Genomic DNA, 219,524 nt, shown 5'->3' with positions numbered 1-219,524 from the left:
CCCAACAATCATAGCCTGTGTTTTAACGACGTTCAAGGATAGCTTATAACCTTGAAGCCATTTCTCGATATCGATAAGTTCAGCGTTTAACACCATGTGCAATTCATCCAAAGTTTTTGAGAAATATGAAATCATGGTATCATCAGCATACATGTTTGTCAGAGCCTTCTTTAATGCAAAGGGAGGATCATTTATATAGATCAGAAAAAGAAGTGGCCCCAAGCAAGACCCTTGTGGCACTCCGATATCAATAACTTTAATGTCAGAAGAGACGCCATTTTTTTGCAAAACTGCTTCCTTCTATTCAAATAAGATCGAAACCAATCATGTTCCAAGCCGCTAATACCATAGAATGTCATCTTATCAAGAAGAATACCATGATCAACGGTATCAAGAGCTTTTTTAAGGTCAATGAAAACCATAGCTGTAAATTTCCTTTTGTCGATGTTGACGTACCAGTCATTCCTGCATTTCAGAAGGCATGTGATAACAGAGTGTAAAGAGTGAAAACCGGACTGTTGTAAGCATATGAGTTTGTTTTCTTCCAAATATCGATATAATTGGTCGTACACAAGCTTTTCAAAAAATCTAGAAACAGCTGGTAGAACAAATATTGGCCTGTAATTTGATCTTTCATCAGATGGGCCCTAGCATTAAATATGGGAGCTACCCTAGCATCTTTCCAGCTGCCAGGGAAAACACCCGAAGATAAGGAAAGGTCCAAAATATCACAGAGTGAATCAGAAACAACAGGAAAGGCTACTTTTAAAAAAAGCTGACAATGTTATCCACACCAGACCCATGTGATGTCTTGATCTTATTTGAGGCCTTTTTCGATTGTCCTCTTGTCGATGGCAACGAATTTGAATGGTTCTCTTCCATTCGAGGGATTTGTTATATCATATTGATGAGACAGAATGAGATAAGGCTGGGCGGGTAACTTGCCACTGAGATTTTTCCCCCACACTGCAGAAATAATCGTTCATCGAGTTAGCGATATCATGATGTGAATTCATCTCCTGCTCGTTCATTTTTAGGGAATCGATTTTGGTAATTTTAGATCTTTTATTCAATAGGAGGTTTATTGTTTTCCATGACTGCTTTAAGCATTAAGCATAAGTTTGGGTTGTCGCTGTATCAAGCCCCGAATAATTCGAATACAAAATACTAAATAATGATCGCTAAATGAAATTTTTAGGACGCCTCAATCGACAATATTTGCAGGAGTGTTAGTTGCAACATGATCTTTCAATGAAGACGTGTCCAACGTCTCTCTGGTTGGTTCTTTAATCACTTGGTTGATTCATTAATCAATTTTAAATATTTTTGCCTGAATCTTACAAGTCGTAGGGAAATAATAGTGTTAATTCATTCATCTATTTTTGCAAACTACACAAACCATTGGCTTTTTTTCAATTCTGACAAGCTATACAGATCCAATCACGCCTATTTTACCACACTACATTTATCACGCCACATTTGTCACGCCATGTTTAAAACACCCATTTTCTTTTACCGCACCATTTTTAACAAGCCCCTTAAGCACCCCTGTCCATCAAAACAATTGCTATATTTTTCAACATGTCATCCCTTCTCATCGTCACCTGGAAATAGGTGTTATTAAAAATTGATGCCACACCACTGCCTACTTTTCTGAAAAGAGACCTTCTTACGTTCTGAAGAGTACGAAAAAATTAACCAAAAAGCTGCGAGACGCATTAGAAAAAGAACGTAGCTCTTAAGTCCTCTCTTAATTTTCCTCAAACATAAGAAATCCAGGCCTTAATTTTCGTGCAAATGAACTTTTTTCTTAACCACTAAGCGACTGGATGCCAAAATTGCAGCTTACTCGGAGCCTTCTTTGACGACAGCAGTGTACCACCAAACAGGTGCATTCTAATCGGCCTGAAGGTTTTTCAGGTCATCAAAATACCTTTGAAAATACCTTGATTGAGCCACTGTCACGCGAGACCCCAGGTAATGCCTCTTAGGAAGAGAGATTCATAAAATATTCAATGTTTTTGTCAAATTTCCTGATAGCTTAACCAAAGAGATAATCTTCTCTAAACAAAACACAATTTTCATAACCAACAGTGATATGTCTCTTTGCAAAGCCTGAGCAAAAAACCAAAATAAATGTTGAATTTCATTAAGATAAACGCAGAAAACTGTTCATCTCATCAACCTTATCATACGTGTAATGCAAGCAACTAGCTTAGTTTAAAGCCTTCGCTGGGTTTTTCAGTCAATTTCTGATGTTTTTAAATCTGTGGTAATCAAAATTAACGACGAAGAATTACCAGCTTGACAATGAATGAACTCTTCACGAATGTGAACCCTTGCCAACAACTAATTTCAGAACTGGTAAAATTCGAGTGAATAAGGAAATCACAAAAAATCATAACAAAGAATCCCTTGATAGGAAACAAACCTGCTTCTCCGCAGCTGCCTCCCTGAGGCAAACCCGGGACATACCATGATGACTAACACAGCTCATTTTGGACACTCGGCCACTAAACCGGACAGTCCTCTCCGTTTTCGGTGTGTCAACTGATGCAGTGCCTTGTTTCATGCTATTGCTTTGACACGAGGCCATACTACTCGTTCTGTCTCGTTTCGTATCATCACACGCATGATCATTGCTGAATATTGACGAATCGCTATTCGATCTACTTTGATCATTGGCTGTCTGTGACATACCACGATTGTGTCCGCTGTTTGGTACATAACTATAAGCGTCCGATTTTTCTGTTGATGCCTTGCTAATGTTGGAAGTCTCCTTCTTTTCCTTTGCTTCTGCTAAATAGTTATTCACCATCGCTTTTTTTCTTAGATCTGCATCGCCATCTTCACTAAGCTTGCTTCCCTCTCTCCCGTACTTATATTTGTCTTTCTTCAGCATATCTTTGCTACTGTCACGAAGGACTTCAGTTTGAAGAATCTCCTTCAGGCGATGAAGTTTACTTTCCGCTGTAGCTGTAAGCAAAATAAAATGAAAATCGTCAATCAAAATAATGTTTAGATTTAACATTCGTATGCTCAACACAAAAAATACTAGGCAGATATCAAAGTCCTCTTAAATATAGAAAACAGGAGCAGAAGAGAGATTGCCAGAAAAACATTCTGGTTACTTCTGTGGACTACATTGATCATCAAGATTGAAGAGAGGGGGCTGGAGGGTTATGAAAACGAAAATTAAACGACAAAATAGACGAAGATAATTTTTTCCCATTCAGTGCCGATCTTACTGACCAGGTGAATATTTTGCCTTCCAACTCGTGCAAAACTGGGAGGTGTCAAACCCCCTATAGACTGATATACTTCTCGATATCTAATATAAATTTCTATATTACATCTAGCAAGGTATAGCGACATGACAGTGAAATGCGTGCATGACAAGTCTGTGTACCGTATGATTAATTGTTGGATACTGTCATTTTGGGAAAGTTACAAGTATTTGTGGATTGGATTCAAATTCAGAGAACAACGAACAACGAACAATAAATATTTGTGGCACAAATGTAAGGGAAATGCTTCTTTTCCCCAGTGGCACATTGTTTTCCAGGCCTGGGCCCTAGAAAGCACAAAACAATATATTCTTAATCCAACAAGATTATACCCTCTACATTGTGTATTGGCGTCTGCCAAAACCCTCGGATAAACTTTCCTAACTTGCTAACCAATACCCTCTTACCGACAGCTAATATATCCCGAGAAATGCCAAGAAACCCCCTTTTTTATTGCTATACAATGAGGATTAGTTTAGCCCTAGCAACAGAAACAAAACACAATAGGCAGGGATGATGTTGGATTTATCTTCGTATGAATTCAACCTGCTATGCTCGACGTTGTATTGCAAAGCAGGGTTTAGTGTAAGCAAGAATGATTTGTTTATACGCAAGAGTTTTTCAATTTTATTAATTTGGATTATGATCATCGGTGATACGAGCTGCTTGTTTTCAATTAATAAAAAAGCGCTCGTTTCTGATGCCGCCGATACCAGCAATGGTGTTTTCTAATCAGTGGGACAATCACATTGCAAATTTTAGCTAATTCTATAAACTGAGACACAATATCATACCGACAAGCGCATCTGTGCGGCGAAAATCGACTACACTTTTGATTACACTCTTTCAGATTACACTTTTTTCACGATTTTTGGCTTTAGATTACACTCTTGCAGATATTGATAGTTCTGCTCAGTTGTGCGTAGCAATTTGGTGTATTTTGGGAAATTTGAGCAGTTCTCAAAAGTTGATGCTTTGACAAAATCTTGATGCTTTGACAAAAGCAGTTTGAAAGCTTTGAAACGGCAATGCCTTTTAATGCATCAAAGTATAATTGCGATTTCTTATTTTTCTGTTAAAAGAATTTAGAAGAAGAAATTTAGGCCATTGAAGAAGAAAATGACATCATCAGAAACACCGATACAAACAATAAGTATTTTATTATGGAATAGCAGTGGTAGTGCTTTTCCAGTAGGCAGCCTTCAATCTTAAAGATCATGGTGTACGCATTAAGTAAAGTCTTAGTCCTGATAAGTCTGGGTGTGACTAAACAATCCAATTCTTGAACAGCAGCGCTTGTTGCAGTGTTCACAAATATATGCATCATCGTTTACATCCAAGTTTGTTAATGACTGCTTTCTTCATTTTCTACTCTCCTCCTTTCTTTGTATCAGGGCTTGTTCATATCTCCTTGCTCCCATGGTCACATTTTCTCTCCAGGAAGAACGTTGCGTTGCACACACCTCCCAGTTATCTACATTCATATCAAATGATTTCATGTCACTTTCGCAATTATCATGATATCTCAACAACGGGCGTCCTTGTTTCCTAGAGCCATCACGAGCTTCATTGAATAGAAATGTCTTGAGAATACGGCTATCGTTCATCCTTTTGACATGCCCCAACCATCTCAACCGTTTCTGCATTATCATAGTCCCCAAGTGTGTTAGCCCCGTTCGCTTTAGTACCTGTGTCAGGTATCTTATTTTTAGTTTTGGTTATGAACAGATGCTTTCAAAAACATGCATAATAATTTCCTTGGATATTTATTAATACGCGGTAACCATCCAAAACAGTAAATGTTTTATCAACTGGATCTGTAAATATTTAAGTTGCATATATTCTTGTTGCTTATTCTAAAATATTTCAGTTGTTAGCATTTGGTTATATTGAGCAAAATCAGAACATTTACCTTGATATCTTGTTGAAAGAACAAAGATCATAAGTGACTAAGCAAGGTACAGGTAGAAAACACCAAATGAGTTTCGAAATGGTTGTCAGTTACTTATTTGAAGAGAGGGCAGTGGTGAGATCAGGGAAGAGAAAGGAATAAACTGCGTTGGATGGAATAAAGAAAGCAGATCCTTTTTCTTTGGTTGAGGATTTCAGAGTCTGTATTATGATTTTTATGCTACAAATTGTAGAAATATAGAGCTTGACGCACTTCTTCCGTTCTACTGCATGAACAAGCCCTGCTTCAGTTAAAAATGTTAACAAGAAGAAGTATAAAAAGCAATCAGCATGCTTTGAACTTCAAAGTAGAAGAGGGGCAGGCTGGTGCATAGAGTACAAAAAGTCTAGGTATCGATTTATAGTAAAATATCTTATTGAAAAGTGCCTGGGCAACGATCCTCTTTCCCTACTTTGGCAAAGCCTCTGAAGAGTACTTTATCCTGTGATTAACAAAAAGCTTTCTATTTTGAAAAATATTTGCTGCAAGTAGGCAAGGCGTGTCAGGGCCTGATAGGCTGAATCTATACTTTCGGATGCCAAAATCAAGAAACTTGCTATAGTTAGCAAGCACAACGAGAATATGTTATGCAACATTCATTAGATAGTATACAGATGCGAATAAGGTCAAGGTGATTGCAGGTTTCGGTCCAGTCGCTAAGAGAATGATATAAGGTTCACCGCAAAGCAAGTTTTCGTAGAAACCCACTCGAATCCATGACACCCGCTGTTTCGAACTCACGGCCTATGGCTTTGCACCAGTGCATTAAAGACCGGTTTTCACTTGAAGTTGCCCTGTTGCGGTCGCGCATCCCTAGCGAAAACCCGCGCAATTAATGACACCATTATGACAAAAGTTCCCTGAAGAGAGATCATCAATAGCAGTCAATCAATTAACCTAAAGCGAAAATATCTTGACACGGTCATCGATAAAAAACAGCGACAAACTGAGTTGAAAGCTCAAAGTTTCTCTTGAATTTGCCAGATATTTGAGGGATTAAATCTCTTTAGATCTTCCTGCTAAGATACATTTGCAAGAAACCATTGCAACAAATGACACAATGCAAACCAATCGAATTGATATACTTTCTATAGAAAAAGCAGATTCGTTAGACAATGAAACTATTACAAACCTTCTGAAATCGGATCCAGCGTATGGATGACAAGCTGAAGGGTGCAGTTTTGATAATGATGCTCATTGCCATTCTACAAAAAAGCGATAAAGAAACTCACAAACAACATACAAATAACTGAATGAAAAAAAGGTTGAACAAAAACGTGTAGAGACATTCGAATCACAATAAGGCAGTGTTTACCTACATTCTAAAAATTGGGAAATTCATAGTTGTAAATCGAGGAATAATGTAAAGAACATCTACAATTTTCCTTTATATCCCATATCATTTCGCTTCAATTTATTCATATAAATTATTGCTGGTTATAAAAATATAGTATTTATATCAATTTGTTTCACTAATTTACATTTCGTAGTGTAAATTCATTTTAATGGCCAGTTTTCAAACAAGATGCATTTTTTAAATTTAACACCCTGTCAAATATTTTCTAGCGCATTTGATTGGCTCTTTCTCTTGACCAATCAGCGACCACAAACTCCTTATTGGGTGACAAATTAAAGCAAGACAACCAACTGTTTCTGGTTTGTATTCATATGAATCTTTTTTTAAATGAAAGATGACCTTGCTGTTGTATTTGGTGAACAAAGCACACAATAACTTATCTTGTAGAGGCCCTTCCTGTTGAATTGAGTTTCTTCGAAACAATCTGTATGCATCACTAAATTTTCTTCCGTTGCGTAACTGAGTCATTTCTTAAAGAAGCCCAAAAATAATATTTTGCAACAGGAAATCAATAGATCCACATCAACTACAAGCCGCAGGTTCACATTAACTGGCTGAACTCTAACCTACGTTTACAAATAAATCTTGCTTGCATGCTTACTTAGAATGCACTCAATAAAGGTCTCTTATTTCAATTCAATCATATATTGAATTTATAAATGACTCGGCATTGAATTCCGCTGTTCAAGGTGCAACAATTCAGGGAATCAATAATAACAAACGTAGAGTTTGGACACGATGCAAAAACGTTACTTAGCAACCACAGCCATTCGAGTGCTTGGCAACAAAAGACACGGCTATGTTTTCATGGCCTAAATGTACTCTAAAGAAACTGTGCTATGTTCAAATAGGATCATTGTTGTATTCGATTAATGTTTACTTTTGGTGAAATGGCTTTCATTTGTCACGTTAGTTTGGCAAACGAGCTTAGGTAAACATTTGCGCGTTCTTATTTCCAACATTTAATCAAACTCAAGACAGGAGATTTCTGTTCTTTACAATAGACAGGTCCGTATAAACAATGGGAGCAATCGAATAACAGAAGGCAAAGGTGTTATGCCTAGCATTAATTTGTCTTATGAATTTAAACGCTGCAAGTCTTTTGTGTTTACGAAATTGTAATTATAAAGGCACCAGATATTGTCAAGAAAAAGTTCACGTGAAAGTCAAAATCTTCATTTGGTTTGTCTTTACAAAATCACCAGTGAATCCTTGAATGACTTTAAAAGCTCCTGAACTGTAAACTTCCTTTGGTTTCCAAGGGAACAAAACTTAACATGAGCAGAAAAGCCTGTTTCAATCCCACAGTTCTGGTCATCAAATCTATTAGCAGTCCATGCAATGGAAGTATGGCTTTATTATGATATCATTTTCACAAATACAAAAGGCTTCGCTTGTCATGAAAGTACAATGCTAAGTAAGACAGCATGAACGATATTTTTCAAATTTTCTAGGAGTCAGTTATTGGGAGGTGTCCGAAATTAAGAAGTGTCTAATATTAAGTGGTGGCGGTATTAAGAGGTGTCTAATATTAAGAGGTGTCCGATATTAATAGGAGTCCGATATTAAGAGGTGTCCGATATTAATAGGAGTCCGATATTAAGAGGTGTCCGATATTAATAGGAGTCCGATATTAATAGGAGTCCGATATTAAGGGGTGTCCGATATTAATAGGAGTCCGATATTAAGAGGTGTCTGATATTAAGAGGGGTCCGATATTAAGAGGTGTCTGATATTAAGAGGGGTCCGATATTAAGAGGTGTCCGATATTAAGAGGTGTCCGTTTATGAAGTTTTTTAACACTTTCTCAAAAGTGTCACGATTTCCAGATGAATTCACAATATAGATTTAGACTCAGCTTTTATGCAGATTTCCCCTTATCTTAGTAGCGGGATTTGGTCGACTTGGTTGAAGAAGAGTTACAGCTAACTCGACAAAAATGTATGTCTATTCCATATTCTACACTTTTGAGGGCTATTGAAAGAAGAACTCTTTTGTGCTGATCGCCTGAGAACTGAGACAGGTCGGCTAATGCAATGGAAGTCTATGCATACCAAAGTTTGGTATGCAATGCATCAAGTCTGGTAAAATGTCTTTAAAGGAGAGGAATGTCAGCTTTCGTTCAAAAGGGTTGCAGCGGCAACGTAGAAGCAGTTAATTTTATCAGTTTGAAACCGATTTCTGTCGAAATTCCTATCAGCTCAAATCCGCATTCACGTAAAATGCCATAAAAAATCCAGCTGCGATAAAACTACGTCATCTTTTTATCGAAAAATGGTGAAAACTAATGCTTAAAATGCATTTTTCGATACCAGTGCATTAAAAATAAACAAGAACCTCAAGAGACGACTTTTTTGTTTCAGATCCCAAGTAATCAAAATCTGCGGTAATTTTAAATAGTGACCACAGATTTTAGCGACAATGTACATGCAATTCAACAAGGCAAGGTTAAGTGCCCATGAAAGGATAGGCAGATTTTCAACTGTTCGGGTTTTTCTCTTGATTCGATTCTTTTCCTTTTATGCATCATTAACTGTTTTCATTTCAACATCATTTGTATTTCTTTGTAAGATTAGCAAGAATAGGCAAATACATCGACTTAACGACAATCACTGGCTTGTGGCGGTGCCAGCTGCCATAGTAAGACGGTGGAAAGGTAGATCGATGCAAGTCCCATCAAATCTTAAAGAATATTCCCATTTCTCAGAAACGTCACATGTTTGCATAATTTTAGCGCTACACCCTTCTACCTATGACTTCCTTTTTCCTGCACAATACATCTATCCATATTTTTGGAAAGCATCTGTGCCTGTGTGGGGTGTGGAGAGAGGTTTATTCATTGCTAAATACTTGATAATTGTAATTGTTTATGCTATAATCCGACTAACATCGAAAATTATGGTTATTGTATTGCCATAACTAAAGAAGGCGCAAGCATGGACAATACAAAATTTGTGGGAATGGGAGCCACTTATATTACGAAATCGATTTGGTCTGTTGATGACCTGTTTTGAGAATGGTTTTAAAGTGCTTTTGTTGTGCTGTATTTAAAGAAATACTGTTGCCTTTCCTTGATCCGAAATGCTGCCACCTTCTACATTAAGCTAAGAAACCAAAATCCACCCATAAAAACCTTAATTACGCATCAGCTGGCCTCTGCTTTAATTATTCGTGCTGCGTCAATCATTAAATGAACAGATGTATTGCCACAGAAAAGAGAGGTATGGTTAAAGTGCAAGCGAGATACTGCTTTAAACATCGATTCGAGGTTGCTTGGGTTCGCTTTTAGCAATGCATTGGCTTACATACGACTCTGTGTAGTCTGCAAAGCCCACCCATTGGGAAGCTTTCACATCACGGAGTTTTGGAAACTATTGGTATTCTATACTGGTTGTCTGAATTGAAGACAGAACGAATATTCCAAAACATTGGATTTACATCCTATTCTTTCAAACAGATCGTCATTGATGCCCTGGTCAACGTGAGGCCATTCTATTAACTTTGTCGAAAATGTATTTGACCTGCAAAATGTTGCAACTGAAAGAACTTTTGAATCGTACCCGAAAATCAAGCTAAGAAAATGAAAAAAACATTTTACTGAGAAGCAAAACAAGTGGCCTATTCTATTGAAGACAAGATGGTTTTTAAGATTGCAGCAACAGTCAGATGCTCGATGACCTGGCTGCCGTCTACGAATTTCATAACTGAATAGAAAAGACACAAAACAGCAATGCTGCATTAGCTTTTATTAAAAGGCTATATAGCGCACTGTGATATCATGCAAGAGACAATTTCGTTAACTTTGATAGGTATACACGCACACAGGTAGAAGGTTGGCTCAATGTCTGACCTCCAACTATCTTCAAAGTCAAATCATTGAACACGTTTATGGTGTATTGCCCACGCAAACACATCTTTTTGCACTTTTTCTAGTGTTCGTACAATGTTTTATTGCCAAATACCGAATGCTTTAAACGAATTGTGATGGCTAAAATCGGATTTTCACAAAAACTCTTTGCATAAAAATATTTTTCTTCTAAAGAATGATCTCATTATGACCCGAATAACTATCTGAAAACTGGCAAAACAATTTTTTAAACCATGTGACGTCTACATTTTGCATAGACATTGGCAACCTTACGCCAAATACACTGAAAGTTGGTTGACGATGTGTTATTCTTCATGTTTCTATGAAAGAGCCCCTCTGTAACAAGAATACCGAAGAGGTGTTTTAACAGAATTGCATTGGTAAAATGTACGCCTATGGAAAGGCAAGATACTAAAGAAAAAAATATAAAATGAAAGGATGAACAAGTTTTAAGGCAAGTGGTGCGAACGAATTGTTCAGGATTTGTAATATGATATTGTTATCGCTGTACATTTTTTATCCGGTTACATTATCATCGCAGGATAATCAAATGCATAGTGACTGGTTTTGTAAACAAAAAATGAATGACTACATCATTGGGTCTCTCGGAAATCTTATGATGAGCCAGCGGTGCTGTCTTAAAAAGCTAGGATGAGGGGCTGTGCTTAAGGCAACTTTTAAAAGCCAAACTCTAGACCACGCACATTTAACTCGCTTTTAAGTAATAGATTCTCTGTAATTTCTATGGAATCATTCAAAATATTCACTGACCTCCAAAGTATGATAAGAATGAGTTATTCATCGAAAATCGGTAACACAGTGAAGGATAAATTGACATTGTCAGGAACGGAAATTCGCCCAGAAATGTTATAGGGAGGCAGACAGATATTATCACATCATAGATTTATGTGAACCTGAAAACTGCACAAAAAAGTTATTGCTGCATAAGACTATACTTTGAGTGACTGATCGCTGCATTTGTATTGACATGGAATTAATTTTGAAGCTACTTTGTCTTTGATTTAAAATATTTTGTAAGATTTTTGCTGGTTCTGTTCAGAGAAGTTAATTGGGACTGCGAATGACCTGCCAGAAGGACAATATACCACATGCAGTCCAATTAAATATCTCAACAATAGTGACATTGTTGGTAGAAAAAAAGTGACCAGGAAATCACCATTGCACCTTCATTTTCCACTAATGAATAAGTTAAATTTTCCACCAATAAGTGTGAAAGAAAAACGTATCTCAAAAATGCACATTTTTGGAAACATGCTAAAACAAAGTAAGATTCTAAACTAACCCCCACTGTTTGAATGGATGTTTGCAAGCTCCAAGTTGTAATGAACTATGAAGGCAGTGACAGTATAAGACCCCTATTAGACAGATTTGAGCGAGCCACGGTGTATATCACAAGGACCCTTTTTAGGGCAAATCCTGTTTCTCTCCGAAAGGACTCTTTCTCTTTCTCACTGCAAAACCACATATCTATCACAACTAGGAGAGGTCCTATTGCCAAGATATATTAGTCAGGAGTGATCGCTTTTTGTGTGATCTCTAAGGGCAAGACTTGAACTAAAGTAACACGCGACCTCAAGAAAGGTGCCTCTTTTGGTTCTCCGTTTGGGCTAAGAGGCTCTGGGATTCCTTCTCTAAAAAACGGCATCATACGACGCAATATAGATTGCTTGACATTTTTAATTCACCTAGCCCATCAATTAAGCAAAGAGTTATAGAGCATAGATATTTGCAGATATTTGCAGAGTTTTTGGTACCAAGTGAAGGACTCTCAGAGCCCCTGGCTACTTTGGTAGGCCTTGGAGCAAGACTAAAGCTAGAGATGGCAAAATGGCCTAATCCTCATCGCAGTGAACCATGGAGAAAACTGGTGCTTTTGACTTGGTGTCTAGACTTTTTTGCTACAGACTCATGTCATGGAGCAATCAGTTTTCGTACGATTTTGATTGAACCACAGCTCTGCAAGTACAAAGAAAGCTTAGAAAAGCTGTTATTCTGTTATAAATCGATGTAGTTTCAGACAAAACGCCCCCATCTTTTACCACTGAATAGGTTTTCCTGACGTCATCTAATTCCCTACTAATCGAATCCATTCTATAAGCTATTAATGTGCAGAAATCCCAAGTTTCATGTTCTGTGACCTATGGTCGGATCGTCAATCCAGCGCGGTAGTAGGAAAGCCTCTCTAGTGTTTTGGAAGTCAAGGAAATAAAAATTTTCTTTCATTCATATATAATTACGGTCTTTTTTTATTTTCTTATGAAAATGGATATAATTTCTATCAGAGTGAAGAGCTGAATCCCGGAATTTCGACGTTTCACATCTGAAATCGTAGAGGAAGGTCGTTCATAGTGAAGCCTGCGTATAACAATTACTCCAGGTTTAGGCCAAAAATTAGACCCATCTTCTCGTTCAGGCTGTTTTCTCAAAATTGTCTTGGGTGTAAGATAGATTGAAATTCTTCTGGTCTCTGGTGATTGGTATTCGAGAACAACATACAAACTATTGGCTTCTTGGAATCGATATACGGTATCGACTTGGTATCGGCAAGATCACTAGGAGCCTGGAATCTAGGGACCTTTTGGAAGCAGAGATGAAAGAATGCTGCCAACCTAAGTTTTGAGCATTAACTATTATGGTAATTTTTGTTTAGGATGTTAATTTTTGCATTATTTTCTTGCATTGGAAGCTGATTAATCGAAAACTGAATTTGTGAATGTTCAACACCAATTCGCACGCAATAATGTGAATGCAAAAAACGTAAAGCATGGGATCTACCTGACTCATTCAGGGTTGCACCCGCCAGGGGTATACTGAAGCACGCAATAGTGACGCATCGAAACAGACCGACTTATAATGGGAAGGAAGAAATTGCTTAGGAGAATGGAGAAATTGCTTACTGAGGTAAAACAGAGGTCAGTTTTCTCTCTGTTTTCTCATACCAACATTTCGAAGTGCAGTCATTATAAACGGATTGTGAATACCAACAATCTAGGTGATTAATATGACACGTTTTCGAAAGAAGTTCAACAATAGGATTAAGGTTTATTAGCAATACTTACTTGAGGAGCGACTTTTCCTTCTGTCCCTTTGAAGACGGCAATAGCACGTTTAACCTTCGATTCAACTCTTGCATTGAAGTACATGAAAATCACATAAAGTATATAAACGCATAAGAGAGTTAAGGATTCCCACCATGAGATTATTGAATCTTCAAAGAAGTATATCAGTAGCCCAAGGGCGCACGAATAGAACATACTATCTCGCGTCAATGGCCACCAAGTGAGGTGCAGGACTGTTCTGCTGAAGACAACGCACATCCCAATTACAAACAAAACGTTAAAAACTGCACTCCCAACTATGGTTCCAAACCCTATGTTGGTCTTTGCGACGAATAATCCTAGAATCGAGGTGAACAGTTCTGGGGCACTTCCCCCCGCTGCCATAAACGTGGCCCCAGCAACATCATCTGAAATTGATAGTATATCTGATATGACATGCAAAGCTGGGACGAAAAACTCGTCGCATACAATCGCAAGGCCAAGAAACATGTAACAGATCCCTATGATATGCAAGACAACAGCCCCTTTCTTGAGTTCCGTGTCGCTAAATATATCTTCAGGATATTCTCCATGGTCATTCGAGTTATTAGTCACAAGCAGCTTTCGCTGTAACGACCGAGAGCTTTCCTGCCATGAGATTTCGGGATCTACCGGTTTGTATATAACCAAGGCTGCAACCGAGAATGATAGAGTGGATGCAAATACTGCAAATGCTACAAAAACCTTGAGACATGATCTTCTAGCTTTCATGACGAGATATTCAGCCTGTAATCACCATTAAATTTCTCGTTTACATAAGTTGAACATTATTAATCTGAACAGATGTCCTACTACGATCCTGAAATAACATGATTTTCTTCGCCTTGATCTGTCATATAAGTCAAAGTCTTCTGCAAACAAGCCAGTATTTGTCTTTAAAAATAATTCACCTCCATATTGTTTCAAATGAATTTCAGTAGCAGGTGCCAACCCCCGTATCAGCAGCATAGAAACCCAACAGCAACAAAAGCAAGTAGATGGCCTTGCTCAATTCCGATTCTTCTGTGCTAAGCGAAACGGTTCCAACGCTTTATAACAGTTCATGATAGGGTCTGTGCCATGGCAATTAGCAGCTCGCATACCGCAAGATGATTCTTCCAAAACATAAATAATTAACTGCTAAACTCGACTTCAATTTTGCGAAATAAAGCGGCGAGAATTTTTCCCTGGCAACTACCACTGACCACAGGGCATTCAGAGTCTACTGTTTCTAAACTCTACTCGCCGCTCTTGCGCATTCACAACAAAGGATCAATTTTAACAATAGGCAATAAGCCGTACAACAATATTGCTACATCGGTCTCACAGAAAACTCCAAAGGCTACCAAATTCACTCGCGTGTTTTCAAATTCCCATTTTATCAACAAATTTGACTCAGATTTTAACTTAGCGGTGCAAAAAGATTATATTCAAAATAAAAAAATTCTAGAGTCCGTCAGAAGCAATGAAATCTAAAATGGAAACAAATTCTTCATGAATTTATGCTTCAACTTGGCAGTCTTCAGGAATGATTCATAACCTGGCGCAAAGATGTAGCTTCTTTTCCAAGAACTGAACTGTCTACAAAAGTTTAACCCCTCAATTAGCTTGAAAAAATTGATCCGAAATTTTGAGATGAAAATTATGTTTTTGTGACTTCATTGGTTAACTTTGTATTTGTGGAGCGTATGCTGACAATTACTCAAAGCCACAAGTCCTAAATTGCCAAATTTCTACACAAAGCGTTATGGATAATAGCAAATTTCTAAAAAACAGAGACTATTATGTATTTGGCCTAGCTTTTAAAAAACACAAGAGAACTGGTAGTTCGTAGCCCATGGTAACAATTCCTTATTCTCCAGGGCTGGATAAAAAAAATTGATTGCCTCATAATTTATTCATACAAATTGTAATCTTAATTACCTATAAATGAGAGAATCAACGAGAAAAAAGCGTTTGATCGTATTTCTCTTTGACTTAATTAGAATTCCTCCTTTTGATTCTTGGACAATTTAAACAAAAGTTTTGCAGCCAGCGCTATTATAGTGACAAATACAGCGGCAAAGATTGAATGAGATATCTGAGAATTACACTCTCTTGGATGAAAACTTGTTGATCCCCCGGCATATTCTTCAACAACTTTTTTGAGTTGAAGTCTAAAAGGAGGAGACTCAGCGAACTCAGATTTGAGTTATTTTGCCTTCTCGTGAAACCGAAATTGCTACTGTTCCCGAAATTGCTAATTTTTATCTTCAAATTTTTCAAAATATGGATTGCATATCAAAAGCAGCCTGTGCCGAAAATTTGATGTCTTTGAGACTTTCAGACAGTAAATCAACTTATTCTCATATCAAAATTTAGCTTTTCCTTTCCATTTCACTGGAATTTGTTGCTGTTGTGAAATGTTTTCACAACAGCAGAAATTTAAATTCAAAATGTAGTGGCTCACGACCGAACAATCCAAACGACATGAAGTTTTAAGAAAAAATTCATTTTAAGATGGCGATTTAAGATCTAAAGACCATTGTTGAGAAAGGTCTGCAGATAGCGAAATGGAAAATCGATTACATCAACCCAGAACGGAGAAAAGCAGAACACATTACGTTCTAACAATATCTAAAGGCTTACTGACTATTCAAACTCACTCTAGACAGCAGTAAATCAAAAAGGGGTCAATCCCACAAACCCATTCCCGTCAGTTTTTTCAATTTTTAAATTAAAAGATCAAAATGTCATGTTTTGTCATTAGTTTTCAGTTATGTTAACCGTAGAAATCTTTCCTTACTTTTAGAGACCCCTCTCAGCTTAGGGTGTGGTGGTGCAGGGTGAGCTGCCCCCTGTCTTTTCTCAGCCAGTCTTCAACTAAATAGGGTTTATAAGTCGGGAGGTACGCCCATAGCTTCAATATTCATTTAAAATATTTTAGTCTCAAAAGCTGGCAGTTGTAACTCCACTTTATGAGGTTAGCAGTAGATTTCCAAGTGCCAATAGAGCATATTTGTGTTTATAGCATTGTTGTGCTTATTCGGCGTGTCTTTCTTTATGTCATTCAATATACTTACCATTAATCAATATTATTTTTATATTTATAAAGTCTTTTCTAGTAAAATTCATTAGGTAGAATTCAATTAAGGAAGGGTTTGTCGACACTAAACTCGTGATGAATATCGATAAACTTCTTCTAGTATGTTCTGTGTACATCAATGAGGAAACTCTAAGAATTAGAGGGATAATCTAGATCTACTTTTCCTGTTGATAGAAAGTAAATACAAATTTTCCGCTTTCTGTTCCATTTAAAAATCGTCATTCAAAGACCATTTATTGTCGTTTAAAATTGCAACAAGAAAATCCAGAGAAGACTTTGGATGAAGATGGCGACTGCATGGAACAGGCAAACTCCATAAATGCACTACAACATAGCATCTATACAGGTTGGAGGTCTGGGGCACAGGCTACCATTTTTATTGAGCCTTCTCGTAAAACCGAAATCGCTATGATTTCTGTTCCGGTCAAATTTTATCTCAAAAGTTCTCAAAAATGGATCAAAGAATTGGAATCTTTAGATTAAAATCAGCCAAAATCATAGTTACGAAATCTTTCATTTTGAGGCTGCAATTTTTCACTTTCACCTCCCCCCTTCCCATTTTGAAATTCGCTTCGAAATCTCTATTCAAGAGTTTCATGCCTGCTTGCAACACGACAATTCCCAATCATAATGCTTTTAGTGATAATTCCCAATGGATATATCAAGATTTATTTAAACTATGCCCTCTGCAAACTATTCTGAGATCTTTGTTTTTTATTGGAAAGCGAAAATCCAAGAACCAATTTGTTGTCTTTGGTGATAGATTGTTAAGTCAATCACTCGAATTATCATTAAAAATGAGATGATCGAACTATATTGACATATGCTTTATAGGTATAAAGAAAATTTGATTGAAATTTCCCGGAAAGACTTACCAAAGTAAATACTTTGCTTGCAAGCTTCTTTTTACAAAAGGTCAGAAACATCCTTCCTTTCTGATTGCAAGCACCTAAGGTTAAGCGTTTCATTCCATTATGTCGCTATATGACATGCTATAGAATCTATTATAAGGAGCCTAATTCATAAGCTCGTGGGCCTCAGGCTCTGATACTAGCATCTCCTTTATACATCTAAATTTATAATTGATATGATAATTTATGCTAATTTATGTAAACACTACATTCTGTGGCATGCATTGACCTCTCAAACGAGAAGATTGGGGCTATAAAGTCAGGATTTGCAAACGATTAACGAGATTACCGAGGTCTAAGATTACCGAGATGTAAGTTATGCTCATCTGCAGTTTTGCTTCCTACACTTATGAATTAACTTCTTATGTCTTGGCTGCGCATAAATCAGTTGGCTCTCGGGCTGGCTCAACTATCGGATTAAAGTCTCCCTAAATACTTAGCTTTAAGTTATCAGCCTTTGGTGAAAGGTAGCTTGTCAATAGCAGTAATTTGAAGATAAAATTTAGCTTTAGATGAAATGATATACAAACAGGTAATGTAAAAGACCTACCAAGTGTTGCCATTAAACTATCTAGTAGATTCATAGAATGGCACTTCTCAAGTTTTCAGGGGTTTTGAAGGCCGTGTCAGAAGAGAATCTCCTGTCCTCTTAGACTTAAGTTGTAGCTTCCTTGCCACAATCAATCAGTAACATAAACAATTGTCTTTTCAAAGCAGTGTCTATTTTTCAACCCAGGAACCTTTTCATAGTCCTTGAAAGCTAGGGATCTGGAACCCAGCCCGTATTAGTCCATACGTACCCAGGGTACCAGAGCCTCATAAATCCGGGGATAAAGTATTGTGGACAACTGCAGTGGCAAAGAATGAGTGGATGCGGATGAAGGGAAGGAAAGTGGCCTCTTTTGCCAATCCTTGCTCAAAATTTTTTCTGTGAATAGTTTCTAACTATACATATATCTGAGACTAAATTATGGAGACTCTGGTACCCAGGGTAGGCCGTACGTGGTCTAAATCGTAACGAATTAGCTTTTCAATGTTGTGAAATAGCTTAAAATCTTCTAAATGTATTTTTGAATTCGCGATCAGCTTTCATGTTAACAATGCCAACATGTCAGCATTGTTCCTGGCTTATTAATTATATAATCCAGATACTGGAGTATTGTTTCTCTATAATAACACATCATGTGAGGTAGAGCCTCCCGAGGTCAGATAATACAGGATTTCCATCGGCAGATTTAGAAATTTCTTTTTTGGTGAGAATTTCATTTAGATGTAGTGACTACAATGTTTTTCAAGTCTAACAAATGATGAAAACTATATTCAGGTAGCCCCAGGAGGACTCCATAAACTTTTAGCTAAACTCGTTTTTGGGAAAACCAGTCAAGTCTGCGCGCAGGCTATTTTCAGAAAGAGTGATAAAGCCACAATTGAAGGGGTCATTTCGACTCACCCTCCTTGTCTCATATGGCAGTAACACTTACAACTTGAAAAGAAAGTACGCAACTTTATTCAGACTTCTGGTCTTTTCAGATGAATATCTATTATATTTGTTTTTATTCAATGATTAAAGTCAAAGCCGTAGCTACTTTTTGATTTATGGTATAAGGGGGTTAGGGTGAGAGGGGGGGGGGTGATAGCCTCTCCTATAATTATAAAAATGTATTGTTTCTAATGAACAATTCCCGTTGTTAATGTTGTTTTAAAAAAATGATCTCTTCTTACAATTAAGTATATCGATAGAATTACCTTACAGAAAATTTGGATTATACGATGGAAGAGTGGCAACACTTTAATCTTCTTTAATTTTTTTAACGTTGGACAAAACATATAGCTTAATTATACGGAAATTTATTCTGATAATTGATAAAAGCTATCCCATCAGGTAATTGTTTCTACAAAAGTCAGATTCAGTGAATTTATGATATTCTTTCTATGAAAAGACTTTCTAGCTAAACAATAGCCTATAGCTAATCTGGATTTCTCAAGATACTCAAAAGAAACTATCATTATTTAAAAAATGCAGTCGTGATAAAATCTCGTTTTGGTTAAAGTCCACACAATCCAAAATCACACAATCCAAAGCACATTTTATTGCTGCCTAACATAAGTTGCACATGATAAACAAAACGGAGTACTAAGTCCTAATTGCCTAAAGATTTACATATAGCCTACTTCTTGAGGGACAAAATATGCTATAGTAAGTTTATATTGTATAGTAAGCAAAGGGTTGCAGCCCCTCCAAACCAGGCAGCGCTTATCGCATTTTAGGCTCCATTTGAAATTCTGTATATATGAAGCAATAATAGTCGGGCAAGATCCATTAACCACCCCCCCCCCCCCCCCACCCCCCTAAACGCTTTCATTTGCTACGCCCACGCCTATAATGATTCAGATCTGCTGTCAACTCCTTTTTGCAAAGATGCTCGAGAGAACATTTATTATGTTGAACGTTGAATAGCTCCGTCGTGTTAGATAAGTGGCTGGTCTAAGGTATTTTTGTCAACGTTCAGCTTATGTTACTTCAATCCATGAAATGTCCCCTTGTAACAAAGGTAATTACAGGTTTTACATTTGGCTCAGACGCCATTTAACAAATTCTTGCTCGGTCGATTCTTTTTCAACACTCTCAAAGGCTCTCACACAATACAGCTATATGATTTCTTCGTTTGGTTTCACGACAAGACTCAGCACCGGGGCTTCTGCTATTCATTGTTAGTTTTTGTAGTGCATTTATACAATAATAGATGAAGATTAAGAACAACTATTTCGTTAAGAGAAATAAATGCTTGTCTTGCCAAAAAGTGGAAGGTACTTGCAATTAAGAGAATTTAGGGGTATATATGAAAACAAGTGGAGTTGCAATGTTCTTTGTGGAAATTTTTATTCCAAATAAAATTAACTTGTATGTGTTGATATTTTGTCGTGAGAAACTTCTTTATGATAATTAAGCCAATTCATGTTAAATTAACATAAGAAGTGTATAAATTACTCTGCAATAAACAACTGCTAAAATATTGCAGATGCCCTTACATCGATACTATGCAAGCATCTACGCGTACAGAATTATTTGAGTTCCCTGAACCTCATCTCCAGCCTTTAAAGGTCATGACGTCCCACGTTGTCGGCTCTTTCAAGAGGGCTTATAAAATGCTCACCTGCCATATGACCGTAAAGCTTCAAATGTTGATATAAATCTAAATGCTTGCCCGGAACCTCTTTGAAAAAATCTAAGCAAATAACTCGTGTTGTGGAACCTGTGTTAATTAACATAAGTGGAAGCACCCGAATAAGATTTAAAGATAATTTTTTCATGATACTGAATCCAGTGTCACACGAAAAGACAGTGTTTCCAATTTTCATCCACAGTTAAACAGGAGAATAACTCAGTGCTTGTTCACTAGAGAAATCGACAGCTGGGCTTTACCTAGATGCGTAGAACCATCATGAATTTTAATAGAACGTTTAATGCAAAGGATCCGTGAGTAAAGAGATCTGCCTTGTTAACCCAGGAGAAGCATGAACTTACGTTGTGAGAGAACTGTATGAAATCATAATATAATCCCCATCCAAAATACTTTGGAAAGCTAGCAAAAACTGAATCGGAAGCCCCAACTTTAAAAACATAAAATTACACTAAGCGCTCTGAAATCGTATCGATATCGTATCGATTTCATGGCCAATGATTGACTTATAACATGATTTGGCGGGAGGTTGATGGAGATGTAAACTTTGCTTCTTCAATGTGGAAAATGTATTTCTTTAAAATTTCTATGTATTTCTTTTTTAGCTTCATTTATTTTTTCCTAATTCTGAAATATGATATCTAACAAACCATGTTAGCTGTAAAACATTTGAAATCGATAATCAGAAAATGCTTAAACTCAACTAAGACTGAAAGTCATTGAAAGCACAAGCTTTTCTATAGGATGTGGAGGCATCTCAACTAATCAGGAGTTGATAGTTAAGATACATTAAACAAGACATTGCCTATGAATTTGACGTACATCCACAATTATAGATCAGAGACAGGTGGATGAACAGAAGTACCTAAACTCTTAAATCACTGTTGGTACTTAAAATTTTTTTAGATTTTATGCCATGGATAGATACTGATCCTTTGTGTTCCTTTTCACCGGTGTCCCAAACTTGTCAGCAAAAATGCTAAACCTTCTGAAATCGTAATGTAATTTTTCTTCTCTGATAGGAAATGATCATTCTTGAAAGCATGGCTAATTGTTTCTTAAAACATTTATGGAGGTAGAGCTGCTTTATATTAACTATACGGACAAAATATGAGGTGGTGAGGCCCTGAACGATTTTTTAGATTCAATCCAATAAGATTGAATTAATTAATGTAATAAGCAATGTAACATTCTCAAAAGCGCCATCTTTGACGATTTTCTCTAGACAGGATTAATATAAGAATTAAGTTTTGTTTGAAAGAGTATATCGAAGGGTACTCAATGATATCGTTGTCAAGCCTGCTCCCTTTTTGGACTGTCTTTAAAAGAGTGAATTTGGTCACTCACTGTTTGCATCGTAGAAGGTACTGCAAGACCATTTTAGCATGGTGTTAGTGTAATGGAGAATGATAAAGAATGGATTTGAAAATAAAAACATTTTAAAACACACTATAAACACCCTAATCAAAATGGCATCCAAAAAATTTGAAGTTTTGCAAACTTATAACTTTACGCCAAAACATTCCCCTCAAAAATAAACAAAACCATGTCAAACCAGAAATCAAATTCTTCGAAATTTATTCGATTCTAATGATTTCAAAACTTTTTATAGAAAATGATAGCAAAATCATGGGCTCCGAAGCAAGTTGGAAAGTGAGGGGGGGGGGGCAAGGGAGATTTTAACAATCAAAACAAAATAATTTTTAAAAAAAACACTATTTTGCAAAAAGGTGGAGGGGCCAGAAAATGATAGCAAAGTTTTGCTAGCATAACGAATGCCCCATAAAATCATAGGCATAACATATCATGAAGTTTTTTTGCCTTTTTCAAAATTTGGTTTTTTAAAGTGCCTGTGACATGATTTTCGTACTTTTGGGTTTATATATCTATTCTAATGTAAAAAGGCCTGTTATTTTCATTTCTGAGGTTTGTTTTTACATTTTGTGAGAAATGAAGGAGTTATTGGCGATCTTTTACGCCAAAGTTTGCCATCTTGGCTTTCAGAATGAGTAGACGGTGACGTCACGGGAGGGACCCGATCGCCTCCTCCTTCGAGTTTTTGTATCGTAGCCAATGAGGGAAATCTAACAGGTCCCAAAACGCTTTTATTTCAAAAAAAGTTCAGATCTACTATAAGAGCAGTGCAACGCTTCAGTTAAGAGAATAAAAAAAATCATGTCACAGGCACAGTCAATTATGTTATCAACTCGAGCCCCTAACTTTGAATTTCTAGGCGCCGCCCCTGTTCAGTGTACAAAATGTAGGAGTAATAATCGATAATTCTATTTCTACCCTGATTCTTCTACATCATCTCTTTCCAAATTCAAAATATAAGTTTTGTAAATTGAAGGATGGCTAAGGCAGGATGTAGTTGGAATTAGAGCCAATTAACAAATCCTAAAGCATTTTATGGGGTCATGATTTCTAAACGTTCACGCCTTTTCACTGACTACTGCGCAGTCGGCTTGAGTTGTCTCTCTTACGGATTAATTCAAGCCTCGTAATCAAAGTTGTCGGCTGGCTAAAGAAGCAAGAAATTCGAATCGAACGTAGCTGAAAATAACCGCAATTTTTGGATATTTATGAAAAAACAAACACAAAATGACAGAGATGAATGCACCAAAGCTTGGATTACCTCCACACTTGGCGGCCTCTGAGGTAGGAATTTCTAAAACTTTACATCTCTTGTTTTTACCAATCGAGGTTTAACCTGTTTGGTAAAGGCTGGTCTAAACCCAGCATGATTTTATTATTCAACTACTCTGGCGTGAACTTCCTATAAACCTTAGCCAATGTATTGTTTTCTTTGCAGGTTTCTGAAGAGCAGAAGTTCAAAAACAAATACCCTGGAAAGAAACCTGCAAGTACAGATTTTCTCAGAAAAAGGATACAAAAAGGGGTAAACCTTTTATCAAATATTTCAGAATTTTGTCAAGATAGGCTAGTTCAATTTGTGATATGAGAAAAATATACTTTTATTTCACAAGTTAGAAAGATTTGTATCACAAGTCAGTTAATGGAGTTTTTCATTTGTCATCAAATTACAAAGTAGGGTGGTTTTAAACTTATTAGTAAACAGTTGAAATCTGTTTAATTGATATGACAATAATTTTTGTCTTTATGAATAAATCATATCAATATTCTTCAAAGTTACCTAAGACTCAAATGCAATTGAAGATGATTGCCTCTGGCTCAGGAATACTTGACCCCTCCAGACTGGAAACTTTGCTTCTTGCGCGGACAAGTTTACTTTGAAAATTTGAGACTGCGTGCCTGAAATCATACACTTTTAGTTATTTTTATTGTTAATAATGTTAAATGCTATTGTCTAAGGATCTAGGGGATTTTGTGCTGCCAATATGCAAAAGCGCGCAGATGTGTGTGCGGGCAATATATTGCGGGCGCGCAACAAAGTTTCCAGTCTGGTGACCCCGTACCAACACTTGATTAAATAGATCATGGTTTTTTTCACCTGCTGAAATAACCTTCTGTTTTTGATTAGGAAAGTTAGAGCTCTCTGACATTTGCCCAGCGATTTATTTTTACATTTAGTTGTGACTATTTATTGTTTTGCAGAACATCTAATGTTTTGACAATTTATGACAGCTTTAAGCTGAAGAAACTAAGAATGTAACTGTAACAAGTATTTGCCATATGTTTTCAGTAGTTTTATTCAGTTCCTATCTAATCATTGTTTTGAAAGGACTTTGAGCAGTGGGAGAACTGTTACCAAAAAAATTTTTTAATGTGGCAATCCTGTACCAATTTTGAATTCAAACTCTGAAGTATCATTAACAGTTAGCTATTGTAGCATGGAGAAAATAAAAAGTACATAAAATTGATTATAATGAAATTGACAAAAGCAGCAATGGTATGATCAGTCTTTGTAATATGAGGCGTGCGATTGCATGTGCATGCCCAAATTTTCTGAGTTATGTGAAACATGGCACATGCAAAACAAAAAATTTGCAAGGAAAAGCCTTAACGTTTGAAAATACATTTTGAAGATTTCTAAGGCAGCAGAAAGGCAAAGTCACAAAATTTAAAGGCAGTTCTATCTGTTTCCAATGTGTCCATGTATTCCCATAGGAGATTTATCCAAACAGCAAGGCACCCGTTCCTCGATTTGAGATCAAGGGTTTTTCTCTAAATCGAAGGAAAAGTGGAGGGTTGCCACACAATCAAGGGATTTTCACTGATAGAGGTACTGTTATAGGCTTTGGAAAAAACCCAGTCTACAGAAATTCCTCATGTCAAGAGGTGCTTTATGAATAACCACTATGATATCCGCTATGATATCCGCTATGATAATTTTGGCAATCATACTTAAGGCTGTATTTACACGATGCCGGATAACTTTTGATTCGAATAAAAAGTTCTACAGATGGATCACATTTACACACTGCCATACAACTTTCAATACAGATGATAAACTTCCTCATTACACGTGTACGGATGCATCAGATTTTTCTCAACGAATGGCATAGTCAAACACAATGATTAATGGAGCTCTCCCTGCAAATTCACAAGTTTTCATTCCATTTTTCTGGCCCTACAGTATCATTGATAAAATTATCCCACCAAGTGCTTGTTCTGCCAGATTTTTGCCGAAATTTATGCACACTTTTCTTCCCAGATGCTTTTTTAAGAATCCTCCTGATGTGCTGGATCCTTGAAGTGCTCCAATCAACAACAGATTATAATATGATATCATATTAAGTGAGCTCTGTTATGAAAACCAAAGCTTGGCCCTAATATTTTAGCCTCATTCAGATCAGAAGTTATCCGGCATTGTGTAAATGAAGCCTAAGTCAGTGATGTCACATAGCAATATTTCGATGGCCCATAGGCTTTATAAAAATTGAAATTATTCAGTCCAGATATTTTCAAATGATTGCAAAACAATTCTATGATTATATCCTGGCAATTTGAAAACAAATCAAATTTAGCATCTTAAAAGAAGAACAGGAATAGTTTCTCCATCAATTTCCATGGTTACTGTTCAGTTTATAGCACACAAGCGCCAATAAAAATCAAGATGTGCAAAACACTGCATGTGACCTGTTTTCATATTACAAACACTGTAGGATTCATGAAAATATAGTTTCAAGATAATTTTCATGTTATTTTACCAATCATTCATTGTGAAGAATGGATGCATAAAAGATTTAAAATTGTAAATTCATATCTCATTTTTAACTCAAAAAGATTACTGTACCAGTTTGTTTTATAATACTGGATGTCCTATATCCAAATATGTATATGCATTTGGTAGAACAGGACAATTTTATGCTGCCACTTTCAGTTGCACTCTAATGATAGAAACAATTTTTCATTTTAGTTTTTCCATTTGGCTGTTTTTAATGTCGTATATTTTTACCTACAATTCAATCAATTTGCCCCCACCTAATTTCAACATAACTCTGACAGTGGTAAAAGGGTTCTCTTTTTCCTCTGTCCAGTTACTATTGGCAGTATTACTTGTCCATTATGACATTAGTGTAACCAGGGGATGCATGGATGCAGACTGTACCATGGTATTTTTTGACAAGCTGTAATGACAATGCTTTGCCCTAATCCAAAGGCAGAGTGGGCTACATCATAGGCAAACTCTTCGACTCCCTCTTCTTTATAAAGAAATGTTGGTTATGCCACTGATTTATGGTTACCCAATTTCATTTTCTCAGTTGGATATATTGACTGGATGTTAACATAAATGCCATTCCTGAGTTTCTCCTCAGACTCTTTAATTACTTCCCAGAGAGAAAGGAGGGATTCAGAGATATGTTGCCACTTGATATAACCAAAGTTTTACTTTTAACAAAGAGAATCTTCAATATTTTTTTTATTTTTAGGTTAAATATTTTGATTCTGGGGACTACAATATGGCAAAAAGCACAAACCGAACAGGCCCAAATCCTCTTCTTGGAAAGGCTATCCCAACACCAGAAGCAGTTACCCAAAGAAAGCACTCAACAGCATGTAAAAGTAAACTTGCAGATGGAGAGGAACAGCTTTCTCCACCATGCTGTGGAGATGAGAAGGTCTTTTTTGAGAATGTAGAGCAAAAAGATGCTCAAACTGAGAATGAGGAAAAGAATTGAAGCCAATTGTTAACTATTCAACCAGAAACTTCCCTACACTACCGAAACTAGCTTTTATGCTATACAACAAGCACAGGACAGAACATGAACTGTGCAGAACCATGTTTATAATGCTCTAACCTCCAATTAGAAGGGTTTTATTGAAGAGATTAAATGCACTGGGCTAATTTCAAAGACAATTTTTTGTAAATTATATACAATGACATGCTGTTTGTCCCTGAAACATTGTTCCTGTCCAAAAATCCCATTAAAGTTAAAATGCTAAGTTTACTAGCTAGAAATCTTTCAAACAGATTTCTTTATTTATATAATTTTTTCTATTGAAGCACCAACTCTTACTTTTGATTCTGGTTCTCCAAAAATTTGCAAACAGTGCACAAACTATTTCAAGAGCTAGGTGTTATAACTGGCTGTGGTAATATTTCAATGCAGTGCCCTTGAATTCTTCATTGCAGCTTGCAAATCATGGAATAGCAAATTTTGTTCCATTAAGAGTAATTTTGACTTGTTGGTTGATCCCCAAAGTCTATTTGGTAAGAATGATGGTGATTTTTTCTAAAAAATAACTCAAATTTTTGTGTTATTAATGAATTAGACTTTTCTTGTTATTTTATCTGTGTTATAAGGATTCTCTCAAGAAATATTATTTCCCCAATTTGACTGCACTAATAACCAGAAAATGGGCAACATGCAAATACATTGAATTGCTTTCTTTAGAAACATGTCAGCTCATTTTAATTGCGTATATGGCATTTTGTATATATACAGTCCCATTTCGTTTTGTTGTAATTATTCTGGTTTGTTTAGTTTGTTCATCCATCAAAATCCTCTGCGTTATGATCTTGTTGTTACTTTGACAAACTTTTGTCGTCTTATTTGACTTAGCCCTATGGTACTCAAAAGCCAGTTACATTCTTGAAGTTTATGATGATATCAATGCCAATAAATAGATACCTGCCGTATAGAATTGAGCATTCCCTCTGCACCGGCATTGTAGTTTGATGCGTTCTTTTTGACATGGGAATTTAATGAAATTTAACCTAAATGGGTGGGTAACTGTAGGCTCTTCTAGTTGTGCCTTAGGGCATCTTTAATTACCAATTTTACGTTCCTCTCCATTATGCAAGGGTGCATTTTCATTTTAGCCTAATTTTGCGTTCAGATAACAGTTCTATTGCAAACATAAATTATCAATATATATATATATATATAGATATAGAGCATAAAATAGAGCGTCATCTTTTAGGGGAAATTTTCCATTAAAACCAGGGAAGATTCTAAAGTTGTGGATTACTAATGGATTCACGCCAGGCTCATCACTACAACCCCACCTGCTCCAAATTCATGTGTTTAGCAATTCCAAATGGCCAGTCATAAATCTTTGATATCGCAGTCAGTTTTGAATTTTCCAAAGTAAGTCTGGAAGTCCTTTAAACCAAGGAAATATAGAAACTAGCCTTTTCTGAATTTTAATTCGAGTGGAGATATCTAAATGGTCTATAGATCGGTGGCTGAGGTTACATTTAGAAGATACTTGACGCAAATGACTTCAGGGGCGTCAGAAACGAGGTCACAAGAAAGCACCTGTCGAATTTAGAATATTTGCAGCATATTCCTTGTTAATGAGAAGAAAGTGTCCATTCCCACCCATGTTCCTCCAACTTTGAAATGCTTTTACGCCCCTGTGTGATTCACAATGCCTTGTTATAACCATATTTAAAATTGCATCTTGAAAAAAGTCGATTTTACCTGAAGGTGTTTAATTACGAACTGGGATAATGATCTTTGCGGATTTGATTCAAAGGCGTGACTTTGAAGGTGATGTTTAATGAAATACATTGTTTATTTCACTTCCTCGCAGTTTGACCTATTCATCAAGTCTTGAAATCAGATAAAGTTTTTCACTGAAGATGTTATTTCCTCGAGTCATCGATGTAAAAATATATCGACCTGTCAAATCACCTGAAATGCTTTGACGATTCAAAGCTGTTTGAATGTTTTTTAGTTGTGCAGTGAAATTGTTTAATTCATTGCAATCAATCTAAGTCTTAAAGGTTCTCTATCGCTACGGTCTAGTCCGAGAGCCCTTTTACAACAACTTTACAAAATAGAGTACAGCGTAACGGGCAGTAAGATCAAGGACCAGACCAAATAGTTCGACTTACGTTAAGTGAGACTCGAACGTATGGTATGAAGAATTAAACCACCACAGAATAATTACGGAAATTTGACATCGAAAACCCGTTTCAAGCACCGAATAATATGTAGTTTAGACCCCGTTTACACTGTGCCGGATAAATTTTATCCGCATCAAAATTAGTTCAGATAGGCGTCGCGTTTACACTAGACCCACGCTATCCGCACGAATTTAAGAGCGGCTATCCGAACAAAATTAGTTCACCTAGGAAAGTGGATTAAATTAGTTCGGATAGCTATGTGGTACAGTGTAAACGCTTTTATCCGGATAAATTTTATCCACATCGTATCTTGCTCGAAAGCGATTGGCTATTTCATCCAATTTAGTTTTCACTGTCTCCCGATCAAGACCTTTCGCCATCTTGGCTGCCTTGTTGTCGATAAATACTCGTGTTAAAAGTGCAATATCTTGTCAGTCCACGTAAAATTGGCATCCTTGTCAGCTTTCCCTACTTTCATTGCTAGTTCAGTGTCATTTTATTTCAAGAACAAACTATTAAAACAAACTAGGCCTAATTTGTATTGACAATATCTTAGGATTTGGTCTAAAAGAGAAGCAGATGTTTCTGAAGAGAAAATGAAGTCTTTTTACGTTGGCGGGAATTTTGTTATTATTTTGTTGCCCAGAGAAGACTTCATTTTAGGCGTTCTGTGCATAATTTAGGTCATGTGACTGCAGTTATCCGGCACAGTGTAAACGGTAGGGCAAAGTGGACAAATTTGTGCGGCACAGTGTAAACGCAAATCAATCCGAACAAACTTTATGCGGATAAATTTTATCCGGCACAGTGTAAACAGGGTCTTAGTTTAATGTTATTGACTGAAGTATGGTAAAAAAGATGCATCATCACGTGAACATCGATAATCGTATCATTAATGCCTTAACAACATCGAAAATTGTCACAGACGTGTTTCTCAAGAGGGCCATCAAGATGGAAATGTGTAACAATTTGTTTGTTTTGTTGCAAAAGTCTGTCTTATGCAGGGTTGCCAGGTGGTCTGGGTACTAAGTAGCCAAACTGTTTATGAAAATAGACCAAATCACGTCACAATAGGCAAATTTACCAATAACACAATGACGTCGCAATGCAACGTTTTAAGTTTTGTATCACCAAAAGATTTTTTGCAAATTCTATTTCAATACATTATCAAAGGAAATACTCGAAAAGTTAGTCACCCAAGTGTGAACAAAATAAGCTATAGCAATGACTTCACTGGTCACATTTGGACTAAATCAATGCCACCTCAAGTTTCTGTCTGGTTAATTGACATATTATGGACATTTTATGGTTTTATGGGCTTTCAATCTCTTTTTCGAACATTCATTTAGGAGGCCAAAAAATAGCCAAATCGAGGCCGGAGGCCAAAGGTAAAATTACGTAGCCAAATATTCTTGAAAAAGGCAAGATTTCTCAAATTTGGCCTCCCAGTAGGCCAGTTGGTCTAATATGATGCTATTTTCATAAAGGTCTCCGATGAGCATTTATTGCGTTTATGACAAATTAATCTTCCAGTGCTCCGCAGACACTGTAAGGTATCAAACAGATATCGCCCTTTCAGCAGTGATGTAGTGGAGAGGTAACGCGGCATAACGCTGTTACGCTTCCTAAAATGTTCGAGCTTTAGCGTTATACTACCCACCCAAACAAAAAGTATTGTTATCCTTCTCCAATATCAGTATCATACTAGATATAAGTACAAATAGCCAAGTTTTTGATTAGAGAATATAACAAATTTTGATTTTGCGTTATACTTTTTAAAAATATACGACTACACCATTGCTTCTCAGGGACATTATCAGCAAATATTATGCGGAAATCTATTATCCACATAATGTTTGCTGACAATGTCCTGCTCAATACTTCAGAATTTTACACAGACATGAACGTAATCAATTAAAAAAATTGTTAAGAAATTATTTCAGCTGTTAGGAAAAGCATACATACATCTGTGTTAATACTAATGTTACAAGACTGGACAGATTGAAGCCAAAACTGCACCTGAAATATGAGAATATAAAGTGGAAACAACTGGTGTGGTTATAGACAAACATCGCAAATGACTTCCCCAAACAGTGCCTTTAGTTCTATTGTTTTTAGAAATCATCTAAGATTAATAGATTCTGATTTAGCCAAAAATTGTACTGTCAATGAATTCAAGTCAATAGAAGAAAACTACTATTGCAATTACTTTTTTGTCGCCGTTCTTGTCATTAATCTAAGATTAAGTAGTAGCCTTTAGAGCTAAGGCCCTATAAAAATCTGGTTGTCTAAAGAGTCCTTAAAAAAATTTAAGGCAAAAATCTCTAACGCGCTTGATGCTTGATTCCAAAGTGCTTGATTCTCTAACAGCAACAAATAGGTTTGTTAAGTCTCTGTCAGGGTTTTTGTTAGAGTATCCATTTGGTCATTTTAAAATAATCCAGCTCGTGGACGAGCATATTACTGATTAAGTTATCTCTTTTATACAACAGCTGATGTAACGCAGGTTGCTGCACCGCTGAACTGAAACTTGCAGTCACAAAGCAATAGATTAAAAGGTATTACTAATTATTTATGCAGAATATTTTATGCAACATCTTCTCTTTTATTACTAGCATTGATAATTATTATGCTATCTGATTAAGTTCAATTATTCGATTACCATGTTTGGATTATTTTGACTACCGTATTTTAATATTCACAAACATTCTGGCAAAGAAGAAAGAATCTTTAGAGACAGCACCGTTAAATTTGGGACTAGAAATGTTATTTTGTATTTTTATGACAGTTATGGTGCCATTTCTTGCTTTATGTTAAATAACAACTATCAATTTTAACGATGAACAAACTTGAAGCAAGGTTCATACATAGTGATACAATTAAAGATAAAAAAGTTTGTTACATTTTAACAATCTTGCCAGAAAATGCGAATATTTGGCTTGCCGAATGAGTATGTTGCCTAAATGCATCCTATACAAAATGGGTTCTAATGGCAAAAATTCATAATAAATTATGATATTTGATGGAAAGTGGCATATTTTACTCTATTTTATTATGTCCACTCTTTTACAGCTATTGAGGCACTCGAGTGAACCTGTTTATCGTGGGAATTTTGGTATTTTCATTTAATGAGAAGACGAAATGTTGTTTTACGCAATTTTCAGCATTATTTGTTCCCATTACAAAAGCGCAATCGGTTGGAAAAGAAGAACTTTACGATTTGTGACACATTTTATTGATTGAATTTTGCTGCAATATATCACGAAGCGGTCGCTGCGATTAGGCCTATTGCGGCTCCAAAAATTCCCGACTGAGATATTTAGCAGGCACCCAAGCATAGCGTAATTACCCAAGAGTTCATGGTAACAAGATATCGCAAATTGGTGAAAGATGAACTTTATTATTGCAAATGTCTCACAGGTACTTCAATCATCTTGCCTCAATTTTTGTGCTTTTGCGACATGTCGATATTGTTTAGAGATATGGCAAAAATCAATTATATTTTTTTTTACTTTTTGCACCATCAAACCTTGATAAATTTTCCAACATATTCCACTTGAAAAGTCATCTTATAACTTTTATAAAACTTGCTATGGCCACTTGAATTTGGTTCGCTAAAATTTTTTCAACTTGTTTTTCGATCCGTTTCGATCCGTCGCGGATCAGTCTTGTGACCATTTTTGCATCCAAAGTGCTTGCGCAATACAAAATCCGATCCGCGGATCATTTTCCGGAGTGGGTTTTCGACTTTAGATATGGCAATATGGATAAAAGCTCTGGAAAACAGCTCTAGCATGGCTGGTTTCTATATAGTTGTATCTGCTGTTACTATCGGATGATAGAATTTCTTACGATAGATACAATTCTATGGAATCCTCTCATTATCTGCTGTAAGGAGAATGTTCAATCTCCTTACAGCAGATAAAACCAGAAATGGGCGTGATAGGACTGTGTTTTTAATAGAAACCAGGCTTTACTAAGAGTGATAGGATTCGACTCTTTCTACTTTAGGTAGAAATATAGTGAATCAAATAGAAATGAAACGAAGGTATGAATTATCTTCTGAGCTTTTTAAGATTTTGACTAAACTCTAATAAATTTAAACAATGAAGAGTGGGAGGTTTTGTTGATTTGAATTGGAAATTTGTTCGGTGAAGAATGGAGTAAGGCACCTGCCAACCTTCATCCAGTGGAAATACGAGACAGGTACAGGGAACCCATAAAAAGTGGTAGACACAGCGTGTAAAATAACCACTGATCAATGAGGATAACCGAGAAGAGCCATTATTTGCTGTTGCTGTTATTGCTATTATCATTTTTTATGTCTCGTAATGTGTGCCTCTAGGGGGTAAAGTCGATTTTTTATCATGGAGATAGGATAAGAAAATCCAATCTTTATCTGTTTATCTTATATTCTGTCAGCAGCACTGCATTTCCTTTATCGCCAGACTTGTGAAATATTGACGTTGGCATCTTCAGCAACTGTGCCACCATTGGAGGTATCTAAATGAGCATGCGAGGTTTCAGTTAGCAAAAATATGTAAGGTTCCCCCATTTTTATGGGTACCCCCGTACAGAAATAAGATAGCATTCATCTTTCTTTGACAAACATTTGCAACTAGACCAGTCCTAAATATCTTCATTTTGAATCCCATATAGGTTTGTAATCAAATATGTTTGCAATGCTGCCCTCATATTCATACACTTTAAAAGGCACCAGTTGTCACTCCACTGAAAACAAGTCGCATGGCAGGTCCAGTATCAAATACTTGATCCCCTTAAAAAGACCAAAGGTGAAGGCAATGTGGGGCAAAGGGGTTATAGCCTTCCTGTCGGCAGTCAGCTAGTCTAAGATCCCCCACAACCGTCAGAATTTCAAGGACATTGAACATGATTTTTCTTCACCAATGCCTCAGTTCACCAAAGACAAAGGCAAACAGCCTTGTGGTACAGCTCTTGGTGAATTCCTTAAAGAGGTTGTCGAGTATCCAATACGTATTTCTCCACCAAACATTTATCTTACTTTGCAGAGGAGATCGGCGAAAACATTCACCGTCTAGCAATTTTTGGCGGATACATGCCCCCCAAAACCTTCTAGACAATGTTCAGTTTCATTTCATATTCTTGTCCAGTTCAAGACAAATTTTGCTATTCACGGACAAGAAAAAGGCTTTCTGTCCTTAATTTTCTTCAAAATAACGCCCTGCCATCTGCAAGTGGCCAAAATTTATTTGGTTAAGTCACATTTTGATATCTACAAATGCGAAAAATCTCCGCTTAGGGCTCTACCCAGTGTCCCCCTAAGACCAGGTCAGCTGCTTTGAAAATATCCCATTGTAGAACTGGACAACAAATTTCTTGTTTTCAACTTGAAAAGAGAAATCATAGACTAATTGACAAACTGAAGGACCTGTTTATTTTCTTTCCAGGTACCTGAACCTATTGATCAATACACACTAGTTTGATAGAACAAAATGATTTTTGGATTAGTATAGTTGTTACAATCAATATCTACATAGGCTCTGAATTTTGCAATTAACGTTCTTCCTGCAGTTTTAAGAGATAAGAATGAGTTCATTGAAGTTATTGACTCTACGGAAATGTTACAATGCTCAAACGCCATTAAATCAACTTTTGTGCATAGTTTCAGTTGATTTGATCGAGGCTAATTTAAAACATTGGTTCGCCTGAAGTTTTTTGAAAAAATTTTAGAGCCCTGAAAAACTTTTTTCTAATGAAGCTACACCTTGCAAAACATTTTTGTTTGTAGCAATGCGATATGTTTTTGCAACCTTTTTGCAAACCTTTAAATTAAGTACACAATCGTTTCAAGAAGACAAGAAAGAAAGCAATGACAGTAGCATCACGTGAAGTTGTCCTTATGAACACAGCTCCTATCCACATAATAAAACGATATTTTTTAGCAGATTTACAATAAATAGCTTATAACTAACAGTTGAAACTAAACTGTATAAATATTTGCGCAGTATTGATACTGTTGGGTAGATTGAATCAAATTGGTAGTGTAAGTTACGTTTTGGTTTGCTGACATGGAAATTAGAAGGTCTGAAGCAGGGAAAGAGAAAAGCAGGGTAAAGGGAAGAGTAGGGGACCAATGCAAGTCTGTTATGTAAGGAAAATCGGTAGGATACAGGGTTGGGGCACACGGAGGATGTGCCGAATGGGTGCAGGAAGAGTGTAATGAATGGGCACTCGAAGAGTGTAAATAATGGTAAGGCAAATAGGGTAAAAAAAGAAGGGGAAATATTTACTCTTCACTAATTTCAAAGCGACTTTTGTAGTTTGCTGAATTCGAATGAAAAACAAGGAAATTTCACTATACTGTCTCGAAAGGTGGTCGTTTCAAGATTTCCATTTTGTTTACTATTCGTTAGTTAAGTATTTATTACTCACAGAATCAATGGTACTGCTTCAATTTAAACATGATAAAATAACTAAATAACGTAAAACACATCTAATGGCAATCCAGGCTCTAATTTAAAACATTAAGACAAAAACAATTTCATAACATTCTGTAAGTTTAACTTATATTTTTCCCACAGAATACAATTATATTGCCTATTTAGGTTTACCGCCCAAGTCAGATATCTATAAATTACTTTCTAACAACTAAATCAATTTTTAACAACAGACTGCGAACGGAAGATAACTTAAAGGAAAAAATTTAGCAATACTTAACGCAATAAAAGTAATATCTGATATACAAGGATAGCTTGAGAGGCATAATATAAAGATAAATAGTTACAAGTATTTCCAGTGTATTCTGTATTTTTCAATGACGTCACTTGATGTCTTACGCGACTAATTTCAGCTCAAACTGCCAGCTCAGCTGCCTTAAGAGACCGTACCTTTATTTTCGACATAAAAATTGCACTCTATACGAGGAACGTTATGTTTTCGGGGGAAACCTCACTAATCTCTAAATGTTTTTTATCCTTTGTTATCGCAACAATGTCAGTTGGAATATTATCCTGTTTGTTAACAATTCACCTCACTTTGCCGCTATTGACAAAATGGTAGACATTCAGCTACCAAAGTATCAGATGCGCGGTCGGTTATAAAAAGTTTGGAACAACTTTGAATTTTGCATCAAACGAAAAGAGCACTCAAGCTTGGTCATGTACTTATCAAACAAAACCTACGTACCTCAAACAAAATTTAAAAAAATTATTGAGAAGATTTGAGTCAGCAGACATGAATGTTTAGAGTGGGAAAATATTATCAACAGATAATACAATGAAATTTCATAAAACAGCTCCCGGACATGTTCCTTAAACAGACGAGGACTTTGGTATTGTAAGTGTCCGTTATATGGAGTTTACACAATAGGTTGGCTCAATCGAATTACCATGAAAAACGCTACAGACGCAATGGCTAGTTTACCTAGAAGTTTCAGACAAATAAAATGTCTTAGACCACTGATTAAGCGCCATTTCGTACCCATCCCAGCTTCCTAACTATTTAGTTACATATATATATATAGACTTGACCAACCGAAAGATCAAGTAAATTTAATTGAAGTAATACAAATTCTCCAAACAAATACTCTCGCAATCAATTAGGTCTATACACAGCCGACTTACCTGACATATATTTTCTATATTAATCATTAGAAAATCAAACAAGCTATTGATTAAAAAATAAGACTCCAAAATAAAATAAGACTCAAATTAGCGATTACATTATTGCAAAAGGATCTAGCCATACGATTAATAATTATATGTCCCCTAAATAATTTCTTTTCCAATCTCCTAAATTTCTGTGATCAAATAGGTTGTAGCTTTCACAACCTAACCTACTTTTAAAAATACAAAACCAAAAAGATTATTTTGGCTTCAATGAGTTCAAGGCTGCATGAATTCTGAAATTCAAACGGTTTTCGAAATCGTAGTCTTTGTATTGTTCCTGCAAAAGTAAGAGCTCGTATTAGCATGTTGGGATAACAAACGGGAATTTGAATAACCATGACGCCCTTAAAACGTCAGCATTGCAATGGAAGACGGAAAAATTCTTCACTACACTTTCGATCCTGTTTTACTAGGTTACGTAACTATGGGTAATGAATAAGCGGTGGCTACGCTGCTACGCTTCTCAGCCATCTTCAGTAAGTGAACTAGCTGATAGACAAGCCTAGGTTAAATAGCCAATAGACAAGCCTAGGTTAATGCTGGCATTTATATGTTTTCTAATAGTAGACATATCAACAGTGGTCTTGGTGGGGCTGGGGGAAGGGTTGGGGTGCGATATCTTGAAAATATTTTCGGTACATGTAAATATTGGAATATCAGTTGAATAAGGCTTGCAACAAGACCAATTGCGGAAATAATCTGGCAGTTTCATACTTAAAATGCAATCATTCTGGGGAACTTGATGAGTTTTAGAGGAAAATGTGTTCTGCCACCATAGTGATGATAAGAATAATCAGAGCTTTTGTCTTACTTGCAATGTAAGCTTGCGCAACAAAAGCAAAAACAGCAATGTGATGAAATTTTTTGTCAAACTCCCCCTGAACATATCAACAGCTAGGTAAATCTAGGTTTTATAACAACAATACTCAACCGTGAACGATTCTGATGTAGTGTTGTTTACAGGTGCCATCTTTCATGGCGGGAAAAACACAAGGTACTCGGTCCCACCCATGGATGGAACCAACAATAAAGCAAATCCAATACCGAATGCAAAAGTAAAGACCCGCATCTTTTATAGTTTGTTAATAATACTGCAGATCAGGTTGTTATTTGTTTATATATTTCATGTGACCGCAAAGCTTCTGAAAAAACTTCCCGTGAAAAAAGGTCGGAATTATTGATATCTAAACTCTCCAAAGTGCAATGAAAATTGTGTTGTTGAAGACAAGCAGGAGATACATAAATACAAAGCAGAATTAACGATGTTATCAACAACTTCTGCGAGTGAATTTTTGTGAAAGTCTAAGGTTTTAATATTAACAACAAAGCATTTATGTGAAGGAAATATCATCTTCTGTACGACACGGGGAAAATAACACCTTGTTATAAATCAATAAACTTCTAGAGTGGTTTACAGGCATTGGGTTATTAACCAAAAAGTAAAGAACATAATAAAGGTAAAGACAATACCTTGACTTTGATAAGCAGTGATTTTCCTTTTTCAGCTTCCTATTAATATAAACAAATGCATTAACGTAAACTATTTACCATGTAGACAAATTTGAACGACCCACAGTAAAGAAATCGAATAGGCTGTTTCTCTGTAGGCAAGCAGTGGCCATAGTTATCGCTTAGCTGTTACAAGCGCTTTGGCAAATATATTGTCAGAGAAATGGGGACTGAGAGTTGAGGCATCTATGATGATCTGTGGGTATTACCAATGGAGAATTTATCGTTGCTGTAAATATACCAGTTTCGCTAGCTTTTATGCAAAATTTCAATAACCCACAAACTCTAAACAGTATAGAAAGCAAAAGGCAAAATATCAAAGTCGTGACAATAAGGAGCTCATTGCGATTATGCATAATAAACTCAAGTTTATTGCAAACTTCTTACATTTTCTGTCCGTGGACATCAGGTTCATTTGTGTATTGATTTGCAATGCATTTCGATACGGATAGACCATCTCGGTGTTCGCAACGCCATGATGGGATTCTTTTGTTCTATAGCAAGTTCCAATTTCTCAGGTGGGGTAAATCAGTGAAAATTCATGGTGGATAGAGGCCGCTCTTTTATTTTTTTGGCCGTGAAACTTCTTTAGAATACAGAAAAATACTTTCTGAATGAAAATCTGAATTGCGTTGATTATCAATCGAGCTTTTTTATGCTAAAGAGGAATTTACAAATTTCGATGATATAGGCTGCCATTTTATTAATTACGGTTTATTACGGTTTTGTCTCACTTGTGTAATGGCGTCGCAAACTCCACGATGGTATATTGCAAACTTGGTTGAATTTGTCAATCTGAAATTCATAATAGACCTTATTGATATAAAAATTTACCTGTGGATTTTCTAGCTGCAAAACTGCAAGCTCATACAATGAGAACGGTACAACATGGGGGTCCATGGGTTTGCCTTCATTCTTTGCAGATGCAACATGCAAGTACTGGAAAGAAAAGGGTAGTTGAAAGTAAAAACATGAAGGCTGGATAAAAACATTATATGGAATTATGTTAGTCAGGCTAGGCCTTAGTTAACCAGGATAAGTGTTGAATTGTCATCACAGTATCTTCAAACATTTTAAACACAATTACACATAATCAAACAATACTCTCTGAATGCAAGTTTATATTCCTATAAAGAAAGCATCTTCTAGTTCCTTGTTAGATAGTAGAGACAGCTTTTTAGGCTAGCTCCAAATATGAAGCCCTGAGGTCCTGGCCTCCCAAGTAGCCTTTTTTCCTTATGTAAATGCTACCTTTAGGGTACCTGGCGAGGCTTCATAACTGAGCACCTCATCAAGCATCTGCTGCCAAGGCGTTTTTGCCTACAGGCATGCATTTAAAATATCACAGCACCATTCTCACAGCTGATCCTTTCCCAAACCCCAGCAGGCCAACACAAACAACAACTCTTACCTGCATTGCTGTTGCTCTGTCATTCAGGGTGGCGTAAACAACACCCATGATGAGGATCTTTAACGGCTGCATCGAGGGTGATCTACAGTTTTCCAAGGCTAAAATAAAAAATGTTGCCTGAATGAAATGACTTCTCTTCCGTTGGTCAGTTTGATTAAACAATGACTTTGGGGCGCACTTTACCGAGGGTCCCGTAAAAATAACAGGACTGGAACATTTAAGACAACAAGGGGGGCAACAAGGGGGAATGGCTCTTGGAATTAAACAAAAACTCTACCTCTTAATTATTGTTTATAATCCAGTAATTTTATAAGCAAACCTAGCCATCAGCAAATAGAATTACTATATCGAGAATACGTGTTACTGGCTGGATCTCAACATGCCTGGCTTTCTTTCCTGGACACATAATGCTTATTCAATAAATATGGTACCCAATGCTCATTGTATCTACATATTAAACACAGTTTATCAGTGCATAACTAAAAATGATTTAGACGTTGTGACGTCAAACTGAGGTTAAACTGGAGTTTTGTCTGCAAGCCAGCGCTATCTTGTGCCCCAATAAAACATTGCTCGATGGTCATCTAATTTCGCCCATTGCCTTTTCAACAGTTTATATAATATCAAAACCAAAAACAAACTTACCAATTAGCATTCTGCGTAAGGAACTTTCTCCACATTGCGATAAAGCGTTCCATAAGTATAACAGCTCTAGGCATAAGATTGTGTATTCCTCCTTTGTAGGCTCAACTTTCTTAAAGAGATTGGCCTAAAAGAAGTTGATCAAAAATAGAAAACCAGTGCATTCGAATATGGAAAGGACGAGGGTTCCAAAAGTTAGAAATTGGTTCATAATTTTTAAAAGTAAGTAAACTACAGTTCATTTGCACTTATCTCTATCATTTCTTCCGTCTTATTTTAAAGCAAAGTGAAATTTTTCAGCCCAGACAAGAAATTTCAATCTCTTCTTTCATTACAAATTTTACGAATGAATAATGATTAACTTAACAGCTTTAAAACAGCTGAAATATTTGAAATAAATCTAAAATTATTCAAAATGAAAATTACTGTTTACCGGTTTGTCATTGAAGGTTCAACGCCGTTTAGGCCGAGTTGTACAGGCAATTTGGTGTATAAAAGAGGACGGTTCTTAGCTGCTACTCCGAGTTTCACGCTTAATGCAAGCATCGGGCAACTGCTCAGATATCACCAACGGGCAACTGCTTAAAATTATTCATGTACAACAAAAGTCTCTTACAAACATTGTACCAAGCCAAAATATTAAATCGAATATAAACGAACCTTTCTTGCTAAGAAATTTTCAAGCTGGGTTTTTCTGATTATCAACTTTGGAACCGATCGCAAATAATCGTATGCACTTGTTGTACGTCCCAAAGCGCCTTCCGTAACTACAAGAAAAAGAAAACAATATTACACACGCTGACTTTTAATTCAAATGGATCATGGAGATTTGATGTTTCAGTGCAGGTTTACAGCTGAAGACCACAGGTACGGCCAGGTCGTTGAAAAACAAAGTAAATTCAAATGTTATCAAATCTAGCTTTCCTTGTTTAAGATGTTGCTGTTCTTAATGATAGCAGATAGTTTTATGTCCGAGCAAGTCAACATGTCAAAATATTAATTATTATTATTATCATGCTTAAAACCTTGGCTTATTGAACAGGGGGAGGGAAAAGATTTTCGCGTCGTGACTTAAAACAGCTTTTCACTTTACTTTTTCGCTTGCATTTAAACTTTTTTAGTTACATTTCATAATCTAAATTCTTCAGTTTTCTACTGCAATCCATTTGAATAGATCGGAAAGTAATATGCATATATATTTTCAATGGCTAAACATCTCACCATAAACTGAACTGAGTATTGGTAAAAAGCAACGAGTAATGATGAAAGGATAGGGTGTATCCAAACAGGCTGAGTTATGCTTTGTTATGACCGCAATACTTTGGGTAGCCATCAGACTTATTACAATAAGTTACCTCGTACAGATTTTGAGAGCCTGTCCTGTCAACTAAAAAATGACTCCTTGAGAAGGAAACCTATTCCTATGTCTTTAAAATGTTACAGTTTCTCAACACCCGCAGTTTGGGGCGCGGAATTCGCGAATGCTAGAGAGCAACTTCGAGATCCTTCAGACGTAAAGAAGAGATCATCTTGCATGTGCTCAGTCCAGTGAATCTAGTCAGAGGCCACGTTTTAGTTAAGTATGCATTAAAAGTACAGATAGACTGGATAATGACGGCGTTAAACCTGTGTCATTATAAAGTGTCCTAAAAACCATTCTGAAACTCACGCATCTTCAGTCATTGCTTTAGTTAGAGCTTTGCATGTCTATACTGAAAGAAACTGTTATTACAACACCAGCTCAATAAATACAGAAATTTAAAGAGTCTTTACGTAAAACAAGAATTTTCAGAAAGTGAGAAAAACAACGTACCCGCCAGTAAGTATGTATAGTAGGCTTCAGACCATTTGGAATCCCCTCTGAGCCTTCAAAAACAACGCAAACATATGATAAACAACATATAACATATAACAAGAAATTCACATTAAATGCTATAAAATGTCGACTTGAAGATAAACAGAAACTGCCACATGAGTTGCCATTTCTTTTCCATAACTAAGTAAAACTATACAATACTGCAAAAAAACTTCTTCCTTCTAACTAAGAGGTACCTTACGGGAGCTGACAAGGTTTCAATGAGTACAACAACAAAGATATATGCATGCATTGCAAACAGCAGTGAGAAGACTGACAATGTTGACGTTAAATGGAGAAATGCACCTTTCTTTAAACATTTTATGTCACATGTCTCCACAAATGTCATTACCACTTCAAGTTTACAACTTTTCATGCTGTACAAATGACATGAAATGAAAAGAGGATAGGGTACGAGGAAGAGAGGTAGGATAGAGTTTCATGCTGTCAATACAATACTGTGTAACAACGTGTATTAGGCGAGTTTTATACCTCGAAAAGCACGGGATCGCCTTCTCCCACTCTAATTTCATCATATAACACCAGCCTGCAAGGAAACAGGGATATTACGTCAGCAAAGGTTGATAACAAAGCTAGATCTCAAAAACGTGAGATCACAAAGAAACGAGAAAGTTTCAGTAACAAAACCATCATTATGCTTTGCATGTTCACGCAACCTTTCAAATGGAGCAAAACTTTGCATCAAATCTTCACTTCTAATTGTTTAATTAAATTGTAGCTTGTTAAAAGATTGTAGTTGCTTACTGAAGTGTTTTCAACAAGAAATGAAGATAAAATATAAGCACTGCAAATCACGATATTTTTTCAAGATTCTGGCAACCGTAATTCAATTACGAAAAAAAACTGCCAGTGTTTTCGGACTAAAATTAAGCTTTAGGTTTCTAATCGCTAAAATACGTCCCACTAACAACGATAAAGCTGTCAAGACTGTGCAACAAAGAAGGCGGCTAGAATGTATAATCTCGCCATCCATTTAAGCAAGTTTTGCATGCTAAAGGACTGATAAAGAAACCACAGTAGATGAGGACGGAGAACATGGCCTAAAAACATTTACCCTTGTCATAATAGCACAGCAAAGCAACCTCTCTTTGATCTGTGGTCGTCAGCATGGCCCTTTCTAGAACCTCTAGGGCGTCGTCAAGCTCTCCCTGGGCAAATAATAAACATTAAAATCGATCTTCAGCGCTAAAAACATGGCCTAATGCTCAAATATCAAATATTAAAAACAAACTGTTGGCAAGAGAATTATTTACAAAATCTGCAATAGAGAAGTACTTTCTACATACAATCCTTTAGCTCACCCCGAGTTTGTGACAAAACTTTGAAAACGACCGATCGAAAGCGTTTTCGTGTCCTGATTTTAAAGGACAGGAAAGTTAGGAGCGGTGAAGATGCTAAGATGCTTTAGCAGATGAACGGAATACAACAGTAAGTAAGGAAGTAAAAAACATAAATATACAATTTCAGTGAAATTTGAAACATAAACTGAATAGGCAAAACCATGTTGTGACATTACTAATGTCAAACTACAGCTGATTATGAAAGCTTTGTCAAAACACATTTCAAAAGCTGATACTAATTTAGATTTTTTTGTAAGAATTCCAAGCTAATGTACACGAAAAAATTGATGGGCTCTTTCCGTTTCTGTGTAGAACTTAGCATGATTAGTAAAATCAGTGCAGGCTTGAATGCAAATGAAAAATGGGAACCGTTCTGTAGACAAAGAGTCAGAACTCTGGATCTGATGCCAGCTTCTTCAATTGAAGACAGAATTATGATATTTCCTAGGTAACAGTGTGTTTAAACTGATGACAGCACATATAATTAAGGAAATTTACCTTCAATCGATGAATCAATGCTTTGAAATATAGAAATATTCCTGAGTTTGGGTATGCAACCTCTGTTTCTTGTAGAATGTTTGAAGCTTCTAATAAACCTACATCAAAGAAAAACAAAAGGTTTAAGAAACTGTTCATGTTAATTTTTGCTTCAAACAAAAGGGCTGACTTTTAATAAACTAGCAGGAAGTGATACTTCTCCGTTTGATGGCTAATCCGATTTTTGACAGGGCTGTAAGTGTGTGAATATGAAGATTTAATGGATGAATTCAGATATCGGAATTTTAGATGAATTTATATTTCTGACTGTTTTGAGTCAATCAGGCTTACATGTTTCCTAACATCTTCCTACCCCAAAGAAGGAGCAAAATGTCATTGCGTCCGTTCTTGGTACTAGCTACAAATCCCTTGCTAAAAAGCTCATTTGAATACAATGGCTGTACAAAAGCTCTTAACACTCATTCACTCTCAATGTATAGAACTAGCCAAAACCTGCAATGCGCCAGTTGTAGTGATCACATCGGAGATCAATCAACGGTGAGGACATAACAGCTTGTTCAAAATTGCTATGACACCAATAAGGCACAACAAAACTGACAAAATACCAAAAGTCTTTTAGCTTATCAGCTTGTGAAACCTCTTATCACAGACACTTTGCTCACCAATTCTGCTTTTAACCGACTTTTGCTTATATGGTTAACTAAACACCAGTATGGAGATATATGACCCCGATGTGGATGGAGGGAGGGGTGGGGAGGATAGCAATCTAGTATGTTGGTCCATAGCAAAAACTAATTGCTACTGGAAGAAGATCATCAAATACTTAATGGCTTTTTAACTATCTGTTGCTTTGCATTATTTTGTGCTGAAAATTTTACGTTTTAAATCTCTTATGATTTGAGCGTCTTACAGCTGCCAAGAAAGTCAAATAGCTATGAAACTTTGTTGTTAAAGATTAAAATGGCGGCCGAGAAAGCATTATTAATCAACCAAGAGAGTTCAGTACACAGGCAGTCTACCGCGTAACCTAATACAAAGTACGAAAGACAAAACAAAAGACATTGAAACATTGACAAATCTCCTAATTTAAGTTACCTGCTTCGAGATTGTTTCCATCCAGAGCACAAAACGGCCTAACCACAGTGTGATACCACAGTAAAGTTAACCTGGAGATAGAAATTTTGACGTCATACTCGATGGACGAATGTCATTGATAATCTCAACATCGTAGGTAACTGGAGTCTAAAGCTGTTATAACATGACTGTTTAAGCTTCAAGAGCATTAACATCCCAGTTTTTTTACACTGGACATTTCTTAAGTGAGGCGTTTCTCACAAAAGTCCCTGTGGGTTCATTCAAAGCAAAGCAAGACATTTCATTTCTAAAATCATAAGCAGAAATTCAATTATTCGTCAACAAATTTCTTTGCACCAGAAAGAAGTCCCAGTTGAAATAGTTTTCAACATTGTTTATGGATTTGAATTAACGAAATCGGATCTTTGAGCGAGCACGAGAAAAAACGTTATGAACAACAGCAAAACTTTGCTTAGGCCTTATACATTAGATAACAGAGATTCTCGTACGAGGCTACTATACATTAGATAACAAAGATTTCCATACCTGGCTATTGGCGCCTTCATATCCTCTGATTTGCTACAAATTTCTAAGGCTTCTAAGCCTACATAGCGATCTGCAGTAAAGCCTAAAAGCTCACAGACTTTAAGAAGACCAGCTGGCACTATTGAAATGGCAACCTGGATCAGCCCATAACCAAAGGACAAAGACGACCTCAAGGTGGCTTTTGACTCTGAAGACAATGGCTCGGGGGACGCTTTTCGGTCACCAAGTTTCTAGAAAAAAAATTCGAATTCATTATTGGGCAAATTTTTGTCAATTGATCCGATGATTTGACATTGGAGAAAATGAATTTATAGAATAATTTGAAAATAAGTGAGAAAAACATAAACATAACAGGAATGTTACTGAATATTTTACGCGGAGAAGAAAAACAAAGTAACTCTCGCTTATTTTAACAAAAATTCGTTATTACTTGCTTCATATAATAATTATTTTTGATGAATGAAAGGAAAAACCTATTTGTTATTTTTACAAACCAAAAATTCCAATTCTGTTAAATTCTATTTAGTCGGTTAAATTCTTAGATTTCACTAAGAGGTGTGTCTCTCGAGTCTTTTTATGAGATCTGAAATGGTGCCTGAAACTGGCCTGTTTTTAAAAAAGAATCAGCCAAAAGAATTCATCTACAAAGCACCACAGCAAGGCATAGATAGATTACTAATGTCACAACACAAGACAGACACAAATGAGCAAAAGCTTGTATTAATAAATTAACTCAAAAAATATAACATAATGTTACCTTTTTTGGCGTCCCCTTGTTAGACCCTTTAGTTCCATTCGTAAAAGCTTCCCCATTGGATAAGCTCAGCTCATTGTTACACTTTTCGTACATTTTCCAAGCTCTACGCATATGGAAGCCCGCCTTTACAAAGTCGACAACACCTGGTTAAAAGGAAAGATATACAAAATACTAAGAATGAAGAAATATTGATCTATCATCAAATAAAACCCATCAATTTCGGTATCTATCACAAATACCGAGATTAGTGAAAACTGAACTGACATGGTTGAATTAAACAATATCAATAATGCATAGATTAAATCAGCTTAGGTTGGAATAATTAGTTTATGAGTCAAAACAGCCTCAACACCCAGCTACTTTTACTGCCATGATTTTGGCATACTTGTCGTTGTGCTCCCAGTATCAAGCCGTACTCGACTGCTGCTGAAATTTCACATCCACCCAATCAAAAATATCCCTTTCACAAAAAGGGTAGGAGACACGCCAGCAGTTTCATTGATTACATAAGTCCCAAAATCTCGTTGACGAATACATACAGCTTTTATAGAAGAAAACTTTTATGTCAATTGAAAGAATTGAGATAAAATGTAAAATTGAAACGATTGGTCAATTTTCGATGACAACCTTAACCGATGGAAAAACACAGTATACGTCATATAATCATATTGAAAGGGGCCTCCTAAAATGTAATTGTGATAACGAAATCAAATAATAGGTAGCCTTTCTTTCATGCTAACGGCATCGATAGACTTTCAGCCTAAAAGCCAAGTCCTTAAAACAGTAATTGAAGACAGAAAAGAAACAAAGGCCAGTGACCGAAAAATGACTAATAGCAAAATACAGTCAAACCAATAAAGACAAAATAACTGTCTGATTTGTCTGATTTGTACATCCCTACTGTATATAATCTATTCATCTTGTTTTCATAACTACTGGTGAAGTATCGTGTATAAAATTGGGCCAAATAATAAAATGTATATATAGCTAAAAAGCGTTGGTGTGTATAGAACCGGGCTGTTCTAAGCTGCAGCTCTGAGTTTCATATCTTCATGCGATCATCTGATAAAACAGCTTTACGGCATTGAGCACTAAATGACAGACCGCTAAAGTTGTAATTTTCATATATAACAGACTCTGTTACAGGCAATCTGCTGACAGTCAAACCTCTTGCTAGCCAGCTCTCACTTTAAATCAAAGGTGGAAACTTATTCAATATAAGAAGCTGACTGCTATAACATTTGTAATTTGTAAACTGTAACAACTCTCAAGCAAATATCGCGGTTTGTATAACCGGGGATGACCATACGAGTTTTGCGTTTGGACGATGACATACTTTGCAGTAGGGTGATGTCTCATAAGGAAACTGATTAACATAGGGAACTAGTTTTTGACAGTGAATTGGACAGGAGTGGTACCTACTAACGAAAACCACTCTTAAAAATACGATGTAAACATGTTTTTATAAGATCCTCATAATATAATCCCAAACCCTGACCCACCCCTCACCCACCCAACCATATAAATTATCCATTCCTCCCCTTAAAACCTCACATATGAAGTGTCAATTTTTTATTCTTATCAGTCGACAAAGCCAAAAACCCATAAAAATTTTCGTTTTATGTTGCCACATTCACGTCACTCTATTCCGCCCAGTTCATGTGAAATCTGCGAATCATGATGCATCACTTTTGGGCCAATTTTCCAACTCAAAGCCAGAATTATATTAGCTGAGCGAGTTTAGATTATAACGTAGTTATTAGGATTAGCAAATTGCAGATCCTTTTGCAAGAATCAAAGAAGGTCATACATAAGTCTATTCTCCAAATGTGATTTTACTTGAATCTGATTACAGAAATGATGGCTAGATACGGATATTCAGCTACGTGTCATATATTATTAGCAGGTCACTCTAAATGAACAGGAAACCAAACGTAATATTACGCGAGTTGAAGACTTCAGGGCAAACCCCAGAAATCAAGCAAATGCAGGCAGAGGTAACAAAGCTTATAGACGCCAGAGATGCATTACAGAAAAGCATCATAGAAATGAATTCAAAAGCAACACAAGTCATAACTTGTAATTTCAACAAGGCCAAGCGAGAGCAGTAGCATGATGTCAATAAAAAGTCATGCGATGATAATGGCCTTGCTAGTAGAACAGAACAGTTCTGAGTTGAAACTCCGTGTTTCAGCTTGAAATTGCCTGATCATCGCATCAAGCTTGAAACTCTTGCACAATATGTTTCAATTTAGGACCCCCCTGCTCTACACACGAATAGGAATCACCCTACCCATCCCGATAAACTTGGTTGAAGAATCTGAATTTTCCTAAAGAGCCACAACGGGCAATACTAGTGGTCGCAGCATCGTAAAAACCAGCAACATCTAAGGGAGGTTTGGATTGATTCTCGTTGAAAAATTCATTGAGGAATTCCAAGCACTATGGACAACGATTGTACACATGAGGCTATAAATCGCATATTTCAAAACGACTTACTTTGTTTCAAAAACATTAAAAATGCCATGAACAGCTCGCAGTCTGCCCAAATTATCATGCGTTGTATTCTTTCCTCGGTCTTCCATTTATCTGATGGTCGCTTGTTTATAACACCTTCATACAAGCTATCTACATCGCACATTTTTTGAGTTTTCTTCATACTGCTCATTGCCAACTCCATTTTCTCGTCTTCAAAGGTCATTGCTGCGGTCTGAAGGAAAACAAAATGGATATTTAGAAATTAAAATATGACCATCAAAAGATTTAAATTCACAGGGTTCCTTTTCATCCATAACTCTGCTTAACAGTCCGAGGCATCAAATGCTTGGAGTAGGCGTGCGATATGATTAAAAACACAAAATTATAACGTCTTTTTACACCTTCGACTAATGCCTACTCTTCTTATAAGTTACGCTAGTTTTCTAAAACACCCTATTTCAATATGATTACATGTGTCCAGGGGCGTAGCTGATGGGGGCTGTAGGGGGTGTGACACCCCCTTGGTTTGTAAAATCGTCTATCTTTAGGTTAAATAGCACCTTAATTTATCTTTACCTATGTCTTCGTCGGTAAATTTTACTACTCATGAACCTCCACCCCCCTTGTCTGGAAGGTGAAGCTACGCTACTTTATGTGTCCATTTTGATATGCCATTTACCCAACGAATGCTGAATTGGCTAAATCAGCCAGAAAGAGGAATAAGAATATCTTTAATATCTGTTCACTACAAAGGAATCGTTGTTCTATTGCAAACAAAAATCGTCCATACAAACTACACAACACAGACGCTATCTGTTTACAAACACAGGTCGTGTTTTAAAATCGTTTCGTTTCATCGTATTGTTAATGATTAGACCAAGAGTGGATGCTTGCGAAGGGCAATTCCAGCTAATTTGAATTTTGTAGTATTTTAACAAAGCATAATGTTCCTGATGATTTAAACTCCAACAAACATGAAAGTTTTTAGATTGTCAGCTATATGATAATACTTCAATTTCTAACAGAAAACATCGGATCATTTCTCTTGAAAATGCGAAAGAAGTTGAGGAGAAGTTTAGAACTTTTTACCATGGGTAAGCGGTCGCTGATTAGTCAAAAACGGCCAAGTAACCAATTAAAGACGCCAAATATGCACAACAATTCAATTAAATAATATGTTCGAAAAAGAAGGGGCTGCACGGGTTACGTTAGATTTTGTTAATATATGATAATTTATTTTCGCTTTCACAAAGCTTTCTTTGTTGAAGGTTTTCTTTTCTGAAGGTTCTCTTCCAAAGGTCACAAGGCATTATTTAAACAAGCTGCTTTTCCCAGCGGTAGCAATCCTCTTTATAACTGATCGGTCGATGACGTAATAAAACCTCTACTTACAATGAAATCAACGAGACTCGCACCACCAGCAAGTAAGGGGCTAGATGACCTGTGAAAACAGAGCAATTTACGTCAATTAAACAGTATTCACCTAAATTTACAATTTAATTTCGAACAAACTGGTATCTTCTATGAAAAATCAAGTGTTAAGGGTTAAACTAAAAAATCAATAAAGGGAAGCTCAAAATTTCGCATGGTTTATCATAAAGTCGGCATAATCACTATGGCGAAAACAATAAAAATGAGAAGACAGGCGTCACGGATAAACACTTTATACCACATTAGCAATATCTTAGATACGAAAAAATGCATTTGACAGACAATGATTTTAATTATTAATTTATAGCGGTATGTTAATGTTAACATTCTAAATTTAAATTTGCGTTTAATCAAGTATGATTACCGGATATTTTTCGCAGCATCACACACACCGTGATTTACCGAGGCGGGTCACGATAACCCAAAAATATACTTTTGATAAATGAAGGTACCTCAACTTTTACTCTAATTTATGTAATCAAATTATAACTACTGAATTAATGAAGATCACTGGTACTCGGGCTGTAGTAGCCTTAGAGATAGGTAATAGCGTACTCGATTAATTATAGATGTTACAAAGCAGACCTGCAGTGGCCTAAGTGGAAGGTTTAAGGGCACACGTTCTGGGGTGGTGCTCGTAAAAATACCAATCCAAAAGGGATTTGCCGAAATAACAATGGGCCTTGAAAAGTAATCTTTTATCAACAATTTTTCCTCTTAGTAGTTGCAGGCAGCAGCAAAACTAGACTTTCGGGCAAGCTTATAGACGCTGTTCCCGAATAACGGGACATACTTTTGCAAGACTGCCAAACGAGCATTCTCGCAAGAACAGTTATCCCCCTGATACTATTGCATTTCACAAACTATCATCCATTGAAAAATTGTTATTGTTATATACATTTATAATATAAAATAATGATTGATTAACGCCATAAGATCTGAGAAACAGTCTATTGTACACAGACCTTCATTAACTTCGTGCGAGGGCCGAGGAGGGATCCTTGAGGAATCTACATGCTCGTTTTTTAGATTTCTGACTGTTTAGTGAGCTTTTTAGTTATGTTTTCTGTAAATTTAGCTTGTATCTGTAACCAGTTACCCAAGTTCAATTCCCTGGTTCCAGTTTTCTATCAATATATCAAGCTTGGAAGTACCAAACGCCTTCACGTTCAGCAATACTTCTAGGTTTAGTTCATGATCACTGAAGAATGATGACTAAGGAGTTAATTAAAATCAGGCATCGGTGAAAATACAAAGGGAGTCTACCTTGAATGAGGCACAAGGGGGAGGGCAACTTTCTCATAGACAATGGCTAAACATTTTTTTCTATTACACAACTCCAAATTCGCCTTGCTACCTTTTGCACACTGCCCTGCTCTGTCGAAATGGGTGGCTATGGTCATGATTTCACTTCAGCGCCGTCTTTTCTATTTTCCAAGAAAAACGAACCTTTCTGAAACACGCGCCATATGGCCTAAAACCCGAGGCTTCTATCACTGATGGAAAGAAGAAGACCATCGAATTTTTAGGACTGTAAACAAACAGTTAATATTCTACCCGGCGCAATTAAAGTAGGGATATACAATTTGAAGAACATGCTCTCTAGCTTGAAAAATATTAAACTACACTTTAATATTAACCACGTTTGAAAATTAAGAAAATTGGATAGATTTGCTCAACAATCTTCCTTAAAGAGATAGAGCAAGAATTAATTTTGATTTCAATAGCGACGAGACAAGCAGCTGTTGCGTTAATATCATGAAATCTGTCTTTCTGATGCGTAAACAAGATGGCCTACACCTGTCAGAAACTGGCCTAAGCATGTTAGAAAATGCTTCATTTAACCAGATTTCACTGAAATATTCATTATTCATGAATACCACCGAAAGAACACTCTTGACTGTTGCATAATAAAATTTCTTTTATATGAATATTATGGCGACTTTATCGATCCAATATGCTGCCAAATTTAAAACAAATATTTCATAATTGAATATAAATCACACATTAAACGAATCGCTAAAATTCACCATCTAATGAGTGGGGAGTGATCACACGTAATCTAATGCGATACTAAGTTCTAGCATTGAAGTTGCGGGCGCCAAAACACTATGCCTATGAATTTATATAAACACTATGACAAAACACTATGAATTTAGTACCCGCCACAATTGACCTTCATGAAAACGTGTGTACGCAAAAATTTGCAACTGGTATGAAACTTTCTTATAACTTAGTGCAACATAAAATATTGCTTTCATACGAGGCTTAGAGCCATCAAATGCTATTTAAAGTAAAACTGCCCGATTTTAAAAACTTCAGTTCAATGACTATTTCTTTCCTCTTGCGCTTCATATAGATTTCGAAAGCCATTTACAAAGAACACTTCCTTGTTTTCAAACAGATACATCGACTTTCTAAATAGCAAATAAAGTAGATAAAGAGCATACTAAGGGGTTTCTTGTCATAGCTTTAGATGAAACAAAAAAATATATAAAAATATATAGTGGGAATGTAATGTTGAAAATAAGTTTCGAAAGGGATAGGAAGTTTGAGTATGCTTAAATTGTCAAAAAACTTGATACAGTAATTAGAAAGATTAAATAACAAAAAGTATTTTTGTATCTTTGGCACTTTCACAAGCCATTCAAGATTTCTCTGAATTTTTGATTTTTTATAAAGTATGTCAAAGTTTACAGGAAATCATAGAGACATAAACTTTCTTCAATCTTGATGTAAAAAGAATTCTTTGTTGCAGGTACTGTTACTATTCAAACAATTTGAACAAACAAATATAATAAGAGCAGAATGTTTACCATGGGAACAAGGTTGCTGCAAACCATCATCAGACAAGTGAATTTAACAAAAGCTAGCAATTCAACTCTGAATATTTCTATTCAAAATTAATGGAAATATTTATCCTTCAGTAAACTTCATCTACATGTATTTTTTTATCAGATTCATAAATTCAGATTTTTGTACAATAAAATAGAATTTGTCACGAGTTAAAGAAATTGCAAAGCAAAAAAACATGCCAGCAATCTTTGCTGTATACGGGTTTAGGTTGTAGTGCAGTTGTTGATTAAATGGCAATTCCAAAATCTAGCACTATTTTACACATATCTAAACATTCTTGGGTATAATTAGTTCAAAGAAGCAACATTCTCCATTTTTCAAGATTTCATGCAGGACGGTATACATTTTACAACTAGGTGTTGATTTTACCTTTCAAACAACCCTGAATTACTAATGTGAGCCTTTCTTGTTAAACCCTCTATCTATGGCAATTACCATAAATATATATATAAATAAATGAGGATCACTTTACAAGCTGGGTATACTTGATGTGGATGGAATATTGCTATTGTAAAACCTATGCAAATCCTAAAAAATCTAGCTGTCTAGGGCCTTCCAGACATCACATTTACTGTTACAAAAATGGAATGAAACAAAATTGTTTATTCATATACAAAGCTTGAAATAATGTTTTTGTTTTCATACTTCTATGCTTACTTATTCCAAAGAATGTAAATTTGCTTCCAATAACTGACAGACAGTTGTTGATAGACAGACATTGAGACTTTAAGGTTAATAACAGTCTCCTGATTCACCATTTTATCTATGACCATGACAACAAACCAAAACTCAGATTTTGGGATAGTTGGAGGGTCATGGTAGCCAACCTTCTGATAAAAGATGGTACCTGATGATGATGATGATTCACCAGGTTGAAAACAGGTATGATTTTGGCTATGCCTAATAGTTAGCAACAGCATACTATCAGCTGTGACCTGAGCTGCAAGTAACATCCTGACCTAAGCATTTGAGCTGCTAGAAGTGATCGATTTGCTTGCATATACATGACTAAATGATATATTTATGACATGGTTGGCATGGTGGCTCTAGTTAGAGTGAAATAGCTCCTGTCTATGATATATTAATGCTAATATCTGCGAGCATTTGCAAGTTTCTCTGTCTGGATGATTTAAACCAGGGGATAGCTCTTTAGATGATCATTTGCACTCAACTATACATTTACAAGCCTTACATTATTCAAATCAGTTACAAGCCTTACAATTTAGTTTAGTAGCAGATAGTTTTCAAAAACACTTTTAATCAAGAATTAACTGTGAAAATCAGTGACAAATTTTCATGAAATGTTCAAACAGGAAAATATATTGAAATGTTTTGTTCAGCTGCATTATGACCAGTTGTGGAATCTCAGTTTCCAAACAGAACAACAAACATTTCTGAATTTACAAAAAGAAGCCTGAAGTATCTTATATAACTTTTCAACTTATTTCACACTCTACTTGGCCATAGCTCTCCCCCATTAAGATCTACAACATTGGAAATTTTAGACTATTTGTGGCATTACAAATTAAATGGTGTAAAAATAACCTTGCTGATGTTGTTCAAGTAACTAAAATGTTTAAATGAGTTGCTTTTGAAAGAAAACATTGAGAATAATGAAATAATACAATGATTGCATTTGATGAATTGCAATCTAGGGGTTTATACAAAAAGGGTCAAAATATCACCTGAATTTTCTGAAAAGCTCCTCAGCATTTTTGACACCCCCGTTTAGTAGTACATTGACTCCTTCTTTTGCCAACCAGGCTGGATCCATTCCAGGGGGCAAAGGGATGCTGTCTCGGTCACTGTCATAGTTCCTCACCGCCATTGCTTGGTGGTTAATCTTCCTTTCAACAGAAACTTTTAATTCAAACAGGAAAACTCCAACATCAATACACAGTCAGCCTCAAGTCAGCCTCAAGTCATTTGGGAAGAAATCGTCCGGGTTGCTTGGTAAAGGTGATGTGGGCTTTATACTTCGGTACTTCGGTAAAAAATTCAAGCATGATATATTTATAAAGCCCTTTGTTGATGGTAAGGGTGTATTGGTAGCAGATAAAAATAGCAGATGATTCTGTCTGATTGTTCAATTTGAAAATGTTACTTTTAATTAGCTACGATTTACAACGGGTAAACTAGGGGGGAAATAACAAGAAAGTAATGGGCCTATAACAATTTCATATGGCCATTTCACACCGTGCTCCATGCAACTTCTCACATGCAAGCTAATTATCTCTCAATTATTGTAAATGAAACAAGAAGTGCTTAAAAGTTTGTTGTTTGGTTAAATGTTTTATAATAGCTTCTTACCTGTCGCAGCAAAATCAAATCATGGTGTCATCGTCACAACACAGATGATATCACACGTCATATGCTGCGAGTGCTGTCCTCCTGTTGTGCTCTGCTACGCAGGTTCACGATGCCCCCGCAACACTCGCTAACCAGGTCACTGACGTCATCCTTGAAAATCTTGCTTTTTAATAAAGCAAGATTTTACTCTTTCAAGCACTGTTTGGTGGCATTTTGATTGTTTAATGTTATGCTTACAGCAAGTTTTTGTAGATTACTTAGACGAAAAAGAACAGGAATTAGCTGGACCAGGCACTTGGTTCTCATAGATGTCCCACTAGGAGTGAAATTGATGAAACATATCTTTTCTTATATATATTTTCTTAACCTTAAATTTCACCTCTATATTTCTAGGTTTGATTAAATTGGAAAAAAATAAGACACCTTTTCATTTGTTTGTTCATTAGGAAATTTTGCCAAAAATCGCGAGACAGTGTCAGGAGTGCATGGAGATCTTAAAATTTGTGGCTCACATATCAGAATCTTTGATAGGAAGAATAATAGAAAAATTCGCCTTTCACACCCCAGTACTTCTCCCCGGCATTCTCCCCAGTACTCTTGGCATCGTCAGCAAAATGATGACATGAAGAAATGGTGAAAATGAAAAAGACTATGGCAGTAAAACTGCTCGACGGACTCAAACAATCGCGGTTAAGTAGATAAATGTATGAAAATATGGAAGAATTAATAAAGTAATATGAAATATTGCTGACTTTGCGCGCAAGTATACAAGGCCCCCCTCAGAGGTACAGCGGAACACACTCTGGCCCAGATCCCGTAGTTTTTCTCGCTTGATCGTTTGTACTGATCAAAGATGGCGTCCCAAGTAGCAAAAAATGCTGGGCTTGCGACCCGGTTTCTGAACGCTTTCCGAGCCTGGTACGTTAATGCTTCTGGTTACAGACAGCTTGGTAAGTTGCTTAAATTTCTTACCTTCGTGCAGAATTAACTCCATGTCATTTTTGAATGATCACTCTTTACATCAGGCCAAGCCAACATGATTTCTTTGGTGTACCATATAGTCCTTTAATGTTACGTTGTCCTGACTGAATATACCCACCGGACAACTTGGCATTAACAATGCTTTTATTGTTGCAGAAAAAATAGAAGTTTACGGTTAAGCTGCGACAAAAAGCGCGAAGTCATCTACCTACATAACATACACTACACAATCTAAAGTTAAAAATACTTTTATTTAGCTTTCTCAACTACTGGATTCATAAACGAATTATTGGATTGGAAAATGGCTCACCTGAAATGACTGGTACATATATGCCAGTTTGTGTAGAATTTTTTCCATCACTTTTCTTCATAGGGTTTTTTAAAGAACAAGCATATTTTTGGTTGTAAACACAAACACAGCAACTTGAAGCACCTTTTTCGCAAGAATAAAGATCTATGTATAAATCCAACAGTCATATAGGCCTATCTATTTTGCAACAGAAAGAAATGAAATGAAGCTGGCTGACTTGGCCTTGTTTAATAGATTTTTCAAATTAATTATTAAAATAAAACCTGAAATAATTTTATTTAAATCAAATATCTTTAGCCAAAAATACTCTAGAAATGCTTGAGTTTTTGGTTGACATCATGGATTTTGCATCTAGCTAAAACTTATCAAAACAACATGAATTTTCTGCACTAATTTCAGCATTTTCTGCACCAAATCTATGATTCATTTTTGGCAAATATGAAGATAAAATTGACAAAGCTAAACTCAAAACCAAGAATTGTGACTTTAAACCAGTTTGTCTTCTTTTATTTCAAGAAGGGGAAACCCATTGTTTAGTAGATTTGGGTGTGTTTGAGGCACAGGTCCAGAAAATTATGTCCCCAGGGCTTGAACAGAAGATTTGTCTTCCATGCTGCAAAGTTATAATGTCAAAAGTTTCTGGAAGTGATATTTCAAGTTGCTTAGAGATATTTGAAGGTGACAAAAGCCATCATAACAAGTTTTAAGAATATCCCCCCATTAAAAGTAGGCTAGTTGCGTCTAAATTCCAGCTCAAGCAAGCCACCTTGACCAACTGATTATGGTTTCCAAAGACTTTCTCAAACTGTACTAAGACTTGGATTGGAAAACTGAAGTTCAACAATTCAAAGATCTTGTTTATCATGGAACCAGTAACAATTCCCAAAAAGTGGAATTTAGGGACAAATAAAGAGCCAAAGTCACCAAGTGTACCTATAAATGGTAATCACAATGTGACTTTGGATACAAATACAATAAAAGCTGTAAATGACAGTGACACATCAAAGATGTCATAATGAATTGACCATGGTCACTACAAACCTTTGCAAACCTTGAAATTTGCCAGGCCAGTTTTCTGCTGTTTCCTTGCATAGTGATTTTTGCATATCCATCTGTTTGTGACTAATGTTCAGCTCTTATTAAGTTTAAAATAGCTCTATATCATGCATGTATTTTGTATTCAACAGGTCTGAAGGCTGATGATCTTCTTGATGAAGACATAACAGAAGTTTCTGAGGCTGTTTCACGGTTAGATGACAATGAAAAGTATGAAAGAATTTTTAGAATGAAAAGGGCAATGGATCTTTCATTGAAACACAATATCCTTCCCAAAGATCAATGGACAAAACCAGAAGAGGTATTGCACCCTATTATTCTAACAAGGCACTTTCTTTCATACAAACAGTCTATATGTAGTGTAAGCTTCAGGTTGATTGCTAATGAGACTAGTTGAGCTAGTTTCCCTTAGTGAACTAGGTCTAATAATGACATCTTTTTCACAAAGCCTGATTAAGGATCAGGAGTGGTTATTTTGAACAAAAAAGACTACAACTAAAAAATGGAAAATATTCTCCTTGACAAGGAAAAGCTCTAAAAACTGGGTAACTTCAAAACACAGGATTTAACGGCCAAGCTAGAGCAGAAACTCCAAAAACACCTTTTGGAGCTGGTTAACTCAAAAGTTTTGACCAACAAAGTTTATGATAGGATAAGACCCACATGTTCACAACATCCACAAATACATAAGTAGAATGTTCCACTTAGACCTATCTTGTCTATGGTTGGTTCAGCACAACATGAATTGGCTGAGTGGCTTTCTGAAGTTTTAAACTCTGTTCTTAAAAAATATTCAAAATATTGTATCAAGGATTCTTTTATGTTCGCTGAGTTCATGCAAAACTTGAACATCAAAATCAAAACATCTTTTTTTTGACATTAGCAGTCTTTTCACAAATGCTCTATTGAGTGAGACCATCAAAATATGTGACGATGCTTTGTACCGGAGTGAGCTTAATAGCCCTTCATTCTCAGAGAAAATATTCATTGAGATGGAGACTGTGACACGTTCAGTTAAATTCAGCTTTAACAGTGAAATGTATCAATAAAAAGATGGTGTCACTATGGGTAGTCCTCTGGGACCTGCTGTGGCCAACATCTTTGTTGGATTTCATTTTGTTCAAATGCGACCAAAAGCTAGGTGTCTATTTTCAATATGTGGATGCCACATATACCATTTTCAAAACAGAGGCTGAGTGTGATATTTTTCTGAAATGCCTTAATGGCCTTCACCCAGCCCTACAGTTTGCATTTGGAAAGAAAGAAAATAACTTACCTTACCATTTTTAAATGTTTTGGTTGAAAAGTCTGGCACTGGATTTCTTACCAGTGTAAACTGTAAACCCACATTTTCAGGGCTATGGAGTTCGTTTTGCCCAAAGCAATGAAAAATCAGCCTCATCCAAACGCTTACTCATATGGCACTGGGCACTGATGATTTGTTTAAAGCCTAAACTCGACTCAGAACTGGAACAGCAACAACAAAAATTCCTGGAGAACTGCTATCCAGAGGATGTCATTTCAGTTAACATTAAGGCGAAAATAGCAAATTTCCTTGGCTGACGTAGAATTTAGTCGGCAATAGTGCCCGGTTGATCTAAAACTACCCTGGATCAGTAACAGTTCCTTGCGATTTGAAAGTCAGATAAAACAGGCCATTACTAATTGTTTCTTTACAGTAGAAAAAAGGCTTTCCATCCATTCAAAAGGATTGCGTTCCTACCATCCAAAAGAGTTCCGTTATCTATGAATTTATGTGCCAGTGTGATTCTGGCTACATAGGACGCACTATCCAAAGATTGGAGGAAAGAATAAAGCAGCATGTTCCGCCTAGTATTAGAAACAAAACTTTTCCCCAAAGAGAACAGCCACCTCGGTCTTGCAGATCTAAAAGTACAACTAAAACCTGCGATTCTGCTATCAGGCAGCATTTACTGGAAAACCCAGATTGTGCAACATGCTATAATGGCGACATATTTCCGATTATTGGTAAAGCCCGATTGTCGTTCCATCTAGCAGTTTTGGAATCTATCTACATAAGCACGAAAAACCGCTATTGTGTAGACAAAAGGAGTTCGTTTTCACCTTAGGACACCATTGGCAACATTCTCAATAGGCAAGCGGCACTGATTGGTCAACCTCAACAGTCTTGTGATCGCGTTTCTGATTGGCCTATTTCGATCCACAACTGGGTATATATATTTCTTAGCGTAGAGTTTTCGATCTATGTTCTGACGTTTTAAACTCTGAAGAATGTCAGACGAAAAGCTTAAGTATACCTAAATGTTTGCTGTTTTCAAAGACATTCGCATTTATTTTGTTTTATAGGATGTCCACTATTTAATACCATTGGTGGAGATGGTAAAGATGGAAATGGCTGAAAAGAAAAAGTTGGACCAGATGTAGATTAGGCCATGCAGCCATAGAATTTAAAAACAATTTTAGACGGTGTTTAAATGTATGAATTATCCTTGTATGTTTTTCCTATTGCCCTTTGTGTGCTTCTAGATATCTCAGTTGTCCACTGTTCAATTCAGAGTTAATTTTTTTGCGATGTTTCGTAATGAGAGATCATGGAAAGGAGAAAGGTATCTTATTCTAAATTTGTCTTTCTAGGAAATCCATCTTGTGAAAATTTGCCTCTGTTTGAATAACTCGGCAGATAATTAGAACTTCCAAGTATGTAATGCTCGTCTCAAGATGCTTAATGGTTTGCAATTTGCTTGAAATTTCCTTGGGAAAATTAAATACAATTCCCTGTTTGTTTCTCACATTGAGGATTAAACCAACAAGCAACCATTCATGTCACATCAGTAATATATACAGGGGCCGTGCACCAGTCTAAAATTCGAATTGCTGAAATGGGTGTGATCAAAAATTTTGAGGCCACGCCCTCCAGAACGCCGGAAAACGCTTCTTTTAGAAAATGCTTTTTCATTTCTACTCAATTTTTATAAACAGTCTGGTTAAGAGAAGTTATCAATAGCTATTAAAATAGATAGAATTAGCTCGAGGGTAGTAAAAACCAAGCTAACCAAGCTAGAAAATACATCATATCATTATACAAGATGAAACACCTTGAGAAGAACAAAAATGGTTCCCAGTCAATGAGAACTGCTACTACATAAGAGTAAATTATGCAAAGATGCGTTAGAGTAAACCTTCCACAAAATGTGTAGCCTATTACTGCAAAAAAGTGGGGGGGGGGGGCTATAGCCCCTGCTAACCCAATGGCTGTGGGGTGCCTGATCTTCAAACAGATTTTAGAAGCTATAATGCAACTGGGGTGCAAAAATTTGAGCATAAAAGTCACATGATGTCAAAATCTTCAGAGAAAGATTGACCTGTTATGTTTTGGTGTTACTAGGAAGAAAGCTGCCAGTCGTAATAAATTTAAAAAAGCATCTGTCTTTCTGAGCATTACTTGAAAGATTAGTCATTTCCCATTTGTTCTTTGAAAGATTGCCTGAGCTTTTGTTATTTTCCATTTTTTCAACATTGCATTTTGAACAGGCAATGAATTCAAATGCAGCTGATAACGCTCAGGAATTGAATTGTGAATTGTGCTCTATCGGGAAAACAATTAAATCTCCGTTTATTGCCAAAGGCACTTGACTGAACATAAAACCTCTAAAGAAAAACGTAGAGGATATGTTGGAAATTTTATGAACAGTTGAGTAGTCATTTTAAGAACAAACTGTTACCATTACGTTGATTGAAGCAATCTTACGATGGTTGAACGAACCTGGAGTTATTTGCAACTCAAGCTACCAAAATAAACTAAATATTGATGCCACGCCTTTTTGCTGGAGCTGGTGCCTTTTTGCTGGAGCACACCCATTACTCCTCCAATTTGCAGGAGCTGGTGCCGCCGTTGAAGTGATGATGGTTTATTTAGTTTGGAAACTCGTAGGTAAGGTCGATCTGCCGTTGTGAAAAAGTTTTGTCGATGCTCTTTTCAAAATCGTCAAAATTTTGAAGAAAGCCATTCTGGAGTGTACTTGGTAGGGAAAATCTATGACATAGTTCAATAGAATTGCACTATGAAAAGTAGAGCTTTTGGGGGTACAGAATTTTGTTTGCTGGCTTGAGTCATTTGGTTATGACTTGAAAGTTTGTGGATTAAGAACATTTTTTGACTAAACATGGCCTTTTATAAAAAAGAAGCGGCATCGTGGAAAGAAAGACGCATACTAGTGTTTGACGAGTGACAGTACATACATTTTGAGTGGAACTGGAAAAAGCTATTAGCGTCAATGGACCAGATTACTGCCAAGAAAGTACTGGAAATAAAAATCTCATTCAGTAACCACTGCAAAAGCTACAGAAGTGAGTGGCTATTTGTCAAAGCCCTTGGCCGTCATCAAAGATAAGATAAGACCTTATTTACAGCAACACTTGCCAAAACCGTATGTGCCAGATGGTAGTGGGTTAAATCCGTACAGAATTGGTTGTCAGTGGCAAATAAGAGTGATGATGTTCTGCTCTGACGGATTTTCTCGTTTGAAGCAATTTCAGAAAACACACACAAATATGATGCTTGCTGTCATTTCACGACACGAAATCGATTTCTCGTGCTCCGTTCCTGATTTCTTAGGTATAACCATCGCCATTTAATCCTATTAGAATAATCAAATCTGCGTTATTACTTTGGGCAGAATATAATGAGATATTCGATTTTTTTATTCTCAGCCTGCGACTCAGTGTTACCAAAGATGGTACAATCGGTACATATTTGAGCAAGCTGTACAAAACTTCGAAGTCCGCCATTGTGTTCTATTTGCATTAGAATTCGATATAGATGTAGAACTATGGACGGTTTCTTTGCTAGATAAAAAGATCTGGAGAGACTGCAGCTTGGTAGATCAGTAGCAAAGCTCCTACTGACGATTATTCCGATAGGGGCGTTTCTGGGAGTGGAATCTAATTCTTTAAGGCGCTTATAAACATAAAAACCTTGCGATCCATTCGGTGGGAGAGGCAAATATCCCGAACGATTTGTCATTTCATCTGATTTAATATCCTTACGGCAATTGGCCCTCCGGTACCCTCACTGAAAAGGCCTTTGTCTAAAAGTCTTTGTTTTATCTAGTACGCTGTTACATTATCTATCTGAAAACCCATATCGCTCACCTTAGGGCGTGATTTCTAACTGGTGATGTTTTCCTTGAAATTTTAATGCGTTCTACTTGCCCTGAAATCTCAGTTCTCCTTGTATCGATGGTGACCTTCTCCAAGCTTTGAGAAGTTAATTCGATATTTTCAAGTAATCTGTGGTAGAGAACTTTGCCATTCTTACATAAGCCAATTAAATTTGTCATAAAACATCTTCCCAGTACTTTAAAAGAAATGAATTTCGCAACGTTAACAAAGCGGCAGTTGATGAATTGTTGTCTAGTCAAATGTTACTCCAGGGTTGATTGTCGAACTTTGGTGTTTGAATTGATTTAATTTTCTCTATTTTTTCTACAGAAAGATTCAATGAGTGTATTTTGCCAGAAAAATAAGCATCGTGTTAAGGTGAGAGTCTGACTGAAGATAGTTCAGCGGTTAGTAAATAAATTATATTAACAGATTCACATAGATACGTATTAGGTATAACAAAGTAGACATTCATTTCATCTCAATCTGGCATTCAGTGCCAAGTAGTATGTAACAATTGTTTCCAATTCCCCGTGCAGTAAATCGTGATACTAAAAATACTGAAAATTAATTTCCAACTGATAATGATATGCCTTTGCAAAACAATGTTGAAAAATAGGGATATTAAACTATTTACTTTAACATTGACTTGTATTTGGAAACCCGTTCATTCAGAAGGCACGTTCAACTTGAAAACTACAAAAGACAGGTCGAGGAGCGAATCACTCCATGGAAGACTCGTTCGCCTTTGATCGATACCCTAGTAATTCTGATTGAAATTTCGTACGCTAATTAAAAGAGTGGAATGTCCCTCGGGACAGGTAGGAATGGCATTCCGTTGCAATGAAATACCAAAGATAATGGAAATATATGCGTATTATTAATATTTTGAATATTCTCATGGAAGTTAAAATAAATATAACAAAAACAAAAACGTTACAACGGGAAGCACGCAAGTAAATAGGAACACTGCGGCCATTAGATTTAACAGTGAAAGCAAATGTACAAAGAAACAAAAAAGATTCGCTAGAAGAGATTTTGCGACTTGCTGCAGGAACCATTCATAAGTAAAAATCTATTGTATGGGAAGCTAGAATGATTTTCCTGTTTATGTCAAATTCTTCTGCATTTATGTGCTGTCATTTATGTAGTTAATTGTTATTTTTATTGCACATGCGTTCATTGATGGCCAATGGTTAGTGATAATTAACGTTGATAGCCACTGGTGATAGCCTACCTTTCTTAATAGTGCCGCTGCGAAGGAGATCTGACTGGTCATTTGCGCACTAGTTGAACATGCTATAGTCTTTAATCTTGTAGACGTTTTTGTTTGCGTGAAACAAAGAAACCCTGTCGGTATCAAGATTGACATTTCTGCTCTCTTTCAGGCTGATAATGATTCCGTTAGGATAAGAGTTTGATGTCTTAATTTGGTTTATTTCTGCCATAGCAGTTCAACAACGAGGATTTGACATTGCAGCTCCTGAAAGGAAGATTTTCCTGTACTTTGCATGTAGCTCTGTGGTAAGCGTGCTAATATCCTATCTATTCTGAACGTGCACCTCTTGCTTATTCATCGATCATTGAGCTATCGTTAATATAGGGATAAGAAAATTTCAAAGCGGAGATAAGCCTTTGCACTCGTTTTATGTGGAAGGCTTCTCAGCTTTAAGAGATGCAGTAGCACGAGCGAAATCTATAAAATAAACTGCCTGTTGTTATCTCTGAATCACAGGCGTAGCGGATGCAAAACGTTTAGGGGAGCTTAGGGCTTTGCCCGAATATCACTGCTACATCGAGCAGGAATTGCCTGCATTGAGCCTAAAATGCAATATAATTTGCTTGATACGGGGCTGCAGCTCTCCCAGCTCCTATATCTCCCACTCCAATGCTTTAAATTCTGCCGTTTAGTTCTATAAAAGTATATTGCACTGTCTGTCAGCCAACGATGATTTTGCTTTTTCTAAATACGTCTTTGACATTTTGCAATGTGATGATAGGAACCTGGAATATTTCAAGGATTTATACCAGGAATGATCCTGCAAAGTTCCCTGGATCCTAAATCATTAGCCAAGTTTGCCTACCCAGGGGAAACGGGGTCGAAGGGGAGAAGGGTTTAAGGAAGAATCTGCTTAAAATATTCTCACCAATAAATTACACCCAGTATATGGGGCTTCTTCAATGCTAAATACAAATACTATGAAGATAATTTATAGTAATTATCTTCACCCTTATCACTGGTCTCTTGCGTTGTTACCTTCATAGAACAGTTTCCGTTGTCTATCAGGATTATAGCTAGAAAGATGATGTCAAAGTACTTTGAAACAAACAAAACCTCTATCAAACGGGTCAAATTTAGCGCTCCAACCATCTGTACACATGCTCTATAGAGCCTTGAGGATTCGTCTGGGATCTTCTCAAATCATTAGGCCCATAATAAGTGAATCTAAGGCATTCTTTTTTTATTCCCTTATTTTTATAATTCAATCCTTATGACATTTAGAAGCTATTATTGTTTATTTTGAACTCATTTTGTTCACGTTGATAAAAAGACGAGACTGTCTCTACAAATTTTATCTTTAACATGTTTCAATCGATTAACGATCTTTATGGGGTGAGGGTGGGGGCAGTCCTTACCGTTGTAATTCAGTTAGGCTGGACCTGAGTTGACAGTAAGGCTTTCAGGTAAAAAAAGTGATATAACATGATCTTAAATGTGCGAATAAGAATTTTTCCAGTTATTATAATCTAAAAATCAACTAAACTCAGCTTCTGTAGATAACTGGCCAAGGCATGACGACAAGACCTTATCATCCAAGAATTTAAATCCCAGCAAATAGCTGTGCTAGTTACTATGTCAAAGATTGGTCGGGGAACGCGGATTACTTGAAAAACTGGCTCTAATTCATGTTATTAGAGAATGACCCAGCACTTTCTTCTCAGTCCGCAATATTGGTCCTGTGGCTCGTCACATTTGAATCCTGTTTCTCATTATTGTTATTCGCCAAAATCTTTCGAAGAAAATTGGGATCACAAACTCGTATCTAGACAAATAGTAAAGTTTTCATATGGATTATCTTTATCGTGCATATTATAAAAACCTAATGGCATTGAGCTTGGCTCGTTTCAGACAATCTTAAGACTGAAGTAGCATCCATTCAAACGCATTAGCGAAAGGCTTTGAAACGCGTCATATATCTCCAAAAATTTCTTTATCTCTCGTTGAGATGCCGATACTGCGATAAGACTGGTGATTTCATATGACTTTCGTGCTCCAGTTACAGCTGATTTGGTTGGTTTCTCCAATATTTTTGTACCAGAATCAATGCCTGTTTCTACATAACCTTACTTGAAGGCTCTTTTGAGAAAATGAGTCAATAGAAATATGGATGTTCTCTAAAATTGGCGTTGTGTTATACCCTTATTTCGCACTTATTTCTCTATGAATCAACATAATTTGCATAATTTGCATAATTTGCATCCTTAATTATTAAAAGAATAGTTGACATATAAAAACAATTTATTTTCTTTTAGCTTATTAATCTACTTACGTATATAGAAATTTATTCATCTAGTTACTTATTTAGTTAATTATTTGTATCTATTTGTACATTTATTTGTTTATTTATTTAGTTTTTCTATTTAATTTCTATTACGTAGTTCTGATGAGATTCAAGCAAGTCTATATTCCATATTTTTTTCAGTGGTATATGAATACTTAACTGTGTTTTGGTTTTTTAATGATAAAGAAACTTCAGCGATCGCATATGATGATTATCACACTAGAAATAATTTTATTTTCATTTCTGACCAAACAAAGGAATTATCAGAAGACGCCCCCCTCCCCTCCTCCAAACATGCAGTAGTATACTGTATCACGATTTCGAGTTGCAGTTAATGAATTCAGCCTCCTTTGGTAGATCAGTTATAACTTTGTTTTATTTTAGTTTGATTAGGAAATTGAAAGCTAATCTTGTTTGTGGTACAAATTTTATGAAATCAAGGACACCTTGCATGTACGAGAAAACAGATTGGCGCTACTTTTTGCTTTTCGTGTTAGGATTTTGGACATAGTTCAGAAGTAAAGACGCCAAATTTTATCGAAAACGTTTTGAACAAACAAGATCATTAGCCAGTGTAATCCTTATTAATCCTTTTATTAGTTGCTTTTGTCTGATGCAAAAGCATCGAAAGAATCTTGGTTTACTTTAAGATTTCTCAGTTGCTTTTCCAACGTATCAGCTGAAAAAAATCGCATTCCTATCTCAGGCGATTTGGTGCCCCCACCTGTTCCCCTGTCTTGGTCCGTTTTCAAAATACTGCTAAAAGAGTGCCTTCTTTGTGCTGATATTACCTGAAGTTCAAAGAAATATCTTTGATCAATGTCAGGGCTAAATACTTGTTAATATCAAATTAAAGCGTACAAAAGTGCCTTAATGCTGTCGTCAATAGCAAAGCTTTGTGCCTATCTTTCTGCTTACATTCACGTGAGATTTTTCTCTGAATTGCTACCATCTGATAAGGCATTGTGATCACAGTCTCATCGTAGCTGTTGAGACAAACGAATGGCGCGTAGCTTGCAGACAAAATTCAACATATGCCCATTCAAAGCAGCAGCCCTGTTCCAGCAGTGGCCCTGTGCTAGCAGTGACCTTGTATAGGCAGTGGCCCTGCTCGAGCAGTGGCCCAGTTCCATGAGTAACCCTGCTGCACCTGTTCCACAAGTAGCCCGGCTCCAGAAGTTGCCCTTCAACCAAAGTGAGCCAGAAGAATGTCTCATTGTTAAAGTTCCTAGAATAACTTTCTGTATTCGTTGTTTTTAAGGTAAAAAAATGTTCTGCTTTTAAGGTGGAAGTGAAGCAATGGAGTTAAGATATTAAATAATTTATGAACAGCACTGTGTATTACGAATGAAAGATAGCAGTGAAAGTTTTCGAAAGAAAAGTAAAAGCAAGCAACTTAGGAAGTTACCTTTTTCATATTTCGTCCGCACGTTCGATATTAAACAGCAGAGGCTCTTGTATCGAGTCTTGAGGGATGAACAAATTAGCTGCCAGTGTGGATGGCATTTGATACCCACTGAGAAAAAAATGAAGACAGTCCGTGCTTTTTAGTGTACATTGATCTATATCGATGTTATTGTTACATATATATATTCAAAGATATATTATTTTTAACACTAGAGGGCCGTTTATCTTTATCTAGTTCTGTTTGTGTGCTTGTCAGAAGCTGCTAGATAACTGGTAACGTTGCAGAAGCGAACATTTTAAAATGTCTGAACACTTCTTACCTATGCAAATCAAATCAGTTTTAAAGATTACTTCATCTAACTGTGAACAAGAAAGTAGATATTTGTAATTGGGGCTTATTATCTTCATAAAAGATATATTTTGCTACCATTTCCCGTCATTATCAGAATTTCCTAGATAAATGGAAGCACAAATGGCAGATAAATATAACGTTATATTGGCATCTCATTACCTGCACGGTTAATAGCCCGAGTATGTGGCCTGCTGTCAGAACCACTTTGTGTTCTATAAAGAAATCATTTAAGAGCTTTCATAAATCCTGTCTTATTTTCTTTGCAAAATTTTCCAAATGCTCTCTCAGTATTTTTGAGATTATACACCAAAAGCACCGTGAAGTCCTCTCAAAGGGTCAATTTTAGATTGTATGAGATGTGATTTATTTTTAACAAGATGAAATGATAGATCTTTTATTTGATCTTGATTTTTCTTCAATCTTGAAATTTTCTTTTTCCTGTGTTTATCCCTTTTTCAGAGTCATTTTTGTCTTGAATATGATTGGTCTGTCTAGATGGTTGTTAGATACTTTTTTCTTAATATCTAAGATGCATAAACATTCACTTCCTTCTTTGGTGTAGAGTGACTTCAAAGAATTGTACTGTCAAGAGCCCGTCACGCCTGACTACTGATTCGTGCAGGTAGAACGCAATTTCATGCCATATCAGACGTAATACGTCTAGGAATTACGTTATATGCAAGCCGACTTGCTCAATATCTCTATTCCAAATGCTTTTCCAGTCTTTCTCATTTATCTCCCGGTCTTTGTTGATATTTGGCTGAACGTAATCAGTTTAGTTTTATTTCAGCTGGAATTAATTTATTAGGGCTTGCCAGGAAATAGGTAAATTAGAGTGCTCATGACCCATCGCGTTCCCCATTCATTCGTTCACTCCTTCTAAGCAAATCTGTCTTTTCGTGGTACAAAATTTAAAAATTGTTTTTAAAAAAGCAAATATTTTGAGTCATACTAAAGCTTTTGCGTCACTCTTCAGAGTACAAAACGTCAGAACAAAGTTCAAAGCCATTTTTGGATCTGTCTTTCTCAACATCAAAGTGAACATCATTATATTCGCGTTGTAGATGGTTTTCACCATTATTATTATTTAGAATATTCCACTATATTTGAAGTATATCTCTTTCAGGTTGGAAAAAACTTTCTTTCCTTTCTAATTTTCAACCAGAGCTCTTTCATGCCCATGTTTTGATTCTCTAATTGTCTCCATATCGACCCTCGCTTCATTTCTGTTTCCTTTGCAAAATCGCAGTGTTGCACAAAATTCATTATCGAGAATCTGCGCATTGAGGGCTAAATGCTCAATGTTATTTCACAGAAGGAGTCTATAATAACATCTGGATTCTGATGTTCGATTTTAAGGCGCCACTTTGGGTCTACGAATATGAGTGGGCACAGTAAATCTTCTATAGCGGATACCTGTTGGCAAAGGCCTACTTTGACCTTGACAATCTTGTCTGCGTTCACAGTTCTCTGACGAAGGCACCAAAGCCTCAAAGAGTCAGAGAAAATAAGAACTGGGAAGGCAAATTACATCCCATTCTCCTTCGCTATTTCCCTCCTTGAACGATCATCGGAAGGCTGACACACTGTCTACACCCCTGTCAGACACACCCCTATCAGACACACCCCTGTCAGAAACACCCCTACATCCCTGTTAAACTAATATTAAATGATTGTCCCTTCTTGGGAGATGTATATTGCTAAAGAATTGTTTGTGTAAGGCCTTGCCCCAAGAAAATGAAGTTTCAGTTGTTTGAGAATGTCTGTTTAGAAAAAACCGCCCAAATTAAAAAGTAGCAGGCAACCTCCTTTTGGGCGGTTCAGTAGCGAAAGAGAGTAGTCTACAAAACATTTGTAGGAACTTTTCTTGACCGTGTCTGTTTCCAACAGTTGATGTATCTTGTACATTTAACCCGTGTTTCTAAAGACATTGCTTCTATTCTACATTAAAACGTGCCTTAACAGGAATTGCCAACACTGAGTGGTAAACTGAATTCTAAAAAATCCAAAAAACGCAAGGATTTTAAGTCTTAGAGCGTGTAAAACAAAAGGGGGATAGTAGCTGGCATTCTTTCGTAAAAGAGTTAAAATGGCAATGCCATTACCCAGTACATCACGCTTCAAAGCACATTATTCTGAAAAGTAAGATCTTCGTCTTTATTTACCCCTTACTTTAAAACAGTGAAAAAGGTATGTTGAAAGAACAAAGATTTCATTTTTCATCAAAAGACGTTGAAGAATCTTTCAAATATAATGCTCCTTATACTTCATAAACTAAAGAAAAGCGAAACTGTTTCCCGTTGGAAGCCCAATTTGCTCAGACTAATTCAACTCATAAAAATAATTAGATTTTAATTTTTAACATAAAAAGATTGTTCTGTTAAATCGGTAAGCTCTTGAAGTTGGCTCCAGTCTCAGATATCAATACAATGGATGCTTCAAATAAATGCTTGGTTTGAGTCGTGTCTCCGTGTTATCAGTTAATTTCATTAGATCCGAAAGATATTTCGATAGTATATCGATAATAATTCCGTGGTATGAAGAAATCTTGTAAAATGAAGAATGAAGAAGGAATTTATGTTGCGCAATGGAGCCACCCCACAATGCCGCGCTGTTTGATGCTTGGTAAGCGTTGGAAATAGTTACAATGTAAACTGCAGTTTTAATTCATTTGTTTTTAATATTGTCTGCAGGCTGTGTGGAAGTATTGGGCGAGGTTTTGATGTCATTCCAGCATACGGTTCAGATCGTAGATGACTAGCAGCTGCCCCCATTGCTACATGGTGCAAGCGTTCTTGTCTCCTTTGGAAGTAGTGTAAACAGGGGGTCTGCCACAAGCGTATCCATAGTGATATCGTTGGCTAGACTAATTTTACAAAAAAATTTTCGCATGATAGTTTATTATCGACAAAAATGGATTTTCAGGATAAGAATCCTACTTTAAAAGGCTAAGAATCCTACTTTTTAGCAATCAAATATTGTCAAAGCACCGTTAGTGTCAAATATGATACTCTTGGCTAGACTTTGGCTGAAGCAAAACTGCAAGAAAATATACTCTTGGCTAGACTAGAAGTCTGAAAACCTCGCTCGCAGCACAACCCTAGGTACCTTAACTATGGAAGAGCCTCCACCCTTTCGTGATAATATAGAATGCTAAAATTGTATGCCCTGGTTCCATGTTAGGGTTTTACGCCTGCAAAACAGGTCCTAATTTCATGTCTTTTTTGGATAGAATATAAAGTATAGAGTGGTTGTAGTTTCTCAGGGCAACAATATCGTAGAGCTAAAATGATGTCAGTTATTACGACCAGAAACTGAAAGCTTTAGATGCAGATTTGGAATCATCCGTAAATCGGATTGTATACACTTACTACATGCTTATAAAACGTGGATGGAATTACGCATAAATTATGACTTTGTTAATTGGATTCTCAACTGAGGACACCTCTGAGAGCAAATTGGCTCTTGTGAATCAAGGCTGAGGTTATAGTTAATTTTTAATCAGCAATATTGGTCGATAATTAAATTGTTAAACATTCCAGCACTAAAAGCCACACCCACCAGATTACATAGTCACTTAACGCAGGAAAAGGAGGTGTTGGTTATAAAGAACTCAACGCTAAGAGCATTATTTTTGAAGCAATGACGAGCAATTCCTAGTTGTGTAACGAACTTAAAGCTTATTTCAGAACGTGGCAGCTAATTTCATTTATCCTTTTTATATATTGCACTTTGTCTAGAGTACAATGCTGGAAACAAGCTTGTAGCTGAATAGAGGGAAACATTAAGCAAACTGTCAAATTTACGAATGATAACAAAGTTTCTAACCTACGTTGACAGGGGCATTATTGCTAATATTTTGACCAGAATTTTCACAATTCCATGGCTGTTTAAGTGAGTTATAAATGCGCTTTACTAGTAAACAGTTGTAGATTTAACTGTTTAGCGAACAACGAGATGGTTTCAAATCAAAAGAAGGTGTACGGCAGGGGTGTGTTTTCTCCCCCTTTTTGTTTAATACCTTTGATTTGGTCTTACAAGAACGGCTTCCGACAACTTGGAAAGAGGTGAAACTCTCACGCCCAACAAAAATGTGAAGACCAATTATTAGACAGCCTAATGTGAACAGTTCCCCGATGTTCATCACAATTTTCACCTCGGGTATAAAGCCAGCCTGATGATATGTTGAAGCCAAAAAATTCATGGTATCTAAAATGTCATTATTACACTGACGATTTTTATTCCACTTTGAATGTCGTGAAGCTCAAACAGCATTACCAGTTAATCATATAAAACATATCAGACAATCATTTTGTCTGTTTTAGGCGGCGTCGGTCAACTCGTTTAAAATATATATCATAAATCCAAACGTATAAGTCGGCTCGACGTTTAACACACGATCTACAAACGAAACGACTTGATAAAACGCTTCCACATGAAGGCTAAGTTCTTGTGAAACCTAAAATCGATGTGATACAAAATTGACCCTCGAATCGAAGTTCCTTAGATGATATTATCAACGTTTGTCTTGATATTCGCGAAAATTGATATTCTAGCTATTTTAAGCAGCAGATGTTTTAAGAAATTGATTGGGATCATTTTTGCCACTGCTTCCATTGTCTATGCACTTGATATTATGAACATTGCTTTCGTTATGCTTTGCCTCATTTTTTGGTGTCAAGATGAATGCCATTCTATTGAATGATCGTCAAGCCTTGACCTTTACGTAAAAATAAAAAAATGTCATAAGAGAGTAAAGGTTTATTTTATCCATTTAATAGTTATTTTTTTCCACATCTTTTAAATTCCGATCGTTAAAGCTAAGGCTATAAATTATTATCAGGTGTCTATTCTAAAACCTTCCAGATGTTACTATTCGTCTTACTTGGTTAGTGGCATCTCAACAGCATCGTATTTTTTCAACCAGCAGACTATCATCACAAATTCTTACTTTAACTTTGGTGCAAGATTTTACAGTTGATTATTCCATTACCGAAATACATACTTTACATACGGAAACCTTAGACTGTTTCCTTGGAATTTTTTCTCTGAATGTAACCTCTTTAGATGTAACAAATTCTTATCATGAAACATATGATCAAATGATCAAATGAAGGCATCATCATTTAGTATCGTATGATCAAATGAAAGCATCATCATTTTTGGGACTACCAAATCTGTCATTTTTCAATTTTCATTTAGTTTTATGTGAAAGTTGATTCTGGACAAAAATCCTTGAGCCAATAGGATTCACAAACTGAAAATGAAGAGTAGGATTTTCAATGAAATTTAGCAGGCACAAGAACACTATTTTAGGGACTTTTGATCAAATCACAGACTAAGCTTACGAAAGCACAGAGAATGAATCAATTATTCTGATGTTTTTTTCTTTTAAAGTGTCAATATTTCATGGTTTGGTTTTAAAGTACTCATGATTATGTGGTAGTTCATGTATTACGAAGTGATCTCAAGACTATCATAACAGTGTTCATTCTCAATTTCTCTTAGATATCGCTAAAGCTATAGGTTTCAGTGAATTGTACACGCCATAAGCTTAAATGAATTGGTTTTGTTATCTTTTAACTTCATTTCTCAGTCATTGATTGTATCTGCCTGTGGCGTTATTCAGTATGGGATTTACTACAGTTTCATTTAAGGTAGCTCTGGGTGGTCAGGATTTCATTTTCTACCAACTTGTGATAAAAAGGTTCCCTTCTGTGGCAAAATAGAAGCTTTCCCTTATCAAAATTACCTTCTGCTTAATTAATGAAAGCAACTTGAGCATATAATGGCAATTAATCTAATTTATATTGTATTGTGGTATTCCCTTTTTTCTCTTTCCAAATTTCATTGCAAAACATGCTTACGTTTTTCTGATTGGCCTATTTCGATCCATAACTGGATATATATAATTTTCGTCTTGTGCTTTCGTACCCATTTTCTGATGTTTCAAACTCTGATAATTGTCAGACAAAAAAGCTTTTAATATGTTGTAAAATGTTAAAAGATATTTTCAAATTTTGTAACGCCAACAAATTGTTTGCATGGTTAAATACATTAAACTTGTTTTTTACATTTGTTCTCTGATGTTTTCCCTATCATGCGTCTAAGATTAACATCAAGCAACTCTAAAATACGACATATTTCACAAGCTGACAGATTTTGGATGCAAGCACACGTTCTTCAAGACAAACGGCTCTTTATTTTCCTATCCGCTTTCCATCGATAATATGTCATCATTTCTTACAGTGAAATTGAAAAAGATGTTTTGTAATATGTTTTTGGGATTGTGGCACGTTAACTTGCAGTATGGGGGCAGCTAGGGCAATCGCCCAGGGCCAAGCAGTGGATCGTGAGCCCATTCAGCCAGCTTGCACATCATTTTAGAAACCTTTTTCAAATTCTCAAAAATTACAAACGTATATAAATATTTGTTCATATGTAACAAACAAATCATAGAGTTGAGTTATGCAAAATACATATAGGAGCCCTGTTGATACGTTGGCTTGGCTTCTTACCCTTTTGAAATAATTGTCAGATGAAGGGGTCATATTCGTTTCTGTTGATGCCAGTGAGGTCAATGGAGGCTGCATTTAACTGAATACAGGAAACTCCAGTGGTATGGTATGGAAAGAAAATGTTTAAGTTTTAATTAGCTTGTGACAAAATGAATGAGCAAATCCTTTTTGCTACCATCAACAAAGCTAAACATTTTTCGTTTGCAGCAAAGAGACATCAAACGGTGTTTAGAACAAGGGGGTTTAAGATAAGCAAGACCATTGATGGCACTTCAGTACGGTGCGCACGCAACAACAAAGTCTTGTTTAGCAACATCTAATTGTGGTCAAACTTGAAATCATGTTTGTGAATAGCGCATTTCAGTGAGGTGGTCCGAGAGAATTAATAAAACGCTAATGAGTGTTTGCGTTTGAAATAAAAATTTCAATCGGTTTCTCTCTGTCGCTAGATATTTTTATGTTAAAATCCTCACTTGAAGTTATGTTTTGTTTTTCATTTCTACATCTAAATGTTATTTTCTTAAATATTGGAAACAGGAAAATTATATTTTTTATCATCCTCACAAAATGTGCCATCATTATCAGTTAGGGGCGATAAATGTGACCAGTTGGGGCGAAGAATGCATAAACTGGTCAACCACGCAGCATTGTAGCCCCTGAGCGCAGCATTGTAGCAACCATGCAGCATTGTAGCGACACGTTTGCGCGGTAGATGCTTAGTTGGCACAACCCCTAGTTTTGGATACATGTCAAAATTGAAAGTTAAGCAAGTTGGGCAAAAATTCCAAACTCGGGAAAGATCTGCTATAAATTCACCACATTAGGTACCAGAGCCTCAGAGCCTCATGAACCCGGGAATAAAGTATTGTAGACAACTGCAGTGGCAAAGAATGGACCATTTTCCATGTTTCCAGTTCCTATGTTCCAAGTTTCTATGTTTCTATATTTCTGAGACTAAATTATGGAGACTCTTGTACCCGGGGTACAACATTACCAAGCATTCCCAGTTTATCATCATGCAAAATAACATAGGATGTTTATTATTGAAGAATCACCCTTTGGTGCAACGTCATTGGTCCGCCCCAATCACAGATATGCGAAGAGTATAACTTGTTATAGAGTATGAGAGATATAGAGCCATTATGTGAAAAAAGACAATAAGTAGCTTGAGTCGAGTCCAGCATGTTTTGTTGTTCACATTTGTGTTGCTGTTCAATATTCTGTAAGTCACGTTTTATGTAAGTTGAGATGGGCATGCATAAACCTAGAAAAATTTCTGAAAGTTATGTGCAAAGTTAATCTTCAGTAATCAGAGTTCAATCAATTCTCAATCCAAATTTGACGCCAGCGTGACTGGGCTCTTAACAGGATATTGTAACAAACCCTTATATCTGTTGATAACGTGATAATTCAGCGGCGGAAATTCAGGCTTTCGCTTGGGGGAGGGGTGGGGGGGGGGTGGGGTTCAGGCCCATGATTTTCCGTCAAGTTAACATCTTCGATGGGCTTTTGGCCGCTTTCAGCAGGTTAAACCTTTTTCAATTACCCGATGAAAGCCTGAAATTTCCGATGAGAAAACTGATTGGGGGAGGGGGGGGGGGGTAATGTATCCTGCTTTCATTTGACCCTCCGATTTTGGATAGCTTATTTTTACCCCTGATTGAGCCATCCTTCTCTATATGAATCAAGAAATGCTAACTGCTGCAAATTTTGACTTGCAAGCAGCTTGCATCTACAGACAATGTGTCCATATATTGCACCCATAATCGTTACAGACAATGTGTCCATATATGGCAATTGCACCCATGATCGTTAAGACATCGGACAAAGTCTGCGCTTCTGCAATTTGATTGGTTTAGACCAAGCTACATGTACTTTAATTGATTCAAGCACCACAGAGCGTTGAGAAAGGTGGAGAGTCTAAAAATGGTGGGGGAGGGGCTAAAACCGAATAAAAATGGCTTGACTGATGATTCATTGGTATCTTTTTAATATTTTACCAAAAAGTTGGGGGGGGCTAAAGCCTCCCAGCCCCCCTTCTCCGCAGTTCCTGGATTGGTTAAGAACGAGCTACACATCCTTTAAGCTGCTTGTAAGAAACATTGCTTTTGCTTAAACAGCCATTTTCACCTAGTTTCAATCTTTTAATCAAAATGTCTAGTAAATGTAATTTTTAGGAGTTTTGTGAGAATACCTCCTCTCACTCCAGCCTTTGTGTTTTATTATCTGAGCCACCTCCTCCTTCCCTTGAATATTTCTACTTAATCAGTCCTGTTTTTCTCTCTGTTTCATCATACTTCCAGCTCGGGGCTATTTGGCTCGGTGCTTTAATTTTCAGATTGCTTCAAGGTTTATCCAAAAAATAATTATCTGCTTAGTTTGCCACCAAATTTGTCAAGATCCCGACAACCCAATTCCGACAACGTGTTTTGAAAGATATCAGCTATTTCATTATAAACGTGAAAAGTTTTTATCCAGAAATGATTAATTTTCCTCTAAGATCAAAGTCTTTGGAGATTTGTAATTTGGTTTACGACATAAACCTTTCATAATGACTGATTTCATAATGAATAAGAAATGAGTGATTTTCTTTTTGAAGGTCGGTGTAGATTCTTTTTTAAATGATAAATGTTTCGAATTTCACCATTTTCCAATGGCTAAGGGGTGCTAATTCAACCCTTCTCTCTCGTTACGGCGTTTGCGGAGTGTTAAGCTTGGTTTTCTTGCATTGCAGATCAACGAAGGTCACAGTTAGATCACGTTAGAAAGGGATCGGTCAGGCGGTCACTGTATTGCATCTTCAAAGGTACAAGCAAAAAGGTACGTTCCAGGACAAATTACTAATAAAATGTAACTTTTCTAAAATCTCACAGGAGAAACATCTGGGGTTCATTTTGTGGCTGTTTTTCACTGGTAAGATCCTCTGACATGTCTTTTCTATCGTCTTCTAATTATCATTATGAACATTATGAACCAAAATCTTTTCGAAATACGTGGGCTAAGACAAGCAAGGGCGGATCCAGAGCAAATTTGAAGGAAGGGTAGTTGGTAGAGGGGGCGCTGTAAAATTTTCAGAAATTCACGACGAGTGTACGCTGTATACAACAATTTCAGTCCCTAACTGCTGACAGAAGGCTCTCCATTCACTTTGTAAGGGACTTTTCACAATAATTGTTGTATAATTTGAGGTAATCTTTGAATTAAATAAATCTATAAGTCTTTTTCACCTGATTCTCATTCTTAAAAAAGGGCGCACAGTTTCCAAAAAGGGGAGCCAGACTTGCTTCAACTCGGTGAGGAAGAGGCAACCGCACCTAGTTGCCCACCCGCTTAAATCCGCCAATCAAGAAAAGTACCGTAAATCCTCGAATAAGCCCCTCAGGGGCCTATTTATTTTTGATATTTTTGGATGGGGGCTTATGCGAGGGGGGCTTATCCGAGGGGGGCTTATAGAATCATTGTTGACATTAAGAAGACATTATTAAAAGACCTCGTTTATTTTAGTAGAAATTTCTTTATGAGCATTTAATGAATTACTACCAAAAGTATGAATTTGTTGTGGTAATTAAATAAAACGCAATAGGCGGCCTCAGATGGCAAAAGTCATCAAATTGAGGGGTCCAATTTGAGAATTTACGGTAGCAGTAGGGGCTTATTCAAGGGGGGGGGGGGCTTTATGAAAGGGGGGCCAATTCGAGGATTTACGGTACGTTAAATCAGGTATAATTTTTGCTTAATGGGTATAATTATTGTTACGATTTATATAAGGTGTGTATAAATACCATTTGTGAGTGCAAAGCTAGGAACAATTCTGATGCAACATTATTGTGATGTCATCATTGAGAAGATGGTATCCCAGTTTCCAAGTGTTACCATTTCAACATCGAACTACCTATTTCTGCGTTTTAAAGTGCCATTTCTGCATGACTTTTCCAATCTTACCTCTCTATGTGAAACTTTTGTCTACTTGCTGGTTTTGTGTATGTGGGTAAGCGCTTGAAAAGCTTGCTGATCAAAATAAAGAAGGGTGAGAATTGACAGCTGTAAGAAGTTTTCGCCCTGAGAAACTTGAAAGGCCTCAAAAACCCATCCTATTTCAAAGAAAATTTTATTATTTTTTATGCCAGGGCCGCCGAGAGAGAGCAAGGAGACAAATTGCCCCTGGTCCTCGAGGTGTAGGGGTAAAGTAATGAATTTCGTTTTAAAATAGAATTAATAAAAACTAACAAAATAATGCTAAGTTTATCTAAAAGGCATGGTTGCAAATTTTTTCTGATCTCTTTGCTCGCAGGGGCCTCATCTTCCAGTTTTGCCTCAGGGCCACCAGATTCTCTCGACTAGATTGCGTACGGTACAATATAATATATAGTATAACAAATTATTCATTAATCTTCTATTTGTTCCTGGTACAATTTACTTAATTTCGGGGTTACTAGTTTGAATCGAAGTGGTATTCTATACCAAAAAGAGCAGTAATACAGTACTTTATTTGTTCCGGCACCGAATGAAAGTTATTTGGCAAAAACTCTTGACCCTCACAACTGAAATGTGGTTAAAACTAAGAGGAAGGGATGGAGTTTAAAAACTTTGCAAAACAAACACAGCAGCTTTGAATCATAAATAGCCCTCAGATCCTTTGCCTGGAGTATCACTTATTCAAGTTACTTTCAACTGCATGGTAATGTAGCATTTCTACGAACTAATGGCTTTCCTTCTTAGCTTTTTGAAATGATGAATCACGTCTAATCGCCGGAAACTATCTTCAATCCAATCTTCCCCTCAAGACTTGTATCGCCAGCCTGAGGCTGACTTCTCATATTATCTTGCCTCGTTTCAGCCTAAAGCTATTCGAATTTCATTTGTATCAGTGTTTTTCAAAAAGTTATCTTGTCAAAATCTAGGTTGTCAATGTAAGACAGACGATTCACAAAGGTTTATAGAATCTATTTAAATTTCAATTAGTTTCGATTTTTGGGCTTTTTTATCTTCATGGCTACAACGCTCTGTGGTGCTTGAACCTTTGTAACGCTTGGCGCCATTTTTGATCTGATTATTATGCCAAAAAGTGACGTCAGCTTGGTGCTTGCCAATCATTGCAAAACTCATTGACAAGGATAGCAAAATAGAATCGTTCCTTGATGTAATCCTTGTGGCACTCCAAATTTAAATCGTGTCTTTTGTTGAAATGTTCACATGTTAAATGTTGTAATCTTGACGTAAACAGTTTCAGTACCATAGGATACGTAAAGTCTTTTTAAGGATCTTATATTAATATGGTCAATCATACGTCTAGCAAGTACAGTAGACGTAAGATATTTGCTTCCCACCTATTTCTATCTAAGAAGATCCTATGTCTCCAATTTGGTTAATGAAAACACTAGACAAGCTAATAATGCATTTAGAAATCTTCCATAATATCTTATATTTAACTTCAAATTTGGTTCAACGAATGTGGAAAAGCCTTTTGGCCTAAGTAGTAACTTTGATGTCCACCTTCAGCACAAATACAAAGACTTCTTTTAAGTTTCTTTAGAAGCAGTCTTAACTTCTTATGCTCTTGTAAGTGAAATTAACGGTTTTATTTGCTCATGCTGAAAGGAGTTGTCTGTCTGCATGGATTTAACACTAGATTCCCTGTTATCTTTATTCAATCAGTACATTCGCCAATCATCCTTGTTGTTTCTTTTACTCCTCGGCAAGTCTAAATTGTGATGATTGCTCCTTTCCGAGTGCACGTTAGCTCCTTCGTTTTTTTCCACAGCAAGTTCTTCGCGACTTCTCTTTCTAAGCAACAAAAATACAGGGCCAGACCACCCTGAGATTTGTAACCAAGCTTTCTTAAACACTTGCGGTTCATTATGTCGGATTAATTCTTACCAATTTTCCGAGAAATTCATTAATTATTTTGTTTTCTCACAAAGACATCTATATGTTTTTCATGGAACTGTTGTATTAATGTCTTCAAACAGTCGGTAATATCTACCCTCTTTGAGCAGCCAAAAAATGATCATCTTGTCTCCTAACGAGGAACATTGCTTGATAAATGCAGCTTATATGGAAGGATGTAATTTATGTTTTGTTGCTGTACGAATACTATCGGTAAACGCAAACAGACCAATGCATTTTGAGATAAACTGCGATGGTTGTTGGTTGTGGTGTTTCTGGATTATTTGGTGAGTGTATTGAATTCTCTGTCTGTATGGAATGTTGATTAAAACTAGCCTGATAACCAGCCCATAGATTAATACGGGCTTTTATTAAAAAACTTCAAGTCAGTTTCTTGTAAGCAAGGCAACTTATGATTTTTATATTTGTTTGTAAATTTGAACTTTGACGATTTTATTTGAATTAAAAGCATGTTGAATAAGATCTCTTTGATTTTATCTTTCTTTTTGTAATTTTATTTCCTGGAAATCCATTCACTCAAACAGTGCCACAGTTCGTAGTTTTTCATTAGTTTGGCTTTAAAATTGCTAGTTTGCTGGTTAAATTGTCTGACGTAAGCAGAATGAGGAACAGAGTCATCTTTATCTTTGTCTTAACGGTGAATACCTTCTCTCCACGCCCTAGTTTGGTACGACTTTTGCAAAAGTATTGTGCACATGCCAAAAGTCGAGGGGAAAATCATTCAATGAAAATCGTACATCTTTGGTGGAAATTATCGTACATCTTTGGTGGAAAATATCGTACATCCTGTTGTTGTATCAGAAAATCCCTGGAAATCCTTTTGCTTTCGTTGAAATTGTACGCTTTCTGCAAAAGTGAATTGCTCCTCGCTAAAAATGATCAGTTTTCTCATATAAAAATTGCAATATGCTGTTCTATGTTCAATACCAAGATTTGTTTAGTAGATTAGTTGCCCTTGGGGCTTAGATACCTTGTACATGTAAATGATTGCCAGCACCAGAATGGCTTTTGAGGTGGCCTAAGTTTTAAAATTTGTTTCACCCTTCCATATCCGTCTCATTAGTCTACCAGGTCGTTTATTTTGCCACACATGGTTCAATTTGCTTTTCTGCGAGAGGCGCTTAAATGTCGATAATAGAAGTCGAAGTGATTTGTGCCTTAAAACAAAGTTTTCTTAGGAATCAATTCAAAGATGTTCCCACAGCTTATAAATATAGAAAACCAATTAACTTGTTGGCTTCTGAACGTTCTAATGATATCAATACGTTTTCTAACAATATTTAATTGAAATCGACTTAGCAATTTGTCAAAAGTAGAAAAAGATGACTAAGGTCACAGAGATATTTCGAAATTGGACTTCAGGGTGGTGCTTAAAAGCATTATGAATCTTTTGAGAAAAAATATGTGTAAGCCTACCAAATCAATATGTTCAGGTAACTATTAAATAAATTGGAGAAAGTGCTTTGTTAATACTTTGAATTGCAAAATTTCCAGACAAGAAAGAGACCACCTTAAGAAGACGTCTTAAGGAGGATTACACTTATTTGTGGGTTTAAAGATTGAAGCATGTTAGTGGAAGGCCACCTTAAAACACTATCAAGAAAATAGAATGTAAATGGGTCTTTGTATTTGGATTCCTTTCCCATGAAACTAGTGTAAATGAGGAACTTTTAATATGTACTAATAACCTATGTGAATTCTATGACTCTGCAGATGATATTAGGTTTGTCATGGAGCCAAGAAATGAAGAAACAAACTGGATGGATGCACAATAGAACCTTGCATGCATCTATGCGTCTGCCATAACCCATTCTAGCCATCTTCTTGTACTTATCTTAAAGACTCTTCTTATCAATTCCATAATAGTTAACTCTCCATAACAAACGTGACGTCGTGTCGATGACATCTTCTTTATGAGAACCAGATTGTTTTGTCGTGGCTCAATGTTCTTATTTTTCGGACAATATGAGTCTCTGGTGTTGTCCTCTGGTGGTGTACCACTTAGCAACTGTTGTCCATGATATTCTAAGTTATACGTTTGATTAGCTGATAAAATCTGCTCTGTTTTGTTAACATGAGACTGAATTTTCAAAACGCATCATTTTTCTTCTAATAACTTTTTTATCTCGAGGCTGAGCGTGTTCTTACTTTTTTGGCAAACCGGGCCAGGATGTGTTTATGAAGTATGTTCTTATAAAAGAAGTTTAGAGACAAGAGGGATGGGATAATGTTTAAAATGCTGAATAACCAAAGGGGGTGTCATTTCCACTTTTATAAAAAATCTGCCAGAAAGATCTAGGAAGAATTCACGTTAATGTTTAAACGCAAGCAAAAAGTATTGCACCCATGCCAAAACGCTTTTAAGGGTGGATATTTATAGCGTTTAATTTTGTGAGACATTCATTGGAATTTGGCATCCAATCCAATCGCTAAACTTTGATGCATTGGAATACATTCCACTAAAATCGTCAACCATTATTCAAATACATAAATAGTAACTACTTTAATTACAAACAAAATAATTATCGAATTAATAACTTTTTAATGAACTTTTTAACGAATAACGAATTAATGAACTTTTTAGAGACTTTCGTCGATATAGATTGGTCATACCTATTCCTTTTTTATCACAAGGCCCTATCAGTATTTCTCATGTTAATTTAAATGTCAATAGGAGAAACAGATTTTCTATGTAATATTGCTACTTGTTTTTCAGTTATGCCCAAAAATAGAGAATATGTTATAATCAGCGAATTAATAACTATTAACACCCAGTGAAAGAATGCGACCCAAGTGGCCTCAGCACAAGGCCTTAAAACACGTTTATCAAATTTTCAGATCATCTGTAATTGTCACGTTTTTGAAGCAGCGTTCTCAACCCATTAGAAGCCTTAAACCAAAGACAGCAGTGATGAAAGGTTGATTCCCAAAAAATCAGGCCTTCATAACTTTTTCTTCAAAACTGCAAATGAGGCAAGAAATGGGATATTTTAATGAGTTTTATCATGTCATGAAGTGGTTGTGTATACTTGAAAATAATACGGTTAAAAGGAGATAGATTTTTTGGGTGATTCAGTAAAATGTGATACATGCAGCTTTCAGTAAAGGTCGTGGGAAGATGTTTTCAAAGACTTGCTTAATTCTCAACCCTGTTAATAACAAGATATCTCCCCTTTGTTGTTTCTCTTTATTTTGAATTGTTTTATAGCCTATTTTTGAAATTATTTCTTGTGAATCTCCATTTTGAATTCACCAAGTTCAACGAACCCATGTTAATTCAAGTTTCTTCACACCTTCTCTGTTTGCCATTTTTACATTTTCTGCGAAAAATGCCCTGTCTCACTTTCCTTTACTGCAATACCCTCCAAAGTCTGTCTGTTTGGTTCTTTAAAAGTTTTCTTACCTTTTTGAAAACAAATCAAATATATAAGAGCAAGTTGTTATGTATTATGTTAAATAAGTTTTTGAAAGTTGTCCAGATTGTCAGAGGTGCTGACAAAAAAGTTAGGACACTCGTCTTGTTTTGATCTTGTTTTTCAATTCTACGTTTTGCCAAATAAATACTTTTCTGGACAGATTTTAAAGCTGAGTAAATAGTGCGTAATGGACTGCTTTTGCTCCATTCGATATCGCTGGAGTAACTATAAGCATAGTAAAACATTTACGTATAAATCCTTTTGGAATAAAGAAAAGAAAGTAGCATTTTGACATTAGGCAAATAATCAGTTTCTTTAAGCCGTTGAAGGTGAAATTTGCCCGCCCTCTTATGTCGATAAAGACATTATCTCTATGCCTCTATGATAAAGATAATAGCAAAATTATTCTAAATATCCCAAAAGAATTTTTATATGCAGTCTCTCTGAGATAGGCAAGGCCGATTCTATCTTCAATTACCATACCACCTCCAGCAAGCGTAGCCTAGCTCTGTGAAACGGAGAAAACTGTGCTATTTAAGAGAAAAGAACTTGTAGGAAGTTGGGAAAGAAAGAAAGACAATTTAGTCCCAGACATTTACTTAGTGTTAGAAGTAGGTAGAATGAAGCTCCAAGCAGAATGGTTTACAATTTTTACAGGATGTTTTAAATTATGGTTTTTATACACCTTATGAATTTTGAATTCTGCTTAAATTTTGCTGGTGCTTCTTTTAGTCTTTTCTAATAGGCTTAAAAAAGGTAATTGACTTATAATTAACATTTCATATTAATATAGGAGTATGAAGAAGGAATGAATTAAAGGCAAAAAATAAAAGAAAGATTCTAGATAGAAGTCATACTATCTTATTAATATCTTTTAGAAATTAATTTTTGCTTGGTTCCTTGCCTGTAAATTGGGGACTAGCAACATTCGCTCGTGACCAAAGTGCCTCTTGCTATGGTTGTCAGTTTATTCAGAGCTTACGCTTCCACTTGATCTATCCTCATGATTTAGGATAGGATGACTGCAAAGTTGTTAAGCAAATTTTCCCATCATCATTGTATCAACTAGCTTTTAGTTGTATCAACTAGCTTCTAGTTTCAACTTCAACACATATCTGGAAGTTAATCTGTGAATTACTATCTGTGATTACGACAAAGAAACAAAAGAAATTTTTAAGGATCCTGGCAGACCATCCAGACAACCCACCAGCTCAAATAAGTGAAACGATTTGAAACCACAATCGCATTTCTCTTTCTTGTAGTTTGCTCTGCTCTACTTTCAGCCATTCGCTGAAGTGTACGGCTGCAGATTGGATGGGACTGCTGTGCATCGGTGAATATCAGACAGACTCGATCATATTTGCTGTGAGTAATGCAACATATTTTATCAGATTTTATCTTTAATTCCAAGAGTGTGCAAGATTGCAGTAAAAGGGATGGAGCATTCATTCTAAGGTTTTTTTTCGTCCGATAAATACCCAGATTTTTAAACGTCTGATAATTGTCAAAAAGGACTATGAAGTTGTATAGCGAACTATGGTAATCATTTGACGAAAATTTTGACAGAGCCCTAATGAAGTTGTCTTCCGTTTTTGTAAAAGGATGACTATCCAAAGTTTCACAACCCGATTTCTACACTGCACAACATATGGATTGCATAATCCAAGTTTTGTACTCAGAGAGTCGGTCTGGCATCATTGTTGAAAAGTAGCTAGCAAGCAAAAGGGCCAATGTCTGGTGTTGCCAATGGCTAATTGGAATAATTGAGAGGTTTGAGCAAATAGTCTTAGAGTACCTAAAAGGCTTCTAAAGAACATTCTTTATATGTCCAAAAGGTCACCAAACAACAAAGGCCTCATCTTGGTTCTTTGCGCTACTGGGTGTAGCAAAAAAATTGTTTTTTACATACTGAAGGAAACATATCGATATGTTGAAGTAAAGCAGTGCTATTACTTTTATTGCAGATAAAGGTTTTTGTCCATCTTAAACTTGATTTTAATCTGTTCGAGTTATGACTTTCATGCCTTAATTTACGATTATTTATTTTGTTCAAAATTTGCAGAAATGTTGTGTATAATGTTTCACGAAATTACAAAGCAGAGGTCCTGGGTAGCGATCGATAATTTTCCTTTCAGGTTAGGCCACGCCTTTCACGTAAAGCGTCGCCTAAGATATGAATATCAGATTTTTCATTTAAAAGGAAAGTTAAAAAAGCGTAACGAAATTTGTGATAACATTTTGCAACAGTTGGCTTAGTGCAATCCTACAACGTTATGACACGGAACTGCGGTAAGGGCAAGGGAGGGGGTCTTGGCCTAACAGTTATAAGCAAGGTAGATCTTTAATCGAAGAAGAATCATAAATCTATTGTCCTTTACTTTGAAGTAAAAGACGTTGCCTCTATAATGTAGCGTTATTTCTCGCTTATTTGTTATTTTTAGGAGTTAAGGGTGCGCCAGATTAGGGTACGGTTGCTCCCTAATTTTTCAGTATTTGACTAAATTTGAAGTATAAATGTTTAAGTTTTATGTCCATCAAAGGTATGAATATGTCTGCAACCAGGAACTTTACAAATAGATTTATGCAAACCCATCATGTTCTATTTTTCTTTATTTTGTCTCATTAAGCTACTATGTTCAGACATAATCTTCAGGTTGTTTACATGTTGGTAAACAAACAATTATGGTAAAATTATCTTCCGTGAGAATATTTTGCCACGGGTATCATTGCTTCGCTTCCCCTGTTCCCATAAGATCTAATCTTATAAGGCTGGGCCTTGGTTTTTGTGGAAATTGTGTGATGTTTGGTAAATATAGATAAAAATCAGAATATTTTGACAATTCTGATTAGAGAAATGGCTTTCAAAGAATTTATTACACAACGGTATAAAACAAACAGAAACAATGGCATTTTGAAGCAGGTTGACGAGATGGGCGAGTCAATCTCCAGCTTTGGGTCTGAGGCACCTAGTCCGCGTCACAGAACCTCCTCATAAAAGACTTTCGTTAGCGATGCATGCTGCTAGTATTCCATAAAGGCTGCAAAGTTGTCAGTAACCCAAGGTAATCATCTACGTTTCTTGATCTAATTGTAATAGATCATGCTAATTTTCAAACCATTGAGAAAGGATACTTTTTTAACATTTTCAGTTTTAATTTAATTTTTTTAATTTTTATCTGAACGCAGGTCAATTTAAAGATTTCATCTTTGTGGTTTCAAGTTTGTTGAAAAATTTCCATTAGAAAGTGAAGTGAACACTCTTCGTGATTATTTTTTGTAAGAGCTTGAAGTGGAGTTTGAATGATCGTTTTTGTAAGAACTTGAGTGTTACAGTACTTGATCGGGAGATGAAACCTTCAGTCCTTTGTTTCAAAACAATACTGTCTTAGACCAATCAGTGTTGCAGGGTCATAGCACATGCGCATTAATAACAGTATTCACAGCTGTTCTATCTGGGACCACACAACTCCCCACCAGGGCTTCAAGTTATGCGCATGTGCAATGACCCTGAAACGGGGGCTAGTGCATGTGAGAAAGACGGGCATGATTCATCTCCTTAACAAACACAGCAATGTATCCAAACCGTTTCAAGCAAAGAAAACATAAAAACCGCCCTGTTCAACAACTATTGCGATTTTGAACCATTAGGCCTACTTTCTAAGTTCGAAAGATTCTACCCACGCACACAGATTTTATCCTTTACATATGTTCTATTTCTTTAATTTATGCTATGCCTTTTGTTCTCAAGTCAATTTATAGCGTGGCGTCCTTTTTTCTGAACGAAGCGGATTCTTTTTCAAGATATCAATGATCATGAGCAGAATCTGACTGATACAAGTATTTTCAAGCATGCTTTGCCAAATCAGGGACAGGAAAGATAATAAAATTTCTGTAAAAGTGATACTATCAATGAAGTAAAAGTGTGAGATATAAGCTTTTACTTTATTTTAATTAGCTGTATGTAAAGCATAATTGGAATCACTTGTAAACTTATTTTTTCTCAAAGATTCTACACGCTGCCTCTTTACACGTTGCCTCATTACACGCTGCCTCTTTACACGCTGCCTCTTTACACGCTGCCTCTTTACACGCTGCCTCTTTACACGCTGCCTCTTTACACGCTGCCTCTTTACACGCTGCCTCTTTACACGCTGCCTCTTTACACGCTGCCTCTTTACACGCTGCCTCTTTACACGCTGCCTCTTTACACGATGCCTTTTTACAAGCGGCCTCTCTAAACGTTGCCTCTACACGTTGCCTCTCCACAGGCTTACTATCTTCATGTTGCCCCTTAACACGCTGTCTCTCCACACCACACACTTTCCTTTTACACTCTGCCACCCAAGTTTACGCATTCAAACAGTGTTAAAAATTCACGTAGGATCAACTAAACATGGGCTCCGACAAAGGTTGAAAAGTGGGGGGGGGGGGGGTCCAAGAAAAAATTTAACACCCATAACAAAAGATTTTGAAGGAAAGCTTAACACCCAAAACTCTATTGTTTTGCAAAAAAGTGGGATGGGGAGCAAGGTCCCCGGCCCCCCTTCGTCGGAGGCCCTGCTAAAAGGTTTGAAATATCGAAAAATACTATGATTTCAGCTACTGCTTTAACTTTTGAATTCAAATACATTCTTTGCTTTTGTTTATGGCAATCCATCTTATCGGAAAAATCACCAGAATGATCAATGTTAAGCAGACATAATGCCATTTCACAGACCTCTAATCGTTACTGATTGAGACAAAAATCGAAACGTATACTTGAAAGTGTTTCTATGCATCGAAGGGAACAACTCTCCACAGGAATCTCTCTAGCACCCTTCCTCATCCTTAATCATCTTGCTGCTTCTTCAAAGATCACAAATTCTCCTTTCTATTGGTTTGTGTTCGATAGAAAGCATTCTAGTCCTTCTTTGAGGCCATATATAATAGAAATTTCAGCCCGGGCTGAGTTCAACACGGGCTTGCTAAACCCGTCGCTTGATTCGCTCGGGGTCTACATGAAAAATCTCAACACGGTTGTGATCAGGTCCCGCTATATGTTTTTTTTTACCAATCAAAACCTAAAGAGAAAAACAACTTACTTTATTTGCACCATGCAATGGGGAAGGACATATAGTCATCTGGTCCCGACTGCAGATGGTGCTTACAATTCAACAGAATTACAATAGTCAGTAATAAGTTTGTCTCACATTAGATGTCGGAATCGATCTCACATTAGATGCCGCTATATGTATAAATTGCCTAATTTCTCGTTGATAATTTAAGAAATACAGAAACCAGATGTCGATCAATTAATTGCTTCAATTTCAACACGTCCCGTGCTAGAAGATTTTATCATTTGAATGCCAGTCTCAGTCCGTATGGCAATCCTGGGATGGGGTGAAATGCCGTGCTGAGTTCAGCACGTGTTGAGATTTTGCATTAGTGCCTGGGCTGGAATCTTTTCATGTAAACAGCCTTCAGTTTTTCTCTTTAAAAGGCAATGGACCCACGAATCATTGATCTGCTATCAATAAAAATCATTACTGCATTTATTGAATGCCATTTAACGAGATTTTCTTTGGCTGACAAAGTTTATACGGATGATAAACACTTTAAGCCGGCCACGATTGCGCCTTAAAGTAATGCATATTATTCAATATTAGCAGAAGTTGTTCTTTGTATCAAAGACATGGTATTGCGATGCCTGTACTTGTGGCAATAAAGCCGGATGCATTATTTACGCTCACCTCTAAGCGCCATGTGAAAAATCGATTTAGACGTACATACTATTATATTATCAATGCAATAATTGAATTTGGGTGAATGAGGTGCAGGCAAGGATTCTGTTTTATGAATTTGAACATATGTTTTTGGGTAGTGAAATAACCAAGGTCGAGATGTGTATCAAATATCGAACGTAAGAGCACGAGTAGCAGAAACAACTGAGCTGTTACAACATCCTGATTTACTTGAAATTCATGCGCAAGTAAGTAAGTGCTTAAAGGTTGGTTGTGTGTCTGATCGTTTTCATTATAGAACAAGGTTGTACAACATGTTTTCCAATTTGTATGTTCTCGAATGTTGAGTTGCGCCTAGGCCAATACGACTCTTGATTTGTCCGACGAAGTGTGAAATATATTGTTGCTTTTTTAAAATTATTGTCATAAAAATAATTCATAGCATAAGTTCTCTTGATTTTGATTCCAAATGTATTTAAGGTCTAGCGTAAATTTTTGGCCACAGGGTATAAGTATCTTAAAAATGTTCGTGACTGATACGCATGGGTGATTGTCCTGTGATTATCAAAATTTTTGTTTTGAATTTTATGACTTGATTAAACCTATTCATCAATTTTTATCTATTCATTCATTCATTCATTCATTCATTCATTCATTCATTCATTCATTCATTCATTCATTTATTCATTCATTCATTCATTCATTCATTCATTCATTTATTCATTCATTCATTCATTCATTCATTCATTCATTCATTCATTCATTCGTTAATTCATTCATTCATTCGTTCATTCATTTTTTCATTCATTCATTCGTTCATCCATTCGTCCCTTCGTTCATTCTTTCATCCATTCATTCATTCATCCATTCGTTTCTTCATTCATTCATTCATTCATTCATCCATTCGTTCCTTCATTCATTCATTCATTCATTCATTTATTCATTTATTTATTCATTCGATATTTTTTATGAATTTTGGTTGCAGCCTTCTCGTTATTGTACAATTGTACTTCTGATTAGTGCTTGTTTATCGAGTCTATACACTTTTCTTTTTACAAGAATACGACAAATTTGTCCAGTCTCAGCATTCTCAAGAAATTTTTACTTTTAGCTTGAACACACTCTCAAAGTAGTATAACTTTATCAAATCTGATATGGTTTTGGTGGAACATCACATATCCTCAAATAGAAACTACGCTTTTTGAAAAGTCGAGATATGTCAGTCATACCATTCTTTGTTATGGACATGGCAAAACAGACAACTGGAGGAGGAAAATAAGTCACAAATATGCGAGCTCGGACTGAGCAATATTCTTATAACAATATGATAATCGGATGATTTTGAACATGAATAAACTATATTCAAATAAAAATCAGCTAATGTATCAGCTAAAAAGCAAACTCGTTTTGTTTGGACTGCAGATCCTGCTATCTTCCATTATGACGTGGCAAGAGTGCTAAAAAATGCAAGATCTTTCCGAAGATCATCTTATTCCTTTTTTGTGAAGTAGTAAAGAGGTGGATGGTTTTGAAGACGTTTTTGTTTTCCTATCCAAACGTACAATTTGCAGCAATGTCCATAGATTTGTCTGATATGTTAAAGGTTTCGATTTGCGAAAGTCGCACCCAATCTATCACTAGCCGTTGTTTCGATGTCGTTGACGAACCTTGTGGCGAAAATCTATTGAATCGTTTCAGTCAAACCTGTACACAGTCTACCAAGGCAGACTGCCTAGAATTTCGTTGTTTGTGTGTTAAACCGGTAATGTATGTATAATTTGCTTAAAGAAAGTTTATGAGCTACAGATTCAGAATCTCGCTGTTATTCGTACAAGAAATAAATCCTTTGAGAGTGGTTTTTGTCTGATCGCAGTTGCTGGCAACTGACTAACTTTTCTTCTACCAGCAAGAGATGACAAAAGGCCTCACTGCCTCCCCACACTCAATGTCTTTATTCAAGGTCAGGTTTGATCTCAAGATTACTATTTTTCGCCGCAGGGGATTATAGAAGAGCTACTGCGAAACACTATGCTGCTATTCCGAATTTTTCAGATTAGGCGCTTGATAAGAATAGCCTTGAAAGAGCAACAGCAAGCATGTCGAAAATTTGAGCAACAAACTTGTTGAATTTTCCGGAGTTCATACGCAAAACTCAAAGAGAATCACTCTGCAAGCTATTATGAACAAAAGGTTACCACGTGAGTGTTTCTGCATCAATATTTTACTAGTAGTGCCATGATTGCAAGTTTGTTATTTGATGAATAAGGGTATGCACCTTTAAACAGAGCTGCGTTTTATTGAAGACATTTCGAACTCAAGAGCAATAGCCACAGAAAGATGCTACAACAGAACGATTCCACTATTCCGCGTATTTTGTTAATTACTAGCTATTCAAATTTGAATGGACCTTAGGATATGCCACATCATATCTGGTCAGATTTCTACACATGGTCAAAATTCTTGATATATCTGCCTAATTTCAACTTATTAGACACAACTCTTTTTGCATAAAAGAAAATCACAGCACAGTTTGTATATATGGATGGATCTAATTTGTCTTCAATTATATAAAGGTATCATGCTCTTAAAATTAAAATTGAATCTTTGCAAAAACCAAAAGGAAATACTTTGTGGTCGTGAGGAAACATATAGAGCGCCACAAATTCGAGTGTAGTCACATAGACCACTCCTTTGGTCTTAAAATACTTTTTGTTTATGGTTGGAAAGTTGGATTTAACATCAAAGTAGGCCTCAAAATGTTCCAATTAACCACGGTTTCGTGACATGATCGCAAAAATGGCCTCAGATCTGCATGCGTCCTTCATTAATGATACACACACACACACAAAGCATTCCAACTTGCATTTTTCCGAATTTCGAACTGACATGCTAATTACGTTGATTTCTATAGGATTTAAAAGAGTTTTGTAGGTTAGTATTTTAAGGAGGCTTGAATGTAAAACCAATTATTGTACAAAGGTAGCCGCGAAGCAAATTTTCCTTTAGTGCCTTTGCACTGTTATAAGGATCCCATAAGGATACTTATCTTACTGGGGTATCAATCCGATGCCTGTTTAATACACTGCAGGTATTGTTAATCTGATTTGTTGCAGCTTCTTCTGCGTTTAATTGGGTTGTCTTAATTCGTGTATCGTCATTCCGATTTATTAACGTTTCACATAGTGTCAGGGATCGTAAAAATATTTTTTGGTAGACCTTCACAACATTATTTAGCATAAATGCACCATTGCTCTTAATGCTTCTTTCATCTTGGCTGATCTTTGAAAAATAGAGAGAGAACGTTGAATGCAGAGTCTAGAGAGAGGGTAAGAAGAGAGAGAATCCCCCCCCCCCTCTTAGAAGTGGTGAGTTTCTGAATTGAAGACATATAAAGGACAAATTTTTCAATAATAACAAATTTGCTGATACAATATAAACAATTATTTTTCTGTCTATCATCGGACACCTATCATAAAATAGTCTGAGACGCTTAAGATAACAAGTTTATCAATTTCACAAGTTTCATCTTCCACCTCCCTTTGCGTTACGCAACTATAATTATCATTATGTTTACTCTTGACTGTAGTTCCATTTTTCTCGTATATTGTTATTCCAGTGTCGACTGCTTTTTCTTGTGATGTGTTTTAGATAAAAACAGAAGGATGTGCAAGATAAGGCTCTTCTATGCTTTAAAAAACAACGTTGCATTTAAATCGTTGTTTTTCGCTGTATCTTCTTTTCATGTGTTTGGAATCTGAATATGAGTACATTGCTACGGTAAAACAACAGACAGATCTTGAGCATTACTTCCAGCGAATTTGTTCTATAGAAGAAACCGCCATGAATCTTTTCATCGTAGTGCTTAAGCGACATGTCCAGAATGAATACGTACAGAAACACGCCTGATGACGAAACATGCCTGATCGTAGGCTTACGAGTATGAATATTTTGTGTGGATTGAAAAATCTGTTTTACAGCTCGGAAAGTTTGTCAATGAAAGTTTTTAATATAAACAGTATTAAAGAGAAAATGCTGCAAAGTCCCTAACTCTTTATACGTTTTAACTTGATTCACATTTTTAAACCCGTATCATCTCCCAAGAATCCTTATTCATACGCAGTGATTGATACTGTGCGAAAATGTATCCTCGTTTCACGTCGTTTCTGTTTCAACCTATCTATATTAAGTAAGACCTAGAAATTGTACACTTCATTGTGTTAGCAAGTCATTATTCTCCAAATTTTTTGGAAGTCTCTCAATTTTTTGGGATTAAAAATTCAAACCCTGTACTTTATCAGCTTATACTTTGCAGGCTCTGGATGTCGGATTGCTTTTATCTAACTAGGTACAAAGTCAACTAAAGGCTTTTTTATTTGAGCGAGTTAGCATTACTGTAATACTCCGTTTGCATTGATAGATTCCAGAATTGCCCAGAGCGAGAAAGTCCTGGTGTACCAGGGCCGTCGCTATTTATTGTGCTCAAGGTGGGAAGGGGGAAGGGGGAGGGGGAGTTGCTCAGGTACTGACAATCCAAGACCCCCCTAGTCTTCTGGAATGTCAAGTCATGCCATTGTTGATAGTAAACCAAAAGAAGTTGTTTATAAAAGGCATATTTTGGGCAGTAAGCTTTCTCTCTAAAGTTGTTCTTTTTTCGTACAATTAAAAGATTTCTTTAAATTTTGAGCCTCGTTTTTTTATATTCTTGCTCTTATTATTAAAAACACATCGATAGGCAACAGTTTCTTCCCTGTGACCATTTTAAGAATTCTTTCTCCGTGGGTCAAGAGCCCTAACCCCGCTGAGCCAAGTAACTTTAAAAACTGTTTGCAATTAAACTGAGCTGTGTGGTCCAGGTTCTCAACCTTGGTTGGATTGGAATATGTGCAACTAAAGTTGTTTCAATGAGGGCGTGCCATAAAGTGTTAGAACTGACCTTCATAATCTGCGCTAGAAATCTTGATGAAACTTTTTTGTTGAAAAGGAGTTGTTTTGTCAAGTTTGAGAGATTTGAAAACCTCGTAGAACATACCGTATTCAGAGTATTTAGTTGTCTGATTGCATGGGCAGCGCTAGAGGGGGCTGGGGGGCTTAAAATATCGCATAAAATCATAGGCATAAAATATCCGCGAAGCATTTATCTATTTCCGTAAAAAGAAGTTCTATATAAGACAAGACAAGTTAAAGTAAAAAAAATACAATATGGCATTTAAAATATAATTTCTTGTAATATAAGGTTTATTAGCTTGAAGGAGACTTTTTGGCTGCCAAAACAGTAGAATTTTGCCATGAAATTAAAGACACCAGGAAGAATGTTCAACACAACATTACGCCTAGCTTTTCTACACCTCCTGTCTTTCAAAAAGCCGCTTGGAACTTTATGATTAGTTAGATTACTGATTGCTATTTTGTACCTGTCTTTTATACAATATGCTTTCCTTCCTTTCTGAATTCTTCTACCATTATTCATTTGAAGTCAGATAACATAGGAAGACGAGTTGATTAACCCCTTTCCGTTGCCAAGAAGCTCATATCAGAAAATAAACTGAAATTAACCATAATAGAACTATGAGGATGCTACACGCATTGTTGTAATGTCCCTTCTAGAATTAGACATAGCAACATGGTGGCAGATGGTAGAAAGCAGAAAATTGTGTTATAAAGCTTAAAAGGTTCAGTTCAAAACATTATGACAGCAAAACAAAGTGATAAAAATCTAGCAAAATATTTGGCGGGGGGGGGGGGGTAACTGGGAAAAGAGCAAGAGACCTGTTTTACATTATTGAAAAGAAAACTATTGTCCTGCCTGCTCTTGTGTAATAAATTTTTTATCGATTTTTAAAAGATTTATGTGGACTCTAGAAGGGCTACGCCAATGCTTGACCTCATAGGTGCTGTGATACTCTCCTTCTAAATGTTTTGATAAGATATGCTAAGATAAATCTCAGATGAGAGGAATGCTCTATCGTTTGCATGCAGGCAAGACATGCAGGTCGACATTCAATGGGCGGCTCAGCTCTGACGTAATATGACGTAATATGTCCCCACAGGAATACAATTCTACAATATTGATTGACCGTAAGGGGAGGGGGGGCTAAGGTTCCGTTTTGCCGTCCTTCATTGCACAGACTGGTTTAATACCTAACATAAAGCTGCTTATAAATTGCTTGAATCAGCAAATTTATAGCGGGAAGGTAAACCTCTTGTATCATGGACGAATATGGGAACCAGTCTAGTTTACACATTCGTAACAAGAAACATGGTTGCACGAGGACTGAACCATGTCTTCGGGCCACCTCCTTGACCAAAGAAACGAGGTTATGAAAAATTACATGTGATTTCATTGTAACTCCTCCTACTGAAATATATTTCACAGCTACTAATGAAAAGAACTTATTCAAGGCCGTCTAACGAGTCCTAGTAAAATCCTAAGACACTTCCAATGTTGGAAGATATCAATTGAAACCTCAACAGAAAGGTTCGTGGAATCCTTTTTGGAGAAATGTTTGGCTTGACACAAAAGCACTTATTGTCGAGAGAGGTTAAGAGCGTGGCACTTAACCTGTCAGTGAAACTAATTTCCCAGACGCGATTGATATACTAGATGACTGATAAATGTAGCCACTTGCTAAACCCATTGATGCCATACACAAAACGGTTCTTTATGAAGGAACTTATTAATTTGACTTGAACTGGCTAAGCCCATCTCAAAGAATATCTCTATTCTTTGTCAGTCACGCATTATAAAATCGATTTGCTGTAGAAGCATTAATTACCTTTTGCAGGTTTGATCGATCAAATAATGACCATTATGTAGCTAGCTTTGCTGGGCTTACAATTCAGGGCCCACGCCGCGAATTCGAACGTGGAGGGGGGGGGGGGGGGCAAGGCTAATGAAAATGGGGGGCCAAGGCTACTTTCACCTTTGATTGTAGCTTTGAAATTCCCTGCTTCGCAGAAAAGTGGAGGGGGGCATAGCAACCCGGGCCCCCTGGTGGCGTGGGCTCTGACAATTGTTTCAGTTTTCCAAGTTGGTAGGTGAAAATATAACTGAATAGATGCCATTTCAAAGGAGATGTCAGGGCGTGGTTCCTCATCCTCTTAGTGAGATACATTTAATAGTAAAACCTTCTCCGTGGTTTGTTTACATTGGCTTCCAAAGCTAAGGTGTTGCACATGAATATGACTTGAATATAATCGACTTAGTTAAACTGTGAATTATGTGTAATACTTTTAGTTGATTATTATTCCAAAAAGTAAGGGTATAACATTATTCACCTCAATGATATTTGTCTCAATGATAAGTCAATTCGGTTTCTGTTTCAGATTACAAGGAAACTTTATCGAACACAGATTAAGGTTGGTTCCATTGATTCCGTACAATGTTGATATATTTTCAACGAATGATATTTCTAATAAACACTTTTTGGACATTGTTCCGGAATTCTTTAAATGCAGACCAAATCGCATCTTGCACGAAATGGTGCATATTTATGTGTGAGTGAACTGTTACGACAATACTTTTTATGACGAGAGAAAATCTCACAGATCGTAGTTTTTTGGAGATAGTTGTAGTGATTGTGAAACAGTTGTAGTGTTGAGAAGAAAGGGGGGGGGAGGGGAGAGGAGGTGAATCAGCCTTGCGTGTACATCTCTGTTTGCCTAATTTAATTGGTTTGGTTTTGTGATATTTGGCTGCTGTTCCAGTTAAGAAGTGGGTAAGGGTAAGAACACAAGATTTTTAAGCATTTCTAAACGAATCTTATGTTCTCCTTCTCTTGCAACTCTTAATTTGTTCTTGTCATAGCTTAGATTCCGCAAGAGAAACACACACATTAATTCCAGTTGTATTGAAAATTGGTGCTCAACTTGTCCTCTAGATGATTGCAATGTAGGAAAAATGGTCAGAATCTTTGGCTTCTTGTTTAACCAAATGTCTTAGAAACGTGGGCGAGTGTAAAGCAGATCTGAAAAGGCTTTTAAAGTGTCTTAAAGATGAAATGATAGATCTAAGAGCTACTACCCACAAATAAATCTGTTGCAGTATTCAATATAATTACGGTTTTTACAGCAAGAGAGCTCCTTTCACAAATGATGATGGATATTCTTCATCAACGCGGCTTTTTCACGTGCCTTGATCTTTGAAGCCTTTATCTGCAATCTGGAATTCAATCTCACTAGAAAGCTGCATAAGACCTGATGATAGGAAAGTCCTGAGTCACAAACCTCCTTTTTTTATCAAGCTCATCGCTCGATTGCTCTTAATGCTTCAATAGGAATTCTTGTTGGGTTTGATGTAATACACTTTGTTAAGTACTTAGTATAATCCGACGTTTTAATACATTTAACAGGTGTGAGGTTGGTACGACCACGGAGGTAAGGCTATTAAAGAAGCAATGTGAAGGTTTATAAGTCTTTTTCCATCTTCTCGTATGGTATAAAGAAAAGATTGGTATCTTATGCAGAGAACAGATACATGTAGGGCTATCGTAAGGATTCTCAGACCTTAAAAAGCTGTTGCTGGAGATTATCGTTTGGTTTGCAAGTCTTTGTAAAGAATCATTTAGCTGTAGCGTTTTGATAAGATTCCGCTAATGTGAATTGTTCCATAGAGTTCGTTCTGTAAACTGTTTTATAGAGTTCAAGGTTGATACTGAGTCTGGCCTCCCTTTCAGTCCATCCCGAAATGCCCAATGATATATGGAAATGCCCTCTTGTTTATAGATTTTCCGAATCTGATATCAGAGACTTCCAGTCTTGCTTTGCATTGAAATGGGGGTCTAATGCCCCCGTGCCTTCTCTTGTATACCCTGGTAGTTCTTGTCATCTTCTGCTTTCCACTGTCTTGTTAAAATTGTGTTGCTCTGTCGCCTCCTTTTCAATTGAACCTCGAAGCCGTTTGAGCACCTTCATTTGCCGCGTTTCTGCGGGTCTTTTTTGACCGAAGGTTTACTTCTAGCTAAGGTGGCCTTATCATGGTTGGGAATTGTTTGACTTCTTCATTCCTGCTTCAACAGTACTTTCAACTTGCTAAATGCTTGCATATTCGTTTTCTTGAAAAACAAACAACGGACTTTATGGCGTCCTGCACTGTTTATCCAGTCTACTTGCCCATTCTTTCAATTTTCGTTTCCATACTTTTACTGGATTTGCGTATAGAATTAATGTATGAATTGGGATTATCATTATGTAAACATGTAAACATCACAGGTATTCAAATGGGGATGGCTCACGAGCTTCCTCAGACACGACAATTAATTGTACCGTGTGATGCTTCTGATACTATCTTTTGTCACCTTTATATGTCAGCTATATATGTCACCTATATATATGTCACCTATATATATGTCAGCTATATATGTCACCTATATATGACACCTATATATGTCAGCTATATATGTCACCTATATATGTTACCTATATATGTCACCTATATATATGTCAACTATATATGTCACCTATATATGTCATCTATATATATATGTCACCTATATATATGTCACTTATATATGTCACTTATATATGTCATTTATATATGTCACTTATATATGTCACTTATATGTGTCACCTATCAGTTAGGGACACAAAGCTACGAAATTTCGAGTGTAATTTTGAGTGAACGACTTTTCTAAGGATAGTTTTAGATTACTTTTAGGTACTTCGATGAAATGTGCAGTTTACAGATTCATCTATTGATGGTCATTAGTAAGTTTTTACTAGTCATGTTTTACTAGTTTTTACTAGTCAAAAGAACATTTCGTCTGACGTATTGAATGGGATAGTCAGATATTTGTGTTTTAGATTAAAGTTCTCGAGCAGAATTATTCACTTCGTTGTCACTAGTCTAGAACAGGGGCGGATCCAGAGCAAACTTGAAGGAGGGGCAATTGGTAGTTGGGGCGCTGAAAAATTTTTAAAAATTGATGACGAGAGTACGCTGTATACAACAATTTCAGATCCATTTTCGGAATTACCAACATAACTTTGAGGTAATCCTTGAAGCAAATTAACCTATCGGTCTCAGAAACTTTTTCACCTGATTCTCATTCTTCAAAAGGGGCGCACACTTTTTTAAAAATGGGCGTTAGACTTGCTTCAACTCGTTGAGGGACGGGCAACTGCCCCTAGTTGCCCCCCTATCTTAAATCCGCCACTGGTCTAGAAGGTAATTAGATAGTAAAACTGGCATTGATGTGCGATTTTGTTCAGACCTTCTTCTATTAGAGCGAAGTTTATCGCCAGTAGAATGTGACAGAACGAATAAACAAAATACTCTGTTACATATCCAGTATTCCTGTGTTTAGCCATTGCACTCTTTTTTTATAAGAACCAGTAAATTTAAGTTCAGGCTGACTGTTCTTAATTTTTTCGAAAATCTGAGGCTGGATTGCTCTAAATTTGTTTTTAAATTAAGAGGGTGCAAGCAGTGCTATTGCTAGCTTTTTCGCTCTAAGGAGGTGTTCAGGCCTCATTTGCCAACAAAGTGAGTGAGACAGCCTTAATTTGCTGACAAATTTGAATATTTACCGTAAAAGCACCCAAACATCGCTAAAAATCCTCGATTTTGAGAAAAAACGTTGTTCAAAATTGCATTTTGCAGAAGCTCAGCCTCAGCTTGTTCTTAATTTGTTCTTAACTTTTGACCAGTTTTGAGGCTCGTGTTTTTATAAAATTGTTCTTATAAAAAAAGAGTGTAAATTCTAAAATCTTTTCCCCTCCTTTTCTCAACCCACTGGCTTTCTCTATTTTCATACTAAGCCTTTTCATTCCCCCCACTGGGTTCCATATCCCCCGGTACTTGAACTACCCCCACTGGGTTCCATATCCCCTGGTACTTGAACTACCTGTCAAGAGCGTTCAATAGTCTAGTTAACAAAATTAGCGTATCCGAAGTGCTAGTGTATGGTCGAAGAGTCTCGATGTCAACCTATTAATACTCAACATATTAAGTTAACATCGGAAGGGTATTTGATTAAGTGTTATTAATTGCGGAATTGTGTAGGAAATAGCATGTATCTGCAGAAAATAATGAAGAATGTGTCATATTCCTTGAATTATTTTGGTACCAATTTAGTGTTTTTCTTCCTTTTAATCGCAATAAAGTGGGCTTGGAGGAAGCTGCTGCTGCGTAGGGAGCTCAAAAGCTAAGCGCCCATGAGTGTTGGCAAACCTATCTGGTTTTAGTACTTACTTATCCCGCACCTCGACACACTAGAATAAGTAGGGCAGCCAGAAAGGGACGCCAATGTAATTAAAGAGGGATTCAAGTTCAATTAGGTCGTATAGTCAGTCGTCTGATAGATACGAGTAGAACTACACGTATCGAGATTCAGTTACATTGTTGCTGTTTAAGGTTTTTCATAAGACATGGTACGACAGACATTCCAATATATCAAAAGAGATATCGCAGATCGTGTTTGTATGAGAACGAAAATAGATTCAGCCTAGTCAGATATTGTAGCAACTTTTTAAAGAGAATGAAGACACCCTTTACACCCCACAGAATTAGAATCTGAAATGGTTATAAATTTTTCGTCACCTTGATTGACCTAGTTTAAAAACCTAATGACAGGCGATAGATTCAGTTCGTGACTGATATTCTAGGTGGAATAAAAATCTAAGCAAAGCGTCAGTGGCGTAGCGTGACCTTTCTTTCTGGGGGGGGGGGGGGGGGGGGGGAGAGATGCAAAGCCATAATTCCACGACATAAATTATTTTGTTACATTCGGCATAAACATTTTTTGTTATAAATGTAATTCTACCGATTGACATCCCCCACACCCCCCTGCACGCTACGCCCCTGCAAAGCGTAGTGGGTTTAGATGCACACTGGCTCAATTTAGATGACCTATGTAACTTCAATGATGTCAAGTTAAGTTTTTCGAGGGGCAAATTACTCCATGAAAATCCCGCACGCTTTTGGTGGAAATTCTATTGTTTTATCTGAAAATCCCTGGAAATCCTTTTGTTTTCGTGGAAATCTCGTACCCTTCTTTTACGAGTGAATTGCCCCTCGAATTTTTCTACGTGACAGATAAAGAACATTTGTAAAAAGCTCCATGCAGTAGATTGTAACTAGAAATATTGTTGGCTATTGTGTACTTGCATGTTCTAAAACTTTAAAAATTTCTAAAATATGTTCGGTGGAAGTTTACGCCTTTATAACAAGCCTTCAAAACATGACACAGGGGATGGGGCTGTTGCTTGAAATCACAAATGCAAGTCGTTTGACTTGAAAATACCTTCAACTTTTGTTAATCACAAGACGTATTTTGGTATGATGAAGTTGCCAAAAAGTGTCGTTACGATGAGGCGAAAACCTCCTCCTCTGTACAGTTAAACTGGTGTTTTTTATTATCAATGGCGTTGGTAGAGTTACGATTTCTTTTGTTTTTATTAATCAGATCGGCAATCTTTTTCTATATGTATGGTGCATAAATATGCCTTCGAGGAGAAGTCCAGGATAATTCTCAAATACTATGAATAAAGATACTCTTTTATTTATTTATTTATTTCAAGGTTTTACATTAGGTTTTAATTCAGATCTAATATAGCTATGCTCTGTTCAAATTTATTAAAACATTAAAACATAAAATTTTTGTCGGAAAATCTAAATTTTACGTCCCTCCTATGCATTAACCTATCTACAGCACTTGCCGGACGATATAAAACAGAACAAAATTGTGAGATTTGTAAGCGACATTCTTGGGGTTTCTGGGACCTTTCAATTTCAGTCAAGAATATCAGTCTTTTCTCGGGATTTTCTGCTTGGAGGAATATCAGTCTTTTCACTACCCATAGTTAAATGGAAACTTATTTCCATAAAAATGAGTTCTGTTTTCAGGAATCTTCTTAATAACTGTCTTTAAACATCATTATCATTGCAACAAATTATTCTTAAGGAAATTGTGTACTTCATATTTGGAACATATTTAGATACACATTTGGAACAGAAAAAGGAGAAGAATCTAACGTGCAGCTAAGAAAGAGTTTGTTTAGGAAAGAAACATGATCAGGGAAAGGTAGTCACACTGGAAAATTATGGGGCCAAAAGTCACTGTGCACTGTGTCTCCATAAAGAATGCAAACTTATAAGAGTTGTATTTTTACCGGTTGTAGAAGTATGTTATGTAGGCTAAGGTTAACATTAATATAGCTAGCAAATAAATTTAGTACCAGAATGAAAATATAATAGTTTGATTGTTAAAAACACGACGTTTCGAGCATGTACTCGTTATCATCGCTTGGTTACTCTTGATAAAGAGTACATGCTCGAAACGTCGTGTTTTTAACAATCAAACTATTATATATTCATTCTGGTACTAAATTTATTTGCCAACTATGAAGTACCACACGCAACGTACATATTTTTTTAAGGTTAACATTGGTTAACTGTAAATGTTGCCTTAGCTCTTCGTTTTGGAAATAAGTTGATGCTGTTTGTTAAATCTCAAGAAATTCAAAGGTGGACAAAAACATTAAAAATAGTTGTTAAATAATGACAATGGAGCAACTTCAAAATCAAATCAGTTATTGAGAATTACTAGACAAGTCGTTGATATGTACAGAATCTGCAGAAAATAGATAAATACCATCAATAATCAATTCCACATTTTCTGCCATTTTCTGTAAGCAGTTTTTGTTTATAATCATGATTATCTAATCAATCTTTGCAGACACTTCCGGGTAGACAATGTGGTCAGGCTGCGGCAAAAGCGCTTTGCACCTATATTAGAAGACTATCAGCTCCTTTCCTTTCGTCTTGTGAGATGACCGATGACACAATCAGTCTATTTTGAAAAACAAAGAACAGAATCTGGCCATTGTTCTCCTCTCTAATAAACTTTTCCTTTGCAGCCCCATCGCGCCCTGTGTTGAAGAACTTGACAAGCCCATCCAGACGTCCAACTGTTTATACTCTGTCGGGAAACAGAAAGACATTTGGAGGCCTTTCGACCAAAAGTCTGTTGAACGAAACTTTTGTTTGGCAAGGACCCAAATGGTAAGTTCCACTATTGTGCCATTTAGATCTGATTTCATTTTCATCAATGAAAATTGTACGTTTTAATTTTCCACCAGAAGATATAAAACAATTGGGATTTAATTCTGATCCGAGTTAACGTCAACAAGGAAAGTTCTTATTGAACAAAGCTATTTTCCACGAACTCTTGAGAGTCAGTATAATGTTGCATTTATATTTACAAAGTATCTAAACAGCTTTATGCTTATATTTATGTAGAGAAATGACGAAATAGGCTATAGGCTATCAACTGTACCAAGTTTCTCACGAGACTTAATGTTTGCAAGCGGTAGAGCGGTAGACAATATCGCAGGGAATCTCCGACTACCCATGGTGTGTGTACTATCACCCCTGGACCCTGGAGATTAAACGATTATCTGGTTTTTCGATTCCATTTCACTTCTTTGGAAATTTTAGCCTTCTATTTCGACGTGGTTATCCAAGTTGATTCTGATATGGGTGTCTGCTCTGTTATTGAAACTTTGTTACATATTGGCTTGCCTGATCGGCACTCCAGGGATCCATTACTGCAAATTAGTGACAGATCAGTGTCAATTATTGGCACTTCAAACAAATCAATTTTTCTCTTGATTAAACAAACTTAAGCAATAAAATATCATCACATCCAGTGCAAAAACAGATTCGTATATGGCAACAGGCAATCTTAATTATGAAACATTGCAGCTCTAACTAAACAGGCTTCAGAACATCTAACTCGTTTTCCACGATGAGGTTGGATTCAGACACATGGCAAGCCAAAACATTCAGATGAAGTGAGGAATATGCCTGCACAGTAGCAGGCAAAAACCTACTGCACTCATTACCAGGGTAGGGATGTGTTAGTATAAAAAGAACAAGGGGGAACCTCGCGACAATTTTCTCAAAAATGATAGCAAAAGTAGGAAAGGGCTACTTTTTAACATTTTCAAGTTCTACTTTTATGCTCATACCCATGCTTTACAATTCTGCTCTAGGGGCAATTCACTCTTGAAAGAAGCGTACGAGATTTAAACCGAAACAAAAAGATTTCTACTGATTTTCTGATAAACGATAATGTTTCTACCAAAGTTGTACGAGATTTCGATGGGATTATATGCCTCTCATAACCCCTTGTGCTGTATATGGCTCTCTTACTCTCCCTATGATGTCCCCGTCTAATTTTATTTCTGCAATAAAAAGCTGTGACATTCTTTTAGTAAAATCCACATTGATTGGTTTTCTCGGTGCACGACACTTTAATCCAAGTGACCAACCAGTGTTAAAATTAATTTTCACCACAAATCCCTCGGTTGTATACCAGTTATCTTGTGGCTTTTCAGAAACAGAGGGTTTTCTCAGCATTTCTACAAGGGCCAGTCGTTTTCACCAGGTAGCCGACCGTGGAGAAGCATTCTCTTGAAAAATGTTTAAAAGCTCCCCAACTGTTAGAGAACAGTAAGTTTTGCAAGCTTGGGGTGCCTCTACCCTGTAAGAGCTTTTTAGAGCCCTTTAAAGCGGAATGCACTTTCATAACGTTGCCTTGTTCTTTGACATTGTGCAACGTCAGGATTTGCATCCCCCAATCCCAATGCAAATTGCGGTAAACACCTTTAAGTATAGTACAGGCAACTTTTTCAAGGTACCCTTATCCCTTCAGTTATGGCAGCGTGGTTTAAGTATCAGAAGCGCCGTACCTTCAAATCCTTTGACCGGCAAAGGAACTTGTCCAACGCTAGTTACTTATCGACCAGTATAATACAACCATACCATGGTTTTGCGGAAAGATATATTCTTCAGACGCAAGTCCATAGAAGTATGTTGTTCCCCACAATAAAATACTAATGTATTCATATGCACAAGCTATGTGGGTGTTGAATGGAATTCAAGTTCACAGATGCCTTCAAATTTAAATTCCAGAAGTATTGCAGTTAATGAAATACTGCTTACCAGTTAACTTAAAAAGCAATTGATATCCTTAAAGTGTTTAAATGTGGCTATAATTAAATTTGGACAAATGACAGTTTTATACCCAAAGACCAGGAGGATAAATATACTTAACAGTAAAAATTCCGCACCTCATCATTTGAAGCTTCAATAGTTTCCCCTATGTTGTAATTTCCAGATTTTGCTACAGTAGTAAACTGTCCACAGAGTGTTTGACACGTTTGCGGTAACTTGAAAAGACTTCTTCATTTCTTGGTGACTGCATAAGCACTGACATTACTAGCAGGGGAATATTTTGGAAAACCAATAAAATTACTCCAACCAAGCAATTTTTCTTGGCTTAGGCCCTCCATTGTTGGAAAACCCCTTTTAGTGGCAAGAGCCGTCATGCCTACTATGTGCTGACCATGTGACTGCATGTTTTGAGCATCTTCGACATCCACAGCTATGATACTTTCGTTGTTAAAGATGGATTTTCTGTTGGGATATTTTTTGACGTCGGAATGCTGTTTTGTCTCAAGTCAATCTTAGATTCCCTCTTTGGCACGACATCCTATCCCCTGTTAGTCTAGGAGAATTTTTGCTGCCTATGTCATACTCGCGGTCATTATCGCGTGGGATGAAAGAAGCTCGCAGTGGTGCAAAAGGGGCCAGTTTCCCCGATTTTGACAAGTTTTTGTGGCGCACCAACAGAGCTACTGGCTGGCTCAACACTACTGCTTGTTTCCGTCAGTTGGGTAATCCAGATTCCCACGATTAATTACCGTTTTGGAATTAGTTGCACCTGAAAAACGACATCTCGGGGAAGAATTGCAAATGAAAATGGTTATGGTAATTGACAAAAACCCCAAGATTTAGGCACCAGATTAAAGATTTATGCATAAAGATTCAGCTGCAGTGAGCTGTAATTAGCTGTTGTTGGTACAATTCTGACCATTTGAAAAGTAAAGTAATTGAATGTTTTAGATTTAATCCCCAGTACCCTTAAAACTGCCCCAATCAGCCTGGCTTATGCCCCCCTCCTCCTTCTGAAAATGTGCTTCTTTTCGAAATTTTACCTCTTTTCGAAAAATTAATCTCATTTAAAAATGTACCGTTTTTACGAAAATTGACCTTTTGATTCGACTGCCAAATAATTTGGACTATCTCTTATTCAAAAAAAATAATATCTTCTTTATAATCAATTACGTTGCGGTCAACTTTTGATGATTTCTATATATTCTGCATTCCCTTCGAAGTTAGAAATATATAAATAAAGCTGCCTGTATTTCCAATCGCCCAGGGTTAATTTAAAAGCGTCCTTTCTTTTTGATGGGATTTATTAACTTGGCTTTGTTTGTATCACAACCCTATTCATAGATACTACTATTGAGGAACTTTGTCATTCACACTTTGAAAGAGGTAGTCCAAAATATCCGCTGCTGAATTTTAACTCCGGAAATAATACATGATTCATATTGTTAGCACAAGAAATATGTAAACAAAAAGCTCCAGGAAAATTGTTATCAGTTTTAATTATTTGGAGCTGAGCGTAATTTGAAAATAAATTAGAATCGACAGAGTAATCGAAATATCTGGTCATTTTATGAGATAAGAAAGGTTGTTAACTTTTATGAGAAAAGTTAGTTAGTACGTTTAAATTATAAAACAAAAGGGTAGTTTCAAATATACAATCATAGTATCGTTAAACAGTCTTTTTAGTTTTTTTTATTCCTGACAAAAGATAACTGGTGAGAGTGGCAGGGGAAAAAACTACTGCATTGACATCAAGAATTCAAGAAAATTGATGATTGAATTGCAAAAAGTTTCGACTTTGATCAAAATTCTAGCGTTTTCAAGTTTTTATCTTTCTTCAAAGTTTTTTGGATCTTTCGTTCGTATTTCTCTACATCGTCATAAAATTTTGATAGGTACATTACATGAGTGACTGATGTAAACTTACTAACGAATAAGGCTCACAACCTGTCTATATCATCTCTTGCGTGCTAGAATAAGATTTCTAGAAATCTTGCCAAGTAGTCACAGAGGTGCTGCATTAAGACTGCGAGTTTGCGGGAAACGATGCGACAGCCGGTAACCGATTCAAGGATTCCGCAAAATACTTCCCGAAATTCGGAATAAAGTTGTCAAAACACCTTGTCGCCCATAAATCATGGCAAAGGCAAAAGCTGATGCTGTTGACAAGGTTATGATGATTATTATGTCATAAACTGGCCATGGTTTTTTGACATTGTATTTTGCTGCTGGTAGTGTTGATTTTGCTGAATCTTCTTTGGCAGTATTTCGTTTAACCACTTCTCGTGACTGCACACCCTTTTTATGGTGGCTAATAGCTCGGGCCTAAAATGGAATATCTTTTAAGCCTTGGATTGAGTTTTTTTCATACACCGCCTAAAGTTGTACTAAACCTGTTCTGATGGAGAACATTTTTTGACGTGAAATTTTGACATGTTTACATGTGTCTTGACTTGACATATTCCAATACAGCCCGCGGCTCAGGATTCGATTTATCAGCACGTTCCAGTCTCAGTGCTAGGCATATCCTTGCCTAAACATGAATTGATCGTGAGCAAGGGTGAGCCTGGTAAAATCGCCGCCAAATCTTGAATAAAAATCTGCTTGATTATCACTTCATTCATCGGTGCCTTTCCTTCTCGTGGCTCTTTTCCCGAGAAGAAAGAAGAGAATCCCTTCAATCAAGGCACACGACATGAATGTCATTTCAACAGTACATCTATATCATGAGATTTGACGCTCACCGCGTTAACGCTAATGGAGCTACGAAGGCATGGATATTCGAATATTGCTGCACAGCAGCTTAGGCACATTGTGGCTGCAGCTAAAAAGATAGCTTTTGGCTCAGCTAAAAAGATAGCTGTGTTTTAGGCCAACTCATTTCATATTGAGCATTAACCCGCTCTTTTCATATTGAACATTAACCCGCTCTTTGGAATCTTTATATATGTATTGTACAAACTTTCTACTTGACGGTTTTAAAAATTTGTTATATTCCCCAACACAAAGCACGTTCATGTCTTGGATATCAACTAGTTCAATCAAATTACACGAGCTAGGCCCGTATTAGTGTAGAGTGGTTTAAGCTTCCATCCAGTGGCTACATTGAATTCATGCACAGTCATTTTTGCTGCACCCTGTGCTAATAGCCTGCAACGATTATAGCATCGAAATTTTGGGTCACGTGCCTTTTAAGCAAGCCTGGTGAACGCCGATTTTTTTCTTCTAGTCTTCCCCTCTGTTTCTACTTTTTCGAGAGTCTTTTTTTGGCCGGTTCGTTTTTTGTTTTTGTCTTGTTCTGTGGGTTGAGTGCCTAACTGATTACTATAAATATCAGGACCTACGCCACAAATTTGAAAGTGTACTGGCTCAAGGCTAGAAAAAGTAGGGGTCCAAGACTTTTCCCCCTCACTGAAGCTTTAAAACTACCTCATTTGCACAAAAGTAGGGGGCATGGCCTCCCCGGTGGCGTGGGCCCTGAATATGACAGGTGTATCGGCCTAAATGATGGGAAAATTGAGCATTTCTTATTTTATGAACTGAAGCGAGTGACTTATCCGATACACCAGCGGCCATCCTCGCTTCTAACGGTGTGAAAACGTTCAAAAGCCTGATACATGAGAGTTAGGGTTTTGTTTTTCTGACGGAGCAACGCAATAAAGGTTTTAACGTTATTGTGTGTCGCTACAGAGTAATAAATTAAGTAATTCCAGAAAGGGGATCTTATTTGATCTTTAGAGATAAGAGATTTAAATGAAAACGTTGAATGTGTTGTATTAGGAAACCAAACGCCCAGGTAAAAGATTAGAAATCAATGCTTCGCGATTAAAAAAGTTCCTTTACATTTTGATTGGGCCGCAGGTTTAATTAGTTCTTGGTTTTTACCACGTTGCGTAGTTCTACAACGTTCCAAGCATTCTTTGACTTCACCTTGTCTTTAAGTACAGGTTTGATGTAGCTGTGAGATCTGCTGCGTAGATTACTCGACTGATTCATTGCACACAAAGCCAGTCTTCTAGCATCGTTGAATGCGAGGGTTAGTTCACTCTTGCAAAAAGTGTACGAGATTTCCACAAAAACAAAAGGATTTCCAGGGATTTTCTCATAAAACAATAGGATTTCCACCAAAGGTGTACAAGATTTTTATGAAGTGATTTGCCCCTCGGTTGAATGCCTGAGAAAAATCTGCCATAACTGTTGATTAATAGGGAATGTGAAGTCAGGAGAAAGGGCCTAGCGAAGTAACATACGAGTGCTTTTATTTTGGCACTATTAATATCGCTTCAAAAGATGTTCGTTTACTGCTACTTGAAATGTTTATAGCCACCAATCACGTTTTTAAACCGTCTTAACAAACATCTCGCTTATATTTACATGCTAAGCTTGGTAATGTTAAGTAATTTGACTAACTTGTTCTGAGCTCCCGCCAGCATAGAACAGCGAACGCAACAAGGGTACACAGAACAGTGGAATGCTATAATCGAGCACTGATACTTAGAGAATGAAGTGGATTTGTTCACAATGTGGAAACTGATCGATTTGCAATTTGTTCCGTCGTTCTTATGCTACAATAACTGTTGCTGAAACATGCAACGAAATTCTGATAATTAGACTTCTGAATGATATGATTTTATATAATTCGAATAAAGAATTTATTCTTCCACTGTATTTCTCAATCATCAATCCTATTGGGGCCAACTTTCAGTAGAGTTTTTGATAATTCTTGAAGTCCTCTTCTTTAAACAAAAATATTTCCCCGTTACGATTTGCTCTGTTTAGGCATTCTTTCATTAATTCGAGCTCTCAATAATTCGTACAGATCTTCCTGTTTTGGAAAGTTCTAATTATCGGGCAGAAGCTCGATAATGATCAAACTAACTAAAGTCAACATTAGTACAATGCTGTAACTCGCTAGTAAAAATTTTGTGAAGCAATGAATGACGAAAGCAGTAAATGACGAAAGCAATAACGAACGAAATGACTGACGAAAACTATCAATGACGAAAGCTATTAGTGACGTAGAATAACATTGGCTCAACATCCACTACGTCGTTAATTTCAAAATTGGTCATCAAGTCTTATCAAATCCAATTGGTATCCTTAAAAAGATCAGATACCTAGAGGAGAAATCAGTTTTAATGCTTGTTTGATAACCACAACCAACTCTAACCCTGACGCTTGAAATCAAGCTAATCACTAGCGTAAGGTCCGATGTGTTTGCCTTTTCATTAAGTTAGTACATTCACTTGAGCAAACAAGTCGGCCATTTGTAGAACGAGCTGGATTACCAAAATACCACGACTACCTTTTAAATGCCTGCAACTCCATTTACCTCTAGTGTTTGCATTGTATTTCTCTATTGCACTTTGTGGAGCGGGATATGATTTATAGCTTGACATTTATCAAAGGCAGGGAATTGCATGAATGTGTTACCTGACGTTCGTGTAGAGGTCTCTATTTGTATTGAAGCTACATCACTCTGCCCTTTGTGCATTTTTGTCATTTTGCTGCACATGAATCTGAGAAACGTGATGTCATTTTTCAAGATATGATTCTGCCTGTCAATTAGACGAAATCCCATAAGAGCATCCCATCTGGCTGGCATCGTACATAGTTTGCTACTGTTTGAGGTTTGTTTCTCTGCCTGTATAGGCAATCTTTGAGTTTTTAGAGAACCAAATAAGAACTTAGAAATAAGTAAAGTCAAGTTTGTGATTTGGAATGAGCAGCGGTACGAGGTAAAATAGGCATCTATCGCACATTTGCTGTTGCCATTAGCCAGTTATGATGATACATGATTTACGTGTCTTTAATTTCGCAAGAGTGTCTGTTTATCTTGTTAAGTAGCTGTACAATGAATGACATGACAAGAAAAACACCGCATTTTGAGGTATGAACCACATTGAATTACGTTTGAGTTACTTTGTCAAACTTAATGGCACATATTCGAAGCATCGATCTTTGTAAAAGTTACAAGAAAGGCATACACAGTTAAACTTTTTCAGTTCAATACAGGAGTTTCAAAACTTTCTTTTAATCTTATGCAGCTTGCTTGCCAGTCTCAAAGTATGTTATTTTGGCTTGAGCGCAGTGAAGTTCCACATTTGGTAATTAAGCACTTCTTATTGTACCAGAGTATCGGCGAGAAGTTTTAGAGAAGGGGTGTACGAGACATGCGAAGGAGAACGCGAGAAATGCATTCTTAAGCGAGAGTAAGTTAATGAAACATCACTTTATGCCCCTGAATTTTCTAAAAAATGCTTGAAATTAGTTTTATACTAATAATAGTTCCACAGTTGTAGCTCTGTGTTAACCGTTTCCTTATACAGCTTAGAGCATTTCGACAGGGGTGATGGATTTGGCATTGCATTGTTTGCAGCAACAATTCTTCAAGATCTTGCCCATTTTTTCAGTCACTTCAATGTTTTGTCTAGTTTTCGCTAAACGAATCCCCAAAGTCTCCTTTTCATCTTAGTAGTAGTATGGCCTCGCTTTATTGCGCCGTTCGTTAAGGTTGCCATTACTCGGCCCTTTGACGGCCATTTTAACATGTTGCCCGCTGTTCGTCTGCAATTGGTCCTCTTATGCAAGTCTTGACCATTGGCAATCTAATGAGATGAGAAAGCTCTGAACATTTTCGGAAAAACAAGGAGATAAAGCACCCATGAAAGAATTACAATCTACAGTGCTAATGAAATTTCGGCTTCCCGCGAGTCCTCTTCTTGCAGACGTTCTTGTCGATGATTAAACCGTGGTTACAGCTATGGAACCGCAGCGGCCATTTCTTAATATCGGCGATGACCGTATTCAAAGCTGCAATGATATTTGTTTGATTGTTTACAAAATGACGGAGATCCGCCATATTTTGTTCATTGATACCAAACTTGCGGCTGTGTTGATGTTAAAACGGTCATTTGCTTGTTGTGTATCTCTTCGGTGGAAATACAGCTTTAAACTGGTTTAGAGGTCCTACAAATCCGGCGCTTTTAAAGGAATTGTGCGCAGGCATGATTGGTTACTTGTATAATTAAATCCAAGCGTTGTTCTTTGAGGCTAATTAAGTACGGGTATGCTCAATTTCGCGCGTCGCAAAAATCCGTAACGAGAGTAGTGTCTGTTGCGCGTCATAAATCCGTTCGCAGAAAGGTTTGCATTTGTTTTCATAGGACAACGTCTATAACGTCGGCTTCACAATTAAGGCAGTCAATAAAGAAATCAACATTTTAGAGTATCTCACGCAACCTATACCTATGATCGGTAACGTCAAGAATTTTGCACAAATCAAATTAAATGAATTCTTTGCATCTTATGTATTTTATAACGCGTCCGCCATTGCTGATAATTTGAGCTCAGAGTTAATCTAGTGTGTGTTGTGCTTAAGCTTGAAAACGGTGACAAACCAAATTGCTGGGAAAATAACTTTGTAAGACGCACCAAGCTTCACCGAGCGTTGAAGTTAACTGGCCGATATAACGTTTCATTCTTTTTGGGAAGCGCACTTATTTTGCAAACCAAGAAATGCCTGCGCAGAACAAGTACAGATTTTATTGCTGTTCAGATGAGCTGTAGACGAGGAGCAGTGGATAGCGTGCAATTTCGGACAGAATGATTTGTTCTTGAGGTCATCTGAAATGCTAGGCAGATCTTGTGATGTTGAACAATCGTTAGCTTGTGCATCATACGAATGTAGAAATAGACATTCCAGATAAAGGAGAAGCCTTTTACATTCTTCTTTCTGAAATCATTAGTTCGAAACTTTTATTAAGCCATTCGAGAAACAAGATTATTGAATTAAGGTTAACCATCTAGTACTGAGCGATTTCTTTTTTACAAGCAGCCAATTGATTACTTTGTTTCCTTATTGCACAATGTAGCAACCATTCATTCTTGCGCATCCGATTTCACTGAAAAGCAATTTATTTCCTTTTGCATTCCACTGAAAAGGTCTTTCACATCTTGCCTTGTGTCATTTATATCAAAATGCTATTGCACATTAACTGATTGAAGCAGTGCCTTCATCTCCTTAGTGTCACAAAATTAGGACCATCACCGTGCCAAATCGTATCAAAGGGGCCGCCTCCACTCTCGTGGTTAGACGTAACTTGGTTAATTATATAAGCATAAAGAGTTCCAACGCCTCGTGTCTATCCAATGAAGGTATTGTTCGCAATCCGGTCGACATGACTCGCAAACTTCAAACCGAGACTTCCAGTTCAATTTGCACGTCTCTTTAAACTGCCTTAGCTTTCCAATGACTTTAACATCTTTCTTAAAACATAATGCTTCAGGTTTGTGTTCTTCACGAAAGGTTTTACGACTAAATATATAGAAGAGTTTTTGCTTTTAGGAATTCTTCTACTTTCTTCTACTTTTATATTTCTTCACCCTTTATACCGGGGTACACTGGAATATATTTACAAAATCACAAAGTAAATATGAAATACACCCAAGATTGTTTGAACTGTCGTAGAAACCTCGCTCGTTATTGCTGCTGCTGTACTTCATCGTTGCCTGTACAGACGTTAATGTTGTTTAAGAGCAATTTTGATTAGAAGATATCATTTTCTGTATCATACTAGTTTTCAAGCATCTGTAAAAGATTCCATGTGAAAATTCGTGTTTAGAAAAAAGAACCGCCACAAAGTAGATTATATGTCTATGATACCCTCTGGGTTTTCCCAACCAGGGACAAGAAGTAGGAGTAGATGAGGAGGCGACAAAAGGTTTTGTCTGGCATCACCTATTAGAAATTTTCCCCTTACTGTTGCACGAAACATTTTCTCATTATCTTTGCTGTTTTGTTCACACGTTCTTAACTTTTTCGCAGCAAAGGAGTTCTGTCGCCTTGCTTTTCAAATCAATAGCAATCACTTTAGCTCCTAATTATTTCTATTCATTTGAATACATGTTTTCCTTTTACTCTTTTTGCTGAACAAGTTTTAAGTTTTTTTAAGCTAGATATTGTACATAGATGAATCAGAGTGCAAGGAAAAGTCACTGGTTTTAATGATATAGAACGATTCATCTAAAGGGAAGGCATCGTTTGTATCGAGCTAAAAGCTAAATTGGTAGAAAGCACTGTTGTCTACAGTGGAAAGGCTGTGGAGTTGGTATTTCGGTATGGAGTTGAGAAGATATGTCAGTTCAAAAGTAGGTTAAGGATCTTCTGCTTCTCTCTGCCAACAATTTGCAGGCTAAACTCAGCGAGCGCTTAAAGTTTAAACTTACGTAGACAGAAACTGTAATATTGTGATATAAGTAATATTTTTTATATCATCTTCAGGTCTGAGGGGATTGCCGCTGCACAGGACTCATTTATTGCAGATGTCCATGTTACAACCGCAGACACAATTTGTGCTATAGTGTTTTCCAACTGAAAGAAGCTGGTCTACAACGAAGTGCTAGCTGTTGCAACATTTAACCTGAGGTGGGTAAATAATATCTTGTCACATTATTTTTTGCTGAGAAGGCAGTCAGTTGCCCATTCCTAGCTGTACCACCCAGTTTCTGTGGCTAGATTTATCAATCACCATGCATCAAGTAGTTGTTGCAAGGTACAACGAACCATTCTGCCTCCATCGTATAGACATGGCATTGCGACGGTAGGATTAAGACGGGCAATGACAGGCAGTCAGTAATCCAAATGCTATACGGCTTGTGGTTTATAAACGTCCTTGTGAATCGCATCTAGTGTGGGATTTTTTTTCATAGACAAAACTATCTAATATTGCCAAGATGGTTTTGGTCGAGACGCTGCCTAGGCAACCCTGATGACCTTTTATTGATCGTAAGCCAATTAAGCTGAGGTTTAAGCAGATACGTTCTAGTTTACAGTGTGTAATATAAAAAGTTAAAAACAGCCATATAAATATATATTTCATGGGAATTTGTTACAACTTAGAATGACACCCACATAGGTATTTGTTAAATTTATCAAAGCATGGCACCATTTTGTATTAATTGGCCAATGCTTCTAATGTTTGTGAACTAGAAACAATCATTAGCTCTTTCTTCGTTTAAAGTTAAAATTAGCTCGAGACTGAATAAGCGACATAAAGTCAACTTTTAAAGTGCCTTAGGTTATTGGCATAATAATGAGAGCCTCGTTACCTGTTTGTAACATGTTTTGTGTAAGCAAAGGCAACAGGGATGATCTACTTAAAGCCAGATGTAATGTTGGAAGACTTCATGGTTCTCCCGGAAGGCTTAATGCTTCTCATTAAGTTACCCTCGTTTTGGAATCTTCAGTTACAGAGTTCAGTATTGATATTTTCATTTTTAACATAGGTTATAAAGTTCTGCCTTTAATTTTAGCTTTAAAGAAAGCATTGATGCCTGTCCCTTCTTGACTTCGTTATGCCCGCCCCTCCTTCATTTTGTTATGCCTTCCACTCTGTTCCTTTGTGATACCTGTCCCCACCTCGGTGCTCTGCCTTTGCCCGTTTACGCCTGGTTAAAGTAAAAAGCCCGTTAATTTTTTTTACATCTACACAGAAAAATGGGGCATCTTTAATGTATGAGTTTGTAAACTTGCCTGTTTTCAAAAGAAATCAAAACTAACATTTGTCACTCTGATTGCGATCTATCTCGAAGATTCCAAGGAAAATAGACGCGTCAGTTCAAGGGTGTGCCCTAATACTAAGATCCACTTTTACTCCGTTGCAGCCCATCTGTCATTTTCACTGACGCTGTTACAGTGTATGGTACGCGTTTTGAAAATTACATGCATACAAACGTTTTATGCAAGTTTTTGTCGGTGATGGAGTGCGTATTTGCCACAAAACGCAATTTGATAGACCGATTATCACATTTGATGTGTCATCTTGTGATGTGGCTACACCTGGCTACGCCCATGTGTAAATGATACTCAAACCCTCATTAGGTATTGCTTTGTGTCGAGGGCTCTGGTGCAACTGGCTGCCTGCTTCAATTACATTTCTATACCATACCTTTCATAAAACCCGTTATATATGCCACTAGATTGCAATATAACAATAAAGCTAAAATTCCTTATTTTGTTGCATTATATGCCATCGAAGGCAAATCAGGTTACAAGGTTGTCATCATAACTTTCAAGCGTATAAAAGCGCAGTAACCCAAGGATTAAACACAGTTATTGATTATTTAGTTTTTATGAATTAATCTGTTTATTTTTTACGGTATCAAGACGTATACGTTCGCGTTGACTTCAAAGGTGCAAATGCAAAACATTAAGAGGCATTTCAGCTGAACTACATTTTGCAACCTTCGCTAGCATTGCCTCTTTTCAAGGAAACCTCGCACTGGTGCAACAGGGATTTGCCAGGCGCTGCTGCTTAATTTTTGCTAGATTTAGCGAATTAATTTGAAATTTTAAACCTCTGTTTATGAGCGAGAATTAAATTTTATTTCGTGGTATTTTGACCGTATCAATTTAAGATTGTTTCTAATTTTATTTTATGATAGTTCCAGCAAAGCCTTTAACCATGTGGCAATGATTTGTTAATGACATGTCAGTATTAAAGATGATTTAGCGAATAGGGCTGCAAAATAATTTGATATTTCAGGGCAATTTTCAATTTATTTCTTATAATGGCAATATAATATAATGGCTTGCTAGGATTAACGCTTGCTATATTTGAAAAGGTTTATTTTTGCTGTTGAATTCAGATCTACAGCAAAGTGTCAAAAACGAGAATTAAAAAATGATAGCATTCAGGGAAAAGTGCATTTGTATGTGACCTGTTTAGCTCCTTCAAGCAATAATAGCTTTCTATACCATAAAAGCTTCCTTTTGAAGACAAGGCTATCCTTGTTTGGAGTTTCCTCTGTATAAGGCGTACAGTACAAAATCCTTTCATCTCGTTGGGCAAAACTCCACACAAGAATGATCAGGTCAATGGGCAGCAGCAGTTAGATACTTTGTTATAGCAAAGACATTCACCAAAATATCTGATTACCATATTACGATGTTATTAATTGTTCGACCAATATTTTTGCTACATTTAACCAAAGCACGTTGAATATCAAGTTCTTTTCTACCGACGGAGCAGCTATGATGTGATGCAATCATCCCTATGTGGTATATGTTGCTTTTTTAAAATAACCTTTGATATCTGCGCAAATCGATAGTGGTTTTGAATATATAACAAATAAAAACGGTTCTGAACTGCCACATTCCGCTATACTTAATCCAAGCATACCGATGCCATTGCCTCTACGAGCTCAATAGGCCCATTGTTACATAACCATGCATCTACATGTGAGAATCAAGCAAATCTTCGTCCTTTCCTTTGCCGATAAGCAAAGCCTTTCAAAACCTTCGTCAGAAAACAAAAATTAGGCCGTGATTTGGGTGTGGCAAATCCGTGCAACCGAAACTTTTCTGGATTCCGTTACTACTACTCTACATTATATTGTTTAGCTATTTGTTTTTAAGAAATAGTTTTCCGTAAATGTACTGTGTGCGTCTCGTACAATTTAATTTCATTTCATTCAAAAAGACCAGAAATAAGGGTACGAATCCAAAAATGATAAAGATCAGGAATGATTTTCTCCAGAGTTTAATTTCTCGTGACCCTTCCCTGGCATACTTTTCATTGCACCCAGGTCTGATTTCATCTTCTTCATTAGATTCCAAAGGACCTTTTGGCGAGTGGTAGCACGGTCCTACAGATTTTCAACACCCATTTAGTCATCTCATTTGTATACCATTTGCTAAGTTCAATGCAAAGCATATCAGAAATCGTTTTCTGACTTCTATGCCTCGTGGTTCTAATTGAAACATATATTTGAGTTACGCTTTGGTATAAAGAAAAGTTCAAAGTTGTAACTCAGAAGAGTTTCAGCCTTTAATGTAAACTTCAGGCGACTGGTGAACTACTCTCTAATTTCTGTATCTATGTATGGGGTTAATATCTGAACGCCAGCTCTGTATCTCTATAGATTCTATAGAATTTTCTTAGGATAAAGGAAGTCGAAACGGTTTATTCAAATCTTAAATTGCATAAATTCTAATACCCCATTTTCATAAAATTCCCTTTTGAATTCTGCAGAACACATAAGCTGATTTAGAACATGAAATGGATCTTCAGTAATAGATAACTCGCCCATACATAGTATCAATTAAACAAACAGTCAATCGACCAATGTTTGCAGTTCCTTATTTTTCATCATATGATCCAAGATTAATATGATTTGGTGTCATACCCCCGTTATGTGATCCTTTGCTTTTCTTCTTGGCTTCGCTCTGGCTCAAAATTCTTATCTGTGATTCTTTTCTATCTCTGTTAACAGAGCCGGCGCTAGCTATCGTGCCTAAGGAGGATTTCCAGGTTTCTAGGCCCAACTGGGTGAACAATCGTGTATTTGCCGACAAATTGAGCATTTGCACACTAAGAACCACTAGCTGGCAAGAACTCCTCATTTTTTCGACGGAATTTTGTTTTCAAGGAGGGTTTCACATTCCCCACACCTTTTCCTCCATAGCGATGGCCATGTCTGTAAAACCTCTCATTGCATCGTGAGTTAAAAGCTACACACATGCTTTCCAAAGATAACATCTTAAAGAGCAGCGTAATGTGTGCTCGTTTTTTCCTTATGTTAAGCAAAATTTTCCATTTTGCCAAAACCTGGATTTTGTTATATGTTCCCATTGGCATCGTCTTTGTTATCTTTTTCTTATAAAATCTACTTTTTTAGACTTGTATAAAATGTTTCCATTAATTGGTTATTACTGGTCCCTAAATCTCCAGTGACAAATACAAGCACCATGCATGTCAGTTACGAATGATAAGAGATCCAAAAACAGTCGCCCTTTAATACATTTGCCTTCCGTTTGATTCGTTCGTTTTTGTTGCACGTTTGATTTTGGCCTCCCTTTGGGGGGGGGGGGAGGTTTAGTCTCAACATTTAGCTGAAAAGTTCCAGAATTTCGCTCTTGGGCTCTTTCCTATATTGTTTTCTTAATCTTATTGTTTTAGAAAGGGTTTTTTTGTTGAAATGATTTCTTCCGTACTCTATTTAGTTTGGTAATCATGGTAACATAGGACCGCATGTCAGATCTAGATTCACTTTCCTTTCATTCTTTAAGAAGAAAATTTTGGAAATAGTTACGTCAATGAACCGGTATCGCATGTCTTATTAAGGCAAATGAAGGATTTATCTGTAACGAAGGAATAAATCCCTGCGCCCTTTAGTAAACAAATATTCTTTGTAATTGCTTTTACATAACGTCGCATAGTTAAAAAAATTGGTGCTCTATTCAACGGCTCTGTCTTTAAGAGACACAAAACTTCCATAAATTAATTTCTTTTCTGACTTAGGACCTCCTTGCTATCGTATGCACATTCTCGCCGTTCGATCCTTTGGTCAACAAATGAGAGCTTTCTTAATTTCAAAATGCCCTCTTACGCTCCCACATTTTTTCAGATTCATTTGTCATGCATCCGACGTTTGAAAAACGTTTTATATTAGAAAACTGGCTAAGCATAGAAAGTGTCTATTCTGAATTGCACTCTTTTCCTTATAAGGATAACTGTCTTCTATGTCATTTATTTTCCGTCATTCAATTCAAACTCCTCCTAATTTCAAATTCATCGAAAACGCCCCCACATTTTCTTCTTACATCTGACACGTTAAATCAACGGTGTAATTTTCACATCAATCGAACCCCCATTTTCTTTCTTCTACACTGAAAAGACTCTAGTGGATTTCAGAGCTCCTTAGCTTTATTTGCTGGACAACCCTATTATACACTGTTTAAGATTTTCTATTCATCTGTCTGAAATATTGACAATCAATTGACATTAATTTTTCATTTCTTACTTCAATGTTCAAAATGGAGGCTTAGGTCATATCTTTGATTTTATGAACCTGTGGTTGACTTTATTTCGCCACCCCCCTCATCAGATATCAGGGTACCAAAGCTAGCCACCCACAGTCGAGCCAAATATTATTTAACTTAATTACGATGACGGGGGTAGCTTCGTTACCATGTGGATCACATTGCCTTTTGCGATTGGTTAACCACTGACGGTCTCTTTGTATTGTACGCTTTTAAGTTCATGAATCGTCGCGTACGCATGCATATGGTTAGATGTGTAACGGTAACGAGGAACACTGTCGCGGTCACTGGTAGCGTATCGTTCACACAAGGTCGTATATGTACGTCTGGTTGTGCACAGAGCTGAGTCGACAGTGAACAAGATCTCGATGTAAGTAATAGGATAAGACCTGCTTTCCTGTTGCTGAAGATGACACCATGAAGTGTAATCCTCGTCTAGTATTTGCACGTACCTTAAACTAATAAGTATGCTATGATCCGGTCTTTTCCGTATCTACTTGTGTTGGTTTTATCTTTGACAATCCAGCATTTAATTCTAACACCGCGTTTCTCTCTTGCTAGACGTTGTTATCATGGATAAAGAGAGCAGGCCGATTGCACTTGTGTTCTTTGCTTTCATTTTGCTCAGTTTTGCCAGCGGGAAGCCAGAAAACTTCAAGTTCATCAACTCAAACCAAGGTAAGCAATATTTGTGTGTTCTTCATTGCAAATGTTTTTATCGATTTGAAGTGAAGTTGTCAATTGCTCGCGTTTGCTTTTTTATCGTACATGATCAGTAATAAAACAACGCTTTTTGTGCGGTTAGACGTACTATTCGAAATATATTCTATGGTTTCGCTAAAGCAGAGGTCCATTGATTGTGGAAATAAGAACAATTATTCAGTGTGTGACGACCTCTACGGTCAAAGGTTTTCAGCAGGAGCTTGCTAAATTTAAAAATGTTGTATAAAGACACTTCTAAGATTTAATGCATCACATGAAATAACCTAAGCATCCACGGTGCAATCTTAGCATCGGTGGTAATCGACACCTTGTGTAAATGTGTCACATAGTCCTATATTATCCTACCTGCATTTTACAGATAGGGAAGGCCGTACAAAATTTGTAGGGTTAGCAAAATGTTCCAATTTGATGTCACGCGCGTCTCCCGAAATAGAGCCTTAATGCCCCTTCTCTTTAACTCTCATTCTACGCTCTTGAATCCCAACCACTTCTTTAAAACGGATTAAATGCAAGTTATTCCAATTCTTTCCATCTATCTTTGTGTTCGTTACTGTCCTAGTTTTTACAAGGATTTTTAGCTTTACATCTTTATCACGATCATTTGTTTCGATGGCTTTGTCTTCTAATCGTGCATAATCGCTGGTCAGACACGGGATTTTCCGATTGCTATAAGATTCACTCCTCAAGCCTTAGCATTCCCAACAATGTTGGCTGTTTCCTGCCTCAGTATTAAAACAAAATCAGTATCCGAAATGGCATTAAGTTATTTGCCAATCACTATCCTCATTTGATACTTATTTCTCGTTTTGACACAGCAGTATCGGTACATTCAGTTCCAATCCAATTCAGTGCTTACAATGCATTCCTTTTGCATTGCATCATACATATATGTCAAAAGAAAAGTTTGACACTCCATGTGTGCCAAAGGAAAAGTTGTCCATTGTCATTCACAATTTTATCAGATTTTTCTCTACAAGTCCATACTAAATTTTTCCCTAAAGCTGTATCTCGTGCAAGATTTAAACAAAGGCGCCTTCTTACCGCGTCGACAATCATTCCATTTCTTTCAAGCTTCGCAATAAAATATGCTAAATTATTCTGTATTAGTCTATCAATCATTGACTCCAACTTATCTATGTTTGTAAAATCTTGCATATTTGGAAGAAGTTGAAAATTTCAGTTTACAATCAAATTTGTCTCAATTTTGTAAAGATCGATCCCGAACCTATTTTTCTGAATTTTTTAGCCAGAGCAGGAGACAGGTATTTTCATCGCAGTTTAAAACAGATTACTTTTTAAAAGCATCTTATTTCAACGACTTACCACATATTTAACCGATTGCCCCTCTTCCAAACTCAATTATGAAACTAAGACGGATTATATTGGAAAACAGTGGATAATCAGGGTTAACTGAAGTCCTAAATAATTTGACTTTAAATTCCTGAAATATTCTCAATAAGTTTATTGCATGTTAAAGATTTGTTCCGCGTAAAACAGCTAAAGTCAGAGACAAATTGACAAAAATCTTTCTATGAGAAATCTTGGTGATAGCTTTGTTTTAATTTGCTATGATAACGAGCAATTATCATTTTGCAAGAATCAATTCAAAATATTATGTGAATGTAACCGATTTAAAACTGGTGAAGCACTTCGAATTCCTTGGAAACCAGATATCCCACCTTTGATTTGAGCTTGAAATGGTCTTTATTACTTGGCATTCATCTTTTTCCCACATGATTTACTTTGTTTCAGCTGAATATGACACAAGTAAGGCATAGAAAATTTTGAAGTTTTTACAGAGATGGCTACAAAGAATCTCACGGATTATTTTATAAAGAATAAGATTCGTGTTCATTCAAACTGGATCATTTCAAGACTTAATACTACAACAACTGTGAATGTAATATCGTTTTTCAGTCTAGCCATTGAAAAGTTGTTTGAAGTTTGAAAAATGTAAGGGTATCTTTAGACATGAATCGAATACAAAGCAAGGCTTAACCCCTCGTTGTGTGTGTCTTCAAAACTCTATTAAAGTTGTTTGCAAGCGTCTGTTCCAATTTCAAGTAACTAGTGGCAAGACATTAGGCTTAGCAGCACAATTGCTAATATAACTGGATTGAAGTTGAAGGGGAAACTGCTGTTTTAAGGCAGTGCTTTATACGATTTTTGCGCTTTAGAAGCCTTCTTTGATGCATCTTTTTTTATGAAGAGCCATGTTTTAGCACGTAGCTCTTTTCTTCTCGTGATGAGAATCGAATTATCAGAAGAGTTTCTTCTGCCACTTCACTCCTGCCACCAGCTTAGAAGCTTTTTATCAAAACACTTTTAGCTGCATCTGAATTCATGTTTCTTTAGAGCTCAACCATGGCATTGGTTATCTTCACTACATACCTCTACTAGCTGTGCATGTCTATAAGAAACTCATTGCCTCGTGTGCCGTTTTGTTATTTCTATCTTACGATCTGAAGTGTTTTTATCTGACTCGAAGTTCAAAGCTTGGGTTTCTTGTAATTATTCCTTAATATTGTCCCTTAGAACACTAATTTCCCTCGTTGTTCTAACTACAATCAAGATTGATGGCTGTACTGCAATCTTATCACGCTTACATTCTGAATTTCTCCACCCTTTTTATCAATGGTGCTAATGATGTGTCCTTAGCATTAAATTTCAAGGAACTTGTTTTCCACATAGGCACCGAGCATCTGCTACGTCTTTTGGAGCAAATGTGAAAATATTTACACCCTTCTAATGACTCGTAACAAGGGTGTAGCAAGCACCAACTTGCAGGCCTATTTCGACTTTTTCCTTTGATTGATTGTAATCATCACGAAATCCTTACCTTCTGCTTCATTACAGAAGCAATATGTTCCTCTTATCAACATAACCATCTAGTGGTATTTAATTGTTAATAAAAACGTTATATTAGAAAGCAGCAAATAATGGCATTGGTTGCTCGCGTGCATTTCCTGTGCTTTGTCATTGCCGTTTCATTTTGATTCAATAAGGTGACTTTTTTATTCTTAAAGTTTGCATTCCTTCGATTCTATAAACCTGTGTGGTAGTTTGCTGTCTTGGGGGCGGAAGCAAGTATGGCCCTCGTTTCAAAGAAACAGTTGATAATAGATGAACGATAACATTTTTTTATCAATTGGCGTCAAAGATTTGCTGTCTAGTTACTGCATCAAGCATTTGATCAGAGCCTGAATTGCGTAATATCTAAGTGACATATTTGAAAATTTGTGCTAGACACCAAAGATACCAACTTAGCTCCTATGCAATAATCTTTGTTAACTGTTTGAATGGCAAAATATGCACAGATTTGAATTTGTATTGTCCATTTTTGGGCTTGTTACGTGAAAGCATCGTTGGTGTTCAAAGTTTATTTTTGCGTCTCTTATTTTCTTCGTTGTTGTTATTATTCCTTTGAAGTTCTCGAAAATGAACAGTGGAAGTGTGTGTTTAGTTTCAGCATGTCATAACTGGAAGTAAATAGCCTCTTTCTTGTAGAGAGATCTGTTTGATAAAAGGATTTTTGCATTGCTTCTGATACAAACTGCTGTCCTCTTGTTGGGATTAACCTCTGCGTTTCATTTAAAAATGGATACCTCTTTTGGATCCTGAGTTGATTGGGTTAAATCAGAAGCACAAACGAACCTTGATATTGGAAAACGACGTAAATCCTCAGGTGCTTATAAGTCATTTCGTTTTGACCTTCCTTTTGCCAAGTGTAATCTCTGAGACACGTACTGATCACAAATAATTCTTTATTTCTAAATTAGAACTTTTCTTATAATCCAGTATTTACTAATATTGCATCAACAATATTTACTATCGCTCAAACATTATCGAAAGCTTTTGCACTCTTCGTTCATTCATAGGTTCATGTCCAAAACAGGAACTAGATCTCAAAGCTGCTGGTAGACACCCTGTTGCTTTTTATCACCTCAACTCTATTTGCCTCTATTTTTGAACTGAGTAAGGAAGCAAATAGATATTAGCTTCTATCATTTGCTGCTTTGAGGAATTCCTAAAGATGTATTCAAGCACTATTGGCATCAACATAGCCGTCAATGGTATTGCTTCAAAATCTCAATGGCTGCTTTTCAATAAGGTGACCTAATAGCTCGTCACGATAAGCAGATTGATCTTTTTGCTCTTACAGATGGGCCAGCTGTATCTGATATTACTGATGACTGATATTCAAATCGTCGGTATTGCAGTGCAGTGCTCCCAAGGAAGTGTTTTCACGAAGTCCTAATTGTTGTGTCTTGCCTTTCACCTAACGCTTTGTTGCTGCATAGAACGGGTTTTACGTCCGCAATGAACCACACAACTAACTTCCCTACAGTTAATAAGTTTTTCCTGCTTCCTAATCTAAGTCTTAATCCTAAAGTTTAGGTTATACAAGTCCGTACAATCCACATTCCCTCAGTTGTAAGTTAGGTCTAATAATGAACAAGCCATACCACTTTGTTTTCTGCGTCTGCTTCGCCTTTTGGACGCACGCTCAAAATTGCTAATTGCAGGCTTAGGAGAAGGTATCAACGGCTGTTTTCAAGGATTTTGCCCCATAGTGCTTTGCCAAAGTTCGACCTTTTTCAATTTGGCATAACCATGGGTATATCATTTGTCTAAAGGTATAACACACCTAAATTCTTGCTGCTTTGCAGTTTTCAATGTATTACATTTATGGCGTTCAAGCCTTTTTCATTTATAACAAGAGTATAACCTTTAAAAAGAGTAGAAATCTTTATATTTTTCTTATAAACCAAGAGCAGGACCTATATCCGATAACAACAGTGACGATGATGTGACAAATAGCACAGTGTGCCACCCAATTGAGCTACACCAGAGCTTTCCGCTAACAAATTTTACGTACAGACCAATACTTCCCTATCATGTGGTAATACAGCGTAGTGTATTCAGTATATGAGTCATTAGGAGTTTTAATGACGCCAGCAAAATTATGTCCAAGCCGCAACTAGACCCCAGTTCCTTGCACACGTGGGTTAACGCCTTTGTATTTTCCATTCTTCATAGACCCTAAGGACAATGTGGCCTTTAATTGTCAGGTATCAGTCTCTAATTCATTATGACCAACACCACAATTAATTAAAGCAAAAACTAATCGATATATTACCTTTATAAATCTATCTATATCAACGAAGCATGGTTATTTTTGCTAATGCAAGATTCATCATACCATGCCATTGATCGGTTTAAGTAATGATAGGTAAATCAAGAACTTTATTACAACTTCCTGAGCATTGTTGTCATCATCCACAAGGCAACAAACGGTTCATTGTTCACCTTCTTATGACAACAATCAATTCTCTCCTTTAAATCATACAATGTTTAATGTTTGAATACATATCATGCATCCTTAAACAGTTTTTCATATGTTGTCACTGATCCAGTTATGATAATCTATCAATGCCGAACCCTTCTATTTAGCATTTCGCTTATCTGTCGTCTCTTTGCAATCAATGTATACTACAAAGCATTGTTTGATATTCAAGGCATTATCCCAATCAGAAACAAGAATGTCTTATAAGAATTGTCATTGCCCACTTTGTCGAGGAAGCATACCTCCATTTGGCAACTTTTGATAAACAATTTGTGAAAAGCGAGTAGAGAAGTTCCAGATTGCAGGTATTAGCTGCCTATCTTGTTGAAACTTTCTAATATTAACGATTTCATTCCTCTCCTAACTTTTCCATGACAAAAGTGTTTCTAACTCATATGACACTTTTGTCGAACTTTTTACTGTATTCGTAACAATTTGCTGACACATGTTGTGGTGAGCCATTTTGTCTCAAGATGGGAAGCTAGCAATTAAACAACTAATGAATGGTTATCCCCTGTCAGAGAAAGGAACAATCGAGAATATGAATCTGCCATTCATCCACAGTTTCCTGGGTCATATCGCTGTTCTGTAACTGTATTTTGGTCATTATATTTCTGGCGCTTTCGGTTGAGAATACTTAAAGCATAATAAGAAACTTCCCATCTTTTGCTTGCTCATAAACAAAACAAAAAGAACTGAAATTAATAACTGTCTGCTTTTGCCAAGTTAATAAAGCAAAAAAGTATTTTAATAAAGCAATTGGCGTGCGTAATAAAAGATGTGGTCATACGCAATGTTTTTGCCGTAAGATGGTAAAGCCATCATTTTTATCAAACCTTCTGTTTTCGGCTAATATTTTGTCTATGAAGATTGAATCAAGATTGTTCCACCGTACTAAAGGTTCCGTTTGATAATTTTGCCCGAAAGGCTTTTATAACGGCATCTATGAGTAGTTTGTGGGATGGCTAATGGCCTGGTGTGGTGTTTGGAGACAACTGATCTTTATGCCCAAATACATATCCCTTAATCTGAGATTCTTCTTCAGTTCACAGTTTTTTAATTAAAACTTCAATTAATAGCAATATTCCTTTCTAGCTTGTTCTTTTTTATATTTTCCATCATTCTTTCATTGTTAGAATTAGATTTTTTAAGGTTTTTAAGATTTACATAGGGTATTTGATAAAAAAATGTTCCTTGAGATCAAACCTTTGTAGCCTTCATGGCATTTCATGACAAAGAAAAGGATTTATTAAACACTCTTCGTGCTCACTGCTTTGCTGTCATCAAGCATTATAGGAAAAACGATGTTATCAAAAAGAGCGATGTTTTGTTTATCATGTATAGGTATAGATCAGTGGACAACTTTATGTCCCCTTTACTGTTTTTTATGCAGCTGCTGCCAATTCGTAGCTTTTTTATACCAAATTTGAAGACTAGACACTGCATGTCATTGCTAAAGAGAATTAAAGACCGCAGAAATCGGACAGGTGAAATGTCTGCTGTTCCTTATGTCTAAATGACACTAGTTCCTTGATTCTAAATGGTACTATATAGAAAATACAGAAGGATTAAGAAGGAAGCTAACAAATAGGTGACACAATTTTCAAGTATTCATGTTAGAGCCTGCAATATTCAAGTACTTGGAGACCAACCCAACTTCAGTGGCTGCCCATTTTATCCTTCCAGTCTTAGAATTTCCTGTAGATCTACGCCTGGCAAAAGTCACGTGTAAAGTTCCTTGGCTACACTTTTCATATTGTGGGACCAAATATAAAGCTCTTAAACCCATATAAACGTGCGCATCTCCAGATGAAAACCTCAAAATTTCCAGTTAATGAATATGGTTACCAAGAATCAGTCGCGTTTCGCCACTTCATTTAAAAATCCACATCTCTTATTGGTGGCACCAGGTAGACCTGTAATGAGGTTCTGAGTGCGATAATATTTCTCCTTCGTCTTCAGATTATTAAACGCTGTTTTCATATCCAGAGATACAAATGGAGCGTGTGTTTTTGTTTACTGAAGCCCCAAAGAGTCATGAAAGTTTTCCAATCAGAGTTGCCAAGCTGGCTTATGTAATCGAATGAATCCCCTTTGTTTGTTCTTGTGAATAAATATCACTGTGCAATTACAAATTTAAGGCCTAAACGAGCGGCAGCTTTTGAGACACAGTAGCATAAGAAAGTGCTCTAGCCCTATGTCTTTTGTTCCTTTTGAGCTCGTTAGGAGAGACATTGGAGTTAAATCTTCAACAATAAATTTTTAAATATTTTTAATGCTAAGCTGATTAAACTCCGTCTAAATGATTCGATAACATAGTTTTCAACTTCTTCTCTGGTTCATATTAATTCTTTTCTGCTTTCTTAGCTGTTCATTGTTAGGTAAATAAAGTTTTTAAATCTCATCGTTGCCTTAATCCCATATTCTTTGGTAATGTTGTCGATGTTCTTGTTGAACTCTTTCTCTCTGTTTCGCTTGAATCATTTGATGTGACTGTATTAGATTACAAGCCAGAAAGCAATACCGCCGACGAAACAAGAGCGAAAGTGTTTCTGTCTAAACACAGATCTTTATTGACCATGATACCTTTTCCTGTCTCGTCTAAACTCGTTGCACGTTATTTCTCTAACTTTATTTGCTAATCTATATCTAAAAAGAGTAGCCGAGTCCTATCGTATAAATTACCTGTCTTGTTCGTCGCTTGCTTAGGACATGGGCTTGAATATCTCAATGGAATTACCTTTAGAAAGTAGAAAAATTAGTCAGGCTAAATTGGGTATTTGTCGTGATTTAAATGCATTAGTCGGACGTGGAGATATTTCGTTGATAACGCTGCTGTTATTGATTTATGATTTCTTTAACCATGTGTTTGTGTAGAGCCTCAATAGATGTCTTGTTAAAGGTAAATCTGTTCTGAAGTTCATCAGTAATAAATTTTCTGAACTGCGCTTACATCTCGCTAAAGCCCTGCATAAATTAGCTTTGTATCTATTGATTGTTTCTAATTAACATGTGATGATAATTCTTTTTCATCTGTAAATCTGAAAATAATCCCTTTCGAATTACCTAAATTTTCATTGCATTCTGGCTTCTTGTTCTAATTTGTCTGTACTTTTCTTTTAGCCTCGTTTGCGGAGGAAGATCTTGATGATTACAGTATAGTCTATCCATCGCTTGTAACAGAAGATGGAAGCTTTTTGTCACATGGTGTTCATGACACACACATTCAGAGAATACGCCGATCAATGGACGATTCCGTAGATGCGTCAAACAATACCTCAGACCATCCATTATATTACAAACTAAAACTTCATTCAAATGCTTCAGAGATTCATCTCAAGTTAGTTCCTAGTAAAAATATTGTATCACCTGGCTTTGTTGTTGAAAGACAGAGTGGATCAATCGAACGTCAATCAGTGTCCTGCTTGTATCAAGGAAAAATCAATGGACAAGATAAATCTATTGTTGCTATTAGCAACTGCAATGGCCTTGTAAGTAAATTTCCCTCATTCTATCTATGTCACATTATAAATGCATAACCTTTAAGCTAGTTGATAAATTTGATCTCCAAGAAAAAGGGCAAAAGAGTGAGGCTCGGAGCTTTTATTTTGTTCAAAGGACCTTCCAACTTACGTTTTTTCGATAAGATCAAACACTCCAATTTCGTGCATTGGTATCAAGGCCACTTGAATATTGAATTCGTTATGAAACGCATTTTTGTATATTCGATGAAGCTGCATTGATGCAAGCGCTGCCTTTCTGTTATCATGTTATATATGTCATGTTATGTTGAATACAGAGAAGATTTTTATGTTATATAAAATTATGTTTAATCCAGAGAAGATTTTTATCTTTCGCGAGATGTATCAATGTCAATTTGAAAGCAAAGTTGCAATGTGTTAGCAATCATCAAGCATTTGCTTCGTAGGTCGTCAATATCTCTACCTAAATCACATTTCGAGCTTGCTTTGGGTCAATGTGAATTACCGTCGTTTGTATTTATGTTGTGTCAAGGCGTGGATTTTTCACCAAATCCCATTGAATTGTACGCTCTTTCCTCGAGCAATGACTACGCAACTAAACTAATCTGCCGTGAAAGACGGAACCTATGGCTGTAAATCAACCGAAACTCGTCTGCCAAGCCGTTTTGATGGTTTCCCCAAACCTCGAGATATTTTGAACCGGAAATACCTTCTCTTTATTTGAATCAAGCACTTGAATTGGAGATCATTTCTACGAGGCTCGTTTACGACGCATTGTAATCTCGTTAACAATCGGAGTTCTCTCCGAAGTTTTGCCAGTGAACTCCCAAATCGTCAAGTGCAGTTATCCTTCTGGACAAACATGTTTTTCTCGAACTCCTTACTCTTTTTCTTCCCTAATTAGAACTAAGATCGATATCATACACTCGCTATCATTTAGTACGCCTCCTGACTAATCCCAATAATGTACTTTTTACTTCTATTTACCTTTTTCATCATTTAACGACGCTGCGATTTATTTAATCTGTCATATATCAAGCCTATAAATTGTGTCAAACCACTAAGTCCATTTTACTAGCTTCTACAATTGCTAGTCCGATACGGTTCTTTGATCTAAAAACACCTTTATCGCCGATCCGATGAGCCAAACTATCTGTGACTAAATTTAATCCACTTTGGTACTCTATAATGCCACTATGTTGCCAAGCAACATGTTGCTTTGAACCACTGCCATCCAAACATGGTAGATTATCCTTTGCTTTGTAAGTCCATGAGATTAATGACTTTCTGGCGTTGTTCCATGTTTTGGGAAATGGTAATATCTACTGTACCTTATTTCTATAAACATTCTTGCACAAAGCAGTAGCCACTAAGGTATCAATATGAAGTCCAAAATGTCATCTTCGAAAATATTTTCATGTTTTTTCCCAATTTTATCAATATGTCTGTTTTATGGATATGTTAACTTTCTTTCTTTGTTAGAAGATTGCTTGAAATCCTAGAATAGTTTTTGATTAAGCACTAATGTAAATTTATGTTTATCACTTAGGCCTCTCGCCGTATTTTTCACTTATTGGATTAAGAGTGTTTTTTAAGTAACCGCCTGTTTGTTATTTACAAAGAGTTCCCCATTATGATGCGCAATTTTTTATCTCTAAAACTCGATTGACATTCTTCTTTTCCCTTCGTAGCAAGGAATGGTGTTAACAGACGAAGGCCAAGACTACCTTATTGAGCCTATTATTGGACATTTGCCGACTGAAACCGAGGGCAACCCTCATTTAGTGTACAGAGCTGATCATGTTCGCAAGACTCGCAGTATCGGCGACAAGAACACTCCATTACCATGCGGAACAAGTTAGTACCGATATCACATACTTCTTCCAATTTTTCATTTCAGCAGAAATCTTCTTTGACCGTGTAAAAAAACCTTTTCGTTCGATTTTAAGAACTTTTTTATAAATTTTACGGGAACAAAACAACAGAGAAGCAATTCTGATGACACCTCGTGACCAGCAATTTCGTATGGTCGTGCCCAATCCTTTATGGCCTTTCGAGGCGCGCTTGAATGACCTAGACACTATCTGTCTGAAACTGTGGTTTAAAAGCGCGAAGCCTTCTCGTTTTATTTTGCATATGATCTTGTCCATCAATCTCACTATTCTATTCACCTATATTCCAGATTTCGTATAATCAGCTTATTGTCAAGAAAATCACAGCAGTTCACTGCAAAATGATTAGTCCTCTGATTGAAACTTTCTCATGATTATGCTTATTGTTATCTTGCGATTTATCATCCATCTAAAATAACATAATCAATGTTTGGCAGAATGTGAACCTTTTCTGAACTTCTGTGTTCCTCCAAATTATTGTGAAATGAGATATCCCGTATCGGGCTCTTTAAGTAAAGTATCAATACATCCATATTAAGTAAAGTATTAAGTGAAATATTCAAGGCACAAGGCCAAATAAAACAGTTTGATTTCACATCGACGTTCATCGGCGTTCACCGGCGTTTACGACCGCGCAGTACTCCCAGCAGGACCTTACAAATTCTTCATGTGATTTGCCTCAGCTCTACCAGACTCATCTTTAAAGGCAATGCTTCAACTATTAGTGGGCAGAGCTATCATTGTTCAAAGCAAAAGAAACTTTGTTTATTTTGGAAGGATCCAGTTGTAGCCCTGGATAGACTAAACCTATGACATCAAATACTGCGTTGGCGCAGTTTTTGGGTGTTTGAGAATTAAGAACCCTATTAATGATAAATAAGATTTTAAACTGCACAGTCAGGTTGCTAGAGTGAAGACCTTGTTTGATTTGGATTGAAAGGGACAGAAGAATGATGCATTTGATCCTTTTCGTTTTAATATTAAGTTTTGAATAAATCTACGAGTAGTTGAAGAGACAATTTAAAAATAAAGTCTCTCTATAACGTGGAATCAAATATAGACGTAGAATGAAATGCAGGAAGAAATGTCGCTAATGCGGGGCTCCACATTGATTATTTGATAAGTATCTGACATATTATATATCGTGGGAATAACATTGCATATACGTTGGAGTAACTGAAATATTGCACGTTGCTAGTAAGGAGTTTTCCGTAAAAACAGATCTCTGATTAAGCCTTGACATGCATCGTGTGTCGATTTTAATTGTTTCTGGCTTGTTACGCAGAAAGAAAACGGTCGGGAAGATCAAAGAGAGGTGCAGCCCGACCACCCGCCTTGGAGAAGATTCTACGAAAGGCAGCTCGAAGGCACAGAAGATCGATTTCGAAAGAAAGATTTGTAGAAACACTCGTCGTTGTTGACAAGACTATGATGTCTTTCTACCATGGCCAGAATCTCGAACAATACGTCCTGACCGTCATGAATATGGTAAATGCAATTGATATACTTTGAAATTCCAAAATCAAAGTTTGGCCTCAAGAATATGCTTTGAAAGTCAAGATTTATCTATAAACCTCTCTTACTAGAAAATAATTCCTCTTACTTGTTTATGTGTTTTCAAAACCTCATTTTCCTGTATCGAATTGACGTTTTGACCTGTATTGACGTTTCTGTATCGAAATTTTGGGTTTTGAATTGAAATGCTTACGAGGCAATTAGAATTTCAAAACTGACAGAGTTTTATTAAGGCATTAAAAATTGGCACAGAGAAAAATTTCGTTGAGATTTAATCATTCTATCACTTATTAAGTATCTTGACATTCTCAAGATATATCTGATTATCTTTTATATTCTATCTTTAATCATTCATATCCATTTGTAGGTTGCAGCACTGTATCATGATGCTTCTATAGGTGCAGCAATCAACATTGTCGTCGTTCGCCTCTTTATTTTGGATGAAGATCGAGTATGCTATCCTTTTTTCTTATCCTACTCGTGAATTTTTTCAGAATACACTTATAAAGCTACTGACACTAGATACACCTACATCATTATTCTTCCCCATCAAGAAGACATTTTACAAAGATATTGCTATGCCTAGGTAGAAGTGATGCACACTTGCACACTTTCGATGCACACTTTCGGTTGTAACTAAAATTTTGTATTCTCTCTCGTTGATTCCTTTTTAACAAAACCTTGGAATAGTGTGAACCCAACATAATGAGATGGCTTATGGCCCGTTTTCAGAGAATATTTTGTGTATTCTCTGTGGTCCTCTTTTTGAAATGTATGAATTGCGTTGACTATAAATTCCCCTTTTCTTTCAAAATATTTGAATCAAAAATAACTTTCATTCATCTCAATAGGGTTGGTTACCAAATATGATATTAAATTAATGTAGAGAGACAAATGAAAACGAATGAAGGCAAAGAAATTAATAATCGGCTTAGTTCATTAATTAATTAATAAAAAGCTAATTATTGATTAATAAATAAAGGTATTTTCAATAAAGACTGATAACGACAGTATTATATGACATTTTTATCTTTTAGCTGACGGAAAGTTACAGTCATGCTTTGATTTGATTTCCTCGTTAACCAAAACTCCCACAGTAACAAAAAAAACTTTATTTCATCAATTGTACATTGTCGTCGAACGAAAAAGGTCTACAATAATTTCAGCAATGGTCAAGCTCTAATATTGGAAGAACGAGAGGAATTTCTTTAGATGATTTTAAAATCTTTGGAAAAATCTTTTGAGAATTTCTCATATTTGCTAGTTTTTGTTGATTCTTTTTCATCTTACAGTATTTTCTACGATTAACTTTTCAAATATTTTTCTATCAGGATGATCTGAAAATCGACCACGATGCCGAGCCGACCTTGTCCAGCTTTTGTGATTGGGCAAACAAGTTTAACCCAGCCAGTGAATATCATCCACAACATCACGATGTGGCTATAATGTTGACGAGGTAACGTATTATATGTGTTAAAGCTATGAATATTTTAAAGAGGTAACGAATTGTTATTTTTGTGATTTTGAACAACTGATAAACAAAATTCCTGCAAAGAGCCTAAGGATTTTAGACCATGAAATGGATGTACTTCTTTCACGAAGCACTTCATATTAAAGAACGTAGATGAAACGTGAAGCATCTTCTGCTGATTTAATGATTATAACATGTTTATAATCAATTGGAAACTGCCTTATATCTGCTATTCGAAGGATTTTCTCTATTTTTGGATGTTTATTATGGATCTGTGCATAGTGAACTCATTAAGACTTGCAATCATTCGAATGTTTAGAAGCAGCACGCATTCATTTACAGAGTCAATTTTTCAAGCAGCTATCGATGTAATATGATTTACAAAAGTATTTAAATTTGTAACGATTCTGTAACTCACTGTTCCAAGTTATAATCTAAATTGGCCATTTTAGGTTGGATCTTTGCCTTGGTATGAACAAGCCATGTGGCACCCTTGGCCTAGCACAGGTGAATGGAATGTGCTCCAAAGACAGAAGTTGCAATATCAACGAAGATACTGGTCTTTCTGTTGCTTACACTGTGGCACACGAACTAGGGCACAAGTAAGTTGGCTTGCTTTTTACTGAAAAAAATAGGTGAAGAGAGATTTTATTTTGTTACGATAAAACTTGTGGAAAGCACCTGAAGCCAGGATATGCAAAGATATCAAAGGATTTTTTTCATCTAAAGTGGTTTGATTAATATTCGTTATGAATATTCTATTTTTCAAAAAATATTAACTCTCTCGCTTTACTTTGGCTGTTTCTGTTCCTTTGGTGCTCGATGTTATGGACGAGACTTAATGTTTGAAGTTACCTCATTTTTATCTATTAATTCACCACTTATTCTTGGACTAATTGCAAATTTGATATTGTTCTTGTTTTAGTTTCGGAATGGAGCATGATGGCCTTGGAAACGAGTGCAAGTACGCGATTAACGATGACAAATACATCATGTCACCAACCCAGTCACTTTCGAACCACCCTTACATGTGGTCCTCATGCAGTCGAGCATACATCAGGAAATTCCTTTTGTAAGTTATCCAGATTCTTCTTCAATTAGTATTGTCCATTGGCTTCTTTAAGAGTTAGCAGCATATAGTTATAAGACGAAATGAAGAGTAAAAAATTTTGACGTGAAGTTTTTTTGATTCAGCAAAGGCTTTGGTTGGTGTTTAGACGATGAACCAAGCAACCACAGATATGAGTACAAAACAGTGTTGCCTGGTGTTATATACGACCTGGATCAACAATGCAAAATGAGACATGGACCCCAGTCAGGTGTCTGTCACGTACAATGGGTATGTTCTCTCGTGGGATTTATTTTTGCCGATTGTAAAACTGCTTTTGAATTTTTTTAGTCGATGTTTCGAGTGGGAAGTCACTTCTGTACTCTACCCCTTTGTGGGTCATCTTGTTACGTAATCTCTTTAGTTTTCTGCTGCCATTATGGTTTACATCATCGGTCTTCTTTATCTTTCTAGAGATTTCATTTCCTTCAAGTAGCCCAAGGTTGTTTCCATCCTTCAAAGAAATAATTATTCACTTTGTCAACATGCAGTTGTTTTATACTCCCTAGCTCCCCTGAAAGCTAATTGAGGCTTGCATAATGTTTCCAGCGTATCGATGCTTGCAGTGACTTAAATTAACGGATATTTTTGGGATGGTGAAGGCTACTAAATTTCCGACTAAAAATAAGCCAATTTTTATTTTGTAATAAAAGTATACTAAACCTTTACTGAAAGAACCCTAACCTTACACGGTACGGTCATTGCCTTTCTGAATTGAGAAAATTCGCGACATCAGTGTTATATTAGCAGTCTGTAGATGGCATTGGCGCGATTCAATAAAGGAACTCTTGATCTTGCATCTCACATATTCTAGAAGTATATGACTTGCCAATTACATTAAGACATTGGTGGTTTTTTTGGTGATAAAACGTGTTTCATCTTTTCTAGATCCAAGATGGCGACCCGTGCTCTCGCTTGTGGTGTCGCTTTGAATATCAATCAACGACAACTTGCGTAATGAGAAACAAGCCTGCTGCAGATGGTACATACTGTAAGCATGGCCATGTATGTAACTTTCCATAAATGTTTTAAATTTTGCATTCTTTCTACCCTAGATGTAGATAATTTAACACTGTTGGAACAGACCTTTAGCTAGCATTCAACACACCAAAACGTAAGACTCTGTTTCGATTCTTCCTTTTTTCTAACAAATTCCCTTACAAATCCCTCAATGTTTCTCCTCATTAAAGACCTGGCATTTCATCTCATCGACTTTATGCTACCCACTGTTTGTTGATGTTTATTCTATTTTCTCTATTTAGTGGTGTTATCGTGGTAAATGCATCAAGAAAAGGGAACTCCCTCAAGCTGTGGATGGAGGTTGGGGACCTTGGAGCAAATGGTCTTCTTGTACACGCTCTTGTGGAGGAGGAGTCAGATCGAAAGAGCGTCACTGCGATAACCCCAAGTAAGTTGAACAACATTTCGGCCTAAGTGGTAGTTTTATTCACTCAAAGCCAGTTAAATTGATATAATTTCATAGGGCGTTTGAGAGCAGGTACAGAGTAGCCCCTAAGAAGTTGCTGTTTTTATAGAGTTTAAATGGTTTTAATTTCAAAAGAGACTGTAAAGTTAAACTGTAAGATAGTTAATATCTATGGATTTTTTCAGGCCCCAAAATGGCGGAAAATATTGCCTTGGTGTTTATAAGAAATATCAAATTTGTAACAAGAAGGTAAGCCAATCATAATTTTGTAAACCTTCGTTCTCAGTAACATATTTATTGTAAGTATATCAATCAACGAAAAACCAATATTTCACATTAAGTTTGCTCATTGTCTCAATGAAATTGCGCTATAGTTTGCTAAGTATCATATTGGTTTGAATTTCAATAATCGTTGGCCTACTAAATAAGTTAGCTGTTAACATTTTTGTCGTTTTGGCTGTATCTGAGCGTGTTTTTCACGATTCATCAAACGATTAAAACTTTTATTTTTTATATCCTGGCTTTAATGAGAAAAGTATTTGCCCAATGCATATCGTTAAAGATTATTAAACTCAGCCATGATGACTTCCTTTGCAGGAATGCAAGGCCCAAACAGCAGGATTCCGCGATCTGCAGTGTCAATATTATGCCATGCACGCTTTCCCAACTTACATCAATTCAAGATCTAGTGTCGAATCTGTATATCTTCCAGGTAAACTTTTGCTAGCTGCTCAAACTTTTCTTAATAACAGCAAATACAAGCATAGGAGTAAGAGACATAGGGCTGGGGGGCTGCATCCCCTAATCAGGAAACATTTACCCCAATAGGACAGTTCTGTCTCAATGAAGCAATAACATTCGGGTAATATCCATTCTATGCCCCTTAAACATTTTGCATCCACCACGCCCATGAATATAAAACTGATTATCAGGTATTCATATAATGTTGGATTAAGGATAGGATGGTTCAAATATTGTATTAGAGTGCTTCTTGTCGTTTTGTATTGTCTATGTCTATCCATTGTTGATCAAATTATCATCGCAGGCTTTATGGTAGTCGGCGGACGGACTTATTCAGCCTCTCTTACATTTGACTTGAGTATAATGGAGTTCCTCTGCAAAGATATTGTCTCAAGGCAGCCATTTGCTATACTCAACGATAAGATCAACTAGTGACCAGTTTGATTAGAAAGAAACCGAGAATTTGAATTGTCGAAGTTTTTTACTGATATCCATTATTCATCCGTGTAGACAAGCCATGTGAGCTACATTGCCGAAACAGGGGATCTTTCCATTCAATAAAAGTCATGGAAGAGGTCATCGACGGGACTCCTTGTAGAGAGGGACATAACGATGTTTGCATTGGTGGCAAGTGTGAGGTAAGTTGAAAGGTTTATCTTCTTCTGGTCACAACTACTTTATCTCTGACTTTGAAGATATAAGTATAGAAGAGTATGGTTGGTCATGTTGCCATTAAGGTGGGTAGAAATATAATCGGGTAGAAATCACACAATATCGGATCGAGGGTTTCATTTTATAGTCTGAAATTTTAAGAAATTTTAATTAAACTTTTCCCGAATCACAGATAGATATGATAAAATAGGACAGAACAGATTTTCGTGATTAGCCAGTGTTTCTTTCTTTAAGTATGCGTTCTTTTCACTTTAACAACATTTTAATGTTTTAATGCGAGCAAACATTTGCCACTTTTTTACCAAGCTGAAAGTATTTTTCTTATCCCTAAATCTTTGATGAAAATCCTCATTTCCAGTTAACCAATTTATTATTTTTAGCCTGTTGGCTGTGACTGGATATTACGCTCCGCGGCGAAAGAAGACAAATGTGGCGTCTGCCATGGTGATGGATCCTCGTGCCATACGGTGAAGTCCCAATTCAATCAAACCGATTTATCTCAAGGAGGTAACTTCACTTTATCCCTTTGAGAGATTTAAAAAATAATTAACTTTCTTGATTCTTGGAACAAAATATTTACAACTATGCTTTACAGCAAATTGACATAATAAGTACCCTAATGGCTATCGTGTTGATGATTATATGTAATGTAGTGTAATATAATACTGGCAAGAAGATCTGTCTCTGATGAATGACTCTGTTTTTCTTTGTTTTTGATATTTTCATGCTTTCTGTTCGGGAACTTTTCTAGCAATACTCCAGCCAAGTAAGTGGCATTCCAATATTTGTAGGAATTCGCAGTAACATAGCGCATGGAAGCAAGTAAAACACAAGTCGGAACATCGCTATTCTTAAATTTCCATTGAAAGCCTGTTTCTACATTCATCGAGCACGATTGATATTCGATAAACAACAAACTCGGTAATTCTATATAGACAGTTTTAAATGTTGCTTTAATCTTCATTTGCAAAGCATATAAAAGGTCCTGGCTATGATATTTACTTGCTTATAAAAAACATTGTCAATGTAATTTCTTTTACAGAGTATGTGGAGACGGCCTTCATCCCAGCTGGCGCACGTTACATTCGCATCGAGGAGGTGAAGGGCGCCGAGAATTACCTGGCGTTGAAATCATCCAATGGTTTTTACTACCTAAATGGACATTGGAATATTCAGGACACTGGGAAATATGACGCAGCAGGGACAAAAGTTTTTTATGCCAGAAGTAACCAGAAGGACCAACTGCGTGCAACTGGTCCAACGAAAGAGGATTTGCATGTTTTGGTCAGTATTGACTCTGCAAACGTTTAATTTAGGATTTATAAAGATTGCTGTTTCATGGTCTGTTACATAGCGCTGGATGCAACCATATTGACAGAGCTGTTTACGCTTTTTGTAAAGTTTAATTCTTTTGCGATCACCAGGAAGTTGTAAAATTGCAGTTATTTAAAGCGAAGTTTGTTCAAAATTTTCTTTGTCTAAATAGATGTAGCTATGAAGCTAAATTTTCTCATAATATGATAAATTTGTTGCTAATGCTTGTAATAATCCTATATTATAGCTTTTTGTGCAAGGACCAAACCCTGGAGTTGATATCGAATTCACGATTCCAAAAGTCAATGGGACAAAGTCTAAGACGTCGTATAGATGGAAGAACGGAGCTTGGTCGCGATGCTCTGCCAGCTGTGGCATAGGTATTGCCTTCATACTCTTTGTTTGCCAGGGTTATGCAAAAAAAAAATTGTCTGTTAACAGAGCTGAATTAAGGTTGGTGCTATGAAACGTCTTGTGACAGGCTATTTGATATTGGCATATAGAACACTTAAGCATCTAGTTTTTGGTAGAAGAAAACCAAAACCAGGAATTTTGTACTAAAGACAAATTTTGAATTACTGAAGCTAAAAATATTGAATAGTAATTAGCGAGGCCCTTTGAAACGCCTGACTAATGCCAAGCAGTGCTCCACCCCACCAATCCTCTCAATTGGCCAAAGACAATTTATTGTGCATGCCATCCTTCCCTTAATGAAATTTTTCCTTTATCTGTTCAACCAGGTGTCAAGGTATCACTGCCTGAATGTATCGAAAACAACCTTAACGCACCAGTTGACGATAGGTATTGCGATCAAGACAAAAAACCAAACAAACACGAGAAAGTATGCAATATGAAGCGATGCCCACCAGAGTGAGTTTCTACTTTCAACTTTGTATTTGAAAACCGTTCTATAGAGTTTTGTACGACCAATTCAGTATTTTTAGGGTCATGTAGTTCGTGTTTTATTTCCAACTACTTTAATAAATTTTCCCTCGCCTATTATATCATTTTTATGAAACGAAGAATTTCGATGGCATCTAATTTTAAAATTTCTACATACAGAACTAAGCGATTCAGCATGTGAATTTCCTTGCGTAGCACGACTGACACTGTGACAAAGAATTTTTTTTTAAATCTAAACTTTTTCTCTCTCAGATGGTGGACAGGGTCGTGGCAAAAATGTTCCAAGAATTGCGGAAAGGGAATTTCAAGGAGATATGTCTTTTGTGTGCAGCGATTGAAAGAAGATGAACAATTAGCTCTTCGAGATGAACATTGTGACAAGAGGAAAAAACCGAGAGAAACCAAGACTTGTTACAAGAGGTGCCGAGCGCGTTGGGTCAAGGGGCAATGGGGAAAGGTAAATTGTTGTAATTTTTTATTTCATCGTATCGTGATTTTTATCAAATGGTTAGTCTAAGCAAATAATTCTCTAAATTTGCCAACTTGAGCCAGTGTTGCAAGAACTATTTTGTTGTCAAGTTTGTTTGAGGACTAGTTTTAGTTGACTAAAGTTTACATTAAATTCAATATCCAAAGCACATAAATATTTTGTATCGTATGTCTCACAGATAGGTTTTCAGCCATTTATCCAAAATTTGTTATTTTCTAGTGCTCTAAAGGCTGTGGGGTGGGTGTTCAGCGACGTGACGTTCGATGCAGCGAAGACATCAATATGTGTAGGCATCTCCCTAAACCAGCGGAAATGCGACTCTGCAATGGAACACGATGTCCACATTGGATTACAGGATCTTGGGGCGATGTATGTAGCTATATAATAAAAGCCATTAGCTATCCTACTTCAGAAGTTTGATATTCTCTTCTTTCTTATACCCTTCTAACAAAATATTGTCTTATTTTACTTCCACCATTTCTTCCTTTTTGCTTACTATATCTGAAATTGATTCTTTAACTGATATTTTAAGATATTATTTTGTTTATCCTATCAATGTTCAATTTATTCAAAAGAGAATTCTCCGTGAAATATTGATATCTACCGAAATCCGGCGTCATTGAATTAATCTAACGTTATTGGAACAGCTACTTAGTAGCACATTTCCTTTAGCTTTTTATTTTGCATAATATCCTAGAGCTGTTGAGGATCCTGCGTGACCTGCCGAATAGTTTCAGAACCTGATCTCTCCATTTCTTTGTCACCCAAGGTCATCTTGTAACGCTTGTAGTTAAAAACTTGTTTTTTTTTCTTTCTTCAGTGCAACGCTAGATGCGGAACTGGTATCAGGGAACGCTCTGTAATCTGTTTCGATGGTGTGACGTCAAAGAAGGTTTCGGCCAGGAAATGCCCAAGGAATGTTAAACCAATCAACAAAGAGACTTGTTTTACAAGAAGCTGCATTCAGTGGACAACATCAGCCTGGTCACCGGTAAGAACCCTGTGTTCATATTTTTTCGTGACATGCCCTAATGACTAAGCCTATACAACTGAATGACTTCATCTTAACCTATGTTGACCAGTACAATCGGAATTATATCTGTGGTGTGCCGTGATCTAATAAAGAAACTTTTCAAGGAAGTAACAGAAGTATTTTGGATAACAGCGACACAGGTGGAAAGTAATTGCACATAGCTTTAAGACATCTTTCAGCTGTATGCTTTTTATGGAATTTAGCATTTTTACATAAAGTAGTTTTGCCTATTTTAAAACGCTCGTAACTGGTTTTATCGTATGTACCCACATTTTACTTTCAATACTCTTGGATTTGAGTTGGTGTTATAAATTTTTATTCTTCATATTGATCAAAAATTGGTCATAGAATTAGAACCTTCGTGTTGAAATTAGTCTGTGCCGAAACTTTCATGTTGTTTGGATAGTCAGACAGGGAATAAACCCATTTTCAAAGTTTATCTTTTCCTATACATTGCACTTAAATTTGCTGCTGCAGTGAGAACATTTTCAGACACAATATTTTTCTTCAGTGTTCAAGAAGTTGTGGGAATGGTGTTCAAACGCGAAGTGTCAGCTGTCTGATCAAAGATAGATGTAGGCATAGTGACCGCCCTCCATCACAGCGATCATGTTCCAAAGGCGCCTGCGCATCTTGGCGAACGGGTCAATGGGGAGAGGTAAATTTTTCTTTTAAAAGCATTATGGATTTTTAACTTGAATTATTAATGTTTTGTTGCTTTTGACACTAAGGATCAGGAAATTCATTTCTCAGTCAAATTATCTTGCATTTTGTTGAAAATCACTCAGGCTTGACGAACCATCTTTTAATATTATTGTAGAAATTCACATTTTATTTTATTTTTGATATGTAAAAATGTCATTATGAATTTATTTAGGCGTTGTTTAGACAATCCCCACCTTTGAGAATCAAAATTTTCATATAGCTACACTATAACAGTATTATGTTTTGAAATCTTGTTGAGAGTGTTTCGCCAGCTTTGCAAGTTTTCTCTCCAGCTTCTTACTGCATAAATATTTAATTCCTATACTTTCAATCCCCATAATCCTTCAGCTTATCCATGCATGGGTTATTAAAGAGCAGTTGTTAAATGCATTATTTGTAACAGGTTCTTTCTGTCTAGGACTCAATGCAGACTTTATTGTTGTGAGGGATTTTGTTATGTTGATACTGTGTTTATAATGAAAATGCGAGATCATTTGATCTACAACTTCTAATATATTTGTATTTTTGTCAACAGTGCTCAAACAGTTGTGTACAGTGGCGAACCGTTGTATGTGGAGCTGTTGGGTCATTACGTAGCTCGAGCTCCTGTCCTTATAGGACCCGCCCACCTAGAACTCGAAAATGCAGTGGTGGCAGGTGTGGGACAGCCGCGTACAATCATAGTAAGTCTCGACCTGCTTTTCATTAGAAAGATCTGTGTCGCACGTTTCTTCTTTAGACTAAACAGGGGGCCATCAAATTTCTTTTCACCTTCTAGAATAACTAATTTTTCTTGTGCTTGGTAATCTATACAGGATCAAAAAGTAATTTTATTGATTGAGATTTTCCTATAAAGCCTATTTTCATTCAATACGATAGGTATTTTGATTGAAATACCTCTACTAATTGCGTCCAGTTTGCTCCCGTATCAATATTTACATATGAACATAAAAACTTTTAATCCTTTTGTTTTTGCATGCTGTTTTATTTCTCTTATTGTTCCAAATATTGACAGTAGTTAGCAACGCTGCTGCAAATATTTACGCAACTCTGTAACATTGATGGAATCGTAAATGATGAAAAAATACGTGCAAAACAGTCTAGTCTACAGTTGACGGCTCGACGTCTTGCCCTAAGAATTCTCTTAGGTTGAGGTTAGGGGATGTAGAGAGACGAAAAATCGACGGTTTCGCTTGAAGTCAAACTATTGATTACGGATTAGCTAGTTCTTTAAAGATTCCCCTTGTACCCTTCGTTTGTCTTTATATCCCATTGTTTTAGCGCCACTAACTGCGTCCAGTCATATTTTATCAGTTTTACATAGATTCCACTGACGGACAAATCAATCTATGGAATTCTCTTACACATTTGGTGAAAATCTAATTGTTTTATCATTAATTCCACAGAAATCCTTTTCTTTTGTTTGAAATCTCGTATGCTATTCGCAGGCGGGAATTGCCCCTCAGCATCTACCACCCTTTAACTAACGATGAAAATACCGTAGGAAATGCCTAATTTATTCTTTGTTTCATAAAATACACTGATACAATTTTTTCAAAGTTTACGTAGCAAACAGCTTACACATCGAAATCCTTTTCACAGGAAAACCAAGATGGCACCGTTGTACTGGTGACCAACTAAGCAAACACTTCTGCAGAGTTGTTAAACTTGCCAAGTTTTGCTCTGTAACACGGTATTCAAGTCACTGTTGTCAAACATGCCGCGATGCATCCAGGTAATAGATGCCTTAGAAGTAACGGATAATGCTTCCATTTTACGAAGCAGCAAATGTTACCTAGCCAATGGCATTTTACAGAATGGCAGTTGCGGCACAAAGCTGTTACGCAAGAGACATCAAGGCAAGCTGCAGATCCAACAATGCTGGATAGAATGCATACCTGACAATCTAACGGTATTTTGAACTCCATGTAAAAATGAAAGCAGTACAGTTTAATGTTCTGTATTTCCAAGAATACCAGCTCTCCATAACCCAAATAACAGGCCTTAAGCGATGGGTTTTAGCCCCAATTGTTCCTCCTGCTAGATTTATGATCTGGAAACCGTGTCTGACTTGAGAAGGTCGATAATACTTTTTTCACTTCCACTCAGATAACTGTCTGCGGGTTCAACGACAGTTTGATTTTGAAATGGAATGCCTCAATTAATTTACAAAATTAATCTTCCGTGAGCTTTTCGTGTTTTGTTCCAGCAATATTGTCGAGGACAAAATCTTTGTGCCGAAAGCTCTAACCGCTTTCATATTTTGCTAGTTGTGCTAGGTAAGCCAGTAGCTATTGCACATTTAATGTGCGGTATTAGAGTTAAGAATGCCCTTACTCTGGGGGGCATTCCTGAGAGCAGGCAAGTCCTTTCCTTGATCTACTAGAAGATTTTCAGATGTCGACAAGATTGAACCAAACTGCCATGTATTTTTGTTCTTGCCATGCTTTATCGAAAAAATTTACAGGAATGCTCCCTAAAGTGGGAAATAACGTGACTATATTAAAAGTAAGATTAGAAATAGACGTAAATATACAATGTGTAGATTAGGTAAAAAACGTAAAGAAAAACAAGCTTATTTCATTGAACTCGCATTTTGGAGTAAATTTAGTTTTCACCAATTCGCAACTTACAGGACACCAAATGCTAGAACCATATAATTTTCTGTAGCATCGCAGTGACGGTAATAAGTTTGTAAAAACGTGTTAGTGAGGTTCAATCAAGCAAGTTTGATTAAGCGTGGTTAGGTGGAATCCAAAGCCATGCATGTAACCTCAACCGCTGTAAATTTTTTCTTTTCTGGCTCGTTTCTATTATTCCAATGGAAGATAACCGATTTCTTTAGTAAACAGTTATTTTTTTAATTCTATAATAGGAAGTCGATTCAAAACGGCTTGGCAATCTCAGCCTTAACATCCAATGCTATTGCCCGGAGGTGATAACGGACGTGCTTATCAGCAAATCGATTTTAAGACTCTCTGTTTTTTGTAAACGGACTCCCGGCCCTTTTGTAGAAAAATTTATCCTTTGATTGTTGATCTATCATGTGGAAATATAGCATCCTGTTGTAACAAGTCTATTCTACTGCTACAATTACTAATTTTTAGCCGTTTCATTTTATGCTGAGTGTGTTGGTGCGCTTATGAATAATATCGCACCCTGGCTCGGATTGCTTCAAATTCCGTAATCCCAATGGGGGTATAGGTACTTCCAGTGAAAGAGTCGTGTTGTTCCCTATCATTTTGTACCCAATTTCGTACAGAGGCTTTAGGACGCAGTCGAATGACCGAATAGCACAGGATGTTAGCGCTGCTGCCATCACCTTTCTCTTCTGCACCGCTAATGGGAAGTCTGGAACTAGTGACGTAATCTGAGGTTATTTAAATGAGTAGTCACCCTCGGTCTTTAAACAACTGTCTTGAAAGACATTGTTCACGTTTTGGATACTTAGAAAATAAAAAAGAATTTAGTTTGCTTGCAGCTTTAGGAAAGCTTGCTAATAATTCTGACGATGCAGCACTGCTATCCAAACTTCAAACCCCATTGATTTTGTTTTTCTGACAATGTAGTGATTTTTTCCCGAATCCAAGATCCTTCATGCTTATAGCCCGTCAAAAATTGATTTTAACATTTTTTTTGTATTTAAACTTTCTATTTATCAGGTTAATAAATGTCTTTTTTAAGTCTGTATGAATATACTAAAATTTTGTAATCGATACTGGCGCTTTGTATGTAGCATTTCATGACATAGTTAATGACACGTTTTTTTGGAATCGTTAATTTTTTCTTTCATTTTATACAAATACAGTGTAGGTCTTAGACCGGTAAATTTATCATTTAACAAGCCTCAATAATGAAGGGAGTCGTTTTTTTCCAAGTTTCTTCCACGCTCAATACTTCATACTCCTGTCATGTCATGAATTTTTGCCTTGGAAGAAGGGAGGTAGATGGTTGCAGATTTCCCAAACACCAAGCAGTACTGAAAATGACAACAGGGTAAATCATGCCATTGAAATGCAAACTTCTAAGAACAAACACCAGTACTTCTTTCAAATTGTCAATTTAAAGTCACCATGGTTCCTCGTCAGACTTGCTGTATGTTTTATTTGCTTAGGATCCACTGTCCCCATGATTCAAGAAGAGAGCAGTTCTTTACTTGCCCTGTCCATCACCATGTCTTCTTACTTTTTCTCAAATCTGCTTTTTCTATCGATTACATCTTGAGCCAGAAATATATGAAATAAATTGCGATAATTGAATTGCAAGGGTGTGTTTGTAAGTGCTTATTGTTTCACATAACAAAAAGCAGAAATTTATTTTGATAAGTACCATTGCATTCATAGGTTTTGGTGCAACTAGTAGTATGTCTGATAAATCCGCTTCACAAAATCTTTAGTGCTTTAAAACGAAATTGCATGTTTACAAAAAATCTATGGCCATGTTGTTAAAGCAAAGTGTAATTACAATATGAACTTGATATTTGCCTGATTCCTGAGAAGAGGTTCAGTGGCGGTTTTATGGACTGCGGGGCCCGGAGCCAAAAACATCTTGGCCTTGTTCTTTACATATAATCATCTTTACATCTTTGCATAAAACCTTGTCCTTTACAACTTCTATCTTTTTTCTTAGGTGTTGGGCCCCTTTTGTCTATCATAAGCGCGGGGCCTGGGGCCATGGCCCCCTGGAGCCCCCCTTAAAACCACCACTGAAGAGGTCCCTCGCACATCTCTTCTGTATATGAAAATGTTTTCAATTAGCAAGAAAATGCCATTGCCGTGATCAGTTAATCAAAAAAAAAGATACCATTGCCACACTGCGGCCACCTTTGTTGTTGTAAGCTTTGCTTTTCAATCAATTTATGTTTACTTTTTGAGCGACACTAGGATGGGACGTATCTACACAAAGACTGGTATTCGTGAAGAGTTTTGCTGCCAAATTCTTGTTTTTCCATTCCTGTGGCGTTGGTTCTAGCAAATTGGTCGTCCCTTTGATTAACAACAATGGAATCGTTGTTATACATTCAGTTGTTGGTATGTTTCGCAAGAAAATAAGCAATACTTTACTTCCATGTTTACAAAAGTGGAATATATTTACTTAAGACAAAAACTGCACGGCGTCAAGACCAATAAAGCAAGGGAAGGGGAATTCACCTCTCTACTTTGTAATACAGAATTTGAATATCTTGACATAGTTTTTTGTCGAAATATTTCGTTAAACATTGTGGAACTTTCTTTGATGGTGAGAAGAAACTATGAAGAGTCTGCAGATTGGACGTTGTTTTGGCAGTTTTTATAGATTATACAAGATAATGCCTTACCGTTTCATGATTCTGAGCCTGTTAAATTCTCTGTTTTTTGTTTTAAAACTCTTCAAACAGCGCTTTTAAACCCACAAGACTGGATTTCGTGGATTTTTTCTCACTGAAAAGCCTACCTACACCTTGAATGATTATGAAATCCGAGCTGCGAAGGCGCTTCTCCCACACATTGAATAAACAAAGGTATCTAAAGACTGACAAAAGTCTATTCTTTCAAAAAGCACAAGCCAATAAGAAGGAGGATTACTAACAATGGTATTGTCCTATTGAGCCAATCACATCGCTAAAAGACAAAAGAGTCTATATTTACCAAGCGCTTGATGAAGAGAGGCAACTTGAAAGATGTTTAAAGTTCTGCTGAGTGACCGATGAAAGCTTAAATTTGGAAGAAGTGTTTATGCAGGAAAAATTGAGGAAATTACTCGTGGGAGAATCAATGACAGTGGAGTCCACCAATTCACTTCTGGTGAATGTTTCTGCCACTTTTGAATGTTGTTGAGTTTGTGCAGAGATGCCGAAAGAGATCCACCGAATTTGGGCATGATTTTTGTCTCCATTCGCGTCTAGAGAAACAATTTGATCACCAACATCAATGTTGGAACATCCAAATTGTATAAAAATCCATTGAAAAGAAAACCATTCTGCAGTTCTTCAATAAGACTTGTGCATAGAAATGCCTTTATTTTCGTTTGGTAGCAGCGGGAAAAATTCTCACAAGTATCATTGTCGTGTACTTTTGTTGGATGATAGTGAGTTAACACATGAAATATCGGTGAGTTGTCGATTATGTTTCGCAACTAATTTCGGAATTTTGTCAATTTTAATTTCCTGTTTGAATTATAATATCGAATTAAAATGGTTCATAAATGATAAATGGCTTAGGCCCATGACAAATTACATCTGAAATTATCCGATCTTTAAAGTGTTTCTTTTGTCTCAGTTTTCATTGTTCCTTAGTGTACAACAATCAACCAGTCTAAACTACCATACGGTTTGACTGGAGTCTTTTTCTGTGTAGGATATTGTTTGTCTATAAAAAAGTTGTAAGGGTAGTTGTTTGTTTCAAATTAAAGTCTATTCGAGAGTTCTGCGATTGTTTGGGCTCTAGAAATCTCTCCCAAACTAGTGCCTACTTAATTTATATTCGAATGATTTCAGGTAAAAAGCAAAACTTCGTGTATATGTGTAGGATTCTACAATTAAATATCCACGTATTGTGAAACTCAAAAGGAAACATAGTACATGTCACATCATTCATCAGAAATCGCTTAAAACCACAATGTGGTATGTCCTTTTCTCTCAGGTCAACAAAACAATGATGGTCGAAATAACTGACCCCTGACCTGATTCTCAAGTAGGGCTTTCCTATCTTGATCAAAGATGTTTGAGCTTGTTATAAATTAAGAATTTCAACTTGAAAATCTCCGCAAAATGCTTGTATTAGGCTCTTAGGATAGTTGTCTGCGTGAATTATTAATATCATTGATAGAACACTTAGTTGTTTGTCATGGTATCATCATGGACAGTTGTGCTATTCTAAATCTATTATCAAAATGAAAATAGAAATGTTTCTTTTCAGCTAGTTATAAAGATCCTTGCCTAATTTTCAGCTAACATCTTAATTGATGCTGGATTCACATACAATTTATTTATTTTGTTTTTAACTTTATTGTAACTAGTTGATTTTAAAGAAAATATTTTAACATGGTCTTAATTATTTTAACATGGTCTTGATTCAACCAGTCATAATTTTGGGTTTTGAAAGGTGAGATAGTAAGGAATATCTGGAATTATGTCATTTTATTTTCAACATTATTTAGGAGAAAAACTTTTAACTTAATGAGGAGCTGGCTTGGACTGAGTGTCTTGTCTGTCTAGCCATCATAATCTCCTGCCAATTAAAGAAAGTAATTAGATTTTTCTCAAACTTTGGTCTTTCACTCTCTCGATATGATTGCTAGTACAAAATTTGTTATGAATTTCATCAGTAAGCTGGTAACCACATTTTTGTGTAGTTAATATCTTCCAAAGAAGTTTTTATGCTGTCTGCTTTTAATAACTCTTTGATGCTCTTAAAAATTCTTTTCTTAAAGCTAATCCCACCTTAGTACTAAACAACTATTTGCATTTGATAATTTCAACCTTGTTTTGCTTGAGGTCAAGTATTTTCTGTTAAAATGTGTGTTGTTGGCTTATTTTCACTGAATTCAAATATTTTATATTGATTCATTGTTTTTAGGGAAAAACAAAAGGATTTGAGCTGCTTGACAAAGTTTTTGTGTCTTTGAATCTTTTTGAAAAGGATTACTTTGGTCTGCGGTTCAGAGATATTGATGACAAGACAGTAAGTTGGCTTTCATTACGGTTTCCTTGATTCATTGATAAATCCAGTATATTTTTCATCTAGGTTTTGTTTTGATGTAAAGCAACTTAAATATCATCAATGAATTCCATGGGGTTATATCCTTTAATGCTTGATGTAAATATTTCTTAGCATCTTTGAATATATATTGCAATTTGGGAGCTCATTTAGAAATATATTCTACCTTAGGGAATTAAGCATCACTTTAATTTGTTAGTCAGCAGCAGCACTGTGAGCATATTGATCATTATTGTTGTTGATAAAAGATCCTTTGTTTTTCTACAAGGGTTTTTTTAAAGTAAAATAATCATTTTGATCACTTGCACAAATTACTATTGATTTTATTGTGCAGTTGCAAACTTTCTGTATTGTGTTTCTGTCACTCAACCAAAGGTTTACTGTGTCAAAATGATGTGAAATTAAAAGGCAACCTAATAATCTCTTTACTCTGTTTATTAAAAGGATTTTTGTAATTTTTTTCTTGTTCTCAGCTGAAAACATCATTTTTTCAATTTAGTTTTGTCAAATGGGGACTATTTAACTCCAATAGCATAAGTAAAATTATTGAATAGAAATTAATTGCAAAATTTTTAAAAATATTTGTTGGACTCTTTGCATCACTTCATAGGTAGCATTGTGTATTTTTATTTCTCAGTGTTGACACTCATATTTATCTCATATGCTTGCCAAATGAGTCAGTAGTTAAAAATGTAAAAATTAGGTGAAGAGATTTTAGTTAAACAATCATACAGTATATCTACCTGAGGCCATCATGAACTTTATTTACCACATATTATTGGTCTTTTTGTGGCACCACTAAACCCCACATTACCTCTAGTTTAAAAAACTTCATTTTTTGTTGATACTGTATAGTCTCTCTAATAAAGTTCTAAAAGCCTGGAAAACAAGGTTATTCAGGGGGGCTGCAGGGTCCATGGTCCCCCACTTTTTGCAAAACAAAAGAGCTATTTCAACATCTTTTGCTATGGCTGGTAGATTTTTCTTTGCCTCTCCCTTACTTTCAAACCTGTGTCAAAACCAATGTTATTGTAGCTTGCAAGAAAAGATCTAAACTCAACTCAGGTGTCCAATTCTCAGTACTTCCAGTCATTCACTTCAAATATAGATGCCTGATTTGTATTGAATGGAGTTTTATCAATGTGACTATCATGCTGAGAATCTTTGGATACACTGCTTGCATTAGATGCTATATCAACCATGAGCTGCCAGTGCCAATATTAGCATCTAGGCACACACATATATATAGACCTTTGTTCTGATCCTATCATTTCCCTTTTTTCTTAGCAATGGCTTGATCCAGATAAAGCAATTAAAAAGCAAATAGACAGTAAGTAGGCATGCTTATATTTTGTTTCTATTTAAAAACATGTTTATATCTAGAAATATACTCAGTTTTTTTCTCAGCTGTAAGTTGGCACTATCTTTGGGTCCTTCAAAAGCATGTTAATTAGCAAGCCATTTTGATAATGGTACTGTTTGTTCATCTTTAACACATTTTTGAACAACAAACTTTTATTCTTTCAATGCTTTGAAGATACAAAGCTTTCTTGTGGTTTCCCAGGCATAAAGGAAATATATTTCATCATCATAACTTTAGTTAAACAACTAAAGTTTATGTAAATTTAAATGAATAGATAAAAAGCTTCAAGGTAGTGATTAAGGACAAAGGTGATATCTGTGAATCTTTCTATGGGTTTGTTATTTAATAAAAACTTTCAAAGTGCGGTTGCGCAAAGATAGACCTCGTTTTAATTTAAGTGTTTGGATAGTTGGTGTAAAACCTGTTCGCAGACGTTCATCTGTTCTGATATTTAATGTCTTGAATGGATCTTTCACAGTACGATGAGATTACGTTATGGGATTATGTTTAATCCCAGAAATAATTGATGCTCGGTGTAATGTTCTTATATCAAAAAAACTAATCAACAACCACCCTATTCAATTTTTTTGTGTGCTTAACCTGGCTGTGGACAAATAGGGCCTGTGTCAGTTCTATAAATATATGACATATTTATTGATTTGCTGCACCACTGATTTCACTGAACATTCACCGCTTTCAAATTGCCAGCTTTTGATTCTTGATCCTTTGCCCGGTTGTAAAGCTTTTTGTAGAAGCTCACCACCCCCCGAACCCCCCTCCACCCCCCCCCCCCCCCCCCCCCAGTTTCAGTGTCTCTTGGATCCACTCCCCATTCTGGATCCTTTTCAGTGCAAGACTATATCTCTTATTTCATCAAAACATTTTTAAGGAGATGCTCGCACGATTAGTTTGAAAAGTTTGAATGATATGTATCTCCGAATTGTTAGAACCTGCTGAGCTTTTCATGCAGTCCATTAAAAGCAACCTGCATTAATTGACACCCGTTGGTCATTATAACTTTCAATGGGTGTCGTCATTCCCTTATCGATTGACTATGTTGCCGTACTAAGCTTTCCTCTCTAAAAATCGAATCCACCTCAATCCAGTTACAGAAACTCTCTTCAGTTATAGATGGCAGGGGGCATCCTGATTTGCCCTATTTGTAACCTATTCGATACTAAATTGAACTGCAATTTGGTTCAGTCAATATATAACGCAATTGGATGGAGTCTTATACTAGTTTTAAATCCTTTGGGTTTGAAAGCTGGACGGTTTTATGTTACAGTTCCGAGTTTCACGCTTACTGCAATCACTATGCAACTGTTCTGTGCAATTTATACTGTTTTATGGATGCCAAGGTTTTTCATCAGTAATTACAAGCCAACTCAACTAGCTGATGGGAGATACTACTGGGGCTTGAAAGTAGGCACCAATATAAACGGCACGTGTGGCATCAATGGCATCAAAAGGCATCTGTTATAATTGGCATCAATATCTGTAAATGAACGAACCTTTTAGATAAACCCTTGCCCCTCTCTTCTTGGTGATCTAATATAAGTGTATTTAGTACCAGTGAGTTAAAAAGTATGCGAAACTTATTACTAATAATTTGTTGTAGGTGGCCCACCGTACACATTGTATTTTGGTGTGAAATTTTATGCCGCTGATCCGACTAAACTGAAAGAAGAATTGACAAGGTTTTGTTTTGTTTCAACTTTCTTCTTGATTTGCCTTAACAGGCTAATCTATAGATGTCGTAACTTTGACCAACTACAGTATATATATAGATTCTTCTTTTTAGTCTACAATAACTGACTTTGTTTCTGGCTATTCCTGTAGGCCTTATTCTTTGTTTTCGCGTTTTCAAAAACTGCGTAGTTTAGTAATAATTTCAATCTTTTAGCGATGCTTTTTAAAGCCTTTCTACATTTGTTAGCTGTTCATCGATGACAACTCCCTGCTATGGAAAGGCTGGGAATTTCCCTTGAAAGGGCCAAATTACCATTAATTGTAGCGAGTTCCTTTTTTAGCTATTATTTAATATAAGACTCAACTAAGTTGAAGTTACATGAAAACTTAGTCGACAGAACAGCTGATAGCTCTTCAATGAAAAACTCCCTAATGATTTTTAATAATAAACGTTTTGCTTCTTCATGCAACGATAAAGCCATTATTTTTCGAAGCTGATGATACCAGTCGATCGTGGTCTCGGATTCATTCAAGCCTTTCTTGGCTGTTAAAATGTCTTTCTAAGAACGGCATTGCATCTTCAGTGGATATCATAGGCCTTTTCGTTTTGTTTTTCATGTATCAAGCTGCCTATTATTGTTTTACGTGTTTAGAACGTAAAGAAGTGTCATCTCAAATTTTCCACTTTTCTTTTTAGGTATCAGTTTTTCTTGCAGCTTAAAAAGGATATTCTGCAAGGAAGGTGGGTTGCTTTGCAAAGTTTCTACGTGTTTATAAAACATCATTCTTGGTAATGTTATGATCCATATTACGTTGTTTTTTCATCGTTGGCACCTAGACATTTGTTGTCGGAGATGTCTTTACATCTGTGGGTCCATCTGTAGGTTTGGTATGTGAAAACAACACGCTTCTGTGTCTTCAAAGTTGTTTCCATCATTACAGCTAACTGACTACGTGTTCAATACGAAGTACGGAAATCTTTGTTTGAAAGGGTTTTGTACGCAACGCCATTTTTTTGTTAGCGGTGGATATCACTCAAAAGGTCTTAGTGTAATGAGGGAAATGCCGTCGATTTTTTATCGAGATAGTATAACAATTCTGAATCATCGATCTTACTAAGCAATACTCCTAGAGGCTGCCAATGACAGCCCTCTTTTAAAACTGACAGCGCCAAATTTTGCAAGAATTGTCTTTACATGACCTCATTTTCTATCCTCCTTATTTGCCATTAAAAATAGAAGGCTCGAAAGTAAATTGAAACCACAAATAGTATATGACAATATTAAATGAAATGATGTTGGCGCGTATGTTTGATCGAATTAGTTTTAGTTTCCCCTTGGTTGATGACCTTTTCTTATACAGGATTCTAGCTTTACGTGTCTTTTGACTGCTGTAATCAAATCATGACCTGTTAACCGCAGCAACGAGATTCAAGTTTTCCAGTTTTCATTATGCTTGCTAACATTTCCTAGGAAATTTGTTTTGAACTGTTCGTCGCCTTGAAGGCTATCAATAACGAAGCTTAGCTAAGGAGCCATAACCTTTAACAATCTTTATTCTAGATCTTAAATCAACGGACTAGCCTTTGACACCACCATTTATTATCCATGATTTGTGTGAATTTTATCCAGTTAATCTAAACTCTTGGTCTTGCACCTTGTTAAGTTAACATTTCCTTTTGAAAAATGATATTTTGGTTAATAAAACCACCCATGCTTCTGTCATGTTTGAAAACTGTTTGAAAAGTCATAAATAGAGCTGAAAATTGAATCTGTTAAGGTGCCTTTAAATGCTGTGTAACGGACGAGATGAAAGGAGGGACTGGTAGTCTGGTACAAAGTTTTGATTTAAAGCCACCTCAGGGTAAACGCTTTTTTAAAAGAAACCTAGCTCGAGGCCTAGTTCTGGAACTTCCTTTTTTGACCTCTTTTGATCGAATTGTAGTACTAAAAGTTCCTTAATATAACTGTAGCGATATCATTCCCTCAACACCCTGTGCTTTAACTGAAATTACTGAGGGGCAATAGGCAGCAAAGCCGAACATTACACAATGAAACACTCAATAGCTACCTTCTTAACACGTAATTAATCTGACGTTTAAATCCAAATAAATGGAACGGGCTTCCTATTTCTTGAATACTTGCAATGATAAAAATATTCAAATTTGAAAAGTTCCTTCGGGATTTCACCTTCTACATGTAGGCTCTTTATGAAGTGGTTCCTTATGAGAAAAATACTTGTAACTCTATTATCAAACTCTATTATCAAGAAGCTTAGTCTAGTAGCAGAAGCCATTTCGATTAGTTATTCCTGTGTTTCAAGCCATTATCGGCAGCTAAGTTGAAGGCCTTGATTTCTGCACCTGGAGCAAATCATGTATTTTCTGAATCCAGAAATTTTTCGATCCGCTGGCACTTCATATATTCAGTAGTTTACCACAGAATCAGAAGCAGCAGTGTCGGATAAGAGACTATCAACACTGGTATGTGACGCCAACACAAACAAAGTCATAACTGTTGCGAGTATTTTAAATTCGGGTTGTTTATAAGCTTGTTACTTTTTTATTAATCCTCTTGAAATCGCATTGCTGAGAAAGTTGGGAGGCAGGATTTTGTAACCTAGAGATCTGAGCAATAAAGCAACTTGCTGCTTCTGTTCTATGGTCATTACGCTGAGAAATATCCCCCAATTAACCGCAAGAATCTGTTGCAATCGCCACATCGAAACCAACGACTTTGTGTCTAATCATTCAAGTATTTGATAATCCAAAGCTTTGTGCATTCTGGTTTACTGTTACCCTTGGCTAATGTTACGTATGGTCTGACGTGTCCAGCATGCGATTAATTATAAATGATTTTAATTACTAGTATCAAGCTTGAATTCGTAGAAAAGTGGCCCTTCAAAATGTTTCTTATGTCAATTTCCATACTTTCTATGCTGTAATGTTTGTTTTTCGTCTGTTGGCATGCCTTAAGCCAGCACCCACCTTCTTGTGATCAGCTTGTTTGCCCACTTGATTCAAAAGTATTATTAGTCATTATCGTTGAGATTTGCTTTGGGTGGTTTTGTTAGCAGAAGACACATGATACTTGGTTGTCAACTGTCAACTGATGTAAATCTGTAAGAGTGGTTCATGTGTCAGTATAAAGGGCCTTTGAAACACAAGTTTCTAATCGTCAATCTTTGATTGAAATCAGTATAGGGTACTGTCTTGGTTATCATGAGTGAAGTTATTGGGGCTCAGATTGGGCTAAGCCCCCATTATCGATGCCAAAAGGAAACAAGTCTTACTTCTTCATATTGTTTTTTGAAACATTTATTTTTGAAATCCCTCCTTTGTTCTTTTCACAGCACAACATCAATTTTATATGGTTCCCCTTGTAACACTTTCCAACTCTGCAGGCATTAAGCAAAATGTACTTTTGTCGTATAGCTTTTGTCCAAAGCCTTTAAAGTAGTATTTCTGCCTTTTCATTGCTTTCATTAAGACTATTGAACGAACATCATATATCCTTGTTAGCTGCTAGCTGCCAATTTTATTGTCGGTGTGTTTTTCTCAACTGAACGCAGCATTTTTTCACCTATGTTTACATTTGCCTGTTAATTATTACAAAAGATACAACGGCTACAGAAAATCTTTGCCTACCAATCTATCTAACCTGTTATTGATCTTTAAATTTCCAGATTGCCTTGTACCTTCAACGTGGCTGCGGAGCTTTGTGCATACGCTGTTCAATGTAAGCGCCATCAAATTGTTCCTTGTGCTTTAGAAATTAAATCCTTTCTATGTTAAATGCTCTTCTCGAAAAGAAATTGGCGATTATAAAACATAAATACAACAAGGTAGAAATTTTTGATCAAAATTTTAAAGGCTAAGATTTTGTGGCAGTGATGGGCTCTTGTTGGTAATGACAGAGAACAAAAGTTGCGGTTTGTGACTGCGTGTAACAGGTGATCTAGAAGATATTTCAGAATGTAATGATCTCTCTTTGCGTTTTTATTGTTTCGCAGGTCTGAAAATGGCCGTTCCCTAGTCAATGGAAGACTCTTTTGAAATTTCTAGAAACTGGGTCCTTGGTTTAAAATTTTTGCTTAAATTCAAATCAATTATTTGGAACTTCTATTTTAGGTTTTTCATTGCACCTCTTATTTGATAGTAACTTTAGATGCCATTGTACCTTCAATCGACATATCATACGCCAGCATTAAACTATGCAGACATCTGCCTGCAATAATAGGTCTGTCAAAACGAAAATACAGCAAACATTATCATATCTGCGTCTGCATATCGTTGAGGAATAACGATGTCTTAGTTTTGTATGTTCTTTTGAAAGAAGCGAGTTGATTGTTCTAATTTTCTCTGATTTTCTCTGATTTTCTCTGATTTTCTCTGATCTTCTTTTTGCAGCTGAACTTGGCGATTATGATGATAATCTACACACGGAGAATTATATTTCGGAATTCAGATTTGTTCCCAATCAGGTAATATAATCTCAATATCAAATAATATCAATCATAAAAGGTTTGATAAGTTATAAAAGATAATTCAATCGTATTTTCGTGTAATATCAATCACAAAGGATTTTGCCAATCGTAATATCATACAGTATCAAACATAAAGAGTAAAACTAACCATATTGTCATGTAATATCAATCTTAAATGGTAATATAAATCGTAATACCATGTAATATTGATCATAAAAGGCAATATAAATCGTAATAGCATGTAGATCAACCATAATAGGTAACATCAATCGTAATATCATCTGTGATATCAAGTAGTACCAAGCATTAAAGGTTATATCAATCGTAATACCATGTAATATTGATCACAAAAGGCAATATAAATCGTGATATCATGTTTATCAACCATAATTGGTAATGTCAATTTATAATATCATCTGTGATATCATGTAGCATCAATCATAAAACGTAATATCGATCGTAACTTCGTGTAATTTCATTCGTTAAGGACAATACAAATCCTTGCCATTAAGTTTAGAAATACCCTTGGAATCAGCAATTTTTTCATGCAAAGATAAAAATCTTCCTTTTAATTGTAGAGTGAAAGTCTGGAAAAAAAGATTGGTGAAATCCACCAAAAACTAAGGTAAAGTTTTGTTCAGTCTCATAACTAATGGTAATCCCATCATAGCCATCTTGTTGTTTGATAAACCTTGATATTTAGTTATCTATGTATAAAAATTGTCTGTCCATTATTGTTAGTGTTTAGTAAACGTAAAATGAGTGGTATTGTTACATTAAATCTCCATACGCAATAGACGCGTAAAATACCTAAACATGTTTATGACTTTTCTGAAGCTGGTATGTGTTGTCTGTCAACTGTCGTTCATGTTTTAAATATTTTATTGTCAAACTTAAAATTGCTACCAGTACCAGTGTCTAGATATATTCATTCTTATACAAAGCAGCTACATAACAATTATTGGGTCTCTTTTATCAAATGAAAGACACTACAGTGTTTTTATATAACAAGTAAACTAAGATTCAGACTAGCTGCGCTTAATCTTTCCAAAATTTCAAGGCTTTATTATTCTCAATTTGTTCTCGTCTTAGTTGTCTGGGTACAGGTTAAAGAAATGTAAACAAAAGATCGAGTATCCAAGCCTCAGCTTGTTTTCAATTTTTCTTTTTTTGACTAATTTTAGGGTTCTATCTCTTTTAAAATTAGGCTTATCAAAAAGTGTACTTGTCATTGACATTTTTCAAGCTTCCTTCTTGCTCTTCTGATTTTCCTTGTCTCTTCGACACAGTGGAAATCGTCGCCATATCTGTCCAATTGCATCGTAAGGGTTTCATCTTTGAAACCCCTGTCAATTTGCTGATGCTATTTGTTGACAACTGTCGTTAAATGTAATTATGACGTCATACTCTTCCGCACCTTTCCTTCAATTTCCTTCCTTTTGAACTTTTAACGTTTATTATTTCAATGAATGTTTTTTATATTTCGTCTAGATGCTAGATATGATTTGGGGACGAAAACACGATAGATTCTTTTCTAGCTATTAGAAAAGAATTGTACGTAGAAATAGTCAGCTTCAATAGTAATTGTGTATAACGAATGATTATTGTCTTAATGAGACTACTGAGAAGGGTTTCACAGGCGCGAGAGGACGGCATGGATGTGTAGATTAGTGCGAATTGGTTCTTCAATGTTGTGAAAAATCGCCGACAAATGTCACCACAGATCGGTACATGAAACCTTATCACAGACAATGATTGATAAAGGTTATCGATAGGGGCTGATTAGTCAAACCTGGATCAAGTCTTGTTAATTCAATAACGCAGCTTTAAAAACCACGATACAGGGATTCGAATGCAATTCTTACTGAACTATGCTCCTTCTGACCAGTAAACATGCTTGTGTAGGGAACACCGTCTGTCCTATAATTGATTTACTGGAAAATCCATTTCAACACGAAATCGCTAACCAGATTTGTTCTCTGATTAAAGACAAAGTTTTGACCTTGCAAATTTTGCGTTTAATCTTCGACAGTCATCAACTAACCATGATCGACGCTTTATATATGGTCAACAATTTGCAAATCCCACAAGCTTTCTTTGGACCTTGAAATTTTTTTCCAGAGGCCAAAAAGAGCTATAACGCCAGGATTGGCCTACAGCAGCCTTCTGTCATCCTCCCGCTTAGGGTTATTTTGCGGTGTCCATGTGGTCTTCACACATCTTTGGCATTATCACCTAACTCTCTGCTCGTTGTGAAGACAAGTTTTCTCACCTGTCGTTCTTCGCTGTATTATTTTCCTGTTAGGTTTCGAGTATTCATAAACTGCTTTTCACGTCGCTAGGTGCAGAAAAAGCCGCGAGTAGTCTGGAATTGCAAATTAAATTTTGCAAATGGCTCTGAAAAATGCAAACATTTTACAGCATCGTTCAAATAAATTTTTTGTCTTTTTCGTTTCTTTGTTTCTTTTTTGTCTTTTTGTGTGTCTTTTTGTTACTTTTGCTTGTACTGATATTATCTTGAAATTAATAGTTGAATTGTAAGTATCATCTATGGTGGGGACCATATGAACTTGCGTCTTTCGCCGCCATGAATGGTACATGTAAATAGTATTTCTTTTATTCAGATTTAGGTTTTGTTGTTGTGTTTGTTTACATGGTTTTGTCTGTGAACCGATAGAATATAGAGAGTAGAGATAGTGTATAGGCTGCTACTGCCGGTTCAACTGTTTTATCGAACAATATTAGAATCAGTGCTTAGTATTCTTTACATTATTCTTCTTTTAAGTTCCCCTGTTTTGATGTTTGTAAATATAGCTACACCGTGTTTTTGCATGGTAGTCTCAATTATTATGGTTTGAAATTGTAACGATTTGAAGCTTACATAGGCTCCATTTGGGCCTCACAAAGATACGCAAGTAGAAGCGCAAGCAACATGATTTTTTTTCATTTTCAGGGGGCAAGTTCCTTCCGACTCAGAACTCAATTTTCTGGAAAGAGTAAAATGGCTGGAAATGTACGGAGTGGACCTTCATCCTGTCAGGGTAATTGATTCCCTTATTCGAATTTATACTCTTATTTAATTTTCGCTATTTTTGTAACTCCTTTCCCAGAAATCAATAAAAAACTTGCAGAACTAAATGAGTCTTTAAGTCTTAGCATGAATGTTGGGACATCTAAGGATTTTGGAACTAATCTCTTTAGTTAAACAGAATTTGTAAAATGCATCATTTGGTGAAATTATTTTCCACAATGCCTTAAAATCTTTGAAAGATGCCATGGATGGACTCCGTTTTTAAAGTTCTTCGAAGCCAGGTTTGCAAAATAAAAGGGCGCGTTAATGGTTTCATAACACCGGGGGTGTAATTAGAATGTTTTTCAAAATTTGCGCAATTAAAAAGTTGGTTTAATCTTGTAATTGTAATCAGAATGTCTATTAAGCCCCCACTTTGTATGAAATGGTACTTGGCAGCTTTCTAAACCAGACATTTCATGGTAACGCTCTACCACCGTCATGTATTTAAGGGGTAATAGTAGATTTCAAAAAATTTTGATTTGGAATATTTGTGCTTAGGACAATTTTTTTACCTGTTTTTGAAATCTTTTCCAGGGTCAAGACAACCTGGAGTATTTTCTTGGCTTGACTCCAACTGGCATTGTTTTGTTTCGAAATAGCAATAAAATTGGCAGCTTTATATGGTAAGATATCCCATCTTTACTTTTCACTCATGCCAATCAAACCTACCCTTTTTTCTTTCCTTATCTTTTGAATAATGGCCTTTGATGACCTTCTCTGTTAAATGATATCCTTTCTAAATGGCTTTGAAAAAAGCAGACACTTAGTAAACTAAAGCTTTTCGTCTGACACTCTTCAGAGTTTAAAACGTCAAAACAGTTGTGGATCGAAATAGGCCAATCAGAAACACGAGCACATGACTGTATAGGTTGACCAATCAGTGCCGCTTGCCGCTATTTCGATCCACAACTGGGTATATATATTTCTTAGCGTAGAGTTTTCGATCTATGTTCTGATGTTTTAAACTCTGAAGAGTGTCAGACGAAAAGCTTTATTTTACTAAATGTTTGCTTTTTTCAAAGCCATTTACAAGTTTTTTACCACCAAAAGATTGTTTGGATATCCTTTCTCTGATTATAAATGCCTTGTCGTCACGTTTCAGGCCGAAGATCACTAAGTTAAAATTCAAGGGTCATCAGTTCATCATCAGGGTCAGCCTAGGCAAAAATGTAAGTATATTTCAGTTCTTTTTAGCGGCAATTATTCAAACTTCAGTTAGCTAAAGGTATTGTAGGTGAAATATCACGGTGTAATCATTTGCTTTAATATCATATCGTAATACAGCTGCTACCTATTATCACATGTCTATGTTTTACAGGATGAGGAAAAAGAGTATACATTTTCATTGGAGACGAAGCATGCTGCAAAACAGCTCTGGAAATACTGTGCAGAGCATCACACATTTTTCAGGTATTGCCAAACCCTTTTCCGTTCTGTTTTTATACAGTTTCCCTCTCTCAATGGATATTTTACGATCATGTAGGTGCTTTGCAGCACACGACTTGGCCAAGGGGTCGTGTCTTTAAGAACATTTTGATGCTGCTCCCATTTATGAGGAAAGAGAACACATTTCTTGCCCCAACTTGAGTAAATTTTTCTAAGATCTGGACAGGTTGAACCATAGGTCTTAGTCAGAATGTAGTTACATGTCCTTGTTTAGGCCTTCTCGTTATTTTTTGTTTTGATGACATTTGGTGAATTGCTTCTTTTTTTCTTCAAGGCTAGAAAAGGCAAACGACGTTCCTGCTTCCGCATACAATTTCCTTTTCAAGAAAGGGTCGGGATTTCGATTCAGGTAACTAGAGGCTCATATTTTCTTATCACCACAGTTGAATTTACTTACATAAGAATATGGATAGAATTTAGCAAGCTCTTATAGGTCATCTTTATGGCTAACCTCGTTCATGATTAACTCCTATTTAATGCTTATTAATTGTTGAGCATTTTGCATTCTTCTTTTATGCATTCTCGTTAATTTATAAAGCACGCTTTCATTGTGATACCTCGTTTCATTGATTATGCTGCTTTTGCATGGACTGAAAAAAATAAAATACGGAATAATTAGATAATAATGATACAAAAAATACTAAACGTATATATGTTTGAATTTTAGTGGTCGAACTCAGCAAGAACTTCTTGAAGACAGCACGAGAATCAAGCGGCCGCCACCTGTTGTTCAAAGGTAGCACAATTTAAAGTTATTTTTTAACATCAACAAATCCTTAACCGTGACCAGTTTTCGTTACAAACCATATCGTCTTCTTAATGCCACATAATAGTGAAAAGTTAGGCTGGCTAGCCAATGCTTCTTTCAAGAGATTATATTGAATTAAATGGCAAAGGAGGTATTTTTTAAGAGTTGCTGCTTTTAGCATTGAATATTCTACCTTTTGAATTTCACCAAGTCACTGCAAACCTGATCGCTTTTAAACTGTTGACACTGTTGGCATAATACTTCTTATTAATATTATAATCATTATGCTACTTGTTGCCTCTTTTATTACCAAAGCTCTGCTGCTGTTACCTCTGTCACTTTCTTTGCAGGGTTCAAAGCAAACGATACACAAGAAGACCGAGCGTCGATGGTAATATCTTTTATCTATTTTCTACCATACATTTTACTAGGAATATAACAATTATCTAGAAAGCTTTTTCAAGTAATGTTTTTATTGATTTTTAATTCTGATAAGATATAAGAAATAATTGAATTACCTTGCCCCAGTTTTGAACCGTGGGAACAGTGGCGTAACAGAGATATATGGGGCTGTAATGAAAAAACAGAGACGGGGCCCCTATTTTTGATAGGCAAAAACATCCTATTCAAAAGTGTAGAGCATGTCAAATACAAAAGTAAGATATGAAAATTACAATTTTTGGTAAACTTAGTTAAGGAGGAGGCTGAGTTATAGAATCTTCAATTAAAGAACCTTTTGAGGCCTTTGAAAACATTTTGGATTTGAGTGAAGTCCTGGAAGATGGATATTAAAATAATTAGGGGGCCTCTGTTGATTGGAGGTCCATTGTTATCGAACTAAAGTACTCTAAACTGAAGTACCTGAACTAAAGCCAATGCGTGGGAGTCTCCTGTGTTGGTCGTCTTGCTTTTTCAGTCTGTCTTAGGAGCTTAGGACCATTCCGATGTCGTCTTTCCATCCATAAAGTCACCGCCTTAATTCCCTTTGCACCGACCACTCCCTCTATCCCTCTTGGTACCAATATACCTTCACTGCGTTGGCAATGCTAACATTTGTACCAAAAGGACCCTTCCGATAGGTTTTTTATAGCTACATTTTAGCACAAAAACCTTGCCTATTTGTAATGAGGCTAAACCGTTTCGTTACAGAGTCCCAGAACCGAGTAAATCGTTCAAATGCTACTAATATGACAAGATCGTGAGTCAATTTTTATGTCTAATCTTTTAGTACGCAATTAGTTATTTATGCAGCGTCTATTCATTTGGAATGATTTGTTTCTAATAAATGTTATTATTTTATCGTTTACAAAGCACTGCTTGTTTGTTTTCAACTATGGGGTCGATTTCTCCTTCTCGCTTCTGTTATTAACAACAATCGTCAAGGAACTATCCTCCATCATATAATACTTTTTTCTCATAAATCATGTAAGAGTTGATGATGTTTACAATGTTGCAGGTATATATCCAATGGGGATGTTTCACGCAACACAGTTTACTCAATCGATGGCAACGGAGTATCGCCTCCTTGGGAGCAGAGGTCAAATAAAAAGAGGTATGCCATTCATTTTACAAATTCAAGCATTAAGCAATCATTTGATTTCGCTTCTTTTTTGGCGATGGCTAATTTGTCAATCAAACGTGATATTTGGTTACCCTTTCTTCATAGTGGGCTGTACACAAGTGGCCATAGCATACCAGCTAGTGTTGCACATGAAACGCCTTTGGTTGGAGACCCAGTGTCAGCAAGATTTCCCAGGTAAATGTCATATGTCCAGTTTTAAATGTCTTGAAGCCAAACACCAAACGATTTGACATGAAGAAACGCACAGATTTATGTTGCTTCACAGGATTTCACGCTCCAAACCAAAATAAGGCAGCTCATACCAGCTTCTGAATTTTTTTGCTGGACAGCATTATTTTTATTCTAGTTCTAAGGTTTATTTTAATTGTAACCAGTCAGATTTGTCGTTCTTTTACTTTCTCTAATCTAATCCAAAAAGTTGACTTTAGGACAGTGTTTACAAATTTTTAGTGGTTTAGTATTTAGTATTTAGACAGCGACAGCAAAGCAAGGAGTACGTTTCCAATTTATTTGCCTATTTATTTTCCTATCAATGTGTTTCCCAATACAGTGGAACCTCCTGTTAACGGACACCTCCTTGAATTGGATACCTCTAGTTATAGACACCTTAATTAATAGACACCACCTTAAGTAGATACTTCCTTTAGTATAAGTAAGTAAAGCTATTTCACTATAGAGTTATCTTATTTATAAAAATGTAAAAAAGCTGTTTATGATTAATCGTTTTTAAGGTTCTAGGGAATAAGAAGTTTTTTTTAGCCCATACCCAAACATGTCTTCTATCTGTTCTACTCTCAGATATGATAAAAACCAAACGATTGATTTTAACCAAAATAACTCGTAAAAAGTACTTTGCGGGATACTAATTTTTAACTCCAGATTAAACTGTGACTAGGTGGTTAAATTTTCTAATCGATTCTATTTTTGTTCTGTTTAGGCCACACAAGTCAACTGCCTCTTTGCAGGGGGATGGAGAGATTCCAAAAAGGTTCCATCCTCTTCATGTATTAAATCTGCAATTTGAATTTATCAATGTGATTCATGGGCGCTCATCTCTTTATTTACGATTTATCTTAATGATATTTAACCCAATACAAAAACCTAGAATTAGCGCCTCCTAACAACTAATTAAGCAGGATGGCCTAACTGACTAATCACTGTCCTTCAAAGATTGTGATTAACTTTTGTGACGTAACCGATTAACTGAACCGTTTTAACCTATAACCATTTATAAGCTCTAACCTTTTACTAGCCCTAACCATCTAACCATCGTCGAACCAGAATTTGGGTCGATATACCAAATTTTCTAGTTCTGTGTATGCATCATATAACCTCTGAACATCACCTTAAAATTAACCATTCTAACATATTTTTCTTCTTTCTAATTCTCTTCATTTATATGCAGTACATGTAACTTTGATTATACTTAACAACTTATTTTATAATCATTTACATCTGCCATTTCTATACACTTTCTTTTATCTGCTTTGATGTCCCTTAAGGTTTACTTCAACAGCTGACCTCTAGCGGTTAGAATTCTATATTTCAAGGTTCTGTCTCACCTTTATTAATAGCTCCTCTCTAATAATGATTCTAAATCGGTACTGTTTCACCGACGCTCTTTGCCAGTTATATTAGAAGCCAAACCAGTTCCCCTCCCTTCTCTCTACAGTGATCCAAAACATAAAAATACAAGATACAGAGATCCAAAACAGAAAAACATCCTATATTTTTCATTATCCATTTCCTTTCATTTAAACTAATTTCTAATCTGCTTTGTCCGACAAACTTAATTCAAAAATCTAACCCATTAACATATTAATGTAATCATTGCATCTTGATCATTACATCTCAGGATGTTGGAAAACAGCCTGATTCGCCTGAGCAACACTTGGCTGCAACGATGATTGCACGATTAAAGCTTGATTAAACTTTGATCGAGTTGATAAATAACTGTGATTTTGAAGAATTGGCTACAACCGCTCTTCTAGTTTATGCTTGAATTCCGTCACGAAATAACAGATCTAAAATTAAACAATCTTGAGAAGACATCAGATGATTTTTTAATGTATTGAATACTCGACTTATGAGCTAATTGAATTTGAAACTTTTCAACCCCTTTTTAGAATGTTTTGAGTTTTTGAGATAGTTTGAGTTGTTGTAGCCAATTTAAACTTTAAAATTCTAAAATGATTCATGAATGTTCAATTCAAAGATAAATCGAATTGAAATTTAATTAAATGATAAATAAACGAATTTCGTCATAAATCTTGTCGTACAGGAAAATATCTAGTTATCATGCTGGTTACAGTTCTGGGGAAGAAATAACTGCTAGAAGGAAAAGGTGAGAGTAGACAAAGACGAAAAGCAGGAAACAAAATTTTTGTTGCTGATTATATATATAAATGCCAAGTCTTTTTTAATGTGTTCTTGTCCAGTTATATTGCTTAACCCTCCAGGCAAGGGATTGAAGGGTCATCAATAGAAAAAAATTACCGACAAAGAAGGGTCATCAAAATTAAAATGCTATGCCAACAACTGATAGATGATTTTACCGACAAACTAAGGGTTTTGTAGACCAACTGAAGATCTACCGAATAATTTATGAAGTATTGGGGAGTGTCACTTCCCCTACATTCTCCTGCTAGCTACCCCCTAGTATTGTCCATTGTTAAAAAAATGCTTATGCTATTTTTTTCTTCTTTATCCTTGTATTTTGTTGCTTAAACTCTCAGTGGTGGTGTTTTAATATGCCCAAGAGTAGTTGCATGATTGCCTTGGCTTTTCCAAACTTGAGCACTTTTATTAAACATTCTATTTTATTGATTATTGATCATCTCCAATGCTAGTCATGCTGAGTACTTTCATTGTACATAGTGTAAGCAACACATCTTTGTTTTTGCCATGCAACAATTATATCACTTGTTTTGTTTATCACTTTAGATCGCACTACTATAGCGGGTACACAAGTGGAGTCAGTGACGGGGAATCTGTACACAAAATGAAACACAGGTATCAGGCTGTTTTCCTTTCTTTTCCAAAATGAAGAATTTTGATTTCGTCTTAATTCCTAGACAGATGATGTGGAGATGCTGCATTCCCTGTAAATTGGGTGGAGGAGAGATAGATATTGGATTCAACATGCATGTGATGTCACCTCTTTTTATACTTCCCTATGTGTGTTTGGGTACTTGTCTCAACAGCTCTGCTATTATTGCAGATGAAATGATAGGCCATTTCTAAGTCTTGGTCTTCATTTTAAGTTAAGCCCCTCTATAATTTCAACACTTGCGTCTAGGTCAAATGGTAGAAATCTATGAATCTTTTTACTTTCACTAAGTAGAAATGTCAATCTTGATTTTGCTTGGTCTTGCTCTAACTAAGGTTCACAAGCAATTATTATATCTAAGGACAGGGATAAAGCTGCCTTACCTTGTTTAGCGGTTGTTGTTTTACGTTTTTAGCCCCTAAAAAGCAGCACAGTAAAACCAGCAAGGACGAATATATATGTTGCTAGTTAGCAATATTGAACAGCTTACATGTGTACTATCTGATTGTTTATATCATTGTTTAGGGCTGGTTCAGAGCCAAATATGGCCTACATGCGTGGAGCTATGCACCATGGGACGAATAATCGCAATTTCGCAATGCAGCAGAACGATTTCTATAGACATCGACAGCAAAGCAAGGAGTACGTTTCCAATTTATTTGCCTATTTATTTTCCTTTCAATGTGTTTCCCAATACAGTGGAACCTCTGTTAACGGACACCTCCTTAAATTGGATACCTCCAGTTATAGACACCTTAATCAATAGACACCACCTTAAGTAGATACTTTCTTTTAATGCACGCCTTCATTAATGAACATTGGGCACCTGCTTATAATGGAAACCCCCTTATACTGAATACCTCCTCCATATAATACACTTAAATTTATGGACCCATCCTTATCTTGGATTCCTCCTTAAACTGGATACCTGCATTTTATGTACATCACCGATAAACAGAAAACAGTACGCCGACCAAGGATCGCGAGGCACAAAACGGATAGTGGGGGCTTAAACTTTTGGGGGGCTATACATGCTTATAACCAAGAATAGGGGTATTCTATATGGTTTTAAGCACATTTTGAAAATTATTGGGACTATAGGGGGACTATTGGGGGATAATTTGCCCCCGCTTCCGCGGTCCCTGACGCCGACTCTGTCTTAAATTTCCCTTTGTATTCTCTTAACTTCATGGAGGTTCTACCGTATTGCGTGGGACGTTATTGAGTTTCATGGAATTTCAAATAAACGTTATGTATGTCGACACATGAAATCTTTTTTATTCCTTTTTACAAAAGGAACATTGATGATTACCCAAATACGTACATTGTGCTATAGTAAATACCGTACATTTGTGTACGCACTCCCAGCAGAGTTAAGAGTATCAAGTTCCTTTCCTGCGTTACAGCTTGTTTGAAAATACGAAGAAAGAAAGGATCAAGTTTGGTCTTTCCAGTAGATTCTCAATACGTTAACAGATTCTTTAGATTATCCGAGATTTAGCTCATTCTCAATTATTTAAAGTAGCTTTTTACTGAATAGTTGATCTTCTGTTGGATTAGAAACCTTTGGAAATCTGATTTATAAAAAATTCTTGTTTGCAGGTCAGTCGCTACCAATGGCTATGACCCACGCAATGCTCCTGACTATCGGTAATTAGCTCAGCACAAGTTATATGGCTTTTCCTTTTTCTCTAACCGGCACTGTAGCACAGTTTTGACCCAAATTATATTAAGAACAATTGTCCTAACTGTAAATGTACCTTCCTCTTGCGTATTTCTACTTTTCTATCGATTAGAAGAGCCTTGCCTTTTTAATAAATGAAAGAATCTGCACTGTTAGAGAGTCGAGAGGATAAACCTGTCCCTTTTTATTTTTTTTGCGAAGCCGTGAAAAATTAGAGTTGTGATTGTGTTTGAAGAACACCTCAACATCTGTTAGCGAATATTTATTTTCATGCTGATAGAAACCTCTTCTTTTAAAGACGTGTTACACCATAGTATTCTGGTACTTTACGGTTAAGTCAACGTTTGTGTTTACGTTTCTTCTTAGTTACTACACGAGGGAGTCTGGATCGAAAAGTGACAGTGAGCAGAATTCTCGACAAAGAAGACAGCAGCAGTATTACAGAGTCCAACGAAGTAGAGCTGGGTTGTCAGATACGTACGTAGTTACCACTTTGTTAACGAAGTATGAAATCTTGACCACAATCGTAAAATATCTAGAAATTATTCACTTACAGATTCACTTAACCAGCGTATATAATTAAAGTTCAGATTGATATATTTATTAGAAGATAAGTCATTTATTTTGACGCCCCTGACAAAGCGAATCATTGAAAATGCCTTTCTTGGCTCCTCTGTTTTATCCGAAAGCTACCCGGTCATTTTCTGCCAATTCATTTCTGCCTACCAAGCCATTTGTTGCGATTAAATATCTAAAAGCTAATTGTTAGTGTCAAATGATGTCGGCGAAACATGGATTGGCAACTATTGCTAGCCTCTTATTGCTAGGCCGCTGGTTCCGATGACCCTTCTCATTTTTCATTTCATTTTATTTAATTTTAAAATTCCACTACATACAAAAATCATCCAACATGCAAAAATTTACAAAGACTATATAACAAGACCTCAAAAGATGAAAAACACAAAACTGCTATAATAAAATAAAAACAGAAAATTGATAGAAATTTGTATGAAGGGAAATTTCTTGAGGAGGGACTCTCCCAATAGATAAACTAATCGAGGAGAGAGCACCCCAATTTCTAAATTTGGTATTATATCTGAGTAAAAAAACCGCAAAATACGTGAAAGGTTTACATTATGGTGTAAAGGCTTCTTTAAATTTTTCTAAATGAAAATTTAGACGATAAATTTCTTACTTCCCCTAACTCGTTCCATATGTTGGAATGGCCCAAACTCATTCGAATCCCTGTACGGGTATATTTACGCTTGCGAACTTCTGTTTCATTTCTTTGTAATGCCTGAGACAATACATCCACATCAAGATGTAATACATCCACTTTTACAGCGAAATGGTGCCTGCACTGAACGTATACAGAGCAGCTGATGGCAAAGCAATAGTCGGGGATCCTAGGAGAAGACCTAAGCAACAGAGGCACCATCATCATCATCACCATCACCACAACCATGGCAGGCCTCGTGTACCCCCTCAGTTTGATCCAGAAAATGCTAAGGTATCCAATTGAAACTGCTATTATAAATTTCTTATTTTTGGTAACTATATTTTGGTAACTTTTATGTTGGTTTATTTTGGTTTGGTAGCGTTCTTCCCACATTATATTTTGGAAATTCATAGAATCACTGAACGATTATCTAACACTCATCAGCTTCTTGTTTTCTATTAAAGAACATATGTTTTTGACGTAAGAAGATTTTCGTCCTTGTTTTTATTTCATTTCCTGGATTAGTTATAGATATTTATTGTCAGGAAAAGACTTATTCTTTGTCTTTTTCCATCTAATGTACAGGTTCTCTTAGAGCTAGGCCCGGAAAGTGCACCACCCGACTCTGAAAACAGTTACGGTGATAGCACGGTTTCGTCAATCCCCGAGGAAAAGCAAGGAACGTATCAATCACACCCTGCAAACCTTAATCATTCAATACAATCAGATCAATCAGGTCAACTTAATCGATCGAATCATAGCGGACAAATGCCTAATCAGTACCGAATTAGTCACCCAAATCAACGAACTGATCAATACAATCGCAATCAACCGCACCCTATGCAGCCTAGGCCGGTATCAGCCGATATGAAATTTTTTACAGCTGGTTATCATTACATAGAACACGGACCAAGACCCGTTAATTCCGGACCTGTAAATACACGGAATTATCACCCGGCCATGATGGATCCGATGAGAATGAAAATGGCTGCCGGACAAATGAATCACCACCATCACCACCATATTATTCGTCATCCATCTCAAGAAAACGGAATGATCAAACAAGGGGAAAGAAACAGATACGTTCAGCAGTATTTACCGACGTAAGTCTTAAAATCGTTCTATTTCACATTTAAAGTAAAAAATGACAAAAAGGAATTTGTGTTTATTCAGGATGAAAATTTGATGAAGTTAGTTCGTATTCTTTTCATTTTAAATACCTACCTTTAAAAGCAACTATCATTAGTCTATAGACGATATCAAAGCTAATCACGGCTGGAAAATCATCCAGGTTTGATTAAGTAAATAGCAAGTTTTGAAATGAAAGGGAATTTAAAGAGTTTAATACGTATTTTGCTGTAAAATGTTTTCGAAAAATCCTTCTTACTCCAAAATACCCAAGCCTCGAAAAGCAATGTTGATTGAATCAATTATACCAGTTTTGATGTGATTTGTAACTTTACATTTACCATCGTTTTCTTCTAGACATGTGATCAATGATCATCCTAGAAAGGTATGTGCTATGCTTAATCAATACGCAAGAACTTTACAATAATCCTCATAGATATTTGTACTCTTTGCAGGCTGTGCCCTTTTTCATTTAGAGCCTCCGTCCACTGTAAACACGCTGCAAAAAAACAGCTTTAAGACTAATACATTTGCTAACTGTTTTGATGATATCATGTATTCTTGTTGTCTAGAATGGCGGCTTGGTGGCTATAGATCGTTGTTTTTTTGTCCCATGTTACCGAAGGATTTTCCTAAATTTATGATGTTCTCTTTGTCCTGTAGGATGACATTGCTACGAACAACAATGACAAGCGGCAGTTTGTGGAACAGGTTTGTGAAACTTATTCCTACATATTTTTAACCAAGAAAAATCTATGTGGAGTACAAGGTTTGTTAGTCATAACATTCTGTCCTGGCTCTTCCAAAATATTCGTTTGGCAGAAAGCTACGGTTTGAAGCGCCCCAAAAGCTTAAATGTTTTCTGAAAGTCCTTTTATTTTTAGGAAAAAAAGTTAAAGGTATTCTCTTTGGAATCCTAATATTTTTGCCAGGTTCTTTCAACTATGACTAATGTGTTTTTGTATTAGATATCAAGCTTTTTTAAGTCCAAAATTGTTAGAAACCGTGTCAGAATTTACAACCTTACTGTATATCAACCCGAGGTCAACAAAAACTCAAAGAGGTGTGTGTGAAAAACAAGTTAACTGCATCCAGGCTTCCCTGTACTGCGAATCCCAAACTGACGCTTGAAACAATGAAGACCTTCAAATAATTGCATTTTTAAACAATGAACAAATACGTTTTGCCATTTCCAAAACCTTATAGATGTAACTCAAGACGTTGTAAAATGCATCCTTGACTCAGACATTCCTTAAACAAATAATTACTTCAGTGCCACTGGTGTCGAGTACAAGAAACTACTGTTTCTTATCATGGATCCAATTTGCAAAAACATTCAAGCTCGACAATTACTGTACTTTTCTCCTCCCAACAAGACCTCATATTTTCTTTCAGGTTGTTGGCCCTCCTCCAAAGCAAGAGGCAGCACAAAATCGAAGTGAAATCGAGAGCGAGATAGCAAATTATAGTATATCAACTGAGCTTTAGGTCTCTAGTAGCTTTTTTAAGAGTCAAATTGATTAACATAGAATTTAACATTATTGTTGCTTGTGAATTGCAATACAGGAGCTAATTTTTCCAATCCTTTGCAACGCATTTTCAATACATTTATACGTAGGCAAATGTGTGAAAGCAAATATTTTTGAAATGGCACAAACTCGAAGGCCTGATATTTTCAATTGAAATGAACATTTCAGGAGGCCCCTTTAAGCGTCGTATGCTCTTCATGCTCCAGCCACTTAAGCGGCTCATTGTCACAGTTTTCCACAGCCTTTTTTGATTGTTTTGTATCGTTTGGCTCATAGCTCTACCAGGGTTTTTGCTCCATATCGCACTTGTTACAATCCAAATTAGAGTTTTTCAAGGTTTGTTATTTCCTACAACAGCGACATGTATCAGCGTCCATAAATTTCGCACCTCTTTTATATCTTGTTTTGTGTTTATGACATAGCTTGAAGACAAAGGCTGGCCTTCACTAAACATACTTTTCTTCTTTTTTGCCCTGTAAATGCGGTCTTTTTCAGTGATGTTTTCATACAAACTTAGCAATTTCCTCTACCACTTTATTTAAGATAAACATACCTACAGTGCCTCCTACTGAAGATGGAAATTTAGCAATTTTTAAGCCTCGCATTCAACATTTTGCCTCATTTTCGTGTTCTGATGTAAATATTCTTGCACTTGCACGATTTATTTAAACGATGTCAGAGATTATGTAAATATTAAATATAGTTGTAATATATACACAACCTTGTTGAATAAACACATCTTGTATAATACCTTATTTCCTTTTAGTCAAAGCAATTTTTCTCTTTTACTGTCCTTTTTAATCAGGCAGTAATAGTGCTAGACTGAGGTTGTTTGTTCGAATCCAGGCTCGACAAATGATTTCGAGGCTTGCCTCCTTTCCAGTCAGCAGCAAAAGGGCACCCAGAAGAAAAAGGGCACTTAGTAGCAACAACGAAAAGGCTCAGGAAAACATAAAAAGGAAAACAAAACCTAGCTATTCTACCTCACTATCCTGTTGGCCCAGGAAATTTATCGTTCAGACTGTATGCTTCATTCATCTTTACCATTACCTTTTTTCGACAGATGAGTCATTAACAACACATCTTCGTGTTTGAAAAATCACCCTTTTTAGTCCAACGTACTTTTATTTATTTTAGAATAAAAATAAACAACTGAATGTAGTTGTGAGCTTTTTCTAGCATCGCAAAATTAGTTTTTCGACCTTAAGTACCTACAATTTTTCTAAGGAAAAGGTAAGCCTATAGCCTATGAAAAATCTCAGTTCTTGACTAATAATTTTTCTATTCAAAACACACTTAATTTGGATTTTAGAGCAAGAATAAACAGCTGATTGTAGTTATGAACTCTTTCTAGCATTTTAAATGAGTTATTTGATCGTAAAAACTACAATCTTTTTAAGGAAAAGGTAAGCCTATATCTTATGAAAAATCTCAGTTCTGGACCAATAATTTTTCTATCCAAAACACACTTTATTTTGTATTTTAGAGAAAGAATAAACAGCTGATTGTAGTTTTGAGCTCTTTCTAGCATTTTAAATGAGTTATTCGACCGTAAAAACTACAATTTTTTTAAGGAAAAGGTAAGCCTATAGCCTATGAAAAATCTCAGTTCTGGACCAATAATTTTTCTATTCAAAACACACTTAATTTGGATTTTAGAGCAAGAATAAACAGCTGATTGTAGTTTTGAGCTCTTTCTAGCATTTTAAATGAGTTATTTGATCGTAAAAAACTACAATTTTTTTAAGGAAAGGTAAGCCTATAGCCTATGAAAAATCTCAGTTCTGGACCAATAATTTTTCTATTTAAAACACACTTAATTTGGATTTTAGAGCAAGAATAAACAGCTGATTGTAGTTTTGAGCTCTTTCTAGCATTTTAAATGAGTTATTTGATCGTAAAAAACTACAATTTTTTTAAGGAAAAGGTAAGCCTATAGCCTATGAAAAATCTCAGTTCTGGACCAATAATTTTTCTATTCAAAACACACTTAATTTGGATTTTAGAGCAAGAATAAACAGCTGATTGTAGTTTTGAGCTCTTTCTAGCATTTTAGATGAGTTATTCGACCGTAAAAAAACTACAATTTTTTTTAAGAAAAGGTAAGCCTATAGCCTATGAAAAATCTCAGTTCTGGAACAATAATTTTTCTATTCAAAACACACTTAATTTTGATTTTAAAGCAAGAATAAACAGCTGATTGTAGTTATGAGCTCTTTCTAGCATTTTAAATGAGTTATTCGACCGTAAAAAAACCACAATTTTTTTAAGGAAAAGGTAAGCCTATAGCCTATGAAAAATCTCAGTTCTGGACCAATAATTTTTCTATTTAAAACACACTTAATTTGGATTTTAGAGCAAGAATAAACAGCTGATTGTAGTTTTGAGCTCTTTCTAGCATTTTAAATGAGTTATTTGATCGTAAAAAACTACAATTTTTTTAAGGAAAAGGTAAGCCTATAGCCTATGAAAAATCTCAGTTCTGGACCAATAATTTTTCTATTCAAAACACACTTAATTTGGATTTTAGAGCAAGAATAAACAGCTGATTGTAGTTTTGAGCTCTTTCTAGCATTTTAGATGAGTTATTCGACCGTAAAAAAACTACAATTTTTTTTAAGAAAAGGTAAGCCTATAGCCTATGAAAAATCTCAGTTCTGGAACAATAATTTTTCTATTCAAAACACACTTAATTTTGATTTTAAAGCAAGAATAAACAGCTGATTGTAGTTATGAGCTCTTTCTAGCATTTTAAATGAGTTATTCGACCGTAAAAAAACCACAATTTTTTTAAGGAAAAGGTAAGCCTATAGCCTATGAAAAATCTCAGTTCTGGAACAATAATTTTTCTATTTCTAAACACACTTAATTTGGATTTTAGAGCAAGAATAAACAGCTGATTGTAGTTTTGAGCTCTTTCTAGCATTTTAAATGAGTTATTCGACCGTAAAAAAACTACAATTTTTTTAAGAAAAAGGTAAGCCTATATCTTATGAAAAATCTCAGTTCTTGACCATCAATTTTTCTATTCAAAACACACTTAATTTGGATTTTAGAGCAAGAATAAACAGCTGATTGTAGTTTTGAGCTCTTTCTAGCATTTTAAATGAGTTATTCGACCGTAAAAAAACTACAATTTTTTTAAGGAAAAGGTAAGCCTATAGCCTATGAAAAATCTCAGTTCTGGACCAATCATTTTTCTATTCAAAACACACTTAATTTGGATTTTAGAGCAAGAATAAACAGCTGATTGTAGTTTTGAGCTCTTTCTAGCATTTTAAATGAGTTATTTGATAGTAAAAAAACTAAAATTTTTTTAAGGAAAAGGTAAGCCTATATCTTATGAAAAATCTCAGTTCTGGACCAATAATTTTTCTATTAAAAACACACTTTAATTTTTATTTTAGTGCAAGAATAAACAGCAGATTGTAGTTGTGAGCTCTTTCTAGCATTTCAAACGAGATAAGCCACCATTAGTGCGCATAACTACATTTAGGTACAAGTGTTAATGTCGTCATAGTTAGTGTTCTATACAGCTGTTTTCTGCAAGTACAAAGTTGAAATCAAACTATCAGAAGTGATTAATTATTGATATATTCATTTTATTCATTATTTTGAAATTATTCAATACACTTTCTGTGATTTATGAAAAATGATAAGTCAGAAAATAAACCTTTAACTCAGTCAGAATAAAAGAACAAAATAAAAAAAACAGATGAGTAATATAACATACAAGATATCTTGATGGCTGTTTCCCATGTAATTCAATCCTCTATTGGTATTTTGATCCGTTTGCGACAAGAAATTTCTTTGTTTAATTTCGATCCTCGTAGTCTTGGCGATATAATGGGTGCCGTCTCTAATGTCTCCAGGCTGCTGGCTGACAAAAATGGCGACGAGAACGGCTGCTTTCCCTCTCTGATTGGTGTGAAAATATTTGGTGAGTTGCCTTTAACCGAACCACACTCTGATTCTCGCAAACTCGGGACAGAGTCAATAACAGGCAACGGGCTCTCACCAGAAACATCATTAGGCTCGTTACTTTCTCGATCGTTCTCCAACATTGCCACCCAGTCCATTGAGTCTTCAGAATACATCAATGGCTTAGTTGATAATCTTGAATCAAAACCAAAACTTTCTGTGGCACTGGCAATTTCCAGTAGATCAAGAACTCTTTTTGGTCTGTAATTTTCATGCCCACGATCTGTTGATTTTTCTGCGATTAAAACTGAATCTGAACTCAATTTTTTCGGGGTCAGAGTCATTGCTGGGAGAGGGCTAGCATCCATCGATAAACTGCGCATTCTTAGCGTAGCTTGCTGATTTCTTGTACCAAACTTTGTTTCTCTGGAGTCTTCGTCGAACACAGGTGAAACATAGGCAGGTTTTTCTGGAGTTTCAGCAATATTCAAAGGTTGACATTTATCCCATTTATAGACAGAAAATTGTTCCACTTCTTCCTTACGATTATCTTCCAAATCACTTTCACTTCTTGCCAGTTTGCGTTCATCCGTTAAACATGATATGCTCCTACCAAACTTGTAATGAAAGGAAGAATTTTGCAAGGATGACAATTCTGGGTGGTATCGCTTTGAAGCGTAAAACCGTCTTGGCGATGTCTTACAACTGAATGACTGTGATCTGCTGAAAAATCTTGTAGCAGCTGGAAAATAAGAAACAAAGGAAAACTTAAACATCACAAAATTGAACAATAAATTCGAATATTCACCAAAGAAAGGAACCTCTAAAGAAAGTCTGAAATCTGACTTTACTTCCATTTCATTTTCATCCAGCGAAATTTTGATAGCTAGACCTATTAATGTGAAGCTAAAATCTAAATACTGTACAAGTCTTAAGGTCCAATTTGTCTCAAAAAGTAGGGTTGAAACAAGTTATTCTATAATATATAGACACATACATCTTATTAATAAGATTTAAAGAGTATCAAATACATACAGGATGCACTTTTCACAGGTGATTCCTCAATATTGCATTCCTTTAAAGGGGATTCCTCAATAACCGTTACATTTGTGATGCAGTCAGTTTTTCTCCTAAAACAGGTAAAATATATCTGCTAAATAATTACGTTTAAAAAAATGCCAATATTACATTTTTGAAAAAAACCTGCAATTCAGTGTGCACGAATACTAAAAATCTAAAGCACAATGAATAATCTGTAACTATGTTCATAGAAAATGAAGATTTTCTTCGAAATTCTCGCAAAATAAAAGTAAAATTGTTGCTTATAACATGGGCCAAAGAAATATAAACTTTTCAATTGGTAACAAATGTTGCACATTAACCAGAATCTAAGTCTTAGATAAACATTTCAAGAAAAATAATTTTGAATGATTAATAGAAAAACCATTATATGGTCTTAGCACTGAGGTAATAGCTTCTCTCAATAATATTTGTTTACTTTAAAAAGGTGAATGACCAGAGTGAAAAGATTAAAATTATCTTCAATCTATTATCTTCAAACGGCAATCTCTCAGCAGTTTTAGTGACTAGTACTGACAAACTAATATATAGTTTTAACAGGGTTAATATGCAAGATCTGCTACGCTACATCAACATTATGTATTAGAATAGTGCTTGTGCTGCCTACCTTTGTTTGTGCTGCTTTTTCCAAAAGAAATGGCGCCGCTGCTTAACAGCAGGGGTATCCTTCACTGATGGAGCTATAGAAATAGTTTCAAATAAAAAAAATAAAAAAACCACTTCACAAATAAAAAATTTTGCATACCAATGTTTGCTTATGATTTCATGGAGTATTTAAAAACCATTGGAATATATTGATACGTCATCAGCTTTTAACATTTTACAAATTGTAAGATATTACAAGGAATACTTTGTTATACCTCAAAATGGTTCGAGAATTTAGTTCAAATGGTTTAAAATTAGATATAGTTGCATGCCTTGTCACGCTATAAATAATGGTGTTTAAAGAAGTAGCCAGGTCGATTCTTTCAGGAATGAGTGGGCATTATAACGATAGTTGCTTGAAGACGAAAAATCACAGCTGTTTATTTTAATCATTTTATTTTTACCTTCACTTACCAATTTCTGTGTATCTCCTCTGCAGCTTTCTCTTTCTGCAGCCAGATACAGAAGATGTGGTTTCTTCATTATTCGTTCCAGTATCAAAGAGGTTTCGGCACCAACCCTCTTTGCTTGGTTTTGGTGGATTATCTAAACATTGACATTCAAAGTACAAAGAGGGTGGTTTATAAAGAAAGGGACAGAAAATTCCAGAAAAGACCGAGGTACAATAGAAGAACACAACAAACAAAACAAAGATTCTCAAATGAGGCAACATGTGTAATTTGCCAAGATTTTACAAAATCGTGATCACAAGCTAAGACAAGAAAGGAACAGGTACAAAAATATCAATTTAAATTGGAAACACCACAACAAACATTTGAAATAAATAAATAACGTATAATAAAAATACACAAAATGAAATATGTTCTGCCACCTTGATATCCTTTCTTTGCTCGTTTGGTGCCATTTTTGTTGGATCGTTTTGCAGGAACCATGATCTGTCTCTTCGTCGCCATACTATCATTGATACTTAAGAACCTCCTGAAGGTAGTACCGCTGTAAGAGGCAAATTATCAAAGTGTTTTTAAAGCAAGGAATGATCACGTATAACATTGATTCATATTATTTTAGAAAATGTCAAATCATTGTCATCAATCGTTGTCACTTGCAAGCTAGAAATGAACAATTGTTAAAAATGAGCCAAATTTAAATTGCCGATGTTGTTTTCATAGTTTTAGAAAATATTTCTAGGCCTATGCGAACGATGCCACTGTGCATGTAAGCAATCTTATATAAACGAGAGATTCTTGTCCTATCTAAGCCAACTTAACAGTAAGCATTGCTATAGAACTCTTTCTAAAGGGTGTTTCAGCATGGAATACAAGAAACCAAATATGTGCATCCATAGTGGTGTACCATTACCTTTGATTTGAAGGCTGGTTCGAACCGTAGTCAGTTGTTGACAGCGAAGCAGGATCATCTTCGGCAATATCAAACGAGTCATCGGCATCAGCAATTTGTTTTGATGGTGTTAATATTTCCAATGGCGTCTGATGGCCTAAACCCTCGTATATTTCATGCAAAATATTTGGTATTTTGGTCTTGAATCTGAAATTAAGAAAATCTTTGAAAATTTTAAGGTAGACATACACTTTGTAATCCATTAATTTTACTACTATTCATTGAATCCATTAATTTTACTAACATTGAATTATTTTTCATTTAGATTATTTATTCATGTCAATTGAGGTTCATAAAGAGCAGCATACGATTTTTATTTTCTAGTATATTAATTGCATATTATAATTAGTTTTTATTGGAGGGCCCCTTGAAAAACAACTTCCGTTTAAGGGCAACCCTCCCTAAACAAATCAAATATGAAATATGAATATATAGGTTATGTCTATAATTGGGAATCAACTCTCAAGTTTCCATTCTTTTAACACACTGTCCGTTTTAGTTAAATAAAAAACTACATTACAAGCTGAAAACTTGTAAGTTTCAAGTTTAGCTGAAAATGGCATGCATTTTGAGTTTCGATATGTCTTATGAGACATCATTCTATAACAACCTATTACAAAAAAAATTTGCTTTACATTGAAAAGACATTTTCATGCACATCCTTAAGGATAGAATCTGTAGTCCCTCACCTTGGTAGAATTTTGCTGTTTAAGTATTTGGCCAGGAAGCCGGTGTTTTCCAGAAATATCAAAGGACGAAGCTGCCCTATCACCTGGAAGGCAAAAAGGTTGAGAATGTACATTTTAAGCGTTACTCTAACCAAAGTTTCTTAATCTATTATCTTCAACAAATGCGAATCACATTCCTTACTAGAAGCTCCACTACAAAATGAGGGCTGTAACAGTATTCAGAATAACATTATTTCAAAATAACATCAAATTGTCGGATTTAACAGGATGCTGTAATTTTATAGAGAAAACACCACTACAATAATGAGAATTGCGATGAAAAGCTCTAGATCTTGAGAATGTCTTTGATTTTACCAAAGAGATGAGAGAACATTATCCATGGTCATATCATTATCCTCTCTTAGGCCAAGGGGTGTCAAACGCAAAGTCCTCAGTTCAAAACTGGCCAGCTTGTGGGTTAGTTAATCCCAGAGAATAGATTTGAATGTACAAAAAGCACAATGACAAGTAACAGAAGGCGAGACAGAGCTTAGACTCAGACTGACCATCTGAAACAGCAGCCATTTCTAATTCGTAAGAGCCAGGGCCGTCGAGAGGCAGCTTGGACCCAGGGGTGATTCATAAAACTGGACACCCCTTAAGAAAATGTTCCGTGGCCACGCCCTTCAGTCTCCCGGAGAATAAGGGAAACGTCTTTTTAGGTACAATTGTTGAAAATTTTTAAGGATATTTAAAAGAACGTGCAAAAGCATTCTACATGAATCAAGGATATTTGGACATTTCTCTTTGATAAACTTACAAGGGTGTTAGTTCCATTTAAGTAGCTGAAATACTACAATCCCGGACAAAAATGGTTGAGACTTTTCAAGAAAAGCTTATATTTTCACTTTTCTTTAAAAAATAACTTTCCCCCTCCCCCAATTCAATGTTAAATGCAGGATTTTGAAGGAGAAATGATAGAACTACATATCAAACATTGCTTCGGGGGAAAGGGGGGGACTCGAATTCACAGGGGCAAGGTAAAGTAGAAAATTACAAAAATTGCATTTTGTCTCAACATTTTTGTCCGGGATTGTAGCTTTTTTGCATTACAAATAGATCTTGCTACTTTTTTATGGGCCTCATCGGAGCACGGGCCCCGGAACTTTTGACCCTCCTAACCCCCCCTCTCGGCGCCCCTGGTAAGAGCTATGGCGAAAAGTTACTAAGATGAAAATCTTGATTATAAAATTCATATTTCATATTCATGCAAATAACTTTTGCCCTTAAGTTATAACAGTATCCTCATCCGTGGGTCCAGATAAACAGCTCCATAAAGTCTTAGTTTAGCTATTGCCCTCAGGCAGAGATCTCAACGTAAAGATGAATAAAATACCAAAAAGAGCACTCAAAATTGTGTATAAAAACAGTCATGTGGACTATGAAACTTCACTGAAATTAGATAAAGCAGTAAACGTCACTATAACTAAAATTCGGATATGCAAATCAACCCCGAACAAAAGATCCACACCGCCCCGCGATTCAAACGGTTTTCAGCCAAAACCGCTCGGCAGATTTTCAAAATTATTTTTTCATCTGAATCCTAGATCCTCGAGGCTCAAACATAAGGTCCGCTTTTTCGTATTTTCGCTTCCGTTTTTGAGATATTAACGGTTTTCTCCCGGGTTCGTTCCAAAATCTCGCGATCACGATTAGTGCTCTCCGTGGTCTTTGTCCCGTGTTTCTATAGGTTCTTTCTCTCTCTTTTCTCTTGCTCTCTACAAAAGATTTCAAAACTCCTTCCAACAGCAACCCTTCAATTTGAACGGAGGCTTTTCAAATTCGTTTCGCTTTCCACAAAGAATCTACTGTGTGCCGATAATTTAGGTGATTTGGAATTGGATGATAAATCTTCGTGCACTGCTGGTTGGCATTCCTTTTCGAACTCGAAGCGGTCGTCGACGGTCGGTGTCGTGTGCTACAGCTACAGCTCCAGTAGTCAATCGTGCTGGGTGCTCGCGACAGACCTCAGGTGAGTCTTGCTAGCTTTTTTTATCAACTGATTTTTTATCGATCGACGATTGAACCCCCGTTTGTTCTTATTTTGTTTGCAAGAGCCATGTAATTCGTGCTTTTGACGATCTTCCTTTTCTCCGTTTTAGTAGCTACGTACGATACACGCGCTGCTACCTGATATTTGGTTTTTCCATTGCTGCTGGCTGTTCCTGTTCTTCATTGGCATCAGAATCGATGGCATGCGAATACAAGTAAGCGTTGTTGTTCTTACATGTTTTCGATATTACTTTTTTCAAATGATTTTGTGCTCATTTCGATGAAATTACACTAAAAACCGGCTGCTAGACCCCCGCTGCGAACGAAAACTTTTTACCTCTTCTCGTGGTTTTGTGCTTAAAGGAAACTGGATTGGCTTTATTGCAATCAAAGTATGAAGAATTGTGGTAGATTATTCCTGCTGTTTATTCTTGATGCAAGAAGATTTAATTTTCATAGGAAAACCCGTTGTAATGCGAATTATGTAATCCCGCCAGCCCCCAACTTTTTATGCCTATCGAGAATCCTTTGCAGCAACTTTTCCTAACCGCCTTCCTTTTTTGTAGATAAACGATCGGATTCGCTGACTTTTTGGTTCAACAAGTGAGTATTTTTCTATTAAAATTTCACTTTTTGTGAGATTTTCCCACTGAGAATGAGATGGGATTTGCCTGCCTCTTGAGTGACAATTATTCTAGAAACCATTTCAAATGACTTTATGCTTATTTGGGTGAAATTACACTAAAAACCGGTTGCTAAAAGGAGTCGCTAGACCCGCCACGAACGCCTTTCTCTTAATGTTTTACCTCTTCGTAGTTTTGTCCTTCAAGGAAGATGGATTTGCTGTATTGCTCGCTTCACAAGAACAAGTTCAAATGATTTTATGCTTAGTTTGATGAAATTTCACTAAAAACAGGCCGCATAAAGGGGTGGCTAAACCCTCGGGGCAAACCTTTTTTTCTGAAATTTTTACAAAGCATTATGACTATGGATTTCCTTAAAAAGTGCTTTCATTAACCATGGAATAACATCTTAATTATTTGTGATGTTCTTCATCTAGATCAAAGATCGTTTCAAGCAATAATTATGACCCAGACGTGATTCTTGACTGTGGAGAAAAGGACTAAAGTTATATAATATAGATTAGCTGTTGTCCGTAAATTGTATTTTGTTAATTTGTTGTTAGAGTAAGATTCCTCTCTGATGCACGAAACTTGGCTTTTATCTATCTTTCCATTTCCTAAATGCTTTGTTGCTGCAGTGTTTCAAAAGCTAATTGTGACGAAGATATGATATGTGGACCTCAAATGTATAGAACTGCGTAATAACTTTATAACTCTTTGGGGTTTAGAAGAGGTGTTTGATTCAAAATAAACAGGGAGCTTTGAGGGTGGCCCGCAATTATGTCTAAAAACAGCATCACAAGTGAACAAAGATTGAACGAAGTGCTTTAAAATGAACATTACAGCTCTAAGAATGACTTTAGAAAATATTTAAAAACGCCCCATAAGTCGACGAGGGCTAAGAGTGTATGATTAGAAAACTTAAAAATTTGATTCTGACTAAATAGGAGAACCTCTAGGAGTAACCCATGAAAATGTGCCAACGAGCATAAGGAATTGGTGGGACTGGCAGAAGCATGTTGCTGTCAAGTTTAAAGTAGAATTCAGAATAATTAACAAAGCTTTTAGATAAGCCTGCAAGATATTTAAACGACCACCACGATACACCGAGAGATAAAAGAAGATGGAAACTTTGAAAATTGCAATTGGATAAGCAGGAGAATTAAAGAGGGTAACCCGTGAAAGTATTTAAACGAGGACCCCAATTAGATCGTGGCTTACAAAATATATTGAAGAACTTTTCTGCCTTGCCTCGATATTGCAACCGTTTATGTATCAAATTGGTGTGTACATTTTAATAAACGGAAGAGTAGCTCCCAGTAAATCCCGCTCTGCGGGCACCCTATGGACCCCGGAATGGAATAGTAAGATTAGCCTCTGAAAGTCAAGAGTGCTATTAAGCTCGATTTCAAAGGGGTTCAGATGGTGATGAAAGCTATGATATTGCTAATTGGTAATCATAATAATCAAGGAACTACTTATTGGATTGATTCTATTAGGAATTTCGCAAGTATGGGTATCTGGAGCCAGCAAGTAATTAAGTTTGGGTTTACTTTTCTAAAAGGATTTACTGAATTACAATCAAGGTAATAAAGCATTATCTTCCTACACGAAAATAGCTCTTATCTCAATAGGGTTGTTGCTGCAAGTAAATAATACTTTGTCCTCGAGCAATTATTTCCTGCTCTTGCCAATAGTATATGCTACTCACAGTAGGCGTGACTATGGATTAGATTAATTATGTTTGCCTTTTGTCACGTTTAAAGTATCCTTGCCTGCTTGCTGTATATTACACTTTTTGCTTGCATTCCTTATTAAATTGAAAGAATGTAGGAGGACATTGTTTTTTTATTCTGATTTTCAAGATAGATTCAACTTTAATTTGATTTTTCAGAGGAGTAAACAGATAAGTAAAGTTGGGAAGTCTTAACATGAAATTTTATGGAAAATTAAAACAGGAGACTTAGGGGGTAACACATTAAAATATTTAAACGAGGAACACGAATAGACCTGGGCTGCAAATGTTTTGAAGCAACCTTCAATTAACGGAAGACTAGCTCCCCTACGAAGCCCGCTACGCGGGCTTGCCAGTGACCCTACGGTAGAGTACATAGATTAGCCTCGGAAAAGACAAGAATTTTCTTAAAAGCCCCTGTGAATGATAGTAAAATTAGCCTCGGTAAAGACAAGAATTCTTTCGAAGCCCCCAATGAGTATGCAGATTAGCCTCGGAAAAGACAAGAGGTGTATCAAACTCGATTTGAAAAAAATTGGCTCCGCACAGGTCACGTGATAAAAAAATTACTCGCACTCCTGTGACTATCGCTAGGAAGGGGGGAGCCTCTACCCCTTCTCTATTTCAGGCGACCCCCTGACTAGCGATAGTCACAGGAGTGCGAGTAATTTTTTTATCACGTGACCTGTGCGGAGCCAATTTTTTTCAAATCGAGTTTGATACACCTCTTGTCTTTTCCGAGGCTAATCTGCATACTCATTGGGGGCTTCGAAAGAATTCTTGTCTTTACCGAGGCTAATTTTACTATCATTCACAGGGGCTTTTAAGAAAATTCTTGTCTTTTCCGAGGCTAATCTATGTACTCTACCGTAGGGTCACTGGCAAGCCCGCGTAGCGGGCTTCGTAGGGGAGCTTTCATCTACTGTTCTTGCTGATAGTGATACGGAAAAGAATGAATAGCCTGAATCCCAGTTTCATGGGAAAGAATTTTGTAGAAAGATATGAGCAGATATGTAGACTTGCGAATACCACTGGAATTTCTCATTCCAGGACAGTTTTTTATGGTTTGAAAACAGTGAGCTAAAAGAAATGGTAAGTACGATATAAGTGGTCAAGCCGTAGAACGATATACTGGAGTCCTAATCTTTAGCAGCTTTTAAAACATGATTGGGGGCCTATTAACTTGCATGACTGTAGATTGTGAAAGTTGGCATTAACTAGCTTTTACATAGCTGTACGATTTTTATGCGAAAAATGAAAAAAATTATTTCATATAATCATATATTATATACATGAGTCAATTTAGATTTTGAAAATTGGAAAATTCAGTTGAATTATTTTAGGTCTCGACCAGTTCATTTTAACTAAAAAAACTTAAATTGAAAAGGTTATTGTGTTTGTTCAAATGTGAATGATAGACTGAAGGAAATTTAACGTTTTTCTTAAGAAATCTAAATAGATTGCTGTTTATAACTTTGGTCTGGTGGTAAAAGGATAGATCCCTAAATAGATAAAGATTATCTTACTACTCGCACCTTTGCACCAAACAAATAGAAAATGTAGTAAAAACAAATAGAAAAATATAGTAAAGTTAATTTTAATTTGAAGTAGTCATGATATGATTTTCCTAGTTCGACCTACTTGAAATTCAGTAAGACTCTATGCAATAAATGTTTAATTTAAACTCAAATCTATACATAATCTTTAATTAAGTATATAAACAGGGCATATGATGACTTGATAGCTCGCTATGAGTTTTTCAACCTTCATCATATAATAATCAAAACCAATTTTTTTTTTTTTGTGCACCTACTTAATTTTCTAACTTCTAATTTTTGAAATTTTCTAGTAATTATATTTTATGTTAGTATATTCATATTGTAATTTATAAATGAGTTTCTGAAAAAGAGTTCGAGTTTTAAGTTTGAAAACCCCCTGCTTTGGCACCTGATCTTCCGAGGGAATTATATAAAATTTCTCACGCTATTTATCATGGCCGGTTAGCTCAGTCGGTAGAGCGTGGTGCTAATAACGCTAAGGTCGTGGGTTCGAGACCCACACTGGCCAGAATCTTTTTACAAAAACAACGAAAACTTTGCCGGGAGAGATAGCTACTAACGTTATCATCCTTCCTTTGCTTTGACTGACCAACGAATTATCTTGTCTTTGCTTACTGACAATTTTGCAATACTTTTATTGTTTCATTTTACAAACCACCTTTTCCTTCACAAGGACCAGTTCAACAAATCCCACAACTGTATTTTCAGGGTTCTGCCCCATACTTCAAAAATTGTTCTACAATATTTATCAGGCTGAGATATGGCCTGTAAGCCAACTCTTTATCCTGCGACGCAGTAAGGACGTGGAAGGGGGCGTAGTCTGAATCACAGGCCATCACCCCATCACTGTTAAAAAACATGGTCAGTGTCGTTGGAACGAAAACACATTTTAAAGGGAGGGGCGGCCGGTTTAGTTGCATACCATTCAGTACTCAGTCATAAATAATTTACTTGAAAGATCTTATGAAATTATTTTTTAAAATTTTCATTCCTTTCCCCACCTTTTACAGTCTTATCATATACAAAATCTGGTTACTCACTCTTTCAGCAACAGGACAAATGGTTTCCACATCTTCATCATCGCTTGTGTCATCTGCTGGTACATAATCTCCTGTTCCCTTTCCACTATCACTCTTTTTTCTCGTTTTGCCAGGACTTTCTACCCCAGCACCCTCTAAAGTCTCTTTAGATGACTGGTCAACTTGAGTGTCACTTGGACCACTAGACTCATCTGCTCTTGTCACTTTTTTCAGCACAGCCATTTCTAATTCCATCAAAACGCGAGTAATATGCCTAAAATTGATCAAGGAAAAAGCATATCAATAGCTAAAAAAAACAATCTTTTGTAATGAAGAAAGACGTCCTTTATACTGGCTGATAACATGTGCACAAAGCATATTCGGTTCTATATTTGAAATTTAAAGAATGAAAACCTTTTGAAATCTTATTGCAATATTTCAAGTTGCATCTTGGACCAAAATTTTCCCACTTCCATAGTAGCTAGAATTAACTCAATTTATGATAAATGCTGAAAGTAAATAATAATCATAGGTATCCATATTGCTTAATCTTCTACTTGTATCTTTCAGTCAAAATACTCTCAAAATAGTCAATATACGTTTAGATCATGGTCAACAGCAAAGGCCTATATTTAGGCGACTTTGTGCATACCCTTACTGTCTTGCACAAGGATAGGTTTGCATACCATTACGGTTTCTATTAATCATAATGACTTGATAGCTAATGATCGAAATAACCATTAAAAACTAATGACGTCACAAACCTTGCGACCTTCACATGTTTATTATCGTCAACGTCTTCCAGGTTATTGAAAACATTTTCCAGGAAATGGTCAGGACTGATCCTCTATGAATTTGAAGAAAAGCTATCAAGACTATGTGGTAATTTTGAATTCTAAAACAAACTTTGGCCAGCATTTGAATTAAACTGGAGCTCTCAAAAGAAGCACAAACATTGAATAGGTTATCTGAAATGACACAGGATAGAAAGAACTGGCGTTTGACTTCATACAACCTATTGGAGACTAGACTCTCTTACCACTACGAGTAAAAAATTATAAACGATGACTTGTTACTCGTTCATAGTTATAATTTATCTTTAGTCCAAGAAAGTTCATAAAGGATAAAGCTATTGAGCACGATTCCCTCTCCCTTGAAGATTTTTTATACAATCTGTTGCATTCAGCAGCGGACCAGAAAAAAGTACCGAGTTTTCTAAGTAGGAGAGATTTCTATAAGTTTTTAACAAAATATGTTTCAAATTGAATTTAAATGTAAGTTTGCTACTCCCACGCAAAATAGATTCCTTCATCTATTTATATTCTCTATAGACAAGAAAACCATCTATAAGAAGCCCCATTTGCCCAACTGTCAGACTTGTGATAGACCTTCAAGTATACCAATACCAATACCAATACCAATACAAAACCAATAGAATACCAATAAAAAATTCTATAACTCTAATCAACAAATTAACGATTCTAATTAATACACAGTGGGATTCTATGTGGAGTGAAAAGTGGCCAAAGTCAGGAAACTAGCAACTAATTCAATTAAATGTTTCATGATGTATCGATGAAAATGTTTCGCATCTGTGTTTTAGAGCACTGACGAAACAAATATTGAATCAAAATGCATGCAAATTTGGCATTAAAAAGTTCTTAGCATCCATTAATAATAAATTGAAATAGGCAGCCAAGGAAACAAGCTTCAAACTCACCTCAGTTGCTTCCTTGCTCTCGTTGTGTTTATTCAAAAACAGAAATGCTGCTCTTGAGAGCTTTCTAACGATTGATTCACAAGCAGACAAGTCCTAAGAAAACAATTAACGCTCTTCAATCATATTTATCAAGCCCCGAGCCATACATATCTTAACGGGTTCAGTAGGCCACACTTTTACTATGTGCAACTTAAAACACCAAGCAGGTTATCCTCTAGCTCGATGAAATACTTTTCATTATCTTGCACACTAATTAGAAAAATATTATCTTTTAATATCAATAAATTCCTTTAAACTGCTATGCAGTTTCAGTCTTCAAATGGAATAGGATTATTTTCAGTAGGTCTAACTTTCAAAGGCTTACTACATTATAGGAGTGTAATGAATTTATACTCAAACTTAGTTTAGTTCAAATCGGTTCATACTTTCGTAAAATAACAGATAAGGCCCTGCTGGAAATGAGTTTAATAAACAATACGCTTTATATGTGACTATTAAACTGCAACGGGACTCCTGTACCTTTTGAAAGCACCTCTTCTACTTCAAAATATATTTTCACTAGGACAATATATACACAAACAAGAAAAACGTAACGAAAAGTAACATACCTTTACCAACACCTCAGCGATCTGGTCCTTAATGTAGCCGGAAATGCTGTCCATATCCAAAATTGATAAATCTGTGAAAGAAAGCCAACATTTGTATATATGTTAATCTTAGGTCTTTAGGGTTTAAAATGAGTGTGTTTAATTAGGGTTTAAAAAAGTAAAAAAATCTTGTGAAGAAGAAAGAATATAATCTGATTGCCGAGGGGAGGGAGGGAGATGGCGCAGAAAGGATTTGCCTGGTCTTTCTACCAAATGCTTTGAAACCCTTGATATGAAGCAGATATGCAAGGAGTCCCTTGAAAGAGATTGTTCCTTGTACTAAATAGCACGTGGCGATAGATATTGTTAAGAATTTGAAATTTATATTACTATTTTCAATAAACATATTTTAAAATGGCTTCAAAAAAAGCAAAGCCATTATTAAATTTTGCACCACAAAAAAATTGTTAAACATATTTTGAAAAAAAGGCACTATTGAGCTCAAAAATGAAGTGAACAAGATGCCTAAAACCTAAAGATAAGGAATAACAAGGCCTTTTTCATACAGATACTTTCTTGTTCTTAAAAGAAATTATCTCTGCACATTATCAGTTAGATGGAAGCCACAAGAATATTTACCATTTGGAATCAAATCAATATCTTTCAAAGGATCTTCTTCCGCTTCATTTTCTCCTTCCGAACCTCTTTTGCCACCTCCTTCCGTTTCTTGGTTACTAGAAACTCTTTCACGTTTTTTAATTTCTTCCTCAGACTTCTTTTTCATTGTATTTGCTTTCGACTTCGCAAGCATATGCTCAGATCGAGAGAATGTCCTTGACTTCAATTTTGTAACAGCAGAATTAGATTCCTTCGAAAGTGAAATTTCTTGCTCCTTTTTACCGGTACGACGTTGGCTTTTGTAACATTCTTTAAGTTTTTTGAAAAGGCCAGTCGATACTTGATCTGCCTTCAGAACTTTCTCTGGCTCCACATTTTGAATTCTGCAAAAGTAAATAAGATTTCTATTCGCAATATGTTGGATGATAGGAATTCAATACAAAATTTTATTTGATGTAAAATTATTTTATCTTTCGATTGGACTGTATTGAACTCTTGTAATTAGTTTTTAGATCTTTTACCATTAATTTATTAAGTATCAGGACCCTAATGATAACAGTATATATTGTACTGATAGGTTATCCTGTTAAAACATTCGATTATTATTATTATTATTATTATTATTATTATTATTATTATTATTATTATCATTATTCAATGAAACCTTTCTACAGCAATTTGTTGTACAACAATTTACTTGTATTATAATCCATTCATGCAAAACATTGGAGGCGAAAAAGTGTATGCCAAGTTGAAGCTTAAACATTGAAAACCAAAGAGACTGCTGTTTTGGTAATTCTATGATATAAGCAAATAATAAAAGAATTGCTCTAAGATACCGTATTTTTTTCATCAATAAATATCAATATAGTGAGGAAAAACAGATCTGTATTCTCGAAATGTTATCCTAATCTAATATTTGACCTGCAATGCTAGCCAACTGTTCTTGGAACAATTTTAGCCAAGTACAGTTTTTGGTTTAGGACCATATATCCAATCAAAGATAACATGGCAATCCATGTAACATTGTCTTGTTTTGAGAGTTTCCTTTATAGCTAACTTTCTGGACTACACGTATCACAAGCTAGGCAATGAAATCCTAACTAATGAATGTGATTGAATTACTCATGACAATTTGAACATTTGGCATACATTACATCTCTGTTGGAAAATTAACAAAACAAATGCGAAAAACAAAAGCTACAGCTATCATCAAAGGTTTGAAATAATAATGTTGTAAAACAGTTTTGGTTGCAAGCCAACTGAAAACAGAAGTTATAGTGTCAAGAAACTGATTTGCTTTTCAATTTTCTCATGGTTGGAGTTGTAACGATTTTTAAATTGGGTCGAGTGCCTTACGTAAAACGAACTGAATTTCAATTACAAAACAAAACTCCATACCTTTCTATATTCTGATGCAGTTTGGAAGGTAAGGAGTGGGATGGAAGATCAAAAAACCAGTGATTGAAAGCTTGCATGAAAGACGAAGAAGTTGATAAGGTGGTTTGTTCCTTCAGGGCTGACAAAATTTCTGCGGGTTTAAAACCAAAAGATAAAATGAGAAAATAATGAACTAGTAAGTGCTACAAAATAATGAACTTACTTATTCATGGTACATTAGAAATTTGTAAGTGAGAAATTACATATGCTTATATACAAATACTCAATGGCAAAACAAAATAAATTATGTACCAAAAATGTACAAAAAACAAAGCAGGTTTAAAAGATTGTGTGGTCTGTTTGCAGAATAAGTTTAAGCAAAAATTCTAATGAGCAAAAAAATTTTTCAATATAATTGAACAATCTTCTTCCTCTGACAAAGTACTATTTGCTTTATATGACAAAATTCTTTGCTGGATTTTTGAAAATTTTTTGACTGTGAAATCCTTATATATTAGTGGCTCTAGAATATCCCTGTCATCAATTCATTATCAATTATGCAAATCATGTGAATCAGTGGCCATTTAACACTACTAAACTGTCTTTAGCTAAACATTTACCTTGGTCACTACTGACAACCTCTGCACTGTCCATTGACCTTCTATTAGCAAGTTTTGAATGGATACTCTTTATCAACCCTTCTACAAGAGCTTGTTGTTGTTTAGCAAAGTCCTCTGCACCATGTTTCCTTCTACATTCAATGCCAAGTGGTGATGACAAGATTGTAAGTACTCCAGAAGAGGCAGTCCATGATTGGAGGCAAGCACTGACTTTTCGGCCATTTTCAGGATGATTCATTTTAATTATCTTAAACAGATAAAAGATTTTGATCTGTATACTGGATTGATTTAGGGATTTTGCTAACTCAGCAGATCAAAATTACAAAAACTTTAGCACCTTTTGCTGTTCCAATGTGTAACCCCCTATAAATTAGTTAGCTGACAGATGGAAAATAAGATCATGAGTACAGCCCAGTGATAACCAGATATTTGGAAAACAAGAAGCTTACATGATTTAAAACAAGAAATTGTTATTGTTGTAATAAAGTAGAAACAACTTATTTAAAAACAATAGCATGTTCTGATTATCATTTTACACAGAGTGGTAAACAATTTTCTAAGCAAATCTTAGACATGATAATGCATACCAGGACTAAGTGCTTTGTTTTCAGTATCCTTAGCAAGCTTATGAATGCTGCAGTCAAAACTCTTTTATTTCCTAGAAAGAATGCAAAATTTTATGATAAGATAACATGATATAAATGATTAATGATTAATGAACTATCAAATTTTGCAATATTTCTTACACACAATGTGTAAATTCAAACACCCACCATATATGCAAATTTGTTAACTTACAGATTGAGTTGGTAAAAGTATAGAAAATAATGCACAATCACATTGATTATAAAGACAAAAATGTAACAAGAAACAAAAAATGTATTCATAGATCTATGACTTGAAATCAATATTGCATAACTAGATTATGTTATAGTTCCTCCAAGGATTCACAAAGTCTTGTAATGAATCTTGGTTCAGCTTGATTCAACTTTAAATAATGTCAATTTAAACATCTGATAATGCAGCTATGTTTCTTTACTTGGAATTTAATTAAATCATGACTATTCCCTTTGTAGGTATTCAATCTACATTCAAAATGGGATGTTTGAAAATTAAACAAGTTGATGAACTTTGACTTTTGAATTTGAGATAGCAAGTTTTTTGCTGACTTTTTGTTAACATACCATCTTGGTCTTGGCTGTAGTCAAATGTGCAGTAGTATGACTCCTGGCTATTCTGTAAAAACATCAAAATAGCACTGCTTTTAAACACTCCCTCCATTTCGGCAACCATGGTACCATTCAGATTCATAGTCACAGTATCTTGTACTTCTGCACAATCTTGTAATTCTGATTGCTTTGTAGGTGTTCTTTGTATGGCCACAGACTCTACGTCATTACTGGCATTAAAACCCTTCCTTTTCAGCAAAACATTTCTGAGGATTACTGGCAAATATTGATGAGTTGATGAGGCTGATTTTCCAGAAAATGAATCTAAAAAAGACCATAACAATATCAACGACTAATGATAACAATTTCTGAAAAATGGATGTTCATAAAGAAGAGTTATTGGACTTTTTTTAGAAACTCAAACTAAGATTAAAGAGGGTTGAAGAACAAGAGATCAAGTTGCAGAGAAAACATCTTTATCATATTCTTAGTTTTATAAATATCATTAAAAAAGTGAGGTTTCAAAACTCCAAGACAAAAATAATAGCACCTGTGAAATTAAGAACAGAATGCATAAATTAATCATCTCTTTGGATAAAAGTTTCCTTTCTTCAATGATTCATTATTTCATTTCCATTTCCAATAAATCTGTTCAATTGTTTGCTTTAAGTGCTCATTGACTTTCTAAGAGACAAACATTGTCACTGATCCTGAACAACTACTAGAAAAGGTGGAGAATAGAAAATCTTCCTACCACCCAAACATATTAAAACTCTGTGCACATTCAAGGAAAAGTTTGAGTGACCATCATTGATAGTTTCCTGTCTTCTTTTTGACAATATAGTATCCATGAGCAGGCAAAATTGACCAGGCTGACATGTCTTTTGGGCCTTTGTGGTGGCACCTTGAATCCACCAATAAGAAATGTTCTCAATGGGTATCAAAGAGCCTGAGAACCAAGTCATCATTTTGGATAGTACTCCATGAAAATCATCTGACATCTAAAACAAAATTGAATATATCTTTGAGAATTGGTACCAAAAAATATTTTACTTGTCCTTCTCTTGTAAATTAAAACAGATAATGGCTTAAGCAAAAACATTCTTTATACATGGAAAATAATTAGTCATTTTGCTTTAACAACTTGCAAAATTTGCTTCAAAACTTTTACACATTGCATGCTTGTATATTACTGATTTAAAGTAACTAAAATTTTAATAGAAGTAGAAAATCTGATGCAATGCATGTGCTTTTCTTCTTTATGCTAGGAATAAAAGGAGTCTGATATGTTGGAAGTTTTAATAAACAATTTCCAAACAGAAACTATCAAAAGAAGAACCTTCTTGAGGAGCCATCAGTATTTTGCAAAAAGCATAGGGAGACCAGCTTGTTGATGTGCTAGTTTGAAAACTGAAAAGGGGCTCATTTAACAGGTCCAGCAAGTTACCTTGTCAAATAAGCCCTGTTCAAAAGTAATGAAAGACTGATAGATTGGAAAATATATATTGGTTTCTTCAGGAGATGACTTGTTGTTGAGACCTATTCTTTAAAGAAAAGATACACTACAACACTTGCCTTTGCAGACCAGGCTGATCCTAAATCAACCCAATGAAAAACAATCTTATTCTCTAATGTCATTTTTTTGTAAACTTCATCCTTCATCAAGGCAGCTTTTAGGTCACTTGGATTTGATGGTTTTCCATTTGAGAAATAGCTAACATCACCACAACAGCAAGGGCAAGGTGTAAACAGAAAAACAAAATTTGAAGCATCATTTCGGTTCTGGGTGTTGTTTTGTTTCTCAATCCCTGTTTTTCTGTTTGTTTTGACAGGTGAAAAGAAATCCGGCCTTTCCCATTGAAAACCCGTCACAACTTCCGCCAAAGCACAAGATAGTTGGTCGGCCACGAAGCCCTGCGATCGAGATTTTAATGAGAAGTCCTCTTTTGCCTTCTCTAATTTAAGCTCAAGCTCTTCTTCAAAGTTTTCAAAATCCTTCAGCTTTAAATCGTAGAAGTGATGATTGCCGTACTCCAATTGTCCTCCTGAAGACTTGTAAAATTTAAATCCCCAAAGTGGGCTTGTGTCCGATTTCCCTCCGGCTGATCTATGACGACCACCAAAGTAGGTTAATATTCGCACTATGCTGAACCGTATGAGCCTCACTGTGTCTTCGAAACAAAAACTTGTGTTTTGGGATGTTAATGGATTCACATCGATCATAAAAACAATCTTCTTCCTATAAACCATTTTGTGCAACGACCTCGACCCTCTTTGCGAATCACAAAACTTTCATTGAGTTAACTTTTTAATTCTCCAAAACTTTGGAAAATTACAGATCAGTCTCTACTAGTGCATAAATAATGGCAGGTAAATCGCTTTAGCAAAGTGTGTGATTCTCATTTCTAGAAGATTCATGTAGGCAGGTAGTTGTGAAAAATTTCCCGCCATAACCATGATAATCAGCCTCATACCGAAGTAGAGGCAGTACAACAAACTGTGATCTCATTGCATAAGTGGTAATTGTGCCAATGAGAAATCACCCTTTCAACGAATTTCCAAATTAGAATTATGCTTAACAAACATTAACTAAAATGCAAAATGTGTACAAAGCTAAAATATAACAAAAACATCCATGAAAAATTCCAGACTTTTGACCTTGGTTTGAATTCGAGCACCAGTTTGTTATGGATTCTCGTCCGAAGAAACAGCTAACTTTCGTAAAGAGTCTGGAGGTTAAACATTCAATTACAATATTGGAACATCAGCAAACAGGATAAAGCATGAAACTGCTAATTATCATAATACTCGTAGCATGTTTGCTGTCAACAAGCAGCTCAGGTATCTTTTGTGGCATATCTCTAACGAACTTTCAGTATACTTTAAACGTTCAATATTTTTCTGTCATACAATTTACTGCAATCCACATCCACATCTAAGCTACACATCATGTCTTGTGAGCTAGAAGTCTAGATTTTCATCTATGAGATGTTTAGTATGTTTGAGAGTAAAGAGATACAAAAGATACAAAGAGATATTTTTATTGAAAAACCCTTTGGAAAACTGCCACACTACATAGAGAAAAGAAATCTTGTACTGTTTTATTTTCAAATCAACGACCGTTCAATACCGTAAATCCTCGAATTGGCCCCCCTCAAATAAGCCCCCATCCTAGAACTACAAGTTGTCAATAAGCTCCCCCCCCCTCGAATAAGCTCCCACTGTTACCGTAAATTTTCGAATTGGACCCTTCCATTTGATGATTTTTGCCATCCGAGGTTGCCTATGGCGTTTTATTTAATTACCATAACAAATTCATACTTTTGGTAGTAATTAATTAAATGCTCATAAAGAAATCCCTACAAAAATAAACGAAGTTTTTTGATAGTGTCTTCTTAATGTCTACAATAATTTTATAAGCTCCCTTCGTATGAGCCCCCTTCCCCCCCTCGAAAAAGCCCCCTCGAATAAGCCCCCATCCAAAAATATCAAAAATAAATAAGCCCCCAGGGGGCTTATTCGAGGATCTACGTTACTTCTGCGATAATGATCAATACAATTCTGTGATGATGTTTTAAGATTTTCAACACTGCACCTACAAAATACTTTTTAATAAGCCAGACATCCTACAGACCGTTTACATGCAATAAGAGAATTAACAATTATCTTTTCAAAAGTTCTTTGAAACTGATACCTTGTTTCTATCCTGATAAATGTCAATATTAAATGAAACGTTTGAAAAAGTTGTGATGTGCTGCTAAGAAATTATGATATTGATATTATATTAACAGCTCCTGGCCCTGATGTCGGTGTTTACATGCATGGCCCGCATGACACAGATGATAAAGAAAACGGTATGATATTGATCTAATTTTTAAAATATCTGGTTTAAAAATGGTACAAAAAGCAAAACGTAACACAGACAACTGAAGTATACATTCTGAGCCACCCTCTTCATAAAATAGCGGAAATATAGCCAAAAGTTGGATGGGAATTTAAAGTGAATTGTGGAGATATAATAAGGTGAGAATATGAGTGGTTACCCTGGGTACCAGACTCACTATATATAAAATTTTATTTTATATATAGTGAGTCTGGTACCCAGGGTAATAAGTGGTGCATTTCATTGGTTCTTTTCTTGGACCAGACTGCGACCGCCAACCTCTCACATCAAGGCCATAGCCACCTTTGTTCTTAGAAGGGGGCACAGGCCTAAAAAAATCATGAATACCCCTTTGTCTCCAATGAACAGTTCCTTTTGTTCTTAATGTTCTCAAACGATGGTACCCCCATGAATTCGAACCTTCCTTCCGTACTGCCTCACATAGTTGAAATGCCAAGAGAGAAAAAAGGGACTTCTCTTTCTATAGAAATGAGGACTTTATTGATAGAAATGATTACTAATATAAAAAGATACCAAAGCACCTATAATTTATAGGCTATGAATTATTAAAGGCTGGTTTTGCTAGTTGACCAATGATTGATAATGAGATTCTCGTGACAAGGCTGTATTTGTAGATATAGGGATCCTTATCTACATTTCATTCAGTGAAAATCAGTTTATAAAACCAATGCTGTACCATATGGGCTAAAAATATCGCTACCATTGCTTCTTAATCTCTTAAATAATTCCTTATCGTTGAGTGTAGCATTTGGTCTTGTCTAATTATCAGAAGAATTCACTTTGATGTTATGTTCCCACCGTCTCATCTAGCGAAAAATTTGCACGTCACATTTAGTACAATTTTCACACAAATCTTTTACTTACATCGTGTAGTTCTGTAGAGCGCAATAACAATATTAGAGTCTTTAGATAGGATATAACTATGAACATTTAAGGATGGATTTCGATTCTAGACCTGAAAGCTGCACCAATTCCACAGTATTACCATGCAAAGTTTGGGGCCGGAGGAAAACACTCAGGCTACTGAGACAGAACTGGAACACAAAAACCACTGGAAACAGGGATAGCAAGTCTCAAAGAAAACTTTAAATAATGCACAAGGAAAATTTTCCAGCGTTTAAAACTATTTTTATTTGAAAGTGATAAAACTATTGCTATTGGTTCTATTTCTTTGGTTCTTTGCCTTTCCTTAATGTATTGTTCTAATTCGCCCTTAATTTAGAGCCTCTGGACAAGTTGTAAAGGGGACCATTTATCTCTAAATAATACTGGTAGCTTCATGTAGTAATGATTTGCTACACCTTAAATGAGTGAAGTATAAGTAGCAAAAGCTGATTCTTTACATTATATTGATTGGGTAAATAATAAAATTAGCAACTCATGGTGATGTCTTAACTTTTGAGCAAAAAGTTATTGAAAGGAAACCCTTTTACATGGTTTGTTCGGATCTCAGAATTTATTTTTCTTTCCTTTCACCTTCAAAAACCCCCTTAAATCGGTCTTGCTTCCCAGACTTTGGTTTTCTGGTTTTTTGGAGCCATATCTTTGCAGTAGTTCACGGATTGCAAGATCAAGCATATTTATTGCAACATTCATATATTTGTTAAGTTTTACTGGAGCTATGCTGCTTTCCACACCTGCTTCTATCTTGTTATGGATAGGAATCAGTCTCTCTACGTCGGCAGAATTAGGGTTTGCTGCGAGATCCGAGCCATTGTGCGCATGGTAGAATTTATCTGAAAACAAGTCTCAGATGTCTATGATCTAAGTCATTTATTTCTCAAGTTTTTAAGGCATGATTTAATGAAATTTTTGTCCGGGACAAAAGCTTTTTGCTTATGGAAAGTTTTAATTGCATTCAGCCCATCAAATCCCTTGTCGTTAAATCTTTTCTTCAAAAAGTTTTGATACTATAAACGAAAACCTCGTTACGGATGGCAATTAATCTCTTCTCTCGCTGATGTACAAATTGTGCTTGTCTCTTCTTATTCTCTTTTCACGTAGTTTGAAAACATGATCTTCACCCCTGTCTTGTTTTTTAACACAGACACCACGCACCAGCCCACAAGGGAGTGGCTGAAACGGAGCTAGGGGGCTTGCCCCTAAATCTCTTTACGCCCACACCCTTTGAAACAGAGGAAAACACCCCTTTCAGAAAATATTTACTTCTTTCTGGCCTTATTCATAAACATAACGATTCAGGAAAGATATCAATTACTATAAAAATACAAAACCGAGTTAGACAAAATACAAATTTAGCTTTGATCACACAAGATAAAGCACCATGAGAAAGAACAAAGACGGGTTCGCAGTCAATAAGAACTGCTGTTAATAGGTTCGTTAGCGCAAACTTTCCTCCCAGATACCACCGAAAGGGTTATTACTGTTCAGCTGTTGTAACCTTGCGAGGAATCTTTCCAGCGCTTCTCCAGTTTAAAACACCTTAGTTCAATTACGAAATTGACTCTTCTCCGCGTGTACTGAAGCTTCGAGTTCTTAAGTTTTTTAATGCTTTTTCATTAACCATTGCACATTTCTCATATCAATTTTCTCATGAAAAATGGAGTTGGGAATTCACTTCGCATTGAAGAAAAAATGTTCCTAATTCTACCTTAGGCGTTTCGATTGCTATTTTATGCTGCACTTTTAAAGAAATACACTATCTACAAATCCACACATTCTACATCTACAGTTCCACATTTTTAATTTACAACTCCACAAAGGGAGTCAGATCCACGCTTATTTTAGGCCCTGCTATTAGAGAATATTTGACCCATGAAAAAATTGTTGGTAGCATGAACTTTGTGTTTGTTGCCCAATATAAGGGGTCCGAGAGATTAAAAATATCTAAAGCTGCTCTACAAGTTGGAATTTGGTGCCCCCAAGTTGGACTCCCTAGTTACTTGGCTTCCCACTTACTTGGCTCCCCCTTGACTCCACAGTTACTTGGCTCCCCAGCTATTGAAGATTATTTGTCCTATACCATTCTAAACAAATGTACACGTTTTACCATTTCTACAATTGTTGTTTCTGTCCAATGTTTACATAACTGTTTCATCATAGCTATACCCGCAGTTAAGTCGCATTTGTTTGCATTTCCCATAAATGTTCCATTTGCAAGTTTTTCGAGCTTTCACTGTTTTTCCCTTAAATCAACATAATTGATCCTTTACATAATTGATACCGATCTTCTTTTCCTTTTTGGTTGTTTTTCGTTCCTTTTTTTCTTCCCTTTCTTTGTTTTCCTCTCTCTATTATAGTAATAACTGTATTGTAATGATCTTATCAATGCTTGGCATATAGTGAATGATAATGTAGAATATTTCAATTTTAATTAGATCGAGCCATAAACTGCTTACAAATCCATCCATTTGATAGTATTTAGTTGTAAGTCAAGGCAGCGTGGGGTTTGCTTCCTAAATTTCAGAGCTTCTTTGTTAAGTTTCAAAACTTTCAATACTTAAATAGAATTATATAGGAAAGTAATTCAAAAGCCTAAATGGGTACAATATACTTTTTACTGATTTTATTGCAAAAATAAACCCCAAGCTTTTGGCTGTCAGAAGTATACTCTATATGTTAGGCCCAGGAATGCTACTATCCCTGCTACACAGATTAAGAACCAGGCTTCACGAGCATTTTTAAACATTTCGTGATTAAAAACCCATGATACAAATTCAGGAAAGTAAATTCATTTACATTGAAGCATCCTCACACCTGTTTTCTTTTAGATTTGTAAGTTGGGATGTCATATTTCCGGCAATATTGCTCTGATTTGTCATTAGAAGATGATCCGGATATTTGCTCATTTGGAGGCGAAGATCAAGACCTGGTGTGAAATATCTCTATCACGACTTCCCAATTCAACCTTAAAAGTTGTTTACTTATTTTGTTTCCTGTTTAGTTCGGAAACTGGCACAACATTCCTTTCTTACAATAATCGCAAAAAGATTAATAGTGTTTTTACATTATCATTGTTTTCCGAATTTATAGGCCTTGTTAAAATGCAAACTAAAATGCCAATATAGAGCTTTGAAAAGCTACAATGTCTTTATACGGGGTACGATCAGAGAGAGAACCCCCGTCAGAGAGAACAAAGCCCGTCGGTGCTTAACGGATAACGCATGCGTGTCCGATTTATTCCGAAACAAAAGGCGCGTTTCTCATTCAAGTCAACAACATTTCGCCTCCGCATTCTGAGTACAGACGTGAGATTATGGGCCACACATCTGCAAAGAAGTAGGAACTAGATTCTAGTGAATTTTTTATTTTCATGTTACACAGCGTAGAATATACATCAAATACTTGCTGCAAAGATGAAATATGAAACCATATTTATCGAGGAAAGATCGCATTTTGATGCTACGTTTTGTCTTCTGAATGAATTCCGAGAGACAAATGAACTTTGTGATGTTTTCCTCGAAGCCGAACACGTAAGAGTGCCTGCTCACAAGGCAGTTTTGGCCGCATGTTCCCCATATTTCAGAGCCATGTTCACTGCAGACTTCCTGGAAGCTTCGTTGCCAGTTGTTCAAATGCAAGGTGTGGACGGAAAAGCTTTAGAAGACATTGTGAACTATTTTTACACAGGAAAACTGTGTATTACTCCTGACAACGCGGAGGGTGTTCTAAGTATAGCCAATTCACTACATCTGGATAATTTGGTAACAAACTGTGAGACGTACATGCGAAGAAACATGTCCTTTCAAAATTGCATGGCATTGTATTCTTTATCAAAGTATTATGGACTTGTTGGACTTGATCAGCAAGCACTGCGTTTTATATCATGGCACTTTGCAGAGATCCCTCATGAAGAAGGGTTTTTGCTTTTACCAACTGATCATTTGAAACAGGTGGTTGCCAACCAGTATTTGAAAGTTCCCTCTGAAGAATTTCTACTGGAAACGGTGATGAAATGGTTGTTTTACGATTTGGAGAAGCGGAAAGTTGACTTTAATCAAATTATACCAGAACTAAGGTTTTCATTAATGAAACCAAATTACTTGTCTGATAGTGTCAATGTCAAATTCTTAATGAAGAACTATGCCTTGGGGAAACAAATTGTTCGAGAGGCACTTCTCTATCAATCAAAAAGAGCTGAAGTGGATTTAGTAAAGGCTCAGGAACTAAAAGCAACAAGGTTCAGGCCTAGGTCAGCCTGTGAGGACATTTATGTCATTGGAGGCTGGTCTAATGGGCAAAAGCTAGGGACAGTACAATGCTTCAACCTAGACACCTTGCAGTGGACAACATTAAAAGCAATGAGCATTGGCCATGCTTCAGTGGAAGATTACTTCAGAGTTGTTGTGTCAAACAATGAAATTTATTCTGTATCCCAAAATTTGGTGTCTAAATATGATTCTATTGTTGCTCAGTGGTGTAGTATAGCTGAAGGTCCAGGGATACAATGTAAATGGGCCAGCCTATGTGAATATGATGGTAATTTGTACTTGATTGGAGGGAACAGTTCCAAAACATGCAAATGTTTTGATACAGAGAAACAAGAATGGCATGATTTACCACCAATGAGATATTCCAGATATTACCCAGGTGTTGGGGTTTTGGGAGGAAAGATCTATGTAGTTGGGGGTCTAGATCACAATTGGATGTCACTGAAGTCATGTGAGCGGTATGACCCTATGAATAACACATGGGAAGTCATCGATTCATTAAAAACACCAAGATGGAGTCTTGGTATTGCTGTTGTACATGGTAAATTATATGCAATTGGAGGCAACCATAATATTGAACAATACGCAGATTCAGTTGAAGTTTATAATCCAGGTGAAGATAAATGGTGTCAAGATATTGCTCGATTGAAGAACGGTAGAAGAAATCCAGGTGTTGCTGTTGTGAATGGGACAATTTATGCAGTTGGTGGACGTGTTGCTAATACCATTGAGTATTATAATAAAAAAGCAAATGAATGGAACATCATAGGGTCTGTTCAGACTTGCTGTAATTTTGGATGCGTTGCATTGAGAATAATATAAAGCTTAATTGAATCGCAATAATATAAGTTGTTTAGTGTTAGGGAAATGTAGAAGTAAGATACTGCTAGGGAAAACATTATTATATATTTTGGTCATATTTATTTAAAAAGTAAACTGGATTTGTTTAAAACTTTAAAGATATAAGCATAATATTGAAAACATCCTTAAGAAGTGCAATATTTATTTTGATTGATTCAGGAAGATCAAATTATATTTGTGGCTTTATTAAAAGAACCAAACAGGCATACCCCCGTAATCAGGAAATTGAAAGGACAGAAGTTTCAAAGGAAATTGCAAAACTAGACTGTTAATCCAGTGTGCTCTGTATTGAATTATTGTATCTTTACACAGATTTGTATGTACAATTGGAAATTTGCATATGGAATCTGAATCAATTTGCCTAGCAGAGGAAAATTGCCTTCCAATTTTATCTTTTTATCTCTGCTCTGTATTGTCAACACCACTGTGACCAGTTCCCTAAAGTTTTGAATGGTTGTGAGTTTTGACATTGGCGCTGGAGATTATCTGGACTTAATGTTCAGGCTACCTCCCCCATCAATCCCCTTTACATTAATTTTTAGTTGATCCATCATTAAAGCCAAGAACCCCTCAAAGGTGTATTTTCAAACCTTTCAATTTATTGTTATTATCAACAATGTGATTGTGATAATTTCTTTTAATGTAAATCAAACACGACTGTTTGTGTAGACAAGAAACACTTCAATTAAAGATAATGGCCTCTATTTAAGTCTTCCATAAATAGCTTTATTATCCCTCCTTATTGAAGGAGCACTTAAACATTGTTCTACAACAAAGCAATAGATGTATGTCGTTTTGATTAACTCAGTTTGAATGTGGCTGTTTCAATCAACTTAATCATTTCTTGCAAACAAACAACCTTTTCAGTATCTACAAGCATTCAAAATAATCAAACCGACACATCTAGTAGATGGCTTTATAATTCATGAAATGTGAAGGAATTTTCGTCGTAAGTAGCTCTCAGGGGTTCGCCGGTAAGTCCCACTGAAGTTTTTACCAGGGGTGTAATGGTATCAAAATTACCAAGAGGGCTCTTGTGCAAAAAAGTGTAAAAAAATATCAAAAGTAAAATGAGCTATTTGTCGGGGAAATCATTAATAGGGAGATTCAGCCCCCGTGAGCTCCCTAGCACTACAACCATGGTCTTTACTTCTCCTGGAAGTTTGGAGCTATATCGTTTTTAGATGGAAAAGAAGAACGCTGCAATCTCTATTATGTTGTAAAGTACTCCTTTAAAAAGTCATGCTGTTAAAATATTTTTCGAGAAATAGCTCTACGTTTTCACGCAATCGCTTCTGCACGTTTCAGTTCGTGGAATGTACGTATCACATGCCACTACCTCGTCCGGTAGTCCCCTGCTGACTTAGCATCGCATGACCATTTGATTCTGAAATCCTTGTTTAATGTATTTAAATACAGCTTTCAGGTATACATGAAAATGGCAACACGTAATTTTTAAGAAGACAGTTTAGTTTACCTGAAAGTTTCAATCATACCTCTCACTGTCACTATATTAAAAGCAGCTTCAGATCTGGATGCAACGACAAAAGCAATAACAGAATATTTTTCTTGTTTTTTCCCGGCACTTTCCTTAAAAAAACCGAGCATGTTACACGTTAGTTAACTAGACAAATTGATTTCTACACATTTTTAAAATTAAAAAAAACAACGAAGAAAAAAGGGAGAAGACGCTGTCTCATTCATAAAGATATCAAATAAATCTGAGCAGATTTAACTCAATACACCCCTCCCTACTTTGATGTTTTGATGTTTCAGTGGTCCACTGATCTGAGTACAAATAGCTCTGAGTAGGGCTATCTTTATATTGTAAAATGTCACACACTACAAACAGGATTTTTACGCTGTTATGGGGAAGAAAACAATGAACTAGAAATGCAGCCAAAAATATATTTTACGTTAAAACATAGCTGAGAAAAGGGTTTGGACCAGTCTGTATCTGATTAAGTTCCTCTAAAAAGTTAGCAGTGTTTAACTGTTATTTTGAAGAAACAGTTGCCAAAATGCTCAGGAAACCTTTTTTCACCCATTGTAAAACTATCAGTGAGTGTTACCCTGGGTACCAGAGCCTTAGAGAGTCACAGGATGAAGAACGGGGGAAAGGAATTGCGAGTGAGGGTGAGCCTTTAGTTTCCAGACTGGTTTTGAAGTGGCTTCATCTATACAATGGCAAGCAAAGGTTACAGCTGTACTAGAATACCTTTTCTCCCAAATATAGTATTGGCCTTCTCCATTATCGTGAGATCCTACTCCCCCTACCTTCTGACCTCCAGGTGAGCAACTCAAGCTGAATGATAATATTAATTTGACGTTGGTAGCTTTGAAAAATTAAAATTGTTATTTGTAACAATTATACACAAAACGCGAATTCTAAATATGGGCACTTTCTTTAGTATTGTATCGAGCAAATTTAGCTCTGTTTATCAACTAGAGATGACTTTTGTTTGATGTATTTTTCGAAAGAGCATCATTCAACTTTTAACCAAAAATATTAATTGTTTTAAAAGACTCGAAACTGTCATCAATTCAAACTTTGAAAGACATGCATGTTGTACAAAAAACATGAATCAACGGAAAATGATCTGTTACACACATTGGACTACAATTATAAGTGAACTTAAGTAAATTATAAGAAAATTCCAGTTCAGATAATCCAAGCAAATGCACTTTCCAGGTTAAAGTACTTCTTTAATCAGGTTATATGATCAGACTTCAGTTATCATGGTAACAAACATAAGTTAAGAAACATAAGTTTGGTTCAGTTTAAGTGAGCCACTAAGACAAGGTTGAAAGAAAGTCAGTTATTTTAAAATGGAACTGCAAAGCACACATGTCCCCTCATCTTTGTGGACCCACTGTATATTGACCATTTAGAAACAGAACATCAATCCCCCTCTCAACTTAACTTTGCCTTTTCATGGAAGAATACCACAATTATCATCTTTTCCTCCAAAGACATAAACTTTAGGGGCCCTATAAATCACTAAATTCAAAGATCATCAGGATATGATTAACAACTTTAATGGGGCATTAATAGGGCTTAATAAAGGACATGATGCCAAATTTGGTCGCATGAAATACTACTTTTGTTTCTTACTAGGCTGAAAACCTTTTCGGTATTTCGATATGCTGGGTACCTTTTCGGCTAACCAAAGGAATTTCGTAAGATTATCGAGTCAAAACTAAGGGGGCATTTAAGACGCAAAAAGTTACCAAACTTTGCTCTTGAGCAAACAAAAACTGGAAACTGAGAGTTTTTTGATACACCAATGTTTATGGATGAATAGGCTTGTTTAGGCAAAAGAGAATGGACTTATATTTGTTGCTTGGGATGCTTCTGCTTCGGCTGTACAAAAACCCTTCTTTCAAAGGAGGGGGCTTAAATTCACAAAAAGGCTATCTTATATGGTTTGGCTATCGAATAAATCTTTAGTTACAATTTTCAAGAAAAAAATCCTTCTTTACTGTAAAAGAAAAACATGGTCATGTCCAGTGAGGCAAACATCCTTCTATAATTCTATCAATTCATTATCTCTGATATGCTTCCAATGCAGCTGAAGAAAGCATTATGAAGGCATCAACGTCAAACCCGCATGGGTCACGGAAATGCAAAAGAGCTTTACAATTGTGTGTAACCGTACAGGCAACAACAGAATTCACCAGATTAAACTTTCTCCACCATCCTACGCTTCATTAAACTGTAGGACTTATCATACACGCGTTGATTTACGTTCACTTCTGAGGAAAAAAATTGAAGCTTGTATTTATCTGTCAGATGTTTACTAAAAGTCAAGCAAATAGGCAAAAAGAAGGTTGCAATTGCGTAAAATCCGTTGAGGCTCTACAAGGATCAATACTTGGGCTTATTTTGTTGAACCTGATTTAGGCCTTTCTTCTGGAATAGCAACTGATAAGACTGAGGCTGCATTTTTCATGTTTCGGGATTTCAAGTGCTACGTTTTATGGCCATCAAAAAAAGAAATCAGAGTTGTCGCTAGGGTAATTAAATTTTGCACCCAACTCAGAGTCAGAGAGAGATCTTCTATCGAATATCTGTTTCTATCGACATTTGAGTGTTCTTATAGGCTATTTTGAATGATCAGATTGGTTTAGTGCCCATACAAACGCTGTAATTCTTTTTGCAACGGAAGCACTGATGCAAAAATTTTGCCACCATTTCCAAATATTAAAGTTGCTTTGTCAAATGATCGTGCCAAACCCTAAGGAATTTGATAACTAATAGTTATGATCGCAAAATTCGACTTTTGAAGAACATTTGAGAAAAATAAGCAGAGAGAGCTATGAGAATTATTGAAGTTTATTGGTTTTTCAAATGACTACAAATAAATGACAGCTACGCTCGCTTTGCTCTCCTTAACAAAGCTTTTCAGTTGGTTTCAATCCATTTTGGCCCAGAATGTGCAAAATTCTTGTATGTATTTAGAAGGACGAAGTTATATCCATGTATCAGTAAAAATGATTTAGCTACATTCAAAATTTGGTGAACTGCAAAAGAATTGGAAAGAGGTAACATCTGCACGCCAGAAAAATTTTGGTTAACGAAACAGAACAGAGATCTATTTTCATTGGTGTAGGTTCTAGATTCACCAAATGTGGTTTGTTTTACAATGGACAAAGAATGTAGCCACGAGGAAGCAGTGTATCATGGCCCATATGTTGTCGAGATAACAGCTCTTGTAAAATGATCAAGAAAGATAATACATGTTGATGAATCAATATGGAGTGACAGAGAGTCGTACGTATTTTCTATTTAGAAATGCATTTTCTTCATACAATAAATCGCCCTAGAAAGGAGAGTTTCTTGTGATTAAATTGAATAATCCAATTGAATGCATGGCTGGAATAAATATTCCAAAGTTCAGTCAATCAAAATGATTTCCTTTTAATCTGTTTACCATAAAAAAGCACAGCAAGTTCCAGAATTTGGAGGAATGTTTCCTTGTTTGCGTCGCGTCGTTTTTAAAGACCAAAAATATCTTCTCAATTAGTAATTAAACTAACCCTATAAAAAAATTGTGAGACGGGGGAACATTGAGTGTATGTTTATAGAAAAAATTGACTGCTTAAAGTTATTCTGTATCCGAGGAAGCGTTATTCTGGTCTTATAATCTGCATTAATACCACGAAATTTCTTTCGAAAATTCAAGATGTACGAAAGCAATGTTCTTGTTTAGAGAGCTAGAATCTAGAGTTTAATAATTGTTTAAATAATTGCTTTTTGCTTTGCTTGTTATTGAGTTACCATGCTCAGTTTTTAGCATAGGCTTGAGTGAATGGAATTAGACTCTGTAGTTGTTGTGGTGGATAAAAAGACAAGTGCTTGATGAAATGTTGTGCTGCCTTGGCCACCCCAACATCCAACAATGTCCAACAATGTCCAACAAGACTTCTAATGACAATGTTGGGAATTGTCGGACGAAATGCAGCACTGATTTGGCCGGGGCTTTATACAACACAAAACATCCTGAACAGTCAGTTTTCTCTTAAAAATGATCACTTCTTCACGTCAACCAAGCTAGCATTTTGACATGCCTGTCTTTATATTATCGAGTGCGATAACTTTGAGTGAAAAGGTCTGCAAATTCTAACTAAGGAAGTATTGATAAAGTATCAATTTTGGTCAAAATCACATTGAAGTATGTTTGCACTTATACATACTAGATACGCTATTTCTTGTAGGAATCTAAAATGCCATAGGCAACAAAAAACTGGAAGCACATTAAAAACGACAAGTTTACAGCAGTTTTCATTATAAATGGGGAAATATGTTCTCTCGACTAAAATAACAAGGGTACTTTTACAAAGAGTACTAAAACTCGAATCATAGGATCTGGAATTCATTGTTCTAAGGATAAAAAACTGAATTCTTACCAAGATAAATATTTTAACGTTTCCTTATGATTTCTTTCATTGTAACTTCAAGAATTGCATAAAACTCCTTTTTTCGGGTAAAATACTTTATACTTTATAAAATATTTTTCTGCAACTGTTAACATTTTGTATCTAACCTTCTAAGACTACCTTAAAACAATATGTTTGCTGAAGATAGGCCCTAAACAACGCTCAGAATGATCAGCCTACACAGTGAACAGTATAGGATCGAAGCAGGATCCATGAGGAACTCTTTAGAGCAAATTCTCAGCATAAACTAGAAGAAGTCCCAAAGAGAGAGTCAACATATGATATCATTCGAATGCAGCTGAGCAATCGTTTCTGTAAATACCCAAAATCAACGCTATATATAAATCATAAGAAATATTAAATTATGTCCTTATGATCATTTCCGTTCACACTAGAAGAGCAATTCTATATAAACTTAAATATCAACCTTAAACATCTATAAGAATATCAACGTAAACACAAATACAAAACCATATACGACCATCAACTAAGAAAATAAACCATGGCATCACTGCAACATGATCGAGACATAGACATAACAATTAATAACAGCCACGTTTGATTCTTTCTCTATTTGACAAAGAGCCTCTATATTAGCTAGAAATTCAAGTGTCTAGTATGGTATACCCTGGGTGCTAGAACCTCAAAGAGGATGAAGGACGAGAGAAAGGAATTATCTTTGAGGCTCAGGCAACCAGGGTAAGTAGGATAGGAGAGCTAATTTCAAATTATAAATCATTTTTGAAGGTTATTGCAAGATTTGGTATCATTCCTCATTATCCCTCAAAACTTGTCTCCGACATAAGAGATTTTATTATCAAAAGAAAATCGTACCGATTACAGGGCCACCCTTTCGACCGATTATAGGCTGGAACATAACAACAACCTGTGTCACCTTTATTAAGGGACACCGCCTCAAAGCAGATACCAACTTTAGGCGGACACCTGCAAGCAACGGGCGAACAGTTTATTCTCAAATATGCTTCATTACAGTTAACGCCATGCAGAAGTGATCCTACAGCTAGACTACGGACACCTTATTGTGAGAAGGAGCATCGTTGCTCAATTTAACAGTTTAACTACACAAGAAACTACCCGCAACAGTCCTGTTTATACCCACCACTGTCTCTGTAAAATTGGATTTCTGGCTGAACTTTTAACGAAGTAATTACCACTCATTCCCATAACAGATATATTTACACATAACCACCTTCCTGGTGAATTCTTGAATAGCATGAGTAACAGAATCCGTCGTATTCGTTTGAACCAAATATTTTGCAACCAACATTTCTACAAAACCTTTCAAAGGAAAATGGTTTAATATTTGGATTTATAACTGGATCGAACTGAGCAAGTTCTCTTCGGTAAAAGCTGCGAGTAGTGGTATTTGGTTGTTGCTGTTGTTTCTGCTGCAACTTCGGTTCTTTGTTCAATGAGTCAATATTGTAATTAGATTGTGATATTTTCGATTCGTATGATGGTAGCCTCTCTGGTAATTTCGCTTTGTTTGCATCTATCACTGTGCCCTGTCTTTGCTCTGTCAGGCTGCCAACGTTGGAAGTTGTGTCTAATGAAGGAAACGGGGCCGTTGCAGGTAAATTAATCCGTTCAGGAAGGTCATCCAAACTTGTGCTCACACCAAAAGGACTGCTCGTACCGATCAAATTTTCCGGTGGCGGGGCAGTAGCCGGTCTGAAAGAATCTGAGAAAGTTCGGTCGTGGAAGTTTAGAAGTAGATCTTCCGAATTCTTCGCATTTTCCGGATTGGAAAGCTGACGTTGAGCCTGCCTTAACATTGGAGGCCGCTCTTCCCGCAAAACGGGCATACTTTTATGTACCCTGGACATCTCTTGTTGGTAACCGTAGCATTTGGAACAAAGGTAGTTGCTTTCGGGAGAACCGTAGAAAGTGCATCCGGGCGTTGCACATTGCATACGGGATGGTACAGCTTTCTGTGTATTCTTTTGTTCCTGCAATCTTTTTCTTGCACCTTCTATGTAATTGTTGATCATATCATCAAAATACTTTGGCCTGTTTACCAGATCAAGCTTTGCTGCATATAATGGCTTGTATGAGACCTTCCTCATTAGTTTTGGCGACGTTTTGCTCTTACTAAGATTTGAATGACCTGACATCAAAGTGGTGATGTTTTCGAACGCCTTCGAAATTATCTGCTTGCCTTCCTTTGACTTTTTACGGAAAAAGCTTCCTAGGTCACTTGCGTCCAGCTCAAACTCCTCAGGTGCATTGGCTTGAAAAGCTGGAAGAATCGACTGCCTTTCATTTGGGCGGGTTACTTTTATTATATGAAGATATTTCGAAAGAATATGAAGCTTTTCTTGTTTCGACAATTCGGGGAGCTTCTTTTTCTTCGAATCATCTGATGTCAACAACCACGTTTCGCCAGGATCGGTAATAAACTGAAGAGGCAGGAGATCGATATCAGAGTTAATGAGAGGGACACTTGAAGACAAGGTTATCTTATTTGAACCAACGTCTTCGCCTTCAGCCGGTACAAGGGCAGCAAAGTGACCGGAATCATAACCTAGGACAAGCGGGTACTTGTAGCATTTGGCTGGATCACACTCAATAGGCAAGTATATGCCACCAAAATGTATAGGCTGCAAGGGTTGACCTTCTAGATCACGTAACATGGTGTCTGATATGACAATAATTGGTCTTTTCAATACATGGGCAAGTGCAAGCACATGAAACTCTTCCAAGCTATCGAAACTGTCTGAGCCTTCTGAGTCTGTCCGTTTAAGCAACTCATCGTGTATTGAGCTTGTTGCAATCGAGTACTGTTTGCTTATCTTTCGAGGTGTAAGTGGTGCTTTCTTCTGACCACGTGGTTTATCAGATGCCAATCGCACAATACCTTCCCACTCTTCCCTCCATTCGTCGGGCGTAAAACACAGTCCACCCGCCTCCATGTTCAGCTTCCACTGCTGAAACATCCATCTAGATAAACATTACAGTTCCAGCATTAGAGTGACGTAATAGAGCAGTGTTATAAACATAGCTAATTTGGTACACTACTCAATACTTACATAGTTAAATGATCCCCTGCCGAGGGAAGTTACAAACACCGTCTACTGAGTGCTTGGTATCATGCGTTTATAATGATAGAGGAAAAAAGAGAGAGCAAAATGAAAGAGGTTCCTTTCTAAATCCATCCACTGGAACTATGCAAGTTTGGTTGTGGAATGAAAGTCACAGCTTTAAGATTCACATGCTTCATTTTCCCCAAAAAAAAATTAATTATCCATCAGGCTTTGCGTTCATAGTCCCCTGTAAAAGTTACTATTTCGGCATTCAGGTATCTTTGGGAGAAATGTTTTATGAGAAAGATGCAATTGCGGTTTATTAGAGTAAACAGGGACGAATCAGAGACTTTTAAGGGCCCGTGACTACGACAGTCCGGGATAAGTTCGGCCTCTGCTGTTTTACAGTGAAACATTGTAGGTTTATAAGGGTAATGACGTAACTGCTAGATTGGTCTTCTGCGCGATTAACATGTTTAAGGAAGTACATAGGTTATGTTTTGAGGCAAGTATTGAGAGACAGCTGCTTCCATACTCTTCGAATGTAAACTTGAAACCATAATCCATATCAGAAATAGCAAACCATTGACACTACTCTCAACAGTGCTGAATAGAATCCATAAAAAGAACGGGAATGTTTACTGAATCGTTTGAAGAAATAATAAGAACTCTCAAAATAAATTTATTTTCGTCAGAGAAACTCATAACAAGGAATGAAACATAGTAAAAGAATAATGAAAATAAACAGATCGAGAACATTCCAGTTTATTGTTACAAATTAAATCCTAAACTTAAAGGTAAATAGCTTAAAATCGACGAGATATGAAAAACTGTCCTAAAAACATTTTTATCAATAATATTCATAACGATGAATCCAAGATGATCCAACCTTATAACATATTTTATAAAACAGACATGAGTTTTTATTTGTTAATAGTATTTGAAGGTCCTTACGTGAAGAAATTCTCACAAGGGCCTGTGTGGACTTGTTAGAGGAGAAGCCCTTTAGGGCCTCAGGGGGTATAAAAGTATCAACTGCCCATGATTGCCTAGCCTACTGCCGATTTGTAAAAAAACTATTTGATGTAATGATATCTAGAGAGAAGAATGTAATGAAATCTGCGAGAGCGGTCAATAATTAAGTCAGGGCGTTGGAGGGAGGGGGATCACCCACGTGAAACAATAAGGTCTGAGCATTTGCGACCAGATCATAAGAAAATGAGAAATGACAAGAGTTGGCTGGCTTCTTAGGAAAGAAATGAAACGAAATAACTTTCAAACTAAATTAACATTCTAACTATAGTAAATTTGAATTGGATTCTCTCTCAAAGAAGTACAATACTAATTTTGTGGTTTATCTGACTCAATTGTTACAAGAATGGTATTGCATTGGAAGCAAGTTGAAGTAATCAAATACTTGTAGGTCAAATACCGTCAATGGGAAAGTGGATCAGAGGGAGGCTGTTGAGTGAATGTAAAAGCAGTGTGGAAGGAGGCTGATGGGATCTACTATGATAGAAGAAAACCAAGATCACATTCTATTAATTATCTTTAAAATTCTGTTGCCTGTAGACTTTCCTTCAACCCTATCTAGTGTTGGGGCTGTGATGGCTCTCCTGGTGTGGGCAGTCCTCTCTCACTCTTCAGGTCCTCTGCACTTTGTGATGGAGCTGCGTTGGCTCCCCTGTGTAACTGGTAAAAGAGAGGGGCAGTGCGAGTGAATGACTTGGCCTTGGGTGTTGGCTTGAAAGCACAACCCAATAGCTCAGCGGTAGAGCACTTGACGTACAAAGTCAGGGGTCGTGAGTTCGAGCCTCACTGTTAAAAACCAAGATCATAATACCATGATCGAGACAATGTATGAAGAGTAGAAGCTTGACCACTAGGACTAAAGAATGTAAAACTCTTAGATGCCACAGAAATGAAATATGAATGCTCCCAGGTAATATTGAGAAACAAGGAAAAAAATTAATTGGTAGCTATGTTCGATTTTGATTAGTTAACATTGTATATTTATGTATGTATTGTTAGCTATTGTTTTTATATCGAATAAAAATAAATTTACAACAAAAACAACCAGAGTATAAGGGTAGGGGAAATAGTGAGGAAGAAAAAGAAAAAGAGAAGGAAAGAAAATTTATTGTTAAACTGATACAGTAATAACAATTATAGTTTGCACTAGCCTCAAAGCAATTGGCCATCCCCCTTCTCTTGAAGGACAAGCTTTCCCTCAGGGCCTCCAATAATGAGGGCAGGGGCCATGGTCCCCACTTTATTGCAACTCGATAGAGCTTTATTTGCAAAACATTTTGATCTTGCTTTTAATCTGACCTTGGCTCCCCTACTTTCCAACTTAAGTTTGAGCACATGTGCCACTGCAGGTATCATGCTAGTTTTCTGTTATTGAACTTTGGGGTATGAGCTCACTTTGAATTAAAATACAGCACAAGAAAATGAAATTTAGCATAAATAAAAAATAACTTTTCAATGCTTGATCAAAAATGCTTGCTAATCACAAACCTTCGCCTCAGAGCTCCTTTGGCAGATTCACTTGTCAGTGAGTGGTAAAGAGCCCTTCTCAGTGTTAGTAACCTATCATGAAATCCCCACATTCCTAGAGAAACAGCATGCAACAAGCAGTTTCCATCACCAACTGTTGACATTGGGAACAATTTTCTACATGCTGACACATTTCCATTTGACCACCAATTTAGAACTCCTAGCAAAAGATACATACAATGTAAAAGTAGCCAGTCATAAGAATATTCAATGTCTATACAATAATTTTAATGGTAAGAATGTTTTGTCAACAAATAGGAATGTATTTCATAACAATTCTACAATCTACATCTAAAATGCTGCCGATATTATGCCAAGATTAGATCACCACAATTAAAATTGACTTCAATAATCTTAAAACTAATTTGGTATTGAAAAGTTGAAGGTAATAAAAACACCCCTATGACTACATCTGCAAGCAGGTGCAAGTTTTCTGCTTTTAATAATTTGTTTTCCAAAACATGACTTTAAAGTCTGTATATCTCTAAAAATAAAACGAAGTTAATGCAATGGTTTTAAATTGCTATCTTAGTACCAGGGTGTGTCAGTTGTCATTAATTATTAACTTCCAATGATAAAACCAAGTATGTTAAACTAAACTTTATGTGCATAAAGCTTACCAAAAAGCATAGATACACAAAAGACTTTTCTTTTGGATAACAATAAACAGCAAAATGATATGTATAAAAAATATTTTTTATTTATTTACTGATTGCCAATAAAGCGTCCAGTGATAAGGGAAAATTATTTTGAACATGAATGTTTCAAGAACTTGATTATATACGGAAGCAGTACTTTACATCTACATTAAATTGAAATACCATACAAGAGAATAAATTGATGGTTGAATGCATCAAACAAAACATGTCTAAAACTATTGCAAAAAGTCTGTAATAAGTACAAAAAATGTTTTGAAGCAAAGTCATGCTCATATCACTATGTTTTTCCAAGCTTAACTCCTAATTATAATCTTCAGTTTTCTATATATAACATGACCCAGGCTGTGTATGTTTTGTAGCTTTATTATTGGTTGCCTACCTGTTTCGGCGTTGTTTACCGTCACACGGATGTAATTTATGTTTTCACACTCCTCTGTGTCTGGTGACGAGGATATTTCTCTTTTAGAGCAACCTTCCAAAAATAAGTAACAATTACTTTGATGTTCTATAATGCGTTAAATGTTTACCTGCTTTTGTTAACGATTGATATGTTGCTTTGTCGATCAAGTCTTTTTTTAGTGCTTCGACAAGTTCTGGATCCTTAACCACAGTAATATTTGGTAAAATGAAAGTACGAGTAGTCTGAGGTAGATCCGATTGACTTTTTCCATCTGCCTTTCCGTTATTTTCCATCTCTAGCCGAGCATTTGCAACCAATTCTGAGTTTGCCATGGAAAGGCCTCGACGCAAAGGTCCAATACGATCACTTTTTTCTGTGTGTTTAGGCCTATCACCATTGCCTTTGCCACCTGAAGACCTACTCACAGATCTCTGCTCTTCTTCAAGTTTCATTTGTTTGAACCCAGCAAGAGCAGTTTCTAAGTTCCATTTTTCACTTTCTAAGTAATACCTTGCAATATTCTCATCGGCTGAAGTTTCTGCAAGGAATTTCTTCAATTTCTCTCCATGGCTTCCATCCGTTTTCACCGCCATTACAACTAAAATTGAAAACAGAACGGGGCCTCGTTCCAACATATAGACTTGACTTGATGAACTATGACGTCATATTCCAGACAAAGTCGACGAAGTCATCGACTCTGTGGACGAAGTACAGACAAACCGCCATACAGGTATAAACTTGTTAAGCAGTTAGACTTGATTTTAAACTAGATCGTGCAAAGAAAAATTAGAAAGAAACCATTGGAAGCCTCATGATTTAGAATGCAAAGATCAGAGTCTGTCCTTTATTCTTCAAAACCTTGATATTATAGTGAATGTAAATCACAACAGACGTCTATTTCAATAACATTTCGTTACACCCTCTTGAAGTCTTGAGTACGAAATCTCAATAAAAATTAAATCAAATATAGCGTATTTTTTCCTTTATCTCAATTCTTATTTCTACTGTGAATTGGTGCGAACTGTTCAGGGTGCGAATTTGTGGCCTAAAATATAATAAAAGTAGCAACATATTTTGCTGAAAAAATTTAATCTCAACTATAATGGCTTTTATACCTTGCCTCAGAAAATTAAACTATTGCCTTCTGGAGAACCTAAGAAACTCTCACATACAAATCCCACATACAAAATATTAATACAATGTTGGGAGTTTGATTTTTTTAGGCTTCTCCTGTTCAAATCGAATGCTCTAGAGAAGCCTGAATTCTTAAGATGCACGCAGTTTCGCTGCCCGCTTTATGCAGGTAAATGTTGAAGAAGAGATGGAGGCAACAAATGAATATGAAAATTTTAATTCATACGCCATCATTATCGATGCTACAATTAAACAAGCAAAAGTGAATAACATCACTGCAAATTTAACGGCAGCAAATAATATGTTAAGTCAAGGAACGCCCATGAAGTCAGTAGAAAGGCAATATGAGATTCAATGTATTTTCAGAGAAGTTCTGGCAAATGAAAATCTACACCCAGCCAACGAATACTTACAACACTCTTTACAAAAACCTAAAGAGCATTCATTTGCCAAAGTAAATGATATTCACATCAACTTCAAGCAATGGCACAATGTGACACATGTAGAAGATGATATTTTAAAGAAAGCACTGAAAACTTCGCGAGGACGTGAAACCAAAATTGACAAAGATGCCAGGCGGTTTGGTAAATACTGTGAATTGCTTAGGACATGCAGATGATTGAAGATCATTATCCGCCTCTATGATACTGAAATCGTTCACAACGTCTCAATTTGAAGAAATTATGAAATAGTCAACAAGATGTCGAAGCTTTCAAGGGTTGATAGAATAGTCAAGACTAATTGTCATATCCTTTTAGAAATTGAATTAGAATTCTTTATTTGATTTTTTGCATGAAAACTGCATAACTTAAGAATGCAAGATTTAAATGTTTCTAGAAAAAGATAAAATATGAAAAACGAGAATACTAAACACACTAGTCAAGGAAGCTGCATGTATAGGGTAAAACTAACGATACATTTGCTCTCAAAGGCTCGAGAAGGTTCTTTATTTTGGAAAGTCTCCTTATTTGGTCTTCTCCAAAAGATTTTTTATTCTTATTTAAATAATTGCTCAGCTGTTTGTGTTTGCTGCTT

The 219,524-nt window shown here is 36.1% G+C and overlaps 9 protein-coding genes, 3 long non-coding RNA genes and 1 other non-coding gene across 21 annotated transcripts; 8 read left to right on the top strand and 5 right to left on the bottom strand.

The window, feature by feature from the left end:
• Nucleotides 1–8: 8 nt before the first annotated feature.
• Nucleotides 9–14,801, bottom strand: LOC148957869 (sodium/potassium/calcium exchanger 2-like). The gene is made up of 3 exons (XM_089114605.1): nt 13,544–14,801; nt 6,371–6,443; nt 9–2,976 (listed from the first exon to the last, which is right to left on the bottom strand). Exons 1-3 carry the CDS (start codon nt 14,291–14,293, stop codon nt 2,399–2,401), a joined length of 1,401 nt encoding a protein of 466 aa, XP_088970731.1. The 5' UTR covers nt 14,294–14,801; the 3' UTR covers nt 9–2,398.
• Nucleotides 14,802–23,238: 8,437 nt separating this feature from the next.
• On the top strand, nt 23,239–27,680 carry LOC148957868 (cAMP-regulated phosphoprotein 19-like). The gene is made up of 3 exons (XM_089114607.1): nt 23,239–23,397; nt 23,552–23,638; nt 26,595–27,680. Exons 1-3 carry the CDS (start codon nt 23,341–23,343, stop codon nt 26,841–26,843), a joined length of 393 nt encoding a protein of 130 aa, XP_088970733.1. The 5' UTR covers nt 23,239–23,340; the 3' UTR covers nt 26,844–27,680.
• Nucleotides 27,681–34,877: 7,197 nt separating this feature from the next.
• LOC135687715 (tetratricopeptide repeat protein 39C) lies at nt 34,878–55,523 on the bottom strand. Its single transcript, XM_065204355.2, has 17 exons — nt 55,398–55,523; nt 54,773–55,071; nt 50,193–50,241; nt 48,822–49,032; nt 46,323–46,465; nt 45,566–45,795; nt 45,041–45,111; nt 43,946–44,043; nt 43,162–43,255; nt 42,579–42,633; nt 42,045–42,097; nt 40,892–40,998; nt 40,235–40,358; nt 39,590–39,687; nt 39,013–39,117; nt 38,140–38,178; nt 34,878–36,946 (listed from the first exon to the last, which is right to left on the bottom strand). Exons 2-17 carry the CDS (start codon nt 54,913–54,915, stop codon nt 36,866–36,868), a joined length of 1,701 nt encoding a protein of 566 aa, XP_065060427.1. The 5' UTR covers nt 54,916–55,071; nt 55,398–55,523; the 3' UTR covers nt 34,878–36,865.
• Nucleotides 55,524–56,188: 665 nt separating this feature from the next.
• LOC135687717 (uncharacterized) lies at nt 56,189–60,340 on the top strand. Its single transcript, XM_065204357.2, has 3 exons — nt 56,189–56,347; nt 57,876–58,045; nt 60,073–60,340. Exons 1-3 carry the CDS (start codon nt 56,251–56,253, stop codon nt 60,148–60,150), a joined length of 345 nt encoding a protein of 114 aa, XP_065060429.1. The 5' UTR covers nt 56,189–56,250; the 3' UTR covers nt 60,151–60,340.
• A 3,928-nt stretch (nt 60,341–64,268) lies between these two features.
• LOC135687712 (A disintegrin and metalloproteinase with thrombospondin motifs 6) lies at nt 64,269–147,229 on the top strand. 7 transcript variants are annotated; one of them, XM_089114599.1, is made up of 30 exons: nt 64,269–64,410; nt 77,461–77,546; nt 85,333–85,414; nt 97,093–97,125; nt 103,624–103,768; nt 115,008–115,151; nt 121,110–121,226; nt 129,742–130,109; nt 131,792–131,957; nt 133,278–133,480; nt 133,875–133,958; nt 134,839–134,963; nt 135,431–135,580; nt 135,904–136,050; nt 136,173–136,317; nt 136,975–137,091; nt 137,349–137,494; nt 137,698–137,761; nt 138,110–138,224; nt 138,764–138,891; nt 139,306–139,432; nt 139,968–140,209; nt 140,487–140,619; nt 140,980–141,109; nt 141,395–141,599; nt 141,852–142,001; nt 142,453–142,623; nt 143,177–143,323; nt 143,906–144,053; nt 144,973–147,229. In XM_089114599.1, the coding sequence occupies exons 7-30, from the start codon at nt 121,121–121,123 to the stop codon at nt 145,107–145,109; spliced, it is 3,654 nt and encodes a 1,217-aa protein (XP_088970725.1). In that variant the 5' UTR covers nt 64,269–64,410; nt 77,461–77,546; nt 85,333–85,414; nt 97,093–97,125; nt 103,624–103,768; nt 115,008–115,151; nt 121,110–121,120; the 3' UTR covers nt 145,110–147,229. The 7 variants fall into 7 exon arrangements, with proteins under 7 accessions (XP_088970725.1, XP_088970724.1, XP_088970726.1 ...); XM_089114598.1 differs by having other exon boundaries at nt 85,312–85,414; XM_089114600.1 differs by lacking the exons at nt 64,269–64,410; nt 77,461–77,546; nt 85,333–85,414 and adding an exon at nt 89,847–90,017.
• LOC148957867 (uncharacterized) lies at nt 145,996–148,845 on the bottom strand. Its single transcript, XR_016145142.1, has 2 exons — nt 148,688–148,845; nt 145,996–147,589 (listed from the first exon to the last, which is right to left on the bottom strand). It is a non-coding gene; the product is annotated as an uncharacterized LOC148957867 (long non-coding RNA).
• A 182-nt stretch (nt 148,846–149,027) lies between these two features.
• On the top strand, nt 149,028–174,827 carry LOC135687713 (uncharacterized). 2 transcript variants are annotated; one of them, XM_065204351.2, is made up of 29 exons: nt 149,028–149,459; nt 150,927–151,031; nt 152,355–152,397; nt 154,049–154,127; nt 154,817–154,861; nt 157,804–157,856; nt 158,528–158,601; nt 159,183–159,229; nt 161,558–161,645; nt 162,212–162,300; nt 162,780–162,846; nt 162,996–163,087; nt 163,398–163,472; nt 163,791–163,859; nt 164,222–164,262; nt 165,021–165,069; nt 165,328–165,423; nt 165,538–165,627; nt 166,391–166,441; nt 167,735–167,797; nt 168,397–168,465; nt 169,028–169,144; nt 170,105–170,152; nt 170,553–170,663; nt 171,531–171,696; nt 171,991–172,508; nt 172,891–172,918; nt 173,197–173,244; nt 173,929–174,827. In XM_065204351.2, the coding sequence occupies exons 1-29, from the start codon at nt 149,361–149,363 to the stop codon at nt 174,019–174,021; spliced, it is 2,613 nt and encodes an 870-aa protein (XP_065060423.2). In that variant the 5' UTR covers nt 149,028–149,360; the 3' UTR covers nt 174,022–174,827. The 2 variants fall into 2 exon arrangements, with proteins under 2 accessions (XP_065060423.2, XP_065060424.2); XM_065204352.2 differs by lacking the exon at nt 167,735–167,797.
• A 154-nt stretch (nt 174,828–174,981) lies between these two features.
• On the bottom strand, nt 174,982–197,331 carry LOC135687711 (uncharacterized). Its single transcript, XM_065204349.2, has 18 exons — nt 196,393–197,331; nt 195,572–195,818; nt 194,833–195,141; nt 194,236–194,306; nt 193,649–193,895; nt 193,050–193,179; nt 191,670–192,031; nt 191,052–191,122; nt 190,444–190,536; nt 189,488–189,570; nt 188,745–188,997; nt 181,757–181,839; nt 181,029–181,214; nt 180,541–180,662; nt 180,123–180,254; nt 179,671–179,743; nt 179,019–179,113; nt 174,982–178,725 (listed from the first exon to the last, which is right to left on the bottom strand). Exons 1-18 carry the CDS (start codon nt 197,065–197,067, stop codon nt 177,827–177,829), a joined length of 4,131 nt encoding a protein of 1,376 aa, XP_065060421.2. The 5' UTR covers nt 197,068–197,331; the 3' UTR covers nt 174,982–177,826.
• Nucleotides 183,213–186,190, top strand: LOC135695958 (uncharacterized). Of its 2 annotated transcripts, none has more exons than XR_016145141.1 (4): nt 183,213–183,767; nt 183,901–184,002; nt 184,354–184,390; nt 184,848–186,190. It is a non-coding gene; the product is annotated as an uncharacterized LOC135695958 (long non-coding RNA). The 2 variants fall into 2 exon arrangements; XR_016145140.1 differs by having other exon boundaries at nt 183,898–184,002.
• Nucleotides 188,140–188,212, top strand: Trnai-aau (transfer RNA isoleucine (anticodon AAU)). The gene has a single exon. It is a non-coding gene; the product is annotated as a tRNA-Ile (tRNA).
• A 129-nt stretch (nt 197,332–197,460) lies between the features above and the next one.
• On the top strand, nt 197,461–199,872 carry LOC135687718 (uncharacterized). Its single transcript, XR_010516251.2, has 3 exons — nt 197,461–197,658; nt 198,609–198,671; nt 199,675–199,872. It is a non-coding gene; the product is annotated as an uncharacterized LOC135687718 (long non-coding RNA).
• A 3,019-nt stretch (nt 199,873–202,891) lies between these two features.
• LOC135687716 (kelch-like protein 5) lies at nt 202,892–205,459 on the top strand. The gene has a single exon (XM_065204356.2). The coding sequence runs from the start codon at nt 203,038–203,040 to the stop codon at nt 204,712–204,714; it is 1,677 nt and encodes a 558-aa protein (XP_065060428.1). The 5' UTR covers nt 202,892–203,037; the 3' UTR covers nt 204,715–205,459.
• A 5,553-nt stretch (nt 205,460–211,012) lies between these two features.
• Nucleotides 211,013–217,978, bottom strand: LOC135687714 (OTU domain-containing protein 7B). The gene is made up of 3 exons (XM_065204354.2): nt 217,483–217,978; nt 216,258–216,456; nt 211,013–213,654 (listed from the first exon to the last, which is right to left on the bottom strand). The coding sequence occupies exons 1-3, from the start codon at nt 217,946–217,948 to the stop codon at nt 211,890–211,892; spliced, it is 2,430 nt and encodes an 809-aa protein (XP_065060426.2). The 5' UTR covers nt 217,949–217,978; the 3' UTR covers nt 211,013–211,889.
• Nucleotides 217,979–219,524: the final 1,546 nt, after the last annotated feature.

The sequence above is a fragment of the Rhopilema esculentum genome, chromosome 20 (assembly GCF_057945365.1).
Source record: "Rhopilema esculentum isolate cy_ngs chromosome 20, ASM5794536v1, whole genome shotgun sequence".
Classification (NCBI taxonomy): Eukaryota; Metazoa; Cnidaria; class Scyphozoa; order Rhizostomeae; family Rhizostomatidae; genus Rhopilema; species Rhopilema esculentum.
The sequence above is the reverse complement of the archived record's forward strand: the minus strand, read 5'-3'. Positions and strand labels throughout refer to the sequence as shown.

Bases quoted from the DNA above. Each gene is read 5' to 3' on its own strand.
- LOC135687712 (XM_089114599.1), top strand. From the start codon at position 121,121: ATGGATAAAGAGAGCAGGCCGATTGCACTTGTGTTCTTTGCTTTCATT. The intron at 138,225-138,763 runs GTAAACTTTTGC...TCATCCGTGTAG, and splicing joins CGAATCTGTATATCTTCCAG to ACAAGCCATGTGAGCTACAT. The intron at 140,620-140,979 runs GTATTGCCTTCA...CTGTTCAACCAG, and splicing joins CTCTGCCAGCTGTGGCATAG to GTGTCAAGGTATCACTGCCT.
- LOC135687711 (XM_065204349.2), bottom strand. From the start codon at position 197,067: ATGGTTTATAGGAAGAAGATTGTTTTTATGATCGATGTGAATCCATTA. The intron at 193,896-194,235 runs GTATGCATTATC...TATCTGTTTAAG, and splicing joins AAACAAAGCACTTAGTCCTG to ATAATTAAAATGAATCATCC. The intron at 180,255-180,540 runs GTGGCAGAACAT...GTCAATGTTTAG, and splicing joins AGCAAAGAAAGGATATCAAG to ATAATCCACCAAAACCAAGC.
- LOC135687713 (XM_065204351.2), top strand. From the start codon at position 149,361: ATGCCTTTATTTTCGTTTGGTAGCAGCGGGAAAAATTCTCACAAGTAT. The intron at 170,153-170,552 runs GTAATTAGCTCA...GTTTCTTCTTAG, and splicing joins CGCAATGCTCCTGACTATCG to TTACTACACGAGGGAGTCTG. The intron at 173,245-173,928 runs GTTTGTGAAACT...ATTTTCTTTCAG, and splicing joins AGCGGCAGTTTGTGGAACAG to GTTGTTGGCCCTCCTCCAAA.
- LOC135687716 (XM_065204356.2), top strand. From the start codon at position 203,038: ATGAAATATGAAACCATATTTATCGAGGAAAGATCGCATTTTGATGCT.
- LOC135687715 (XM_065204355.2), bottom strand. From the start codon at position 54,915: ATGGCGGTGAGGAACTATGACAGTGACCGAGACAGCATCCCTTTGCCC. The intron at 45,796-46,322 runs GTAACATTATGT...TTTTTTTTCTAG, and splicing joins ACAAGGGGACGCCAAAAAAG to AAACTTGGTGACCGAAAAGC. The intron at 42,098-42,578 runs GTATAAAACTCG...TTGTTTTTGAAG, and splicing joins GCGATCCCGTGCTTTTCGAG to GCTCAGAGGGGATTCCAAAT.
- LOC135687717 (XM_065204357.2), top strand. From the start codon at position 56,251: ATGGCGTCCCAAGTAGCAAAAAATGCTGGGCTTGCGACCCGGTTTCTG. The intron at 56,348-57,875 runs GTAAGTTGCTTA...TGTATTCAACAG, and splicing joins TTCTGGTTACAGACAGCTTG to GTCTGAAGGCTGATGATCTT. The intron at 58,046-60,072 runs GTATTGCACCCT...TTTGTTTTATAG, and splicing joins AATGGACAAAACCAGAAGAG to GATGTCCACTATTTAATACC.
- LOC135687714 (XM_065204354.2), bottom strand. From the start codon at position 217,948: ATGGCGGTGAAAACGGATGGAAGCCATGGAGAGAAATTGAAGAAATTC. The intron at 216,457-217,482 runs GTAAACATTTAA...ATCTTTTGCTAG, and splicing joins TCAATCGTTAACAAAAGCAG to GAGTTCTAAATTGGTGGTCA. The intron at 213,655-216,257 runs GTTTGTGATTAG...ATGTTTATCTAG, and splicing joins AAAGGAGCTCTGAGGCGAAG to ATGGATGTTTCAGCAGTGGA.
- LOC148957868 (XM_089114607.1), top strand. From the start codon at position 23,341: ATGACAGAGATGAATGCACCAAAGCTTGGATTACCTCCACACTTGGCG. The intron at 23,398-23,551 runs GTAGGAATTTCT...TTTTCTTTGCAG, and splicing joins CACACTTGGCGGCCTCTGAG to GTTTCTGAAGAGCAGAAGTT. The intron at 23,639-26,594 runs GTAAACCTTTTA...TTTTATTTTTAG, and splicing joins GAAAAAGGATACAAAAAGGG to GTTAAATATTTTGATTCTGG.
- LOC148957869 (XM_089114605.1), bottom strand. From the start codon at position 14,293: ATGAAAGCTAGAAGATCATGTCTCAAGGTTTTTGTAGCATTTGCAGTA. The intron at 6,444-13,543 runs GTAAGTATTGCT...GCTTTTTTGTAG, and splicing joins AAGGAAAAGTCGCTCCTCAA to AATGGCAATGAGCATCATTA. The intron at 2,977-6,370 runs GTTTGTAATAGT...TTTTGCTTACAG, and splicing joins GCTGGATCCGATTTCAGAAG to CTACAGCGGAAAGTAAACTT.